We start from the raw sequence: 288,358 nt of genomic DNA, 5'->3' as shown, positions 1-288,358 counted from the left end.
AGTTACATAGGTCAGCTCCTTTCTTCCTCACCACTTTTAGTAATTATGTCATGCACATGTTTGTCACAGTCTGTAGTCCTTCTTGGCTCTTGCTGTCATCCTGGCTATTTTTTTTTTTAATTTGTGTAAGTAAAATTCATCTTTTGTGATGTCCAGTTCTATGAATTTTGACGAATGCATAGACACACATCTACCATCACAATACGATTCAGAACATCACCCCCAAACTCCCTCCTGTTCTCCTTTATAGTCAACCCCTCCTACTCCCCCATTTCTGATCTGCTTTCCATTTCTATAATTTTGCCTTTTCCAGAATGTCATATAAATGGAATCATACAACATATGGACTTCTATATCTGGCTTCTTTAATTTAAGAACCTGTGTTTAAAATTCATTCGTGTTGTTGCATAAATCAGTAGTTTATTTCTTTCCAGTGCTGAGTAGTATTCCATTTTATGGATACAGTACAGCTTATTTACCTATTCTTCTGTTGAAGGACATCTGGGCTGTTTCCAGTTTTTAGCGATTATGTATAAAGCTGCTATAAATATTCACATACATGATTCAGGGTGATTATAAGTTTTCAGTTCACTTGGTTAAATACCTAAAAGTAGGATTGGTAACTTCTATGCCAAATGCATACTTAACATTATAAGAAACTGCTAAACTGTCTTCCAAAGTAACTGTACCATTTCGTATTCCACTGGGACTAGAGTTCCAGTCACACTGCATCAGCCTTTGGAATCACCAGTTTTTTTGGCTTTTTTTTTCCAGTTATTCTAATATTATGATGTCTCATTGTGATCCTTATTTGCATTTCTCTAAAAACTGACCATGAACATATTATAATATGCCTGTTTACCCCCTATGTATCCTCTTTGGTAAAGGGTCAGTTGGGATCTTTGCCCTTTTAAAATATGGCTGGTTGTTTTGTATTGTGGAGTGTTTAGATTTATTTATCCTTCTGGATACTAGTGTCTTATGAGAGATGGAGTCTGCAAATATTTTACTTCAGTCTATGACCTTTTTTTCATTCTCTTAACAATGTCCTTCACAAAGGAAGAACTTATTGTTTGGATAAATTTAGTTTATCTCTTTTTTTCCCCCTTTTTAGTCTGTATTTCTGATTTCATAATTAAGAAACTTGCAAATCCCAGATCACATTAATTTTCTTTCAGAAGCTTTATGGTGCTGTATCTTACATTTAAGTCAATGATCCATTTTGTGTTATTTTTGCAATGTTTGAGGTATTTGTCAAGCCGCCTTTTTTTGCCTGTGGACATCAAGCTTTTTTCCTCCCCATTTGTTGAAAAGATCACCTTCTCTCCATTAAATTGCCTTTGAGTATTTGCCCAAAAGTTGGTTGACTATATCTATGTGATTCTATCTCTAAACTTCATACTTAGCCACCTGGTCTACGTGTTTGTCTTTTTGCCAACAACACACCGTCTGTGTCATATCTGAGTCTGGTTCTGATGATTGCCTTGATAATGACTCGCCTTTGCGTATGTCTCATGATTTTCGTTGAAAGTTGCTTATCTGGTAAATACTGAGGTAGGTATGTTTTGTGCTTGGAGATGGGCACATCTTTCCTTCTGCAAGGCCTTTGGGGTCAGAGGTTTGTATGCCCTATTCACAAGTTGGCTGAGTACAAGATTTGTTATTGTTCTGGTTATACTCATCGTACCTCAGACTTCAAATTCTGCTAGTCATACCTTCTCTTCAGGCCGGGGCTAGTTTGTCAGAGGTTATTTCCTCAGTGTCCACTTCTCTCCTGCCGCTGAGTCTGCTTTGTGCTGCCCTCCAGGGAGACTGACTCTTGCAGCTGTCCCAGGTTTCCTACAGGTTATCAGTGTTTGACGTTTGTTAGCCTGGGGCTGAAGGGTAGAAGACACAGGGCGGTTTCTGATGAATCCTCAGTTCCAGGCAGGCCCAGTGTCCCTGGGTGGTGGGGTGAGGGCAGTGCACACAGCCTCCTGCCCCTCCCCCAGCTGCATTCTGAGCCTGGCATGCATGCCCCAACCCCCCACCCCCAGAGGCAGAAGGGTTTTTCTCTTCCCTCAGTGACAATGAGTTTTCACCAGAGCATTAAGTTCTCACTTTTTGCTGCTTTTCTTTTTTTTTCAGATGAAGGCTTTTTTTTTTTTTTTTTTTTCTTTCTAGAGAGGTGGTTCTAGGGGAAGTTTCTACTGAAGTTGCTCCCTTCTCCCAGACAACACCATGAAGGAAGCTTTGAACAATAGAGCAATGAGAAGGTTTTCAATAGAGGATCAGTGTGACAAGATCAAGTTTACCTTTAAAAAGCACACGGGGACTGGTTTGGTGCAGAACAGAATGTGAGAAGACCAGTCACAGGACTCTTGAAACTGTGCAATAAAGCAGAGTAAAAGAAACATTAATTAATATCTTTAGAGCTGGCACCAGAATTCCTCTTAGGGAAGAAACTATCTCTGTTTAGGAAAATCCCTTAACAGGCCAGTTAGGTGTGAAAAGACCCCCAGAAAAAGAGTGAAGAACAAAAGCTCAGCTGAATTCTCACTGGAATAAGGTGAAGTAAATTTGAGCTTGTTTCACTGAGATTGATGAGAAGGGGAAAGGAGCAGGAAAGCAGATCAACAGCTTGATTACAGAGCACCTTGCAGGGAGGTGTGATCACTGAAATACCCAGGGGAGGGGGATTATTGAAATTACATTTATGTATAAGGATATCTAAAATGCTAATATAAAATGATCGTGCTTCTGTGAGATAGATGCCCTCTATTGCCCTGAATTGTCAATGAAGTCAGCCACACACAGCAAAGGGAGTGTTTTAAGGAACTGTGATGTGGGTGGGGTGTGGGCAGTCTTGGGACCAAGGATAGACACTGAGTCCCATGTCTGCATGGATTAAGTGCATGACAGCAATCATCCAAGGAGAGCCACTGAAATAAACAGATTCCAGGGGCACCTGTGTGGCTCAGTCAGTTGAGGACTCTTGGTTTCAGCTCAGGTTATGATCTCAGGATCCCGGGATTGAGGCCCACATTGGGCTCCCTGCTCCTCAAGGATCCTGCTTCTCCCTCTGCCCCTCCAACCTCCCCACCCCTGCTCATGCTCTCTCTTGACGGCTCTCTCGTTCTCAAGTAAATAAATAAAAATCTTTTTTAAAAAATGAGTAGATTCGGAGAAAGTAAGAATTCCATTCCTGACACAAATGTGACAACTGAAGTGCCCAAAAGGGGACACTGGACTTTTCACAGGTCAAAGATCTAGGTGTTTGAGGCAAGGTAATCTCAGAGAACCCTTCTGTCCATAGTCAGAGGTTCATTCCCACAGCCAGAAATAGATTAATGCTCAGGAACTGAGTATATAACTGGGGTGCCTGTTGTGTACATTTTCTCATTTAAAATAATGTTTAAATATATATTGATTTTTAATATAATTATATGTACATTAATAAAGACACAGCAAACTGAGTATGTCAAAATAAGCTGCTTTGGTCTTCAACTTATACCATCAGAAGAAAGCAACAGAGTTGAGTTAACTTATTCAAATCACTTAGAATCACTTAAGAATATCATTATATATCTGCAAAAGGGAAAATACAGTTGAAGTTCCTATCAGAGAATGTTACTCAGGGAGAAAATAAAATATAGTTCATGAATTGTTATTTTTTAAATGGAACAAGTCTACTTCAGAAGGAAAATTGGGCATTTTCATGATGACCTGGACAGAAGTAGAGATGGTAAAAGAGAAGCCTCTCCTCCAGGTAGATTGGGATTATGGCAATACCTTGAAAGACTACTCCAAATCTGAGTCCTACAAAGATACTTAAGTCCTACGTACATAACATATCGCTTGCAAAAGGCAAATTGGGCATGAAATGCCAATTATTTTACACCTGAGACACAAAAGCAAGACATATTACAAACAAGTGTATTTTGGGAGATTCTTTCAAAACAGTTAATCACTAACTTTGGCTCATAGTCTGTTGTATGAACTTCAGTACCAAACAAGAGGCAGTTGGAGTTACTGTCAACAACAGAAGCACTACATAAGAAAGTCAAAATTTTTAAAGAAAACCTCCTGTACATTTATATTGTAGGAATATGTCTTATAAACAAGGGAGAAAATGTCACAAAAACTCAAGGTATTATTCTTGGAAATATTCACATTCGCATTGTCTTTTATTTTATTTTATTTATTTATTTATTTATTTTTTGGTCTCCAAAATATCTCATGCCCTTTACTGAAATTAACACACAGAAATTATACTCCTCTGAATTCCCTTGAATTTGGTCTGTAATGGGGATACAACTCCAATTTCAATCCAAGTACATTTGAAAGGGAGGGTTTTATTAGTTAATCCAAATAGGCTTAATACTCTCTCAATTTAGTTCCCCCAGAACCAGACTCTGACATAAGGAGTTGAGTGCAAGTAGAATATTTGGAACATGATCCCAAGAAAACTAGTAAGGGTAGGAGGAAGGGAAACAAGAAAAGAGACAAGAGGCACCTGGGTTGGTTAATCTTCTGACTTGATTTTGACTCAGAACATGATCACAGGGTCATGAGATGGAGCCCTGTGAAAGGCTCCCCACTGAGCATGGAGCCTGCTTAAGATTCTCTCTCTCCCACTCCCGCTGCTCCTCCCTCACCCTCAAAAAAGAGAAACAAAAGAGATAGAAGTCAGTAAGGTGTGCATTTCACAGAGATAATCACTGTGGACAACTGAGAATGCTCCTAGTGGCCTGTGGGAACTAGTCTGGAAAACACCTCAGATTTATCCCAAATGAGGGGCCTCAGGGGTCGGATACTATCTGCTAACTCCTCCGTGTGCCTGTGGAAAGCTGCTTCTGTGGACATTAAATCTCCAGTTTGCCCTGTGGCTGGGCCACCCATCCTCCAGGGACCAGAAGAAGGGCTCTCCAGAGAGAGCACAAAGCACTTGCATAAGCAGCTTTGGGAGCTTATAGAGGTAACTACTGCGAGGATGTGTGGAGGGTACCCACAGCACTCATGATGGCACTCAGCATTGCTCAAGCATTAACAAATCAGAGAGCCCTGAATGAAAGAGATGTTAAAACAGCTAGGGATCGAGTCCTTTCTACAGGTATTTCTGATACCTCATACCTATTACAGGTCTCTGTGCTGTAAGCACTGAAGTTCTTCCAGGAAGGGAGAAAAGGAAAACCCATAAATGTGTTGTTGGCGTTCCCAGCTGAGCGTGCCTAAAATTAAACAGTTGTGTGTTAGGAAATGAGAAAAGAGGGTGGAAAGGTAGTGACTTGTGATACCAGGGGCAGTCCTTGGCCCCAGAGACTCAGGCGGTGGCTCAGTGTCTCATGGGAAGAAAATGAAGAATACTGGGAGACAATAAATAGAAGAATTCCTATTTGCTGCTTATATGAGAAACTGGGCCACTGTGAGAACAGGAGCCTTCTTGGTCTTTCTGGCAAAAGCACAGTGTGATCCTGAGGCTGTGAGGACAGCTAAAACCCAGCCCCACTGAGATAAGTCTGAGATCTGAGAGCTAGGACGCAGCCCAAGCTGTGTACAAGCATCAGTGATTTTTGTTGTTGTTGTTGGGAGGGAAAGTACCAGCCTCTATGGCCTTGATCGAGGTATCCCAAACAGCTTCATAGGTGGCATAACTCCAAGGGAGGTAGAGTTTAACAGGTGTGAGAAATGTTCATGGACACCTGAAATACTGTCAACAGCCCTTGGAAATAGAGAGGTAGTGAGGTTACACTGGAGCTGGATAGAGAAATGGACAGGGTGTCAGTGATGGAGTGAGGAGTGGGCAAGGCTTGGTATTGGTTGAAGATTGTACTGGGACTTCCAGATGGACCATGGTTGGAGGGAAGTTCATGGATGAGAAAATCAGGACATGAGTGAGGGACCCAGCAGGGCTCTGGAATGGATATGGAACAAGGATTTATTTCTTCAACAAATCCTGATTGAGCTTTTAGTACTTGTCAGGCACTATTCCATGTACTGGAGATACATTGCACAAGATAGAAAGTTCCTATTCTAATGTGGAGTTTAGAGTTTAACACACGGTGGTGTTATGTATGCATGATACTAGATAGTTTTTCTACCTTTTTTAAAACATCTTTTTATTATCGAACAATAATTATCTTTTAAATTTATTCTCTTCAGATCAGGAAATGTGGATATGGCAGATAAAAGTGTCCCAAGATGAAAACAGCTGTGTCAAAATTTATTATGCACAATGTCTTGAATCGTCTAAGCTATTTTCAATAATTTTATTCTTCTTGCAAATGATTGGCTAAGGCAATGGTGTGTGATATAACACTGGCCAATGAGACTTTAAGGGATATCTGCTAGGGAGCTTCTGAAAAAAAAAAAAATTACCCTCCTGAACAAAAAGACATTAAAGGAGAAACTACCTCTTATCTGTCTCTCTTCATGGTTGTATGAGGATGTAGCATCTAAGACCACAGAGACCATTTTGTTTCCTTGAGGAAACCAACCAGGGGGAAGTGTCAACCAACTGAAGATGGGTGAGTGGACAGATAGAATTTCTGGGACCCTGATTTAATAAATCCTGGAAATGGCTGCTTCCAGTGCTCCTGTTTTCGAGCGTATAAATTCTTCTCATTATTGATTCCACTTTTAATAGCATACTCTGTTACTTGCAGCCAAAAGCATGCTCTCTGATGGATGCATCAAGTTTACCAAAGCATCAATCATGAATACTATTTAAACATCGGTACCAAATGTTCAAAATTGTCTGGGTTACATCGCTGACAACAAAAGTATTGTTTCTTGGCCTAAAGTGAATATGCGTATTTCAAAGCATTCCCTAGACTGAATCCACCTACTTTGTTCTCATTCCTCTTGAAATAAACCCCTTACTATTTGCTCTATACAGCTAAAACGTATACCTTGGATATACTAAATATACCAAATGATATTCTTTTATTAATGCAGAAGAATAAAAGTAACTCAAACCCAGATATTATAGTAAATAGTTATTAGAAGTCCTTAGGAATTCCTGAGGATTTGGCCCCTTGCAGTGATTTGCTCAGCATCCAGGACACTTTATTCTCCATCATACACTTTTAAGGTACGAGAACACCTTTTACATGGATCTGCCATGCCGCTCCTTCAGCACCACTTCCTCTGAATGGTTAGCCACTTACTCCATGAAAAAAATTATCTGCCAAAGTCACTTAATGTAGGCAGCATCATGAGACAGTAAGAAAACTTCCAATTATACTCTGACCTAACCTCTCTTACAATGTCTTTATATTCCCATAAATCAAAGCAGGTAAACTCTTAACATTGCTTTTGAAAAGTTACATTAAAAAATAAGGAAAGAAAAAAAGAGAGAAATAACCAGTTTTTCCTCACAGTCAGATTTTACTGTTACGTTGTGAAGACCTTTCAAGATTTTTCCAATATAAACTATGTCAGGAGAAATCTCAAAATATATCATATGATCTGAATTGTGGATGACAAATGGCCTGGGTTTCCCATCATTCCAATGTTGTCAATTTGGCCTTCCTCCTCATTGACTCAGGACAGACAGTGGGACTCCAGACTCAGGCCTGCATTAAGTATCACATCCAGTAAATGAATTTATTTCTTTTACCAATATCATTGCATCAGGGAGACTTGGGGGGAACACTGGCTTGGGAGAACCTTCCTGGTAGCTGCAGATAGTTCTATTTCCTTCCTGTAGTCCCAATAAAGATGAAGGGAAAAAAGAAAAGAGAAGCAGCACGATGAAGATAGAAAGGGTACAACTTCATCTCAGTTTTGTGATTCCCATCCACGTTTCACACAAATTCACCACAAGATGAAAACCAACACTTGCTCAAAGAGTGGGACAGCGTGGAGCCACGGAGTCTTCAGCCTCCACCTGCATGCCTTTTTCAGAACCACAGAGTTCAGGGGCAATACGAAGGGAGGTGTCTCTAATACTAGCTGCCAACCCCCCTGATGCAATTTATTCTCTTCCCGAAAGCTTCCTTCCTCAGATGTGGCAATCACACCTCCTCACCTTCCTCCTCCAAGAGCTTTGTTAACTTTCCTGATTTGTTTTCCCCTGCTTAAATAATCCAAAACCTGCTACCGCCTAGTACCTCACCGAAGAACAGATGCAGTTGGGTGCACCTGGGGACAGCTGCGGTCTGGACTCCGGGCCCCCATCAATTATCACCCCCCTTACACTCACCCTCCCCTCCGTCACGTCGCCACCTGTGCTTCATGTGTTCCTGAGATTCCTTGGGAAAAAATGCAATGAGTGGCATTCGGGAGTCTCTCTGATTCCCATATAGTGTGTAGTTTTCCCTTCTATTCCTCTTTATCAACGTGTTAATTGTAAATGCAGCTACAAAGAAATGCCTCCAGAAAGCACAGACTTCAAGCTCAACCCAGACAAAGGTGTAGCGGCTGCCAGAACTCAAATACTATCTCGGCTTTCAGTCTGAGGCATGGCTTTGAAATTACTGCAGGCTCACAATTCCCCTTGTCTTCAAGGACAGACCTGGGCCCAAGCAGGCGGCACCCACTGTGAGTCTGAGGGCCACCGGCAGTGTGAGGGTTTTCACTATATTACAATTATTAAAACACCTGTGCTAAATAACCTGATCCAGTCTGAAGTGTTCCTGAATCTCCCAAATCACTCATTTCTTAACTAGGCTGGCTCATTGATTGCATTTAGGTCGGCACTAGAAAATCGAGATAAAGCCAGGTTCAAAATCTCTTGAAGTCCTTTCTCACCTGCACTCCAAGGTATGATACATCTGCGTTGAAACTTCTCATTCTCTTAATCTCCAGCAATCCTGATGAAAACCAACCCAGATTGAAATGGCACTCAAAAGGCAGCCAGGGGCAGCCTGAAGAAACTAGCTCAGGGAGGAAAGGGTGCCATTCATTTAGAATAAGAGTGGAGTGGAAGGAGTCTTTCCTACTAACATGAGATGATTTGGTGAAAGGTAATTCAGGGGTGAACTGTGCAGAAATGACAGAGATGCAGTTTTAAGTGAATGAATTCCCTCCTGCTTCTCAAGATGTACCCAGTGTCCGTGTCATATGCTTAGTCTATTTTAAAGCAGCTGGTCACTTACATCGAAAATCACACAGATGGATGAAAAGTTCTCACAGGATTAAGAAATGTCTTTAAAATAATCATGGCCACATGGGCTCTGTGGCCATCAGCAAAGCTAGGACTTTGGCCTCTTTGCCCATAAGCCCACAGCCTCCTACCGTTCAACTAGACTTCTGGCCCTAGCAGTGTTTTTGCTTCCTTCACAGGCAATTTCTTCCTTGGCCAGTGTTTCTTTCCTAAACAGTAGGGCTCAATTCAGGTATTGGCAAGTCTTACAGGAGCTGATAGAAAGAAGCCATAGGCAAATTCTAAGAAAATTCAATTCTTATCTAATCTCAGAAATACAGAATGGAAAGACCCTGGGTTCCTCTCATTCCAGGGTTATGCAGGAACTCTGGTATGGTTCTGAGACCAGCTTGTAGCTGTGCCCACACTTGAAGTTCTCAGGCACCTCTAGATTTTTCATCAAACTAGACCAAGCCAGATTAAGTCCACTAACTCATCACCATACCAACATAACCTAGGAAGATACAAGTGGATGTCACTAATGCTTTGAAAATTTCTCTTGCAACCTCTAACATTTCATCAGTATTTACTATATTCTAGGAACTACGCTAAGGTAGTGTATATAATATATCTTATACATTCCTTCCAGCAAGCTGGTATGGAAGGCACTCTTGGTTTCCCCATTTTATAACTGAAGAAGCTGAAATATAAGGTGTGTAAGTAACTTGCCCAAGGTCACAGAGCTAATAAATACTGGAACTAGAAATGGACCCACACATCCTAGTTCCAAAACCTATATCTTAACCACTACACAGTATATCCAAAAGAAAAATAGTCACAATGCACACACTTACACCCAAAACTCATTTAACCTCATAAATGATATGAGAAATGTAGAGGTAACAGTAAGATATCCTTTTCTTTTTCAAACTGGAAAATATTTATAATGATGACATCTGGTCAAGGGTGGGGCAGGTAAGGAAAGGGCTGTCACTGTTGCTGGGGATGCAAATAGGTACTAATTACCTAGAAGGTAAGTTGGCAATAATGTTCAATGGGTGGGGATTTTACTACTATTACAATTGGCAAATTTATTCCCAAGTCTTTATCCTAAGGAAATCATTTAGACAAGTATGAAAAGATGAACACACAGTGATTTCTCATAACATCAATGGCAATAAAATGGGAAATAGCCACAGCGTCCAATCACAGGGAGTTGGGTACACAAGCTGTGGTATATCCATATATTGGAATGCTGGCAGTTATTCAAACTTGTGATTTCAATGTGTATTAAAGGATATGGAAATATGATTAAAGTATACTATAGAATAAAAAGATAAAAACCCGTAGGCATAATATAATCTCATTTTGGAAAAAATCAACAGACCCACTGGGACCTCTGATGAAAAGGCATTTCTTATTCCCATTATTTAAATGCTGAATCTGTGGCTAGTGTAATTGTGTGCAAGTGTCTTTTACTTATTTTTCATTGTCCCTGGATCAATAATGTATTATTTGTGTAATCAAATATTTTGAAAAGCTATTGATAACTGTGATAACAGGATTAAATTGATTTTATAGATCAGTATATCTCAACCAGATTGTATAGGCAAATGTGATATCCCTTATGGAAGGTCAGCATTTTCTTATTACAAGCAAACTGAACTAAAATTAGCAAAAACTTTTGAATTTAAATCATCCCTTTAATTGGGTTCCAACATGCTGTTGTGAGTAGAGGTGGATGGGAGGGGGCGGGATTGCCATTAACCTGGAGAATTGCATGCAATCCACAGCTCATATTATCCATATCCAGTGGGCAACCATCTCCACTCTACAAATTGATAGAGTTGGGGGATGATGCATAGTGACAATACCTGGCCTTGGTAAGGGTGGGATCAAAGTCTAGTTAATGTCTGCATGTGAATGACTGTTCATCATGTGACCTCTGCAGGAAAAAAAAAAAAAAGGTTGAGAACAAAAGCCACAGAGGACTCACACTATTCCCAAACTCAAATGTTCAAAGTCCAATACTGCAAAATGCTTCATATGTACATGCCAAACTACTTCAATCCTTAACACTTCAAGCTACACACAAGTTAGAGGGTTCCGAATGTAAATCTTTCCTCCCTTTTGCCTCTTTCTTCATCCACTCTATGAGGATCTCCCGAGATGAGACCACAATGCTCCCAGGGCCAAGGATGTGGGTCCAAGCTTTTGGAGTGTCAACTAATGTGGCTCTGTTCCGTGTACACATGTCGAACTCCTGCCATTCTTCTCAAAACATATGCACAATTTGGCCAAAGGAGCCCAAAAGAAATTACGTAGCTGAATCTCTTGCCAATGTGGCAAAAATCAAAGCACATGCTCTATGAAAGATAGGTCGTTGACACTTTTTGAACTGTAGAAACAAGCGTTATGTAGTGTTAAATCATCCCACAACCGGCACACTTTTGCTATTTGTTTATCACTTCATCCAACAAATATGTTAACTGATAGTCAAAGGCACACTCTTTGACAAGAACAAATATGCTGAAGATATGAGAGCCCAAATGAATAATTGTTTCCACCACTTACAATAGGATTAAGGATTTATCAGATAAGGAAAATACTACAACTCAATTGGGAGCATGGGCGACAGTTCAAATATAAAATATTTGGAATACGTGTCCATACTTGATAAACATTGCAATCTATTTCCATGCTATTTTATCAATTTTGTCTCTATAGAAATCTCAAGCTTCTGTTTTTAAACACTATGCAGATATAAATATTTACATTTTTTGTGATAAATAACTGTACATGTACGTGTGTATGGTGTGTGTATTTGGTTGTATATACGTATTACATATCATGCATATCATAATGTGCTATAATTCACACCAAAGTTAAGCATGAAGTGATTTTGCATACCAAACCATATTTTATCACTTCTATAAAAATATTTAGTGAGCACTTTTTATGTGCAAGGTTTTGTGCTAAGTGCTAGCAAGGGACACAAAAATGAATAATAAATTCAATATGCATGCTCTCAAGGATATTATAATTTGTCAGGTAGTAGGAAAGATGAGTAAACAAACAACTATTAGGTAAACTTACCCAAGTGACAATGATAGAGATGTAAGAAAGTGTCCTGGGCATTTCAAAAATTGTATATAGACACAGATATAAAGGTGAGTGTAGACCAGCATTGTCAAATGTTTTCCATAAAGAGCCAGGGAGTAAGCAAATTAGGCTTTGTGGGCTATACAGTCAATGTCATCACTACTGGACTCTGCCATTATAGGCAAGAGAATCCATAGACAATATGTCAATCAATAGGCCTGGCTGCCTTCCCATAAGACTTTACATATGGACATCGGGATTTGAATTTCATATAACTTTAACGTACTGCAGTATATTATTTTTCTCTTTCTTGCTCTTTCCAACCATTTAAAAGCGTAGCAACCATCCTCAGCTCATAAGCAGTACAAAAACAGGAAGAAGGCTAGATTTGGCCTAAAGGCCAGGGTTTGCTGACTCCTGATATAGATAAATATGGCCTCCCTAAAGAGCTCGAGATCACAAGCAACTGGGGTGTAAAAACAAAGAAATTGGGGGGAAAAGCTTCATCAAGCAAAGGGCTGTGATGGGTATTGTGAAGACGCGAACTGTTTGGAAGAAATGGCAGTAGGGTGGGAAAGGCACAGAATGGGAGAGGGAAAGTAACCTGCAGTCACTAGAGCACCAGGTGAAGGAGTTTGCCTAGGCCCTCCATAACCAGAGAAATATTTTAAATAGGGACAAAATGATTGCAGCTGCTACTCAGGGGAAGGTGGGAGGTTTGGTGAGAAAAGGGATCACTCAGTCATCCAGCAGAGTGATCATAAAGGCTTGACTTTTCAAAGTAGCCATGGGACCAAGAAGGGGAGAAGGGATTCAGGGCATGATGATAAAGCCAGAAAACCTTGGTCTGGGATGTCTATATGCCTAAGATAAGGGAAGGAAGAAAGCTGACTTCATGGTCACAGTCTGGGGGAGGTGGACAAGCTGATATTGTGAATAGCGACAAAAGGAACAGAAGGACTAGTTTCAGGGAGATTTCAGGAAGGATGATGAAGCTCAAGGTGTGTGAGGCAGGAGGTGCAAGCACACAGAGGAGTCAATATTCCACTGGTTCTGAAAATGTTTTCCATTGACAGCCTATCTTCTCTAAGCTGCAGGCCATTGCTATCATATCGTGAATAGCTGCAATGATTTCAAAGCAGTGTAGATAGAACATTACCTACCAGTAAGATGTTTTGGATGCTAGCAAAATCTGGGCTCAGATGATTGTCATTTATCTTATATGCCTTGGCAGAGAACAGGTTAAGAACCATCGCTACCAACAACTTCCAAACACGAAAGTTTAATGTCTCATGTTAGCCAAAACACCTAAATAACCAAATGCTGAACTTTGCTCCCACCCTACAGGTATCTGCCTGTTAACTTTAAGTTTGGACCTCAGAAGGAATTTTAGACTTCAGATGTAGTTTGGGAATTGTCAGCATAGAGAGCCAAGGCCATTCAATAGAATGTTGTACAATAAGGAAATTGTTCTATATCTGTGCTGTCCAATATGGCAGACACGAACCCATGTGGTTACTGAATAATTGAAATGTGGCTAGTGTGACTGAGGAACTGAATTTTAAATTTATTTCACTTAAATTCACAGCACCTCCAGAAACCAATATTGCACTGTATGTTAACTAAGCAAAATTTAAATTAAAAAATATATATGTATAATAAAATAAAAACAAAAATAAGTTTAAGGAACCGTATGTGGTGGACAGTGCAGATATAGAGACAATTAGAGCTGAGGAAGTGAGTGAAATAATCAAGTAGATGATAGGAACAGCGTATCCAGAATCCCAGAAAGAAGGGACATTTTAAGATGGGTGGGGGGTAGAATGTGGGTAGAGATTAGCTGAAGGAAAGCCAAAGAGGAAAACTGAGGAGGGAAGAGTGGTCAACCGTTTCAGCAGAGGAGGACAGGTAACAGACGTGAGGAAACACAAATACAAAGACATCTCCATGGATGGTGGATATTAGGTGACCTAATCCTTGGGGACCTCTGATTCCTACAGGAGCATGAGGGAGGCAGAATCAGACTGCAGCAGGTTTGGGAATTAACTGGTGACTAAAATTAAAATAATAACAGTAATGGGACACCTGGGTGGTTCAGCGGTTGAGTGTCTGTCTTTGGCTTGGGGCATGTTCCTGGGGTCCTGGGATTGAGTCCTGCATTGGGCTCCGTGTAAGGAGCCTGCTTTTCCCTCTACCTATGTCTCTGCCTCTCATGAATAAATAAGTAAAATCTTTAAGAAAATAAAATAAAATAATAACAGTAATAACAGCAACAAGTACGGCATCATGCACCAGAACTACTTCAGAAAGAAAATAAATAAAAGACATCTTTTTCAAAATCATGTGTGGCTTAACTCAGAGTTATTGGAGAGAGCAGACTGGGAAGGACATTGAAATGACTGTATTCCCTGACTTCTAGGATGTCTTCAATTAAGGTGCACCATCAATATAATAACAGCTTTCTTTGGAGGGGGAAGCGGGAGCCACCACTTAACATACACGCACCAATTCTAATAGCCAGGCTTTCTAAACTCAAAGGAATAGAGTATATAGTACACAAAGGTAAAAGACGTAATGGTTTTTTTCATTGTAGAAGGAAACCTTAGCCTTGTGATTCCAATCAGTACTGTCACAGATTCTCAGAGAATTCTGGCTAAGCATTCTTGTGCAAATGGGAACTAGAGGGGGAAAAGAGAAGGTTGCCCTGGCAGGTAAGAACATTAGGAGAAAGAACAGAGTATGAGGAGGGGGTAGGTTGACTTACATTCTAGAGAGAACAGAGACATGGCCGGACGCCTGGGTGGATCAGTGGTTGAGCATCTGCCTTCCACTCAGGGTGTGATTCCGGGGTCTTGGGATCAAGTTCCTGCTTCTCCCTCTGCCTATGCTTCTGCCCCTCTCTCTGTGTCTCTCATGAATAAATAAATAAAATCTAAAAAAAAAAAAAAAAAAAAGAATGGAGACATGGCATTGCTCTGCCATCACTGGCCTCGGTTACAGAAATGGGACCAGCAAAGGAATCAAACTCTGAGCACAAGTGCTTGTGAAAGAGCACATATGCTTCGGTTAGCTCCAGGTTCAGGTAAGGCCACTCTTGAGTTCTGGTGCCAAACAAAGGGTCTTCATCTGAGGCTCTACCAGCAGCACCAGGCAGTCAGAGGAGACACAAGCCACTCTCATCTCTCCATCCCCCACTCCTGCCATTTCTGGGCTTCTGGCTAAAAAAAAGGGGAACTTTCCCTTTTCTTTCCTTGGGGCAATTTACATGACCTTTGCATCCAGCTCATATCTTTAGGCTCTATATATATGCACGTTGAGAAATACTTTCATTAAAGAACATAAAGTCATGGAACTAGAAAAGACATCAAAAGGCCAGTCCTAATCAGCGATTTGTCTTCAGACAGGTATTTGTTTACCCTGCCCCCAAAAGACGATTATTTATTTCCTTCTTGCAGATCCCTAGGGACCAAGATGCTCTGCGCTCTGCCTTGTTTGTTTGTTCCAGTATTTTATCCAGATGTTGCTCATCCAGAACAGAGACCTGTATATTCATCGCAAAATGCACCAACGTCCATGCTGGAGTCTTTGTTCAAATGCGTACTGTACTTGAATAAACACGTCTGGGTCACTAGGTTCCTCCCAACAAATGTTTTAACATCTTCTCATTTCTTTCTTCCATTTGTTCAATTCATTTCAAAAATAATAATCATTGTTCTTTGCCCTTTTGTCCAGTTTGTTACTCTGTCTTGTATTTTTTTTTAATTAGGGAAATTTAGTGCAACATGTTATGTCTCTGATTCTAAATGTCGACAGTAAAGCTCTCCAAACTCATGATTTCTGTGGCAAATATAACCCAGTCTCACTGCCGAGTCACAGAGGCACGAGCATTAACATTTTATGCTATATGACAAAATACTGCACTTTTGGAAAGGGCCGGAATTAATGTTACTATGACAACTCCAAATTTCTGACTTTTATGCATGTAAAATTTCAAGGATACAGTTGCATTATAACACAAGGTTGTTTATAAAATCTCGCCTGAGCACTAAGATATTTATTACAAGTCCTCACTGAGACCAATAGAAAGTGTCATACCCCCCCCCCCCCACAGCAATACACATCAGTGAAATAGATGGTAGTGTATATGTGGTTGCAAAATATTATGAAATCGATTAAAATCTTATTTCTTTCATAGCTGCTATACTTATAAACACATACATACAGTATGCAGCACTGGATATAAATACAAATAAAACATAAAGAGAAAACATATAAAACCTCATAAATATACAGTATCCTGCCTTATCAATATTCATTTATGCATATCTCTGCACTCACGCATTAATAAAAGCACATATATTGGATTTGAATGTGTGAGGGATGGGTAGGGAAGCTGTAATCAAGATATTCAAGCTCTCCTCTTCATGGAGAAGTATTACATTATCTCTCTCAGCCTATTATGTTTTCTGAAATTTCCAAATGTATGTTTTGGCCTCTTCAACTTTAGTCTTTTGCATTTAAGTAATGAGAAAGTTAAGTGCAATAAATGGATCACTCAAGGGCATTACAAAGAATGTTTTGATCTATTTAGAGCCTTTAACTTCAGAGCAAAGGCCTGGTTTAGTGTGACCTTAGTGAATTCAAACTGTTTTGTTTCACTAACAAGTGAAGCATATATTTCAATAGAATTAATGTATGACTAGCTTCTCAAAGAGACTCCATTTCAGACTGGGGTGGGAAGGGAAGGGGGGGATCTGATTTTGAAACTCCCTCAGACATTATTTTTAAGAAAGCATTTCAGTATAATGCCAATTGATGAAAATTTGAGAAGTATATGGTCTTGCAGCTCTATTCTATTTTTGTTCATGAGTAATCAGGGGTGCAAATATCATTTTCTTCAAGAACTCAAAGTGCCAGGACTCTTTTGTGAGAATTCTAGATTTTTCTCAACAAACTCCAACATGTTCCCCTTGGGATTCAGGGGAACAGGGCCCTGCTCTCTATTCTTATTTGGTAAGTGTTAGTATTGAGGTCAAACCAAGCTCTGAGCTGAGATTCTTTCCTGTTTCCTGGGCCCTCACCTCCCTTAGATGTCTTCCTTGTCAATGGCTTCAGTCCTTCCTTCAGCAGCTATGAATAATGTGCCAACATCCTTACTAAAGGCCAATTGTTTTATGGAGCTGGGATGGATAATTAGTAAATTAATTCATTAAAGTTACCCTTCCATTATTGAACCAATCATCTGTATAAGCAAGATGTCCTTAGTTTATAAAAGACATTTGTGCCTATGAGTGAATAATTGTGAACCTGTTCTTTTTCCTTTCTTGACCGAGTTTAGAAAGACATTTTACAGGGAGTTCCTTTATGTCCTTGCTAAAACAGCTGACAAAATATAACAGAGGCCAGAGGCAGCCCAGGGCACGAGGAGCCACAGAGTTCAACACAAGACTTACAATCAAGCTTCAGAAACAGAGCCTTTGATTTAGTAATAGCTCACATTTATTGAGTTCTTGCAGAGACCAAGGTGTTATTTGAAGCACTCTACATTTACATGCTTTCATCCTCACAATAACCTCATAAGAGTGAAAGAACAGTTGAACAGAAGGCTAAATGACGTGCTCAAGTCACACAACCACAAGGTAGTAGAGTCACGATTTAAACCCGGGCAGCTGGGGTCTAGACGAAACTAAGCTGCTGCTTCTTCTTCTTCTTCTTCTTCTTCTTCTTCTTCTTCTTCTTCTTCTTTTAAGATTTATTTATTTATTTGATTGAGAGAGAGAGAGCATAAATGGGAGAGGCAGAGAGAGAGGGAGAGAGAATCTCAAGCCAACTCCACCCTGAGTGTGGAGTCTGACACGGGGCTCAATCTCACGACTCTAAGATCACAAACTGAGCTTTAGAATTGGTCACTTAACTGCCACCTGGGCAGCCCTCGACTGCTTTACTTAACAAAAGTTTTTCAGACCTCTTGAGATCCAGTTTTAACGGCATAGAATTTGGGGCTTTCTTCAAGTGCCTCTATTACCATCCTCCATTTGAGGATGGGAGAGATCTTTCATAGACGTAACAGCTTCAAAGCACTTCCTCTCACTTTAAACAACTTTGCTTCTTACATGTCTGATATTTAAACTACATCATTGCCCTTTAGTCAGTGGGAGAAGAGAGAACCAAACTTAAGCTTTGATGGTGAGAGTTTCTCTTTATAATTGCATAGGCTTTTTTTCTTTGATTAAAGTACAATCTCTGATTGTGGAGAATTTGTAAAATACCAAAACAATCATTCTTAATAGTTATGCCATGTTAATGATCAATCCGGGTAATAATGCTATGGTGATTAGCATCTTAACATATTTTTTCTGTCTTTTCTATACACATTACCGTATTTTAGATAACACTGTATATAGCAATTACTAATAATACTTAATACCAGTGCATAATCACTAATATGCTAAGAACTATTCTAAGTTTCATATACATCTTGCTTATTTCATTTATGTCTAAGCCTCATGCCAGTAATATTATTTATTATCAGGTCAATGGCCTTATGGTATTTTATTATGTGTAATATCTACTGTGTTTACAATTAAAAACTTGTTTTTTCCTTTTTTTTTTTTACTATTATAGATAATACTGAAATGGACATCTTTATGTGTTTCAGATTATTGTAATATGGATAGGGTAGGTTGCTAGACATGGAATTAATAGGTCAATGAGCTGACCCTTTACAAGGCTCTTTCTGGTAGTTATTGCCAAATTGCTTCCTAGAATCTACTATATAATTCTTGCTGGAAGCCTGAAACATTTAGTGAGGCAACTGTTGTTTGGAGAGGTTAAGTTAAGGGATATGTCAACCCTTTTATCAAGTTAAATCATCAGAAAGTTCCATGTTTTAAAAAGAAGAAAAAAAGAAAGCTCCAAGTTTGGAACTCATTAATGGGATTTCTCAAAATGGTCTTCCCAAAGTCACATGTCAAGTGTATGGTTGTGACTTTCATTGAGAATAATTAGGACCTACTCCAGGTGAGCAAAATCCCTGTTTAAAGCATTGTCTGCAGTGTTAGTCATCATCCCTTAAACAGGAGCAAACAACTTTTGTCCTGTTTAACTGGCACACGTCCATTTTTTTCCATTTGAAAAAATATATAATTCCATTTGTACCTAGACAGTCAGGAAACCTAAAACTTAAGTAAATAACTTATAGTAGCCTACAAAATGAAATACATACTTTTCATGGGCAAAATATTCTGCCCACCATTGTCCCCGTGTAGTGTTCTAGTCACATCTCCTATTATTGCTATAAGCAAACTCTCTGTCCTTGACAATTTTAAGTCCTACTTTTTTTGATGACACTTCAGATGTCTTCAGCATCCTCATTGCATGCACAGTACCATTACCTGAACACCTTATTGGAGTCTTACATGTTACTCTATTTCCTTTACTTGCTTTTTATGTCCAACTTGGTGACTAGGTCAGAAGCCCAGAGAGTCTCTCTCATGTTTACATCCTATAGGAATTCTGAGAGGAGAGGGTCTCGTATCTTAGGTTTATTTAGTGACATGTATGGTGTCTGTTGTGCATTCACTGGGGAAGTACAGCGAGGTAAGAAGAGTCAATTATTACCCCCCTATAACCCATAAGAATTTGAAATCCCTTTACATCATAACAACCTCTAATAAAGGCATAGTCACTTAAGCTAGGAAGTCATTCTCCTGTACAATAGAAACATAAACTGCTAAACAGGTCCCGCTTTCATTGTTAGGACTACAGCTTAGTGTAAGATCTCTGCTCTAGAATTTACTGAGTGGTTAGCAAAAAACAAATGTTGACTCAGTACTTATCGTATGTACCTAACCTCTCTTTGAGAGAAGAGGACATTTTCTGAAAACCCCCTTTTAGTTTGGTTAGGGTTTAGAAATTTCTTTCTGTAACCCTGCATCAGAAACCTTTCTCAGCAGCACTACTTTGACTACTTTAAGTGCGTTTTGTAGAAACATCTCTGGAGAGTGCTTATGTTCTATGTAAAGCCATTATTTTTCAACATGGAAGCTCAACAAACTAGGTTGTATGCCTTTGTGTCTCCTAATCATTTCCTCTCAAGTTTCCAGAATTACTTAAGAAATATTCACTTTGTGAACCTCCTTTTGTAAAGTAATAGTTTGACCTGTATGCCTCAGTCAAAAGCAGAGTCATAAAATGTAGCTAAACAAGGCACTTGAGGAAAAAAAAATCAGGGTCAATGTGCAAGTCAGCCTAGCAAAGGAATGAATTCACTGAGTGAAGTCACCAGGTAATGAGTAGGTTGGAGGCAATTGAATTTTCTCCTGGAGAAGTCTTAAACTCTTGGGAGGGTGAGGAAGGAAAACAGACTTGTTGATCCAAGAGACTCTTCAAGTCTCTCATGCCTTAAGTATGGAAGTGTCCAAAACTTGCCATTGAGATAAGAGAGGCATCTTCAAAACAGGCAGCAACAGCTTCCCCTAATGCCATAAAAAACCTGCAACAGAGAAAATGCAGAAACCTTCATTCAGATCCCAGAGACCGGGAAGTTGCTAATGGAACCATATATTCATCATATTGATTGGCCCATTGATTTTTCCCCCTTTTTCAGAGCCCATTCCTTGGTCCTGTGCCAGAGATGCTTTAAAGAGCTTAAACAAAACTTATACCAAATCTTGCCAGTGGCCCCCAGGGAAACTACCAACTAACTTTCTCTGTTGCTGCAAGTGCAGCTGCACAGGTGAATCCCCTCCAGAAGAAATTGTAGAGTTCTGGATCCAAAAAGCTTCTAAACCTATCTAGTCAAGAACCCCAACTGGGAAGGGAGGTAAGCAAAAGCCTAAGTGGTAAACTTGGATGGTTGGGCCAAGAGGATATGAAGAAAGATTTGCTAAGGTGCCCCTGAGCAAACAAAACCTAATACCCTAACACTTAGTACCTTAATACAAGTGGAAGAATTTTTATCTCAGCATCAAAAGTGTGAGTGGAGCATATTCATTCTCCCAGAACTAATAACAGAAATTCTGACATCAATTCCTTCATTTACTAGTGTCTAAACTCTACTGGGTTTAAGAATCATTCAGCAGATTCCTGGATCCACTTTTGGTGAGTCTGATTCAGTAGAGAATGGACTGTAACAAGCAGATTCCTTAGATAAAGGGGGTCTTTGGATCAAACTTGGAGAAATACTGCAAACAGGTTAACTGCAGAGGAGTAAATTGGATATCATTAAAAAGTTGAATGATTAATAGTGATCTCTTTATTGTTGTCCACTTATTCTACACACAGTAATTTAGGGAGCTCTGGCCAACCCTTGAGTAGCAGAGAAGCACAAAGATTGGTATTAATTAGAAAACTTTGGTTGTAAGTAGCATAGACTGACTTAAGTTAACTCAAGCAAATCAGTATGACTTTCTTATGAGGCTATAATGATATCCCATGAAGTCTGATGATCTGAGATACAGAACTAGAAATCCCTAATAGTCTGCTTCTCTCCTATCTGCTAGTTCTCTCTCTCCCTGCCCCCATATTCCTTCCCTGCCTCTCAGTTTTTAAGGCAAGAAATGGCTGCCTCAAAGCTCCCCAGTTAATACATGAGAGTTCTACATAGAGAGACTAAATTCCAGTTCTGAATTGGGTTGGTTTCTACCTATAATACGATTAATATGGATCCAAGGTCATCTAGTGGTCAGAGGCCACATGAAGGGTGAAGAGCAATGTTGAGTAGGGAGTGGTAACTAATTTAAAGTTTCAATGGTACTCTTTCTAGGCTTTTCTTCTATCTCAGTTCCTCTCAATCTGAAAAGAGATATTCACAACAAAGCATGCAACATATAGCCTTACATAGTAAGGAAGCAATAATCCATAGATTGTTGTTTCTTAGAAGGAAAGTAAAATAGATAGACAAGATTTGGTCTTAGCACAGGGTCAACTCAAGGTATAATTGCCAAACAAATGGAAAGTATCTGATTCCTCTTATCTTCTCCTTCCAAGCCTCTACACTCCACCTATGTCTTCCTACTCACTCCATCCTCTTCAATCAGTAGAGTAGGTATTTGTACCTACTATGCATGGGTTAAATTGATCTGTCCTTTACCCCTCTAGAGCAAAAGATGACCACAATGAGACTAAAATCACCCATTTGGATGACAGGACATTAATTTCATTTACCCTGAAGGGATTTCCCTTTCCTGAGGCATTGGGCAAGTGAGTTATTCCTTGTGCTAGGATTTTGGTGACTCTCACATTTGAGCAATAAAGCAAATCAGAATGGACAGAGTATGATCAGGAGTCCTGATCTCAAAAGCAGATGTATTCTCAGATATATTTTTTGGCACTCCATGACCTATTTGCCTGTATCAGGAGATTTTTCTGTTTTTAATATTTAAACAGGGTGAAAGAGTTCATTTCAGCCTCTGCGACGAGCAAACCCCATGGTACTCTTCCATAGGCTGAACAGAATTTTCTTTCTGAAAAAATTCATCCTCCAAAGGTTGAAGGTGGAATTGTGTGTGTTTGGGGTGGGAGTGGGTGAGGGGAGTTTGATCACAATTTAGCAAACCTTGACATTCTTTATAAACTCTATCATCTATTGCTTGAGGGGCTTTTCACTTACCCAGGTGTTCTCTACTGGCAGCTAGTTGGGGTGTGTGTGTGTGTGTTGTTTTTTAATCAAGCCAGACTTCTTCACTTGAAATTTTATAATTTATTTCTGGATTTAATGTGTGCACTTGAAGAAAGAATCTCCAATAAGCATCTGGTCTCTTGAGGCTAAAGGTGCTTACAAAGACTCCCATTAGAAATTTGAGCCAACTTCAAATTAGTCTCCCTTTGAGTCCAATGAGCACAATTTTGAGCTTTCAGCTTGGGTGTGGTTCTTCAAGCCTCTAAGATAGGATGAGCTGGTGCCAGTGAAATCTGTTAGGACAAGATGCAGCAATTTGTTCCCACGCCTTTTCTACCCTCTGGGCATTCACACTCAGAGGGGAGGTCACTCTACACTGAGCCACCTTGTGGCATGTGGGAAAACGACAGCCAAAGGCAAAAGTACTGGGTGACCCAAACATTTTTGGGACACTCTTCGGAGAGGGTGTGGTAGTGATCCTGTGGGACTTCTTAAGGGAACAAGCAATCGGGGAGCAGAGCTTTTTGGGGCTACTCCATGTGTCTTCTGTAATTTAACTCTCCTAGGAGTTGGTATTATTGGAGTGATTAAGAGACAAAGCTTGGGAGAGCCACAAAAATGAATCACATACTTACTCCACTAGCTACTGGTCATAGAACCTTAAAAAGTTATTCAGTCTGGTGTGAGCCTCTGAAAAATGAGAATGATAATGATATCTATCCCATACTTTTGTTGTGAGAATTAAACGAGATAATACATAATAAAAGGGGTTTGCATAGTGTCTAGTATAAGTCTCAAAACTTTTTAAGTGGATAACAAGGAAACACTTGCTATCGGACTTGTTTGGTAAATTCTCACTAGTGCTCCTTTGAAATTAGAGCCATACTTATCTTGCATGGACGAAGATTTGATGACAGAGTTGTCTTTTTAGAAAAGGAAAGGAATCTTTTTGAAAGTGCTGTTAAGTCAGTGTATTTGTTTTATGATTATTAGATTCAATTAGTCAGGTAGAAGCTACTTATAAGCTTCTGTGCATTTGCAAAGAGGATATCCACTGGATGTCAAGGTGGACTTTGAAAGCTCCCCTTTTCTCTCTGTCTTCATGCCATATTTTACCATATAAATTAGATATCTTGAAGTATTAGGAGATATTAGTCAGAGAAAACAGATCTACTGACAAGCTCCAGGAGCTTAATGTGATGTCTATTCAGATGAAAGTTGTTGGTGATGTTCATAGGACTATTCCAGATCACACAGATTGTGTTGAAAGCCCAGCTAACCCCAAACCAATGAATGAAAAGTTCTCCTGTTTCTTCTCTATCTTCTCCTTTTCTCTTTATATTTAGACAGCAAGTAACTCCTTTTTAAGTACTGATCTCTTAGATACATCTGAAAGCTTTGCCCAAACCACAGACCCTTTGCCTCTGCCAAAATACAACGGATAATCTGTTAAAAGGGGGGAAAAAAGTTAAGAAAAATACTATCCAAACCCCAAATACTTTTAATTTTGAGTGGTTCTTTTTTCTGCATAGTGTCTCACAAAGAAAAACATTTTCTAGAAATATGTAGAGGATGAAATCCCACATCAATAATGGAAGGCACCAGATACGCAGGGACATGCTTCTCATTCTATTTCTCAGGCTAATTCACCAAAAGAAGCTCTTGAAAGATAGCTTCAATGCACTGAAACTGGCACAGTCCAAGATAATGGGATAAAGCTATGATTTTCCTTATCCATTTGAAATACAATTGAGATGGCGTGGAAACTAGAGTCAAGGAATCAAAAGAATATCCAAGTGTAAGGACATTGATATTTTAAGTCTTAATGACAGAACTTATGTTCTTTGACCCTCTTCCATCATGTTATTCAGTATGAGGTATTAGGAGGAGGGGGAAGCTAGCTGGTTTTCCATCTCCACTAAGAAATTCAATATATTTTGTTGATTGTGTTTTATTTTGAGAGGTGCTACATGAGTAGGAATTATGTTTAATATCCTAGGAGCTTATCATTGTGCAGTACTTTACAGTTTGAAATCCCTTTTAAGTGGGTTGTTTGGTTTGATCTTCACCACAATAAAATATGTTCTACAGATCATTATTAAAATTCAAATTGGACAAATGAGGTTTCAAGAGATTAAGTGACTTGTTCAAGTCCACGCTACTAGTAAATATTCACTCTTAGTTAAGAAAATGGTGTGGTTGGGAGCTTAAATAGAACATCAAGAAAACTTATGGAACTTCCTTACTTTCAAATCTTTCAGAAAAAATATTTCTCCCTGAAATACCTATGTTTGCATACGTGGTAGTAACTAACGGTAAGGAAAGAGAACTGAGACCTCTCCTAAGTATTCTACTAACCCTGTAATTGGAGCAGCTTCTTTTTCTCTAAATGGAAGAGTAGTGATGATAATAATTAAGTTTAGGCTTCCTCACTTCCTTTCATCTGAGTTCTTCAGCCAGACAGGAAGGAACCACCCTCTCTACATGGTATGGATCTCTTTTCAAACTAGTCCACCTTCATTAACTATCTAGACCTTGGTTTTAGGTAAAGGCAAACATCTTAAGGAAAACTCAGGAGTCTCCCCCCACCCCAAATTGTGGTTAAGTCTGCTTTTTACATAGCAGGATGTCATAGATTTATAAAACTTTCTGAATTTTATTTGTTGGCAAATAACAAATAAAGTTGCCACCGACATAAAAATGGAGTTAAGGACCCATCAAAATCTCTAGTCAGCAACATCTGTGAGTTTAGTGGGAAGAGTCTGAAGGCAGAGCCTGAATAGAAATGTGAACACTCCTTCTCTCTGTCCCTGCCTCCTCTCAGCCTTCCACCTGCAATAGACTGTATTCATATCTCCCAGAGGAAATATGCTATTACTGATAATATGATCACTGAAACACTGGGAGTGGTTAGATCCAGAGCTCTGGCAGTGGGTTAATAAAAGGCCTAATGAAGAACAAAAAATCCTGCCAGTCGCTGTAAAAAAATATTGCCCCCGGGAAATTATAAATCAGACACCATGGTGTGCAGTTTAAAAATATATAGATACTGCATTGGCTCCCTGATAAATGAGGGAGTGGGCATACCGGTGACGAAACAAATATGTCACTGGATGCCCTTGAAGTTTCAGTCCACCTCAGCATGATGCAGTTAAATGCCTCAGCAGTGCAAAGCCAAAACCACATTTACTCAGCCTTGTCAGATCACGCTGCACTGGGCGGCAGAAACAGGATGCCTGGTCCACAAATTAGTTATAATTCCCAGAGCCTCGCTTGCTTTTCTCTTTTTATTTTTCTCTCTCTCTCTCTTTTTTATTTGTTTGTTTGCTTGATTCCACAGCATTAATCTCAATAGACTCCTAAATGCTGCTTCTAAATAGAGACCTGTATTTAGGATTTTCTTAATAAAGCCACATTGAGTTTGTCTGGAAAGAACCCAATGGAAAACAGTTTTATGGGCAGCTTCAAGGCAATTCCATCTGACCCATACAAGAACATATCAACAGCTTCACCCTGCCTTTTAGCTAAACTGTCAGTGATCCAGGAAAGAGGTTGACCTCTCCAACACTAGGAACACTCATACACCTTAAGTTATGAACATGTTGGCTGCCTGATAAATATTCACTGAGGGGCTGCAGTTCATCTTCTTGGCTTTGCTCCTTCACAGAGTCACTCTTGCCCAGGACCTCTCTCTTTAGCTCACTGTCCTCCAACAGGCCAGTTCTTCTCCAAGGGGTCAGCTTTTCACCTGGTTGCTTGTGAATTGTTGAATCCTCATTGGAAATAGGCATGTGTCCAGGGGACTTGGAGAAATGTGACAAAAACAGTGCAGCGAGGTCAAGACCAAGGAGAAACCCTTATTCCCATCCCCAATCCCCCACCATCTATAAAGGTTGCTTTACATTCTACCTGTTGGAGCTGGTGTCATTCAATGTTCCACTGAAAGAAATGGGGAGAGGCTGAGATGTTTCCGGAACTCCTTTCCATTTTTTAGGAATTCCAAAAAGGCAATTCCTGAAACTTAAGGAAGCTTACATCTCTCTTAGGGAAATTCAACAGCAAACCTCCAAAAATAGATTGTTCAGGGAGAAAGCTCTACTTATAATGAGCTTCTGGACCTTTATCCTGAATTCTCCTTACATCTTACTGGAGATCTTCAAAACATCAACATCAGTATATTACCCTGGTATCAGTGAGTTCTCTTGGTCCTGGATGTGGATTCATGTTTCTTTTCTTTACTGAGGTGAGATGAGAATATGTAAACCAAACTTTACCAATGGGTCAGGGATGAGAAAAATGAGAAAAGAGATAGTAAAAGGAATATACAATTTAGTATTCTGATTCACGCATTATAGCTTTATAAAGCTATCTGATGGAGCATTGATTTCCATATGCCAGAGAAAATTTCTGATGGAGTTTTCATGAGTGCACGGTGCAGCAAAATGCAAAAGAAAAAAATGCAGTGAGATTTTCATATTATATATTATATACATAGTAAATTACACTTATTTTATTTCTTCTCCCTCTTCTTATCCATAAATAGTCCTCTCTTTGAATAGATTACACTGGCTTTTTTGGTGTCCTTATTTGGTAAAATAAAAAGTTGGTCATTGTGTGCTGCTCTCCCACTTTCTAAATTTTACTAGTCCCCAATATCCAAAGACCTGGCACTCACCACAACAAACAGGTAACTTCCTACCTTGCTCCCAATCTGCCCCGACATGACAGAGGCTACCTTCCCCCATTATCGTGGAACCAGTCACCTCAAACATATCCAGAGAGCCTTAAGTAAATTACCCAAGACAAGAAGATTCCTCCCCAAATACAGGACTTCCCTTTTACTCCAACCTCAAAGCACCAAACTTCACATTTTTATTCCGAGGATGTTTCCCTTTATATTGAACTTTGAGAGAAAATTGGTTTCTGGAGGGTGCTGCGGTGCTGCTAAGAGGGCATCTATCACATGGAGACAGAAATAAGACGAGTGGCTCCCCAGTGTTTGCACTGCCACCCTCAAAACTAAGCCAAAGATCCCTTTCTCTTTCTTGTACACTTAACAATGGTATATATATATATATATATATATATATATTTGTGCTATTATCAGAAGGAGCTTTGCAATGCTGCCAAATGTGTGGTCATCAGACTTATTTGTAGAATAAAGTCCTCGACAGAATCTAGTTATTTAGTCATTGTAGCTTACGGAATCCAACTTATAATTGGTGTTACTCAGTGCCAACTGAAGTACCCAACCAAGTTAGGTTAACTAATTCTTGAATCAGTAGGTTATGTGTATATAGCGCCTAGTCACATGCAAAAATAAACACTATGAAATGGCATGTTGTTTGTCCCTAATTACTAAGTATTAAAGAAATGACTTGTGCCCAGAGGAGGTCCTTAAGGGGCAAGTATGGAGCCACAGACCATTCTTTAAGAATCAGCACTTTAAGAATCCTAAGCTACAGATGAATAAGCCGTACTTTCCAGAATGTTGGCTTGATTCTTTCTGGGTTTGTTTTCTTGTGTTATTCCTGAGTTTTTGGTTAAGTTTTGTTGCTGTTGTTCGGTTTTTGTTTTTTTCACATGTTCCTGGTGTGCTGAGAGACCTTAAAGAAGAGCCTTGAGTCTACATGTATATAGGGACTACTCTGAGATAAAATAGGGCAACCGGGCTGGCTCAGCGGTTTAGCGCCGCCTTCAGTCCAGGGCGTGATCCTGGAGACCCGGAATGGAGTCCCACGTCGGGCTCCCTGCATGGAGCCTGCTTCTCCATCTGCCTGTGTCTCTGCCTCTCTCTCTCTCTCTGTGACTATCATAAATAAATAAAAATTTATTTTATTTATTTACACTCTGTGTGTGTGTGTGTCATGAATAAATAAATAAAATCTTAAAAAAATAAAATAGGAAGAACCTCAAGAACACATCTGAATTTGGAATTAGAGAAGAGAAGGGACAGAAGCCTCTGTGCCCATATGAGGTTTCTCAGGGAAAATTGCATCTCAGAAATAGAGAGAAAAGCCTATAGGCAAAACCACCTCTCTCTTACTTGGAGGCTCTTCATATTGGGCAGTTTTAGAGACCTGGGGTCCTATTTGACTAAAGATCCACTAAATGCTGTTAGGTAGTCAATAAAGATAAGGGCAGAAAATAAATCTGTGAAATTGGTCCATGAAGTTTGTTGGTGGTCTCTTTTTTTTTTTTTTTTTTTTTTTTTGGTGGTCTTAACAAAAGTAATTGAAATGGAATGGCAGGGTGGAAGACATTCTGGAATCCGTTAAAAAGTGAATTTAATAAAAATGTGGTAGTAACATTTGCAGGCCAATCTCGGGAAGCTGAGCTATGGAAAAGTGTGGGGAATTGGGGTGGTAGCCTGAGGGTTTACAGGGTAAAGAAAATGTAAAGAGGGGAAATTATACAGCATATTTGTAAAAGGAGAAAGGTCATTTAGGAAGAGAAAGATTGATGATGAGAAAGGTGGGGGGCAAATGAACAAAGACCTTAATAAATTCAGAGAGAATGAGATTGAGAAGATGTATGGAAGTACCAACATTTGGATGGAGAAATGATTTTTACTTTATTTTAATAGTAAGAAAGAAGAGGCTAGGTGCTGTTGTAGGTCGGTTTGGATCACCAACTCTGACGATGGAAAAAATGACAAGAGTTCTCATCTTATGGTTTCTATTTTCGTAATGACTCTAGGTTATTAGCTGAAATGAAGGGGAAAGAAGAGAGAGCAGAAGAGATTTTTTAATGGTGCTTAATTTTTTTTTTTTAATGTAGAATGGTTGAGTAGTGTTGGGGAGCCTTTTGAGGTCTGATTTTTTTCCTCCTCAGCTATGTTCTACTTCTCCATGTGCAAATATGGAAAAGGCAAGAAAAGCAGAACGAAAGTTGGAATTTTACAAAGTTCATACAACAGAGGGAGAGAAGACAATGGAATCAAGAATATTTGCAAGGGAGAAATTACGATAATGGATCATGAAATCTCAGCTAGAATTGAAGGGAAGTAATAGCAGAAATGAGCTGAAGGATTATGAGTAAGCAATGGGATCAACAGATTGAATATCATGAAGTAGGAAGTACCAGAATAGTGGGAAGTTGTGGTCAGAGAAAGACATGTATACATTTGAGATATTAGAGTGGGTTGAGGGGAAAAGATCACTTCAAAGAGAAGGAAAGGAACTGAGAAGCCAAATTCCCTGGAATGATGAAAGGAGTGTCAAAGGAAATGAAGCTGCTGAGGTCAAAAATTAATGAAAGAAGAGAAGTGGCTAGGAAGAATTCTATCAGCAATGGTCACGAAAAGATGATGAGCAGAGTCTAGTCTTTCCGAGTCTAGAAAGGCAAAGCCTCAAAATATAGGGGTTCTGTAGGAGAGAGGGGAATATTGGTCTAGCAGCAAGCAATATGGTGCAGAGGACGATAATTATGTCTCCTTCTAGTCCTGGCAAAGGGGAAAAAGGCCTCTCTAAAAGGAAGGGCTGCTGAGTAGAGAGGTCTTCAGAGGACAGTCAGACTTCAGTCCAAGTCATAGAGTAGACATTTATCAGAGAATTTGACTCTCAAGGGCTGTTTACCTCCCAAGGGGAGAATGTCAGAATTGGGAAATGAGGGGAGAGTGGAAGGCTAAGCCAGTTGTCCAGATGAGAGTTCAAAGACTAGGGAATGAGAAGAGGACAAGCAGAACTGTGAGGCTTGATGGAATTGTTCCCAGGTACTGCTTTTTCTGAAAACATCACCACAATTAGAAGCATTGTTGAGTGTCCATGATGTCCGGGGTCTGCATTTTACATGCATTAGCTCATTTAAACTGCAGACAATTTATGAGAGTGTGGCCTCATTTCCCATTTTACAAAGGATGAAATTAGGATTTAGGTCATGTAACTTGCCTGAAAATATACAGCTTTTGAACAACAGAACTTAACCACTCGTCTACATGGCCTATCATTTAGTAACAGGTGTGGAACTGAAGGAACTGATCATTGTCCGAAGTTTCATAAATCAAGCCACAGCTGTAATTCACTAAGGGAGTTCAATATTTCTGGGCATACTATTATGAATTCTTTGTCAATGCAAAAATAACTCCTCCCAGATGGAGAAATCCATTTGGCCAATCCCAATCCTCTTGAGGCAAGATTAATTTTTATTAAAAGGTATAGTTACATAGTACTTTAGATCAAAAGTGATCAAAACATTTTACAGACAACAAGATGTCTCTCTGATTTAAAAAAAGAAAAAAAAATGACCCAATAAGGTCAGTGGCAAAAGCAAGAATTCCACCAAGGCATTATGACACTACTCACTATAAAGCACTGCAATTCCTTACTCATTAGCAAAGCTTTATTTTCCACGGGATGTATTTCAAATGAGGATATGCTATAAGTAGAAAACAATACATACGGGTTCATTAGTCTTGCTCTTTTAAAGATAAATGCTGTATGTGGGATAAATGCTGTGAGCAAGAAATTATAAGCAGGTTCCCATATGCTAGATATCTATTTCCACAGCTCCTATCATCATGGTTTCTGGGCACTTTGACAGATAGATGAGGCTAATTCAGGCAACGCAGTACATTCAGAAGAGTAGGTGAAAATCCTCTTTCTCCTTAGCTCCCTGCCTCGAAAAACAATAATTCATTGGAAAGTAAAAGGAAGAAAAGACTTTCTGGAATGGAAGGAAACCTACGGGAAAAGCCATGCAGGAGGGGCAAGTTTTAATCTTTTGGTTATAAGTAATAATGGTAACTGTATGACCCTTTGACCAAGGTATTTGGAAATCTATTCTAAGTCAATGACCCTAAGTGGAGAAAATGTTGTATGCTAATCATCATAGCATCAGATAGGGAAAAACTTCAAAAGCATCTAAGAAAGAGTTTTTCAAAAGTAGGTAGTATTTTAAAATAATTTATGGTGTATGTTTACCTGAATATCATGTAAATGTCTAAATCATATTTATAAAAACCATAAAATTATTTGGGAAAATTCTTATAATGTTAAATGGCAGAAGTGGTAATACATTAAATGTAATATGTGAAACGTTAAATAATTTAAGAGAGTGATTATAGCTGTGAAAAAGAAAAATACAAAGCATAGGGAAAAGATTGGGTTTAGGTGTTGAGACAAGCAGTAATTTCTTTTTGTTCTTTTAATTTCCTGTATTTTTCAAATTTCTATTGAGAAAAAAATGTCCCATTTTGAAATACAAATGATAATGCCATGATCTGGAGGTCTGAGAGCTGAAAATTCTACCAATAATTATCACATGTTCGAAAATCACTCAGTATGGGTTTCCAATAAGTATACCATTACTAGCTAAACCTGTATTTTAATCAGATTTTCCTGATTTTACATATCTTACAGTACATTAAAGTGTGAACAATTAAAGGATTTTGATAAGCACACCCACCCATATAAACTCCACTATCAAGATACGGCCCATGTCCATTATTCCAAAAAGTTTCCTTATGCCCGTTCCCAGCCAAATCCTCCCATACTTCCAAGAATAGGCAACCATCGATCTGTTTTTTGTCATAATCAACTGCTTGTTCCTGTTTCAGAATTTCATACGCATGCAATCATACAGTTTGCACTCATTTAGGTCTGTCTCCTTTTGTTCAGCATAATAATTAAAGATTAATCCATGTTGCTACATGAATCATAGTTTATTTCCTTTTTATTTCATTAAATATATATATATAGTATATAGTACATATCATATAGTATACAATGTGTGTGTATATATATATATATATAGAGAGAGAGAGAGAGAATATATATATAGACCAACTTTGTTCTATATATATCTATATCTATCTATCTATATACATACTTTCATCCTTTCACCTGTTGGTAGCCATTTGAATTGTTTCCATTAAGGGATATTATGGATAAAGATGTTGTAAACATTTCTGTTCAAGACTTCCTATGAGCATGCTTTCATTTCTCTTGGCTAAATACCTACCAGAGGAATTCCTAGGTTATATGGTTAAGTGTGTGTTTAACTTTCACAAAGTTAAACCACTTTCCACGTGGTTTTCCAAAGTGGTTTTAACCACAAAGGTTCTAAGAGAAAAAGAGAAAACCTTAGAAGAGACAAAAAATTCTTAGATAGAACACAAAAAGCACAAACCATAAAATAAAAATTTATATATATATATATGATTTCATCAAAGTTAAAAATTACTGTTTTTCTGAAGGCAGCATTCAGGAAACGAAAAGGCAAGCAACAGACTGGGAGAAAATATTTACAATATATATATATGTGAAAAAGGACTTGCATCTGAATACATAAATAACTTTTACAACTCAATGATAAGAACTCAAACACCCAATAAAAACATGGGCAAAAGATTTGAACAGACATTTCTACAAAGAAGATAAACAGATGGCAAAAAAAAAGCACATGAATAAATGTTCAATATCATTAGTCATCAGGGAAATGCAAATTAAAACCATGATGAGATGCCATTACACTTCCACCAGAATGTCTAAAATTGCAAAGATTGACAATACCAAATGTTGGTGAGGCCGTGGAGCAGCTAGAACTCTCGAACATTGTGTTTTTTAATTGGATGATTCATCTCACGCTGGTTTCTTAAATAAGCAAAGGACTATTCCCTTGAGTCAAGCCTGAGATTTAATTGGTGTTCATACTTGTCTTCTATTCCATCATGCCCTCAGACTGCTCTAACATGGCCAGATGATTGTAGCTAGCATAGCTAAAAATATCGAACACTCTCTACATCAGGAAAGAGACAATTATTGTTGGCTTGGCAGGTTATTGGAGGATAACATCTCTAAAATGCTACCGCTTCACATATTAAATATCGCATTCCCACACTGTTCTATTTCAATTGTCATAAGTTATTTTAGATACCACAGCATACCTCCCTCTTCCCATATAAATCTTGTTCTGTATTTGATCAAAAGTAATAAAATTCAGGCCAGAAACAGCAAATTCCTGAATCATCCTTCAGTGTACACCTCGATTTCAAAAGTTAAATTTCCCTCTGACTCAAGTCAAGCTATACGAAATCAACTAAAATGTTGACTGTGCTAGGTTGTGTAGTTTGAACTGTGAGATTAGGGAGATTCAAATATAGTTTCATTGACTTGAGGCCGCTAATTTTCTATAGCGCTCTCAGTCTGTGGTAAGACATTCCAGTGGCCTCTCTGAAGTGAAAACAGGGATGCTCCTGAATTTTATTTATTACACTTCCCTCCAAGCTTTGTTTGTTCTATTTTTGTGATCTTCTGATTTTCCAAACCCCAAGTCAGATATTTTAGGGGCAGCCAAGAGGAAAACAATCTGAGAGATAGTGTTTCTATGCAAAGATAATGACAATATTTTGATGATTTATGGAAAGAATGGAATAGATGTTTTATTTTTTTAATTTTTAATTTTTTAAAGATTTTATTTATTTATTCATGAGAGATACAGAGAGAGAGAGAGAGAAGCAGAACACAGGCAGAGGGAGAAGCAGGCTCCATGCAGGGAGCCCGACAGGACTCAATCCCAGGACTCCAGGATCACGCCCGCACCAAATGCAGGCGCTAAACCGCTGAGCCACCCAGCGATCCCCTGGAATAGATATTTTAAAACTGATTTTTCCTAGATCCTCAGATCATTCATTTACCACAGTTATAGCCATACCAAATGTTCTCAACATGTCACAGCAAAAACGTGTTTTGATGAAGTACTATTGAGACCTCTAAGTTTATAGACATTACATGCATTTGCTGATTTGCTAAATTTTCCGTGGATTCTGTCCTACATCAATTTCCTGTCCACTTTTCAGTACCAATAGGGATGGACTCTACGTCACTGTTCGTTTCTTCCTAAATCTCTTTAAAATGGAGGCATGTACAGATTAAATCAGAAGGCAAGATTGTTCTTGGTACAGCTTGTACTTTCTTGGAGAAACGTATTTAATTAATTAAGAAAAAATAATAGCACTCTGCAGGAAAAGCAAAAAATGCAAGATCAAAACTCCAGCTAAACTCTTAAAGCCATTATGAGTGACCTCTAAACCACAAACAATGCTAAAGTTCTTGGGAAAACTTTGTTTAACTGGCACTCACAATGCATATTAACTCAGAAGCAGAACCCTGCCAAAAATGTAAACCAGTCACTGTTTATAAATGTGAAAAGAAAATTAGCACATGAGCAAAAGGAGAAACACATCTTTGGTGTCAACCTTTCTGTGAACTTCTGTACAGTTTTTAGAGTCGCTTTTGCTGGGTTTTGCAAAGGTGTGATGGACAGAGGAAAGATACACCTGGAGCAAATGGTACAGCTGTTGGTAGTTGCAGTCTGCAACTATGTCAGGTACAACTGTGTGCATTGTTTGTGATTCCTGATTTACAGAGCCCTATAAATAAGGTAGCCTTGTGAAAGTAGCAAGTTCTGCAAGCTTCGCCAATTCTGGCTTCCCATTAGGATCACTAGAGTGTTTGCAAGAAAAACCTCCAAATGTCTAATTCTTTCTCCACATTCACTCCCCTGGAAACAGGGCCTGAGCATCAGCATTCCCTAATAACCCTTGGTGATCCTGATGTACCTAGTTAGGTCTAAAAAACCCTGTACTAAAACAAATTTTAGTAGCTGTGTCCAACCTAGTCTTCTAAGATGACAGGGGAGGTAGGAGCAGAATTGAAAGTCATAGAGCTATTCACAATTTATCAAAAAGTCCAAGAGAAATCACACATGAAAACTACAATATCCAAGTTTTACAGGGTTTTTTTTTTTTGGAGAGGAAGGGGTTGGTCTCTAATTATATTGGCTAAATACTGTGTCATGAAAGAAAGATTAATTTCCTTGAGGAATAGGTAATGAAGAAATGAATTATGATGTAAGAAAGCATTTTTTAGTATACAAAGATCTTCAACCATGGGCTCCATTTAGGAAAAACTAACTGCCTATACTTCTTTTGGAAAAAATCCTTTTATATTTTATTGGGAAAAGATCCCAGTCCCCCCACCCCGCCCCCCGCCACGTGTCAGTCTGAGTCTAGTTAAGCCTACCACTTAGTTCTGGAATGAGAGTGTGATCCAGACCTGGATAATTCTAACATCGTATCCCCTCAGCCAGAATGATTGGTTCAGGTCCTTGAGGATGACCTAGTCAGGCGACTAGAGAGATCTAGTGTCAGCTCTAGGCCTTTCTAGAAAGATAAGAAGAAAACCTGAGCTACCAGAACCACCGTGAGGGCAAAGTCTGTGTTTAACATGAAGGCATTGCAAAGGAAAGCAGACTAGCAAAGAAAATATATGGAACTTGTTGAACTGACATGACTGGATACCACAAATACAGATGTAAGTCAGCTCAGCAAGATCCCGGACTTGTCAGTTATACCAGGGAATAAATTTAATTGTATTAAATGCATTCATTCATCCATTCATTCATTTTGCAAAAGCCAATTTGAATAAGGTTTTTGTTACCAACAGCAAAGTAAGTTGGACGAATGCAAGATCCTTATTAGTGAAATTGCCAGGACCATTAAAAAATCTAGATACATTTTATTATTCTATGTCAGTTTTTGTTTTGTTTTATTAGACAGACTAAAGCTTTAATTTCCCAGTCAGAACCTCAAGGAAATTTTGAGCCAATAATTCAATCCATCATCAAGTATTAAATGAGCTCCCCTCTGGGCCTACCACTCTGCTAGCCTGAAAGGAAAGCGAAAGTAAGTAGAAGGCCGGTCCCTGCCTTCAATAAGCTCACAATCTTCTCAGAGAAAGCACACACAGTAGAAATAATTCGGGCAGAAAGAAGAACCTGAGTTTCAGTGGAAAGAAGTGTTAATTAGCATGCCTTAAATGCCTTCTGTGAGCCAAACATCATATGAAGTGTGGTAAAAAGACCCTGAGAAATAAATAGTACCACCACTGCCATCAAGAAGGAAATAGTCAAGAACATTAAAAACACAGTTTCCAGAGATGATTCAAGTGCATTATAAAGCTACATGCCATAATTTGCTAATAATTTAATAACCTTTGTACTAAGGCCTTAATGAGCAGCATGGTAATTACTTTACTAATTTACTTGAGGAGCTCAGAGCCTTCTTCTCCTGTGGCTTCCAAGAGCCACCACCTTCAATCCTGGAGGCTAATCTCACCTAATGTTGGATCTCTAGCATTTGAGATTTTATCCAAACTCAACCACAGATTCTATGACTTTTCCATTGAAATATGTCATCCTCTACAAATAAAACAATTTCACATTTCCCAATTCTTCATCATTCACCAACCTTTCATCATCTCTTAACTCCTTTTCATCCTCCAGCTCCTCATAATTCTCTGTCTGTCACCTCTCCAGTTCTGCAAACTGTTTACAGCCCAGTTTCCAGAGTTATCCAAGTGTAGTGTAACAGAGTTCTGGTAGTAAAGGCAGAGAAGGAGATGGAAGGGTGGACACAGGAGAGCAGAAATTGGATCCATGTTGATACAAAGCTCAATTTTTTTTCTTTTTCCTCTGTTCTTCTTTCTTTCAACCTCCAAATCCAGACTCCTTTGGAAAGAAACCACTATTGAGTAATAAGTTGTGTTTGTACTTCATAAGAGGAGTTTGCTAACCCAAATGGTTCTCCAGGATATGTGAGACTATATCCACATGTATGTATACATGTATATGTGTGTGTATATCTTGAGGGTTGGGATTTCAGAGCTTTGGAAGAATGAGGAGGCCAGGAGAGGTTGAGAATGAAATTCACCAAATAAGTACCCTTGCTTACTTTATGTACTCATCATTTCTTCAGAAAGGGTGAGTGACAGATTAGATCAGTACTGCAAATATTCACATCCCCAAAACACAAAAAATAACTCAGTGATGGAATCAGAAAAAACTCTAAGAATTAAAGGTTCTCTAGTATCTATTCTGCTACCTTACTACCTTAATTTTCCCTTTGAATTCTCACTAATCTACTTGTTAGTGCATGGAGAGCATGAGGCATTGAAATGGAAATTACATGATTTGACAACATAGAACTCTTATTTTTAAATAAAAAGCTGACATTCAATCGAGTGATAGAATATAGAATAATAATGTTAAAATATTAGCCAGCATGATCCCACCCACACATCCCAAGTGGTCTCTTACCATGTCTTTGGCTTACCCACTGTTCAATCAGCTAGGCTATTTCTATGTAATTGTTTCACAGAAAGGATATGACACCAAAAAAAAGAAAAAACAGCAAAGAAAAAATCGTACCTTTCTGGCTCTTTGATTCAAAAACCTAAACAGTGAGGTAGAGGAGTAGAAAAGAGTCATGATCTTGCAAAAGATTTAGGATAAAATACCATGACAAAGCACACAACTCTCCTTAGGCCCCCATGGCCAATTTAGAAAACAACATTCCCTGAATGTTATGAAGGTAGGAGCAAAAGAAATACTAGCACAGACTTCAAGGTCCTACCATAGGATTGTCAGTGTCCATGCTGCTAGGCTAAGCCCAAGGCAGGGGACAAAACCTCTGAGAAGTTTGTAGAATCTAGGTTAAGCCAAAGGAGACAAAACCTAAAAGAAAAAGTGAGTACCGTGTACATTTGAACACATAGAATATCAGAATTTCCCCCTCTGCAGTGTGGCAGAGGAGAAGGAAGATGACTGACTTTGGTCATTGTGGCTCAGAGGTGGGAGGGGAACCAGGGGACCAGAAGTGACTATGCATACTGGAAGAGAATGTGTCTTCACAGTGACTCAAGTAAACTAACAGCAGAGGTACAGATGAGATACCATGAATGTCACAGTCATTGTGGACAGAGCTCACTGAGGATCATATAAGACAACAGATGTCTTCAAAGGTGCCTATATAGGCAAATGACATTAAGGACCAGGTTTTGCCTGCCCCCATCCTCACCCATGCACAGTCACCCATAATGTAAAATCTGTAACATTAAATAATTTATAAAGGCAGATGGAATATCTGTTAAGCTCTATAAAAAACTGACATATTTAAGTAATCAAAACCCACTATCCAGCTGAATAATATTCAAGTAACTGTTTCTAATGCAAAAACTTCCCTTTCATATTGATGATTGCAAAATTCTGTGACTGATCTCTTTCTAAAATGAAGCTGATCAAAATTTTACAGCTGACAAATATGATCAAGAGTCACCACATAACCTTACAGTAATAAAAGCTGAAACACTTGCACTTCACCCTCTTGAAAACAGAGACATGACTGAAATACTTGTAAGCCAACAGCCACCAAAGGCTTTGCTTCAAACAATGCTCAATTATAGCACCATTTTCCTGGTTCCCAGAGTGGTGAGTGGGTGGCTTAAGACCAGAGCAAAGTAAACCTCTGAGCTTTTATGCTGGGAGTAAATTAAAAAGTATTTATAATGTCACTCATTCGATGCCTCCACATTCATGTACCATTTACATCATATCGTGGTATGCTGCTTTTAAACGCCTTGTACATTTCCAGGGTCTATGCTTTGTGCCATCAACAAAAGCTGTTTGAGGACAGAGATTGTGTCAAATCCAATGGATACCTCTTAATTTTATTAGATCTTTCTCCTATATTTCACACTGTTGCTCATTTAGTCTTCTTAAATTTCTTCTTGCACTTCGCTCCTTGACTTGAAACATTTGATCATTCAATAAATTACTGAATTACATTCAAATAATTACTGACCACTTGCTAGTGGTAGGTACTTTCCTAGGCCCTAGGAATACTTCTACAAGTAAGGGAGACAAGATTTGGACTCTCATTGCATCAACATTTTGGTGTATATGAAAAAAGAAAAAAAAAAAGAAATATGTGAACTAATTAAGTTCAGATTGTGACAAGTGTTTTTATTTGGGATTATCAGGAAAAGATTTCTCTGAAGAGTTGACTTATATAAGCTGAGACTTGAGTGATTAGAATGAATCAGGCTTGCAAAGATATGGAAGAAAAGAAAATGGCAGGCATGAAGTCTCAGAGATAAGATTAATCATGCCTCATGGCAAGAAGACCAGTGTGTCTTCAGCTTAGTGTTCAGAAGAGAAGTCGTAGAAGGTCCTGGAGAGGCAGACGAGGGCCAGCTTTCTTGGGCCTTTTAGGTCATGTCAACACTCTCCCTGCTTCTCCCCTTCTCTTTCTATCACTCCTTCTTAATCTCCTTCATAAGCTTTTTCGGTTCTGTCTTGCTCTTAAAGAGTGATATCCTCTAGGTTTCAGTCTTGCCTCTATTTTTTTTTTTTTCCTTTCTAGGCTTTTCCTAGGTTATCATCAACCATTTGATGAAAACTACAAAATTGTCGTGTCCAGTTGTGAGATGTATTGATCATGACCTTTAAGTCCCAGTGATGGCCACAGAACCACATCAGTGCCAACCTATGAGACTTATCTAAGTTGCATATCTATAACCCACAGCCAGGTAAGTAAGGATAGTAGAGTTAACATAGTAATTATATCTACGATCAACATATAAGAGTTATATACAGCCCATCCCAACAAGGCTAGGGGATAATATCACCTATAGGGAAGCCAATCATGAAAAAAGAAATTTCCTAAACATGGAGCTGTTTTACCTCCATGGCACTTCCCTCATGGCAGTGTGCACATTGCCTCTCTTATCTTCTAACTTCTCTCATGCTTCCAGGGACAGAGAAAACATCCATCCCTACAAGGTATCTAGTAGTTTATTGTAGACACGCATGCATGGCTAAGACAATATGCCTTTATACCCCTTCCCCAAAGGAATATGAAAGTTGAATCTAGATAGATGGAATAATGTTATGTTGGAATATTTCTATGATGTTGAATAGTCCTATAATAATTATAAATTATTTGGAAAGGTTCCTACTGGTCATTTCTACTTATTACATGGAAACCAAAAGAGCAAGCCTTGCACTATTTGCTGTCTTAGATCTCCATTGCTTGGAACTTGAACTCCCCTCACTTTTAGTTTCATATATCCAACTTCCTTCTTGGTCTAGCCACTTTGATCCAGCCAGGAAATGTAACTCAATAGATCCAAAACTGACTCCTCATTCTCTTTCAAAAGCCTATCCCTATACGCCTCTTATATGTCTGATTCATTTGAATGCTGTGATTGTACTTTCAATCATCCATGTCTGAACTTAGGAGTCAGTTTAGACTCCTCTATTTCTCTCATCTTCCACATCCAACCAACTAACAGATAGTCCCATTTTCATATCTCTTATCTATCTCCCCAAGTCCATTCCTTTCTCCACAACTTTCATAGCCTCTGTTTAAATTAGGTCCCATACCTTTTCTAGACCATTATGATAGCCTCCTAGCCAGCTTCTCTACTCCCAGTTTTATTGTCTCTGAATCCCATTGGGACATTAATGTCATCAAAAACCACTATCAAAAAAAAAAAAAAAAAACCACTATCATCTCACACCAGATAGTGTGATAGTGTTCCCTTGCTGAAACCCTTCCAGTGACTTCCCATTTCCAACAAAATGTCTCTACTGTGTGCACCATGCTCTCCATGGCTTCTTTCTACCCATTTTTGTAGCAGAATCCCATAATAATTCTCTCTTACCCTTTTATTTTTTTTCAACAACAGATTTCTTGCATATCTTCACACCCTGTGCTATTTGCTATCTCCTCAGAATTATTACTGACATTTCAATTCTTTTCATATCACCTAATACATCCCAGCAGGTACTCCTATCAAATCTATCTTAAGAATTTATCTGGAAACTTACCACTTTACAGCTTCTTTCCTGCAATCAGACTATTTCAGAAAGTTACTTTTACCCAGATTATTGTGATAGCCCTGCTTCCACCCTTGTTCCCTGAAGCCTATTCTCCCCCAATAAGCCACTGACATATTTTTAAATGTCAGTCATATCATATCTTTTATCCAATCTTTTCCCATTTTCCTTAGGTATAATCCAGATTCTTTTAAATGGTTCATAACGTCTTATATGATAGGCTACCCTGAACTCTTTACTTCTCAGACCTAATCTCCTTTCACTCTCCCTTTTGCTTACTCTTCTCCAGCCACACTGGCCTTCCTTCTCTTCTTAACCATGCCAAGCATGTCCTGCATCATGGTTTTTCACATGCCGTCACATCTTCCTTCAAAGATCTTCCTCTACATATCCACGTGGCTTAGTCTCTAACTTCCTCCAGAGCCCTCATGAAAGAGTACTTCTATGACAACCCTACTTAAACTAGAACCTCCCTCATTTCTTTTTGTGGTCCATATTCTGCTTTATTTCTTCCTTATTACTTTTATTTCTCTTATCAACACCACTCTATATTTAAGTAGGATTTTTAAAAAAGTATTTGTCTCCCCAAAAAGAATGTAAGCTTACAATGGCAGAGATTATTTTCTGCCATTTCATCTTTACTCTTCTGAATCTATAACAGTACCTAGTACATAAAAGCTGCTTAATGAATTTTCCTTGAATAAGCAAATGAATCTCTGTGCCCCACATAGGCTATTTTTCTGCCTGGTGTATTCCACATTTTCTCTTCTGCTTTCCTTATGTTCATTTTCCTCACCATAGATACCATCCCTTCCATAAAACCTTTCCAGAAATTCCAGTTTGGACTAGTTGTTCCTCCTCTGTACAACCATAGCACTGAATATGTTATTATCTAGCAATTATTTTTCTATTAAAATGACATAAATCAATGTCTTCCTCTTGCAGTAGATTTCAATACCCATCACAAGAGGGAATATGTCTTCATTCAACATATTCAATAAGCATGTATGAAACATATAGTTCTAAGCTGGAAGTATACAACATTGAACAGATAGGCAAGCCCTCATAGTCATGAGGCTTGCAGTGAAATATCTTACTCAGTGATGTACTCTCAACACTTCACTGACTTGGTACATCTTGGACGACTAATGAGAGGCTCCATTTAGACCTTTTATCTTATATCTTCCCTTTGGAAAGGGGTCTCTCCTCATATTACCTCTATCTTTCATCAGAATAAAGGGTGCAAAATTTGAAGATTCGAACTTAGGTTTTTCTTTGTAGTTCAAAACTCTGCTCCCATTCCAAAAGTCAAAGGCATTCATGTATTTTCTCCAGGAAGAGGAGGACCAAGAGAGCCTAAAGTCAATGAAGAGGTAAATTGAGCTTCTAATCTGTTTACTTTTCATCAACTTTATTGATATACAATTGAAATATACTAAAATGTACCCATTTTAAGTGTACATTTTGACGAATTTGGCTAGTTTATTAACCTATGCAATCACAATGAAGAGAGCAAACATTTCTTTCACCTCAGAAAGTTCTCTTGAGTCTTTGTCAACCACACCAACTCCCCTTGATCTAGGCAACTACTATTTTGACTTCTGTTTGTTTAAATTTGATTCGTCTTTTCCAGTTTCACATAAAAAGAATTATTCTGTATGTAATTCCTTGTATCTGAACTATTTTTAATGTTTTTCAGACTCATCTCTAGTGTTGCTTGTATTGTGTATTTTATTCCTTTTAGTTGCTGAGTAGTATTCCATTGTATCTATATACCACAATTTATTTATCCATTCATCAGTGGATGGATATTTGGGTTATTTCCAATTTGAGACAAATTATGAATAAAGCTGCCATGAACATCTGTATATGAATCTTTGATAGATAACTGCTTTTACTTCTTGTGGACAAATACTTAGAAGTGGAAATGTTGGGTCATATGTTAAGTGTATGCTTAATTTAATGAGAAACCGCCAAACGGTTTTCCAAACTGACTGAACCGTTTTTCATTCCCACCAATAAAGTATTAGAATTCCAGTTGCTTTGCATCCTAGCCAGCACTTCTTATTGCCATTCTTTTGTATTTATGTCAGTCTATTTCTTATAGTTTTCAGAGCAGACTAGTATCTTCATAACTAGTACAAAGTTAGGGAATACTCAAGCCTCATAGAATAACAAGAATCAATCTGCAGATGTATCCTCATAGGCAGCTTGATGAAACCTGATATTAGTCAAACCTGGTACAAAGAAAGTAGCCAAGATTTTTCTGAGCCCCAAAAGCTGAAAGGGAGCAAAAAAAAAAAAAAAAAAAAAAAAAAAAAAAAAAAAAAAACTAAGAAGACTTCAAGGATCAGAAGGATACAGAATACAGAAGATAAGAATGCAACCAATGCAACCAGAGATCTTGGTTGGGCCACAGGCTTTAATAAGAGAAATACTGGGTTAGTTTCTTGCAAGCTGCTGGTCACAACATTTTCATCAACCAATCAGTATATAACCTTACTTTTATGTATGTTTCTGTTTAAAAACATCTTCTTTAATATATCCTGTTGATTCCTAAAGATTGAATTCGCGGCCCACAGCACTAGAACTCATGCCTGACTGAAGCTTATTTAAGACACCGAATTTTCTTCATAAGGCGCATCACAGCCTTCTTGCTCTTGAGAAAGCTAGAGAGCACTTCAGTGCTTCTGCAGTGTTTGGGCACCATCTTAAATGCAGAATTACCAAAATTGCAAAAAAATGTGGCACCAAACAGACCATGAAAAGAATACTTGTTTATAATACGAGAACTGAAACAAGAAGACAGAATGTTGCCTTGTTCAACCTTAGCTGGGAAGGTGCACTTCCGGTGACAAGAGATTGCACATCCACAAATGACTGTGAACGTGCCACAAGTACTGATTTTGAGGTCACAGATAAATTTTAGCAAGTAGGCAAATTTGCAAATATAGAATACGCAAATAATGAGGATCAACTCTGTGTGTGTGTGTGTATGCATGCACGGTAGATAGTATGATCCAGGAAGATACGAATATTGCTGATATTGCTGATAGACCTGCAGAAAGAAAATTAACTCTCTGTGGATACTCAACATACATTGAATAATCAGTTAATTTTGATCCAACATTAGTAGATCAAAGGTGTTTAACCAAGGCTTGTTTCTCTGCAGAGGTGTTTATAAATTATAATCATTTAACCTCGACTTTCTCTAGACTAGCTGAAGTGCTTTGCATAGTGATGCTTAACTTTTTGAAAAAATACTTATATCCAAAATACTAATATTCCAGAATTCAGAATCAGTCACTTTATTGCTATACATCAATTTACCAGGCTTAGAACTCTTGTTGTTTGGGGCTGGGTCTTTGTGGTCATTCCTTAAGGAAACTTAGAATTAAGTCTTTGTATGATCATACTTAATTAGCACCCCAATTTTCCTTTTCACTGTCTAACCCTCTCCTGTCTGGAAGGAGCCAATATAGTACAATACCTTCTATATTTTAAATAAACCTATGTCACTTACACCAAATGTAGATTACTTTTATGTTTTTTTTTCTTGTTGGTTCAGGGAAGATGTATAATAACTGGCCATTTGTTCACTTATTTTTTATTACATATTTATTTTTGAGAGAGAGCGTGCACAAGAAGGGGGGGGGCAAAGAGAGAGGGAGAAGCAGACTCCCTGTTTAGCAGGGAGCCCAACACAGGGCTAGACTCCAGAACCCCAAGATCATTACCTGAGCCAAAGGCAGACATTTAACCGACTGAGCCATGAAAGCACCTCTCATTCACTTGTTTTTAAAAATCATTTAGATTGAGTGACAATATGTCCTTGATCACTATCATGCTCTGTGCAAGAATCTATCATCTACCTAACTGCCACCCAGCCTCTCTGATAGGTCTAACAATCTTGACTCATATTTCCCAAACTTTGAGTCATCTTCATGTTTCTTTTTTTTTTTTTTTAAGAGTTTTATTTATTCATTCATGAGAGACATAGAGAGAAAGAGAGGCAGAGACACAAGCAGAGGGAGAAGCAGGCTCCTTGCAGGAAACCCGACGCGGGACTCATCCCGGCACTCCAGGATCACGCCCTGGGCCAAAGGCAGGCACCAAACCGCTGAGCCACCCAGGGATCCCCTCACGTTTCTTTTCTATTATTTTCTTTCTTCTTCTGAAGATCATTTTTGACTCAAAAACTCGGAACTGAATCCAATAAATATCTGACCTAGTGCAGGTAAAACCAACAAAAAGCAGCAACAACAACAAAATCTCGGAATTTGAGACAGAGAAAGTTTACGTTTTTCTAACTATAAGATGAGTGAATTTTATTGTCCCAAGGTTTTTGAAAATGTTATTAAACTTACAAGAAAGAGTAATATAAAAATCACCTCTGATCCTAGCAACCAGAGATCATCCTTTTTATAGTGTGTTGTATTTCTCTTATACATCGTTTCAAATTGACAATTTATGTATTTCTTGCCTTTTCCACTGTCCCATAATTTAAGTTATTTATAAATACAATATTATTTTATAATGACATCATAATTTAATCAATCATTCCCTGTGCTGTTAGGCAAATAGATTGCTTGCAATTAAATATCATTGCAAAGGATTAGCTTGCTTTCCTAGTGAAGCCTTAGTCAATTTTGCCATGGTTGAAAATGGCCTGTTATTTCTGATTGGAATACACAGTGTTAAATTTATTCTTGGAGAATATAATACTGTGTTTTTTGCTTCCATTTGTGTTTACCAAGGTCACTTCAAATTTATTCCTACTAAAGGTGTGAATTTAGCAATGGAACTTTAAGTTGCTTTATTATAAATAAGTGACACTTGAGCAGAAAATATATAGAAGGACATCTCTGCTATAAACAAAACAAACAAAAAATATTCTTTCAAAAATAAAGAATGTTAGAATAATGCCAAAAATGAGCATGGAGCTTATATACACTAGACTTCAAATTAGGCAGTGAAGATAACAGCACAGCTTATTCAGGGCAGTCCATTTCACAATAGATTATATATTTTATATCATGCACGATAACTAAAAGAAATTTGTACTCTTATTACCCAGAGCTTGTGAAACAAGTTCTACTTTTTCAAATGTAAGCATTTACTTACTAATTTTAATCATAGCAAGTATTCTCACCCCTTAATATTTATTGCGGCCCTCCCCCAACACTCATCACAAAGAATATGGCAGTGTACAAACTTGCTTTGTATTTGTTGCAAATCGCAATTAGAAAGTCAAGAGAATTTTTATCTTAAAGAAAATTGTTAACCCACTGCTAATAGGCAAAAGATGTTCTCTTTATATCCTTAAGGTGAAGAAATCATCAGAACCTCAAGTATGATCACCTAGGAATATAGAATTCACTTGTACTATAATTATTTGCTTACATAGTAAGAAGAGGAGTAGGAAAATAGCAAAGTGACAGCTTTGCTGCAGGCAATGTCTCTCTGTCTGTCTCTCTGTTGTAGGTATAGAGTAAGAGAAAGAATGTGTTCTGGGAAGCCATTTATGTCAAGGGGCTATGCTACAAGCATAAGAAATAGGCCTCAAGAGAAACACCAAGAGAGGATGTTGAAAAATGTGTAGGGACCCCTGGGTGGCTCAGCGGGTTAAGTATCTGCCTTTGGCTCAGGTGGTGATCCCGGGGTCCTGGGATCAAATCTTGCATAGGGCTCCCCATAGGAAGCCTGCTTCTCCCTCTGTCTATGTCTCTGCCTCTCTCTGTGTGTCTCTTATGCATAAATGAAATCTTAAAAAGAAAGAAAGAAACAGAAGGAAAGAAAAATATGTAAATGTCAGTGATTTTACAGGGAAATAAATCCCACCCGCCATTCCTCAGAATATGCATGAGGTAGGGTGGCACTTCCTTGTCTTCTCGAAGCGAGATGTAGGGATGGGACATACAGGGGCCAGTGAAACATAACAATGTACAAGGTATATCCCTTCCAAGTGGCAGCTTGAAGAACCATTGCACAATTTGCTTTTTCTTACCTCTGTGATTGCGTATTCACATTTTGAGATGTTGCCTCTATCCACCTGGGATCCTGAGTGACTATAATGAACAGAGTCCCATTGCTAATTTGTTTGGGAAATGTAGCTTGCACTCAAAATAAATTTTTGTTGTTTTAAGCCACCGAGATCTTAGAGTTTTTACTAGGGCATAGCCCTAATTTATCCTAATAAACACCCCAGTGAAAGAAATCTCCAGCAACAATACATAAGTCGTTTCTTGTTCTCAGAATAACTTCATCTGCAAAGGACCAAGTAGAACTGTGGTTGGCGCTTGGTCTTGTGACTTACTTGAAATTTGCCTCTGACAGGCACAGACGACTTCTTGAACATTCCTTATTCTGAAGTAAAATCCCCTTCTTAATTCATTTTATGTTTTCCCCTTTTCATATTCATTCACTCCACAAACATTTATTTGTTACCTAATATGAGCAAAATGAGCTAGAGATTATCTTCAAAGATGACAGGAACCTGGTACTTGAAGACTTTATCACCTAAGGCGGGCAGGGGGGGAGATAAACTATTTCCAAACATTAGCATATAAAGTAGAAAGTGAACTTTGCTCCCATAACTCAATACTTTGAAACAATTATTTAATTTGCTGCATAGCTTTCGGGATTTCAATGCACAGAAGAATAGTTTCATTTTTACATAAATGGAAATGGATTCCACCTGGTTGTCTGGAACCTGAATTTCTCTTCCACTTCTGGAGTTTTCTTGCATACGAAGACACCTAGATCAACCTTATTATTTTTTTAACTGCTGTTTTGTATTACATTTAGAAATATCCCTGCAGGGATCCCTGGGTGGCGCAGCGGTTTAGCGCCTGCCTTTGGCCCAGGGCATGATCCTGGAGACCCGGGATCGAATCCCACGTCGGGCTTCTGGTGCATGGAGCCTGCTTCTCCCTCTGCCTATGTCTCTGCGCCTCTCTCTCTCTCTGTGTGACTATCATAAAAAAAAAAATATCCCTGCCATGTAACCAAGCTTTGGTTGGTTACATATCTTTTTAAAGTATTTCTTTATTTAACCTTATTTATTACATAGTCTTATTTGTAAAATACATTTAACTATAAAAATGAGATATGTTTATACAAACTGACTGTAAGGATATTAAAGGAAAAGAAAAGCCTAATTCATCTCAGGTCCTAATTCAAAGGTGCTTAAGGTAAAGGGGGGAAAAGTGGCTTATTTTATCTTTTATTTATATATTAATTTGTTTCTCATTTAACTTCATGTCCATGGATCTTACTCTGAAGATATAAGCTCTGCTTCTTCCTTATGCTTTGTTTCATCTATCATAATATTCAGATGGCACAGCTGTTCCAGGGTACATTTTTCCAGACTCACATCCAGAAAAAAAGAGTTTATATTCCCAGTATCTCACAAACTGACAAGTCCCAAGACTGACTCTGGCTTGACCAGCTTGTAACTCATAACATCCCTGAACTATCACTGTGGCTGGTGGAATTGGATGGGATGGGCCATTTGACCAGGCTTGGGCGTTGTGCTCCCATCTGGAATCACAGTAATAAATAACCTGCCCAAAACATATGACTTGAATGAGAAAGAAGGGTATGACTTTATAAAAAGGAGGAAGAAAAAGCGTTCTTGGTCAGGAAATAAATAATGTCCATTACAGCCCCTGCCTACCTCTCTGGACCCCTGTTGGTTCTGTCCACATGGTATCACCCTTAACAATCACTCATGTATTCTTGTATAAACTTTTCCTGCATATCCGAAGCATACAGAAATGGGACCATAGTACATTTATTTTTGCTATCCTATGTGTTTCATTAGTAATCCATTCTAGATTTTCCATGTTAACCCAAAGAAATCTACTTCATGCTTTTCAATGGCTGTATAATATTCCATTTCAAGTATGTACTGTGATTCATTTAAATAATCTCTGGCTTAGAGATATTTGTTTTTTCAGGGTAGAGTTGTCAGCACCTAGTAATTTTTTTCTAGGTCAAAGAGGAAGTTCATTTAAAATGAGAGTACATGTATTCAAAAATAAAAAAAAAATTAGAGGTTGAATATGTTTGTACTCCTATCCACAGCGTTTGAGGATGCTTGGCTCTCTACACCCATGTACTTTTGCTGAGATGATGACTAAAAAGCAGTGTTTTTATTTTATCTTGTATGTCATATGTTTATGAGCCACATGAATGCCATTATTTGTGAATTGCTATTTTCCATGCTCATTTTTCTTCTGGGTACTAAATTTCTCTTACTGAGTTCTTCATATATTAAGAAGATTAGCACCTACTCTGCTATTTTAACACAGTTTTTTGGACTTCTGACTCTTTTTTATGGTATTTTTGTCATATCAAACTTTTAACACTCATATGCATTTAAATGTTTCAGTCTCTTTCCCTTGTAGTTTCTGGGTTTTTAGGTTACTTAGAAATCACTTTAAATGTACACAAAACTCACTCAGGCTTTCTTCTATTCTTCTAATGCCCCTTTTTCATTGAAGTCGTTGATCAACCTGAAATTATTATCAGTCTTCATATGTGGAAGTCATTAATCATCTGCTTCTTTCTTCTTCCAGATACATGGTAGATGGCATGTACACAACTTATAGTGGGTTGGGGCCGTGTAACTAGTCCTGGGAAATTATTTGTAAGTGGAAGTTGACACAGGTCACTACAGTCAGGCCATTTAACTGCCAGTGCAAGGCTTTACTTCTCCCTCTGATACAACATTGGCCAAGTTTGAGGTAGTGGTGACCATTCCACCAGCTTGAATCCTTTTAGTTAAGACAATCCACAGAGGTCCCCCCTTGACAACCATAAGTGAAAAATAAACTTTTGTGGCCCTGAGCCACTAATACTTGGTGGCTTTTTAACCGCAGCATAACCAAACCTACCCCAACTGACATAAGAGATCGAATACTATTCTTAAATTAATTAAAAAATAAATACTCATTTGTCCTGAATGTTCTACATTTTCTCTTGGGTGCAGTCTTATAGCATATGGTGTCAGAGCCTCTCCCACATCACCTCCTTGTCAGTATCTGTCTGCCCTTGTCTGAGCTTCCAGCTCCTAGCATCAGCAGCTCTTTGTTGAGGGTGTTCTCCCTTTGATGGAATTCACTCTACCATGTGTCCAACGGGTTGAAAGTTTCTGGAATTCATGCCTCTAGGAGCAACTTTCAAGCAATATCTCAGGAATGTTGGAGTATAAATAAATACTGTTACTCCCTTACTCCATAGGTGGGATAACTCTAAAGTGGGAGAACTAATACGGGCTTCCAGAGCTTCTCAGTGGGAATTAGGCTTCATAACACTTTGCTCAGTATTTATCTGATCACAACTTTGGCAACCCAGGATGTCCACACTCATAGGAAATATAGAAGAAGGAACATGACATCAGTTATCAGAATTTAACGTGAACCAAGACCTGGAAACTTTGAAGTCTCAGTAGATAAAATAATTTCCAAAACTGTAATAAGCCAATTATCCCACATTTATTCATAGTTAGTGTTTATATTTAATCTTTTTTTGTTGCTAAATCTATTCAAATTCTATTTGAAATTTTCTTTTAACAAAGATCTCTCAATTTTAAACTGAATGGTTGAATTTCAGTTAAAGGTGTATTTATATAAATTAAGAACAACTAGTATACGGGTGACCAGAAAGGAACAGATATAATTCAGGGATAATATGGTAATTCTTGAGGTATTATTAATTGAATTAAATCTTTAAATATGATTTTATTGGTAATAAACTTCAAGTGAGAAGAAAATTTTTTGAATGAAAGAGAATGTAATGGTATCCGAAGGATTGAATATTTATTTACCTCAATTAATTCAAAGCTCATCTAATGTCTCCCTTGAGAAGGGCATTTCAGGAATGCAGAAGTCTAAGTTGTGAAATTGAGACCTTTCCACCATGAATTAATCAGTTTCCTCAGAGTTGAACAGGTGTCAGATGAGAAAGTTTAGGCTTTGCTGACCCAGGGCAGCAGGAAACCAACAAACTAAAGTCCCTATAATACTACCAGACGGCAAATCAACAATCAAAACACTATTTCAAGTGATGGTTTTTAATGTTTTGTCATAAGCCAATAATGCTTTGTATTAGAGAAAAGGAGTTTGAGAAACTCAGAGAGAAAAATCCACGTGAGCAGTTTACATGAGATTACGGCTGTGGGAGGAATTTTTCCACTACTCGCAAAGCCAGGAAAAAAAATCTTTGTTTGGTTTTTGTTTTTTGCAGAATTTGCAAAAACAATAACTTTAAATCAGCCCTCCCGATCTACCACAGGCTCTGGGTAATTATCCCCAATAGGTCCCTTTAGTGAGTCAGTTTCTATTTTTTTCTTCAAAAGTAGTTTCTTTTTGACATTTTTATGCAGTCTTTCTGTTTGCTAAAATAACAGAAGTCTCCTATTACAAAAACATCAACAACTGTCAGGGATTTTGTTTCTCCAGAGCTCAGCTCTCAAGCCTTCTGACACAGTGGCTAACATGGCAATCAGAGTTGTGAATTTCATGCAGATCTCTCTTTTTCTTTAGCAAATTAATGACCTGAAGTTGAGACTGGCCTACCATCCTATTTAATTGTTAAATACCTATACTGCATACCTGAAGTGTTTGGGATTTCCCTGGAAGATTCTTTACTTTTTTTCTTTATTATTTTTTAATTTTTTAAAAGATTTTATTTATTTATTCATGAGAGGCAGAGACACAGGCAGAGGGAGAAGCAAGCTCCATGCAGGGAACCCTATGTGGGACCCGATCCCGGGACTCCAGGATCACACCCTGGGCAGAAGGCAGGTGCCAAACCGCTGAGCCACCCAGGGATCCCTTTTTTTTTTTCTTTAAAGATTTTATTTATTTAATCATGAGAAACAGAGAGAGAGGCAGAAACATAGGCAGAGGGAAAAGCAGGCTCTCTGCAGGGAGCCCGATGTGGGACTCAGGAGCCCCGGACCCTGGGATCATGACCTCAGCCTCTGCTCAATCCCTGAGCCACCCAGGCATCCCGATTCTTTATTTTTTTTTTTATTCTTATCTTAAAGAATCCAGTGTGAGGGGAAAAAAAATCAAGTAATGAGAAGTTCTGCTTTTGGCCAGGATGGAGAAAAAAGAACCAATTTACTCTTTCATCTGAAAACAACCAAAAAATAGACAAAAAAATACAAAAGCAATGGTTTTCAGACATTGGATCATCAGGCAATGAAGGATACTGATCCCTGAAGTGTGAGAAACAAATGAAGTGAACCCTATGTTGCTCCACCCTCTACCTTACAGAAGTTTCCAGGCCATATCCAGAAAGGGAACACCTAGGTAGAGTAGAGCTGGTATCTTGAGTTGAGGAGATAGAGGAGAGAGTCTGAGGACACTAAGGAGGCTGTAGTTCACAGAATAGAGGACCAGACAATAAAGAGGTGCACAGAAAGAGCACCTCAGCTATCTACAGAGTGTCCACCTTGAGTGCTCAGCTGAATACAGATCAATTTGTATATATGAGAAAACCACCTGAGGTCATAGAAAGAATCACCCAGACAATTAGAGATACCAGTGGCGAGTGAACACCCAGGGGTAAGAGCAGTGCCTGTACCCATCAGGCAGATTGGAAACCTCAAGATTTACAAGACATTGAATACAGCACTCAGAAGGATCCTTTTGCAGGAGTGGGGAATAATTAACCCATGACTAAACCCTACATTGGTTCTGCCTTGCAATTATTAAAACCAAGACCAGAAAGAACCAAACTGTTTCTAAGCAACTTAACTCTGTCCCAGAACAAAGCTCAAGAGTATTTATAAGAACACAAATATATAAGCATCGCTCAAGATATAATTTACAATGTCTGGCAACTGATCAAACAGTCCAGGGAAATGACATCACCAAGATGGCACAATAGGTTGTTCCTGACTCTTCTCCCTCTCACAAGAAGAGCAACTAGCAACTATTTAAAACAAGACACCACTGAGAGAATCCAAGAACATGGGGATGAGGCTGAAGCACTCCCCTGAACCAAAGAGATCAAGACAGACTGCATTAGAAGGATAAGAGAAGCAGCTGTATCTTGACTGCATTGTCTCCAGGCCAACTCAGCACCGTGTGGTGATGTCTCCCCTAAGCCTCCAGATCTTCCAGTGGAAACAGAGAACCTAGAGGGGAACAACCAACCCTTGTCTGTCCCATCTGTCCAAGGTCACTGCCAGCAAACACACCTAGAAACCCAAACTGAGCTAACTGGTAAAGAACTATCTCTGCCAAAGCCAACCTATAAGGTCTGGAAGAGGAGCCCAATTACATAAATGTTCAGATATCAACATAAGGAATCAAGGATCACTAAAAATCATGTAAATATCACACCACCAAAGGAAACTAATAACACTCCAATAGCTGATTCTACAAAAATGGAGATATGTGAACTTTCAAACAAGGAATTCAGAATAATCTTTTAAGGAAGTTTAATGACCTTCAAGGAAACACAGATAACAAAATGAAATTAGGAAAATAATGCATGAACAAAATGAGAAGTTTGACAAGGAAACAGCAACCATCAAAGAAATAAAACAAAACAAAACAGCAATCCTAGAGCTAAAAAATACAATAGCTGAACTAAAGAGTTCAACAGAGAGTTTCAAGAGTAGACTCAAACATGCAGAAGAAAGAATCAGAGACCTGGAGGATAAGACATTAAAAATTACCCTGTCAGAGGAGCAAAAAACAAAAAAAAAACAAAAAAAAAACAAAAAAAAACATGGAAAAGAATGAAGAAAGCCTACAGGAATGCTAGGATACAGTGAAAAGAAACAAAATTTACATTATGAAAATTCCAGAGTAAGAAAAGAAAAAGAAAAAGACAGAAAGTATATTTATTTTTTTAAGATTTATTTTTTTTTTATGATAGACAGAGAGAGAGAGAGAGAGGCAGAGACACAGGAGGAGGGAGAAGCAGGCTCTATGCTGGGAGCCTGATGCGGGACTCGATCCCAGGACTCCAGGATCAGAAAGTATATTTAAAGTAATAATGGTTAAAAACATCCTGAACCTGGGGAACATTATGGACATCCAGATCCATGAGACTCAAAGGATCTCAAATAGGTTGAACCTAACTAGGGCTACAATGAGACATACTATAATCAAATGGTCAGAAGTTAAAGACAAAGAAAGAACTTTAAAAGCAACAAGAGAAAAGAAAGAGGTTATGTACAACCACCATAAATTATAGGCAGATTTCTCAACAGGAACTTTTCAAGCCAGGAGAGAATGGGATGACATTTTCAAAATATTCTTTTCTATCAAAGAAAAGAAATGTTACCAGACACACAAAGAAACAGGAAAATATGATCCATAATGAGGATATAAATCAATCAATTGAATCTGATTAAGAATTAACCACAGATGTTAGAGTTAGCAGAGAAGGACATTAAAATGGTTATTATAACTGTATTCCATATGTTCTAAAAGTTAAGCAAAAATATGGAAGCATGAGAAAGACTCATGTCAAACTTCTAGTGATGAAAATTACGTGTTAGATGAAAAATACACTTCTAGGATTAACAGTAGATTAGAGATTGCAGAAGAAAAGATTAGTGAATTTGAGGGTATAATAATAGAAACAACCCAAAATGAAACATAAAGAGAGAACTTTTAAAAATTGGACAGAGTATTGGTGAAGTGTGGGACAGCTTCAAGAAGTCTAATATATGAATGACTGGAGTCATGACGGGGAGGGGGGTAAAAAATTTTGAAGAAATTATGGATTAAAAAAATTCCAGATTTGCTATAAACTATAAACATACATATCCAAGAAGCTAAAGAAACCAAGAAAATGATACCAAGGCACAGTATAATCAAATTGATCAAAACCAGTGATCAACAGAAAACCTTAAAAGTGATCAGAGAAAATGATATGTACAGAGGAACAAAGGAAAGAATAACAGTAGATCTGTTGCAAACAATGGAAGAGAGGGAAAAAACCATGGAGCAAAGTATTGAAAGGGAAAAAGTATGACATTCTAGAATTCTACCTTGTGTAAAGTTCTTTCAAAAATGAAAGCAAAATTAAGACATTTTCAGACATATGAAAGCTGAAAGAATTTATCATCTTTGAGAAGATGAACAAAATTGATAGATTCTTAGACTAATCAGGAAGAAAGAAAATATAAATTGTTGATATCAGAAATGAGAGAAGTAATATCACTATAGACTTTACAAATATGCAAATACTAAGAGAATATTAAAGGCAATTTTATACCAATAAACTCTACAACTTAATGGTAATAGACACATTCTTTGAAAGATACAGACCACCAAAGCTCACTCAAGAACAAACTAAGTAACATAAACATCCCTTCATTTATTAAAGAAATTTAATTTGTAGTTTAAAGACTTACCACAAAGAAATGCCAAGGCCCAGATGGCTTCACTGGATAATTCTACCAAAGGTTTAAAGAAGAGGTAGTATCAATTCTACACAAACACCTTTACATAATTGAAAAAAAGAAATACTCCCCAACTCATTCTATGAAGCCAGAAGTCCCCTGATAGCAAAAACAGATGAAGATATTATAAGAGAATATATTGCAAATCAATATTTCTCATGATCACAGGTTAAAAAGTTCTTACCAGAAGTTGAGCAAATAAAATGTGACGCTGTATAAAAAGATAATACATCATGACCTAGTAGCAGGTTATACAATGTTGGTTTAACAAAAGAAAATTATCAATGTATTTCATAAAAACAAACAAAAGAAATAAAGAAAAATTATATGGCCATTTCAATATTCAGAAGAAAGCATTTGATAAATTTCAATATACATTCCTGAAAACTCTCAGAAAACTAGGAAAAGAAGGAAACTTTCTTAATTTTATAAAGGGCATCTACAAAAATACAGCTAAAAAGTTTTAAAAATAGCTTTATTGAGATTAGCAACAAAAGACTGCTTCTCTTCAAAATTGTATTGGAATTTCTAGTTAGTGTAATAAAGCAAGAAAAATAAATGAAAGGCATCTAGATTGGAAAGGAAGAAATAACAGTCTTTATTCACAAACGATATAATTGTTAATGTATAAACTCCACTGGAATCTATAAAAAGCTACTAGAAGTATTGAGTTAGGAAATGTTTCAGGAAAAAGATCAATATATAAAAATCAATTGTATTTTAAAATATCAGCCATAAATAATCAGAAATTAAGACGTAAAAAACAATGCCATCAAAAATATTAAAAAATTAGGTATAAATCTGACAAAAGACGTGTGCACTGAAAACTACAAAACATTACTGAGAGTAATTAAAGAAGGTCTAAATAAGTGGTGAGAGATACTGTGTTCATTGAAGACCCAATGATGTTAAGAAATCCATTCTCTCAAAAGTGGTCGACAAATTTAGAACAATTCCAATGAAAATCTCAACAGACTTTCTTATAAAAAAATTGACTCATTCCGAAATTGATATAAAAATTCAAAGGACCTAGAATAGCCAAAACAATGTGGGAAAAGATGAACAAATTTAGGGAACTAACATTTATTATGAGCTACAATACTTAAGATAATTTGGTATTGGTATAAAAATATACAAATAGAGGAAAAGAACAGAATAGAGTCCAGATATAAACCCACTTATATACAGATAAATGATTTTGACAAGGTTTCAAAAGCAATTGAGTAGAAAGATTAGTCTTTTCAACAAATGGTGCTGGAATAATTGGATATATATATATATCCAATTTTATATATATATATATTATGGATATGTACACATATCTATGTATATATGTATGATCCATTTTTCATACCATAAAATTAACTCAGTGTGGATCATAGACCTAAATGTAAAATTTAAACCTATAAAACCTCCGAGAAAACTTTTTTGGCTTTGGATTAGATAAAGTTTTCTTAGTTATGACGCCAAAAGCACAATCTGTAAAAGAAATATTGACAAACTGAACATCATCAAAATTAAAATCTTCTGCTTTTTGAAATAGACTGTTACCAAAATGAAAAGACAAGCTACAGACTTAGAAAAAATATTTGCAAATCACATATCTGATTAAGAACTTATATCCAAAATACACACTTGAAAAAAAACTCTTAAAACTCAATAAGAAAACAAAGAGTCGATAAAAGATTTGAAAAGACATTTCACCAAAGAATATATAAAAGACACATAAGCACATAAAAGATCCTCAACAGTACTAAATTAAAACAACAATAAGATAGTATAACAGACCTATTAAAATGGCTAAAATTACAAAAAAGATTGACCATATCTGGTGTTACCAAAGATTCAGACCAATTGGGATACTGAACTTCGCTGTTGGGAAAAAATGTAAAATAGTTCAACTACTTTGGAAAATCATTTGACAGTTTTCTTAAAAAGTGAAACATACCTAAATATAATCCAGGCAACCCACTTCTGGATATTTACCCAAGAAAATTTAATTTTTTGTCCGAAGGCTTGTACGCAAATGTTCATAGTACATTTACCTGTAATAGCCCCAAACTGGAAACAGTACAAATGTTCAGTACAGAAAATGGATAAGCAAACAATACAATTGGAATACTACCCAGCAATAAAAATGAATGAACCACTGATTCAAGCAACCAATGGGTGAATCTCAAAAATGATTATGCTGAGTGAAAGAAGCCATATACTACCCCCTCTAAATCCCTCCCCCTCGAAGTACACGCTGTTTGAGTCTATTCATAAACATTTCCAGAAAATGCAAACTAACCTATGGTGACAGGAAACAGATCAGTGCTTGACTGGGGATGGGAGGGTGCCATGAGCAGAGGCAAGAGGAAGAGATTACAAAGGAGTTTAAGGACTTTTGATGTGATGAGCATTTTCATTATCTTGATTATGTTGACTATTTCATGGGTGCAAACATATGTCAAAACTCACCAAATTGTACACTTTAAATATGCACTGTTTTATATCGATTATTCCTCAATAAAGCTGATTTTAAAAATTTCAATATGAAATAAGTAAACTCGATTTCTCCTTTAAGACAAGAATTCAGAAGCTCCCCTTTTTATTCTTAAGACTTTATTTATTTATTTGAAAAAGAGAAAGTGTGAGAGAGAGCATGAGTGGGGGAAGAAAGGCGGTGGCAGAGGGAGAGGGAGAAGCAGACTCCCTGATGAGCAGGGAGCCGGATGCAATGTGGGGCTCAATCCCACGACCCCACGATCATGACCTGAGCTGAAGGCAGATGCTTAATCGACTGAGCCACTCAAGCACCCCAGGAATTCTGAAGTCCTTTAATGAAGACTTGAGAGGATACCTATGGGGACCTCACATATAATCATTGGACTGTAATCTTGAAAGATAACAGGATTTGTCTAGATGTTGAACTAATTTTTATTTATTTATTTATTTACTTATTTATTTATGGAGCAAGAGAGAGTGGGGAGAGGGGCAGAAGGAGAGAGAATCTTAGCAGTTTCCACAATTAGTGCTGAGCCTGATATGGAGCTTGATCTCATAACCCTGAGATCATGACCTGAGCCAAAATTAAGACTTGGACACTCAACCAACTGAGCCACTCAGGTGCCCTGAACTAAATCCTTTTTACCTAAAGCTTGAATAGTTCAAGGTCAGATCCAAGTGTTTGGGGCCTAAAGCATGTTAATTTGAGGACGTTGATTTAAGAAAAGAAAAACAGAATATGAAATATTAAATTAGGCTCAGAATTGATTATTAACATGGACTATAAAACCTGAAAACCTTTCTAATTTTGAAAAGCTGACAAACATCACAAATGACATAAAATTTATTAAAATGATGTCTATATTTATTAATTAACCATTAAACATATTTCTTAATAGTTCTTTGTGGAAAGTCTTTGTTCATGTCTTTCATGACAATTTTATAACATTGACTATAAGAACACAAAAGATAACTCAGCCTTTCTGCTATAGACATGCATATAGCATGAATAATTACATAGGCAGCATTATGTATTATGTTCTTGACAGAAGCAAACTTCCCGTTTGACTTCATATTGAAAAGAACTGAATCTTCTTCTGGCATTTTTATATTTCTGATAATTGGAAGAATTTCTATAGAAACTCAAGTCTCTCCTCACTATGTATATACTTCTAGTGCTGGAGAGCTTAGCACCCATTCACAACAGGATAAAACCTCTGACCTGAAAGGTTCTTGATTCAATGGCTGGTGAGTTCGCACAGTTAACCGAATGGGTATTCCTGAAAGGCGATCCTATACTGGGTGGCTTGCAATGCTAAATATGGGAGTGTCTGTGACACACATAAATATATCCCTCTTGAACTACATCTACAATAGAACTTTTGCTTAGCCAGATCCCCCAAAGTTCTGTAGTTACTTGATTGCTATTAAACCCAAGTAGAATGCAATGGGCCAGACTGCAGGGGGGAAAAGACAACCATCTTAACCAATTGCAGTTAAAATATCTGGCTTTTGAAAATTCTGGAAAATCCTATGGCTGTAAGAACATATTGATAGAGTTCCTCCCACAGCCTTAGAAGGGGCTCCTGTAAGTAAGGGCCTGAAGCTTAAACTTAGTTTTCCAGTGAAATGACCTTTATAATGAACCTCAACTTCTCGTCTACCTTCTATTTTCTCTTTACTGTTTGTTTTTTTCCTCACAGAGTCTCTCAGTTTCTTAGAGTATGATGACAGGCACTTGGTTTTATATGTGATCCACACAGCACCTTGAAAACTATAGTTATGTATTCCCATCACATTTAAAGGAAGGAACCAATGATAATTTCTGCAAAATGAGCAATTATCAAGATAAAGGAAAATATACTTTGCTTAAGATATCTTAATATTATTGTCTCTGATAAGAAACCAATGTGTACATACAGTTTTAAATTAAACATATGTAAATAATTTGAAAATTTTGCTCCTCAAACACAAGTCCAGACCCCAGATTTTATTATTCCTATGAAATTAAAACTCTGGTTAACTAGAATTATCAGAGAATAGCATCATTAAATTAAGATTTTTTCTGTCTAACTTAAGATCATTAACCAACACATTCTTTGTTTTCATTCTGTATTGTTCAAAATCTTTGTAAGTTTTTTTTAATAAATTAATTTTTTATTGGTGTTCAATTTACCAACATACAGAATAATACCCAGTGCCCATCACCCATTCATCCCCACCCCCCGCCCTCCTCCTCTTCCACCACCTCTAGTTCATTTCCCAGAGTTAGGAAATCTTTGTAAGTTTTAAGTGAACAACTTTTCTCATGTAGCAAGAATAGCCTGAATGTAATTTAATTTCATTAATTAGGTTGTTGAATTGTCTCCGGAATTTGACTCTGGAAGTCAATTTCATCATACCAGAGGTTCGGAAGATGTTAGGGTTCTTAATGAACATACAATTCCAGGGCAATGCCTGTGTCACAACATTTGTGTGGCAAAAGTACCATGAAACCTACAGAGCCACTCAAACTACAAATGGTAGTTTGAGCAAATAAATTTGCAATTATGTCCAGAAGCAGCTCTTACTTCAGGTATGGCTTGATCCAGGAGTTCAATCATTGCCAGTATAAACCTGAATCCTCTCTCTCTGTTCTCTGTCTTCTGCCACAGTGGCTTCGAACTCAGACTACATAATGGAGAGAAGAACCATGCTCTCTCCTACAGCTAAGAAAATGCTGACATCATTTCAGAACTTCATATCCTTCTAAAACAGAGTTAAAGATGAAAGCTTCTCATTCCCCGAAGACTAGCAAACATCTCATTCTACTTCACTGGTTCTGAGTTACCTCCTTATTCCTGAACCAGACAATATGGCAGGAGGAATGGCAAAGAGGAACAAAATATAGTGGTTGGTTTAAGTCAGTTTGGGCTTACTCCTAAAGCAGGTGGTGAGTTCAATTTCACACAGTCTCAATGGCTGTGAATGATATGGTATGACATGGGGGACAGGTAGGGAGGGCTAAATTTTCCAAAGGAAAATAATGGTAAAGGAGAATGAATATTAGGGATGCAACCAACAAATGTCCACCACAATACCCATGAAACGATTCGGCTTTACAGTTAGGCAGTCTAGAGCTCTGATTCCATCATTTATTATTTTTAGAGTCTCAGGCAAGTTGACTTTTTAAAGTCAGCTTCCTCTTCTGTAAAATGGTGACAGTAATACCTACATCCCAGTTATTATAAAGGCTGCATAAGATAATACACATACAGTGAATGACATGTTGTCTGATATATACTAAGTGCTCAATGATAATAATTGTTACTCTTGTGTGAATTCTTCAGTCCTATGAATGGCTCCTATTAAAATGGGAGGCAAGGGAGTTCTTTTTAGAGAATAAATCTCTGCTTTGCCTGGAGAAAGAGCAGCCATAGATTTCAGGGAACAATTGACTTTTCCTTATTGGCCTCACCCAGTGTATAGAAAGTCCCCTTTCAAACCTCCCCCTGAGAGGTATATTAGGATGGAAATATTCCTGGGGTCACAAAATCAATATTGGAATTCATTTTTCCAGAGAAATGATCCGAACGGTGACCAAGTTTCCACGCTAGCTCCAAAGTATCAAGTTAGTCTACAGTGTAGTTGAAAAATAGTACCTTCACAGGGACATTGGGTAGAATTACAATGGTAGGCCCAAATCAGAAGTCCATCCAGATTTTTCTATAGGAAATTTGTATTCCTAAGTGACTACTAAATGAATGTTCAGTATGTGCTCAATTATAAAATAGTGAGATAGTTCAGTCTGGCCACAGGACATACCACACAGATGCATCGAGTATAAATTTTTTGAAATATTTAAGAAATACAAATGGAGCTATCTTACGGAGGAAATCCCCACCCCAGGGTGCAGGAATAGTGGATGGACAGAGGAGAACAACAAAACAACAGACTATTGAAAGATATGGAGCTCTTCATAAAATAAGCTGTCCAAGTCCATTCCCTCCACTACCCAGTCATTGGCTCTATGCCACACTGTAGCATTACAAATGTTGTTTCTCCGTATTTTCCATAAAATACTCTTTGACATATATGTAATGGCATTTGAGATTTTTTTTTTCTTTAGGAAACAAGGAACCACAAAAGTGGAAAAAAACAAAAAAAAAAAGAGTGCTTTCACTGAGAAGCAAACTACCAGATCAGATCAATACATATCTCTTCTCTGGTGCAAACAATACGATAGTTTCCGGAGGACCATCAGGTTTCCAAGCATCCTGGGCTCCAGTGAAGTTTACTGCCTTTTTTTTTTTTTTTTTTTTAATTCACAGTTCCCCCTCCATGGAAGGTTGCAGGTGTGAAGCAGCTGTGTGCAAGGTAACATCTCATACATTTGCACAGCGTAGCAGATTGGGCTCACATCTTTCTTTCTTTGCTTTTCTTCTCTTTTTCTTCTCCTTCCAATTTGAGTTTATGGGATTTCACTCTACGGCTCCATAGTGATTAAGACAAGGGAGTACTTCATAAAACTCAAGTTAAAATCCTCCTGCTATAAAAACAAGGAGGTTTCTTTTCTATTCTCGTCTGTAGATATTTGAGCACGGCTGGTCAGTCTATTCTGTGTTAAAACCTTTCATGAACTTGAAGATCATTATTAGATTCCCTTCCTTTTTCTAGACTTAGAATTCTCCTCACTCATTTGTTATATTTCTTGGTTGCAAACTATTTTATCATCTCTCTTTTTTCTATTTACCCTGTCCCAAATTCTCCCATCCCTTCCTGAACTGAACCCCACACTTTTGACAAGAAATATAACCAAAGGGAATATTGGAATATAATAGGAGGAGAGAAAAGAAAGGAGTGATAAGGAATATAATAAGTCACCAGAACGGAATATAAAAAGGAGAGAAAAATAAACTGTGGACATGGTCTTTAGATAGAACAGGAACTGAGTCTTGGCTCTATCACTTACCCTTTTGGAACATTCTTACAAGTTACTTAACACTTCAGTCCCGTGCTTTGTAAAACAGAGATAATTCATAGGAGCATGAAAAGAAAGCTTCCTGGCATCAGCAAAGGCTCCATAGATGGTTAAGATGTAGCAGACTGCAGTGCCCCACTCAGATCCTCTTGAATTCCTTTGACCATTTCCGTGCATTCCTTCCTGCTCTGGTGGCTTTTACTTCCAATGGCCTCCTGCATAGGACTCTCCTTTAGAGGATTAGCCTAGGGCTGTTGGAGCAGAAGTCCCTAGGAGTGTACATGGCCCTGGGGTTGGCCTCTGCAGTGAGTGATGATGCAAGTGTATACAAGCCCAGCCTCCTCCCAGTGACCTGGTGGTAGATAACTCAACTTCCACTCTAGGATTCGCCTGAAGCTTCCCCCTTAAGGGGCTTGGCCTGAAACAGACATGTTGCTTGGCTTCTCTTTTCCTGTCCTGAGGCTCCCATTCCTTCACTGGTTTCTCCTGGGAGCACTTCCTTAAATAAATCATCTATACACAAATCCTCATCTCAGGATCTGCTTCTGGGATCCTGACATAAGACAATTACCAATACAATTATCATCCTTACTTCTTTATAGTGCAAATTGTTCAAATACCTCAATTCAAGGAAGATAGCAGGGATTTTCACTCTGGTGGACAAATGTTCCCAAACAGGAAAAAAAATCCAAACAGAGCAACTTCCTTAACTCATCGCATTGTAGACAAACTGTAGTGCATAGTGAATCAGTCAGTGAATTACCAAAAGTAAAGGAGGTTTTAAGCAGGCGGCATGGGCATTTCTAAAATAACTCACAATTATTCATTCTTTAGAAATTGCTTTACTAACCTTCACCTTGTTTCTGTACCAGGATCCTACAAGGAAGAAAAGTTCCCAGCCCATGGTCTTAATTTTGCTCTGCGTTAAGAAAATGTGGTCTTGATGTGTCTAATGTCCTCCCCTCCTTTGCAAAAGAGCTAGGACTAGAGATAGGGTCTTGCAAAGTTAGAACAAGACCTCTTACCAGAGTCACCCTGGAAGACCAACTCCCTAAGAGACAGGCATAACTACACTCTGGAGCTGGCATGGGAAGAGAGGAGCTGGAGGTCTCACAGAGGCAGATTTGGGGCAAGAATAAGGACGAGCACTCAAGCAACCAGGGCGATTGCCAGCCAGTCCCTGGTGTCATTGCATGTGAGGAGTGAGAGTATGTCAGGCTGGCTTAAAAGCCCAGATGCAAAGGCTTGGAGCTAAAGACAACCAAGGACGGGGCTTTAAGTATCTCAGTACTCCTGAGGGGGTTATTGGAAGGACTTAAAGTAATTTAGTTTCTCTCATGGGTCATCTCTTATCTTTATTTCTATTATCCTCCTTGCTCCCGACGCCTGGATTTGTCAACAGTTAGACAGTAAATCCGCTGTCCCTAATTTAAAGGGCACCCAGATAACCCATATGTTTAGTGTTCCCCTCTGCCCTTTGAGGCAACACCAGGTTTATCCTATTCTACACAAGCTTTGTGGCAGCTTTCTTTTAAAAAACTGTATTTCAGTTAGTTAAGGTTGCCAGAAAATGCAATTCCAAATATGTAAAGCAGTATCATCATTATTTTCCATATGCATTTGCCTTTCCTGCATTTCATGGGGCAAAGGTCCACATTTTTCCAATTTTAAAATTAATCTAATCACTCCTTTCCAACTCTCTTTCCTTCTCCCAATTCTTATTCTTAATCAGACTGAGTTTGAGGTTCTCTATAAGTCAAAGGATGCTCTTGTTTGGGCCAAGCTCACCCCACTCCCCCCACCCCCAGTTCTGCAGCCTAAGTACATTTTCTACCAAAATCTCCTCCTGCAACAACAACTGCAAACCCATTCTTTTTTTTTTTTTTTTTAAGATTTTATTTATTTATTCATGAGAGACACAGAGAGAGAGAAGCAGAAGGAGAAGCAGAGGGAGAGGCAGGCTCCGTGTGAGGAGCCCGATGTGGGATTTGATCCCGGGACTCCAGGATCACGCCCTGGGTGGAAGGCAGGCACTAAACCGCTGAGCCACCCAGGGATCCCCAACCCCATCCGTTTTTAACTGAATTTTTACATTTAAATTGATCATTATAGAGAGAATTTTTAACCACTTACACTAGCTAGTTTTTTTTTTTTTTTTCCAAAAGGTAAGGAATCACTTATTTATTTTTCCCTAGCTCTGCTCTTACTCTTGCCAAGGCCACAGCATTGAGGAAAAAAGAGAGCACGCATGCGCATGGATGCACACACACTTTCTACAAGGACTCTTTCACTCGTTGTCATGGTTTCTTTTGAAGCCTATTACCTATGGTAATCCTACCTGCATGATATTCTATTTGTTTGTTTGTTTGCTTATTTGTTTGTTTTAAATACCACATTATTTTCATGCTTTTATTTATAGGATGTTGTCAGTAAGGAATTTAGAACTTTCTACCTCAGTATCTTGTTCTTACTCCAGCCTACTTTTGAACAAGTTGTTTACATCTGAACCTATTTTCTTACTTAATCCATAGGAGTTGATGAGGTATCTTAGATTATTTAGACCTTGAGCCTAACAGAATTAAGTTCTTCTGAAAGTCACTGATGAACTCTCTATTGTTAAATGCAATGGCTAATCCTGAGGATTCCTGTTTTATTAGACCTTTCAGAAAGAATTGACACATCTGATCACTATTTCTGCCTTGAAACATGTTCTTTACTTGGCTTCCAGATTATCATACTTTTTTAAACCATTCCTTCTCAGCTTCATTGGCTGATTTCTTCTTATCTCCCTGAACCACAAGGTTCAACCCACAGACCCCTTCTCAAAGAGTGACCTAAACGATCTTATCCAGTCTCATGAGATCTTTAAATATCATCTATATGCCGATGATCCTCAAATTTCTATCTCTAACTTTGGCCTCTCTCTCTCTCTCAACTTCAGACTCACATGTCCACATGATTATTTGATAACTCCACTTGGATATCTAATAGACATATCTTCTCAGTATGCCCCAAATCAGATCTTTAGACACGTGCATGCACGCACACACACACACACACACATATACACAATCATACCCTCACTTCTCCAATCTTCCCCACCTTAATTGAATCTCCTTCTACCAATTATTCAGATCAATATCCTGGTGACATCCTCAGCTTTACTCTTATTCTGAAAGACACTACCAAATCCTATTGTCTCCACCTTCAAAATATATCCACCCCCACTACCTCCACCCTGATTCAGTCCTGTCCAGATAATTTCAGTAGCCTTGTTGTTTGTTTGTTTCTTTAAAGATTTTATTTATTTATTCATGAGAGACAGAGAGAGAGAGAGGTAGAGACATAGAAAGAGGGAGAAACAGGCTCCTTGTATGGAGCCCGACGCGAGACTCGATCTCAGGACCCCAGGATCACGACCCAAACCAAAGGCAGACACTAAAACACTTAGCCACCCAGGTGTCTCATTTCAGTAGCCCCCTAATCTCATTTCAGTAGCCCCCTGATCTCCTTCCATATGCCTCTGCCCTTTTTACAACTCTCCTCAGTCAACATAACATCCAAAGTGATCCTATTAAAAGGATCATCTTGGTCATCTGCACAAAGCCCTTTAGTGGCTTTCCATGGAACTCAAAGCAAAAGCCAATGTCCTCTCTATGATTTACAAGCTCCTACATGGTCTCGTCTTCATTACCTCTTTGACATCATCTCCTATAACTCTCCCCCTCATTTATTCCACTCCAGTAAACCCAGCCTCTTTGCTCTGCTTTTCCACACAAAAACACCAGGCATGCCCCAGTCCATGGCCTTTGCACTTGCTTTTTTGTCTGCTTAGATTACTCATGCTTCAGATATCCACATGGTTTGTTCTTCTACTTTCTTCAGGTCTTTGCCTAAAATCACTTTTTAGTGAGGCTACTCTCACCAACTCTCTAAAATTTCCCTTCCTTCCTTCCTTTATTTATTATTAGCCATTATCACTATGAAACATGTCATTTACTTTGCTTACAATTTTTGTTTACTACCTGTCTCATTCACTGACCCATGAAGGCAGAAGTTTTTATTCTGTTTTATTCAGAAAACCACTGAATCCCCAGCTTCTGGTGCCAGAAGCACAGTGGGTGCTCACTGGATATTTGTGGAATGAATAAACAATGCTAGGGACACCTGGGTGGCTCAGTGGTTGAGTATTTGCCTTTGGCTCGGGGTATGATCCCAGGGCCTGGGGATAGAGTCCTGCAGCAGGCTCCCCGCAGGGAGCCTGCTTCTCCCTCAGCCCATGTCTCTGCCTCTCTCCCTGTGTCTCTAATGAACAGATAAATAAAATCTTTGAAAAATAAATAAATACATAAATATAGAGGTAGTTTCATCTAGTGCATCTCACGTACCCCAAATAAAAAGATAGGCACAATAAGAGTTGTTCCGGGACTGGAAACAAGGATGGCCACAGGAAGACCATGCCCGATCATTACCAAAGCAAGGTAAGATGTTGGACTAGAACTCGTGACCTCTCCAACTTTAACACCACCCCCATGTGTTTTAGTCATTGGATGCACCTAACTGGAAAGAAATAGATTTCACCCAAGTCCTTAGGCATGGTAGGCTCCTAAGAATTTAATTTGTGCAAGATCACCCGCTAAAGCTTTACCAACCCCCCAACTTTCTTCCATGTAGTGGACTTAGCAAATTGACCACTTAGTAGTGCTGATTTTATTAGGACCTGTATCACTGTCCCTTTCTTCCCGGTGGAGGCAAACATGAAGTCTCTTGACTTTAATATATCAAAGGGAACTACGTGAAGTTTGATTTAAAAACGAGGTTTTCATAAACTAACGACAACATGAGTCCTACAGCTCGGTGATTCAAATTCTTCTGCCTAATTCTCCTCCCCTTTCTTCTCCTGATTTTTACCATTCTCGTTTTTGCCAACTCTTCTCTCTCTCTCTCTCTCTCTCTCTCTCTGTCTCTTTTGTTGTTATTATTATTTTTTTAATTAGAAGGCACATAGCAGGGATTCTACACAGTTCACCTGAAAGCAACAGAAAATTAGTCAAGGAGTGAAGAAGTGCCTGCAATTTTATGACTCGATAGAGACCAATTTAGACAACTTTTCAGTATTGTGGCACATCTTCCCATTTTGTTTGTTTGTTTGTTTGTCTTTCTGTGTCTCTGATTCCATCATACCTAAGGCCTGAGGGACCTTCCCTTCCCCTATCTGTGTCCCCTGCAGGCATAAAGATACCTATAGGCCCTTGCATGCATTACACGTTCACTTGGGGATTGGGGATATTACTATTAGGGTGTGGAAGATTTGTTTCATACAGGGAGTTATGTAGCATCTTCAGGGGATCTGAGACCTAGAAAACAGCGGTCCTATTCAAGGAAGGCCATGTTACCAGGGAGCCCAGTTATCAATCAATGTACCACAAAAATTAAACCGTCTCTTATAACAGCAGTCGAAGCACTGTGGGCAATGAATTCTTAGGGGGTGGCAAAACAGATGAAATCCAGTCATCACATTTTACAACAGATCTGCTGCTTGATAAAGTACAACTGGAGAGCAGACTGTTAGCAATAAGGCCATTTCTAAGAATAAAACGCGAGTTTGTAAAAGATCCGTTTGAATTATTAACTCCAAAAAGTGGCTGGAGAAGAAAATGGTTGCTGCTATCACTGGCTTTTCTCCTCACGTGTATGATTAGAACAAAGGGAGGCACAGAAGAGCAGGGGAAAGAAGTGAAAGCAAATTTCCCTCCGACATAAGGAGGCACATTTTCACGCAGTGCCTCATCGATACATGGAGAGGCCACCTACCAGGTAAAGAAAACAGTGCGGCCGTTGTGCAAGCGAGCAGATGCCGGAGCAGGGGAAAACACGCTCGTTTTTACCAAACACCGTTGCTTTCTTTCCTTTCTTTCTTTCTTTCTTTTTTTTTTTTTTTTTTTTTGCTTGCAAAGCATTCTTTTAATACCAAGTGGACACATCTAGCCTTTCCTTTACTCTGCACCCTGTGGATTTCCACTCCCTGCTCCCAGAGCCCCCAATCCGGATTCAATTTAAAATGTGAGGCATGTTGGAGGTCACAGGAAAACAGCCAAGGTGACCATTAATATCTTCTCTCTTGCTCTGATGTGACAAACCGAGGATGAATCGATCTGGAAAGACAATATTAGTGTTTTCCAATTCAATACTTCTCACCATGTTAACGATGAGATTTGAAATCTTTCATCCGAAGAGACGCAGAGAAACATGTTAACAGGTCACAGAGGTCAATGCTCTCCTTTGATTTTATGGGCATGTTTTCTCCATGTTGTGTGGAGACAAACACATGCATCCCGACTCACTCAGAAAATAAAATGTTTCCTTCTGGAATCCAGCCCCATGAAGAAAAAGAGAGTCATGCTATCGCTGCTACTACAGATTCTAGGAGGTCATTTGTTCGGTGTTTTCTTCTTAGGGAAAGTTGCTCTCAGGACCCTTTTATGTCTCTCTTTTCAAATCTTTCTAGTAGAAAATCCCTAACCTTCTTTAAAGATTGTAAGACATGACTTTTCAGAACAGATAGGTCCTATTGACCATAAATACTATTAATACGTAATGTCAATACTCACCGTATACTGTATTGTTAAAGATGCGTCCCTTTCTTGTATAAAGCAATTGAATGTAAGATAAGTTGAATAATATTTAGCCATTTAGGATTTAATTATCCTTCTATTTAAAAGAAACGGGGCGGGAGGTGGTAGGGGAGAGTACCTGGGTAGCTCAGTGGAAGAGCATCTGCCTTCAGCTCAGGTCGTGATCCCAGGGTCCGAGGATCTAGTTGCACATCAGGCTCCCCATAGGAAGCCTACTTCTCCTTCTGCCTTTGTCTATTCCTCTCTCTGTGACTCTTATGAATAAATAAATAAAATCTTAAAAAAAAAAAAACGGGAATAACATTTACATCTCTCATATTACGGATCTGATCAAGGAATTTCAAGAAAGACAACATAAGACCCAAGATTTAAAAAAAAAAAAAAAAACGCTATGAATATGCTTAGTCTAAAACTCTGGAGGGTGAAAGGACTATGATCAAAGGTTACAGAATAACTACAGGTAAATTGACTATTCATCGAATTCTGGGATAACATGGCTAAAGTACCTGAAGAAATGGCATTGGGTTAAATGCTTGCAATTATTTGTTATTGGGTTGGGTGTTGTTTTGTTTTCCTTTTTTAAGGAAATTTTTCATATCACAGGATGGATATAGATTTAGAAAGTCAGCTTTTTTTCTATGATATTATAACATAAGAGCCAAGGAAGAGTTGGGTTAACTTTATTTGTATGTATTTACTTTGTTTTAAGCATTCTTCTAAGCACTTTTAAAAGACTATCTTGGGGGTGCCTGAGTGGTACAGTATGTTAAGCAACCGACTCTTGATTTCAGCTCAGGTCCTGATCTCAGGGTCATGGATAGAGCCCTGCCTCAGGCGGCACGCTTGGCATAGAGTCTGCTTGGGATTCTTACTCTCTCTCCCTCTGCCCCTCCTCCCACTCATGCTCTCTATCTCTTTTTCTCTAAAGTGAATAAATAGGGACTCCTGGGTGGCTCAGTGATTAAGCATCTGCCTTCAGCTCAGGGTGTGATCCTGGAGTCCCAGGATCGAGTCCCACATCGGGTTCCTTGCATAGAGCCTGCTTCTCCTGTCTCTGTCTCTCTCTGTATGTCTCTCATGAATAAGTAAATAAAATATTTTAAAAATAATAAATATTTTTAAGAAAATTAGCTCATTAATCCCTACTTTGGTTCAGTGAGGTAGGTATTCTTTTTTATACTCATTCTTTGGTTAGAAACGAAGGCTCAGAGAAGGTATGACATCATACAGCAGATAGGCAGTGGAGCCTGGCCCCCAAATCTGTGCTCAAAACTATTGCATCAGCTCCCATTCAATCACACATTCAATAAATGTCCAGTGAGCATCTACTGTGTGCAGGGGACTGTGCTAAGATAAATTAAATCTTGTCCTTTCCTCAAAATATCTACAAATTAAGAAGAGACATGAGGCATGGATGGACACAAATGCCTATATCTTAAGGATGCATGGGATAAGTTACCTAACAGAGACACCTGGAATATCTGAAGTGACTTTGTAATCTCTACATGTGGTCCAAGGAGAATGGGACATAGGAGAAGCAGAAAAGAAGGACTTGGGAGGAGGAGACCAACAATCATGTTGAGAAGAATTATAAAGGGAGCCTGTAGTAAATACCTTTTAAATGTTGAGAAAAGAGAGTTCCCCCTGGGAGAAAAATCAATTCTTACAAAATATTGGAGCTGTGCCAACTTCAATGTTCTATAGACTCAGTAAAGGCAGGTCTCTTGGAGCAAAGCTTGGCTGTTGCCTTTTCTCCCACTTGGACAACAAAGAAACCAAGCAAGTATTTACACATTTAAAAGTACAATTTAGCTACCATACACCCCTGAGAATGACTAAAATTTTTAAAAATAAAAGTAAAAAGACTGACAATACAGACAATGGTAAATGTTGCCAAGAATATGGAGCAAATGAGACCCTTATAAATTATAGGTGGTAATGTGCAATTTTTACAACCTCTTCAGAAAAAGGTTGAGCAGTTTCCTATAAATCTAAATATACACATACTTTATAATTCAGCAATTCTACCCCTAGGTATTTACCCAAAAGAAATAAAAACAGATGTCCACAAAGTCTTGTTCAAGAAACACAGCATAGATGAATCCCAAAAACATTATGCTGAGTGAAAGTAGCCAGACACAAAAGACCACATGGTACAGGATTCCATTTATATGAAGTTCTAGACTTGGAAAAAGAATTATTTGGTAGAATCAACTCAGAACAATGATCAGGTCTGGGAGGGTGAGTGCCTGGATTACTAGCAAGAATCATGGGAGAACTTCCTGGGAGTTGAGTAACACAGGTATATGTATTTGTCAAAACTTATGGAATGATCATTTAAGATTTATATATTCCATTGCATATAAATTTTACCCTGAAAGACAAGAAATGTAAAAGATATTGAATTCTAGCTAAAGATATGCATGACGTAGTATTTAAAAGTGAAATGTCTTTATGTCTGCCACTTCAATATGTATCAAAAAATAAGACGGACGGATGGATGGACAAATAGATATGTGATAAAGCAAATATATTAAAATGTTAATTACAGAATCTAGCTGCTGGGTTTTTGAACATTCACTGTCAGGTTCATTCAACTTTGCTGTATGCTTGAAATTTTTCATAATAAAATTGCTTTTGGAAAAATACAAAGTCGAGAATACTGACTGAAGTGATAGATATTTTTGAAGATTTAAAGACTTGAATCACCTACAAATCAGAAGGACTTTGCAGTGAAGAAGGCTTAAGCTCCTATTTTTGTAACTACTCTACTTTCTTAAAGTATAGATGGAAATAACCAGAGAAGTAACACAACTACAATGCATGACTGGAGGACTCTCAGTTTTATGATACAAAATGTGTGCCTTATGTGTTTTAGAAATAATCTTTTCTTTTAAAGATTTTATTTATTTATTCATGAGAGACACAGAAAGAGAGAGGCAGAGACATAAGTAGAGAAAGAAGCAGGCTCCTTGCAGGAAGCCTGAAGTGGGACTCGATCCCAGTACTCCAGGATCATGCCCTGAGCTGCAGACGCTCAAATGCGCTAAGCCACCCAGTCGTCCTGTTTTAGAAATAATCTGGATGGCTCAGTGGTTGAGTGTCTGCCTTCAGCTCAGGTCCTGATCCCAGGATCCGGGATCAAGTCCATCATCGGGCTCCTTGTGGGGAGCCTGCTTCTCCCTCTGCCTGTGTCTCTGTCTCTCTGTCTCTGTCTCTGTCTCTGTCTCTGTCTGTGTGTGTGTGTGTGTCTCATGAATAAATAAAATAAGTCTTTAAAAAAAAATACAGTGGATACACCAAAGATTGGAATACAAGAGCAATCTCTGGAGCCCTAGGAATTTGCTATAGACATTTTTGCTTGTTGTGCAGAAAATTTGGAAAAGCTCATAAGTACATAGTGAAGAAGAAAGAAACTACCCCATAATCTGATCACCAACAGAAAATCACTGTTAATAGTTTGAGAAATTTATTTCCAGTGATTTCTCTTTCCACATTTGAACAGACTTAAAATGGTAAATAGTTCAATATATAGTATGAATAAAAAATTTCTCATAAATCATTTTGAGAAGTACATAATGTTGTTTTATTTTTTTTAAATTTTATTTAAATTCAATTTGCCAACATATACATAATGTTATTTTAAATGGGTATGTCATATTTTACTACGGAAATGTGGGCATATAGGTTGTTTTAATTTAGTTTTCTATAATAAATCATGTAGAAAAGAAACATCTGTGCAAAAATACTTATTTTTAGGGCAAAGAATTTCGGAAAATTGTACGTTTAACAGAGCATCTTAGCTGGTCTATGGGTCAAGAATTCGCTCCCATGTGCTTTTGACCAAGTGTCCTTATTGCTACAGACAGCTCAATTAAATTAAATATGGGCTTAACCTCATCCCATGGTTTGTCAGCATTCCAACAGCCCATGGAAAGAGACTTGAGCTCTGTCCACACCTGCAGTTCAGGCAAACACAGACTTATGCCTGAGTGGGGGATGGGAGAGGAGGTAGAGATGAAGAACTCAGTTTGAAATTGTTCTTTTCTTCTCCAGCAAGGGAGAAAGGAACTAGAATCTTAAGTGAGGCAGCAGCCCAACATGGGAAAATGCCTGAGACAGTGAGGAGAAGGGTTGCCCTTCTAGAGGATGAGGCTGTGCTTGAACCCCTCCACGTTGACGCATCTGCTGGATATCCCTGACGCATCTGCTGGATACAGTGCAGCCACTGTATTATAAAAGGATAAAGAAACTGTATCATGTCAACAGCAGAGTGGGTAAACCGCTGGGCTGAGGAGACCCTCTTTAAAAGCAGTGGACATAAGACGATAAGGTATTTCCATAAGGTGTGTGCCGTGGAGAGACACTCAGAAATAGGGACTCATCGCAAAAGAACTTAAACATATTGTTATCCTGTAGGCAAGAGGACGTGGTACAAGATGAGAAAAGATTTATATCTCTCCCTTGTTCTGCTTTAGCAAATGACTCAGATCTGCTAGAGTACTAGAGCCGGCAGGCACCAGCTGGAGAGAGCTCATTGGTAAATACTCAGGAATTCTGCAAACTGGTTTGGTAACTTGAAACTGGCCATGCTGGAAGTATTCATAGCATGGAAATCAGCAAATACCACGTATCAGAGCTTCCCCCTTACCCCCCGGAGATCTGGCTTACCCCTTCATCACAGCTCAAATCCAAAGCTCCCTTTCTGATTTCTCCCCCAAATTCCAGACCCATTATTGCCAACTACATTCAGAACATCTCTACTCAAATTCATGAAGTTCAAAAGAGAACCCATTATATTGTCTCTCAGGTATGACCTTGCTAGTGCATTCTGTACTTCTGTTAACAATTTACCATCTTCCCAAACACTATAACTCAAAACTTCACAATCGTATTTGACACTTCACTCAATAATAACAAGAAAAAATACAGGGAACAAAAAGGGGAATTATTCAAGTGGCATTAATTTAACACATTATGTCAGCCCCTGTGATTAGCTCTTTACAAGCGTTCTCACAACATCTCTTGAAAGGAGAAATTATTCCAGTTCTGCAAATGGAAAACTAAAGGTCAAGGAAGTTATATTACTTACCCAAACTTATGTAGTTATTAATTTTCAGAACTATGATTTGAATCCAGGGCCCTCTTAGTACAGAAACCATTCTTAAACCCAAATGTCCTATTTGTAAACAATCAGCTGCTAAATTTGGTCCTTCAGCCCTTTTGTCACTATTTTTCTGGAGATATTATTTATATATAATGAAATGTGGAAATCTTTTCTTTAGATTTTTATTTATTTATTAGAGAGAGAGAGAGACCACAGAGGGAGAGGGAGAGCAGACTCCCTGCTAAGTGGGGAAATCGCTGCCAGGGGGGCTAGATCTCAGGCTCCTGAGATCTGGCTCCTGAGATCATGGTCTCAGCGAAAGGCAGACACTTAACCGACTGAGCCACCCAGGAGCTCCTGAAATGTGAAAATCTTAAGTGTACATTCACTGTGTTGACAAATTTATACACTTGTGTCAATTCACACTTCTGTTTGAACATAGAATACTTTCATCCCCCTCAGAAAGTTTCCTTCTTCCTTGTTTCATTCAATCCACTCTGGAGAGTAACGACTGCTTTGATTTATTTTATCACGAAAGGGTTTTATCTGTTCAGATAAATTTCATGATACATGAAATCATACAGCAAACTCTCTTTTGTGGAAAGCTTCCTTAGCTGAGCATTTTGAGAATAACCCATGTATATTGTATATTTACATATATCAATATTTTTTGTCTTTTTATCACTGAGTAATATTCCATTGTATCAATAAATCAGTTTATCTACCATTTTACTGACAGACATACGAATGATTGGCTATTATGAATAAGGATGCTATGAATAATCTCGTACAAGTCTTTTTGTTGACATATGTCTTCATTTCTTTTGGGTGAAACTTAAAAGTAGAAGTGCTAAACAGATTTGGGTATGTTTGTATGAGATATTTCATACTGATTTCCAAAATGGTTTCATCATTTTATGTTCTGACTACCAGGGTTACTTCCTGATAATCCCATTGTAAGTTGAAAATATCCTAAGTTGAAATGCATTTAGTATACCTAACTTACCAAACATCAAAGCTTAGCCTAGCCTACCTTAAACCTGTGCTCAAAATAATTAGGCTAATTATAATAATAATTTAGGCTATAGCGGGCAAAATTATCTAACACAAAGCCCATTTTATAGTGAAGTGTTGAATATCTCATATAATTAATTGAATACTGTACTGAAAGTGAAAAACAGAATTGTCACACATAAGTGTATTGGTTGTTTACCCTGGCGATCACGTGGTTGCCTGAGAGTTGTGGCTCACTGCCACTGCCCAGCAGAACGAGAGAGGATCCTACCACGTGTGACTAACTGGAAAAAGATCAAGTTTCAGAATCTGAAGTTCTGTTTCTACTGAATGCATATTGCTTTTGCCTGATCGTAAAGTCAAAAAATTAAATTGAACCATCGAAAGTTAGGGACCATCTGTATGTGATGATTCCAGTTACTCCACATTCTTGCCAACACTTAGTACGTATTGTCAGTTTTTTTAATTTTAGCCATTCTGGTGAGCGTGTAGTGATAACTCATTGGCTTTGATTTACATTTCCCTAACGACATTTCCCTTACGATTTCTGAAGTAGACCTAGACATTGAGGAAAACACAAGAGTAGCAGGAATGTGTCTTCATGACTATACAGAAGGCAAAAACTCCTTTGACAGGGCCCAGAAAGCACTAACTTAAAAATATCTATAGATCTATAATATATTTATATCATATATTAAAATATATATCTTATTCACACACACATGCACATATACACATACAGTGGACTTCATCAAAGTTAAAACCTTAAGAAAACGAATAAACAACCCATATCCTGGAGTAAATACGTACATACAAAGCACTTACACCCAAACCATATAAACAACTCTTCAACAAAAAAATGTTTAAAAATTCGATGGGGGGATTATGGGCAAAAGACTTGAACAGACATTTCACAAAGGAAGATCGACAATGGCCAAAAAAGTACATGAGAAAATTCCTCAGGGTACATCATCTTTACCTTTTTTAGGAGCCAATCATTTTTTATTTTGTACTACGGCTTCTGTAAGTATAACTCCCAACCCAAACTGTAAACCACTTGAAAGCAAAATGAACATTTGAGGCATCTTTTGTACCAGAGTATATATACATGTGGAGACAGGAAAGGCTCACAAATATTTTTAAATGGTTGACCAAATGAATTAAAAATGCATGTCATAATTTTAGCTGGTCATTAATATTGTAAGCAAATAAAGCAGTAACATGAGAGCAGCACCAAGAAAGAAAAAAGACAATAGATAACCAGAGGAATAAGCAAACCTAAGGGGGAAAAAAAAGTATTTCCCACAGACAGTTGAAGTGACATTTTAAATGTTAGTGTAAAATACAAGAGGAAATAGAGTTAGTAAAATAAAACGACAACGATAATGTGAAATAAAGCTTTCCAAAAATAAGACACCTACTTTTTTGCATGGGCAACCCATCTCTGTGTGAGTAATTTTGCATCTATGAAAGCCCAGGGGAAGCTATCAGACCAAAACAGGAAGCTGTGCATGTGCTCTCAGGCGGAAGTCACCAAGACATGGCTCTTGTGTACTCTGATGTGCAACCTGCTTGCCAGAAGACTCAGATTCCTTGTCGAAAAATAGACCCCAAAAATGCAGATGGCAGCATTACTGTATCACAATAGTGTTTTCAGATTCGGGTGACATCTTGGAATTCCCAGCATACCACAATTTTAACTCCTATAGGGCATGACCTTTCTGAAATAAAATTTGTTCACTGAGGCACATGTGAATGGCTTGTGCAAAACTTGTTTATCCCCATGACTCATGAGCCATTGTTCAATATTTACAGTAACTCTAAAAAGGAATTTTCTAGAACCGAGGCTTATCCAGGCCATCTTCATAATTATTTTTTAAAAAAGAATGCACTCTCTGTTCCAGATGATATCCTCAAGAACCAGTTCTTTTCAGGAAAAGGGAGAGAGAAAGAAAGAAAGAAAAAAAAGAAAGAAAGAAGAAAGGAAGGAAGGAAGGAAGGAAGGAAGGAAGGAAGGAAGGAAGGAAGGAAGGAAGGAAAAGAAAGAAAGAAAGAAAGAAAGAAAGAAAGAAAGAAAGAAAGAAAGAAAGAAAGAAAGAAAGAAAGAAAAAAAAAAGAAAGAAAGAAAGAAAGAGGAAGAAAGAAAACCTGAAAAATTCCAAGGAGCTTATTTATATCCCAAATTTCAAACTAATTTGTATAAATCATTGAATTCCCATGTGAAAGTAAGATTGGTTCTTTTCTCTTTCCTGATCAGAGCTTTGACACATGTGGAAGTTTCTGACCAATAGAAGTAATTTTCATGACTTTTCCTTTTTGAGACTCTCTGGAGGAAAAAAAAAGCAAGCTTACTGAATAAATTAAATTACATTTCATGACTAGAGCAGTAAACAAGAGGATTAGAGGGACACTCTGGGTGGGGTTCATACAGGTCCTGGGAAAAGAAAGAAAAACGGAAATTTTTTAAAAAGAAAGAGATTGAAGAGTTAAAAGATTTAGAAGACTCTAAAAAAAATGACATTCCAGAACTGTAAGATGTGTGTGTGTGTGTGTGTGTGTGTGTGTGTGTGTGTGTGTTTATGGAGTAGGAAGCTCCAGGAGGGGAAGTTAGGAAGGAGGGAGTATATAAGACTCAGAGAAAATCAAACCTTAAGTGAAAGTTGTCATTTTTGTCAGAAAAAACTTGGTGGATAAATATATCTATCTCTACTCAGACAAAACATACCAAGACAATTAGCAGAACTCCTTAAAGAATATGACCTCACCTGCAATGCTATCTCAGAAACCTTATTCTCCAATTATAGAACCATCTAGCACACCATGAATACACACACATTTTAACATGTTAACACAGACCCAACGCCACAATAATAGGCATAAGGGAAAGAGACAGGATGGAAATTGCAAAATGGCAGAGTTTTCTTAAACACATTGGATGGACATACACACTTCAAACCAATCTCTTGAAGTCTCACTTCTTTCTCAAGTTTTCTCAATGAAAAGCTAATAAGAAAAGAAAGTGTCTGTGGCCAGGGTTGGGAGAAAACAGAAAAGTAAATCTTTCAAAGTTCTGAAGTGATATCAAGGCAAAGGCACATTCAGTCCAGGTATTACTATTTTTGTCTTTCCAACCTGTAAATAGAGAACACGTGCTCAAGGCTCCTCTGTTCTCCTTGACCACCCTCTCCCAGTGCAAACTTGCCTTAGATTTTCCACAAATGTGACGCATTCCTATAAAAGCTACATGTATATAATTTTTTAGATCTGTCATATTTTTAAATGCTCAAGGAGAGCCTATCATTTGAAGGATTTCCCTTAGTTTATACATGTCTAAGTTCCAATTTGGGCATTTGGGACTTCTATAAAATGTAGTGTATCAGAATAGTGTTCCATTTCAGAATCAGTGAATGGCTTTGCTACACCAGAATGTCAGGCTTCAGCATGTTATTTCTGTATTTTAATTCAAATCCTTTATGTGACTACCTATCCATTTCTAATTTGAATTTTGCTGGGTGGTTTAAAGCTTTTAAGTCCTTTCACATCTATTCTTTAAGATGCTTAGTTTAGCATCTTGCATTTTCCCGCCAGGGTTTTCTTGTGCATAATTCTTTGGCACGCCAGGTGGCAGGTTCTGAAACAGTTGTTGGGCTTTCTGTGGCCCCCAAACTCTCCCAAGGAATATAGGCAACTTGGGAGCATCCTGGAGGATTTGGTGCCTGGGGTAACGTGTGCTGTTTGTTTAGTACATTAGCACCTCAGAAAAAGATCGTAAAGAAGGTGTTCCTGATGGCGTGGAGCACAAAAATAGGAAGCAGAGTGGATCTGTTTCAGCACTAGTTGGTGCTCTGTCAGCAGTATCCAAATGTTAGACTCTAGTTTAAAATTGATAACCTCAATGTTTTTAGCCAGTGTTTCCAATGTTTGAAGATACGGGTTAGAAGATGTCAGCTGGAATCCATGATCTTGGAGGGGCTTTTAATGAGAATGTGGTGGATTTGGTCAGACATGACTCGAGTGCCTTGTCTTATTCTTTTGTGCTCCCTTTGCAGGAATGTGGAGCAAATTTTCCAGGGACTTCGGTTCTCACGTAGATTTTTTTTTTTTAATTCTGTGCTTTAGCAATAAATCTATAATGACCATTATGAGGCCTAAATATATGAAACATGAATGGTGAAAAGGCCACCTGCATTATGGTAGTACCAATAATAGCTACCAGTTCTGCATGCTAACTAGGGCGCAGCCACAAGACTAAGTTATTTACATACATCTAATCTGTATAATAAGGCTGTAACTTGGGTGCTCTTATGGATATTCTACAGATAAAGGAACTGAGCCTGTACATTACTGAAAATATGTGTCACCTTGACCTCAAAGCCTCAGTTTTTGACCATTACACTTCCCTGCCTCTCTCTGCAATACATTTAAGTTTACTTTGAAAAGCTGCAGCACTCTATAAATGTCAGGTGGTATTATCGCGGCTGTTGGAAAGAAGTTGAATTCTTGCACTATTCTTACTGCCACAATCTAAAGGAAGAAATGCCTTAAAGTGGTTTGAAGGGTGCAGCTATCCTTGTGAGTCACTGAAGTGCACCTAGCCTGTGGGAATTAGGTGCAGGACTACTTCAGAACTAGTGGTTTATGATTTCAAGAACTCCAGTTAGAGGCCAATGTCACCAGAAACTGCTGCCATCTACTTCTGAGTGTGGGGAAGAAAAAGCCTTGATGAAAAGTAAACAAAACAGCTACTTCAAGGCTGATGAAGGCCTGCCTGGGATGTCTGTATTTTGCTGCTGTGGTTGCAAAGAAAATGTTTGCATTTTGAGAGCACTTCAAAATAAGTTCATTTACCCGCTCCTTGGAAGATCCCTATATGCTAAGGTTTCTCAAGGAAAGATATTGTTTCTGTGACACCACAAGTTGAAGACATTTGGTTCCATTATCCATCACTGTTATTTAGTAGTTAGAAATTGATTGAAGGCCAAAGGTCAAGACTCCTGAAGCAGAAAATTCAAACAATGTGTTCAGTACTGGGGTAACACTCTCCGATTCATGAAACTATGACATCTCAGAGTTTAAGACCTATTGTGTTCTTATATTTCTCTACGAAAAAATACTATTTGTCAGTATTCCCTGAAATAGAAGTACACATCACTACTGAGACATGAGACTGCTTTTGCTAACAAGTGGATAATTTGGGCAGCAAAAAGCAATTGCAAGTTATCAATAATTGCTTTGTTAAGCAAACAGATTTCAGCAATTTCTCTCCAGTAAAATATTGCTTTCGTGACATCAACCCTTTAGCTGAAAAGAGGAATTAATCTGTTGTTGAGGCAACTAAAGTGATCTTAATTATAGCTGTGAATTTGGTCTCATCCATAGATTAGGGGAACTATTTTGTTGATCTTAATGGATTCTTGAATTTACAAGAATTTCCTCTCTTTCTCTTTCTGTCTGTCTGTCTCTCTCTCTCCTTTCTTCCCTCCCTCTTTGTCTTAGTTGTACAAGAATCTCCAGCTGAGCTAAGCTGGTATAGTAAATGTCTATTAAAGCATTCAAATATTTACCCCTCTACCACCATTAGTAAGCACTGTTTTGGAGCAAACACAACAATACACAGCCTCTGTCACTTGAGAGGAAATGTCAATACATCCTTGTTGACAAGGGAAGCTACCTATGATCACACATATGGGGCGGTGTGGCAGGGGGGACAGGGGAGCAGATGGAGTGTGCTTGGGTAAGAAAGGTGAATATGCAAACGTGGTGACCATGCAAGCCAAAAGTGGCTCAAGACCTGCAATTGGAATATGAGACAGAGCTATGGTGCATAAGTAAATCCGCTTCTGTTTTTTAAATTCTTATTTAAAAATTCAATGGAGAGACTACCTGGGTGGCTCAGTTGGTTGAGCACCTGCCTTTGGCTCAGGTCATGATCTCAGGGTCCTGGGATCGAGTCCCGCCTTGGGCTCCCTGATTCTCCTCCCTTTCCCTCTACCCTCTCTGCTACTTGCACGCGCTTGCTTTCTCTCTCTCTCTCTCTCTCTCTCAGTCTCTGTCAAATTAATTAATTAATTTTTAAAAATTCAGTGGAGAAACTGTCCCTGGTTTCTCATTTCAGCTTTTTAATTTTTCTCTGTCCTAAAGGAGTCTAATTCCTTATTGTATACAATGCAAACTTGTTTCGTGTTATTACCAATTTATCTCATTTTGTTTTAAATTGTACTCTCCTTTGTTCTAAAGGGGAAACCTTGAAAATTTAAACTTCCCTAAGGACAATATGGTGGAGAAATCATGGTATTTTTATAACTTCTATCAGTCTATATATCTTTAGATACAATTTAAAAGATTACAGGGTTCTATGTAAATTGTTATTCCTAAGTTAATGATCAAGTGCTTTGGTCAATTAATGCATACTTTCAGCCTTCAAACAATGTGGAAAAGCCCTTAAAATATTTCTGACAGAAGTAGCTAAAACACAGTGTTAGTGTGTGTATGTGTGTGTGTTTATGTGTGTGTGTACACACACATCCCTTAGGTTTGGGTTAGAAGCCAGAATGAGAGTTGAAAATTAAAACTAATAGGCAAAGTCTCAAAAATCTAAGTTTTGTTTTCAGTTAGAATCTTAAAGAAGGGTTTGAGTGGTTCCTATTCTATCTAAAACGGTTTGTTCATAAATAATGAATGTTAGAAAGGCTGAACGCCTAAAGTCCCTTTACATCCAAAAGAAAATTTATGATCCCTTCAAAATTTTAAATCATTTCAGACTGGGTAAAAAGAATACCTTTAGGTATTATTCTTGACCTAAGTTCTACTCTGGCAACTTGCTAGAATTATATTCCATATAAGGCAGAGTTAATCAACCTCAGCACTATTGGTACTTTGGACCAGATAATTCTTTGTTATCAGGAGTTGTCCTGTGAATTATGAGACTTTTAGCAATATTCCTGGCCTCTACCCACTAGATTCTAGTAGCAACTCTACTATCACATGTGAGAATCAAAAACGTCTCTAGGCATTACCAAATATTCCTTGGGAAAGATGGGAAGAAAATCATCTCAGTTGAGAACCACTGATAAAAGAATTCCTATGTAGTGTGTGTGTGTGTGTGTGTGTGTGTGTGTGCGTGTGTGTGTTTGGTGGTGGTAGTGATGATACCTAACTGTAAAATAATTTCAATTTCAATTTGGTACTACACTTTGAAAACAATGGCCACAACACTTGTTATCTTTCATAAGAGGTGGAGAACAATTTCCCTCCCTTTGACTCTTGCTTTCCCTTGTAAAATGCTTTGATAAAAAGAATGTGCATAAGTGACATTATGTGACATCTGAAGCTAGGCCTTGAGAGGTCTTACAGGTTCCATATTGCTGTCTTGGAGTGCTACCCCTTCTAGATTAAAGCTGACCAAAAGAGAAATTCATGACATTTTTGGTAGGTGGAGGTAAAGCTCTGCCATTATGCTCTGAAGGTTTTCATGGTGAGACGCAGTGAGAAATACATGGAGAGATGCCAGTGGATCCCACTATATCCTTGCTCCCCCTACCTTGTGTCCAGTTCTTCTTCCAAACTGCTGGTCCTGTTGATCAACAGCTACCCCAACCCCACTGCCTGAAGTGGAGGCAACAGCTTGCATGCATTCTGTGCCAACTCCCCTTCATAATACAACTTCTGCATCTGGACGTGCTTAGCTTCCAGATTTTCCTATAAGCTATCACTTGTTCTTTTGTATAGTGTGTCAGAAGGGCTGGCTAGTAGTTTTCATCTGATCCTTCAAGTATTCCTTTTTGGAATTCTCTTCATCTTCTCTCATATTTGTGTATGGTCTTCCAATAGTAGACTTTTTATATCATGGTGCTCAGAGTACTTCTCACTTCCCAACTGAACCTTGGAAATAGGATAACACAGTTCAGAAAGAAGTAGAAAGGATTTGATTTTACTGTGGCTACTCTGTGTGATCACACTTAATTTGGGGGATCCCATATATGTTAGATTTCCTACCATCAATGAGGCTGGAAAATGTCTTACAACGCCATATTCATTCATTCTTCATTTGGTCATGGAGAAGCAGAGGTTGGGAGGAAACATTAAAAAATCAGTTCTGCTCCTTAGTTGTTCCAGTTATAAATTCAGGAGGGCTCAAATGAGATTTTTACGACATGGCAAGGGGGATTAATACACTGTCTAATGCAATAAAGTTCTCATGGGCAAAAACCATATTGAAGAATAGTAATTAGGGACATTTTTTAAATCAGAAGTAGAGTAAAAGTAACACTAGACATTTTGGTGATGCAAGAAAATGTTTATGGCATTCAAAGGGATGTGAAGCTCAGAAATAATTTAAATAGGCTTAAGTGCCCATCATAAATACAAAAAAAAAAACAAAAGAAAAACTGTAGGCAAATGGAATCTTGAGAGGTATAAATCAATAAAGAACAAAAAATTTCTGTTAAATTGAAATGTACCAGGGAGAAATAAATGCTAATCACCCAATGATTGATAAAATTGAGCTTTGGACTTCTGAAAGTATTGTATGCACAAAAAAATTGTGATGTTTGTATTCCATATGGTTAGAAGGAATCTTGAAATCAAGAAAGACCGCAATTCTGAACCATAGATAACGTTTTTAAGCTCAGTGGATTGTCAAACATACACTACTAGATTTTCACTTACTTTTGGCCTAAAAGATTAACCCTGGGCCAGAGGGGGATTCAAGATCTACACTCATGGTTCACAAACTCCAGAGGGCATCAGAAATCATCTGGAGGCTTGCAGAAAATATTCCATGTAGGCATGTATTCAGAGATCCTGATTCAATAGACCCTGAGTAGAAATAGGAAATTTCTACTTTTGGGAAATATTCCAGGCAATTCTGGCCTAGATAGCCTAAGTTCATACCTTGAGAGAAAGTTATCTGGACCCCAGAGAATAAGTTCACAGGCTCTGTACTGAATATACCAAGTGAAAATACCCAAGTGTTATTTTCAAAGTATGAAATACCACATAGTGTCCAAGATGATGCTTTGTTGAAGAACATCTATCAGTTGCTTTTTTCCCAAGGAAAATGCATGAAGCTCATTATTTGTGTGTGTGTGTGTGTGTGTGTGTGTGAGAGAGAGAGAGAGAGAGAGAGAGAGAGAGAGAGAGAGAGAGAACATCCTGTACTGATGTTCCTGATGTGATTGGCAGCTTTATCTCAGACGTCAAGGCATGAGGGTCTCAAATTTGCTAACAGGCTCAGGAGGATGGCTCCAGATCAAAGAATTTTTTCCCATCATGTACTACAAATTCCAAAGAAATGTATAAAATTGTTCATGTGATTTATTGATCAAGGACAATCTGTACTTTTTTTCCTAATAGTGTATATTTAGGAAAACTGTAGCTCACTATGCAGAGTTTACTTTTGGCAAAGGGGAAAATGTTCAAACATTCAGCTTTTCAAATATGGCAAGGGAATACACATTTCATATTTAAGGATTTTGCAATAATTCAGATGTGAAATGGGATATCAATTATCCAAAATTGGCATCTCAATTTTGCTTATATTTTTGTGAGTGGAAATGTCATTGCATTTAACAAGGACAGGTGTTTCAAATGTTCTTTCTTGTATCCTTGCTTTGTAGACTTTGTTTCCTTTGTCTAAAATGCCTTCCTTAGGGACACCTGGGTAGTTCGGTCAGTTAAGCATCTACCTTCAGCTGAGGTCATGATCCTGGGGTCCTGGGATTGAGCCCTGGGTTGGGCTCCCTGCTCAGCAAGGAGTCTGCTCTTCCCTCTCCCCCCTGCTCATGCTCTGTCTTGCTATGTCTCTTTCCCTCCCTCAAATAAATAAATAAAATTTTTAAAAATGAAATAAAATGCCTCTCTTATGCCTTCTCCACTTAACTAAATCCTGCTTTTCCCTGACGCTCAGCTCTGACTCTACCTCCTCTATGGGGTTTTCTTGAAATCCCTCTTTCCCCATCACTTTACCTTCCTGAACTAGACAATTCTTCCTACACAGTCTCATAGTAGCTGGTGCTTCCCTCTATCGTGCACTGTGACTCTGATGGCTATAGCCCCTTCGCCTCCACCAATAACCTAGGAGTTCAACAAGATGAAAAGCCTCTTTTTATTTGTTTCTATTTCAGGAGTTGAACAAATAGGGATTAAAAAATAACAGCGTAATAAGAGCATTTTTTAAATTGAAAAATATTAAATCAAAGTGAAGCATCACATGAGTGTTAGTTGCATGTGCACGAAAAACCAGGAGGTCATTCATTACAAGATGTGTAACCACATCAAGAAAAGCTAACACAGGGATCCCTGGGTGGCACAGCGGTTTGGTGCCTGCCTTTGGCCCAGGGCGCGATCCTGGAGATCCAGGATCGAATCCCACGTCGGGCTCCCGGTGCATGGAGCCTGCTTCTCCCTCTGCCTGTGTCTCTGCCTCTCTCTCTCTCTCTGTGTGACTATCATAAATAAATAAAAATTAAAAAAAAAAAAAAAAAGAAAAGCTAACACAATAAATCACACACTCACCACAGCAAACATGTACATTAGCACATAACCAAAAGAGTAGTATGACCTGCCATGTTTAAGTGCTACAAAGTTACACTATGACTAGGATTTAATTTCCTCCTTACACTGAAACATACACACACACACACACACAGACACACACGCACACGCACACTCAGAGGCAATGAAATTTTCTGGTTCTTTTGTTTATTCCACATAGCACTTAGCACAGAGCTGAGCAAACACCGATGCTTCTATTTCCTTTGGTCTTATTAACAGGAACAATTTCGTATAAATCTTGGAGGTAAGCGTACAAATTCTCTAACCAAAAAGAAGAAAACAAATAAAGTACTTGATTTTCAAAGAAAAGACATAAGATATAATAAGATATTTCTGTCCATTGAATTATGTATTTAAAATACAACTTCATCACTTAATTAGTATTGCCTATTTGGGTACAATTTTATATTTGCTTTTAATGTTCAAAGCTTTTTTTAAAAGTACAAATTGTTTACTTATTTTGTATACCCCCCACTACAGTTGAACTAGGCAAGATCAAGCAAACCATGATTAAGGAAACACATTTTTGGGGCAGCCCAGGTGGCTCAGTGGTTTAGCGCCGCCTTCAGCCCAGGGCGTGATCCTGGAGACCCTTGATCGAGTCCCATGTCAGGCTCCCTGCATGGAGCCTGCTTCTCCCTCTGCCTGTGTCTGTGCCTCTCTCTCTCTGTGCCTCTCCTGAATAAATAAATAAATAAAATCTTTAAAAAAAATAGAAAACACATTTTTCTTTTAGTCAATTAAATTAAAAAGTTGGCACATGATGCTTGTTGCACCTTAAAATAATCACTAAATAAAGAGGTAGTTTAGTATTTAGCACAATGAGACAATAATCAGAAAGTCATAAAAACAGGGACACCTGGGTGGCTCAGCGGTTGAGCATCTGCCTTCTACTCAGGTGTGATACCAGGGTCCTGGGATCGAGTCTCTCCACAGGGAGCCTGCTTCTCCTTCTGCCTGTGTCTCTGCCCCTCTCTCTGTGTCTCTCATGAATAAATAAATAAAACCTTTTAAAAAAGAAAGTAATAAAAATAGACACCTATAAATAGATAAAAATGACAAACCTATATAATGCATAGGGTTTATTCCAATAACCTCTAAAATTAATCTCTCATGAAAAAGTGAGTGCAAATCACTGCAACTTACTCAGTGCAATCAGACTGAACCTGCTGTCTGACTATAAAGCTGTCACTGCAGACGCATTTATATATTCAGGAAACAAACATTGTTCAGGTAGAAGATGAACACATGTGAAAAGGGAAAACATGTTACATCTTTCAAATGAAAAACTATTGAATTTTTAAAAATTAAAAGACTTCAAAAATTTTGAGCCCTACATCCACTGAAAATCCCTATGTCACTTTATATCATTCTTAGAAACCATAAGCCTCTATAATTTCAAGTGTAGTCTGGCTTGACATGTAGCTGAAGATGCATTATTTTACTTTTATTTTTTAAAGAATTTTATTTATTTATTTATTTATTTATTTATTTATTTATTTATTTATTTAAGAGAGCAGGGGGCATGAGAAGGAGGAGAGGCAGAGGGAGAAGCAGATTCTCCACTGAGCAAGGAGCCCAGGTGGGGCTCCATCCCAGGACCCTGGGATCGTGACCTGAGCAGAAGTCATTTAACCAACTGAGTCATCCAGGCATCCCTAAAGATACATTTAAACATTTCAAAGGTACAAGCTGAGCTATCGGACTTCATCAAGATAAAAAGCTTTGGCACAGCAAAGGAAACAGTCGACAATACCAAAAGACAACCTACAGAACGGGAGAAGATACTTGCAAATGCCTTATCAGATATAGGGCTAGTATCCAAAATCTATAAAGAACTTATCAAACTCAACATCCAAGGAACAAATAATCCAGTCAAGAAATGGGCAAAAGATATGAACAGACATTTCTCCAAAGAAGACATACAAATAGCCAACAGACACATGAAAAAATGCTCCACATCATTCAGCATCAGGGAAATACAAATCAAAACCACAATGAGATGCCACCTCACACCAGTCAGAATGACTAAAATGAACAAGTCAGGAAATGACGGATGATGGTGAGATTGTGGAGAAAGGGAAACCTTCTTACACTGTTGGCAGGAACGCAAGCTGGTGCAGCCACTCTGGAAAACAGGACGGAGGTTCCTTAAAAAGTTGAAAACAGAGCTATCTTACTACCCAGCAATTGAACTACTAGGTATTTGCACTACTAGGTATTGCACTATTGCAAAGATACAAACGTGACCCGAAGGGGCACCTGTAACTCGCTGTTTATAGCAGCAATGTCCACAATGGCCAAACTATGGAAAGAACTGAGATGTCTATCAAAAGATGAATGGATAAAGAAGATGTGAGATATATATATTTTTTTAATGTGTGTGTATATAAAGGAATATTATTCATCCATCAAAAGTGAAATCTTGCCATTTGCAGTGACATGGATGAACTAGAGGGCACTATGCTAATAAGTCAATCAGAAAAAGGCATATCATATCATGTCACTCATATATGGAATTTAAGAAACAAAACAGAGGAGCATAGAGTAAGGGAGGGAAAAATAAAAAAGATGAAATCAGAGAGGGAGACAAACCAAAAGAGACTCTTAAATATAGGAAACAAACTGACAGTTGCTGGAGGGAAGGGAAGTGGAGGGATGGGGTAACTGGGTGATGGGCATTAAGGAGGGCATGTGATATAGTGAGCACTGGATGTTATATACAACTAATGAATCACTGGACTCTAACTCTGAAACTAGTAATATGTTATATGTTAATTAATTGAATATAAATTAAATTTTTATATATATATATACACACATTAAAAAATTTCAGTGGTACAATACCTTATTTGTTGATATATGTAAGATTTAAAAAAGAGACAGAGAACGAGGGGATCCCTGGGTGACTCAGAGGTTTAGCGCCGCCTTCAGCCCAGGGCGTGATCCTGGAGACCCAGGATCAAGTCCCACATCAGGGTCCCTACATGGAGCCTGCTCCTCCTCTGCCTGTGTCTCTACCCGCCACCCCCCCCCCCCCGCCGTATGTCTCTCATAAATAAATAAAATATTTTTTAAAAAAAGAGAAATACTTGCATTTTAGATTCTGATGGGCATAAACAAATATGTTGATTTTATGATACATACTAATATATTGAAATTATTCCAAGAAGTAGTTAGATGTTAATGTGAAAAGAACGTCAGTATATTCAACGGAATGTGCTAGAGTTAATGTGTATTTGGGATTTTGACAAATCAAAATGATTTGCCAATTTAAGTAAAAGATAAATCCTGACTTCTCTCTGAAAACAAATTTCTCTTTGTAGAGTACTTAAGGCAATGGTTCATATTCCTATTTGAGTGTTTGACCTTCTTTATGTCTTCACTTGGACGTTTCTTGCTCAGTGAAGCCCACTCTGGAGACCTATTTAAAATTGAAATATTCCACCCATCCTCACCCCTTTACCTTGGCTGGGTTTTTAAATTATTTTATTGACTTATTTGAGAGAGAGAGAGAGCAAGCAGAGGGAAGGGCAGAGGGAGAGGAAGAAGCAGACTCCTCACTAAGCAGAAGCCTGATTCGGGGCTCAATCCCAGGATCCCAGGATCATGACCTGAGCCAAAGACAGTCACTTAACCAACGGGCCACGCAGCACCCCTACTCTAGCTGTTTTTTATTGTTTATTTATTTCTTACTTTTTTTTCTAATACTTGTTCCTAACTATTTAACTCATCTACTATGTTTATTGCTTATAGTTTATCTCCTTACGGAGAATATAAACTCCTCAAGAGAGGGGTTTTATCTGATTTGCTCAGTGGTAACAGGGACCTGGTGGGCACACAATAAATATAGCTGACTTTCAGTGAGTTTGTATACATACTATCTGAAAACGTCAAAAACATGTTTTAGTAAAACCCACTTTACCCATGGATAGAGTTGAGCATAGTATTACTTGGTATCAATTCATGGTACAAATTTCAAGCAATTTTTAAATTGTACTACAAAATTTAGAATATTGTTTTCAAATGTGTTTTTGTTAATGTAAATATTAGAGTGCAGAAACTTTCATTTGACAGTTTGTAGATAGAGATATACATGTAGGAAAACTCATTTTTACAAGAATATCTTAACAGAATAACTCAGTCTAAAAAAAACTGGGTTTACTTTATAGTCAAAATTTTGAATCTGAAAACTCTTCATTAAGTTTGATGTTAGGAAACTTATGAAAGAACGACTGAAAGGCATTTTCATAATACATTGTTATACACCCATTTCCTTGATGACCTCATCCATCTCCATTACTGATCTACTGTATCTATACCACTTTCTCATCCATTTAAATTTCAACACCTGCTCCACATCTGTCTTGCCAGGATGACCTCAGTGCTTTCTCAGACATAGCACTATGAGTAGAGCAAATACTTTCATCGCTTTTATACTACACTTTCTTTAAATTTTCCCAGTGCCTACCTTTTCAGTCAGAGAAATGTGACCTTGTTTGTAAATTCTACTATTATGTGTAATGGGGTTATCCCTGAACTAGGATTGCTCTTCAGGGAACTTTGACTCCTTCAACTACCCAGCACATATTTAGGAATCCACTCTGGAGTGTAGGGATAAATTATCTTACCCTCTAAATACCACATCTAGCTATTTGGGTTCACAATATAGAGTTGATCATGATTCCTTGCCACTAATATTCAAATTTCCTACACAATCCTAATACGGCTTCATCTTTTAGCAGTCCCATGGTCTACCTATTATGCATGAAATATGTGACCTGAATCCATATGACATACAACAGTAAAGTTATAGAAATTTACTGATAGTTCTCTTTTTGACTACAACGTAGATAAGAAAAAGGCAACAAAACAAAAAAATGCAAAAGGGTGACCATTGTAGTTGGTCTTTACATAAGACCTCCTGCTGGTTTTTAAAAAATATTTTTTTTATTTATTCATGAGAGACACAGAGAGAGAGGCAGAGCCGTAGGCAGAGGGAGAAGCAGGCTTCCTGTGGGGAGCCTGATGCAGAACTCAATTCTAGAACTCTGGGATCACAACCTTAGCCAGAGGCAAACGCTCAACCACTGAGCCACCCAGGTGCCCCTCTTCTGTTTTTGAAAGAAAGTGCATATAGGGAAGGTATTGAGTCAAGTGTACCATGCTCCTCTTCCTGTCTCAGATGTCATTATAAAAGTTCAGGAGATAACAATCTTTCTAGACGATAGCAGTTGCCTCCTAAGTGGCTTTCCTTTTCCAGTCCTGCCGTTCTCTTTTCCATCCTCCACAGTATTGGCAAAATAATTTTCCTGAAAACTTTTAATCCCTTTCTAATTCCTTAGTGCATATAAAATAAAATCCACACTCCTTCAGAGCCTTAACATTGTGGTCTCAATTTGTTGTTCAGACTATGCTTTCCTCTGTCTCCCACTTTTTCCTGTATGCCTCAGAAGAACATGCTTGCTGTTTGAGATATTCATGATGTTCCATTTGATTGGGATCTTTCTATGTGTCTGCTTTGGCCACCCAGTGACTAATATGGAACTTGACACATACTAGACACCAATAAACAGATTGCAGATTTAAGATGGTTGATGAAAACTTTCATCTTCCTTCCTTTTCCAAATCACAGAGGGAAAAAATGAAAATAAAATGTGTCCATGGCAGCATTGGAAACACAGGAAGAGTGCAAACAGTAAATGAGCTCAGTCAAGAATTTGAAGAAGATATAAACATTGGCATGTAAAATCCAATAGGGCTGATGAATCTGTGACCCAATATATGTTAAAAAGAAAGCTTGTATAAATGTCCATGATTTCCAATTTTTTAGCTTTCATGGTTTCCAGTTATTCAGCATGGACACAACTGATGAATAAATTAGTGACCAGGGAGATCAAGCAGAGCAATTCTCTCAAAACACACTGAAAGGATAAAGATGCAGAAAGTGTGAGGAACCCCTTAGGGAAAAATAAAGGACACATGCAAAAATTTCTATTTAATAGGAATTCCAGTAAGGGTGAATGAAGATGCAATGTTGAAATAATTAAAAAATAATAACAGAAAATCCCCCTGAGCTGGAAAAAAAACACAAAGTTTTCATTTAAAAAAAGCTATCAATCGCCAAGTTGCCATGTTCTCAGGGGAGTAAAAATTCACCTTCAAAGATAAAGAGAAAAATCATACACACTAAAGTTACAGAAATATGAAACAAGTTTCCTTCAGCTTCAAAGGAATGGAGCTAAAATGAGAAAGCAGGGTGCATGGGTGGCTCAGTGTGTTAAGCATCTTCCTTTGGCTTAGGTCATGATCCCAGTGTCCTGGAATCGAGTACTGCATCATGCCCCCTGCTCAGCAGGGAGTCTGCTTCTCCTCTACCCTTCCCCCCCTACTTGTGATCTCTTTCTCATGCTCTATCTCTCTCAAATAAATAAATAAATCTTTTTAAAAATGAGAATGCAGATGTATCATCTACAAATCCGGATGCTAGAAGATGATGGACAAATTTCCTCTCAAATTCTGAGATTAAATTATTTTGAACCTAGAATTCTACATCCAACAAAATTATCTATCAAGTATAAGGGCAAAAAGGAAAAACATTTGTAGGCATGGCAAGACTCAGGCAACTTAAAGTCCATAAACTTTTTCTATATGGAGTACTTGATGCAGTATTTAAATACTGCAATAGATAGACAGATAGATATGTACATACATACAGAGAGATTTATTATAAAGCAAAAAGCATAGAATAAAGGGGAAAGTAACAAAAAGAAAGCAGTTAAACTCTTGATTTAAATGATCATTATTAAGTGTCTAAGACATTTATGAAAATTCTGGAATTCTTATGTCCTAGAAATTTCTAAGTTCCTAAATAAAATAATGACAAAGTAATTTAAAAATAGCCATGGAAAAACATAAAATAATATTATATTTTATATTTCTTCATATGAATATTTTGGCAAATCTAGATTCCAGAACTCTAGCATTTAGATTTCAATGAGTCGATAATCTTGGGTAGCAAAATAAATTATATCTCATTCCCACTAACCTCTAGCTGAAATTTAGCATGAGCTCCAATGATAAATGTAAGCAATAAAGATAATGGTATTAGCAATACCTGTGACTTTCATCAGTACAAATCATAGAAATGTATATTCAGTTGGTGGCAGATATGTGAAAATATCATTTATGATAGTCATTAGATCAGCCTATAGATTGTACATAATCTTCAAGTTCCTGTCTATAGGTACTCCTGCAAATGAGCTGATCATCCCCTTTGACAATTGTCCCTGGTTATCCACATTCTCACCTTGGTGTCTCTGCCACCCTTTTTACTCTGAGTCTGATTGACCTCTGATTATGAATACCTGAAAGGAGATGAGCTTTTCCCCTTACCTGCTAAAGTTTTGTAAAACTGGTCAGTTGAAATGAGAATTTTTAACTTTCCCTAAGGCAGTCTGGTGTCCTGTAACACAGATAACTGAGTGAACTACAAGTATAAGCCTTGCAAGTTCAAACAAATCACATGATTGAGATAACTGTTTGAAGTATTATTTCAGGTAACTTATTAGCATTCACAGATGGTGCAGTGCTACAAGTTCTGAGCAGCAGAGGTTCATCTCTTGACTTGGTTTCCTCTTCAATTCCCATTTGATCCACTGAGGTATGAGGTAAAGGCAAGCACACATAGTATATCACACAAGCAGATTTTGGGCATTTGCATTCTATAAAAATACTGAGCATATTGAGAACAACATTGTGAGAATATCATAAACATAACTGGGAAAAAAAAAAAACAACTTACACACACACATTATTTGTAGGAAGGCACAGAAAACCATGTGACTCCGCTCACAATAACAGTCAAATACCGGGGAGGACATTTTTAAAAGTGATTTTAAGAAGCAGTCCATACACTTCAACCACAAAAGGGATCCATGGCATTATAAAAATTTTTTTTAAAAAGTAAAAAAATCCCTGATCTAGATCAAGTTGATATTTTCCAAGAAGATAAAAATTAACACCACCAATTCAGGAAGTAGGAAAAAGAACTGGGGTAGACTGATAATTACAGGAAAGACTGAAGGATAATCAAAGATTTACAAGCACATGTCTCATCACCCTTACCACTATGCAAGACCTGTGCCAAAATGTTGCTCTCAAGCCCTCAGTGAGCCAATCATTTCTCTTGAGCCCTTTTAATAGTTATAAAAAGGAAAAACAAACAAAAGAAGGTGCACCAATTCATTCTACAAGTCAAGTAAAATAACCATCATACCCAAACTAAGACAAGTATGTATACCTTGGAAAACTTTTAGAGCAGTGTTACTTCTAAAGATGTACAAATTTCCTAAATGAAGTAACAGAAAGCAAATCAACTTCCTTCAGTGTGGCAAGAGAGGAGAGAAAAGAAATGCAATTGAGAAGGTTTGTAAATTGCCCTATGAAAGTAGAAGCTCTAATTGTCTCTACATTAAAAGTCACCAACAAACTCTGAGAGGAAAGCTGGAGGAGGTTGGGAGAACCCGACATTTGAAGAGAATAGAGGCAGTCTGTAACAGACAGTGGGGGTGGGGGGTGATTTAACCAGAGAAATAATTAGGAGTAGGATTAAACATCTATTGCTGCGTTTTTGTGAATTTTTTTCATTTATTTTTATTTATTTTTTTACTGAAATATAATCAACATACACTGTTATATTAGTTTCAAGTATGCAATATGATTCAAAAGTCCTATACAGGGCAGCCCAGGGTGGTTCAGCAGTTTAGCGCCGCCTTCAGCCCAGGGTGTGATCCTGGACACCTGGAATCAAGTCCCACGTCGGGCTCCCTGCATGGAGCCTGCTTCTCCCTCTGCCTGTATCTGTGCCTCTCTCTCTGTGTGTGTCTCATGAATAAATAAATAAAATCTTTGGAAAAACAATAACAACAACAACAAACCCCAAAATTCTATACATTGCTCAGGGCTCATCATTGTAAGTGCACTCTTAATCTCCTTTACCTACTTTACCCAGCCTCTCACCCACACCTCCTCTCTGGCAACTGCCAATTTGTTCTTAGTATTTAAGAATCTGTGTTGTAGTTGTTTTTGTTTGTTTGTTTTAATTTAAGGATTTTATTTATTTATTCATGAGACACACCGAGAGTGAGGCAGAAACACAGAGAAAGAAGCAGGCTCCCCATAGGAAGCGCGGGGCAGGATTCAATCCCAGGACTCCAGTATCACGACCTGAGCCAAAGGCAGACACTCAACCACTGAGCCACCCAGGCATTCCTGCTTTTGTTTTTGTTTTGTTTTGTTTTGTTTTAAGATTTTTTATTTATTTGGGAGAGATAGAGTGCCCTCATGCATGAGTGGGGGGGAGGGGCAGAGGGAGAGGGAGAGAATCTCAAGCAGACTCCCTGCTTAGCACAGAGCCCAATGCAAGACTCAATTTCACCACCCCGGGATCAGGACCTGAGCTCAAATCAAGAGTTGGATGCTTAACCCATTGAGACACCCAGGCACCCCAAGTGTCTGGACTCTTTTTTGTCTCTTCATTTTTTTTTTTCTTAAATTCCATATATGAATTTTCCTCAACAGAGCTTGTCTGCTTGGTTATAGGCCATTGAGAGTTGTTTTGCTGACAGAGAAAAAAAAAAAGAGGAAGAGTCCAATGACCTAATAACTATTTAATCTGGAAAAGATGAGAAATGAAGAGTTTAGGACAATAATCTAGAGATCCAGCTATTGGAACAGAATGGCCTGGTTAAGAGTAATTGATAATGAAGATTATTAAGTATTTCTATTATGGAATACTATGCAACAATTTAAAAGAATGAAGTAGGTCAATATACACTAAAATGTAAAACTCCCCAAGATACAGTGTTAAATATGTTGAATATCAAATATGGAAAACAAGGCCTAGAAATGTGTGTGTGTATATATGTGTGTGTGTGTTCTACCAAATGCAATTGTAGGGAGGATGGTGAATAAAATAAATAAATGAATATTTTATTTATTTTTATTTTACTTTCCTATGGTTTGAGTTTTGTACACTTAGTATGCATTTTAATTTTAAAAACATAAAAAGTAAAGCTATTTTCATGTTGGAAAAAATGGTGTGCATAACTCCATCATATAAAGATAGTGCTGTTAACACTTCTATTTGTTTTCATCCAATATTTTTTGGTGCAAATATCTTTTTTTTTTTAACAGAAGGAAATCACATTGTGCATACTGTTTTTAATCAGCTTTTTCTACCTTTTCCATGGCATTAAATATTTCTCTAGTATCATTTTAGTGGCTAAATAAAACCTTGTTGTTAAATATTTATGTTTTATTCAGTTCTTGTTTCTACCAAAAACACTTCCATAAAAATCTTGTAGCTATAATTTTGCAAACATCTATGACTATTTTCTTAGCATGAATCCCCCAAAGTAAAAATGCTTGTTTAAAGGTTTTATGCAGAATTCTGAGGCATTCAATAGAAATGGCCAAACTACTTTGCAGAAAAAGTCTCACCAAAAGCATATGACAGTGCCTCTTTCTGTACCATTTTGCCAACACAGAGAATGCGATTTTTTAAAAAAATCTAGGTCCTTAAAACTAGATTTATCATGAAATTAGAATTTCTTTTCACTCTAATTCTATCTTAACTGGTATTTCAAACTCAAATACATTGTAATACTGACCTGAATAGAGTTTGATTCTGTGGGATACAGAAATGAGGACAATATTTATGTATTTTGCACAGACTTTTTTCCTAAGCTTTTCTTCTTTGCCAGTCAGTTACACTGAAAGATTAAGGATTAGGTTTTGAGTCTGGTTCTAACCTTCTTCAATGTAAAATTATTAAAATTTAAATATAAGTTTAAAAACTGTGCATTGGACCTTTGTGCCATTGAAGAAGGTCAAGTTCAAGCCCCTTATTTAAAAAGACTTCTCCCTGAGAGATCACAAAGGAAACCTATTAACATTACATCTTTTCCCTTTCTTTTCCTCTTTGTTCATTTTAAAACAAGGCTGATACTGACTGAAATCTAAAATTGCAGAAAACAGTCATGGCTTATTCTATATTGATATGGCATCAAAATTGAGTATGCTCCCACTGAACTCACTGGACACGATTATTAGTAGAAATCTTTGATGAATTATCCATCTAAACAAAGCCCAGCTGTTTTGTTTTCTAAACAATACTGGAAAGGATCCGTTAAATATTGCCAACTTGGGTATTGTGTGTTTTTATTTTCAAACAAGAATTTCGGAGTTTGGTACGGTTGGAGCTTGGTTACTAAACATTCTGTTATTCCTATAAAAGATAGCGTAAGTTTTCAAACAAGAATGCTGTCTGAAATGCTTCATTCATGCTAACCTTTGAGACTGTGAAATGGTCTAACATTTTTTAATTATTTCTTTTGGAAAGAAAAGAATATATTTGCTTGCTCTTGCTATGGTCTTGCAGTATAGATGCAAATAAAATAATCTACTAAAGAAAGATGAAGATTACGGTTGCAAGTGATTTTATTGTGTAGATACAGCCATATTCTTCAAATTAATTATAGTGACAGTGTGAACTTTTATTGTTCATTCTCATATAAAAATTGTAAAAATGCTACAATGCTGAAAAAAAGAGTAGATGAGGAAGATCAAAGAGGATCAAAAACAATTGAAACCTCTGGTGTCTTAGCAGTTATCAAAGGAAATCACACAACTCTCAAGACATCTAATACTTATTTATTTCATTAAAAAGCACACAGTTGAAGTCAAAAAAGAAAAAAAAAAAACAAGATACCACAGTAAAACACTATTTTTCTCTGTAATTTTACTCAGGATCTATTCAAACATGTAAAGGCCTCTGTATCTTATTTTTAAAATAATTACAAACCCTAAGACTAACCTTTTGCTTTATCTACTAATTACCTGTCCACTGACCTATTTCTTTCTTTCATTGCCATGCTCTAATTATAAAAGGTCCACATTAACTATGTCTATTTCTTTTATTCCCAGCACAATTTTTTTTGTAATATATCAGCTCTATCAACATATTAAGTTGGTAGTTTCAGTTGAGTTATCACATTAGAGTAATGCCATGTGACAGAAGAGGTGCTAGACCATATGGAAATTTACAAAGGATGTAGGTTGAAACCTGGTTACAGATTTCCTGGAAGCCCTCACCCACATCAAGGTTATCAAAGAATAAGGTTTGGGAGATGGAAGAGGAATTTATGAGGGGAATAACTTGAAAGAGAACTGCTCTTTTTATTTTTTAAAGATTTATTTTATTTGTTCATGAGAGACACAGAGAGAGGCAGAAACATAGGCAGAGGGAGAAGCAGGCTCCCTGTGGGGAGCCTGATGTGAGACTCGATCCCAGGACCCCGGGGTCATGACTTGAGCCAAAGGCAGATGCTCAACCACTGAGCTACCTAGGTGCCCCAAAAGAGAACTGCTCTTAAGTCCAGCTCACAAGAGGGAGGGGAGACACCCTCCCAACCCCCCCTACCCAAACCTAATGAGAGGGGCTGCAATGAGACCTTTTAAGCTGCTGCTTGACATGTGTTCCTTGCAGCTACGGGACACAAAGCATCTTCCTTGACTCCTGTATGAGAAAGCTAAAGGGGCTTGGGCAGCACACTGGGAGCAGAATGGGCACTGCTGGTCTGGGAGTTGCTTGTGGATCCCATTAACACTGAGTTCAAGGGGCACAAATCCTAGAGTCAGTGAGTCTGACTTTAATAATTTAAAATCCTTCCCATGAGGACCACAGAGAGAGTCTGTGTGGAGCAGAGTGTTGAGAGACTCAAGGGTTGAGGTGGTGGGGAGGATGGCAGCCAAAGGAGACAGTACCACATCAAGGGAGTTTCAGTCAGAGAGGATCAGCATAGGAAACTGAAGAACTTACCAAAGAGTCTATGAGAGAAAGTGTCAGTTGTAAATGTTTGCCAGGAGTCAAAAGGGTATTCAACATCTTCAAATGGCACTGCTTCTCTGTTCCAGCCCCTGGTCATAAACTAGTTAGCAAGTTGGAGGAAGAAAAGTAGGGAAAGAAAAAGGAGTTACCTTTAAATCAAGTTGGATTCATACCAGGACTAGATACACTAATGTCTCAGATAAGAGTGTGACCAGAAGACTTTCAGTTACATAAGAAAGACCAGAAGAGCCACAGATCCTCTCCAGGTTTCTAAAGAGGAACAAGGAAAGACTATAGCCTGAGCAGGTTTAATGAACATGTAGAAAGCGAACATAAATTGTTTATTGTGATTTCATCCCATGAGTCCTAAATGTTCCATTTCTTTTTTGAAATCACTTTCTCAAAATCGCCAAAAAATCTTTACTGTGTTGAGAAAATAAAGGAATCTGGAAGCACAAGGTCTGAAATCAAATCCTAGATGCACACAACTCAATAGTTGAATGTCCTTGGCTAACTCATTGAACCTCTCTGAACATCATTTTTGTATTTATATATTTAAGAGGCTAAAATAGTTAATCTCTAAAATTCTTTCCTGTTCTTAATGTTACTTGTCTTAGTTTGGGCTCTAGAGAAACATACCTTGAGCCAAGGATTCTAAATAATCTGGGAATCCCAGGAAACTTAGTAGAGAAGCAGGAGAATGAGACAGGAAAGGAAGCCAATAGTGTTTTCAAGCCAGTTACCACTGTGGGCAAGAGGAGCTCAATCCCACTCTCCCCAGGGAGAATGTGTAGACCAGCATTGTCCCGCAGAAATAGTAGTTTTAAATATTCTTTTGTAGCTGAATTTAAAAAGGTAAAAAGAAGTTGGTAAAATTCATTTTAATAATTTTTCAACCCACTAAATTCAGAATATTACATTTCAACATGTAAAAATTATTAACGAGATGTTAAAACTTTTCTAATAAGTCTTTGAAGTCAAGTTTATACTTAAAGGACAACTTGACTTGGACATTAAATTTTCATTTGACGTGTATATAGATTTTGTAAAATTATAGTTGGAAAAGTACATTAATATGGCCAAGTTTTTCCAAATATACATAAAAGTTTTCCAATCACTGAAGAGTATCATTTTACTTTAACTTAGTTAAAATTAAATAAAATGTGATATTCAGTTCTTGAGTCACACTAGCCACATTCTATATGATCAATAGCCACATGTAGCTAGTGGCTTCTGTATTGGACACAGATGTTGAACATGCCTCAGAGTTATTCTATGTGATGGGGGGCAAAGTAGCTAGGGAGTTTACCTACCTCACGGACCATCATTGGTTAATGGCTGTTTCTGGGGGGCCGTTGACAGCTGTGCTCATGACCGAGTTTGCTTACCACCAGAACAAAGCTTCTCGCAGAGAGGTGCAGGTGTTCACAGTAAGAAACCTTCTGCACGTGGAGGTGAATGCCAAGGGGATGTGGGCAGAGCCCTGATGGTGTCTGCTGTACTACATGACCTCCATTTTGTCAGCTATTGTCATTTTTATCAAACCCCTTCTTGATCTCTTAGAAGAACATGGCAGATGAATTTTTTTTTTTGTTTCAAATATCTCTCACAGTCAAATCTTTCCTTCCACTGCCACGGATGGTGTACTGTATGTCAGAGGCCCTGCCTCGCCTAGCATGGTTTGCCACGTTTGCCACAATTCTATAATGGCTTATGTGCCATAATTCAGGCATGAGGTGGATGCAGAGAGCTATGGTATTTATTATGTGGCATTCCCCATTCAAGTCTCCAGAACCAAGTCTGATTTTAGGTAGGAAGCATTTCAGATCTAACTTAATACTCCAGTACTTGGCATTTAAGTACCTCTACCCTTGGTTCAGCTAAAAGCTTGGTCTTGAGACTGCTGTACTCACGAGACCCATTCAAATTTGTACCATCGTTTGAATATCTGATTCTCTGGTCTCTTCCCTTGAGCCCCAGCTTGGCTAATGCCTCTATTTTCTAATCTTAGGCAGAATGCAGTCCAGACAGCCAATTTCCCTGGTAACTATGCCCTACCCACTTGCCCCATAAGCCTCTAGATATCTTGTAGCTCTGCCCACACTCCCAACTTTATTCTCCAGGGCTCCTTGGTCTGTATTGCCTGATGCTTTCTGGGTTGTGTGAGGTTAAACCCTCTGCAAACCATGTTCTGTCTGCCAGACTGGAACTCCTCCCATCTTCTCCCTCCTGGCCTATGCCACCTGTCAGGATCTCATTCGGGGTCTCTTCCTCTATCACTCTATCCTGTAACATTGCACTTAACCAGGTCATGTAATATCGCAGCCCCAAAATAGGATAACATTTGCTTTCAAGCCTAAATTAATGCATATAAGCTATTATCATTTCTTTTCTTTTTCTAGTCTATTCTGCATTATGAAGTCAGATTCATTTCTTAAAATTCTGTATTTGACATGCCAACATTTGCTGAAGAAAATCCATAACTGTCCTAGATGGAGTCAGGTGTTGGGGAGACAAAAGAAACATATGACAATGTTCCTGACTTCAAGTAGTTTTCAAGCAAATTTGAGAGGCAAGACTCGGATGTATGACAGAATTAGCAAATAGTGTAGAACAGGGATTGGCAAACTTCATCTGTTTTAAAGGGCCAGAAAGTTCATATTTCAGTCATTGTGGGCCATATTTTCGTTGCTGAAACTACCAACTCTGTCTTTGTAGCATGAAAGCAGTGGCAGACAATACATGAATGAAGGGACATGGTTGTGCTCCCATGCAACTTCACTGGATACTGAGAGGGACACTAAAATTTACATTTCATATTATTTCTACATGCCATGAAATATTCATCTTTTGATTTTCCCCAACCGTTTATTAACACCACTCTTAGCTTGCAGACCACACAAAAATAGGCAGTGGGCAGGATGTATTTAGCTGTCGTTGTTCCTCAAACAGTGGTGTAGAACATAATCAAGAACTTGGTTGGGTGGTTCAGATCCAATGATATAGAAGTTTAAGGGAGGGATCCCTGGGTGGCGCAGTGGTTTAGCGCCTGCCTTTGGCCCAGGGCGCGATCCTGGAGACCCGGGATCGAATCCCACGTCAGGCTCCCGGTGCATGGAGCCTGCTTCTCCCTCTGCCTGTGTCTCTGCCTCTCTCTCTCTCTCTGTGACTATCATAAAAAAAAAAAAAAAAAAAAGAAGTTTAAGGGAGACAGTCATTGAGATACCTTTATAGGAAAGTCAAAACTGGCTCTGGAAGCTTGTACAATAATTTGGATGATGATGGAAAGAAAGAGGCTCTATCAAGTCAGCAATAGCATAATCCAAGAGAGGAGTTGAATGTGGTACACTAATGAGTGATGGGGCTACACTGAATAAAACAGAAGGTCCTTATTATTGACCAACTGTTGCGTATCTGTTGGATATTTGCACTTGGCCAAAAGGTGAATAAACAAAATGTAAACATTACTTCTTCCCCCTATTCTATCCTTGTAGATTAGCTCTTAGAAAAATATAGAACCGTCTTCTTCCAGCCTCCACAACTCAAACTCGCTTCCAAATTTTTCTTCTCTGTACTTCTTTGATCTTTATTCTGAAATTTCCCAGATCTCTTTTCTGGTATGTAATTCTTGTTCTCAGTTGTGTCTGAGCTACTGTGTAACGCTTCCATTGAGGTGTAATATCAAGGTGTGATGATATGTTATTTCTAGAATTTCACTTTTTAAATCTTCTTTTCCTAGTTTCATATTGACTTCTTGGGTTACAGTATTATGTCTTCATTTTTCTCTTTAAACAGATAAAAAATACTTACTTAATAGTAGAGTTAGATTGTTTCCTTTTTCTCTAGGTTTTAGGGTGTTGATTCTTTTCTCATGATTATTCGTTTCCGTAGGCAGGTTACAATTTTGGTAGGAAACTAATATCCGATGGGGTGTTTACCTGAGAACCTCCTGTGCTCAAGATAATGAAAGTGTCCCGGTAAAGTGGCTTTGTATTTTCCCCTGCCAAGCCCACAGGGGTTTTACCCATTCCATAAGTTTCTACATTAATTTCTTGACTTCTTTACCGTGTAGGTAGTATAAATTTGAATCCCACAACCATAGAGAGTATAGGCTTGATTTCTTATCTTATGAGTGATTCTTTTCCTATTTATGGCCCCTGGCATAAGGCACACTTCCCTAACACCTCTCCAGGCTAGTGGTTAAAGTTTTCCAGTCCCTCTAGCTTCTTAGCTGACACAGGACTGATCTTTCACTTCGTGTCCCAGCAATGGCATTACGACATCAGCCCCCAGCCTTAGGTTCATGGGTCTCATCTCTATGGATCATTGCTCTCTGCTTTGTCACTGGGGGTTTCCCTTCCATTTGCATTTACTTACTTATTTCATTTTTAAAAATTCTATTTTTAATCCAGCACTTCTATACTTGGAGGACCAAGGGAGCCTTACCATGCACTTCCAATTAGCAATAATCGCGCCTCGGATAAACCTCATTGGCTACGATACTGCCACTGCGCAAAGCTTACCATGCACTTCCATCTGACAAATTCCTAAGACCTAGTGGGTTTTATTTTTAAGAAGAGGAAATCAAAACACTAGAGGACTAAGAGAATGAAATTTTTTTTAAAGACTTACTTATTTTAGAAAAAGAGAGAGAGAGAGAGAGAGAGCATGAATGGGAGGAACAGGGAGAGAGAATCCCAGGCATATTCCATGCTGAATCAGAGCCCAGTGCAGGGCTCAATCTCACAACCCTGAGATCATCACCTGAGCCAAAACCAAGAGTTGGATGCTTAACTGACTGAGCCACTCAGGCACCCCTAAGAGGATGAAGATTTTAAACGTGGATAGGAAAAGTGTAAAGATTCTAAAAAAAGAAAAATCCCTCCAAAGAAACAAAGGATTGGCAATTCTCTGTATATGGATATTTTATTTGTTTGTTTTTAAGCTTTTCATTCAGAAATAATTTTATATTGACAGATTTGCAAAAATAATAGAGTTGCTATACACCCTTCACCCAGCTTCCCCTAACATTGGCATCTTACATTGTTGTGCCCAAGATTGCGAATCCAAGAAACCACCAAGGAGCAGACACCGAAGCAAACACAAGAGGGTTTATTTACAAGCTTGAGCTTGGGTCCAAGTGTACCCGACACAGCAGAGCAAGGACTTGGACCCTGAGGTGGGTTTCAGCTTAGTTTTATGGGCTGGTCTAGGGGACCTCCAGAAGGGGTAGAGGAATTTCTCAAGTTCTGTTTACATTCTGATATGGGGCTTTCAAGGGCATTGAGCTCTGTTCTTATTCTAATAGGGGCTTCCTGCCCTTGGCTTGGGCTGTTTTTATTCTAATATGAGGCTATCTAATATGTTAAGCTGTAAGCTGTTTTCTTCCTGTAACTGAAGTAAGGTAAAGTTCAGCTCTTATTCACAGGGGCCTGGGATGGCTGTACTTGTGCTAAGGCTGAACTTAAAGTGGAATGGCCTTAATTTTCTCGGCCTCCACATTTCCCCCTCTCAGAGGAACCTAAGGAAGGACCCAATCATGGGTCCAGGTTGCTCTCAGAGTGAGCCAGGGGAATGATTAAACCAGGATTCTAACCAACCTTGTTGCTGTTCTCATTCCCATTTACATTCCAGCGAAGAAGCAACATCCTAGGTTTAAGGCAGCACATAATCCTCCGCCCCCTTTGTTGTAAGAAGAAGTCTAATCCTCTTCTATTTTGAAGGACAACCTCAGACTAGGGAGTCTTGGAAGTGGGAATTAAGTGAGAACGGCACAGTCTTAGCTTTAGGGGATTGTTCTTGTCCGGTTGGCTTTTCCATTCTGGAACAAAGTCCTTGAGTGGACCCAGGGAGTAATCCCGACGACCTTGAGAGCGGTAGGAGTGGTCAGGATCACGACGTAGGGTCCCTTCTAGCGAGGTTGAAGTGTCTGGTGTTGGTATCTCCGCACGTACACCCAGTCACCTGGCCGATATTGATGGGCCCAGTCTCATAGAGGGCCCTCAGCTTAGGCCACACCTGCTCATGGGTTCGTTGTAACATTTGGAGGGAGAAAAGAAGTTGGTGATCATCAAATTCAGCAAGCACCTCAGGTTTTAAATTGGGGATAATAGGTGGAGGAAGACCGAACACGATCTCGTAGGGAGTCAGTCCCATCTTATATGGGGAGTTCCTCACCCTATATAGGGCAAAGGGGAGGAGAGTCACCCAGTCCCTGCCAGTGTCCAGGGCTAATTTAGTTAAGGTCTCCTTTAATGTTCTGTTCATCCCCTCTACCTGTCCTGAGCTCTGGGGCCTATGTGCACAATGTAATTTCCAATCTGCCCCAAGTACTAGGGCCACTCCCCATGTTACCTTAGAGACGAATCCTGGGCCGTTGTCTGATCCAGTCTTAACAGGAAAACCATACCTTGGTGAGATGGTTTCCAGCAGTTTCTTGGTCACAGTCTGTGCTGTTTCATGTTTGGTGGGAAATGCCTCTGTCCATCTTGAAAAAGTATCTACAAATACTTTTTACCTTTATTTATTTAGTAAATACCTGTATCCGTATTTTCCAGGTTTTACCTCAGTGAAGTCCACTTCCCAGTAGGCTCCTGGGCGGTCCTCCTGGAGCCGGGTGCCCAGGTTAGATCCATGGGCGGAGGCATTAGTTAACTGGCATGCATGGCAGCTCGCCACAATCTGCTCGATCTTTGTTCCAGAGTCTTTAATAGTGATCTTTGCATGTCGTATGAGGTCTTCCATCCTCCTCGTTCCCATGTGAGTGCTCCGATGCGTTCTGGATAGGCCTCGCCGTCCTAGTTCCTCTGGCAGGATGATGCTGGAGTCTGCGGCCCTCCCCCAGCCACGCAAGCACTGGGTCATAGGCAAGTGTTTGATCCAGTGTAAATCAGCATCAGTATAGTTGGGGGTGTCGGGCAGGGTCTGTGCCCCCGGATCAGGTCTGCGTTTCCATGGTGACAGCTGCCCCCGCGTATCCGATTCCTTCTCGGAGGAAACCGCTGCCCTCCGTGTACCAGGTGGCGTCTGCATTCCGCAGTGGCTGGTCCTGGAGATCTCTGCTTCTGTGCACCTGTGCCAAAACTTCGTGACAGAGTGGGGGGTCCCAGTCTGGGTTAGGGAGACGAGGGGCATGAGGTATTGGCGGACCCTGACAGGGTCTGCCCCCGGCTTTAGTGCTATGTATATGGCTGGTCGGTGCCGGGCCTGCCCAATTCCCCCAGTTTCTGCCCACGCTTGGGGAAATTCCCACAGCCAACGGTCAATGTCAGTCACTGGGACTGAGGGCGTTTGGTGGAGACAATATCCATCTTCTAAACTCAGGACAGGCACCTGAATCAGGTGTCCCTCCTTGTTTAGGACTTTTGTCCCTTCGGGGTGGAAGCGAATTTGTACCCCCATCTTGGTGAGCAAATCCCGACCTAACAACGAGTAGGGACACTCAGGGATGACCATGAAGGAGTGAGACACCCGGCCCGTGCCAAGATCCTCAGTTCTTCGGGTAGTCCATGAGTACTGTTCGGTGCCCGTGGCCCCTTGCACCCATGAAGTCTTCGGTTTGCCAGTTTCCCTTGGGGTTGTTTTAAAACCAAATGTTGTGCCCCACCCAGTGTCCACTAGGAATTCAACAGGTTGCCCCTCCACTGTAAGAGTTACCCTGGGCTCGGGGAGGGGTGCCGAACCCCAACTTCCCTAATCGTCCAGGTCCTCCATCTCCAAGATCTTGGCAGGGGCCTTAGGTCTTTTGTTAGGGCAGCTTTTCACCCAGTGGCCCTTTTCTTTGCAATAAGCACAATGGTTGTTGTTCAGCTTAGGGCGCTCCCGAGGGGGACCAGGGCCATCCTCCTTACCTGTCCCCGAAGCCAGCTTCTTGAGGTGCCTCTGTCTTTCCTGTGGGTCATCCACGGTTGTGGCCAGTAGGATCTTGGCCAGGTTTCGGGTCTGCTGGGTCACTTAGTTTGGTTTGTTGTTCTTCCGGACTTTCTCTATTATTATAGACTCGTTCTGCTACTATTACTAAGTCCTGCAAGCTCTTCTCTCCCAGTCTCTCTACTCTTTGCAATTTCTTTTTAATGTACGGCATGGCCTGGTTAACAAAAGACATGATAATTGCGGCCTTTGTTTCCAGGGCTTCTGGGTTCATAGGGGTGCACTGCCTAAAAGCCTCTATGACTCTGTCTAAGAAGGCTGCTGGACTCTCATCCTTTCCCTGCCTCACATCATAGACCTCGGCCAGATTGGGAGGCTTGTGCGGCAGCCTGGAGACCTGTCCCTAGAGTCTGGCGGTGGACCCGGGGTCTCTCCTTACCTTCAGCCCAGTTGTGCGCTTTGGGGGGTAAAAAGGCTTTTAATGAATGAGGGGAATTTTCGGTCATGTCCTGCCAGGCCAGGATGTTGGGCACCTGGTCAGGGTGGCCGCCCGGTTTGTCCCTGAAGATCACGGCCTTAACCTGTAAGGTAATAGGTAGGTGGAAAGTTCCTTCTCGGGGCCAACCCACATCAAAGGTTGGCCATTCTGATATGCAATAGATTTGAAATCTCTGTCTCCTTATGTAAACAGTTATATGACAGTTAACAAAGACCCAGTAACACAGACAAATGCACAGTTAACAAGGACATAGTAACACAGACAAACGTTCCAATGCAGCCGCAGAGACAAAACAGAAAGTAACCCGAAGGGCTGGCAGCCGGCCCTCCTTACAGATGAGGACCCCGTCCTCCAGGAGGGGGCAAGGGACGTCTCCTCAAGACCCCCAGTCAATGGCCGCCAGTGCATCCACCTAAGCCAATGTCGATCCAATACAGATTGGAATTCCTACAGGTAAAAGTACAGTTTAGAGCTCTCAGAGAATATGCGCACAACAGGTGGAAAAAGTTGAGTGCACTGACCCCGCGTGAAACCCTCCGGATGGGGTCCTGGAGGTCTCTCGGATCCTGGCCGAGCCCCCAAATGTTGTGCCCAAGATTGCGAATCCGAGAAACCACCAAGGAGCCGACACCGATGCAAACACACGAGGGTTTATTTACAAGCTCGAGCTTGGGTCCAAGTGTACCCGACGCAGCGGAGCAGGGACTTGGACCCCGAGGTGGGTTTCAGCTTAGTTTTATGGGCTGGTCTAGGGGACCTGCAGAAGGGGTGGAGCAATTTCTCAAGTTCTGTTTACATTCTGATATGGGGCTTTCAAGGGCATTGAGCTCTGTTCTTATTCTAATAGGGGCTTCCTGCCCTTGGCTTGGGCTCTGTGTTTATTCTAATATGGGGCTTTCTAGGATGTTAAGCTGTAAGCTGTTTTCTTCCTGTAGCTGAAGTAAGGTAAAGTTCAGCTCTTATTCACAGGGGCCTGGGATGGCTGTACTTGTGCCAACGCTGAACTTAAAGTGGAATGGCCTTAATTTTCTCGGCCTCCACAACATAACCATGGTACAATGATCAAAAGTTAGTAATTTAACATTGGCATAACACTATGATTAATTACAGACTTTAGTCAGATTTCAGCAGTGTCTCATTGATATCCTCTTTCTGTTCCAAAGTCCAATCCAGGGCTCCACATTGTATTTAGTGGTTGTGTCTCTTTTGTGTCCCCCAGTCTGTGACAGTTCTTCAGTTTACCCTAACACTCTCAATGAATACTGGTCAGGTGTTTTGTAAAATGTCCCTCAAATTTGCATGTGGTTGCTCGTGATCAGATTGAAGTTATGCATAGGAATGATATCACATTTCTTGAGGCTACACAAATATCTATTTTCCCCTTCACTTTTGCCCACTAATTTTAGCTTTCCTAGGTGGATCCTGGCTACGAGTGTTTACTAGTGTTCTAATGATGACTTGCTATTTCCTTCTCTCCTTTTACATTATTAATTGAAATTCTTCTGCAAGGAGGAGTTGTCCTTTCTGCACCATTTACTTATGTATTTAATAACTTACTTATGCAGGCATGGACTTCCGAGTATTTATCTTATTTCGTTTCATAAACCAATATTTTATTTTGTGGCTGAAACAGTTTCAGCTTTGGTCATTGAGAGCTTTCACATTGGCTACTGTGTCCTTTCGACATGCCTCCATCCCGAGGACATCTTTGCTTTTTGGTACTGTAAGATCCTGCAGGCCCATCTTGTATTATCCCACCCCAGTTCTGGAATCAATCACTTCTCCAAGGGCCTAGGTAGACGTTTTAAACCACAGTAGATAGTTTTGAAGCCTCACCCAGGGAAAGCACAGAGTCAGAAAAGAAAGCTTGATGGACCATGGAGAAGCCCAAGATTCAAAGGTTGAGTAGAGAGGGGGCTGGAATCCGAAGAAGGAGGCAAAGAAGGAACCGTCAGAGAAGTAAGGGGAACTCAGACCATGGAGTCAAAGAAGCAAGAAAGCACATCTCAGCTTAACTGTAGGGTCCTGCATAAGGCATCCTATCTGTTCTCTGCCACTTCACTCCTTCCAGCCAGATATCCTTACTGCCCCGAGCTAACCAGATCCCTAACTCTGACCGAACTGCAGGAAGCACAGCCACAACTAACAAATTCAGCCCTCGGCACTCTAGGCCTTCATGCCTGTAACTGAAATGTTTATCCCTTTCTTTCTCAGGCCCAAGTCCCACTCGTCTTCCCAAAGTCTGGGCAAGTGGCACCTTTTCCTGGAAACTTTTCCCAAACTTTCAGCCTATATTTATCGTTTGCTTTTTATAAATACTCTGTGTCTTACCTCCTCAGTTAACTTAGTGTTTGGGTGACGTTCTTTTAAAAAATGTTTCTCTTTGTTTCATATTATTTCTTTCCCAACAATACTGTAGATCCTTTAGGTCAGAGGCCACATCTCATGCTCTCTGGTATGCTCAGTAGTTAGTAACATTTAAATACTTAATAGACATGTAATAAATATATGTCAGTTTAACATTCATATCAACAAATCAACCACTATAGTGAGTCTTCAAAGAAATAGTTGGGCACTGGGAAGATTCCAGGAGCTATCTTATCTATTCAGGAATGTTAAAAACTACTCCTTAAGATACAAAGTTAGAATAGTTATGCAAATTGCTTATAGCTTTGATGGTATTCCAAGAAAATGTAACCCTGAGCCACGGCAATTCCTATTTCTCACCAGGAAATAATTCATCAGGATATTTATGGCTTAACTATTAATAAAGTAAGTCACTATAATATTTTACACAATCCTTTCTTGATTCCTTTTAAAACAACTATCTGATTTGCTTCCATTTTTAAAAATCAACCGCCTGTTATAGAATGTAACATATAAAAGCTATTCGATTTTCAAAGGACAAGTGGGAGAATATTAATGCAATTCACTGATTTTAATGGTTAAATATCATTGTTTTTCTTGTTAAAAACAATATATACACATTGAAAAAAAATCAATATCAACAAAAAGAAAATGAGCCCATAATCCCAGCACCCAGAAACAGAGATCATTAATATTTTTTCCAGGTTTTTCGAGATAAAATTGACCTATTAACATTTTATTGTATAACATACCGTGTGTGTATATATAGGGGTTGTGTGTATATGATCATTTCATACAAATTGCCTTCTACCTTACTTTTTTCACCTAATGTTTCATATTGCTCCCATCGTTAAATATTTTCTACATTATATCTTGGTAATGGTGAATATAGGTTGGATGTATTATAATTCATTAAAGTAGTCTGTTTGGACACTAGGGTGTTTCCAATTGTCCCCCAAATATATACCATGTCATGATGAACATTATTATGCTTAATTGTGAACATACCCATATTTCCTTAGAATAAACTTGGAAAAGTGAATGTCCCTGTATGAATGAACAGTTTAACATTTTTGTTTTCTAAATGGCTTCCGCCCAAAGTTGTGCCAACTGACCATCTCAATCAGTGACAATTAAAGCAACTTTCAGGCAATCTACCACTTCAAATTTTTAAGGAAACCATGCTCACCTTTAGAGAATCTCTAAGAAGATGATGAAATAAAGTTGTAATTCTTTTTTTTATTAGGGGAGGACATTTTTCCTGAAACTTGGATTAATTTTTTAATATTTTGATTTCTGATATAAAAAATGCAAAACAACACACATCATTTAGGGTGAGCTGCAAAGAAAGTACAGGTCATCTGAAATAAAGAAGTCCAAGGGGGCATGGCTGCAACTAAGAACAAGAGTGAAATTTATTAATTAGGCTCCTATTTATAAATCTCTTGCCATGAACAATTATTTTTTTAAGTACACTTTCTTGCTTTCTTGGGTATTATTAGTCTTATTTGCATGAGAGATACATATTGTGCACTTTTATTTCAGATTTGCCAATTTTTCTCATACATAAGAATCTGGTTCAGCCAACACTTGCATGTGCACAAACAATTGAGGGATAGCTGTCATATTTAAAATAAAAAATTTCACAGTACACATGTGATCAGTAAGTTATTTATTTATACTTCTTTATACACTCACCACTGCCCAAAGAATTTGAGACAAGTATATGTTCTGGAATGACAAAAATAACAAATAAAATGACATTAAAGTAAAAAACAGACCAATAGGGCCAAGAAAAAGGAAAACACAAATCCATCAACATGAAAACTGGGCTTGAACTTTAAATTCGGTTCCATGAATTGTTCTTCTGTTTTTTGTTTTTCTTGTTTTTTTTTTTAATTGTTCTTCTGTTTGAGACATAAGTCTTTGTTGCTAATTCACATGTCAGATTTATTTCATTTGAAACATTAAAGTAGTAATTCTCTATTTTCCGATTATTAATATTTATTTCAAGAGAAAAATGAATACAAGTACTGAAAATAGTTGGCACATACACGTCCCCATATCCACAGATAAAAATTGAAGAGTGATATAGGCTATGATTACTTTCAAACAACTGAAAAGTTTTAAAAAAATCAGTCCACTTTCTCTTTCAAAGATCTATCTGTAAGGCAGGGGGTAAAACCAACCTACATTTTCCTTCTACTCACCTAACACCAACCATGGCTCACTAAACCTCTATAAGGTTGCCTTAAATTGAACAGTCCTTTAAACTAATACTGTATTCCTGAAGTATTCTTAAACTAATACTGTATTCTTAAAGTATAAACAAGATGAAGTTGGCATGTAGGAGAAAAGAAACGCTCTATTGATCCCTGAAGAGACATTAAGAAAGCCAAAGATCGCATAAGCAGTCTGTTTGGCAGTGGCAATAGTGCAAGGGAAAGCTATTACTAAATAGGACTGCGCCCACTGGGATGTAGGAATCTGCACACTAGATCTCATTTTGCTATTTGCAATATTATTTATATTTTCTGCAAATTGGATAATATGTATCTGTAAGATAAGCCACATTGCTTCTTTAATAAAGAAATAGTGGGTAAACGAACTAATAAGTGATTAGCAAAGCAAGATCTGCTTTGGTCAAGTTCATCACAACATTTATAAATCCCGTAGAAGATCGCCAGAGGGTCTACAAGACCACCGAGCAAGTCTTCCAGAAAAACATCTTAGTTTCCATGCTGAGAGAGACTCTGAAGTGCATGTTATACCTTGGAAACTCCTGATGATGTGGGGGTAAAAACATGCATATGTGCATAAATAACACTTTACCCCCCTAGTAATGGTGTTTTGAATGGCATGAGTTGTCTCTTCAATACAGGCAAATTACCCGTTTTTCTAGCTTAAAATTTTGCAAGAACTTTTTTGTAGATTTAGAGTATGCATTGAAAAAATGATATATTCTTTTCCAGGAACTATAATCATTAGAAACTTCTGGAGGAGGGAAGAGATTCGTGTAAATTGGCACTGTACAACTCAGGAATTCCAAAAGCTGTGTTTCCTCTTTAATTGAATTTTTCTTATGTAGTGAAAGGGAATGACTACATAAATGACTTTTAGTTGGGGCTTCAAATTAAACTTCAAAAGCAGCTTTACATGTCCAGTAACCTCCTGAATAGTCCTTCTTTACCCCATCTCAGTATGTGCAATAATGTCATATTTTGATCAATATGTTTCTTCTTTGTTTTAACTGGTTTATTTTATTTTTGGTCTTACAGAGGTACTGTGCATTTCCTATGTGTCTTTAAGCATCTGGCCAGTAAGCACTTTTCTTATGCCTCCTGTGCCAAGGGAAGAGGAAATTCCTCAGAAAGGGCCTTTGACTCTTGTTACTCAGAGATCAGCAGCATGGCATCATCTGGGAACTTACTAGAAAATCAGACTAATTTGGAGTCCCCACCCCAAACCTACTGAAAAGGAATCTGCATTTTAACAAGATCTCTAAATGAAGCAAATGCAAATTAAAGTTTGAGAAGCATTGCCTTAGAGCACATTCACTCTTTCCTTTACGGGATTTTTCTTCCTGGCTATCTTTCCACTTAGAAAGAAACATAGCCGTGTGAACAGTGGCCCATTTTTAGATCCACATAAAATAAAGGTAATATTTATATTAACCTATTTATAAAGGTAATTTATATTAACCTATTTTCTATGTATTTGACCTCTTTTGTTGTCTGAAGACACCACTTTCAGGGTAGGGGGATTTGTTTTATTACAGCAAGATTATAAAGAAGGGGAAAGAAAGAGTTAATGCTCAGCCTACAACATTCAAAAAAATTTTTTTTTATTTTGCAAATATAAAACACTTGAAAGTCAAGCTTTATTAAGAAAAAAAGATTTTCTACCGTCCCTATCTTTCACCCGTTTTGCATATCACAAAGCAGGTGGATGCAGGTCATAAGTTTTTTTCCATAGAATAGAAAAGATATCTATTTCCACCTATTACCTAGGTCATGAATTTTTCCCTTCATTAGTTTTACTTGGAAATAATTGTGTATTTACAGAAGAGTATAGTATAGGGTTCTCATATATCCTACACCCAGCTTCATATAATGTTAATGTTTTCTGGACAATGATACAATAATTGGAATTAAGAAATTAACATTGGTACAATACTCAGACTTTATTTGGATCTCCCCAGTTTTTCTACCAATTTTCTTTCTTTTCCAGGGTCTAGTCTAGGATACCACATTGAACCTGGTACATTAGTCTCCTTTGCTAAGCTATGATTGTTTCTTTCCTTGTCTTTCATGATCTTACAGTTTTGAAGAGGATTAGGGAGAAGTTTCGTACAAGGTCCCTCAATGAGATCTCATATTTTCTCATGATTAGACTAAATTTATAGGTCTTTTGAGGAAGAACATCAGATAATGTTAGGCCATGAATATTTACCCTTACTGTATAAGGATAAGCTGTGGAGGAAATAAAAAGCCAGAAGATTGCTCCTTCTGGTCTGAAGAGACAGTAGGGAAAGATGGGAGACAGAAGTAAGGCAAGTAGATAAGATGATATCAGGGTTCTAGTAATCAATATCTTTCCACATACACCTTTTAGGGGTGAATCTTCAGGGGAAGAGCAATTTTGTAACATCTAGGTAAGTAAAGGGTGACTGGAGGCCATTGAGTTAGAGGCTCACTCCCAATTTTGGTTCTAAGCAACAGTATGTTGGTAGATCTTTAACAACCAACCTTGGGGATGCAGAGATGAGGGAGAATGGAGCCCTGATTTGTAATGTTTGCTCATTTCCCTGGTGTAAATACTTCTACCATGGCTGATTTGAAGCCATCAAGATGATATCACTGAACAGAGCTTAGGAAAGCTGTGTAGTAGTAAATTATTATATGGTATTTCTACCACACACATTTGCTAAACATAGGTTAATAGTCCAATGTAGTAAAATAAATAGGAGTTGATGCTATTGAGTATTGAGTATTGATTACCTTTGCCTTCAATATAACTTGTTTAAATGTATGTTCTTATCAGTTAATTTTTAATAATGGCCATGTTGAACAACTGGAGTCCAAAATTCCTGAAAAACTAACAATTGGCAAGATTATGAGCTCCAGCCTGGTGTGGGGCTCTGTGCTCAGCACAGAGTCGGTTTGAGATTCTCTCTCCTCTCCCTCTCCCTCTGCCCCTCCTCCTGCTCTCTCTCTCTCAAATAAATAAAATGTTTTTTTTTTAAAAAAAAAAAAAAAAAAAACGAAGGCATTCCTGCCTCCTAATGGCCTTTATGTGGGAAACAGGAGTCTCTGCATCTTCTTACTTTCCAGGAGATAACTGGTAGACTAGCAGCTATCTAGGAACAGGGAAAGAGGCCATGGGAATGGAACTTAGCTACTACAGGAAATGTTCAGGGCTATGGCAGCACACATCATTCCTAAAGATCAGATGGGACCTCCTTGCATTTCAGTCATCCCCATTCCAGAGAAAAAAAATTAATCCGAGGAGCATTGAGTATCTAGAGGATGGTGTATGGTACAAAGGTGCCACAAGGATAAAATAATACACCCTAGCCGCCCCCACCCTGTATACCCAAATACTATCTTGGCAAAGAGAAGAAAGAGGGGGGTAAAGAACCTGAGAAAGACTGGGTCATCTAAACAGCGTTATTCAAAATGTGGTCCGTGGGCCCATGCCAGTCCACAAACTATCACTGGTCTGAATTGAGATAAATACAAGTAAGAGTTGGTATTTAGAAACTTTTATCACAACATTGCCAGGATATCACAACATGTGACCAGAGGATTTGTCTTGTTGAACAAGATACAGCCCAGTTCAGATGTGTTGAACTGGCAGTGCAAGTTGCCCGTAACACAAGCCGCATACTGGTCATACACATGAGGACCATGTATTTGATCCAAGCTACAACAGAAGGATCAACCAATTTGAGAAGTATTAATTGAAGATTTTTGAAATCATCACCTTTGGACGGTAATAAAATGCTGAATAGCTTGAATCAGAGGTTGTAAAGTGTATTCCCTGGACCAATAATATCAGCATCAACTGGGAACTCCTTAGAAATGCAAATTCTAAGTTTCTACCAGATGTACCGAGTCAGAAACCCTGGGGGTGGGCCCAGCAATCTGTGTTTTAACATGCCCTCTAGGTGATTCTGCTGCATGTTTGAGTTTAAGAACCACTGGTTAGAATGTTTAAAGTCAAAGAATTATGCTCAAGCTGGAGGAAAATGAAACACTATTAATTAAGTGCAAATTATTCCTGCTAGAATGCAGAGCTGGAGCCCATGAAGATCAGACCAGGTAGAGAAAAAGAAAGAAAACCGAACTTGCTTTGCATATCTGAGTGATACGCAAGTGAGTGAGGCCAAGATGCTAAAGCTGAGTACTTTTAATGGGTGATCCTTTTTTATCTTTCTCTGAAAGCTTACCCACAGTGCTATGACTCCACATTTTCAAGCATAATTCATTTCCCAGCCTACATTGTCGTCGTTGTTGTTGTTTACCAAAACAGGGTCGCGGTATAGGAACAGAAGAATATTTCTCTAGCTTTCCTCTCCACATAATTGCTGGATTTCTGGCTTTCCTACATTCCTACAACTGCTACTAGTAATAGCTCAGGAGGCCCTTCTTGGCTATTTTGTGTCATCTGTCCTTTTCCCTCGCTGCTTTCAATTCGTGGTACCCCTAGGACAGAATTTTCTCAGTGCTTCTGCTCCTTCTCAGGTGGGGTTGACGCAGTTTCAGCTTAGGATCTGGTCAACTTGGGCATTAGCTAGATCTCTGGCAAGAAATTCTCTCTGCTCCCCAGCAGTGCTACCACTGCTGCATTTTCTCACTGCGGGATGCCACCCAGGCTCACAGGACCTTGTAAGGCAGTCTTTCTCAACCTGTGTGCTTGCAAATCACCTGGGCCTCTTGCTGTCAAGCAGGTCTGATCCGGTAGGTTTAGGGTGGGCCTGAGGAGCTGCATTTCTAACAAGCTCCCAGGTGATACTGATGTTGCCAGTCCGTAGACAATGTTTTGAGAAATAAGGTTTAGAGCAGTGATTTTTCTGCTTTCACAAGGATTTCTCCCCAGGTCTTCAACACAGCTGAGGGAGTATAGTTGTAGGGTGACCGACTGCCCTGGTTTGATGGGGATTGTCCTGAACATCCTGAGTCCTGAGCAAACCCAGGTGATTGGTCATCCCAGTGGTCATAAACCACTTGGGAACAGCCCTTATCCTTCTCCTCCCTACTCTCTCCCCACCGGACACTTGTATCTTGGGCTTCTAGACTCTTTCTAGAGAAAGCTGCTTTCCCTTGAGGCTCTTCATTTCTCCTCCACATAATGCCCTCCCCTTTGACAGACCTGTCTCCACCAACCCTAAATACAGAGCTGCATTTTCAGCCGGCGTAGCTAGTTAGGCCAGGCATTAGGAAGAGTTGCCCATTTATCTTGGTATGGAAGGTTCCATTTCATGCATTCCCACAGCTGGTCAGGACTAAGAGGCCTCTCTAAGATCAATTAGGACCATATTTGACAGTTAACTCATGTGTTTTCACAGAAACTTTCTCATCCTGCCTGGTCTCTGTACACCAAGCAGGTTTCTCTGGCGCCTGGGAGCAATGCCTGCTCTGTTTCACCTTTTAGCTGATAATGTAGATATTATCTGGAAGCAGGAAAAATCAAAATCTTTCACTCTGGGGCTTGGCAAATACAATGTGTTTTCTAGTATTTCCAATGGTGCTTTTTTACACTGAAGCTATAAATTCTTTTAGGCAAAGCTTCATGCCTCATCATCCTAGAAATACAGCTCTGATTATATCCATCCCCAGCTAAAAACCTTCATTAGCACTGAATTTACAGCAGAAAAATTTCCAAACTCCGCATGTTAGTACAAAGCAATGGTTCTCAAAAATTTACCTTGCACCAGAATGAACCAACCATTGGGTACCACTTGACCTTGACCAAAACCAAGAGGTATTGACAAAACAGATTGCTGGCCCTGCCCCTGAGTTTCAGATTCCGTGGGCCTTGGTTGGGACCCAGGAACTTGCTTTTCTAATGACTTTTTAGGTGATACTGTTGCTGCTGGTCCACTGCATTCCACGCATCCACCCAGCTAGGGGTTACACTCCTAACACCCAGCTCTACCACATATTTTCAAAGACAACCCTTTATTCTTGTTCATATTATATGTTTTCCCACTCTGTGCTTTTGTTTTGTTTCATTCATTTATTTACTCACTTACCCTCTTAGTCTGCTCAGGCTACTGTAACAAAACACCACACCTAGATGGCTTAAACAAGACATTTATTGTTCACAGTTCTGATGGCTGGGAAGTCCAAGATCAAGGTACCAGTAGATTCAGTTCTTGGTGAGGGCCCTCTTCTTGGCTTGCAGATGGCTGCATTCTCACTGTATGTATCATCACATGGTGGAGAGAGAAAATGCTGGTGTCTCCTCGTCTTCTTGTAAGAGCACTAATTCTATCATGGGGCTCCCTCCTCATGACCTCATATAAACAGAATTACCTCCCAAAGGCCCCACTTCCTAATACTACCACATTAGGGGGTGGGATTTCAACATATGAATTTTGGAGGGGAAGCAAATGTTCAGTCCATAATAATCATGGATTCATTCACTCAGTCAATGGTTCACTGTTTTATCAAAACATTCCCCCTCTTTATTGACATATAATTGGCAAATAAAAATTGTAAATATTTAAGGTTTATAGTGTGATTTTTTTGATACACTTCATCAAACAGTTTTTTAAAGACCAATGTAACTGATCCTGTCAAATCCTCTCATGAAGCTTATGGTACAAAGTAAGAGAGAAAAAATTTACCATTTTTCATTCACACAGTGCTTCAGGGTTTCCAAAGAGAACGCACATGCAAGCTCCCCTTTGATCTTCTCCAGACCCCTGAAAGACCAATGGAACAGAGGTTATTTTACACATTTCATAGATAAAGAAATTGATGTCCAGGAAGTAGTTCAACCAAGGTATTGCCAACCCACGTTTTTCCAGTCCCATGTTAGTATTTTTTTCCACCCAATCACACTACTTCAGTCTTGGTTCACTGTATCCCCTCTCTCCCCGCAGCGCAAATTGTATTTCTTCTTTAAAGCCTAATCTGTCACTACCTCCTCTATGAAGCTGTCTGTGATAACTCTAGTTAAAATAATTTCTCCTTCCAATAAATAAAGATAACACTTTGTCTCTCTACTGGCATTTTTAAAAAATATAGAACTTCTCTTTCTAGATCCCAGTCTCCATGAGAATAGGATCAATACCTCACTCTCCTTTATGTCTCCCATAGCACTCAGCTCTTAGCTTACAGTAGATGCCCATTGAAACTCTAAGAAATGAAAAAAGAATAAAGGTTGGAGATGAAAATTCCACCTACTTTCTGAGTCAATGGTTATATTCATTAGATAATCAATGAAGAGGGATCCCTGGGTGGCGCAGCGGTTTGGCGCCTGCCTTTGGCCCAGGGCGCGATCCTGGAGACCCGGGATCGAATCCCACATCAGGCTCCCGGTGCATGGAGCCTGCTTCTCCCTCTGCCTATGTCTCTGCCTCTCTCTCTCTCTCTCTCTCTCTCTCTCTGTGACTATCATAAATAAATAAAAATTAAAAAAAAAAAAAAAGATAATCAATGAAGAATAATATATTTGAAGACAAAAGTAGAGTTCTGTGTTATCTCTATTCTCTATCTCCCTAAATAGGGGTAGGGAGTGAAGTGATTGCAGGGTGTCAGGTGTTTTGTGTTATGACATTTTGCCTTCATAACCTACCAGATAAATACTATTGCTCCTGTTTTCAACTGGAGATACTGAAGCCCCCAACTGTTTAACAATTCCCCCAAATTCAGACACCGGTGGCATGTTAGAGAGGGGACCATACCCAATTCTATTTAACCTCATGTGGCAATTATGAACACATGAAATCACCTCCAGTTTTACTATAACAATAATAAATTGTCCAGCACTTTTCTACATAAGAAATGAATTCATTGTAGTAATAATCTTGAGGTCATCTTTTAGTAACATAATCTCTCACCTTATTATTGCCTTGTCATTGATTCACCATTTGTTGAATCTTTTGATCCATTGCAAAAGGGGAAAGGAATTTCACTAATACCATGTGACCAGTCATCACTAATTGTGAAATGCTGGCCTGTCACTTAGACAGTGAATCTCTCTTAACAAGTGGTATTGTGTATAACAGAACATGCCTATTAGGGAAGAGAGCAGGAAAGGTTTGTGGTAAATCCTGGAAGAAAGTGGGGATGGGGTAGATAAATCCAGAGATAGATCCAGTTCCATGAATAACCCCAAAAGGAACAATGACTTTAGCAACATAAAGCTAAGATATTAAAGCAATTTGTTAGACATTTACCATATCATAGAGCTGAGAATTCTTAGAGTTTAACCAAAGGACATTGCTAATGAACATCACAGGGCCTTGGCATAGGCAGGTAGGAGACAGACAGCATTCAGGAAATAGATAACTCACCTAGGAGGGCTTATCCCGGGATTCTGCAGCCAAAGTCTTACAAGAGCAGAGACCTACAACATCCTGAAAAACAGATAGACACATCAAAGGTGATAATTCTCACAAATGTATGAAATACCAATTTGCATCCTTTCCTCTTATAGGTACTGCAATATTCTACCTGGCAAGCACCTGTTAATTTTTAATTGGCGAGAGTTATTGCAAGATCTTATCATTTCATTAGCCATTAAGACAACTAACAGTAAATCTTGGCATCTAATAGACTTTTTTTAAAAAAACAATTTCAATGAAACTGTTTCAAGGAATGAAGAAATTCTATAAAAATCTTCCAAACTTTTTGGATCTGTCAGGTGGAAAAAAGTTTCAAAGTACATTTTCAGGCCCCCGGAGTGTTCAATTCAGAAAAATCAAGATACAACAAATGTCCCATTTCATAAACAACTTTCTATTATTATTCAGACTGTCAGATCAGGGAGCCAGTAAAAAGTCATTCATCCAGAAAAGGGTAAAAATTGGGGAAATAGATAAATATTTTCTCTAAATCACTGACGATTATGTTAATATAATATTGGCTTTGAGGGGCAGTTTCAATCACTCTGGTCCTCAGAGATAAGACACAAGCAGGGAAGCTGAACTTTTCTAAAATAAAAAACATCAGACATTTGATTATCACTGTTTCTTGGAAAGGGTTCAGAAGTGCTTCCTCAGCCAATGGACTTGGTTCCTAGACATCTCTGCATTGGGGAATTCAAAGTAAGGACAAGGATCTATATATAGAAACAAAACCTGTTGCTAATGTGCGTGCATATCAAAGGACTGGCAGGAGGGAATTGTCATTCTGTCTGGTCTAAAACGAGGTTTCTTTGTAAAATAACAGTAACCATACTAGATCATGCTTACATATTTAACTTTCAAACACAGTTCTAAATACATTTTAAGCATATTTAATCTTCACAATCACACTATGAGATAATTACTATCATTATCCTCATTTTACAGGATAAGCTTGGAAACTTAGAAACAAAAGTTCAACAACCTGCCCAAGGTCACACACCTAGTAAGTAGTGACACGGGCAGTCTGGCCCCAGAGCCTGGGCTCTTACCCAATATACTCTACTGCTTTTTTATATATATACAGTGGTATTTTATATATGAAGCAAAATTATATATATGTGTGTGTGTGTGTGTATATATAAATCACACATTAAAATTTTGAGAAAATGAAATATGGAAGAAGAGAAAAGGAAGATGTGCTACTAATTTGAAGCAAAATTTTATATATATATGCATATATATCACACATTAAAATTTTGGGAAAATGAAATATGGAAGAAGAGAAAAGGAAGATGTGCTACTAATTTCACATAATTATCATTAGCTTTGGGGATATTTGCTTTCAATCATATTTATATGCATTTTTTTATCTGTTGTAATTCTAGGATTTTGATTCTTTTCATATTATATCAGAAATATTTCCTATGCTATTAAAAGTGTTCATGATTAATATTACATAGACTAGATATATTACTCATTGGCAAGTCTCCAGTTGTTAGCTATTTAGGCTGCTTCCAACAGCCCAGGGCAAATTCAAGTGCAGGCTGTGGAGCCAGAGAGCCTGGTTCAAATGTTTGTTTCTCTACTCACTAGCTATGTAATCTTGAGCAAGCTACTTGACATCTCAATGTTTCAGTTTTCTTATCTGTAAAATGAGGATATTAGTTGGTAACTACCTCTACCTACTTGGGTTTTTGTGAGAATTAATTACAGTAATTGAAGTAATGCACTTAAACATTGTCTGCACAGGTATTAATATCATAAATAAGTCTGTAGTGAACATCTTTATACATAAAATAATTAGATTAAAAAAATGATTTCCTAGACATAAGATTACTGAGTCAAAAGATATGAATCTTTTTTTGTTCTAATATTTAATTTACATTGCCAAAGCAGTTCCACAAAGTGTTATATAGATTTATATGCCACCAGTTATGTAAGAAGAAACCATTTTCCAGCATATTTTGCTGACTGGGTATTAACATTAAACCTTCTATTGCTTTGCCTTCCAGTTCATCAATCTGTTCTTCAGCTGTTGCTGTTTCTAATCTGCTCTTAAACCCATCCATTGAATTTTAAATTTGTCAGTTCATTTCTCAATTCCAGAATTTCCATTTGATTTTTATCCATAATTACCAATAATATGCTGGAATTCCCTGGCTTCTTGCCTAATTTTGTTAATTTATTAGTCACAGATATTTTAAAGTCTATTATCTGGTCTGTAGGTATGGCTAGTGATTTTATTGCCAGACATTATGTATGAAACACTGTAGAGATAATTTGAGCATCTGGGGGATCATGTCTTTGTCAAGTGGTATTTTACCTTAGCTTCTAACAGTTAGGGAAGTGAGATCTCTTACGGATTCTCTGCACTCTGGGTTCTCCACTTCTCAAGCCCTCTCTGTCTTGAGTCTCTGGGATGCTTTTAAACAAATATTTGCCAGATTTTATGCAGGTTTTCCACTTTCTCTCAGAGGATAAGTTGATCTAAATGAAAATAATCCATAACAGCTGGGAATGTAAATCCTTGACATTAATTTTAAAATAATTGATTAAACCTAAATACAGCTTATTTTTGTTTGAGTGTGTATTCAATTGATTATTACTAAGGCTGAATGTTTTTGTTTGCAAATGTGTTATATTTCATCTTTTGTGAAATGTGATTTTAGTCTTATCTCATATGTTGACTAAATACGATTCTATTCTTATCTCATGTATTAGTTCTTAGCTGTGGAGTTTGTATGAGATACTGTTAATAATATGATTACTATGTTCAAATAATTGTTATGTTCAAATAATTGTATCTAGCCTACTGTTTGTTTTATTCCTGTCTTAATATAACCAAATCTATTTTATCTTTACTTTGCAATTTGTTACAGCATCCTAAGCCTATAAAACAAATTCCTTTAGGCTTTCTATAGTTTGAGTTTTGCTACTTTATTGTACGTGTACCATGAGTATAAATTGATTTTTTTCAGTTAATCAGTCCATATATTATAAAATATTTTCCCTTCCCATTGAGTTGTGTTCTGACATTATCATATATTTCATTATTATATAAGATATAATTTATTTTGACCACATATTTTGCCTTTTTAATGCCAGTATCACATGGTTTTAATTATAACTTTATAATATATTTTAATATTTGATAAGATTAGTCTGTCTTCATTACTTTTCTTTCTCAGAACTGATTTCTACTATTCTTGCCTACTTTCTTTTTCCAGATTTATGTCAAAATCACATTCCTCTCACCATTACCTCAATATGTGAAAAACAAAAGACACATTATTACTAGAATTCCCATTAAGTCTATACTTTGGAAAGAATTAACAATTTTAAAGTGTTATTTTTAAGCCAGAAACCAATATTTTGATTAATTTAATATTTTTATAGCTCTCAAAAAGTTTTATTTACATAGGTAACATATTTCTGTTTACGGTCAGAGTTTTATATATTTTGTTGCTTTGTAAAATAAATCTCTCTTAGAGGTTTACATTTAAGCTAATGGTTGCTAATATTTATAAATATTACTGATTTATGTTAATAGTCATATGTCTGTAATATTTTACTAATTTATTAAGTCTATTCTTATTTTTGTTCACATCTTTGGGTTTTCAAGCTATAAAAATATTTTTCCAGTCACAATAATAGTGTCTATTTTTTTCATTCTTTATAGGTCTTTTTTCTTTATTATTTTTTTAAAGATTTTATTTATTTATTTGAGAGAGAGAGAGAGAGAGAGAGAGAGAAAGAGAGAGAGAGCAAGGATACGAGTGGGGTGAGAAGGAGTAGAGGGAGAGGGAGAAGCAGATTCCCTGCTGAGAAGGGAATCCCTCTCAGGGCTCCATCCTAGGACACCAGGACTATGACCTGAGCTGAAGGCAGATACTTAACTGACTGGGCCACCTGGGTGTCCTGAGGTCCTCTTTCTTTAGTATGTTTTATTATGCTGATAAGGGCTTTAAAAATAATGTTTAATAACATTATTATGACAGAACCATTATACCAACTCTACCCCACCCCTGTTTTTAAACATATATATTTCTAGTATTTTTACATTATTTTAATATTGACTATTAGTTAAAAATATTGTTATTATGCTAAAAAATAGTTTATTTTTTCTTTTTATCATTTTATCAGGAATAAGTATTAAATTTTATCCAATGCTTTACAAAACAATCTATGAAAATAACCATTTATTTCCTATTTAAGAATATGAAATGTTCATTAGTTTAGTTTCTAACTTTGTTAAGTTTTGCACTGTTTGGGAATACATTATTTTCATTTTTTTGCTACAATGAGCTCTACTGCATTTTTAAAAAAGCATGTTAAATTATTTTAGATTTATGCTTATTTAATGCATTATTTTTCAGTACCATTATTCCTTTATATTACATTAATAATAGTTATAAAATAGCCCTTTTTGCCTTATTTACTTTTTTTGAAAAAAATTCTGTTCGTGACCATGTTAGGCTGCAAAATCTTTGCCCTTTAAAAAAGTATTTCCATGTCATTTTTCTTTAAGTATGACTCTTAAGCACCACCAAATCATAATACTTTCATTTTAATTTAATGTGAAGATCTTTCCATTTGAATAGAAAAATTTAAGACATTTATACTTGTCATAATTTCTTAAGCTTGACTGAACTTATTTCATACTTTCTTCTTTTCAATAATTCCTTATTGTTTCCTTTCCATTTTGTCTTTTGAACTGTTTTGTTTATTTTATCTCCTACAATTATTTATAAAATAGATATTCTTCTTCCCATTCAACTAGTATCTATATTAAATTATTCACAACTATCCTCAAATGCATTTTTATCCAATGATTTAAAAATAAAGCAACAGCGGTGCCTGGGTGGCTCAGTCAGTTAGGCATCAGACTCTTGATTTCAGCTCAAGTCATGATCTCATGGGTTATAAAACTGAGCCCCATGTTGCGCTTTCCTGGTCACTGAGGATTCTGCTTGAGATTCTATCCCTCTGCTCACCTTCTCCTTCCCTACCCCTAGTTCATGCATGTACTCTCTCTCTCTCTCAAATAAATAAATAAATCTTTAAAAAAAATAAATAAAAATAAAGCAACAGCCTCTAATGCTTTTGTTTTCTCCATCTCCTCTTCCTCACTGTGGTTATTAGTTACAGACTATTCTTTTAAAAATTTAAAAACCTCCTTTTAGGATTATTTTATTAGAAACATTGCCCCCTTAGTAAAGAAAAACATCTAGTCACTAACATCAATTCTTAATTCACTTCAATTTTACCTATATTTTATTCATTTATTACTTCGTCTTGACCCTCAATTCTTAGTCAGTGCCAAGCTTTTTTCTTGGAATTTCCGTTCTTGATTTTTTATATATCTGAACGCTTAGTGATCTAGACAAAGCTCTTTGCAATTTTTGCAAAGTACTCTTAGTTGTTATGCCTTCCAACACCTTCCCAGTTTAAATATATTCTTCCATTGCTTTTATATATGAGCCAATAATTGGTTATGCATAATACTTAAAGAATCAAGCTTGTTTTGCTTAAAATTATGTAAAAGTTTACCTACAGACTAGTTATGAAGTTTTTCTTCTGTATCTCTAATTTCTGCAAAACAGAAATTTCATCTACTGAAATTTTCATTTAGTCATAATCTATTCTTATTTTTACCTGTTCTTGTTTAATTAAAAACAATATAGTCCCTCCTGCTATATTGTTATAATTACGTTCCTAAAAAGCCTCATATTATCAGAAGGTTATTATAAAAACAATTATTTCAAGGAGAAAAGGGGCTGGGGCTAAGTAGTTTCAAATGCACAATAATAAGATAATTTCACCACCATAATTTCAATAAATGCATTTTTATATTTCTAAGTATTTTTAACTCAAATTGTAAGTAATAAGTTTGTCTATCAAAACCAGTAAATATGATTCTCAACATTGCCAATCAAGTAATGTAAGACTTACAGTGTAGAGTAAACCCAGATCTTAGATAATGGGTTACTAGGACCATAAAATAAAGTATCTTACAGTTTGTAGCTCTCCAAGGTAAAGAAAAATCTATAGTACCAACTGATCAACCAACCATTCAAACAAATCTATTTCAAATATTTTTATGTAGTAACTGGATTTCTACATATATAACTATAGTTCTAATTATGCCATCATGCTAAAGCCAATAATAGCATATATAATGCAAATGATGTACCTTAATGTATCCATGATGCTGTCTCCAATTCCATCTATAAAAGTCACAGGAAGTGGGAAAAATGATTGAACTTGCATATGGAAACAACCAGTTTCTGGTATACTTCATGTGCTAGAATATGTTCATTGTTCCATTTTCAAAAACTGCAAGGACATCCAACAGAGTGGGAGCCCAAGAGAAGACCCCATGTCTTTAATGTGCTTCCACAAAATTCCTCTTTTCTAAGCTTGAAGATCAGCTTCTAGCATTTATAATATATTTCAAGTCATTGGTGCACAAAGCCCAAGAAGCCATCAAAGGGGAAGTCTTCTGCTTGACCATTAAATTTTGGAAATGCAATGCTGGCCAGTAAAGACTTATACTCTGCTAGCATAGGAAAATCCCAAAGTGTGTCAGGGCCAGCAACATAGAAGGCCACAGGAGCATGTTAGAGAGCAAACTGGAATTGATGAAGTGGACTCTTCATTCTTTCCACTCTCTAGAATATGCTTATTTCTTCTCTTTTTATTGTTGATTCATAAAATTCTTTTTCAGGTGGTTCTAAATCCTTTAAAAGTAATTCACCAGAAGAATGTTCATATACTGCAACTTATTTGTGTCTTCCCAGAAGTTTCCCCAAATTGGAATCTTAAAATATGCATATTGGGATGAAAAAAAAAACAGCTTAAAAACAGTTTTGTTAAATGTCTGTTTTTTTAATTTAATGAATGATTTTAAAAATTAGCTTTATTGTTTTTTAATTTACCATCTGTTAACTCAATAAATATGAGTTCTTAAAGTTAACCTAATTGTCTTGGAATTTGCTGTTTTTGAAGCTGATTAAAGTTATTTAAATTAATTTTATTGTATATCCAGACTAGAACAAAGCATGTCTGCATTTGAATAGATCTTGGCTAATAATTTACAAATAAATGTGCCCATTTTTAAAACAGACTAATTTTGTTTATGGTCCTTAATATATATCAGTCAACTAGAGATGCAGAGATGCTGATATTAGACACTCAAAGGGATAGTATATTAATACACTGAAACTAGTAACCATTAAAAACTGACCAAGTAGAAATTTCCATCAACTCTGTTTTTTGTCTAATAAAGAGGAAGTGTAGAGAGAATATCAACTGGAATGCTATTTCTTTTCACTCTACATTCTCATGGATAAAAGGAGTTGCTATGTTTCTTAAATATCATCCTGCCTCTGGTCATAGTTTATTAACTAAGGGTGGTCACTGGATCCAAATGAGCCAGACTCATCCCTAAGAACTATGAAGACAGAATGAGGGCCCTTTCTCTGGGTGGCTTGACTGAAACATCCATGGTTCAAGAGCAGGTGGCAATCATGATCTGCTATGTAACTGAGGAGACGAAGGAACTGACTGTATTGCCACGAGAAAGAGAAGAAATATGGAGAAAGAGGAATGACTGGGTTCTCTGTAGCACTTGAATGCATTTATTCCTGAAACCACACTTCACCGTTAACTTTGGATTCCACAAAAAGCTCGTGTGCTTTTCCCTTTCTGCTTAAGCTCACAGAGTCAGTTTCTATCATTTATAAGTCAAAATAACTTGAACTAATGCACAGGAGAGGAAATCTCACTGGCAGTAATGATTGTTTAATCATAGGTTGTTAGGCTATACTCCTCCCTCTGCTTTCCTTCAGATGGGTTCTTAATTTTAACATTTAATTTAGCTAGTCTTTCTTTTATGGTTATTGCTTCTTTGGCTTATCTAAGAAACTTTTGTCTATCTCCAAGTAATGTTTTCCTCCAAAACTTTATGGTCTTAATTCTACATTTAGATCTATAATCCACTGGCGATGAATTTTTGTGTATGGTATGAGGTAGGGATCAAGGTTTTTCATTTGTTTCTTTGTTTCTGTATGGATATCTAGTTATCCTAGCACCATTTGCTGAAAACACTTTCTTTTGTGTATTGGGTTACTTTGGTGGAGGTGGAAGTTGGGGAGGTGGGGTCATCTGAAGCCATCTGAAACTAAACTAATGACTCAATATTAAAACGTTGAGGCAGACTTATTTTATTAACCTTATTAATGAGTTAAGAAAATACAAGTAACTTCCTCACTTAAAAGAATGAGTTAATAATTCATCAGAATTTACTTCTTCTATAAACTTGCATGTAATATACCTAAAATATATCTCATGACTAATAGTCAAATCTGTTTTCTTTTCCATGCTGTTGCTGGTTTACCCCTTTCCATTGTCCATATAATATGCATCCATTTATGTTCCAAATATTAAAAAGGAGCCAGGCATACTAAGATCCAGGCTAGGACTATGTCTATTACATGGAACAAACTACATATGTCCAAGAATACTAAATAAAACAAAACCGATAACCAAGTCAAACCAGGTTTCAACTGCTGGTCCTGTGCGTCCCTTTTCTGTATACCATACCTGGAACTTTTACTGCCTTTTCAATTGTATACATCAGCTTCTAAGTTGTCTCATGAAGATCTAAAAGTAATAATATTATTGTATGTTCGAGATGACCTCAAAATGATCTCAAAATCCGTTGATTCTCAATGTGCAAGTCACAGATGACCTACAGACAAATCATCTTCATGACACACATAAAAATATTTAATATTTGCCCAAAACTCTGGGATAAATGTATGAGGCAATTGGCTCAGAAACTCTGAGTATCCTAAGCCCTTCCCAGGCTCTGGTGGGTAGGCTGAAAGTACTTCTAGAAAATGTACTGTAGTGGATGGAAAATCTATAGGTTTGTCTAATAAGAATTTCCTATTTCTGGAAAAATTATCCCCAATTTATCTTGGAGAACAATACCTCCCCAAATCTCAGCCTATACAGTTTGGGTGTAATTCTTTTGGTGGAAACTTTGAGAAAGAGGAGTGTACTTTTGTTGGAGTTTCTACATCAAGAAGAATAGAAGCTTGGAGGGACTAGCTTAATACAGTAAAGGGAAAACTAGACTAAGAATAAAGTTAAAACAGAAGTTGACACAGAAGAAAGCAGAAACATAGATAGTTGGTGACATTTGAGCAGATAGATCTAACTATGCCTTAAGCACTTCTTACACTGTATTTTCCAACTTATGTGTGTATATGTTGATGAGAGTCGGATAAAAAGTGAAACAAAACTTTCATTTATGATTTGGATTTCTGCCTCTTTCAACCCAAGTTTCCTGAATTCATATGGATCACTGGATCTCTGCTTTATTTCTACCAAATCTGAATTTATGGACATGGAGCCAAGGAATCTGCATTTTAAAAAAGCATTCTATTTAATTCCTATACACACTAAAGTTTGAGATCTACCAGGATGTGGGAATTCGGAATGAAAAGAACAAAGATTCCCCATCTTGATGTTTGTTGACATCAACAAAAATAGTTATAGAATCAGAACGAGAGTCCAGTTCTCTTTTCTTCCTGGTGACTTGATCTCCCCAAGGTCATGTCCCATTACGTTTTTCCCTACTCCAACAAATTTTTCATCTAAAATATAAACATTTACTAATGGCAAAGATTCTACATTTGGGCAGCGTTCATAGTATATAAAAATAGGAGGTGCTTTAACAATTTTAACATAAATGTTACTAGTGAATATGTTCTGGACTTGGCAAACATTTCCACAAAAGTTATAAAAGAGAGAAAGCATTCCACTATGTGTGTAGCTGTTTTAATAGAAAAATAATTTCTTCCAAAATCTTTCAGTAAAAAATAAATATTCCAGAAATAGAGGCCATAATTCTTCTCTGGCTTTGAGTCCCCTTGGCACTACAGCAAGTCACCCAGGAGTACTTGCTTCTTTCTACTCCACTTACATTCCAGTCAATTCACTTTCTATTCCTGTTTACATCCCAGGACTTCCTCTCTATTAGAATAATAATGACAACAACAACATTAACAAAAGAAAACATAGTCTTTATTGACTACTAACTGTGTTGAAGCACTGGCATTTGCTAACTCCAGGAGGTAAATACAATTATAATCCCCACCATATGGATGAGGAAGTTGAGGCAGAAAACTAAGAGACTTGATCAAGGTCGTGCTAGTAAGTAGTTGAATCTGGATTAGAATCCAGGTGGTTGGACACCTAAGGCTGTTTTGCCTACATGTATATACATTTTGTCTAAATATATATATATATTTTTTTCTCTGAAGTTCACTTAAAATATTATAATCTGCTCATGTTTCTTCTTTGTATTCAAAACTCATGGAACACATAAAATGGATGGGTTTTATTGTCCATAAATTATATCTTAAGAAAGTTGAATTAAAAAATTTCAATTTGTAAAGCCAAATTGCTAAGAATTTAAAGACTTGATTGTCCAATGAATTGAGTGGCTTTAAGAATATGGATGTGCCCCTGTATATATATATATATTTTGTGCGTGTATAATTATATATGTATTATATACACATAATATATAAAATACATAATATATTATATATACAGATACATATACATTATATATATGTATTTTATATATATTATATATAAAATACTATATAGTGTTTGGCCTTCACTAAAAATATGCATAAGCTATACAAAAGGGTCTAGTGTAGTTTTACAAAGCCTGGGAGTATGGACTTTTAGGGCCTAGTACAAGAATCATGTGTTTAGCTGGTATTCCTTTACAAGGTAGGATCAGTATGCTTAGTCCTAGATAATATTCTGATGCTGTGCTGATCTTTATGTCCTACTCTAAATGATTTATGCATTTTTAAAAACCAATAATATTTACCACAGAGAGAAAAATTACATATGATCAATATAAGATCATTGTGCTCTTGAAAAATTAACAGTCTAACAAAGGAAGCATATGGCATAAGGAGCCGTCAAAAAGTGTGCCCTCCTTCTAAAACTTTAGCTTCTCTTTCATCCATTAGCTCTGGAAATATTTATCAAGTGCCCCCTATACACATGAAAAGTTGTATATTATAAAAAGGGTGGTGCTATTAAGGGCTTTGCATCATCCTCAAACGATATGATGGAGTATGAGCTATAGCCTCCAGACTTTTCCTTTCCACTATGCCACCAGAGAGATCTATTATTTTTAAGATTTTTAAGTACTCCCAGCATGGGGCTTGAACCCACAACTCTGAGATCAAAAGTCACATGCTTCACCAACTGAGCCAGCCAGATCCTCTCAAAGTGAACTTTCTAAAGAGTTCTGACAGTATTACCCCCATCCTTACAATTTTTAATGACTCCCTATCTCATGTAGTAGGAGACATTTGATTGTTGGTCTTTAAGCTGATTTTTATCTGTACAGGTTTTCACCCCACATGTGTACTTTGAAATGTGGGTAAGTTCTCAACATTTAATATTTCAATTTTTCATATAAAACCAAATTAGCAACTTCTCCTTAGCAATTTGAAGACCTGGGGCACCTGGGTGGCTCAGTCCATTAAGCAATGGATTCTTGATTTTGGCTCAGGTCATGATCTTAGGGTCCTGGGATGGACATCCTAAGTGCCTTTACTCATACTGGTCTCACTGCCTGAAATATCCTCTATCCTCCTTCTGCAGAGAAGAGTCTCACTTTTCCTCAGGACTTGGTTCAAGTCTACTATAGAACTTTCCTAAATCCAGCAGAGTTATTTGCTTCTTCCCAAGTGTTCCCATAGCACTTTGTGCCTCTACTAGCATTGCAATGACTTTTCTTTCTGTGTGCCCAACTGGAAAACGTATTTCTTGAAAAAAACTCTTAATTATCTCCATAAACACGGTCCTTAATAGAGTATCTGGCATCAGTAAATGAGTTATTTATTGAATGAACAAAAAGATGCATAAGTGAATGAATGAATGAATACTTCCAAGAGAGTTTTTTATTTGTGTTGCAAAATTTTGATATTTAAAATAAGGGAAGTAACTACTCAAGACAAAATTTCAAAATTTGATAATAATCATGACATTTTCAGATAACATTTTTTCCCCCCAGATAACACTTCTTAAAAGTTCCTGTTCATGGCACCCTTTCTCGGAAAACAAGCCTTGAAAAAATAAAATACATACAATATTAGGAAATACATATAGAGTGGCTTAAAATTGATAGGGTGCCACAATTTGGGGGGAAGGGATATGGGGCTGTAGTACTTCATTCAAAGAGAAGTCACAGCATGCACGTCTCCCTATAATTTGATGGCCTCTCTGGCGCTTACCCTGAAGAATGGAACATTTAGGCCACGAAGGAGCAGGGTGGGATCACTTACCTAGAGAATATTGGCGCAAAGAGTCACTAAGAGTATGTTAGTCCTTAAAAGTCGTGCAGCATAGCTCTCTACTTTGGGGCACGAGGTAGGCAGCACGATGTGGCCTCACTGTGATGATTCAATGAAGCCATGCCACTAGTCCTGGCCAATTAGGTTGAAGTCCAAATGATGTGTGCCACTTCTGGCCATAGGATTTAAATGCCAGCCTGACACCCTCTGGAGTAATCTTTATTCTCCCCATAGCAACGTAAAACATTCAAGATGGCAACTGTTCTATCAGTCTGGAATCCTGATTGAGGAGACATGGAACAGATCAACTGACTTGCAGCGGACTCACCACAACCTGGAAAACAATTTTTGTCATTGTAGATAATCAAACGCTGGAACTGTTTGTTATCCTGGCATAAGATAGCCTCTCCTGACTAACATAACAGATTTGCTCTGTTTGGCAGAACTAAGACTAGAGGTTGGAAGTTTTAGGGTTTATAGGATTTAGGAGTTTTAGGGTAGAAAGTTTGAGGGAAGTCTGCATTGATCAGTCTTGTTCAATTTTTAAAAATGTAATGAAGTATATAAAGATGGAATGAATTACTTAGGATTCTCTTTATTTATACACGCGGTATGCAATCAAGCTTTATTTACCCTGTGGTAACTATTCTGTAGATAAAATGCCTTTATGTAGGTAAGTGGTGAGTTCCCCCTCACTCCCTATGCTTGCCTTGATACCCCCTGAAGGTTTGACTGGACAAATTAAGTTCAAAAATACATTCCAACCAGACATCCATCAGGGTGTCTATTTCCTCTGGTCTACAAGAGAAAAAAAAGTATTTTCTCACATATTCTTTTGATTCCATCCATTTACTGATCCATTAAGTTGTCTTTTCACATTTTGATGTCATCTTGCCACCAAACAAATTCCTTGAAGGCCAATACTGTTTTATCCCTCCTTGGCATCTTTCTCACACTATTTAGTAGGCAATATTTGTGGTTTATCCTCCTGGGAAAATAATCAGCTTTTGACACTAGTTACTATTATTGACCATTTGCTATGTCTCCGATTTACTTGTCTTTCAACCATTTAAATCAGATTTGCACTTGTTAAAAAAAAAATCTAGAAGCAGAAATATATTACCCTAATAACTTTCAGGCAAAATATCTTTTTCTTCTGGAAAAAAAAAAAAAAAAAGGCTTACCCTAGTACTATTGAATTTGTGGCCAATTACAATATTTCATTAACATCTTAATTCAGTAAGTATTTAATGTATTCCTACTATGTGCCAGGGGGCAGGGTTTACAAAAGAGTTTATCAAGTTATGTTACTTAATGCACTGTACGCATCATTACATAATTCTGTATTATAATAGAGCCTGTGAGCTCTCTGTTCAAGACTATTTAGGGGAAAAAAAGCAAATTCAAAAGGTTGGGGCAAAATGTTCCCTTGGTTTAACGCAGGGGAGCATATCACACTTTCGATTCAGGGGACTTACTTGATAACTCTGGGGAATAAATGAGTGTGTAAGAGTGTGTAAGGGAGAAAAGAACAATCCCTCCTCTTTTTTTTTTTTTTAATTTCAATTTCTGTTAAGCTTCATTTCAGCCTTTCAGAATTGGAGAATCAGCTGCCTGCTATAAGAAATTGCTAATAAGCAGTAATTAAAGACTGAGAATTTATTCTTTCCATTCCAAACCTGATGTCATTCCCAGATGGATATTGGTACTGGTTAGGCAATTCAGCATTTTGGTAAATTAAGGCAGGAGATTTTGTGTCTCTTGGGTCCTATGGATGCAGAAAGTGGTCCAGGAAGGAAAACTTGTATTTTGTTTTGCCCATGGCATTTATACCTTATTGTTTTGCTTTACAGAACCAGGAGTTGAGGTGGGCACTTCCACCTTAGAAACCAGGGGCTAGTTCTCTAAAATAACACTAATTCATAAACTTTTTATATTCTTATATCTTTGGAATTATGGTCTCTGCATAAAATGACAACTGAAAAAGATGGACAATCCAGGGAATCCAATACCACTGATAGGAAAGAACTGGCATATCAGAAAGCAGCATGAATACAAGCGCTATCCTCCTTTATTTAGAAAAACCACACAAAAATACAGCACAGTTGATGTGCTGTTACCAGGACTTGAAAGTAGAATCAACCACTGTGTAAAAGATAAAATAAGACTGCACGAATAGGAGGATTTTCCCAGCGTGCTTTATTCATAGACATCTGACAGAAGAGGACCTAACAGAGCTTTTAGGAAAAACTGAATTCTCAGCCCACAGTCACTTTCCAGGAACTTCACTGCAAACAGTGCTCTGCGCTGGCGGGATGGAGATCTTAGCAATCTCCCTCCTGCTTCCATAGTTTCCTTCTCTCTAAATACAATTATGTATGGGGACTTAATGAGAGAGCAAGCCTTGTGTGAAAGGAACTCAAGAAAGTGCAGCTTCTAAAAATACACCGAGGAGGCTCTACAGTCCTTATTGTTACAAACTGACGTTTTGCAGTTCAAGCTATGAACCTAACAACTACACACACACCGAAGGGGGGAAAAAAAGTAGACTATGTTTCCTTTCTGTAATCCCCTTAACTTCGAGTAAACAGTAGTAATTTTCTGTTGTCATACTCAATGCAAATTTCCCAAAGACGACAGAACACAAAACAAAAGACCTGTTTGCTTCCTAGGAGCTGGGTGGGGGTGGTGGGGGGTGGGGGTGGGGGTGGGGGTGGGGGTGGGGGGGTGGAGGATGGCTGGATGAGAGGGGCAAAGTTGATGGAGTTCTCCTTTTCTCCTCAGCCTGGGGTCCTGAACCTCCAAGTCACTCTGCCGTTGTAGAGGTTTTTGAAGTTTCATTCACCTTCTGGAAAGGCTCCCTTGCCCCTCTTCTCCGCGAGCCCCCCTGTCACTACAGTCTCATCACTTGCCTCCTCCTTTGCTTCCAGCTTCTTGGAGAAACTGGACCTCAGTTTAGGGGTCTTTTCCCTGCGGATTTTAAAGAAGCGGCCGACAGAAGGCTACTGCTTAAACAACCGGGCAGGGGCGCGGGTTGGGGTCTGCAAGAGCAACCCCGCCTTCTCCTTCCACCACGTGCTCCTCAGTTGGGGTGCAGCACTCCTGGATGGGGTGCAGAGAGGGGCGGGGCCAGGGTGGAGGGAGATGGACCGTGCAGACTGAGAGGGGAGGAGGCCCCCGAAGGAGAGATCGTCTCCACCGAACATGAACGAGAGAAAAAAAAAAAAAACTGGCCCACATGCCCCTAGTGGGGAGCGATACACCCCACGCGGGCTGGGTTTGGGGGTGGGGGGTGCGTAGGGCCCGCTCACCTGACTTCCTCCTCCCCTGGCACACACACTGCATTCGCCCGCTTCCCCCCCCCCCCAAAAAAAAGCTCAGCCAAACAACGAACAACAAGAGGAAGCCGCAGGCGGCAAGAGGAGGGGTGCGCGTGGTGGGGGCCCGGGAGAGGTGAGGGGGCAGGGTCGGCGGGCGTCGAGAACCGCGCCGCGCACCCCTCCGCGCACTCCCGGGCGCCCACACTTACCCCCAGCGGCCGAGGGTCCGGTCTTCGGCGCCAATCCCGGCGCGCGCCTCTCGCCCGCCCTCGTCCCTCCGGCCCGCCGCCCCCCACACCCCGGCCGGCGCGCGGGGAGGGAGCCTGGGAGCCGAGCGCGGCGTTGGCGGCGGCGGCGGCGGCGGCGGCGGCGGCGGCTCGGGCTGGGGCTCGGGCTCGGCTCGGCTCGGGCTCCAGCGCTCCGTGCAGCCGGCGGCCGCCGAGGCTCCTCCGCCGCCAGGGGGAGAAGCCGGGGCGGGCGCTGGGGAGGCGGGCCGGGCCCTCGCCGCCCCGCCGGCCAGCCCGCTCGCACCAGCTCGGGAGCGGCGGCGGCGCGGGGTCCGCCGAGCCCCGGGGCGCGGCGCGCGGGGCCGGAGCAGCCGCGGCTGGATGCGCGCCCCGGGGGGCTGCGGGCTCCCGCGGGGGGCGCCCCGGCCGCTCCGGTGCGCCTCCAGACTGCGGGCGCGGCGGCCGCCGAGCCGAGAGCAGCTCCCGCCGGCCCCTTCCCCCTCCCGCCCCCGCCGCCCCCTCCCCCTCCCCTCCCCCCGTTAACATCCCCTCCCTCCCCCTTCCTTCCCTCGGCCCCGCGCGCCCGCCAGCTCGCTCCTCGTCTCGCTCTCCCCTTTAAACGCCCACTTCGGATGGGGAAAGAAGACAACTTGAAGTCAAGTTGCAATTAACTTCCGCGGCAGCCGCAGCTCCGGCGGCGGCGGCACAGGAGGCAGAAGCCGCCGCCTCGGAAGTCCGACGCCGGCGCGCCCGCCCGGGGAGCTGCTCCGGGTCGCGGGCCCGCACTCGACAGCCACCGCCGCCCCCAGCGCCCATGCCTGAGTGAGTGCTGCTCCTTTGCCTCCCTTTCCACCCCCCCCCCCCCCGCCCCGTATTCTTGCTCTCGAATCTCTGTCTCTCTGTTTTCGGAATCGATCCAAACTTCTCGGTGGCGCCCACCCCCGGCGCCCCTTGCCGGGCTGCGCGGTGCCCTCCCGCCGACGTCTGGCGGCCGGGGTCCCCCGAGCCCCTTCCCTTCTCGCGTGCGCGGCCGGACCCCGGAGGGGCGGGCGGGGAGAGCGTGGGAGAGCACCCGGGACGGGGGGCTCGGAGATGCCATTCATTCCCTCTCAGGGTGTGGGCACCCTGACACACCTGCCCGACAGACCCAGGCTGGACAAACTCCCTCAGGTCCTCCGTATGACCGCTCTTCGGAGAGAAAAGGGGGAGCCGCAAAGAGCGAAGGAGGCCGACGGGAAAAGGGAGAGGAAGCCTCTCCGTGCGCCCCGGAGCTGGGTTGGCAGAGAGGTGCCCGGCAGAGTAGGCTGGGGGAGCGGGGACGGTCCCCGCCGATCGCAAGTGAGCTCAGCATCCTTGCCCGGTCCTTCTCCTTCCTCCTCCGCCCCCCGCCCGCGCGGCTGCCTGGGAGCGGCGGCCGAGAGGGGCCTAGGAAGTTGGTGGCAACTTCTCCATCCCGGGGACGCTCGGCGCCGGGCGCTCAAGTTGGAGCCGGGATTTTGAAAGCCGCGGCACTCCGCCTTGGAGTCCCCGCCGGAGGTAGTGAGGTGGGCCCGCAGGGGCTCCCGGAGCGACTGCAGGTTTGAAGGAGGGCTGGAAGGCAGGAAGAGGCGCTGCCCTCTGAGCGGGGCTGACACATCGCAGGTGCGGCCTCAGGGTCCGCACCGTGTCTCCCTCCTGCGGTCCCGACCCGAGCGTGGCGGCCTTCTCCGGGCGCTTCCCTGCGGAGGCTCCCGGGGCGGCGGCGCGTGGGTTTGGGCAACCACCGTAAGGGGGACGAAGCAGGCAGGTGGCAGGTGGCAGGTGCGGGGAGCCACACGCGCCCACCGGGGACATGCACCGGGCGTGACTCTTGGGATGACCCCCCAGAAGGAGGAGAGGATCTCAGGGCTTTTGCTGGAGATCTTGACCCCGACCTCCTCTGGGGCGTTGCAAGTCTCACGTACTAGTGTCAACCACAGGATCGCCTCGTAAAAGTGCCCTGGTTGGCAGCTTTGACCTCTGCGCCCTTCCTCGGCGAACTTTCTCCGCGGCATTCCAGATTTCCAGGCAATTGTTGTAAGACTTGGACTCTACGTGGTTGTATCAGAGACAGGGAAAATTAAAAAAAAAAAAAAAAAAAAAAAAAGACGTCCTATTCTCAGGAGAGAACCGTTCTACCCGGACTGGCTGGGGTTCCCTGCTTGCATCCTTGGAGGCCAGGAGACCTGACTTTTCCAAGAGGAACAGAGGAGGGGTAAGAAACAAGTGAAAGGCGACTGGTAGGTGTCAGGTTTTGTCCTCAGCAGTCCCTAAAATCGACTTACTGAGGGAGTAACGCGTGCGATTGAAACTTTATTGAAATTTACACCCTATCTAAAGTGGATTTTTCTGAGGTGTCAGGAATGTAAGATTTATTCTATAGTAAAACGTAGCTGCAAAAGCAAACAACAACAACAACAACCGTACTTTAAGGCTGGAAAAAGCCAAGGTTTGAGGTGTTTGCTCTAAAAACCTTTAATCGGCTGTGGGGTACTAATGCTATGATTTAGCAGCAGTCCTTTATTTCTATTGCATATTATTTTAGTGGAACAGTAGTACATTCATATACTGGCTGCTCCAGTCTGCTGGCAAACATTAGCATTCAAGCTTACATTTTTGACAAATGTGCAGACAGGAATAGCATGAATAGGCATCTTAAATATTAACAACCTAAGCATCTGTTGTGAAACAAATTTAATATATTTACTCTGTTTTTCTCACATTGTTAGAAAAGGTTATAATAAGTGCATAATTTCAACTTTAGTTAGCAGAAGTAACTGGCTGTATCTTTCACTACCTCTCCAAGTGTTTAACACAGTCACCAGACATAAGTACTTTAATTAACTTGGTTAGGCACATTGTTAAATACACTTTAGACCTAGTGTATACTATGTAAAACGTAACAGTAGCAAAATACGTATCCTATTTGTGCACATTTTAAGTGACTCTGCATTTTATAAATGTAACAGGCATGTTTATTTTTCATCTCCATTTGACACTTATTACTTCATAGTTTTTCTAATGGAAACAATATTTTAAATGTAGAGCTGTTCAGTCATATGTAATACATAATATGTAAACAGTAGCCATAAAATACAAAGCATTGTTAAATTTAAGTATGGCTACATGTAACAAGATTATACAAGAGAAACAATCACTGTTCAATTTTGTATTCCTTTCTGAATAATGAGTACAAATGATGGGTGAAATAAGAACAGATAAGGATTTCCCTCCTAAAGTACTAACTAGTGCCTTAAAAATCTGTGTGGGGGTGGGGGTGGGGAGAGCAAGAGGGAGAGAAAGGGAAAAAAAGGGATAGAGAAAGAAGACCTAAAGAACTTTCAAAAGTCTGAATAGTTATTTCCAGAATCAATGCATTCCTCATTTTCCCACAAGCTGAAATATGTAATAAATAATAGTTCTTTGTATGTAAAAGTATTCACAAGGAATGCCTTTTGTTTAGTTGTTGTAATAAATTAATATGTTCTTTGGTTGATAATCTACAAAAGTAGTTCTTTTGTCTCCCAGCATCTTAAACAAGAACAACAACAAAACGAGTGAGTATTGGTTTATTTCTGCAGAGAAGTCTGTTGCCAGCTATAGGAACCTGTGACTGAATGAGCTATGGTATGCTGAGTGATGGTTAAGAAAGGCTACATTAAATTAGCAAAGACTGAAATATCTGAAGGAGATTTTCAATTATTTTTTCATGTGACAGGTTGTGGATTGCAAATTAGGCCTAAAAGGTCAGGTGACAGGCACCTGTTCCTCATTATTGTAAAAATCTTTTGGTTACAAACACTATTAAGCTAAACACAACATGGATATACAGCAGGGACTCTATAAAGCACTCTAGTGGTTTTTCATCTGCTCTGTAAATTTCCAAGAGGGCCATACATTGATATGCCCTTTACACAAACAAATCATTTCTTCCAAGACGTGTTGTCTTGAATGACTCTTACATTAGTACTTGGGATTGATGAAGTATATAAAATAAATGCATATGACTGAATCAATCTTCAGACCATGTCTAGGCAGGTTGTTATCGAATGCAAAAATATTATTTTTTAAGCCCTTCTTCTTCCTTTACAGCCCATTGTTTACTAGCAGAATTTGCCCATGTTTTAAATAGAAATCTCCCCAAGTTGCCTTCTGTCCTTTTTTAGATGAGTTCCCACTTTAAATAATGCCGTGAAAGATTTTGCTTAATACTTGTGTATAAGGAAAAAATTAGTTGCACTATATACCGTCATAGCTTTGTGGTATATAGAAAATGGGAAGAAACCCACGTTTTACATGAATGCTGTGAGGAAGGGTATCATCATTTGATCTTCAAACTTGCCACCTTTTTCAGGAGAGTTCAGTAATATTTCTATTAGAATTAAAGAGTGTGATTTTATTTTTATGAATGGTTTACTTTTAGATATTTCAGACAGCAGAGTAAGCATACATACTGAACGGACCTAAGGAGCACAAGGTTGTGAAATATTAAAGGTGCCAGTTGTTTTTAATTGGCAAAGGAGGAAGATTTTTGAGCAAATTTGGTAACTCGGATTATTAAAGTCTATATTTAAATATGTGCTTTGCTTTAGTTTTGTATGGTTTATGCTTATTATATTTAGTATTCATTTTTAGCATTTGTGATCAGATTACAGGATAGTCATAACTCTTTGCTTTTCAAATTGATTTGGTTTTCAAACTCCAAAACTCTGGGGTGAATTTAACAAATTGGTTTACCTTTTGACAGAACAGAGTTAAGTTAATTAATAGATCAGGCACGAAGAATCATCCACGGTAGGGTGTATTTTCTGGTAAAATGAAAGTTATGTTTCAGCATGATGAGCATCAGGCTTCAGTAATCTGTTCCTCGTGTGGAATGAACACTTCCTACTTCGAGCTAGCAGGCACCTACTGTTTATTTACGCTGCATTAAACTGACAGCTCAGCAATCAGAGGAAAAATATTACTTACCTTCCTGAAGTAAATACCAGTTTATAGGTTAGTGCACGTATTTATATTCCTGTCACCACTAAATAACGGCTCTGTCTCCATTTTAATATCTACCTGTACTGTAATCCAGGGCTTCAGACTCTTCCCGGTTGGGGGTAGGGGTCGAGCGGAGTTTTTCTTATCACTTACCAGTGGCAAAACTTTAAAGAAGAGTAATACCATCTTCTTATTTCTGTCGTGTGAGAACCAGTTGAAAGAAATGCTATGCACTTTTACTTTACATATCTCAACTGTAACATCAAAACCCCAAAAGAGTCTGCAGGCCACTTAAAATAGTCATCTTAGAGCAACCTCGGGACAAATATGTTCAAACACCTTGAAATGTGTGTTTGCTAAATTAGCTTTCTGCAAAGTTCTAAATAGATTAAATTATCTGATTAGAGAATAACTTCGATAAAGTGTGGTACCTTCCAAGGCTTAGATTGAATGTTTGTTGTTAATGGAGATCTGCTAACATGAGTACAAAGTGGGGCTCATCGATTGATTGATTGATTGATTGATTGATAGATACTGTTAGCTTTCCTCTGAAAATATTCTTGCCCCCTTTGTCCTCTTGTTAATCTGCCAATCTTAAGTGAGATTTCAGCTTTCTTATGATACAAATGCATGTTTTTTTCCTTCTTAAATTAAAAGTCCCTTCTTTTTTGAGCCTCCTGGAAACATCAAAATACTGTGAAAGTTGAATTCCAAAACTTAGGTTTAACTGGGAAAAAAAATGCTTATTTTCACTTACATTCTATAAGTAGCTCTTACACCATCATCTACACACAGTTGTCAGTTTCTAATCACATATTCCATTGACATCAAAGCAGAATGGGGTCTTAATACAGTATATAAATCAAATCTGTTACACAAGGTTCTTCTTCAGTACACCAAAGAAAAAGTGTCTACTATGGTAATTTATATATCGTTCCTAAGTGCAATTCTCAATGGTAAGTCTATTTAAACTTGATGTCTTCATAGAGTGTGATCAACACATTAACACACATTATTTAGTACTTTTGAACTTATGCCAATGGTACCTTTTGCTGTTTATTTTTTTAAAGTCTTTTTTAAGATCAGATATTTCATTCGAGAGTAAATAGATACAGATTGTGTGTATATATATTCAGGGTGAGATTTAGTAGCAGAGCATTTCTCCAGCATATTGGCCTATTTTTATTCTTTCAAGTTATTCTGTATCACTTCCACAGTTGTTGCTGTCTGAAGGTTCATAATAGAAATTCTCATCACCTCTTTCAATGGACTTTCAAGGATGTAATTCAGTTTGTGTGATGATCTAGTTTAGTTATGAGAGATGAAAATTAGTTAACTGGTACCTCAGCACTTAGGTCCCTAGATTCTGCTGAAATTTATTCAGTCCAGTTATTTGACATTTGGTAGTGAAGTATCTTGTAATCAAAAATTAAGAGTTGGTTCAGTTTCCAGTGGAGGAAAGATCTTGCTGGATAAAACATTTAACTGTCCAATATTTTATTACACTCATCACTCATTTTAGAGCCCGTTTATTGTTGCACAAAATTTTGAGTACCTCGGGGTGCAGGTCCCCCAAATGAAACTGAAATGCTTGCAGAAGAAGCAGATGTCAGGCTGCACCTGGTCGTGCCTTTACTAGAACGTCTGTGGACCTGCACTAGCCGCCCCCCCCCCTTCTCTGTACCCCTTCCCCCCAGGTGTGCAGGAAATGGAGGGCGTTGTACCGGGTGAAGTGGGTGGACTCTACCCAGAGCTATGACCTGATTTGTGACGCACCCTCAGAACTGCAGTAATGGTCCAGCTGCTTCACAGGCAACTGGTAACACCTCATTTGGGGATGCTTCTGCCTTGCTAGCAGTGCCAGAGAGAACTTCGTCATTGTCACCTCATCAAAGACTAGTTTTTGAGAGCTCTCCTATAGGGCTAGATTTGGAGAGCAGCCTCTGATATTTGGAGGGTAAGTGCCAAAAAAGTTCCTATCAGTTTCATATGGAGCAGCAGGGCTACAGCCACAGGGAGGAGAGACAGGCATTTAGTGTTCGGGGGGGAAGACCTCTGTGTTGGGATGTTGCTTTTTCTCAGCTGGAGATGATTTGGGACCAAATACTAACAAGAATTCTTCAGTGGGCATTCTTCTTTGGGTGGTGAAATATGGTAGGCAGCTCCCAGGAGAAATTATTAGACCCTCTTTCCTTGAGATATTTAAAGATAAGGTAGTAATCTGTTTGAGAGGGAATTCTTTAGATGCTGTTTTCCAGGAAGCCAGGCATACAGTAGAGTTGATTGCTGGAGGTTCCTTTCTGGTCTTGCTCAATGGTTTCAGATATGCCGTTAAGAGCATGTGAATGACAATTTGGCCTTTTAATGTTTATAATGTTAAGGACTTTCAGGTAAAAGAGATTTTGTGTTATAAATATTTTATTGTGATAATTATTATAAGTAAAATAGAACCCAGTCTATGCAGATATCTTTTGAAATGGAAATAGTCTTGAATATAGCGTATCCATAATTAGCTGTTTGATGTTGAATGCAGTTGAGTTTTCCTGTTCCAGTGAACCAGACGATGGAAATCACTGGGGATTAACAAGAGGGCTATGTGATTCTTGATAGAGCAGACCTTTCCCCATTCACTGATACATTTTACCAGTGAATGAAGAACTAAATTAAACTGCTTATAGTTCTAAATTTTAAAAGAATACATAGAATTGATCATATAATCCAGGTGTTTTTCTGTTGTATTTTCACCACCTGAAATGATACCTGGACATCCTGTTTAATGTTAGACAGATTTCTCCAGACTGCGGAAGGAAAGAACAATATTTTAATAACTATTCTTTTAAAAAAAAAATCTTAGAGGTGAGGTTTCTTTTGGGTGGTTTAAGAGGACTCAAAAACAATTTAGAACATTATCTTAAAAGTTAAAAAAAATGACAGCCTTACTTTGTATGGAGTCATTGTATTTTAATAATACTGTATGCTTATTAGTGTTATTAGAGCAGTAGACAGTTAATTACAACCTTTTTCGGAGACATGTTAACTGTATATTAACAGTCATATTAAAAAAGAATGATGTATACTCTTACATACAAGCTGCTGCTTGCTAGACTCTTTTAAAAATATTCTTTTAGAACGTATAGAGTCAGATTTTTGGTCCAGAATCCTCAAAATGTTTTCTACAGCAATAGAATTTTAAAACTTTTCATGGGATGTACAATTTTCTCCTTGCCTTTTTTTTTTTTTTCCTTTTCTCCTTAATTTGTAATTATTATTGACTTGGTCACTTTTGCCAGTGGCATTAGAAATCATTGCCCCTCAGCAGTTTTAGCTTCCCCACATTGTATTTTGAGATGCCTACATTTTCTTATATTCTGATGACTTTGGCCAACATAAGCCATTAAAACCGTATTGAGTTGATTTAGCACCTCTTTACACTACTTTTTTGTAGAATGATTTTAGTCACTGGTTTGTGTTTTTTCTTTAGCCAAGTTATATTTTCTTAAAATTCTCTGTAACCTAATATTTAAGATACATTTGAGCAATTGATCACAGAGGTAGTTCTAAGTCTATTTCCTTTTCCAAACCTCAGCCCTGGTTTTTGCTTTGGCTTCTGGCATGGCGGAAGAACAAAGGTGACTGGCACTAGAGCTTAAAGCTGGACTTAGCCTTACTCAGACCAGTGCTACTAAATTGGTTAACTATTTGAATTTCCCTGGTTAATTTGGATGTGCAGACCTTGTAACATATTAATATATAACACCTTAAAGTACACTAATATTTCCACTTTATAAATTTGTAGCTGCTACTGTTTATTTCTACAAGGTATTAAAAGACCACAGAAAAGAAATTCAGTGTAAGATACATGTCTGTGTTCTGTAAAACAGGAGAAAGTTCACAGTTAGCATCCTTTGCACCTTGCATTTTGTGCACTCATGAAAGATTTGCTAAACTAATGATAAAATAGTGACTTTTGCTTGTGCTGATAATGATTTAATGGGAAAAGAGACTTTTTTCTCTAATTTTCTGTTTTTGCTGGGGTTATCTGAACACTTAATCTATACATGTCCCAGTTTTCTGGATAATTGAATGTTTTTCTTCTTTAACTATGTGCTCTGTCATTTTTTGACAATATTTATCCTCATTGACCTTCAGGATTAGGTGAAGAATTTCAGTTTAGGTTCATGGTCCTTGGGTGGTTGGTGTAGTAACAAACTGTACTAGAGTCAACAGAAAGCCCTCCCCTAAGGACTTTGCAGTTAGGTAGGTCACCTATATAATGGTCTTCCTGATATCACAGGACCAACAATACTACAGACTAGTGGCCCATGGCTGATTGACCTCTACCTGTTCTTTATTAAAATGAGGAATTTTTTTTTTTCTGGATCCCACTGAATAAATATCTGTCATGATTATTGCTTAAAAAGAAAATTTTCATTGTAGCTTTATACATTGCTTAAAAAATATATTAAGATTTAGGGTATTTATATTAATCTTTGTTAAAGATTTCACTCCATTCCTTACAAATGATGCTAGATTTGCAATAGGAATGCATCTAAAGCATTCTGAAAAGTTCGATGAAAGTTATCTAAAAAACACTCTTGCTTTTTAAATTTATTTTCTTTTTGAGACCTGTACGGAGCTATTTGCAAGATAGTCTTATTTAGTTCCACAAAAGGAAGGAATCCTCAAGCGGTGCACTGCTGTGTGACCTATTACATTATCATGCACATTCTGTCTCTTTAAAAACAGTCTCCTCTATTTGCCCTATTAATTGTTGATATGTTGCCATCCACGAGACAAAAATTAGAGCTGTAATTAAATAATCATGTGATGCTCCTTAGTGCCAGTGAGAGCAAACTCATTTTTCCAGGCCCTGATGGTCACTGATTATTGTATTACTACTGGCTTGCTTTATTTTTTTTAATGATTCTCTATCTGTAGATTACCTAACTACTGTCCTTCTTTTCAAAATTAAAGAAAGTAGGGAACATTCAGCCAGTTAATTGGCCACAGGTCCTCAGGGATGTAAAGTAGACATACCTTTTTTTGCGTTTGGTCACCTGGTAGTTTCTTTGGGGAGGCTACATCAGTGGTGTGGTTGCCTGCCATTTAATTTACACTGGTGTTTTGGCTGGGATGGAGGCATATGGGGAATGCCAGGAGAATTACAAAAGGAGCCGGGTATTAAAATTCAGAAATGATTAAAATTGAAATAAAAGGATGCTGCTTCTTTGCCAGTACTCTGGCAGTCATAATGACACATAGAGATTAGTTTCCACCTTCATCTTTTCCTTCTTTCTCATTTCCTCTTGTTTATTGTTGACACATTTTCCTTATGTCTGTCTCCCGTCTCTGTATCTTTTTGCACCATTATGCATTCCTACTTCTCCCTCTTTTCTTAAGCATGGAGAAGCCTACTTAACCTTATTATAACAATAACAGAATAGGCTATTAATATTTAATATGCACATGATTAAAATTTCTCTCCCTTAAACATAGGTCAGCTGTATTATTATTAACCGGCATGTAATTTTTCATTTAAAATATTCTTATTCTGCCCTTGCTGTTTCTAAAATGTAGTCTACTTTAGTAGTGATTTAATACCTAATGTTTAGAAAACTGTGGTCGGCTAGTGAGAAAAGAACTTACCAGTCATGGATAATCAATTATGCATGAATTCAAATGTAACAGATGGAATCTGGTGAGTTAAAGTTTCTCTTTGCCTTAGTGGGTTTCTTTCTTTTTTTTTTCTTATTTGTTTGTTTGACACCTGTCTCTTATATAGAGATAAACATCTAATGGGGCATGTGAGAAATTTCCTTATATCTTTATGTTCTCCTTAAAGTGAACTTGATTCTTTTAAATTGCATTTGAGGGCAGAGAATTTATGTGGTCTTAAAGATGATCAGATTCTTTTCCATCACTTTATAGATGCAGAACTTGATTCTGCTTGACTTATAAAGGGTCACTCAGCAGGCTCTTAAAAGGAAGAAGCAAGACCCAAATCTTCGTTCCTTACCTTTTTTCCACTACTCTTCCCATATCATTTTTTCCTCTTTTGTAGGAGTTAATGATAAAGGTGTCACACTAACTCTGGGTTTTAAAGAATTTCTGATGAAAACTGTGGTAGACTAGAGTTAAATTGTGTGGTATTCTTTTCTATGGTGAACAAATGTTATCTGTGAACATGTATAATGTTATGTTACATGTATATTAGATATACATTCATTCATACTTGGATGTTGGCCAAACAATTGGATTCCCCAAATCTATTGAGAATGCCCCAAGATTTGGTTTATATACTGAACTGCGGCATATGCCAGCCACGAAGATGCCTTTGCTTGCAGTACTGTAAATTCTTAGTGACGAAACCCCTTTGTGCAAAGTGAACTAAAAAGTTGTTTTTGAGAGACTTGTTACTTCTTTGGAGAGATAGGTTTAGTTTTTAATAAATATAATGTGAATCTGTGGGTTTTTTTCAGTTGTAGAAATAATAGAATGGTGAGTATTGTCCATCTTTAAAGCAATACAATTTCTAAACAGTTACAAGCTGGTCCCCATCAAAATTTTTCATAAGTATGCTGTTTGTTTCTCTCCCAAGTGTATTTATATATATAAAAAACAATACAAATGAAAATAGTCTTTACAGAATAAATAAAAATAAATGATTAAAAAATAGCCTCAAGGCTCACTAGTTCTGTTTTTAAAGTTATACTGTAGCATTATTTATCAACTTTTCCCTTCATATCAGCTGGAAATTTGCATGTATATTTATAGTCCATGTTTGTTATCTAATGAATTAAATTCCACAATAAACACTAGAGTTAAGAAAGAGGCAACTACAAAATAGGTGACTGGATATGCTCTAGCAACAGCTGTACTCTGCAGCTATATTTTAGTATTTTATTTATGATTTTATACATAATAAACATGTAATTTTAATTTGGCTTCACTATGTATTCATATTCCTTAGTCATGTATCCATCAGAAAAATACATATTGGTAGGTATGAATTCAGTGAGATCTGATTTATACATGAATTTCTAATACATTGAAAATTTCATCATTAATATAAAAATCCCTAATATAAAACCAGTAAGAATAGATGATAGGAAACAGAATATAGGACGATGTTTTATGGGAAAAGATGATATATATTATTATTAAGAGGTAAATAATCCTAATTACTATCACTACAAAGTGACTGACCAAATTAAATTGAAATCCACATGGGCTCTTTAAAACCAAAAAGTTCTATTCTTTTATTTAAAAAAATAGAATCTAAAGTCTTTATACAGAGCCAATTTATAAATTATTACATTGACTACATTTATACTGTTGCTGCACATCTGTGACTGTACTGCATGCAAGTGTTTGACACTCTTAAGTGCTGTTTAATTGGGAGGGTCTACTATTTCATGAGAATAGTTAATTTTTTATTCATTTGAAAACATCCAAAAAGAGTTTTTGGACTTGCGGTGCTCTTACTTGTATGTCTTTGTCTATGTTTCTTTCTCAGCTTTTGCTAACGGGCCATAGTATAGAATAAAATCTGAAAAGAGAACCATTTTCTTGCATCAGAGGACCATCAAATTACCTACTTTGGGTGGGATCTTGGTCTCTAATTACCAATCCATGTTAATTATCTTTGGGTCAGGTATTCATCATATGAATTAATTATCTAGCATAGACTGGACTGTGGCTGTTGGCGGGTAAGGACAAAGCAATGGAAGGTTGGCGGTGAGGAGAGGTTTGTTCAGTATGTTGTAGCTCATTGTTTTACTGCTTGGCATGATACTTTCATGATAATACATATCTGCCAATTTTAGGAATATAGGGAAGATTCTTTTCCTTTAGCTTTTTTTTTTTTTTTTTTTTTTTGCTTTTAGTTATTTTATTGGAATAAAATATACATAACATAAAATGTTCCACTTTGACAATTTTTAAGTGTACAGTTCAGTGGCATGAATTACATCCACACTGTTGTGCAGCCATCACCACAGTCTGCTTCCAAATCTTTTCCATCATCCCAAATAGAATGTACCTTAGTTTTTCTATTTAACTTCTCCTTTGCTGCAGCAAATTTCAAGCATTATAGTAGTATTTAATCATTGTCCAGGTGTGATGCAGTTGTTTCTGGTGGTGGCTTTCTTTCCTAATGGACAACCCCTGTCCCGTGCCTTTTGGCAATGGGGATGGCAGTACAATATCAGATGTTGCCTTTGGCTTATACTCCCCAAAATGATCTGGACAAAGATTCAGGTCTGTTGTAACCTCACACTGTTCCTCCCTCCAATTAAGCCAAGAAAGATTAGCAATAACATTCGCATCACTAAGAAGATTTGGTTGATATGTCTTGGCTAAAGGTTGATTGGGAACGGTTGCTGCTGTTTGACTTCACTGGAATTAAAATCCCCCGAGCTTCTCAAGAGTATAGCACAGCTGCAGGGGGCTGTGATGCCCTGTCATTGGCTCTTGGGCATGGACAATGTGAATACCTCAGTTCCGCTTAAGTGCAGGACCTAGTCTGGAAATAAGTTTTCAACTGTTCAGGGGGAAACCTACTTGAGGTTGGAGTTTTCTGGGAGAAAAATTCATGCTCATCTATGTTGAAAAAAGACTTAGAGGAAACCGGGATGGTTCTGGCTCCAGCAAATAATAGACTGGTTTTAGAGTTTTACTTCCCATGTGTAATTTTGTGGTTAGTCACTTATGTCTGTGATGATAAATCATATACCTGCACAGGATTTCTGGCACCTCAGTAAATCTCAAACAAGTGCCCAAATGCTAATTTATCGTGGTTCCTCACACAACATCCCTGTTTCACCAAATCAATGACCTAATAGCTTGCTCCCATCTTTTTTGTTTGTTTGATACAAGTAACTTGCTGCACATACATTCCTTAAATTGGAGGCAAGTGCTGGTTCCTAGAACAGTCTTAAGTTTGCCACGTGACCCCAGGATTGGGTTAAAAAGTTCACTTTGAAGATGTCCCAGCAGGTATATTTGACTTCCTATCAATAAAACATTAGCTTAACCAGTCGATGCCAAACCTGGCTGTACATGGGAATCACCTTGGGGATGCCTGGCTCCCACTCTCGGCCATTCTGATTTTTTTTGCAGTGGGGTGCAGCCTAGACATCTGGATTGTTAAAGGAACTCCTCAGGTCATGTCAATGTGCAGCAAATTTGGGAAGCCACTGAGCCAACTTCTGATCCTGGCACCCGGCTTTACTTCCTAAGAGTGCAAGAATATTTCTAAGAGATTCTTATGAGCACTCTCTCATAAGAACAGTTCTTGGATTCCTTTTCCTGTGATGACCTTGTGAGAAACTCCAGGAATACAGACATAAGTATACCCTCAGAATGTGTACAGACTTGCAGTTTGGAGGGAGACAGGTAGACACAGAATGTCACACCGAAGGACAGGTAGTGTGATGGAACACCAAAGGAAGTAACTAACAGCTGGAGAAGGCTTTGGACAGAAGAGGCGCAATCAAGCTGCATATTAAAGGATATGGTAGAAGGGAGGTCCTCAGGTGAGAAGGGGGAGGGAGGGCACTCCAGAAGCAATGGGGAAAAAGTGTGGCAACTTGAAACTGTCAAGAGCTTTGGTAATAATATCAACACTGGAGGATCAACAGCAATCCTTCTTATCCCTAGTCAGTTTTGGAGGTGAGTGTAGATAGAGATATCAATTTTGATGGAATTACTACCATTGTGCCCTGTCAAGGTTATGATCCACACTGACATCTGTGGAAGGAAAGGTAGCTTTTAAAAATTTTTGCTCAAATTTTTGCTAAAAAAGATAGTATTTCTGGGTAAAAGGGCCAGATATCCTGTCAAAGTTCTAGAAGCCATCTATAATGGCTGTTCCTTTCCCTTATCCATTACTCCCCAAACTAGCTTAAGCATTGGCTTTTCTTTGCTCAGTTTTAATAATGACCCCTGTCTACTAAAGCCATATCTACAGACTACCAGTGGGATTTACATCCAACCCTAGAGTAATCAGGAAATAACTTTTGATCACTATCAGTCTGGCTATAACTGAAACCTCACTTATTAGGGGAAAAACAAAAACAAAAAGCCTTAAGCCCCATATTTAGAGTCCATTATCATTTCCCTTTTGTTTCCTCCCCTGAAACATATCCAAGCCTTTTGCTGTTGTTTTCTGCAGTACACCATTGTTTGTTTGGTATCTAGAAGCCGCCCGGTTTGAGTAGGCATCTACTTTAAAGTTTCCAAAAGAGCCATTTCTAATGGCAACTATGCTTCTTTAATTCAGGATGGAAATGAGGGTGGGATATGACTCTGTGGTTTTTAGCTTCACCTATGAGCTATTTAAATGTTCATGGAAAGCAGCATTTGAGGTAAACGCGTATTATTCCAAATGTACAATAGGACCCTTTCAAATACAGACATGTCTAGAAAGTTGTCTTAAAATTGTGTGCAGCAGCACACAAGCCTCATTCCATGCAACTTTACAGATCTATTGGCTAATTCTAAAACGGAAAATGATTTCAATTTGGACATCATTAGAATGTCTGAAAGCCATTCAGCACCTCAAAGGCTCTTCTTGGCTAGGTCCTGGATTTACTTAGGTGTCTTTTATAGAAGTTCTCTGGGTAAGTGCTGTCCAATAGAACTTTCTGCAGGGGTGGAGGTCTTCTGTCATCTACTTTGTCCAATACAATGGCCATTAGCCACATGAGGCTACTGAACATATGAATCGGGACTGAGGAACTAAAATGTAAATTTTATTTCATTTCAGTGAATACAAACTTAAGTGTTACAGCCACGTTTCCCCACAGGTTACGTCCTGCTCACATCGGCAGACTCTAAAAGGAATTGTCATCGCATTTAGCGGTAGAGGCTGATTGCAGGTGACACCGTGAGCTTTTTGCCCTTGTTTATTTATTCATAATGTAAATATTGCAAGGACGGTATATGCATTCCTGGTAATATGTCAATGAGGAAGACCGTCTCTGCCCTCATAGGGCTTGCAGTCTAGGATGGGAAACATTTATTAAGCCAATAATTACTCAAATTGTTAATTGATTAAGACTGTGAGGACTGTTAACAAACGGGCAATGCAAGAGGCTCTGAGAAATGGGGCCAAACCTTCTTGTGACATTAGTCAGAAAGTTAATCAGAGTTCCATTTATTCACTAAGCAAGTAGAGCCTGAGGCACCTTCCCTTCCCCACATTCAATGCTGGACCCAGGGCTCTTAGAGTAGGGCAGCTAACATGTGCCATGCCATGAACTCCAAAGGTGTGGGGTCTGTTTGATTTTCATGTATCTGCATATACTGCAAACTTCTGAATTTGATCAAGTAGATTCTCTCCTAAATTGTGCAGTTGTGATGATGTCAGTCACAGATAAGATGTGAGAAGAAGGGTGCAAATGTTTACAGGATATTGCATTTCCTCTCCAATATATGTTTTGACAAAGTTGTTTGAGTTCCAGCCCCACTTTTTTCCTCTCTGTTCTTACAAATTTGTATTTGGTCCATTCAAGAAACGATGTGGAAATCAGTCCTGACATTCCAGACAGACAAAATGAGACACATGACAGCAAAACATATGGCTCAAATAGACATCCTTATATGGCCAACACAGACCATATTCCCAGAAATTCATATATGGAAAACACCACCTGCAGCTAACGCCAAAAAACAAAGAGTTGACATGATAAAAAGAGCAATATGCTACGTAAATTGTGCTGCTCTAAGAGTGTAGAGAGATAGCCAACTGTATTTGAATTTAAAAAGATGAAAAAACAAAACAAAACATGTCCTTAGAAAGTGCTATGGTGGTAAGCATTGCTTTGCTAACACAGTCACTGGCGGAGTTGCCATATCTTAAAAGCGTTCAAATTCTAAATGCTTTCTCTGTGTATTACAAATGTATGTGCTATTCAGAACTCTGAATGTGTTTTAATGCTTTCGGATATCTGCCTGCATATTTATCTTAATATGGTGCCATCTGAAATATGCAGTAGTCCTTTCATTATTAAGTTTTTTTTTTTTTAAATCCTGTGTATCTTTTACAATGTTTTATCTTTGCTACCTTTGTGTAGCCAGTTTGAATGCCTTCTCATGTGATTGATGCACTGTTTTAACTGTACATCCACATGTTAAATAGTTCATGTATTTGACTTGCAATATTTCATGTTCCTGAGGTTTTCTATTTTGATAGCTAGATTTATAAAGTTTATTTTAACTTTTTTTTTCAATACTTGCATCTTTATTGCCAAATATAAGATGCCTGAATAGAATTTATCAAAGTCTTTCGCCCCCACCATAATAGTTTATCCTCACGTATGCGTAGGAGGGTGATATTTTTCTCATTATCTGCTTCTCTTCTTTATTTTAACCTGGATTTATATTGACCAATGCTCAGTGGTTATAACGAGTATTCTAAAGAGGGAGATAATATAGAGTAAATAAGTTCATCAATGTACTGTGCCACTTGGAGGGCATAAACCTTCGTGTGTCATCTTACTTATGTCATTTCTTATATACTTCTGAAATAAAGAATATACTTGAGGGGAAATCAGCATATATATGTGATTAATATATACGTAATTGTACTGTCTCAGTATTCTTTATAATAAAGTCATTATTAGATATCTCTATCCTCATTTATTTAATCATTTTCCAAGGCCATGTCCCATCCTTATTACAAACTTGGGTCATGTTTAAGAATTAGCTTGTAATTCCTGGATAAACGTTGCATGGATAAATTTTGTTTTGTAGTCCACTAAAATTTTTGTTTTTTTTTTTTTTTAATTTGCTGCTATTTGTCAATTTGCACAGCATACTAGAATGCACTGTTCCTACCGAAAACCAAGCAGGTTAGTGGGAAACATGTCAGGCATCACCAGTTTGAAGCAAATCTTAAAATATACGTCTTTGCAAACTCCTAATTTAACCTATCATTGCCATGGAGATTATTGATGATAACCGGTGATCTATGTTTTCCTTTTAAATACCAAACACCTTTCTAAAATAAGCTTGAGTACTTCCATCCACAATACCAACTAGGACACCTGTGCTACATTTTTGCCATGTTTGTATTTTTCCTTATTGATTGTGTTTCCTATACTTCAATTAAAAAAAAAAAAATCCTCCTCCACATTTCCCGTTTCAGCTTTTAAAAATATGGTGTCATTTGGGCTTTTGGTAAAGATTGCCTTATATTTCCTTGTTTTTGATGTTGTGTTTTATTATCACATGTTCTTCATTTTGCTCAAGGCTTGGGTTTATATATGCCAAGATTCACGGTTGCCTTCCTCGATTTTGACTAACCTTTCCGGTTTGTGGGTGAAACTTAGGTGCCATTAGAGTGATATATTTTCATTGTGTTTCTCCTAAACTTGTTCTCCCCAGGAGGCCATTATTTCCTATACTTTATCTCCTGCTTTACCTTCTGCTTTCCTTAGATTTCTAATGTAAACAGTGTCTCTAAGAGTGTATTGGTAGCTTTAAAGAGCTTAATTTGCATATTTCCCTCTTATCTCAGTACTTGTGCTAACTTGTTGCTTTTTTTTATGTGTAACAAAATGTTTATCTGACTGATTTTTCTCTTTTCCCTACTAGTGCATTCTGAAAAGTAATTCCTACCACATTTTTGTTTTTGTTTAATGATTAACTGCCTTCAGGGTTCTAAGATGTTAGTGTTGAAACCCAAGCGATAAACGCTGCATCTCTGTTTCTAATGAGATTGTAATGTTCTTCATTTTTATAGGAACTGTATTTAATAGATTATCTAAATAAGAGGATCATAGTTCTGTGCTAATGGCCGTTCACCTAACTGGCGGCAGCTTACCCTAGATGTCAGAAGCATTGTATGGTTACGACAGATGGATTCACCAACTCAAACTTTTCTTGCACCCGGTCTAAATTAATTTAGGAATGGTGGCGTCTTGTCCTTTGTGAATACCAAGTCAGATCTCTTTCAAGTGACCCAAATCTTGTTTGAATCCGCCACTATGAGCCACACGTATTTCTTCCTCCAACGTGTTCGTTCTGTGGCTCAGAAGTGAGGGAGTTTTGAACCTACCCCTGACTAGATACAGAATGCTCTTACTCATCTTTTCTTTTTTTTTTTTTTTTAACGTTGGCTCATAATAGTTTGGGATTTTACCTCCTTTGAGGATAAATATTCGCGAGAGCTCTTCGGGGCTCCCGGCCTTTACGCCTGTGCAAATGTTTGTGCACCCTCCGCGGCGCTCGGGAGAGGTCTGCCCCCCGGAGTCCCCCTCGGGCCCTTCCCCAGGGCCGCCTGCCTCCGCACCCCGAGCCGGTCACCTGCACGCCCGGGGCCCTCTCCCGCGGGGCCCGCGCGCCCTCCCCGGGGGGCCCGCCCGCGACGCTCCCACGTACTCCTTTCGGGGGCTCTCGCGCGCGTGGGTGGTTGGTTAGCGGCCCCCGCCCCCGCCCCCCGGCCGGCGCCCCCTCCTCCCCGCCCCCGCCCTCGCCCCCCGCCGGCGGCGCCCCTCCTCCCGCGCAGCTCACTCTCGCACACCTGCCCCTGCCGCCCGCGCGCCGCGCGCTCCCCTCCCTCCCTCCCTCCCCGCCCCTCCCCTCCCCGCCGCGGCGGCCGCTGCCAGGGAAGCCCCCTCTCCCGTCCCCTCCCTCCCCTCCCCTCCCCTCCCCTCCCCTCCCCTCCGCGCCCTCCCCGGCGCGCCTGGCGGCGGCCGGCGCTGGCCCTCGCGCGGCGCCCTGTTATTCTGGGTATTGTGTGTAATAAATGTCGGGCCGCCTCACTCTAATCAAGCTCATTACAAATTCTTGCGCGCCCGGGGCCGGAAATCGTGCGCTTCCCCCCCCGCCCCCCACCCCTTCCCTCACTCATTCACTAGTTACTTGTCTTTCTGCTGTTTAACTCGCCGCCCCCGCCCCCTCCCCCAATCCCGGCCCTCCAGCCCGGGTTTTAATCCCCATCCCTTTTCCGCCTTCCCCTTGCACCCTGCCCCCCCACCCCCCACCCCGTCGCCTTCCTCCTCCGCTCCGCACCCCCTTCCTCCTCCTCCTCCTCCTCCTCCTCCTCCTCCTCTCCCTCCCCCTCCGCCGCCGCCGCCGCCGCCGCCGCCACTTGCTCGCTCGCTCCCGCTCCCCGGACGCGGCGGATGAGCCGGCCCCGCTGGGGAAGGGCTCGGGGCGGCGGCGGGCGGCCGGGAGGAGGCTGCGTGCTCGGGGCTGGGGCTGCGAGCGGGGTGATTTTGTATTAAAATGAGGAGGAGGAAGAAGCGGCAGCCACAGCGGCGGCGGCGGCGGCAGCAGCAGCAGCGGCGGCGGCAGCACCAGCGGCGTGGAGGGCTGCAGCCCGGGCGGACGCGCGGAGCCGAGCAGGGCACGGCGGCGGCGGCGGCGGCGGCGGCCGGGATGAGTCAACTAATGATTTAATGGGGGCAGCGCCGGCCGCGCGGGGGAGAGCGAGCGAGCGAGCGAGCGAGGGAGAGCGAGCGGGAGCAGCGGCAGCGGCAGCGGCAGCAGCAGCCCCGTCCGGGGACTCGCGCTCACACGCACGCACACACAAACACACGCACACACCTCGCCCTGTGCCGCCCGGCCACGGCCGGCCTCGTCCCCGCCGCCGCAGCAGCCGCCCTCCGGCCCGGCCCGGGGACCGAGCCTAAGGCCGGGCGACTCCGGGCACGCTCCCCCGCCCCCTGCGCGCCCCTGCGCCCCCCTGCGCCCCGCTGCGCTCCGGGGAAACTCCTCCTCAGTTTTGCCGGGCGTCCGGGCTCTCCCCCCGAGCCCTAGTGCCATTGTGGTGCTCGTTGTTTACCCCGGACTGGCTGAGTGAGAGCTCGGCGACTTTTTGGGGGGAGGGGGCGGGGAGTCGGTCGCTGCGGAGGCGGCCGGTGGAGGCGGCCGGGGGTGCCTCCGGATTCCCTCCCCCGCCCTCCGCCCCCCTCCCCTCCGCGCCCCTCCCCTCCCCTCCCCTCCCCTCCCCGCCCGCCACCCCTCGCGCTCTCCCCCCTACTCACTCGGCTCCCCGGGCGCTCGCAGCCCCGCGTCCATGGGCAGGGAGAGGGTCCTCGGGGCTGCTACCAGCGAGGGCCGAACCAAAAGTGGCATCTCAGTGCCTTCCCGGGGCTCTAGCCGCGACCCTCTGCCCCCCACCCCCGCTGCCCCTCGGTAGATGCCCTCGTGGCGGGGCGCGAGGCTGGGGGAAGAAAGTTTAAGGTTTGTTAATCATTAGTCGCAATTGTTGGGGCGGGGGTGGGGGCGATCGGCAGGGAGGCGAGGTGGCCTTCCCCCCTCCGCGTTCTCCGGGGTTATTGGAGAATAATATCGCAAGTGACAGCCAGAAGTAGACTTTCTGTCCTCACACCGAAGAACCCGAGCGAGCGGGAGGGAGGGAGGGAGGGAGGGAAGCGAGGGCACCTTTTTTTTTTTTTTTTTTTTTCTCCCCCTTTCTGGGAGACCTGGTCCGCAGTGATTTTTTTTCCCCTCTTTTTAAGAGAATCCTCAGTCACCACCTCGCCTCCCCAGCACCACCACAGTGTACAGCTCATAACGGGTTTTGCTTTGTTTTTACGATTTTCCCCCCCAACGAATCACTTGTCAGATCAATTTTATCTTCTCCCTCCTCCCTACTTCCCACTCTCCCCTCCTCCCCCATCGAAAACCCCGTTCTCTGAGGTTAGACGTTTTACAAACCATATATGTTGTTTTTCGAATTGTGATTTTTTTTTTTTAAAACCCCCTCTCCCATGGCTACTCTTCTAGACGTTTATTTCTGCCCTTCCCCCGCTTAGGGGGGCGGGGGTAGGGGAAGAGAAAAATAATACAATTTCAGGGGAAGTCGCCTTCAGGTCTGCTGCTTTTTTTTTTTTTTTTTTTAAATTAAAAAAAAAAAGGACGTAGAAAACATCAGTCTTGAACTTCTCTTCAAGAACCCGGGCTGCAAAGGAAATCTCCTTTGTTTTTGTTATTTATATGCTGTCAAGTTTTGAAGTGGTGAGTTTCAGGTCGGTTTTGCTAATTTCACTCAGTAAAACTGCAGTGTTTCTGTTTCTAGATAGTACTTTGCTTCTTTGTCTCTTTAAAAGGTCACAGTGAAAGCTTGGCCTGGATCGTGCCGGCCATATGGAATGGATAAGGGCACAATCTCTTAAAATGTGATTATGGGGTTCTTTGGGGGCGAGTGAGGCGATTCAGCCAGGAACTCGTTGAAAAAGATCCCACCTTGCAAAAAAAATAGGTTGTTGAAACTGGAATTTCGTGTTTTTCCTTTTCTTTTTGGAGGAAATAATAGCTGCGTCTGAGTTCACTGTTTTATTCAGTAATTATCATATATAGACATGGTTTATGGACAGGGAAATGGGATTTTGAGAAAGTAGCCTGCATTCTGTATGCCAACCAGACGTTACACTAAAAGGCGTTTTAAAATGTGTAACTCAAAAGAAACTCTTCAGCTTGGCATCTGTTGAGACTGTAGTTAGTTTCCATGCTGTCAGTCCAGCAGGCCCCGTGGAGGCTGCTCTTTGCAATACCAAACTGAGGTTTGGTGAACTTTAGCCTTGGGCATAGAGTTTAAATGAGTAAATTGGGTGTTTTATGTGCATGTAATTTTGCTTTATAATGTAAAGCTTTTTACAAGATGACTGAGTGTTTAATAGACTCTTCTAGGTGGGTATTGGAAGGATAATTTTGCATGACCTATATGATGTTTTGATTGTCAATACATTAACTAAATTATAATCTATCACTTTCATTTGCTGTACAGCTTATAATGCTGTTAAGCCTCATGACTACTTAATATGTTTTGTAGCATTAACTTTGATGCTGTTGTCTACTCCACCGCCACCCCCCCCCCCGCTCTTTTTTTCTCAAATTGCCCCACGGGTTAAGTATTTTCTTTTCAAATCATATGTTTTAAAATTCATCTTCTGCTCTAGGGTAAGGCAACCAATTTCAGAAAAAGCAGCTCCGTATTTTAATCCACACGAAACATTATAAACAGTGTTTTGAATAAGTTAATAATCATCACTCTCTAATTTTGACTTTAGACTGTAGTTTAATATAATGGAAAAGAGTAATCTTGATAAAAAGTGGTTAAAAGAGGAACATTTATTGTTAATGAACCTCATAACCAAAAACAGATGGGACCTCGATCAACAGTAAACCTTTAGTTCTCAGCGTGCCACCCTAGAGTACAAGGATAAATAGCCATTATTTCTCAAACTTTATAGTTCTTCGATTGGCATTCTTAAGGTTGCTTTTAAGCCTACAGATTACCATTGCTTCCCCCCCACCCCCTTCACTTCTTTGCTTGATTATAATGGGCAAAGTAATCTATGGTTAAACAGGGGAAAAAAATGCTTACAGAAAGGCCATGCTAATGCAAACTGACTTTCAACAAACAGATCTCAATAGCTTCTTTGGTATAATATATATATATATTTTAAAGTACAAGATATGTTGAATTACCAGAGAGCGGGATATTGGGGAGCTCCATAAAGTACCATGAAAAGTTTAGAAAATAATTCTACCGAACCTGCTCTTACCAGTTGCAGTTAAAACTGCATTTTAGAAGTGACTTTGATATTGTACTAATTGCTTTATTATAAATATTAAAATTGATGTCCAATGTATAACTGAAAACAATTATCTTTTATATTTTTTCTGAAGTCAGTTAAGATGTTGACTTCATTGGGTACCAAGATTATTTTTAAATGTTAGTTATTGTGTTTTACCAAAATCATCAAGATTTTTTTAAAAAGTGAGTTTGGCACTTCAATCTAATATGTATATCACAAAGTATTTTCAAGTTTTTTGCTATTTAAATTGTTAACAGTATTCTGTTACTAAGGGACACCTAAATATCAATGCTAAAACACATAGGTTGGAATGCTTCAGCATCTGGGATATTAGAAGAAATCCTACATTTCTTTCCATTTTCTTAAGGGTTATGTGATCCAATCACATGTTTGAGCCAGGACTTGATTAGATCTTTAACAGGTCATGTAATTCTTGAAACTTAAACAGTAGAAAACTTTTTCTGTGAATTAACCTGTAAAGCCAATGAGGTGTTTAAAAAGCAGTTACTTGCTATCTTCTTTTGAGGTAGTGTGTGTATATGTATATATATACACACACACACACACATATATTTTCCTCATCAGAATTAAACTATATGTAAAAATGTAAACATGCACTTCAGATTTAATTAATATTTTGGACTATGATAATCTTCCCATTCTTGATTAAAGGGTACTATTGTGTTCTGTAATGAGTTTCTAATTTTTAAAAATTGGGACTACATAAATACGTTGTTTTCTTTTTAGCTACACTTGTGGTAATTCTTGTTCTAAAAGTAAGCCCATTTCTCCCAACTTAGTTTTGTTGGCAGGTGACGGATCACCTTTTTATTCTAATGTGCGTGGCTATAGTTTCCACAAATTATTCTGTTAACTTGAATGGAAATGTAATACTGTTGTCTAAAAACATAGTAATATCTGCATTATATGATTTATCTAGTTAAGCAGTTTTACAAGTATGTTATATTTGTGGAGAGAAATAGCTACAGATAAAATATTTGCTCGGTATATCATATATTACATAAGGGGGAAAGAGAGAGAGAGAGAGATCCCCCACCCAATTATAACATGTCTTCTTTTTAAATTCTGGCAGGTGATCTTTAGAGGGTAACTGAGTATGGATCATTTGAACGAGGCACCTCAGGGGAAAGAACATTCAGACATGTCTAACAATGTGAGCGATCCGAAGGGTCCACCAGCCAAGATTGCCCGCCTGGAGCAGAACGGGAGCCCACTAGGAAGAGGAAGGCTTGGGAGCACAGGTGCAAAAATGCAGGGAGTGCCTTTAAAACACTCGGGCCATCTGATGAAAACCAACCTTAGGAAAGGTAAATACCTTCGAGCCAGATCCTGGAAAGCTGCAAGCCCTTGTGTCTACTCAAGGCCACTTTGTGTGGGGGGTGGAGAGCAGAACATGTCTTTGTATATTCTTTTCCTTGATTCCCTTTCTGATGTGAAATTAGTTCCATTCCACGCTGCAGTGTCAGTCATGCTTAGAAAGTGTAGGCTCTGGGCATGAGTGGAGCACCTTACCCTACTATATAGACTGGAGTCATTGGGTGTTTGGATGATAAGGACTGAGTGAAATATAATGGCTTTCATTACACAAGGCTTCCATTGATAAGGTGTTACTGTGGTAGAGGATACGTAGGTGGCTGTTGCTTAAACTAACCCCGATTAAGAATAAGACACTTAGATTGTTTGAGGACTGCCTTAGCTTTTTTCAGAGGATTATTAGTTGTAAGTCATTTTCAGAGATAACGGGAATCTTATGTGATACGATGTTGAAATTTTGCGATGTCCTATTTTATGGTTTGTTTTCTTAAGAGCAAATTTATTATTTAGTAGTGAAAAACCTGATGATTCTAGTTTATGGTTTTTGCTACAGTTGAGTATTTTTGATAAAGGAAGGGCAAACTCAGGCAAGTTTATAAAGGGAAGATGTGTAACCGTGTGACTCTACCAATTTTATATAAAATTGATGAAGTTTAACAACTTTGTGTTCAGCACTGCTATTTATGTAGATCAGTGCCTATACTGGGTATAACGTGTGTGTCTCATAATAGTCTTTATTTTGTCTCTGAATAACTGTGTTTAGGATTCAGATTTTCCTTACATTTGCTAAGCGAAGGATAAAAATGCCATCTTTTAGCAACCAAGAATATTAAGTAGATAAAGTTAGAAGGCAGAGGAATTTCATTGTGTTTGATGCATAACATTTATCATACAATCATTTATTTTTTTCTTGGTTTGGCGAAAACAAAGAATATATTGATCCTGAAATGAACAGACACAGCAGTCCGTATTGTTAGATCTTTATCTATTAAAAATGGAAAAACAGCACTTCAGCAAATTCTTTGGCCTCTACTCATGATTACCCTATTTATTGATTGTTTGCCAAGAATGTATGCATCTTAAGAAAGCCAGGGTAAGAGCATTAAAAATATAATTTATTACGGCTTTTCAAACTGAGTGCATTAATATTGTACTGTGAAGCACTGGGGCTCTATAAAAAAGACTTTCTGACGCCTGCAAACATATAAGTTCCATAAATTCCTAAATAGGAGATTTCAGCTGTCTCTGGTATTATGTGATATTTGCACAGCAAACTTTAATGCCAGGACAGTTTTAGACAAGGATTCTACAGACTTCACTGCTCCTTATGGCAGACGTGCTGTTTACACAGGCTCATAAACCTTCAGCAAAAGCTTCTAAGACTGCCTCCAGGTTTAAATCATGTGGTATTTTTAGCATTCAGCAGTGACCAGTGCACTCCCCTTTTAATGCTGGAAGGTTATGAAGTTGCTGTAGTTGGAAGTCTTGCCAAACACTAGCACAAATAATCAGACAGTTCAGAGAAGGCTCCTGTTCAGCATTACTCACAGTATCAGGAAGACAAGGGTGACAAGTTTGCTAGAAGGTTTAGCAGCTAGATTTTTAATTAAATGATTCTATTGTCACTTTATCAGTAGCCACCTTAATTATCTATAGGGTATCTCTAAATAAAAGTCCAAAGTAAATCCAGTATGTTTCAACAGTTTGTAAAGCCTATAGCTAATTTTCATATGTCTAGGGAGCATATAGTAGAACACGTCTGTATCATTCTGTAAGAGGAAAAATCAATGCGTATGTTTTTGTTGTACTAACCCAACTCTTTGAAGCCATCAGAACAGGGGGAGGAGAAACCAAAGTACAGTAATTTCACTTCCTGCTCAAAAATTTTTTTAAACATTGCTTTCATAGTGACTTATTTTAAAATTTAGTTTAATTGTAGAAGGTTCTCAGCTTGCTTCAAACAACAAAATTACTAAAGCTTTTTGGTGGTGGTGTTTTTTTTTTCTTTTATTTTTCATGTACATAGTTTCTGTTTGACAGGTGCTAGATAAAAATTGTGGCTGAGATGAGAAAGCACTACTTAAGAAAAAGAGGTTGGGTGTTTTGTTTATTTGTTTAGGAAATTATGCCAAAGTACCTTCAAGCCAAGGAAGAAATCACCAGTTCGCATGTTGCTATTTTTGCTGTGGTCTTCCCAAGTCTTCTTCTGATCCCTGACAGGTTCTCTCTCTGGTATAAAACAGATGAATGAATGACAAGAATATTGGCAAGCTCTGCGGCTTGTTTTTCATGCCTAGCCTGTTGGGTACCTTCGAATGAGTTTGTGAGCTTTTCTAAGTAAACCTAAAGGGGTTTATTTGTCAGAGCTAGAATCTCTAGTGAACAGTTCACTAAGGCTTTGGTGAAGATGCACATGTAAAAATATGTAGCTGTTTAACTGCCGGCTTTTGTTCAGCATAAACAAGAAAATAGAGCCTTTTTAAAGGGCATCACTGGTGTCAGTAGGAAATCCTGATTTTTAGCTCTGGTTGGTGTGCATTAGAAATCTCCAGAAGTTGGTAGGATTCTGTGAGTCCAGAGGGCAGAGCCTTATAGAGGCATTAATGTTATAGGACTAATTGGGGATCCTGGGTGCCCTGTTAAAGTAACCCTTGTCATCATTTATGCTAAAGATGATACCCTCCTGGCAGTTTGCCACAGTACAGTTCAGATGCATCTGCTTTTAACCCTTTTCCGTATATCACTGGAAGTCTGACAGTGCGCTGCATAAACACCTTGAGTACTACAGCATTCCGTGATTTCAGTTTCTAGAAGCCTCTTTTCTAACGGTGGTGTGGCCTGTGCTTATTAATCATCTGGCTACTGAGTTGTTACATTGGATTAAAGTAAATAAAGAAAGAACACATCAAATCTGTGTAGATCCCTTTATCCTAATATGTCATTACGAAGCCACTTTCCTTTTCTCTTTCTCTCATAACACATAACAAAGATTGTTCATTTTAAAGACCTGTGGTTATTGGGATGTCTTTTTAGTCAGGTAGATTAAATAAGTAGCTGTAAAAATAAATCTTATTTGTTTACATTATGCACATATTGAAATCATATTTTGAACATCAGTTTGGTTAAGTTTTGTGTTTCTTTTATGCAACTGTTTAGTAAAGATCTAATAAAAGGAAGAAAATGCTAAAAATGTTATAGTCAAAGATAATTTGGACACAAACGGGAAAAGTTTAATATTAACAAAAAGCACGTAGGAAGCATGAAGGTGGGTTCTTCTGAAGACGCCTATAGTGAGTTCTGTTTGCACCCTGAATACCACTCACAGCAGATCAGATAAGACACTTCTCTCTCGTCAGCATTATTATTTGATCAAAAAGGTAATTCTGCATTAATTGATTTTGGAAAATGCACTGTTAATATTAAAGCAGAGCCCAAGTTATCTTGGGACCAAATTCACATCCTATTTCAATATTTCTCTTACAACTTTAAAAAATAAAAGAATGTATATGTTTGTGTGTGCGTGCTTGTATCCCTGTGCCCTGTCTGCCTTGGAAACACAGTCTCCCCTTCTCTCACTGTTGGGAAGATTTATTTTCATGGTTTAGATTTTCCTCCCCCCAGATTGTATTTCTGAAGATTGTTGGTTTGCGTTTCTTTTTCTCTGTCTCTTTGATAGGAACCATGCTACCAGTTTTCTGCGTGGTGGAACATTATGAAAACGCCATTGAATATGATTGCAAGGAGGAGCATGCGGAATTTGTGTTGGTGAGAAAGGATATGCTTTTCAACCAGCTGATAGAAATGGCATTACTGTCTCTGGGTTATTCACATAGCTCTGCTGCCCAGGCCAAAGGTAAATAATGCATACGTGGGGTTGGAAAAATTGCTTGGCATCCTTTGTTTACTCTGCAGAGAAAGCACTGAATATTTTTATTCAAAGAACTGTAGCCTGTGTGTTACATTGGTTCCTTATAGACTGTGGGTTTAAAAAATTGGCTTAATTCAGTTTGGTTTAGTTAACACACATTTTGCTCGTGTGGAATGTCGAGGTAGATTTTTTTTTTAAATTACTTCAGCTGAATCATTAGTATGCTTATTGACCTTAATAATCTGCTCCACTGAGGACCCACAAGGAAGTGAGGAGCGTATTTGAGCAGATGGACTGTTGAGAGTCAATTTGCATTTATGACTGAATATCTAGTTCTGTTTCTTTTATTCTGTTTCTGATGGTTTTATGGGCTGTAAAGTATTTTTCAATGCTGATTCCCATTGCAATAGAGAATCTTATCTAAATCGTAAAGCCATTTAGAACTGGTTCAGCTATGTCTTATTAGAACTTCCTGTAAGTTAGGAAAATGTGGCCTATGCATAGGTTTTATTGATGGGGTTTTATTTCCAAAATAATAAACAACCCTACAGTCATTTACATAATTTCACAATTTGGAAAGCTAAGCTGTGAATATTTTCATTGACCTGCCTTTTAGAGGGAAGGGAATCATTCAAACAGAAATAACAATATTGCTTGTGGTGGGGGCAATGAAAAACAACAACGACGACGACGACAACAACCTTCTACTAGAAATATTATCTGAAAGGTAAAATATTTAGTGACATATTCTCTTTATCTGCAATAGGCCTAATCCAGGTTGGAAAGTGGAATCCAGTTCCACTGTCTTATGTGACAGATGCCCCTGATGCTACGGTAGCAGATATGCTTCAAGACGTGTATCATGTGGTCACATTGAAAATTCAGTTACACAGGTGAGTCAGGACAGCAGTTCTAAGGCAAAAGGTTCTATGTGCCTGATCTCTTGAAATAAAGCATCTCTGGTCAACCTTTGATTTTTATTTACTCTGTGTTTCAGAAGGGTTAATCAAAATTGATTTTATTACTTTACCCCTTCTGCTTTATTTTCCTAACTTCAATGTATATTTAAAAGCAGCTTTCCCACCTACCCCCCCCCCCCCGAATTTGTAGGTTTTGTGCAGGATATCAAAAGACAAGACTTTTTATATTTAGTCAATTAAATGATGCATTATAAGAAGGCATTTTACATAAAGTTTACTTAAGAGAAAAATATTTTTGCATATCATGAACAGTGCCATCTGTGTACATTTTGTGAAAGAATGCCTTATTCACTATTACCGCGATCTTATTTATTTATATATATATATATTTACCATTTTAATTCGTATGAACAGAGTCATGAAAAGAAAACGGTTAATACGTTAATGCTTTTCACGATGGCTCATGAGAAAGCAGTACACCTTAAATTGTCTTCCCAAGCGCATCAGAGCAGGAAGGTAGAAGTAACATGAAAAAATAGCCACCACAGGCAGCTGATGTATAATTCATGCATCGATACAGCAGATGTGTTGTATAAAGTAATTAACTAATCGGAACAATCAGGAGACCGAGAGCAATCTCCAGATGCATCTGTTTGATGCGCAAAATGAAATCTGTCTGTCTTAAAGGAATGTTCTGCAGCGGGATGCAATCTTGTAATAATCCCCTTTCTAATCTATGTCTCAAATAGTTGCCCCAAACTAGAAGACTTGCCTCCCGAACAATGGTCGCACACCACAGTAAGGAATGCTCTGAAGGACTTACTGAAAGATATGAATCAGAGTTCGTTGGCCAAGGAGTGCCCCCTTTCACAGGTACTTAGCATAGCATGTAATAAATAATAAGCCATCGTGGGGAGCCTTGATTTGAGGTTTGATGGGGCCCCATAGTCTAAAGCAACTGGTATCTGAAGCAGGACTGTCAAAATTGCAAAGTGACTTGACCACTGGTGACTTTAAACAGGATGCTTGATTTATTCTGAACAGAGCCTTTACACTTTTTCTCCCTTGGGGAAAAGAATGAAGGAAAAGCAGCTCAGCAGAAGAGTGTGCTAGCTTGTTTTTAGATTCCTTTTCTGAGTGCTCTGAGCATGGAAGCTACATTCTCCTGAGTATCCTTACTTAAGAAAGAGTAAAGGTGGTATAACTTCCAAGAACCTTTGGTGAGGGGGAATGGCAGTGTAAGTATTAATGTAAAACTTTACCATGCTACCTAAATAAAAGTACGGTTTGGGGATATTTTGTTCATTACAAAAAGGGGGAGAAAAAGAGTATTTAGTATAAACAATTATAAAAATAAGAAGTTTCTTCCCTGTAACCAGAGGTTGAGTAGTTCTTTACTGGGATTTTGTCACCAGTTTTGTGGTATTGGTTTACCTTTTTTGTTTTTTTGTTTTTTTGTTTTTTTTTTGGTGGAATCTTTTCCTTTCCTCTGAGATTCCTGTCGTATCATCAGAGATCTTGAAATGAGACAAATATTTATTATTATCGTATTTGATATTTTACAATGAATTTTGGTGAAGCGTAACTAAAACTCTAGGTAGAGACTGCCCTGTTTCTAAATTTAAAACCAAACATCATTTTTGATAATGCTCAGCTGATTTCACATAAAAAAGGATGCTGTGAACCTGCTCTTAATGGGCTGCTTGTGTAGTCACTACGTAATTGTGTTAGAATGCCATCCCTCAGTGTCAAACCCAATGTGAGGTCATCCCATGATACAGTATAATTCAAGTATGATCTAACTAGATTTTTACCCCATTTTGAAGTTCTTCTTTTTTTAAGTTCAAAACGTAATTCTGAATGTTACTCTGTCAGTCACTTGAGCGTAAACCATATGATTCTGCTATAAACATTTCTGCAGTTGAGATATTCTCAGAATGTATTTCTAGTGTGATGCTCGTGAGGGTACTGGTACCTTTAGTAGGGAGCTTGTGGGCTTTTGTGCTACTGTTTTATGGAAACTCCATACATCTCAGGTTACAGTCCCTCAGCTTTACTTTGATATTTGTTGTAGGAATAGAGCAAATGAATTAAGTTTATAGTTAATTATGGCTTTCTGTATTCTTTTAAGATTAACTGTAGCCATAGAAAAAATATTTTCTATATTGCAAGTATCAGTTTCTTAGAATGCAGGGCAAACTCTTTTTGTTATTTTAGCTTATTTCCTTCTATCTTCCTTCTCTCACCCTTGGAGTAGAGAGGATGTGAATTTATAACCATCGAATAAAAGTAATTTAAATTAATTAAACACAGTTAAATCAATAGGATGATATAATGAAGCAGGTGACTCTTACATCTGGGACTTTGGGTTTTGCAGACAACTCCAGATAATATGTCACTTTGTTACTAGCGTTTGAAAATTTGAAATGTCCTAGAAATAAACTTTTTTTTAACTCCGAGTTAAAATATGCATAAACACCTCGTACAGGAATGCCATGTATCTACACGGTGCTAAATGTCCCATTGATATTGGAAGTAAATTCAGGCAAAGATTTAAGGCATTTTACTGTGAGCTGGAGAAGATGATGCTAGTTTGAGTATTTGCTGATAGAAGCAGTGAGAATTAATTGTTAAATGACCTCAACATTCAGCCAGTAAACTCTACCTCACTATAGCTTATAAATATAATTGTGAGTTTACTTAATGTTATCATGGGAAATGAATTGAATACAGACAATTATAACATTAAACAGAATGACAAAATGAAATTCGGGGCTTGGTTTTAGAGTCCTACATTGGTGAGTTTCTATAGAGAGTCCTTTGGAGGAACGTGCATCTGTGTGTTAGCTGGAGATCTTGCCGTAATCATTGAGTGGCGAAACTAGGCTATAACTTCAACATCAGTTGTAATTACAGTTGTCCTTCTTTAAAAATATCTTTTAAAAAAAATGGGTAGTTTACCAGCGGCAACAAATATTTGAAATTAATTTAATGTTTAATATTATGAAAAAATACAACCTCTTCCTTTAAATGAGTGAGTTATTTTATACTCCACTGTGTCATCTTTTATTTCTTTCTCTAGAATGAGTCCATGAATCTTGATACTCCATTCAGAATGTTTTAATAATGAACTATTTTCCATTTGCTTCTTTATTTTCTTTTCTGTCATAAGTTATTAGTTAAAGAAGAGAAATCCAGGCTCTGTAAGGCCTAATCCCAAAATATATGCGAAGCTTGGCAGAACTACTCTTTCTTTCCCCTGTGGTTGAGAGATAGTGATGAAGATGGCTTTGTGAAAAGGCCTAGCAAAAAAATATTGCCTCAGTCTTATACAAAATGGAACCAGCATCAAGAAATGCTAAGTGTTAACCCCTATTTACCCCTCTATGGGATTTTGATTTATTTACTTGAGAAAATTGAGCATACAATCTAGCATACACATTTTGCTGTACTTTAAAAATTATGTTTAATATGATAAAATACCTCAGTAGCAAGTGTAGCTGTAGGATCCCTCATGGTTTGGCTGAGCAGAAAGTCCACCCTACAGACCCTGCTCAGCTCCCTTTACAGAGGTAGAGGCTAGGAGGGAATACCAGTGAGAATCCAGCAGGAATTCACCTGGGGTATCTGACAAGCTCTGCCTTAGTGCTCTTTGGAGGATTGCCCCACACTTGCTAGGCAGATGTCTTTGGAATCTTAGAACTAGGTGTTATCCTACCCAGATTCCTCCTTGGACAAATGAAGGAGCCAGTGGCCCTAGAGTTTGTCAAACTGCTGGTTAGTGACTGACCCAAAAGTCCTTTCCGAATGATAAATTTTAGAGTGTGTTAATTTTAAAACGAATGGCTTATGTTGTCTTGCCGTAATGTCTGATAATATTTGCAAGGTTTTCTCCAGATGAGAAACTCTTCTTATAAGAGTGCATGTGGTTTGATTTATAACTATGCCTTTATTTGTTACTGCTTTGCTAAATCATGAATCTGCCCAAATAGATTGACATCCATCTATTAAGTTTTTGTACCACGTGTTTATTTTTGTAAAAACCTGTCAAGACACAAACACTTAGCTCCTTATGGATCTGAAGTTGGTCACTTTGTTACTCTCCCTTTTTTCAGTGGATGTGGTTGGATAAGGTGGGCGTTGTATTTTGAACTGCAAGTAAGGAAGAGAGAATAAATCAGGCTTGGGGACAAGAAAGCCTGTGGTCATGAGAACATTGAGAGTATGGATTCAGGAGGTAAAAGGGTAGTTAAATAAACATTTTGATTTATAATAAGGCATTTCATTTTCATTTTAGTTTTCCCTGAAGTTTTAGAAATTTAACTTAAGAACTGGATAAATATATATACACTCAGTATAAGGATAGATTCATTTTGTTAAAACTACCATAAGTAAAAGGTCAGTTATTACTTCTTTCAGCCTAATATGTTTCTTCTAAAAATGTTCAGGTCATATATTCCTGAGAAATTTTAATCTGATATGTACATTTTTCCCCACCCCTTCTCTATCATACAGGCGCACGTGCACACACTCACACGCTCACGCATCATAACTCTCACATTATTAAGGCAGTGGGTCACTTTCTACTTCTATTTAAGCTCTAAGCTCAAGTCCTACATGAAGTGAGTGGGGATTGTCATTTTTATTTTCAAGTGGCAAAATATACATAAGATATATTTAGGTTTGAACGTTCCATTTAGAAGTCATATTGAGTAGCATCGTTTTTCCTTTTCCTTGACAGCATCTAAGGATCTAATATATGTCAGATTTTTTTATTAGGTATTGGCAAAATAGGTAAACCATCCTGCCCGCCCTCCTGATGCTTACCATTTAATAATACTGATTATATGAAACTTGACAGTCATTGCCATAAACATTAAATGAACCTCTGTGGTCAGTTGATTTCCAGTCTATGTGATGCATACCATCAGAGCAACAGTTTAAAAATTCCCTATCAGGGGGATCCCTGGGTGGCTCAGCAATTTAATGCCTGCCTTCGGCCCAGGGTGTGATCCTGGAGTCCCAGGTTTGAGTCCCACATCAGGCTCCCGGCATGGAGCCTGCTTCTCCCCCTGTCTATCTCTGACTCTCTGTCTCTATGTCTCTCATGAATAAATAAGTAAAATCTTTAAAAAAAAATTCCCTATCAGTTATGCTATGTGTATTTTAAACTGCACTTTGCATTATTGTTTTATAATTTTTAGACTAAAATGACATTTCTGAAAAATTTTAAATAAACATTAGTAATCACTTGTCTTAAGAATATCTGACATCAATATTCATATTTTGTACTTCATGTGAGAGTCTAACCCTATGAAATTTATTCACATATTCACATACTTATTCAAAAATATGTATTGACAGTCTGCTGTGTGACGGGCATCCTATTTCTTATGTAGTAATAAGAATGATATGCTTTCATATTTGAAATAGTAATAATTTTTATTTACTTTGATGTATCATGAGCAAGTCTGTCACCCTAAGCAGTATATAGTTTGTATCCCATTCTCAGTTGAGGAAATCTGAGACATAGAGTGTTTAAATGAGTACTAATAGTCACACATCTGGTAAAGCAGAGGGATGAGAATTCATACCCAGAGCCTGTGAACTTAATCCAGTATCCTCCTTGGTCACATATAGATGGGCTTTTTTTTTTTTTTTTTAAGGCTTTCTCAAATTAATTTGATGTATTTTATAAAATACTTCCATCTCCCTGAAATATTGGTAACTACTTAAGTTTTCCAATTGTGTTTATTCTCACTGCTGAAATTTTTCTTTAGCATATGAGATTTGATTCTTTTGTTTGTACACTGACTTGTGTTATTAAAAGTATAGTTGTTTCTTGCCCCTAGTTTAGAAGTGAGAGGGTAGTTCAGACCACAGGGACTGACTTCTGGGATAACTTGGTATTTGAGAGGTTCCAGAAAGTTTGAGTTTAGCAGTTCTATGACAGTTCCTTTCTTGCCCATCCTGATACATCCTTCTGGATCAGTAAGTATAACTAAGCTACTAGCCTTTTGATTTGAGTCTCAGGGCAGTGTTAGGCATTTACATTGGAAACATTGGGCAGTTGAATTTTTTGAATCTATTTGCAAGTAGGGACTTTAGTCAGCCACTGACCTGATATGATGGATGAGGATGTAACTGGCCAGCTCCATTTAAAAATAGAGCATTTCCTGTTTGAGATGTGCTTGTAGGATTTTGTACTTGCCCCTTCCTGATGTAATCCATAAATCTTGTTAAATATGTATCCTTTTTTTAAATTACAAAACTTTTCCCAACCCTTACCCTACTGACCATAAAGGAATCCGAGGTTATGAACATCTGCTTTGCCAGGCACTGATGTTCTTGATACTGATTGGATTTTATTACCATTTTCAGCAATTGTATTCATAGTGAGATCCATAAAGGAAATGGTAAACCAGTCTTATTATATGGTTAGTGTGAATTGCTGATAATTGTTTCTGTCTTCTTTTTTGAACCAGTTAATTCTCTGTCATATTAGTTATCTGCTTTGTGTTAATACTAATATATATAGAATCTACAATAGAAGAATAAAAATGTTCTCCAAATTTTGCAAGTTTTCCTTTTTGAATCTCATATATCAGGCTCGTTTTTAGCTGATTTAGATATATAAGGATTTTACTGTTAGCTTGAAGTTCGCTCTCTGTAACCTTTCAGATATATTAATCAAAAAAGCCAAACTTAATAAAGCATCTAACTTAAAATGGATTGATCTCAAATATTTTATAGCTACTATCTTTTCACAATAGTAAAACATAAAAGAGTTTAAGCCATGCCAATTTAGAGAGTGCTTAACAATGTGTAAGTACTCCATTTTCACTTAATAGATTTTTACCTGTGCTTTGTTTTAGATCTGAACAGGTTTCCTTTGACCTCAAAATCACTAATGCAAGGAAAATTACCATATCATGAGAGCATTTCCCCTATTTTTTTCCGACTTGCAGAATAATAAATACTGCCAAGGTTTAGAAGTAGACAAGGCCTGGAGAAAGCCTACCAAATGCTATTTTCTAATTGTTTTTTTAAAAAGTTAACCAAATCATGCTAATCAATCTGATTTTCTTGCTAAAATAGAGCTAGTTTTAGAGTGCTTTTTGAGTGTCTTTTTTGCACAATTACTACTTAAATTTCTAGTTGGGCTCTATCTGGATTTGCTTTTTAAACCTGCTTTATTTCATGTCAGATTTGGCCAAACACATTCGTAAACAAATAAACAAAAGACCTTAAATTCATAATAATCAAAACAAACAGATACACGCACCCATTTTTTTTTTCCTGTTTCATTGGAAACTGCTTGATCATAACGTGCTCCGAGTATAAAAAACATAAGAGAGCCTTTAACATAACAGGAGAGAGCCTCAGCCCGGCTCTGCAGCTCATTGCCAATTGAAGTAAGGAACGCTCTGGCTGTTGGGACTTTTAAATCTAGACTTAAAAGTTATTTGTTCTGTTTAGCATTTTTAAAATGATTCTATTAGGAATTGTATGTGCTTCAGTTTTAATTTTAACTCATAATGATTGTAAAGCACCCTGGGATGCTTGCATGAAGGGCGCTTCAGAAATGTAAGATTGTATTGTGTTCTAATATGCAGTATTATTATGGGGTGCTCGAGTTTCATCGTGGACAATTCATAAGGTTGCAGAATTCCTCATTGTAGAGAAGGTAGCTGACTTCCTTCAATAGTTTTTTTTTCTTTCATTTTTACACTAAAACTTTATCCTTTTTAGCCATCATCTTTTTCTTTCTTCTTGAAAAATATTATCTTTTATTGCAATATTTTCCCATAAAAATGCTAACCTAATTTAGTTTACTCAAAGGGATTAAAGATGCAAACCAGATGATAGATTGAAAGTGAAGAAAAGATTAACACTTTGTTAGCACTATTTGAGATCTCATTCTTAGCCAAATGAGAAAGAAGAGAGAGGACTTCGTCATTGGGTACCACTGATTCTCCTAGGTTTGTTCTTTCTATTGTCAATCCAGTATTTGTTCCCAGGCAGTTAAAAACTGTGGAGCTACCTGAAACAAGTATTAACTTGATGAGCCGTCACAATAGGATTTCCAGAGAGGTATTGAAACTCCTGGGTTATGTTGACATAGGACAGAGCTTGATTTCGTTTTCTTTTTATTTCTTAATGGAACTATTTCTCAAAGTGATATATTTCTTCAACTTCATTCTGTCACTTTTATGTGAGTCTTTGTATGTCCTTGCTTTTTGCTGTCGCTTTAATGAGTGAGCTTGTAGCATTCATTACCTAGGAGTCAAGAATGTGAGCTCTGTCATCACCAGCTGTGTCAGCTCTGGGAAGTGACTCTCCATGCCTCAATTCCCTTATCTATAAAGTAGGAAGAGAATAGTACTGATTTTTCAGGATTGTTATGAGAATTATGTGAATTAATACGTGTTAAATATATAGAACAGTTCTTAATTGTTAAAGTGTACCATAACTTTGGCTGTTTTTCTGCAACAATGGGGATTGAGAGGTTGAAATTTCACTTGGGAGGTGCTGCATAGTTTAAGAAACTGCTGCTCTATAAAAGATTTTAATTACCTTTTTTGGAAACAACCAAGAACTTCTCGTGTGTAGAAAAATCAAAGGACTGTGTTATGGTCCATTCTCATCGGTGAAGACCACTTTTAGCATCATCCTTTGAATCCTTATAAAGTTCCTATGAATTTTAAGATGGAAGTGGGGGAAGGCTAAACTTTGCACTTTAAATGCTCATTTGTAAGTTTAGTAAATAAGGTACTCTTAGATTAGACAATGTCCAGAGAGGATAAAGATGCCTAAGGAGACTGTCAACTGGGTGGGAGTTTGTCTGGTGTCCTTTTCTTGAACTCCTCTCATCCTTACTTCCTGCACTCAGGGCTCCATCCTGTCTTTGTGGATTCATCATAGTACTTTCCATACTATTCTGAGATTATGTGCAGACTCACTGGGCTCGATTTGCATTGTGATTAACTGTCACAAAGGGCCTAAGTCTGATTCATCACTGCAGTTGTGAATCTTGGCACACAGTAGGATCTCAGGAATATTCATGGAGCTGTCATAGCCTCATGGGATTAATTTCATGAACCAATAAACTACATCAGAAGTTTTTTTAGTAGTATTTTATAGATACTCTGGTCTGTAGTATTCCACTGTACAAAATATTTTTCTTATTTTACTTAATTCTGAATTTTCAATTAATATAACCAAGAGCAATTACTTCTGAATTTTTCTCTAAGTAACTTGTTATCCTAGGCTGTCCCGTCTTTTTGCTTATGTTGTGATAGTCTCGGATATATGTAAAAATCTATATGTTTGTAAGCAGAACAGTGGTCTTAGAGGTGAGGTACAAGGGACCCAGAGATGGAAAAAATGCTGTGAAAGACCTAATTACATGTCACTGTTAAGCACAATCTTTTGAAATATATTTATATGCATGTTTAAAATTTTTCTTCTGTAATCTAATGTATATTTCAGCACAGCTAATACTTTTCATCTTGGCTCAGTTGTGTTATATTTGAGGTCCATGCTTTTTTACTGTTAGTTCCATTTGCCCATTTCTCATATTTAAAAAATAATATAAAGAAAGAAAATTTCAATAGCAGAATTAAATGATTTATATACAAAGATATTGATGCTGCCAACGTAGTAATGTTAACAGTCCCACCCCGTATGGGCTCACAATGTCCATTTTTCAATTGATGTTCTAAAGTCCACATTTGGCATTGCAGACTGTTTAGAGCTATAAACACATAATGTGTAAAAGTCACCTGTATAAAGGCTCCAAATCACCTAAATTTAGGGAGAGCTGCAAGTGTAGATAACTGTTCAGCCATTCCAGAATGGACCTCAGGGACTTGGTTTGTCCACCCTTCTGCATGAGCACCAGCTTAGCCAAGAGCACATACCTCCAGTGATGGACGGGGCTCATTATCTCTTGATGTCCAACCTGTGTAATACATTTTTGTCATTTTACTATAACTCCTAAAGAGATGATTACCAGTTTGTGGCAGTTTCCAAAACTGTGAAGCATTTTCATAATATTGATAAAGATAAGACAGATTAATTTGATTTTTCTGTGACCTAATCCAGATGTGACATTGGTTTATATTTATCAAGTAGATACACGAAGTCTTGGTTAACAGTAATAACTAATAAAACACAGAAATCAAGGACATGATTTAGTCTTTAGCCTCCTGTGAAATCTTGGATCATATCTGAGGAGATCCATGGACCCTGTAATGGGCTTCCAGGACTTTGTGCAGACCTAGAAGTTATAAGTTACTTTTGGGAGTATATGTGGTGAGAACTTCCAAAGGTTTCATGAGATTTCCAAAGAGAGTTTTGTGGTTCATAAAAAGCTGAAAGCTAGACTGTCTTTTCTCCCCAAGTTTCAGGTCATAGCTTAAAATCTTAATAATTTCACATGAGGGAATGCAGAGAAGGAGTATAAAATCTGTAAAGAGTTATGGAACCTAATTCTACTATAATTGACCTTTGAACAGCACAAGGTTAGCAACACTGACCCCCTGCACAGTTGAAAATCCACATACAACTTTTGACTTCTCAAAGAACTTAACAGTCTACTGTTTACCAGAAGCCTTATGGGATAACAAACAATTGATTGACACATATTGTGCACGTTACATATATTCTATACTGTGTTCTTACAATAAAGTAAACTAGAGAAAGTAAAATGTTAAGAAAATCATAAAAGAAAATATATTAGAGTACTGTAAAAACACACACACACACACACACACACACACACAAACCTGCGTATAAATAGACCCATACAGTTCAAACTTAGGTTGTTCAAGGGTCAGCTATATTTACTTTTGAAAAAATGGATTCAAACTACTTCAGTCCCTTTACTCTGTGGCTTAACATTTTTCAAAATGCTTTATTTAGAACCCCTGGAACTGAACACAAATTTGCTATTTTTTTTTTCTGCTATGTCTAAATGCAGATACTAGACATTTCAATCTCCATAAAGGATGGGAGATCTAACTACACAAGGACCATCAGAGGAAAAAATAAACACAAGCATTTCTCAAATTTGCAAGTTGGTACAGAGTGCCTAAAATTTAGAATCTTAGGAAACAATATTTGCTGTAAAATAAGTCCTTTGATTTAGATTAATCTAGTGAAAAACTTCTGAAAACTTTATTTGGAGTGGTATGTTTAATTTAATAATGATGAGCGTATGTTTAATAATCACATTATAAGCAAGACACCACGGTGGTGGGGGGGTAGGAACTTAACCATCCTAAAAATAAAACAGTGATTGGGATATTTGCTGTGAGTACCTGCAAATGGATGATGTGTCTTACAATTCAATCTTAAATCATTGAAGAAGACCCTGTAGGATCTGTTTGGGAATACATGTAGATTTCATAGACTGTCAAAGCTGTTAGAAGGGACCTTGGAGATTATCTAGTTCAATGCCCTGCCTATTGCGCAGATGAACAAACGTAAGCCTCTATGTGCAGTTAATTTGAAAATATTACATGCACCTAGTCATAATACATCTTTTAACAAATATTTTCTAATTTAAGTGCTTTACTAACATATTAGTTAATTCGAATAAGAAGGTTTCAGTGTAGTAAGAAAGATCTAGAATAAGGTACTTCTACAAAAAGAGAGAATCTGGTCAAAAGATAGTATCCTGGCCTTATGTGAAATTACTTCAATAATGTGGAAAAACCATGTGAACTGTGAACCAACATTTCCTTTAAAAATTATGAATTGGATATTTAAATAATTAAATAAAATTTCTGTGCTTTGCAACAATTACATTTTCATCTTTAGGAAATGTAAGAAAAGTAAAACAGGTTTAGATGTGTTCTCTGTGCTTCCTTTTGTATTCTTTTGGAGCTTTGTTCTGAGATTCCATTTTTAACATGATACAAGGGTTATTTTCTGTGAAAATGCTGTTTTCAGGCACTGGGATTGATCAAGATGGCAAGAGCCATAACTATGACAACTGGAGTTTAAGTAAAATTTATAAGTGATTAGTCTCTTCTCAACAAATTGAGATTCTGAATATGCCCCAGTTGTATCTCCCAAGAGAATGGCTTAGAAAGCAATAGAGGATCCAGAGGGAAAGATTTGGGGAACATAAGCTAACATGCACAAACAGAATATTACACTTAGAAATCCTGCCATTTGCTTCTCATAAATTGAAACCCATTTCCCTTCCTTCCCACCCCCAAATACCAGATGGGGGACTACCTGTTAATTTTCAACAAATTCGCTCCATGTCACCATCTCATGTGGTGCCTTTTTTGTAGAGCTTATTTGTAGTATTCAATATCCTTTGGGATTAAAAGAAAACTCCATTTGCTGAGAATCCCTATTAAAATTGTATTTGAACATGAAGTTGATTCCATTTGATCCAAAATTAAAGTTTGACCTTTGAGCTTTTCACACGCATATAAAAAAAAACTGCTGTGAAAATTCAGGCCATCGGCAGACAGGACATGGAGAAAGCAGAGGGACATCAGAGTATATGAAGTTACACTTCTCGAAAAATAAAAATGTAAAAGAATAGAGAGCCAGCAGTTTGACAGATTGTTCAGTAAACGCTCATTTTATTGAAAATTATAAAAAGGTGCTTAATGCCTCTGTGCCATTAATACAATACATAAAAAGGTTACTGTCAAGATTAGTGTTCCAGACCTGAAAATTAACTGTAGGGTTTTATGCATCACTCTGCATCGACTGAGAAGTTAAAGGTTTCTGTATATACATTTTACATATGCGAGCATTTATTTCAGAAAACAATTATTTTAGACTTTATGCCAAAGACATTAGCAGTAATGTGCTTTCATTTAAAACATGGACATAACAGATATATATTACAGACAAGGTAGAAACATGAAAATCGCCTTATAGAATTAAACCTGAGCAAGATTATTTCCCTTGCTGTCTCTAGAGTATTCCAATTTCAAAACATACATTCCTTCCTACAGAAAAAGATATTCAGATTCCTTAGTTGAAATTAATTAGCATTCAGAAACCAGATAGCATGTTTTTGGGTATTCATGAGATCTCTGTTTGAAAAAAATGTTTTTAACTTGTAGAAATGTGTTGCAACACACAGATGGGAAGAAAAAGAAAAAAAAATCTCTTTAGCAAGCACTGTGTGTAAAAGGAATATTACATTTTGCACGCTCCTGATTGCTCTGTGTAAACAGTTTTTGACATCTGTCTTTATAGTTTTCGAGGAGAGGAAGACTTTGTTAAAAGAATCATTTTTATACAGCAGTCACCATTTCAGTCTTGCTTTACCTGTATTATGAAAGCAGATGGTCTGCATGTCTTTTGAATATTTATAACTATCAAAAACAATCTCTTGCTATTCACCCTTAGGCTTATGAGATGTCAGGACTGTTCTGGTTGAAAAAAATCATCCTGGGTGTTTACAGAAAGAGGATTACATTAAGCTGAAATGACTATACATTTTCCAGTTTAATATTTGTCCATCAGCTGTTTAATCGTATTTAGATAATTGTGTAAATAAGATGTTGTAGCCTTTGCCCTCTCTGCTGATGGAGCCTGAAAGCTTTAAGCATGGGTGAGCCACCATTTTGTAGATGCTTTTGCTACCTCCTCCCACCTCAGTTAAACCGTCAGCAAGTCCTCAGTAAGTTTTGATCATGATATCACAGTCCTGTTTAAAAATATATATACACAGTGCACAAAAAGTCAGTATGGAGATCAGATGAAATGCTAGGGAGCTGCTGGCTTCCGGGACAGGCTGTTTAGTTTATTAGAGTATATTGTAATATGCAAATATGGTACAGCACTTCAATTACCCTTTCAAGATGACATGGCTTTCTCTTTATTCTCCATGAGCACGCAGAGCTGGGAGGGTATTTTGGAAAACTTTTGGTATAGTGGGGGTTAACTGTTTTTTGACTGGAAGCTGAGCAATCAGAGATAACAGATTTTGCTGTGGTTGGTTGATTTGGCAGAAAAGCATGAACAGTTTTGGTTTAAATGATTGAATAACCTGATTAGCATTGTTTTGGGGTGGGTTTTTTTGTTGTTGTTAAAGGCACAACAAAGCAATTTTAAGGGTAATCAGATCACTGCCTTTCCCCAGTTGCTAAACCTTTTTTTTTTTTTTTTTCCAGAAGGCCTCACCTCTCCCTAAAACCCCTTCATTGGCTACTAAGATGACCAAGTAGAAAAATAAAATAATCTTCCTTCAGTTTCTAAATGTGTTCTAAATATATACCTACCGCGTATGTTATATTCTAGTAGGGGTTTGAAAGAATATATAATATTTTGAAAAATGATATGACCTCAACCAATTCCTTATGGGGTTTTTTTGTTGTTTTTGTTTTTCACATTTGGAGACCTGCAGTATTTGAGAGCAAAGGTTCAGAATGTTCTAACTATATCTAAGTCGGGCTTTAGAAAAATTCCACCCTTACCTTTTCACAATTAGAAAGGTTATAAATAATGTATTTGGCTGAAAAGGAAGCTCAGCCTGTGGCAGATGGTATCATTCTAGAGTACTGGGGTTTCTGTGAAGATGGCATTCTTTCAGATCGGAACTTCAGCAGACTCTCAGAAAGAACCGAAGCTCTTCATAGGGAGCAGACATGTGCTTTATGGATCTTAGAAAAGCTTACAACTTGGCTCCTAGGATGAGAATATTGTGTCACACTGGGGTTATGAGACCCACAGCCAATTTCTGCCAACTTTCAGATTGCGTTTCCCAACGCTGGAAGCTGTGGCCTATTCATTGGTTGGTGCACTGTGCAGCTTTTGAACTTGGGATCTGAGCTGACTTGAGTTTGGTCAGCCTGATTATTTTATTCCCTGCACACTGACATTCTGCATAGACCGGCCACTGAATAGGAAAACTTGCGATACAAGTTGTGCCTTTTTCAAAGTGCTTTGGAGAGCTTGTATAAATAGACACCGAGAGAGAGAACTGGAATAACATAACCACCGAGCACTGCGACTTCCGAGACATCTGTGTGGATGTATTTTGAAAAACCTGGGAAGGGATCTCTTGCAAATTAATGAACAAAGTTTCTTTAAACTGAGTTCTATCATGACAGCTAAAAATGATGCATTTAAAAGATTCATGTGACAAGCTGCCATTACCTTTGACCTTTTAGGAACCAAAAAAAAAAAAAAAAAGGATTTTCTGGTAGCCTGCAGTAATGGCTAATTTCAGTGACCTTTAATCCTTTGATTGATCACCTAATATGTGCCCAGCCCTGTGGTGGGTCCAGGCCTTTTGGAGATAAGACGCAAGACTCCTAACAGCAAGAAGAGTGCTGGGGAGGTGCTACGTGCCAAGGGACACCAAGTCAGAAAGGCTTTGCAGAAGTGAGGATAACTGAACTGTGTCCTGAAGGATGTGCTGCTGTTAGCCAAAGAGGGGAGAGGGCATGCTTTGAAAATCCAAGTCAAAGAAGTGGTGTATGTCTTCCTGATGCCTGCTCCCAGTAGAGGCCAGCTTCACAAGATACTGCCAGATTGGAAAATGTTGAAACTAATGGTGGAATACTTTTTTCCTTTGGTGTTTCTAGTTATCCCTTGACCCAACTTACAACTTAATTTACTTAGTATACTCTCTGTCCTCCATAAGAAAGTGTATTTGACTTAAAAATATATCACTTGAAAATTCTGATACTCTTCTGTTATTTAAAGCATAGTCTTTTGACTGATCTGAAATGTGATCATATAATAAAAGCCAGTGAGGAGGAGGAGGCAGAGGGTTGTCATAGTAATTAACATCTCTTAAGTCCATACTCGGGTATGTTCCCAGCTCTGTGCTAATTGCATAACATTCATCATTTTATTTATTGTCTATGTAAGTGTAGATACTATCTCTCTTTAGGTCATTATTTTTCTAGTAACTTGCCTAGTGCTTGGCACCTAGTAGGAGTTCAGTCGATATATACCAAAGGAATGAAAGAGACTACCTGAATGAATGGATTCTCAGAACAATCCTATGAAGTGAGTGCTGCCATGATTCCCATTTAGTAAGGGGGATTATGATAGAATGAGAGTCAGTTACCTTGCACTAGGTCATATTGCCAATGTGCTACACATTTTGGACTTGAATGCAGATTTAACTATTCTCTTTCATCAGATGAATATTTAGTATGTGTTTAGTATATGTCAGACATTTGTACTGGAAAAGAATATGGAGCCCCAGAGCTGCATAAACTCACAACTTATTGTAGTCTGTTTAAACCAGAGTCTTTTGATTGACATAAGAATCCCAGGCATCTCTCCTTAAAAACATGGATTTTGGTCTGCCTACGCCCTACATATCCCCATCCTCTAGGAAAAATAATATCCTCCCTCTTGACTTTGTTATTTGTGTTATGCAAATAATAGGTGTTTCTTTATGATTCTCTCGGTTTAAGAATCAGTATTGAATATGATCTTTGAAATGCCATGTGCCCCAAAGATTTTGAAATCTCTTTCTTACCCTTGAAACTGATAGTGTAGTCAGATGCCATACTTGATTCTCAATAGGGATTTTACCACACACAGAAAATGTCCTCATGCAGTGGCCACATGAGCAGTTTAGTTGTACAGATTACTGCATGTTGTTCCAAAAAAAATAGAGCTTACCTCAAGTTACCTGAATTATGGAATATTTCCCGGCCCCCTGAAAGCACAGAAAGTCAGAGAATTTAAATAGTGGCATTGGCATGTGTCATAACCTGCGGATTAGCTTTTTGATTTACGTCTTGCTTAGGCTAATATTTACATTAATCAGAGTTTCTTAAGCACACACCACTTGACAGAGTAGAAAGCATCCAGAAAGTCACTTAAGGACAGAGCCTTCCAAGTTAGGGTTAAACCAGGGCAGGAGGAAGCTTTGATGATCATGCACATATGGATATTATTTTCCACATATGGATAATAATGAACTACATAGCACTATTACATATGGGCTGTAATGTTATAAAAATATTTCAGATGGGTTGTTTTTCCACATACCATGTAGTCTTCCTTTTGTCCCCCCATATATTTTCCACTGTTGGTCTACTGAATCACATTAAATTGAAGTGATCCATTTATGTATCTGTCTTACTAACAGATGGTGAACTTCTTATAGGCAGAGGCTGTGTCTTAATCTACTTTTGTATCCCTCGTACCTGCCAGGCACATAGTAGGTGTGCGGCAAAACGCAAATTTCATATACAGAACTCATGGCAAACTGAAATAGACTGAATGTTTGTCAGAGCCCTTAGTAAAATTTAGAGAATTCCCATACATTTCTGAAAACTAAGACATAAACTACATCTAAAACTTATATGTAGTATTATATTGACATTTAAGAAACTGCCAAAATGTCTAGGAATAAGAGTAATAATTTTTTAAAAATTGGACCAAAGTGGAAGAATATCACCTGTCATCCATTTGCAAAATCACCATTATCCATCAGCAATCTCAATAGTTTTATTAATGTCTGACTTTATTGATCCATTATTACAATAGAGTAAGTATGATTGAAGCTGACGGATTGTTAACTGGATCAGGTAATCTGGCTCTGGTTTTGGCAACCTTGCTAAGTATCTTTTTGTAGTCTGGACTAAGAGAGGCTCTTAGTAAAATTGCAAGCTACTGGATTAATGGCAGAGAATCACAAGCATATGAAGAATGTCTTTTTAGAGGAATAAAATGTGAAAATGACTATAATAAAGTAGAAAGTGTCCAAAAAAGGAGGAGAAAAAAAAAAAAAGAAAAAAAATGACAGTGCCTCTTAGGAAAGATAGCCATGTTTTACATAAATAATATAATTCTGGATTATCCTTCACTGGAGGTTCTTCAAAGATCCCCAGGAGCTATATATTACAGGAGTGTGTTCATGTTACAAAATTAACACTGATAATCGATGTCAGAAGAATCAATAATAACCAAAAGAGCTTTAAATTAGAAGTAGCTTAAAGAAGATAATGATATAAAAATACTTTTGTCTCCAAACTGGCTTTTCTGGTTGTTCCCTGCCTCCTAAACAATGCTGCCTTCTGTAAACTATTTCACCATAGACCAACTGAAGTCTGAAATGTAAGTTCTCATGTTACTCCGCATAGGAGTAGAAGAAGGATGAGTGGTGGAAGTCTAAGTATTCCTAAAATGCAGTTGGAGATTAATTGAACTGCTTATTAGGTAACATGGGCATTAAGGTTAAAAATAACAATGAATTAAATTACTCAAATTACCATATCCAAATTTTCTGGGAAGAAAAGTGTTTGTTGAAAATGAGATTTTTTTTTTAAAAAAGCAACTCAAAAATTATTTTCATTCCTGTCTTTATTTTTATATGTTACACTGTTAACTTTGTTTTCAGGGTTTTTGTTAAAAGCAGAATAAAGACAAGTAACAAAATAGGTCATTTTCTTTTCTGTGGTATCCTTGAGAAATTTAGTAAGCGTGTAGTATGTATATTTTAAAATTTTATGGTTAGTTTGAAATTCAGAACTCAACTTTACTTGAAACTAGCAGTAAGACTATAGAATGTTTCTTTCTGTGAATGAGGATCTCTGTGAATAGTCAATTTTTTCCTCAAATATGGTTAGTTAACCTTTGAAGAGCATTACTGTAGTTAACGTACCTCCAGTTGAAACCCAAATAATAGGAGTAGAAAGTGCAAGTGGTGTTTTCTAAACTTCATGCACACTCACATCCCCTGGGGATTTTGCTAGACTACAGCACCCAGAATTATGCATTAGGTTTCCAGGTGATGCCAATATTGCTGGTCCCTGGGCCATACTTTGAATAGCAGGGATGTAGAGTATAGCTACTTAACCTCGAAGTAGTGTTTATTTGTGAATTGCAATGGTAAAGTCATCTTCACGTACTTGGATTTATTGGGATCAGTGAAAGTTTGTCAGCCTAAGAATAAATGACATTGATAGAAGTTCCCTGAATACTAGAGCAAAGTCTGTTGGTTTGATAGCTTTATCCTGGTCTCAGTGGGCTGTTGCTTTCTACTTAAATAAGCATTTGATGCGCTACTTGATGAATTTTAAGAAGTTGAGGCTTTAGGCCAGAGTGTGAAACAAATAAGTATTGGTACTCAGTTGATTAAAAAAAATACCATTTACACAATTGAAATCATTTTTGTGTTCCATCTTGTGCCGATATGTATTACAAATGTTTCCCCCCCCTCTTCGTGCAGAGTATGATTTCTTCCATTGTGAACAGCACTTACTATGCAAATGTCTCAGCAGCAAAATGTCAAGAATTTGGAAGGTGGTACAAACATTTCAAGAAGACAAAAGATATGATGGGTAAGCAAAAAACTGTTGCAGTGGTGGCTACATACCATTATGTGTCATTTGGGGGTTTATCAAAGTCACATCTAAAGCCAGGTCTTGTGATTGCCCAATTAGAGATCAATTTAGAATGTTTCTTTGAGGGTGGGGAGTGGGTATGAGTATAATGAGATAATTAAATTCAATAAATGTTTGTGTTTAAATCAGCCAAACTGACTTGGTTGTCAGACATGCAGGAAATCGAGGCGGGAGGAGGGAAGCTGTCATTTTTTAACATCTCAGTGAAGACCTAACCAGGCCTTGAATAACTAATATTAGCTGTGATTTCTCTCAGAGATAAATCATGCTTTTATGTGTTTTGTTTTTGTTTCAGAGAAAGAGAAAGTGCCTATTTTTACACCCAATTTTTAAGGAAATTAAATTGTATTTATAGTTTCCACAATTGAGATCAAGTGATTTTTATAGCTCTAATCCCCAGCCCCTCTAGATAGGCACTTCGGTGAGTGCACTGCTTTACCATCCATACCAGAGACATCATTACAACCATTTCTCAACTTTTAATTCCAGTGTAGCAGCCCATCTTTACATGTAGCTTCAGGTCAATATGCGTTATGCAGGAAATGCATTAAAAATTATCAGCAGTGTAAAACGACAGATAAAAGTTGTGTGTTGTACCTGAGCATTTAGATTATGATGTTTTTCTCCCTTTAGAGTTTGCTAGGGTTGCAAAAGCAAACACTGCGATCAAGGTTAATGTTTTAATTTCTATTAATGTTTTCTTTCACATACTTGTACCTTCCAAATAATATAGGAACGGGATGTTTAATATGCATAGCATTATGCTCTGTTTAAATCTGTTTCTCTTTCCTTCCATTGCATTCATTTAATAACAACAACAACAATAATGACTTCTCCTAAAGATTTTAAGAAACAAGAGAACCTGAATTTTGAGCATGTTTTAGCTTTTAATATTTGAAGCAAAGCCATCCATCTACCAAAACAGATTCTTTGCCTTTTATAGCTTAGAGCTGTAATGAAGACAATGCATCATTTTTGGAATAATTGCTTGAATTACTATTCCCTGTGAATGGCCCACTTGGGCTGATATCACTGGTAGAAATGGAAGGTTTCTTTCCCAATTCTTAGTTATATTTTGCATATATCAGTGATTATAGCAATATGATAAGTTCCTCTAAATATAAAGCCTGAATATTTAATAAAAAGAGAAATGATGATTAAAATCAAGCCAGAGTCTATACATGGGAAGCATGTTGTGCTATTTGGAAAAGACTCACCTATTTACATACACCAACCGTGCTCGGCCTTTGCATTTAAGAGCATCAAACCAGTCTCTTCCTTGCAACAGCAAAGCATTTGACACACTTACAGCTGACTCTCAGCCAATCCACATTAGGGACCTAGCCAAGGGAGAAGCATTCATCCTGGTGGGTGATAATAAATTGCAAAATCGTGACAGTATCACCATTGTACCAGGATGACTCCCCGCCCCTTCCTTGAAAGATTGTCTTTAGCATCTGGTAATAGCCATAGCTTCTTCAAGAAACATTTGGGTCTTAGCAAAACTGGGTACACTGGCTTGCAATACAGTAAATCATTTGCTTCATTCTCTTGCAGATATGCCTGCCACACATGGTAGTTTGAATCAAATGAAGCAAACCATATAAGATACCCAGTGCTCAATACACTCAGTTATTATTACTTATCATTATGATCACTTTATTTATTATGTTGATTACTTCTTTATACGTTCATGGCTAGGTAACAATTGAACATAGATAACACGCTGTCTTTTCCCTTTCAAACCTTTTGCCGTGAGTAAAAGTTAGTATATATCATGAGAAAATACACATATATTAATTTTTTCTTTAGTGCATGTATTTTCTTAGCTCTAGTTGCTATTAAGCAATCGGTGTTCTTCTAGAAGCTGTTTTAAAATAGCCATTGCTTATAAGCCTTCTTGGAGTAATAAATAAGAGTGAATAATAGTTTGACTCCAAAACTAGTCACATAGACTTTGAAAATAATTAATTTTATGCCTTAAGTCTAAACCACATTATAAAATTAGCCCCAAAGTACCTGAAGTAGTCCCCCTGTCAAAGTTTTTAATATTGTGCAGAAGAGAAAAGTAAAAACATAGGCATCATGAAATTTTCTTAGTTTAATTGGATCTTAAATTGCCCTGTGCCTACTGTCTCTGTTTAGGAAATGGTTGGAAATCCTTATCGGTACCCATCACCATTGGCTTAACATGACTTTACTTTTGTCTGCTTTAGTTGAAATGGATAGTCTTTCTGAACTATCCCAGCAAGGGGCCAATCACGTCAACTTTGGCCAGCAGCCGGTCCCAGGGAACACAGCCGAGCAGCCTCCGTCCCCCGCGCAGCTCTCCCATGGCAGCCAGCCCTCTGTCCGGACCCCTCTACCGAACCTGCACCCTGGGCTCGTGTCAACGCCCATCAGTCCTCAATTGGTCAACCAGCAGCTAGTGATGGCTCAGCTGCTGAACCAGCAGTATGCAGTGAATAGACTTTTAGCCCAGCAGTCCTTAAACCAACAATACTTGAACCACCCTCCCCCTGTCAGTAGATCTATGAATAAGCCTTTGGAGCAACAGGTTTCAACCAACACAGAGGTGTCTTCCGAAATCTACCAGTGGGTACGTGATGAACTGAAACGAGCAGGAATCTCCCAGGCAGTATTTGCACGTGTGGCTTTTAACAGAACTCAGGTCAGTTTTCTCTTTGTAATGGTTCTCTCTCTTTTCTCTCTTCTTTCTTAACTAGTCTTTTACTAATGCTTATTCTTTTCCTCTGTGCTTACTCATATTTAATCCTTCTTGTGGCGGGACCATATTGTCTGTTCTTGCTGGTGCCCAAGTTTTGACACTCCTTTCCCAATCATAAACCTCCTTTACCAAGAAAGAACTATGTACAGATAGATCTTGACTCAGGAGCCTTGAAAGAATACATTCAATGTCAAATATATTTCAAGCTGGCATTACCTGTGCTTTTACATAATGAGATCATCGACTGGTAGTAGTAGCAGATTGAGAGAAGTTTCGTGACTTGGTCAAGGCCATTGGTAGGGCTCTGGGCTTCTAGCCTACTAGCTTTCCTGTTACCCCTGTATCAAACCTAAGTATGTAAATGTGCCCTATTTAAGTTCCTCTACAACTTTCAGGGGAAAGAAAACCCAAAAACATTGTAGGACTCAATAGCAGTTTCTGCCATGTAATTTGAGCAGCCACTGGGGGAGGGGAGATACATATATGTATACATATGGCTTATTAACATAAAAGGTTTCTTAGCTTTGTCCTCTCTCCTCATTACATTATTGTTTGCGTTCCTCCAAACATCGTTCTTTAGATCAGAAATCAGCAAATCTTTTTTGTAATAGTCCAGATAGCAAATATTTTAGGCTTTGAGGGCCATAAGAGCTGGGTCACAGTGTAGCATGTCAAGCAGCCACGGACAGTAGGTGAGTGGATGTGAGTATCCTGGTGTTTCAGCAAAACTATTTACAAAACAGGCCCCAAGGGTAGGTTTGGCCTGTGGGCCTTAGTTTGAAGACTTCTCCCGGAGATCTACATACACCCCTCCTGTTCACACCTTTGTCCTCCTGGGCAAATACCTGTGAAGATATTATCAGCAGGGAAGATGTTTAGAGGGACCTGGAAAAAGAGTGATAATATGATATGGGAAGGCCTAAAATGAAAAGTCCAAAACAAATTCATTCTATTAAATTGTGAATGAGAGGATTTTTTTTAAAATCTCTTTTTTTGGAATTCAGTATGATATGTATAGTGTTTATTTTTGGCCCAGGCATACTAAAAAAACCAAGAGAACATGTAACTTTGATTAGAAATGAGGACATTATGTCCTTTCAACTTTCTTGTTTTACCACTGTTCTTTTGTCAATTTGTTTTTTGGCTTGACTCATACTTTCCTTTCATATTTAAGTTTTTTTGTTTATGACATGATTATAAGAATGTGATTCTGGTACGAAAATAATCTAGTATTAATTCCTTGTTGGCAGAGTTTCCATACCTAGGAGAATCCCAGCGGTGACTTATTTTTGTCTTGCCTTAACTGGATTGAAAGTTAGGAGGCCTGAAAAAGCCTTTAACTGGTGTTTATTTTCACTTTCTTTATCTGTTTTTTGTTCATCATTTGTCTTTTTTAAAGAGTAGTTGTAGAAGGTTATGTTTCAAGTTAAAATTGTATGATTTTACCTAGTTCTATATTTTTACAACATAAAAAATATGTTCATTATTAGCTGGTACATTTCATGACACCATATTCAATTGAGAAGTAATTATTTTGAAAATTAAGTGAATGAATGAATCAAAAATCAGGCTTCTAGACATCCTGTTTCTGGCAGCATTCTTTATTTTTGGAAATAGCAGTAACTGCTAGTATTTCTCAGTCCTGGGCAAAAAATAGGTCTCTACATAAAAGATCAGTAAAATGCTTGTCAATTTAATTGAAAGCCCATGAAGACAACATTGACATAAACACAAATGAAATACAGATTTACTGATAAGTGTTTTAAAAATTGAACAATTTGTTATTTCTTAAAGCACTAAGGAATGTATTTTATATGGTGAAGAATGACAAGAGAGGTTAGCTGAGCGATGTGTGAAATTACTATCCATCGGCACAGTTTTTCTTCTCTTGGGTTATGATGTCACACTGTTACTCTGAAGAGTTGACCATTTGTTCTGCATTTGTTTCTCACATTGATTCCATGGATATCTCTAGGATTCGTTGCTAGAAAGAAGGCAGAATTAGAATTCACTCTCTTTATACCATATTAATCTCTTTGAAAAGATAATTATCTCTGTGGTTAACATCAAAAACAGTGGCTTAAATTTTTCTGAGGGTGGTAGGGGAATGAAAAAAGTGACAGCTTTGGTATCGAGCTTTCTTTATTAATAATTGCTAATTTAGAAAAGTTAACTACTAAAAATTATTTGGAGCCCTGGGTGATAGAGGGATTTGGGTTTAAACCTTTTTATTGGTAATTGGTATCTTCATTCAAAGTGGGAATATTGGTCATATTTGAAGCTGTTTGACTTAAATAAGAGTAATTTTCTATGTGTATTTCAGTGTTCACTTTTTGGGAACAAGCTTTTGAACATGGAAGCATACATGTGTTTTTGGTGGTCATACTTAAAAACCACACGCGCATGCACATGCGCGCACACACAGCTGCATTTATTTTAATGATTATACATTCATATGAATGCATGTAGTGTGTTTATTTCAAAGTGTATGCATTTCAATAAAAGCAGGTGCAGAGTGAGAGTGTATGGTGTGAGTGTGGAGTACGAAAATACACATGCTAATGCATATGTATAGACAAGGAGCTCTGCAGAGTTAAATCGCACATCACACATTTGTGTGCACTTATTACAATGTGCAGTTCCAACTCCAAGTTTTAAAAAATTAATGTAAAATATGTACAGCAAATGCAACATTATATGATACAATCAGATAAAGAAACTGGTACCCTATAAACAGTATGTTAAAACATTAATGTAATAGATAATGCTGTCATGAATTAAGACTGTTTTAGTCATTGACAGCTCTGTGAAACTTTAAAATCCTGAATATCATGTTTTAACTCTTAACTATAGAATTTTATCATCATCCGAATTGGGTCTTCTAAAATCCCCCTCTTAAGACTTTCACACTTGACTATTAAAAAAAAAAGTTTACCTTTTCTGAAAATTTATGGTGAAATTCATATAATTCCTTGTTCTAAGGACTTTTTCCCCTTCTGAATTGATGGGCATATGTTCTTTAATTGCTACTGAAGATACCAGCTTTTAGCATATGTCATTCATTCAGTTATGCCTACTTGATGTCTTTTTAATGGAAACCTATGGCTAAAAATAATTGCCAAAGCTTCTTGATTTATACTTTTCAGTTCACTTCTCTGAACTCAAATATATTCCTTTAATGCCTTTTTTTTTTTTTTTTTAAATAAAACCCAGAGTTTAACTCTGATCCCATTCTGTGGCTTTTTTCCCTTTTTTTCTCCCCCCCCTCCCTTGTCTTTGGCACACTTTATTTTCCAGTAAAATAAAGAATGAAGATGGATTATTCAAAACTGATAACAGTAATGGACCATCATGTAATGTTTTATTGAATTTGAGTTCTGTAAATTATGTGGTGGAGAGAAATTTGCCTGCTTAAGTATAACAGAAATTGCTACTGTGTTCCTATAATTCTTCACAGTGTAATTTAAGGAAAGTCCACTATCCATATCACTATTGAATAAAAGGTAAAAAGGTGCTATTACCCCAACGTGACAGCTCTCGTTTAGCCTCCCAAGCGACAGAGATAAATGCGTCTGCTTATAACTTACTTGGCAGGAATCCAAGGTAGTAGGTGGAGTTGAAAATAGTCTTTCACCTGGACATGTGATTAAAAATTCACAAAACAACAGAGACAGGTAGTCTTGAAGAATATTCTACGTATTTTCTTTTTAGAGAGGGAGGTTTCATGAAATCATATTTTCCTTCTGAGGGCTTTGAAGTTCCATGAAGCTGATAAAATCTATTTGAATCAGTGATTATGTTCAAAGAGGAGACAAACGGGAGGCCAGACAGGCCTTTTGTTCAGATTGGCAGTCTCTTTCGCTTATCTGCTGTTTTAAAGAATTCATAATTAGCTTTTGGAAGTACTGATAATATTTATTGAGGGTTTTTTCTTTCTTTTACAATTACTAATGAATTTTACTTGTAATAACTTGTAAACTCTTTTTGGAATGCAAAAAAGGTTTAGGAATTCATCAGTAAGTTCACTTTTTAAGTGAAAAAATTAGCATTTTCACTTAACCCCTATATCATGACAGCACAGAATAATTTTATGTTTTTATATATAAGGCACATAGTGCATTATTTGAAGATGTAAAGTCTCAATGAAAAGCAGCTCCTCATTTCCAATAAAATTAATATTCATGAGTTGTTGGTAACTTACCACGTAACACAAATTCTCAAGTTCTTTTCAGAAACAAAAATGACTGATGATTTTGTTTGATTCTGTTCAATAAATTCATTGAGAACTTATGGTGCACAGTACTGATGATATGTTTTAGTCCTGTGTTTTAGTATATTCTCTGAGATAGCAAGTAATGTACATGATGACCTTGACGGTTTTTTAGCACGAAGAAAAAATTTTAGTAATAGGTACTTCTTACTCTTCACCAGGGGGTTTACTACAAATGACCTTGACCTAAGTCTGAAGAGTATTTTTCACTATAGGAGATAGGGAACAGAGGCCATGTATATCTTAAGTCCATAAATGTACCCATTCAAATAACAACTTGAAGAGGAACAGAACATACATTCCCATAATCAAAGTGTAATAGTCATTTTACACCTAGAATTATTCTCAAGTGACATGAATTTTTGGGGGGGGGGGGAGTAATTAACACATTCTAATCAAAACATTTTCTAACAATATTTTCAAGCATTTCCACCAGGGGGCACTCCCCTCATTGAAAGCCTGGGCCAAAAAAAAAAAAAAAAAAAAGAAAGAAAGAAAGAAAGAAAAAAATCCAAAGATTTCTAAAACACCTGACACTGTCTACACTGGCTGCTTTAGAGCTCTTTGAGTGTTCCAGGATTTGAAATATTGCTTTAGACCTTAACATATTGCAGGCAGAAAAATTGTACTTGCTGCAGTAGAATAATTAAGTGTAAATAAATGTTTTGCCCCTAAAACACTTTATGCACATGCTTAACTGGGAAGTCATACCAACATCAAAATATGGGTAAAGGTGATTTTAAATTTTCTCCTGAATGAACTTCTGTCTTCCACTTTAAACATGCAGGAATGACTTAGTTTCATGCTAACAAGACTTGATAGAGAATATTATTATGTATTTTTTCATGTGTTTGCTTTCCTTACTAGAGTTCTCTGCTGCCTCAAACATTTTTAATAGAGTTGATACAGTATTTTGTTACTTGAGATTTATAAATGTCTAATTTCAAATTTCTGAAATCAGTAACATCCGAAATATTTATAAGATCTCTTTTGGCCTAATCCATTTTTTTAAATTACTGAACAATTAGTGCAGATATATATCTTACGAAGTGCCATATAACTTTTCACTGAAGCCTTACCTTAAGTTAAAAATTACCATTAGAATTTACCCATGAGTAGCTTATCTTGTTCTTAATTTTTTGTCACTCATTTACAATTTTTTCCTTTTGTGGTCTGAATACACATAATTAATCTATGTAGTAAATATTTATCAGACACTTATGTGGTAGGCATTGTACTGGGATGACAAAATGAATATTAGGTTATTATGCTCAAGGAATTGATAACATTGTATTTATACTATATACATTTCTGTCTCTTGATTTCTGTGTAGTTCATATATATTACTTTTCTGAGAACATCTTTTAATATATAACATTTGGTGGTGAAAATTAGAGAGCAAGGACTATTTTTTTATACCTCTTTTCAAGCATTTTTTTGAGACCTGTATTTTTCAGTTTCAATGTGACACATCAGAAACACAGTCAATCTAATTAGTTGGCCTTGTGCAAATTAAATAGCTGAATGATTGACTGCCTGTTTGACTGAATTTTAGTTAAATTGACTAGATGTTTTATTCTTGTATAAACACAGTTGCAGCATTACTTGTCAGTCTTATGAATGAAAGGACACGCACCCTTCATTCTTCAGTCACATTTTTTAATGGTGAAACTGAAAGTTCGGGTCCACTTTCTAGGTTTCGGATGCAGAGACCAAGTGAGAAACTAAAATTTACTCTCAGCCCCTGAGCCTATTTGAAGGTTCCTTTTAATAGCAGCCTATTAATTATTTTTAAAGTGGTCAGTGCTTTTATACTATCTGCACCTCAGTGTTATAGTTGGGCAGTTATCCCTGAGGAATTAGGAACAAAACTAGGTTTGCACTTACAGGAAATCATGAAAAAAAAATCCAAATGTTATCATCTTTAGATTCAGTCATTTTGATATGACACTTTGCCTCTCCTTCCCCAAATATTCCCTTTCACCGTTTCTGCAGGGTTATTGGAAAGTGAAATTTGCAAATGACAGATCTGGACATTTTATTTGGAGCTATCTTGTGATAAACTGATATTCTGGCTAAATGTAGAAAGCAAATGTGTTTTGGTATTCCAGGCATTATTTCATGTGCAAGATGGAAGAGGTAAAAGCTGCTCAGCTCTTATCAAATGGGCAGAACATTATTGTGATCCTTCTATTTCATGTAATTCTTTAAACAAAAATGAGGAAACCCATTCATTCTTGAAAAGCTTCTTCCAAAAATTAAAAAAAAAAAAAAATTGGTTGGCAATTAACACTCTAGTATTTGGGGGAGAGAGAGACACCTTAAAGGCATTTACTAGTGGTTTGTAAATTTCTTCTACTAATAAAGACTTCTATTCCTTAAGAAATTCAGTAAGTACAGAATTTGATAGTAGTCTTTTCTTGGGCATGCCATGATGATTATGTATTTCAAATTTAATCAATGATTTCTGAAGTTCAACTTTCAGCCTTTTATCCAGAGGTATAAATTATAGTTAGATAGTATTTAGAATTATTCAAGATAGTCTATCTAGTTTCCTTAAATGGTAAATAGAAGGAATCTCTTGTCATTAACTTGAAAATTAAGAGATAACTTAAAATATTACCTGTAAAAACGTAGCATGCTTTAGTAATAATTCTTTTTTCTAATATGTTACAATTCATTTTCTTTGAAAGTTCTACTTCTCTAGAAGTGGCTTTGTATCTTTATATATTGGGCTGTCGGCATTCCACTGCCTTTGTCTAGGCAGCTTGAGAACTATACAGTTCAGTGCTGTTGTATTATGAGCATTTCATTTATTCTTAACTTCCCTCGATCGTCTCTCTGTGAAAGATTTCATGGCAAGTTAAGCTACTCAAAGGAAGGAGACCAATTAGGCAGTTTCAGTTTGTGTTACATGTAAAGCAGATGCTTAATAAAATTAAGAATACAATTGAGGCTCTCCTCTCTACCACTTCAATTGTAACTAATATATTTCTGTGTAGAATTAATGTTTCTGTTCATTTTCTAAACAGAGTGGAGAAGGAAGGGGAAGGATCACCGCTGACTGGGCAGAGCTCAGGAGCAAGCTCACCCTGTGCCTTTCATTCCCTACAGGGCTTGCTTTCAGAAATCCTCCGAAAGGAAGAGGACCCCAAGACTGCATCCCAGTCTTTGCTGGTAAACCTTCGGGCTATGCAGAATTTCTTGCAGTTACCAGAAGCTGAAAGAGATCGCATTTACCAGGATGAAAGGGAAAGGAGTTTGAATGCTGCCTCGGCTATGGGTCCTGCCCCCCTGATAAGCACACCACCCAGCCGTCCTCCCCAGGTGAAGTCTCCTGTCCTCTTTGCCCTCTTCCTCCCCCTCCTCCTCCCCCTCTCCCTCCTCCTCCCCTTCCTTCTCCTCCTCCTCCTTCTTTTTAATGTCTGAGGAAAAATCTCAAGAAATTGGAAAGATAGATGAATAGATACCAATTTTTCTAAAAATAATAATTCATAGAGTTGCTTGAGGAGAATTTGGTCCCCAATCAGTGATTCCGATATAAAAACAATAAGCTACTAATTAGAGGAAAGAAAATTGCTTTGTATTGCTTCCTTTTGGGGGTTCTTTGGGGGTGAAAAGTAGTCTTTAAATGGGATGTTTGTCGCTACTACTATTATTAAGTAACGAAATATGTTAAATTCAATAGGAAAAAAAAGTAATAAAGTCCATTTTATCCCTATGAGTTTTAGAACTGCCGTTTGAATAGTAAATAAATAAAAATAAATAAATAATTCCATTTGTATTTATGCTTTCCAATATGAAGTGCAGCTGGTACCAATTACACATCATCTCGTTTGTAATCTTTCATAATTAAGTTTAATACAATCCTTGAAGGCAGCTTTAAATGGGGCTGATAAGGAATTCCATCCATATTCCCAGAAATGGGCACATTTTCTATTTCCCAAATTTTCACAGTTTTTAGAAAAGATGAAAGTCACAATGCAGGTAACTGTATGTGTATCTATATTCTTATTTTTTAAAGCAAGTTTTAAAGATAGCCTTATAATTATTAGAATTCAAGAAGTTGATTTGCAGTACAAATTATTAGATAAAAGTTTGATAGAGGATTAGACTTAATATATTTCTTACACATTTAATTTATTGCACATACAGCTCTTAAGATCTAAAACTGGATAAAAATTGAATATGGAACAAAAATTTAAAGTATTCATGTAATACAATGTCTTCCTGAAGTTGTATCTTGATGTTATTTCATCAATAATAAAAAAACAAAACACAACACCTTCCCATGTATGGAAATATGAAAAAAGCTCATTCAGCACTAAAAATGAAACTGCCACAGATACTTCATCCAATAAGGAATAGACATAATATTCAGCCACTTGTTGAGTTTCTTAAGCTGTATATTGTAATGTTATGAAATGAATCTTGTAGAAATGTCCGAAGTCAGTTTTCTCCCTTTTACAAGTAACAGTTTGGTCTTGATGTCTAGGGCACAGACTGTAAGGAAGTCATTGCTGTAATTGTGGGTAAGAAAGTCAAGTGTCTCTAGCAGAGAAGAATGATCTCTATTGCGTATATATGTATCTGTCTGTCTATGCACACAATTATTGAATTTGATCTCTAAAGCCTTCCATAATATACTTCTTAAGAAAAAGAAGGAAGAATATATATATATATATATATATTCTTCAGAATGAAGAATGAATAATGTATACACACACACACACACACACACAACATTTCAAGAGTGATTAAGGGAAAAATATTGTACTTTGGACTTGGTTTAACATTTAGTTTGTGGTATTTAGAGTTAATACACCATCATTAGTTAACTTTGCTTCTGCAATCATCACAGAAGGCCTCTGGGCAAAGAGTTATTTTACTTATCACTTAATCTGCAAATACTAACAAAAGAATTGCTTACTTAAGATCAGTATGAACTTCAGCATTGAACTCTTTTTTCTTCTTCTTTTTTTTTTTTAATCTATCCAAATATTTGACTTAGTTGTGCCTTAATACAGTTTTTGTTTTCTAATTTTTTTCTGATTGCAATGCTTTTGTTTTTCCAAATGTGATTCTGGTGTCCGTATTCATCAAGTTTGTTCTTTAGCCACATTTACATTAATTCTTAGATGGTATTTCTTTTCATACATTATTAAGAAACTCTTGAATAACTCTCCTATATATATGTCTAGAGACTACATCTGCTGATAAGTTGGGATAGAAAATATAATTTATTTTGGCCTGCATTATTGATTAACTGGTTGAGCCACCCTTAGCTTTATTTGTTTATTCTGAGACCAAGCCCTTAGCTGGGATATCCAGCCAATGATGAACATGTAAGGTATGTAGGTACCACAGATTCTTAGTGAAAGTCTTTCAAAGGAAAAAAGTTTCTGTTCATGCAATATTACTGGCCATCTAACTGAATTCCTAAATGATTATCTGATGTGTGTGTAATTTTATTTCACTGCTATAATATGCATCTTCAAGTATCTTAATTTGCCTCATCATTGAGAATCCCTTTGCATTACTTCATATTATTATAATAGAGCTCACAACCAGTTTGTTCACCTTTTACTCCCCAATAGTGACTTTGTGAATGACATTTTAAGAAATCTTTAATGTATTTAAAGTATTATCAATGTAAAATGAGTACTTAAGATTTGGACAGATGTTTTTCAAGCAGTCAAATTAGTAATGTTTTGCAGCAGTTGATTAAATTCTTTTAAAGGGGAACCAATATACTTAAGGTTTTAATGTATGTTTATTACAAATTATTAAAACGGAAGGGGGAAAAAGGACAAAACACAAATATAGAAACAGACTGTAAAAAATTATTTTTTAATTTTATATTTTAACAAAGAGGAGTCTATCACTGCATTTCATTTCCCCTTAAATGAAGTGATTCGAAAACATATTTTGAGACAAATCTTCGGCTTGGATTGGACCCGAACCCTGATTTCTCTCTAAAGAACTACTTTTTATTATTTTTATTTATTTATTTATCTTTGAGTAGGCTCTACACCCAGCGTGGAGGTGGGGCTTGAACTTATGACCCTGAGATCAAGACCTGAGCTGAAATGAAGAGATGCTTAAATGACTGAGCTACCCACACACCCCTAAAGAACTGCTTTTTAAAGGCAAAAGTCCCTTGTGGCTCACAGGAGACCCAGATCACCTTTAGGCCCAAGAGAGCTGGATTCTCTTCCAGGTCTTATCCTGTAGAGTTGAGGTCATACAAAAGATGATTGAGATGTCCTCCCTGGGTCAGACTGAGGACCTACACTATTGAGGAACTGAGATTCTAAATTATCTTTAAGAAGGGACTTCCTTGCTTTTCGTCAGGCTCCAAGTTTTATTCCAAGGAATATTCCCCCTAGGAATAAATTTCTGACCAGCCTCAGAAATCACAACACATCTTAGCTGACTCTGGCGTAGGTGAGATGCCTCTGGTGCAGATCTGTCCCTTGAGCTTCAGTGGGGACAACAGTGACGTGAGCTTAGTCCTCTGTCTGCGGCAACAGGCTCCGGGCCTGACCTGTTTGCTGAAAGTCTATTTTCATAACTTACATGTTCTAATTCAAGAAATAAGAATATCTTGTACTTGATAATGGTTCACAGTTCTCTAACATCTTTATGCCCATGAATTCACTGAATCCTCATACCAACCTTTTGGTTGGAAAAAGAGAAAATGAAATTTAAGGTTTAGTGAGTTTTCACATCCCCTATTAAGTGTCTTGTTCTTTCTCCTACCTCAGGCCACGTCCTCAAAACACAAACACTTTAGAAAGGGGAAAATGAAACTTGGGGACTTTTTCTGTTTGTCACAGATGGTGGGAAGTTTTATTTTTAGATTAGGAAGAGGAACACATATGAGAACCTTCTGATAGAATACGTTAAATGTTTGATAGATGATCTACTTTTGAAGACTTTAGACAGCTGGGCATTTCTGAAAAGATGGAGAAAATAGCCTTTTCCAAATTTTGCTCGTTGAAAATGTTGGGGAAACCTGAGCCCTCCAAAGCTACCTGGTCCTAAAGGCGGCTTTTCTTACTAAGCTAGTTTTATGGATGAGTTTATTTAGAGGAATTTGATTAATAATAATTAGGGATTATTTTCTGGGACTTACCTGTTCTACGGAACAGATCAGTTTTAAGTTGACAATTTCTATTTAGATGTGTGCTTATTCTGATTTTATTTGTGTGTTTTAATGTGTGACTTTTGGAGTTAAGTTAGCAATTTCTGTTTCCATAAGGACTGTTTGAAAGCCTGTAATTATCAAGTTATAACTTCTCTGTGAATTACATAATGACATTTTTTCGTTATATTTTTATATCTCTTTATGTAATTCTTCAGTTTCTTCTAAAGGAAGATGGGATATTTTATAACAGTGCTTTAGAAAGTGTAATAAGTTCATATAAGCAATGTGTAATTAATCTAGTAGCTGCACCCTTCTGCCTCTTTCCAACAAAGTCTTCTAGAATGTAATGAAACATAGGTTCAGTTATGGGCAGGAACTTAACACTTGATAAAAATTTTCTTAGGAATCTTGGCCAGCATGATTTTAAGATCTTATGTGCTCATAAAATGTTTCCTTTTAGCAGTTGTTTTTTAAAATACTAGAGGATTTTTTAAAGTTCATATATGGAAAATAATACTATTCCAAAAAAGAATGGGAAGAGAAGTATAAAAAGATAGAACCACGATATTCAAGATAGTATATAATAATTTGAAAATGGGGACCATTTTCTATTACCAGTAAAAATGCCTCAAAATAGCACATTTCTTATATAACATTACCAAGAAAACAATTATAGGTTTATTCTTGACAGATAAATCCGGGTTGGATTTGTAAAATGAATGACAAAACCATTTGCTAAAAATTAGACATTAATGAGCCAGATTTTGCAAAGGGCCACTAAAAAGCAGATCCAGCATGTCTTTAAAAAGTTAGAATTTTCCCAAATAAAGAAATCCTGTATAACATCATGACTTCAGTATAGTGCAGTAGTTTCTAAAATAAGCATTAGCATTAGACAGACTTCAGTTTAGATCTCATGTTGCCTTATGAATAAATTCTTTGTTTTAAGAGAGTTTTCTCGATTTTAAAATGGAGCAATAATAGTACTTACTCAGGGCTTTTGTGCAGGTGAGAGCTAATGTACCTGAACATGATGCCCAGCACATGAGAAACAACTAATAAATGCCAGCCTTTGTTATTATCATAATTATTATTAAAACTATGTCAAACTTTAATTGCGTTTATGTGTACATAAGCACCCATATGCTTGCAGGGAGTTCCACCTCCATCAAGGAATATTACATTCACCAATCAGGACCACAATAGAGTTCATTTTGTGTACTATATATGTAGTATGTAGCATGTATATAGTATTTAGAGTTCATTTTCTAGTATGATTTGATGCATTCAGCGATCCATGAAGAAACAAAATAGAATTTTCATGGAAAATTTGTGTTCTGCTGCACAATTTTAGAGAAATATAAAGCAGACCCTAGTGCTTGCACCCCTGTCCTCACATGGGAGGGTAAATAGTAGAAGCTCCAATTCCTAACTACCTCCCCGGCGCCGCCGTAATGATGGAGTAGTACACCCTACCTTGATAAAAGCTATTCGGAAAGCAACTGCATTTATTTTACCTCCTGTGCTATTTGCGGAGAAGAGCTGAAGAGTAGTTTGTTTTGCCTGGAATGAACTACTTTATGAATTTTAATGTGTGATATAATATTAAAAGCTAAACCAGGATTAAAGAAGATTTTTTTTGTACTAAGCTAAAATAGTACTTAGTAGAGTGAGGTATAAAAGATTTTTGTTTCCATTTTTACCTGGGGAAAAATTCAGCTTTCATATTTTTGAAAAGCTGTCCAAGTCCGTTCCCCTTAAGCAATAGCTTGTGTTTAGGAAAAAATGTGATTCCAGAATTCTAATAGCTTATCTATGATAAGATACATATCTGAGCCAACAAGATAATAAAGAAGAGCTTTTCTAAATATTTTTTAAATGAGTAATACAGAGTTTCTTACTTTATATTTAAAAAAATTGTTGCCCTTACTTTTTTTTAATTCTTGGATGTTTCATGTGTATGTCTTTTCCACTTTTGATTGTGTTGGCTACTAGGAAACAGTTATTCGATTTTTTTTTTTTTTATGATTTGAATTTCTTGCTTTTTGATTCAAGTTGTAATTGCTTTATTAAAAAAATTAAACCAAAGAAATTTTTAGAAACCAAATCACAGGGTTGAAACAAATGATTATAGCCCACCTCAAAGATAAATTCTTAAACACAGTTTTTGCGAAAGAATGAAAATTATTTTAAAAACATACTGAAACAACAAGTTTCCAAAGCCTGTTCTCTTAACCATTGCTGAGCAGACTGCTACCAAGGAACTATTTCTTCCAATGCAGTGGACTTCATGCCTCCATTTCCATAACATTCAATTTTCAAAGCGATTGAAATGGCTTTTCTTTTCTCTTTCATTTAAGCAGTGAGAAAAATAGGTATTAAAAGAGACCCCATGGGGTGATCAAATCTATCCCTCTGCCTCAAAGCAAGACCACCCCAGAGCAAAGTTGCGAATCTCACCAAAGCAACTTTGTAGGCAATTTATGGTAATGCGTTAACTCTTCTGGCTCCTAAAGTGGTATTTAGCAGATTATTGCTTCAAAGCCCTGTGAACGTTGTTAGTGGCCTCCAGTCGTTAATATACCTCCGTGAGTGCCTTTGCTTTCTGGAGCCACAGAGCCAGAAGGGGGACTCTGGAAACTTGCCATACCCATCTCCAGTTCATAGGTTAGCAGTGGCAAATGAGGCCTGACCATTGGTCACCTATCCTGCCTGCCTTTCTGTCTCCTTACTCTTGGGCCTGTGGTCCACCCATTTCACAGCATTATCCTTCCAGGGCTTCCAGGGCTAAGGGTAGCGTCAAGGTGGAGGAATCTAGCTGCTTCCTCAAGATAAGAGGTGAGTTATTTTGCTAACTGGCTAGAAGTTAGAAGGCGTGTTTTAAAGATTTCTACTAACTCTTTTAAGTGCAGAGGATCAAATGGCTTAGGATAACCTCTGCCCGCCTTTTGATACCAAATGAAGTAGATCCATAAGACTGGTAGCATGACTAAAGGGGTGTATCATTTCATAACAAAAGAAATCATTCATTTATTCCAAAATGGACTTCATTTTCTATCGCGCATCATGTATGTCAGAAATTGTCCAAGATGAGAACAGAAGCCCAGGTTCTGGAAAGGATCCTAAGAAACGTGGTCCACAGTGAATCATTTGGCTGGGAGGAACAGGGTCTTGCATCTGCGGTAACTTCACATATTCACCAATTTTCTAGTAAAAAAGCAACTACATAGTTCATACATAAATTTTCCAGGCAGGTTCACATGACTGCATAATAGAAATTAAATTTGGAGTTTTAAAAATTAATAATAGTATCAATAAATTTTGAGGTTAAGATTTTATTTTTACCCCAAAATTGTGTGTCATTTTATTGCTGATACCTGCTTATCATTATTACCAAAGGCATCGATACTAATTTTTCACTCAAGATTATTCATTTTGAATATATTTATAAAGTCACTGATTCTATAATTTGTGTAACTTACAGTAATGTTCTGTTAAATATTGTGAAACATTTCCTTATTGTCTGGTTCTACAAGTCAAAAGGAAATAGTTATATACAGGGGTGCCAGGAAAAGATGAAATAATTATACAGAACAGCTTGGACATGCACGTGTAAAATGCAACCAGCCTTTATGATAATTAAGCAAGGCACTCTACCTGTTTCATGGATGGATAGAAGATTTAAATATGCAGCTCTGCAAATGGCTTTGTTATGGAAGATTTTTTAAATGAAACATAAGAGGAGCAGGCATAAAAAAAGAGTCTAAAATTAAAAAGGCCATAGTATGTAATAGCTATTAGTGATGCAATTGTCTATTAGGCACTGGGCACCCAGTGAAGATACAGCACTGGGCATTATGATTTTAATTGTGAAATTCCTTTGTTAGAATTGCAATGGACAGTAATTGGGAAACAATTAGTTTAGGGTTTTCAAGTCTTTGAAACTATTCTGTTTTCCAGAAAACTTACTTTATGGCATTCTAATTCCTGTTTGTCAGCTGGCAGTTGCTGTCTTATTACAGATGCAATCACCTGTGACAATGTGACTTTCTTAACTTAAGCAATCTGATCTCCGGGTAATAACTAATGTTGAATGACTGCACTGTTGATCACCTTGATCATAAAAGGAGCAACAATGTCCAGTTTGGATGCTGAGCCTGAAAAGCTTCAAAACAATTTGGCCAATGAAAAATGACAGTCATGTTCAAATTGTTTTGTAGGTGAAAACAGCTACGATTGCCACTGAGAGGAATGGGAAACCAGAGAACAATACCATGAACATTAATGCTTCCATTTATGATGAGATTCAGCAGGAAATGAAGCGCGCTAAAGTGTCCCAAGCACTGTTTGCAAAGGTTGCAGCGACCAAAAGCCAGGTAAGAACCTCTGTTAGGCGCTGAGAATGTTGATCCGCAACGCTTGTGAAAATTTCATTCGGAGGGGTGTCTGTTCAGTATGAACGCACATCACTGAGAGGGCACAGTCTCCGGGATTATTGACAGAGCTCTGTGATGAACAAAGCGTTGTTCAGATTCAGGCGGGAGGTACATGGTTTTGTCTCCTCCAACACCTACTCTCCAGACCAGGGATTTCTCAGGGTATCTCTGGGTCAGTTACTAGTTGTTTTCTGAAGAGTATCATAAGTATAGGCAGTTTCTCAATGTGGTCGATTGTACTGGTACAAATAACTTCAATTACTATTGTTACATTATTGCTCAAATGACCTTGATTTCTGTCCCAAAATACTACAAACATAATAGTTTTTCTTCTGTTCCAACTCAGGCATCCACAACTATTAGGTGCACTTACGAAAACAAACTGGCGCTCCCACCACACAGACCTTTGCACACTAATGACCTTAGTTTTTCCATAGATAGAAGATATATAAGCCATACAAATTGATTACAATTAGAAAACCTGTCCAAATCTGATGAATTGTACATGAATAGGATTGAATCAGAGAAGTTGCAAGTCCCTACCAAACAAGAACATAACAAAGGAGAGATGATGAAGTTCTTTATAATTTTCATATACTGAAAATTTATGCTCATCCGAAGCAGGGTCATCTATAGGAACAAACATAATTACTTATAAACCTTTGTTGAAAGACAAGAATACTTTTTAAAGGGCCAGAAGAATGCTAAACTGCCTTCCCCTTTACAACAATATTTGGTAACATTACCAAGGTGGGAATTTAGAGGCAGTCAAGGGCTCAGGTGAGTTTTTAACAACTTGCAGTTTTAAACAAATATATTTTCCCTATCATTAGTGAACTCTCCTTTATAAAAGGGCCTGGCTGATGTCAACTTCTGATAAAAATATACAGTTCTGAGAGTATTTACAATATGCTGCATTTACTATGCCATACTTTTTTTTAGCTCTTCCTAAATTTTTTCTCTATCAGCATTTATAATGGCACTTAATAGCGGTTTTGCTTTAGATAAGGTTCTTATTTAAGTGATAGGCTGGGTGAAATACTTAAGGGATATCTTGGAAATGTTATATAAAAATGATTAAACTCAAGCTGTGGACTGTAAAAATTATAGCTTTATAGGCCACATGCCTGCCTACCCTTCAATCACTGTCAAAGTGATAATTTCTACAATAATATGTTTCTTTTATTGTGAGATTCTAAACATCAAGTGCTGTTTAAACATTAAACTGAATTGTTTATGTTAGTGCTGTACTCAGTGTGTCATACATCAGGCCACCGTAATCTCTCATGGAATGTAAAATTCTGTCATGAATCATGGCTTGTATATCGGAAATTACTGTAATTTTGATTGGAAATTACAGGGCTCTTGAAATGTTTCTAATTATGATAGAATGTTAGAGCCGCTTCAAACCTGTGTGCTTCTTCAGATGTCTTCATTTACATGCCAAGACTATGCATTAAGGAGAAATGTCCTGTTCTCACTTTACCCCTCACCCACCCACCCTGCACATTCTTGTTTTGGGCTATTTAGTCTAATTATGATGAAGATCTTGTATTCAAACGTATATTATCTTGCCTTTCTTTCTGATCCTGCATCTTTTCTGACCTGTCCAATTAAATTTATCAAGAATAACAGACTGTATTGTTACAGAGCCACTTTCTCCAAATCCCGAAAATGGATAACCAGGAACTAGGCGGGTATTATTGTAATAAGGGTCAGCCTTAAAATGAACAAAAATAAATATTAAAATTCCTCCATAACTGTCATTTAATTACTCGTCATCTGTCACTTAATTCAGTGACCTTTCCTGCCTCCCCATTTATAGCATAGCTACTTTCAGTTTGCTGCCCCTTTGCTATCTTCATTCTTTGTTTCTTTTAAATGATATCCCCAAATCTGCCCACCTGGGCTGTTTGGGAACCGTTTATACAATGGCAACAACGGGTTGGTAATTTCATGTGATGTTCTGGTAAGTTTTTTAAACATGCTTGTTCTTTGGACCCCTGTCCTACAAAGCTCCCCATTTGTCTCTTCCAGCAGCGTCGATTGGCATCTTCTGTGTCTCTGCCAGGATGGTGTGTTTCCCAGAACCTCTAAAGCTATTAGCTAATCCCCTCATTACTGATTAAGAGAGAATCCTAAGAGCCAGTTGTTGGCTGTGGGGTCAAGCATACCATTAACTTTCATTCTTTCAGATAGTTATTCCTAACCACTAATATCCTGTAACTTCCTAACAGAGGATTTTTATACTTTTCTCTTTGTTATTCAGTTTAGGTGTCAGTGCTTCCCTCATTATGAAAATATGTGGAAAGATTGGCGATTACTTAAAAATAAACAGTCCAAAAAGTGTACTTATCACTAAGTGAAGGAGTCTGACTTATTAAGGGAAAGTAGTCATTTAAGTTCTCTTCTGCCAATGATTTCTGTGAAAGAAACAGGAAAAACTAGCAAACGAACCAAACAAACAAACAAACAAACAAAACTTCAAATCAGACTAACCTCTTCCATGGTCAAAATTTTTAACTTCTAAAAGAATTATTTACTTCTGAGATGTATGTGCCCACAGATTGTCGGAGTGAGGCAGAGGTCCCTGAAAATGAAGTGTATATGAAGAGGAGAGAGCTGGAGTCACTTTTATTTCACCCCATCTTGTTCCAACTGCTTCTGATCCTCTGGGTTGGCTTATCGACTAGCGCCATCTTTGTGCTAGACCCCATTGTGCCTAATGTATGACCTACATTTAATTCTCAGAATAACCTTTGGATCTAGCCTTATTTTCTTCAGTTTATACATGAGAGTCACTAGACTAATAAACAGTAGAGCCAATCCAAGTTTCTCAATTCTCTGCCTCTGTCCTATTTTAGTATTTCCACAGGGTTCTAGGAGCTTCAGCACTTAAGTAATAGCCTGCTCTGGAACAGAGGAATTAGGGGTATTGGACTAATTGCTAGAGGAAACGGTGCGAGCTTTCCTTTCTTCATTGACATTTTCATGGAATATGGGTTCTTATAAGCCATAGGGTCCTTGGAATCCAGGCTTTTTTCATGTACGCTTGGGGTGAAGGGAGATACATGGTAGAGGACTCCAAGTAGCCTGTGGTCCTATCTGTATCACTGATGTTATAATACTGAGAAATTATTTAACCTTTTTAAGCCAAAGATTCTTTGAATGTGGGAGAAGATCACATGCTACAATAGATGCAAAAGAGTTTTTAAATTATACAGCACTCTACACAAATGGATGATGTCTTATAATGTGCTAAGCAAGAGGCTCAGGTCTTTACACAGAGTAGCTTATTTGTTATCTATCTATCTCAGATACTTTTCATTTTGGACTAAAAGGTAAAGCTTTAGGTGGATACCCTGAATGGCAGGCTGCATAAGCATTTTTTAAGGTCTCTACAGTCCCAGAATGTTATGAAACCAGACACATCACAGTCGTGCTATGTACTGACTAATGCACAAAGTATTTTCAGTAAAAGAAACTAACTCTGTGGATGCCACCATTTCACATGTATTATATCTTCTCTTCGATGAGTAATAGAAATAAGATTGTTTTTAACTCTCCTAGAAATGTCTGAATAAAATATGCGAATAAAAACTGAAGGTAGGCTACTTTTTGTGCTTGGGTAGGAAAGCAGGCTAATGCAAACTTTAAAAAGATGATATGCTTTAAACATAATGTGAATAGCTACAAATGAATACACTTTATATTCTGAGTATTCAAATAAGCAGCAGTTTTTCCAAGTGAATCATATTGGAATTTTATCAAACATTTAGTCTGATAACATTCAAATAATTATGAGAGCAGAATCCGCTAATTTTACTGTTTAAAAAAAATAGTTGATTTGGGTAATAACCATTACGGTATCAAGGTTCAGTTACTGTTCATTGGTTATAGTGTTTTCATATGGGAGATGGAAATGGAATTTTTTCCTTAATGGTGGCAGATGTTGGAATCTAATTTTATTCCACAGCAAACCCCCTGAGAGCTCTGAGACTTAAGGTGTATGTCCAGCAAGGGGACATTAGCAGCGCCATAGGCCTCGCCTTGTACATCGAATTGTTACATCGATTTTCATGTCTGTAGAGGTGGAGCTTGCAGATACAGTAAAGCAGGAGTAAAGGGCTTTTACAGAACGGCGCTGCATTGCCACTTGTGTTTAGAAAATGATTTCTCTCTAGTGCTTTACTGAACAGGATATTTCTTTTAGGTAAAGCAACTAGATGATGAAAATTCTATTTGACTGAACATGACTGAATATAATCTTTGGCAGTCTCTATCCACTAGTCCTGTAGAGTTACAGGACTCTTTGGCTGCTAGTGCTCCAGCTAGTTGCTAGGTATGGTTTTTTAGTGCTTAAAAAAAAAAAAGTGGATTTTTGCCTCTGCAGAGATAGCACAACCAGTGGAAGAGACCAAGTAATTTAAAGACTTTGGCCTTTTTTCCATTCACTTTTCAGCACTTTTGCCCTTGAGATTCAAAGCCTTTTGTGAGGGGGAGAGGAGTGAAGGAGGTGGAAGAAAGAAGGAAGCTCCAGTGCATCTTTTTGACCTTTGGGTTTGGAAATTCTTCCAGGGTGATTGGACTGTCTTAAATACATGTAAGATGATAGGTCATGAATCAGTGGGGAGATGGGGCAAAAAAAAAAAATGTAATTTTCATTGCTGGAAACAGGAGTGTATCGTGACAAAACCCAGGGGAAAAAAAATCACAGACCACGATTGCGCTCTGTATTACAGCTCGTTAGTGAAGGCATCCTTTATTTTGTTAGAATTAAATTACACTTCAGGGAAACTACACTTTGAAGCTCTATGCTGATTCATTCTTTTGGAATGTTCATGCAACAGACTTTGCTGCAACACGATTTCACCTGTGTAGCCTCCTATTGAAGACACAAAGGAGGCCCCTGCAGATGTGAGAGTCACAGTTTCTGTTATTCCTGGTGCCACATCCTTTTCTGGGAGGCTGTGGGATGATCTTTACATCCTGTCCTCACAACCCCTTCTCTTGGGCAAATCCGGTTTTCTTCAGCCAGGGTCTGAAGAGAGAACTGCCTCATTACACACTCTCCATTTAGTGCTTGTATCTCATTTTTATTTTTATTTATTTATTTTTTTCTGGGTAGAGGTGACTTTGGGGAGATGCAGCTTAAGTTGACCTGAATTGGCTTCCCTGGTGGAAGAAGGGCCAGAGAAGTACTTTGAGGGATGTGCAAGGAGAGAGGCAAGACAACCTCAGGTGTAGCCACTTTGGCAGCCTGCCCCGGTGCAATTTAACACCTATGTGGGACGTCCTGAGCTGCATTCTTGAATAAGAAGGATGTGGACTTCCATCCATCATCTCCTGCTTAAGGTGTCCTATGTTGATAACCATCTAAAAATCTCTTATGTGTAAATTAGTGGGAATCCATATTGGATTTAATTTTCTAAAATGCAGACCTATCTTTATATTTCTAGGTGCTTGCTAAAAGGACTATTGAAATCAGTGGTTTTAAATATACAAATATTGACATACTCTAACAGTTTAAAAGGTACATGACTGTATGTTACACAATGTTTTAAGAGCTATTTAAACATGTGGATCTGAATATCAGCCTGTCTACATTTTAAAGACAAGCCTGTGTTTTACAAATCTAGGGTTTGATTAAGGGGGCCCAGGATTATTCAGTAGAACACTTACTTGCTTATTATATTTTGGGCTAGAAAAGCATGTAGAGGGATGTTTTTCCTTCTATACACTTAATGTTATCTATTTTAAACAAGTTGGACAGAAGATTTTCAGTTATCTTATTGCCCCTTTCAAATCATTTAAAATTTTCACTCTTTTTCCCTTACATTTGAAATTAATTCACTAAAATCATATAAATACTTTTTCCTCATTGACTCATTTAATAAGTTAACTGTTAGAAATATAGTCATAACTCATGAAGCCCATTTTCTCCATCTTGAAAAATGTTGCAAGAAAATTTTAGACAATATTTGAAAGGCATCTGTTTTGAGAATATTGGGCCTGCTCTTTAAGGAGGATTATCCTATGAGGAAGTCCAAGGAAGGTTACCACAAGAGTGGGCCACTTTTAAAGTATTGCAGCACATGCATTCTAAATATGAGTATCTTAAAAAGTAACCTTTAAGATGATGTATTTGTAGACTCTTTTTTAATCAGAGACCACCTTTTGTCCTAAAATATTAGTATAAATTGAAAAGTACAGAGGAAGAATATTCTGTGGAAGTTCCTCTTTCTGGAAGCTTTTTACAATATAATCAGTTTTGACAGGTGAAGAGTAAGTTCTTCAGGACAGGCTCAGGCATCCACAAAATAGGAGCAGGGAAGAAAGCAAACCAGTGCGGTTTAACTCTAAACAGCAGTTAATCCTCAAACTGAATGTAGCTCACTTAAACTTAGCACATAACCATAACACTGATATAATCCTTCAGCAAACTACCAAGTTGAAAGAAAAAGTGTTTTCTCAGAAGTCTCAACAGTTGTCTTTTATGTTTTGGGTAGTAAAGGTAGGTTTTACTTTAGCTTTATCTTCTTTTTTTTCCTCATATGAGAAATGAAAATAAAGGCCCTGTAAAATGAATGAACTATGAAAATGCATTTATGCAAAATGACAATAGAAAAATAGCTCTGGAAGAAACTGCACCATTAAAATTTCACATCAATGAAAGGTGCTAAGAGAAGGGTGGAAGAACTTATGTTGCTAATACGAATCTCATGTGGATTTTTTTTTTCTGCTCTGCCGAATACCTTCAGTATCTTAAAAAGTAACCTTTAAGATGATTCATTTTTATAAGTATAGTTGTTAAGCTTTTACACATGCAATTCTTTTGCATGACAAAACACAACAATGTCATAGATGCTCGTGTAAAAATAAATGTATATATTTTAGAGATTAGTAGAAACATAGCCATTCAGTAATTTATCATGAAATACCTTGTAAAATATAAGTTCCCTCCTCATGTGGAGTTGCCATACAATTGTTAAATTGATGAAGTTGTCTTTTCTTCTAAGTCTTCATCTACTTCTGTTGTATGTTCATAGAGAATCTATTCTCCTTTGATTGCTCGATTCAGCAACTCCAGTTGCCTTTGTGTATTTTTTTAACAATTCCCTTTTCAACCAGTATGCTTCAGGAATTGGGCTTCAACGCACTGTTTCATAAACTGCCAGCCTCCTCGGCCGCCTCACTGCCTCTGATTCCGTAAATCAGATCATAGGCAGCATGCTGTCATATAATAAGGTGTCTGATCCTTATTACCAGTTTGTTGATGCACAGACTCCTTCAAATTGACCATTGCAACACATGGTTTCCCCTGAAACTAGCTGTGATAATTAGCGTGGTTCTAATGAGACAGAATGTCACTGATCTTGTGCTGAACTGTCGAGTATCGGCGCTACGGATGGGAACTGTCAGAGCCTGCCATCTGTGACAGCGCTTGGCATATTCCAGTGGCAAGGTAGAGCATGCTCAATAGAGTATTTTCAAACAAATGGCCCTTTTCTTGATGAGGGCTCGGTGTTCTGCTCAACGGGAAGAATGTTTGCCCCAACTTTGGCCCACGCGACACCCGTTTTGAGATCCAAATGCGAATAAGCATTTAAATCTCTGTTCTGTGTTACGTAAGAGAAGAATCTTTTGTTTAGTAGGTGAATTTTAAGTGGCATCCCTTGCCCTGATTTTTGACTCTCCCAATTGCCCCATATCGGCAGGTAACAGTAAAGAAGTCCTTGACAATACTTTTCCCGATTTTAAAATCGCCTTGTTTAAAAGAGATTTGTTGGAAGTTGGGATGGCTCCTGGTGATGAAGCAGTCTGATTTGATGGGGAGAAAGGAGACGAAAGAAATAGCTCCGAATGTGTATAGGAATACCCAAGTTGAATAGAAGAATTAAAATGGACAGGACATTTAGATCTGTAGGCTCCAGAGAGAAGTAGAGATTTTTTTGCTAGAGTAAAAGTCCAGCGCTGCTTATCATTCCAAAATATGCTTTGTTGCTTTTTATTTCCTCCTCTCTGGCAGACCACACAGGGCTTGTTCTGAAGAACATTTTCACTAATCTGATCAGGCAGCCAAATACGCCGGGAAAACTGCTTTAATGATCCCACTAATTACCTCAAGTCAATATGAACTGTATTATTAGACTGAGGGAAAATATTCCATTAGGTCTCCCCCTTGGGAGTTTCTCCGCTTTGTGATGTCACTGAAGCCTTCACCCTCTCGCTTGTAATTAATTTTATTTACACACGCAGGCACGCACAAGGTCACACCTGCACAACCGGCGCTGGCCAGGGAGCTTGTGGCACTCCGGCTTAATCAGATCTGTCATAATTACCATTCTGCATGTTTCTGACACACGCTGTGAAATATTTCAATTTAACTGCCGCTACCAGCACAACCAGATGTAGTGCGAGTGTGGCTGCATTGGAAATATTATTCCTCAGGATAAACTCTCTCCTCCTCCTTTTTCCTCCCACCCCCCCCCCCCCTTTACAGCTAATGTGGCACAGAAGCTGATGTATCCTGTAAATCTTGAATGCAGCGCTAGATTGATAACAGGCGATTAGACAGTTTAACCACAAACAGCTTGTTCATTTTTCACAAATGAAAACCACATGTGGTGTAACTAAAATTTCAGGCCCTTTTTTTTTTTTAAGAGTTGGGGGTATGTATGTGTGTGTGTTGAAGATGTGCTTAAATAAAAATAAAATGCAATGAAAAGTTAAGGGTCTATAAAAATGGAGAAGTTAACTAGGTTTTTCCAGGTTATTTTATCAAAATCCTCATCAAATCCCATCTTTCCACTTTCACCAAAACTCAAATGAGAAAAAGATTCTCCATTGGACTTTCCATTATTTTCTCTAAGATTTAGTTTGGGTGGGAGAGATAATATCCCTTTGATCTATCCACTTGTATTTTTTTTCAGTACTAAACTATTTATTTGAATATAAGTTCTGAAAGAATATTTACTGTTGGGCATGTATAGTTTTTTAAAGGTCAGCCTCCCTATTTTTTAAAATGAAAAGTTGTTAGTGTATGGTCATATTCCAGACAATTCAAAAACAAAATGGACCAAATCAGAAAATTTAGTTCTTGGGGATGTTTGTTGATATGCAGAATCAATCTGAAAGGAAGAGTTGAAAAACCAGTGAATTCTGTTTCCATAGAAATTTTGGAGCTAACCTGGCAGAAAGTACAGACTCAGTAGGTAACCATATAAGGCCAGAGTCATCACCAGTCTCAGAAGAATCCAGCCATAAAAAAAAATAATAATAATAAAGTATTGGAGCCAGAAGAAGGCAAACAAGCTGGTAGAAAACTAAATTTAAGAGAGGAGAAAGAAATAGGATCAGTGGTGATTTAGAATCCTACCTCTAGAGAAGATTCACCACAATCCACTTTAGAGAACATTTAAAACCATAGCTATAGCCTAGTTAAATGTCTTTTAATGCCAAATAAAATATATTCCTTTCCTTTTATCTTTATTTTTGTTTTACTACTTCAGTAATGAACCTCTCTTGGAAGCTTCCTAGGATTCTGTGGTGATTCCTGTTATCTGATGCAAGGTGCCATTTCCCATAGGCTAGTGGGTCTTTTACTCTTGTTCCCTTACTTTAGTCATTTTCCCTCTTCTTTAGTTATCTTCTCACATTAACAACCCCCTCCCCAAGAAAAAAAACAAAAGCAAAAATACCCTTCACTTCCCAGTTTTTCACCAGGACTTTTTTCCCCCTTACCCTGGCTATTTTCTGTGTGTTTTAGGTTTGCTCCATGAAATCTTCCAAATTTGAAATTTCACACTTGTCTGCCTCTTCATACCTTCTTCTGGCCTGAATATCATTTTAAAGAAAAAAAAAAATATTTGTCTTTTAGTTAGAACCTTTCTCCCATCTCAGATGCTAAGCAGTTCACACGGTTAATAGCAAGTTATTAGGTCTGTTTTTTCTCAAATTCTTCATCCGCTTTTATAGTCATTTTGCAAGGTGCAGATATTGTGGAAGATTTGATTCAATCCCCACCTCAGTGATCTGCCACAACACTGTTTCCTGTTGAATACAGGTATCTCAAAAAAAAAAAAAAAAAAAAAAAAAAAAAGGATACAGGTATCTCCTCAGAATCCTTCTTAACACAAAGGTGAAGGCACCAGTGGTCACTAATCATTAGCTCAACCCACCGTTGCTCAGTCACTTGTATTTTAGGATTCCCAAGAAGAGATTTGAGATGCACAGCATAGTTGTATGGGGATGAGTCCAAGAAATAAGTGAAGATAAAAAACAAAAACAGAAATCATACCTTATAACTTAATTGCAACTTCCTTTGCTTTAATGACCCTGAAGTCTTTGCACAGCTACTTCAAGGTATGTTAAGGATAAGCCAGCATGCAAATTGAATCACATTTTTGCAGTCATTGGTAGAGCTCACCACAGAAAGGAAACTTGACTTGTTCCTTAGCAAGGGAAAGATTTCGTAAACATTCTAAAAAACCATCCACTAGTTTTCCATGTTAGAAAACTTTTATTTTTGTATGTTGGAATTTCTTTGTTCCCAGCACACCTGGTGGATACAAAAGGGAACAGAAAGGAGAGACAAAAAAAGTTACTGTTTAGGTATTGGTATTGTATATATGCAGTTTGAGAATATTCAATATTTTGAGTACAAGGGAAGAGCATGTCTTTAAATTTAATTAGACTATTAGAATCCCATTATTCAAAACAAGATCATAATTTTCTTTATGAACCCTGCTAGATCCCTGTCTGATAAAAGGACAGTTTTCATGTATCTGGTAGCAGATCATAGTTGTAGGTTCAGTAGAAAGTAGTTCACAAAACTTTATCCTGCCTAATGCAGTCCACTTTCTTTAGCACTGGTTGTTCTTCTGCATTGCTTTGGATCCTCATGAAAATATACAGGAAGGAGAATAAGGATTTGCCATTGTCTGTCGGGCCCACTGTTTGCATTTTTCATTGTTGAAATCATTCATATCATTTACAATGTAGCTCACTGTTTTATTCCAGAGTGGACAGGAATGGGGAGGGCATGTTCCTGAATGTCTATGTCATGTAAAAATAGGGTTATGGTAGCTAATTGATAAACTCACAGATAAATATATATTGTTGGGCATGTATAGTTTTTTAAAGGTCAGCCTCCCTACTTTTTAAAATGAAAAGGTGTTAATTTAGGCTGTGTGGTGATATTCCAGACAATTCAAAAACAAAATGGACCTAATCAGGAAATTTAGTTCTTGGAGATGTTTGTTGAGATGCAGAACGAATCTGCATTCATTGAAAATTGAAAACCAGTGAATTCTGTTTCCGTAGAAATTTTGGAGATAACCTGGACATAAACTTCATCTTTCAGAGAAAGCACTGAGGATTGCAAAGAGTTGGTGCTCCCAATTCCATGGCTTTCATGCTGTACAGCCCCAGGCAAGTCACTTAACCTCTCAGGCTCTGAACTGCCCCTTTAGGAAGTTAAAATAGGTTGGGTCAGATTATGTCTAATGTCCCTGCAGTTCCAGGTTCTGTGAGTTTGTTGCTGAAACAGGTGCACGATTGTGAAAGAGGGTGCTATTTTGATTGAAGGTACTGCCGACAGGTGTGTTAGTCTGAAAATGAGTCACAGAGGAGGTAAGGTTTTGAATAATGAAAGGGTTTAGTTTTGAGGGGGCAGACAAAGTGCTATTTTGGGGTCTGTAGCCAAAAAGTATTCGTAGGTGGGATATAGTGGGGAGAATTGATTGATTGGGGTGCAGTACATGAACTTCATGTTACATAGTGTGAGGTGAGTTGAAGGTTGATGTAAACTCATCTGAGACTGTTTATTACACACCTGGATGACCTCTCTCTCATTAGCAAGGACCTAGCAGAACCAGTATAGTATAGAGATGAGATGAGCTGAATTCAGTTGGGGAATGGGCTTGGCTTAATACATGGTGGGGCAGTGGTCACCACAGAAACCATGTGACTTGACAGATTGCTAAAGAATTTCCTCCTTAAACACATTTTTCTTGTTTGCTTGTTTTTTATTTTAACTGATGCCTGAAATTCTACTTTTAACATTTTACTGTTTTTGGACTGGTATAAGTCCTGGGAAGGATAACACATTAAAGAGGAAAACATATTCTTGGTCCATGAGAAATCCCAAGTTTGGAAGAGATTAGTGAAATAAGAAAAACGAAGCAGGGAATGACAGCTCAGTTGAAGGAATATCTTGAAGCCCATATTTGCAAGTTCATAAATTGGTACCTGTAGCATTTAATAGCTGCTGAGGACTGCCCGTTCCCAAATGTCTCCTTTAAATGTTTACCCATTTACTAATGGTACCAACACGAGTGCTACTTGTTATGGGTGCTACTTGGCTGGTTCATTGATGGAGTATTTGGTGGTTTAAATGAAATGCAGATTAGCTAAAAATAAATTACTTTCAATAAGGTCAAGGAAGTGAAGGCTGTAAATAAAATATACATTCACAAACAGACAAATGCTATTAGGAAATCCAGCTCAGTCCATGCCAAGCTGTTACTGTCTAAATTGCCTTCTTTCTTCCTGGCTTGCAATTAATTTTTGCTTGTGTGTTTGGAGATTGGGGGAAGGGTAATAGCCTAATGGGTAATGATTTTATTTTAGTATTTTGATTAAAGAGACTAAATAACTTGGACCCTGGATAACCATAAGGACTAAAGCCTTATCCATCAAGCTTAATTTCTAGACAGAAAGTTGTGTTATATTTCTGGATAAATTTAGCATTGTGCTACGTATAATATATACCAAGGAGATGGCTGTGTGGGAGTTATTTTCTACCAGTGCCCCCCCCTTACCATCTTCCTGTTCACTTTTTTTCTTTCTTTAGCCCTCTATTTGACTAGACCCCTTCTGCCCTGTCCTCAAATCCTATAACCATTTGCTCTTTGAAAAGTGGTGCTGAGAGCAAGGACTAGTATTTGGTTACCTCTGGTTTCCTAACTTTTGCATAGCTCCCCATGTCATTCTTTTATTCCTTTCCCTGCTGCTATCTTCTCTCTGGCCTGCTACTTATCCCCTTCTGTTTGGGAAACCCATGTGTCTTTGGAAAACCTCATTAGTGTTCCTCTTCTGACAGACATTTCTCAAAGGATAATCTACTAGTCTTGACTACCCTTACAGTTATTTGGATGGTATGAAGTTAATTAAATTAGAATATGGTCGCTCTCTTCACCATTTTATAGGTTATAAACCCATTTTTTTAATTTATAGTAGGACCAGGGAAAAACAGTGAGGAATATATGTGCTAGTACAGTTAATCAAAAATTTTTAAGCTGTCAAACTATTGTTCTATGAAGGAAATATCCTCCAGCACTGAAATAAATTAAAGTCTTCTCTCATTTTGGTCAACTTGAGGATTGGGTGAGGGTGGGCATTCTCAGCAACCATGGCACTGTTGAGATGCCCCAATGGAAATGTGGGGCTCCCCAGGACATAGTCTGGGAACAATTGTACTAGTGATTAACTATTTTCCTCCAACCCATCTCTAACAGACCATGTCCATTAGTGGCAAAAAACAAAACCAAAAAACAGGAAATCTGTTTCATGAATCCATAAATACCAAAGTTTTCTAAGCTAGGAACATATATGATTCTAGAACAATATTTGAAATATGTGTATGTGTGTTGGCATATCTATATGTGTATATACACACATGTGGTGTGGTAGGAGTTCTTAACCTGTCCCCTCTCTCCCCCACAGGGGTCCATAAACTCGGAAAGAGAAAGATACCTTTATTTGCACTAACATGTTACTGAAATTTGACATTTTATTCAGTTATCAATATGGGCAACAAATCATAGTAGTGTTAACAATACATATGAATTTGTCACCAGTAAAATTCACAAATATTTTCATATCATGGTAAATTATTGCAGATATCTCAAAATATTATCTTTGTTCATCACTACAAAATTATAGTAGTTATCAGATCTCTTGTTAGATGTTATTTAGTGTGTTAATAAAGAAGCATTTATATTACTATATCACAAATTTTTGATAACTGTATTTCAGCATAATTGGCTTTTCTTCATAATCTTATTTTATTTCAGACATGCAAAAACATTGTTCTGGAAGGCATCATCTGTGGGCATTACCAGCTTGCCAAAAGGGTCAATGGCAAAAAAGAAACGAGATAAATGATTAGATAAATTATATGTGAGGGAAAAAATTACATTTTCTTTTTAGTACATTAGCTGAAGAATTCTTAAATTTACCAGGGAAACATTTGTTACTTATTACTTTATAGTGTGCTTATTTTTCAAGTGCCCTTCACTTCAGAGCATGTAAGCAGGGGTTTAGATTCATTGTAGTAACATTTAAAACAACAGCAAAAACAGAAGCCTTATTGGCAGCCTTTTCTCCAACATTCTGATGCCACATATAGTGCAGGACTTTGTGAGAAGAGGGCCCTTTGCCCTTAGACTAGAGACTGTGTCAGGGGGAATTCACCTTTATATCAACTTACATCTGAGGTATAAGCTGTTTTCCCCTCACCGGATTTTAGGTGCTGGTGGAAGTGACTCCCTATTATATCTGTCTCTACATCTCCTCTTAATCCACATAGTAGTAGGTGGCACATAGATGGCAATTAATAAATATTTGTAGAAGGATAAAATGATCCAGAAGCACATTTCATCTGCTTTCAATTTTGCCCTCACAAAACTCAGCACATTCTTAAGAGAGTCTGGGTGGGACGAGAGGGCCTCTGTCCTCAGACAGAGTAGGGTCAGACTCCTGTCCTCTTTCCCCAGGGCCCCTCTTGGAGCCTGCCTTCTCCAGGTATGAAAAGGATCAGTGGTCATGAGAAGTGACTGACATGGCCTGTGCAGCAATTCCCAGCCCCCCTGTCTCCCTTTATTGGTAAAAATTATAACTCAGCCATTGTCACTGGGATCCACATGATGCTTCTAGAAATATTTACGGTTTCTTTTTTTGATGTGTCCTTGTGAATCACCAGATCAGAGTCCCTCATTAAGACAACCTCTGATTAGTAGGTTTGCATGATGGATAAAATGATGTGGGTTTTGGTCACAAAATGTGTGTTACTTTATCAGCAAAATCATAAGCAGCTCGGGAGCTCATAATGACCCTGCCCGTTTGATTGTTCCTCTTAGGATATGAGTCCCATAAGTTTTACAATCCAGAATTGCCTTCCCCCAGTTTTAAACATTCTTTGTTCTCTTTCCTACAACATCATAGAGGGAAGACTTAAATTTTTAATTCCCAGCCCCTAAAATATGCATAATGGGATGTATAGTTCATTCTAGGAGATATCTGCAGTGTTGAAAAGTTTCATATAAATCAATTAAAAATGCATCGGCAGAAATATTTGTTAAAATAACCTGTAGTAAATTATTTTTGTAAGTAAACAAACTACAGTATCAGGTAAAATCATCACCTAAAAGTTGTTCATTTTGTAAGTTCACACTTTTATAAGTTTTCTTTTTTTTTTTTTTTTTTTGGCACATGGCATATGTGGAGATTCAGCAACACTTTTTTCTTCATGATTTTGAATAGAAAAATAAATACTGCAAAATTTTAATAGTGACTTTAAGATGCATCATGATAAGAAATTTACTTCATAACATTGCCATATAAGAGTACTTATTTGGATTGAGGGGTTTAGGGAAAATGAAGTTTCTCATTCAGCTTCTTTAAACAGTCAGATGTATTTGCTTTTGACAGAAGCCTTTAACAGTGCTTCCCTGCCTCCTTAAACCTAGTAAGCTGAGCTCAGTTTGAATCTTGTTTTTTTGAAATGCAACATCATTATGAATGCAAGTTGTTGGACTTTGCTACAATACAGGATATCTTCAGGAATAACAGAGATGTATACAGTTTCTTGCCACTAACTAAATGGTCCAGATTGTGTAGTTTTTATACCTTTCTCATTCTCCAAACTTAGTGCCACTTCAGTGTTACAGAGAATTCTTTGCTGCATTTTTACACTTACTCATTGAAGTATGAGCCTCAGGGCATGTCTAGGCCCCTTGGGTGAAAGAAAGTGAAGAGTATGCCATTCAAAGGGCCATTTGTGTGGACATTTGTTTATGATAAATGTAATTCAGCTGAGTTGGCGGTGGCCTGGATTAAAGAAACCCATCAGCGTTAGTTCATGGAAGAAATACTGAGGGCCTGAACCAGAGCAATAGGAATGGAAAATAAGGAACCAATTCAAGAAACGTTCTGAAGGAGTAGAATTGGCAGGAATTCATGATTGTTCTCTTATAAAGTAAACAGACAAGAAAAATCAGATTTTTAATCTGAAGCTCTTTGCTATTTTTTTTATTAAAAACATACAACTGCATTTATTTATTTATGTATTTATTTATTTAGAAAAATAAAAAATGCAAGCATAAGGAACATAAGAAATACGTATAATCTCAATTAACTAAAGATAGGCTGATTTATGTTCTTTGTATACATACACATGTATGTGTACACACTTGTATGTGTGTTCTTTATACATGCCTGTATGTAGACATACATGCATACATACATGTGTGTATACTTATATATATGTACATGAATATGTCTTACATTTATTCATATGCTATACATACCTTTTAATTTCCTACTGAGATATATTTAAGTTATATTCTACTTTTGCTATCACAAATAATGCTAACATGAACATTATTACAGTTAAATATTTGTATACATCTTTAATTATCATTTATTTTGGATCAGTTCTCAAAAGTAGAATTACTGGATCAAAAGAGGCTTTTGTGTTTTAAAGGTGATTACTAGACATTTCTACATTCAACATTTCCACATTGCCTTTCAGTAAGATTATACCAATTTATACTTTAAATAACAGCCTTTCAGCCCAGGTGACTGGGTGGGTGGTGATGCTATTAATTGAGTTAAACTACATCAGAGGAGAACCTAGTCTGTAGGAGGGAGATACTGGGTTCAGGTTGGGACGTGATAACTGAATTATTTTCATTAACTCCCTAGATAGTCACATTCCTTTGGATTATCTGTGTGATGATAACAACAGTAAAAATAGTAATGACATTTATCATACCATTACTGTGTGCCCATCTCCTTGCATGAGTTGTCTCATTTAATTCTTGCAACCCTATGAATAGTGGGAAAATTACCCCCATTTTATAGAGGAGAAAATTGAGGTCTAAAGAATTTGAATAACTTGACCAAAGGTACAGAGCTAGTACATAATAGAATAGGAATTCAAGTTAAAACCCAGGCTTTCTTAACAAGTGGATCTTATAAATACAGTATGTAGAGGAGGTAAGGTCACAGTAATTAAGTATTCTCTAAGTCCAGTATGGTAAAGAGCTCTAGCAAAAGAATGGTGGGCACAGTCAGTTCAAAAGCAACTGGTCTACTACTTTTTCCTGGTACATTGCTAATTCATCTCCTTTTTTTCATTATCCACCTCATTTTAAACATTGCCCATTCTTCAAGGCCAAGCCAATATCACTTTTCATCAGTAAAGACTTCCTTGACTATTCAAACCATCTCTTGTTCACCACCACCTGGATCCCACTTGGTGTCTGTCCATCATTGACCTTTATCATGCACTGCCTTGCCCTGGTGGTTATTTTTGAATGCTTCCCAAATATACAGAGAGCCATTTCAAGGCAAGTGCTTTCAGTTAAGTTCATCAGACCTTTTTGTAATTATCAAGGACCAGGCACAGAGCTGAATGTGTTCTATTTCATTTGTACCAGCCACAATCCTGCAAAATTAATACTGTTATTGCCTGCACTTTGTAGAGGAGGATCTGAGGTTCAAAAAGGTAATTTGCTTAAGTTCACATGCATAAACGCTCTATTGATATACTGAGGTGCCTGATGATGACTTGAAGGTCAGTTAGTATTTGGATGGGCAAGAAAAAGGAGAAAGAGCTCTCCTGTTAGTGTGAAGAACAGAGAATAGAATGTGGGGAAATGTTGGGCAACAGCTAATAAATAGTCCCATGAATTAGGATATGAATGCAATTGGGAGCAGCCTTCAGGGCAGCTATAGAGAATGTGAGCATTTTCTCTACAATAGGAAGCCTTTGAAGGTCATTTTCAGCAGATAAGATAACTTTGGGCAGTTTGAAAGCAGAAGGCTAGAGCAATGATTTTCGTCCCACCATCTCTTTTCCAAGAATGTCTCAAAGATCACTAGGAGTATTCAAGAAAGCTTAGTTAAACTTGTAACTTACCTGTCAGGAAGTTCCATAGGCTAAATTAGACATCATATTTATCTGCTTCCTGTAGGCATCACAACTCTATATGATAGCATTTGTTCTCTCATTCTTCATCAAAGCTCTAGTCATCATTGGGGTACTTTTTCCCCTGAGTTAAGAAAAGGAATGATTACTTAAAAGCTTTTTTGTACAGAAATTGAAATAATTGTCCGTCAGAAGTAATTAAAAAGAATGTTTGGTGCCTTAGAGCGTAATTTAAGAAAGAAGGGTCCCAGACTGACAAGTCATTGATGGACAAGGGGAAAGGAGTAGATGATTCTTTATGATAGAAACAAGGATAAAATTGATGAACCTTGGGAGTGCTAAGTTTTCTGTTTTTTATTGACAGTAACTACAGAGAATGAGGAGATAATAAATACTTAACAAAGTTATTGGGGCACCTGGGTGGCTCTGTCGGTTGAGCATCCAACTTACTCTTGGTTTCAGTTTAAGTCATCATCTCAGGATCTTGGAATTAAGCCCTGCCTCTGGTTCCATACTTAGTGGGTAGTCTGCTTGAGATCCTTTCTCTCCCTCTCCCTCTGCCCCCTCTCTCTCCCTGTCTCTCTCTCTCTCTAAAATAAATGGATACATATTAAAAGAATATTAAAAAGAAAACTTAAGATATTAAGGTACAGTGTGTATAAATCTTAAACAGGAGCCAAATCATATTACTGAAACTTATATAATGTCAAAAATACATCTTAGGTTGAGGGGAAAAAACAAAAAAATCTTTTTCCAAGTCCATATTCAAGCATCAGACATGTAAGCCAGATTTTTGTTTCACTTAAGCTTTGAAGAATCTTGAAAGCAGGTTAGTTTATGAAGTATAAGAAAAATTAAACATTTAAGTTAGATATCTTCCAAATCTAATGTTTTTAAAGGAAAATTCAACCTTTCTTTGGAATTCTGTTTCATTCAAGTTACAAGATTATTTTCTTAATGTTATCTACAGTTGCATGCTTTTTTTCTTCATTCCTCCTTTTTCCCTATTCAGATTCTACCTCCTGAAAATATTCTTACTGTAAGATCTCCTTGCCCGACAACCTTTTTAAGTAAGAACCATTTTTATCTACTCTGGCCAGATTGTCATCTGATAATCTTATTATGGATCAAACAATCTGTAGTAAAAGAAAAAAGCACTATATTTATATGTGCCATAAAGTCAGTGGCTTTGAGAAGGTAGAAAAGAGAGGAACATAAAAACAATTTAATGGTGGGGACCTCTCATTATGTTATAGAATAATCTGCTTTGGCAGAGGTTTTTCTTCTGAAGAACTTCGTTTTTTTACTTGCTCAAAATTTAAGCAAAATTGCATAATAAAAATTATTTACCAATGATTCTGATTATTTAAAATTCACTAAATTTTAATGGGAGCTTTTCCTCAAATTGTATGAATATTTCTTTTTGCTAATAAGAAACCTCCAGGAAATAAAAAAGGAAGATAAACCAACCAAACTCCAGAAACTGCTTAATGTGTTTAACCTCTTAAAGACAAAGTAGCAAAAATGAACGCATGAAAAATTTACGAGTAGCCATTGTATGTCCTATTTCCATAATATGGAAACCCACAGATTTTTGGCTATGATACTGAGTACCTTGTATAACCTGGAGAGAGTTTAAAACAGTACCAGTTTAGAAATTTAAACATTGTAATAATTTTTAAATATCATGATTGGGGTCTTTTTATCTTTTCAGCAAATGCAAATATTAGAAACCATACCTTGAAAATAAATATATTTGGGGGACACACACACACATACACAAATATCCCATTTAAATGTTTCTTTTTTAAGTAGGCTCCATACCCAACATGGGGCTTATCTCAACCGTAAATATGTTTCTTTTTAAAACCCATCTTTAAATAAAGTGGATGTGATGTGCTACTTTTAGCATGAAAATTTATTGGTACGTCTCTGTTCAAACTTACTTCCCATGTTTTCTTTAGTAAGACCAATGTTAGCAGGAAAAGTTACCGCGCCTGCCGAGATTCTCTTCACTGTACACAAAGTAGATGTTATTAAACTGGGGAGAAAGATTAATGTATTTCCTCCTAATTCCATAGAGGAGAACATGTATCTTTATTAATGTTAATGGTGGGGACCTCTCATTATGCTATAGAATAATCTGCTTTAGCAAAGGTTTTTCTTCTGAAGAACTTCATAACATTTAAAGGTTAATATGTTAGGTAAAGAACAGTATCTTAAGATAAGCATTTTTATTACAGGACATGATGGGATGGTTTTTATTAAATTATATGATGATTTGAATGGGGAAGAAGAAAAAGTGCATCACTTCTTGCCCTCAACTTTAATGCGTTTAATCAAATAATGACCTTCTGGAAAATAGTTAATTTTAAGCATTTGGAAAGATCAATACCACTTTGCCACCAAAAAATGGCCTAGACGATGAAATTTGATGTGTTTAAAGTATCCTTTCACCCTCTTAACTGAGTAAATAATTTAAAATGCTTTCAATATTGCTTTGCCACTGTTCTGTTTCTCACTGTTTGAAATGTGATGATTGTTCTTGAAAAAGAGGGTTGAAGTTGGTACGGGAAGCATCCGAGCCTCAAACCTGGAAGCGGAGTTGTACCTGCACAAGGCCCTGTGTGTGTGTGTCTGCATTAGGGCCCCCAAAGAAGTGCTGTGTGTTAAGACTGTATTTGAGGCAGAGTGTGTTAAAAACATAAAAAGTGTGAAACTAGAATGCTTCTGGAATGTTAAAGGGATAGCTTAAAACACTGCTAGTCACCGTGCATCTTTGTGATATCTTTAAACCTTCATGCTAAAGGTGAAAGATTCCGCAACTCTGACAATTAGAACCCATTTTCCCCCCAGCTTATAGAACATTGATATGAAATTACCCTTGAGTGCCGACAGCTTTGTAAATAAAAAAAAATTGCCCTCTATTAGCATGTTTGTGGGCAGATTAAAAACTGTCTTCATTAGCATAAGTAACACTTACGAATTCTTTTAAAAGTAGAAAATTATTTGCTGAATGATAAATTGCTAGCTTTATAGTTAGTTGTTGAAAATGTACTCATTCAAAATGCCTGGTGTAGTTTAGTCTACAATACTGAATTTTTGTTGGAAGTACTATTTAATGGATTATGTACTTAATCCTTGTTCCTACTACTTGCTCAAATGTAATTCATGCTTTCCACTAAAATGTTTGTATCAAATACGTCCCTATTTAGATTGATTTCTTTTAATATCATATATTATTATACTATATGCCCCAGAGATTGGAACAAAATACTCCTGCAAATAACACATAAAAGATGAGGGTGAGGGGGAATAAATACAGACTATAAAATGTTTTGCTTTTTAGAACTCAAATTATCCTTCCGTTTCTTAAAATGCATTTTTCCTTCTTCGTTGCAGCAAGAATTGTCATTTTCTTTCTCTTTTTTTTATAGCTCTTGGGTTTAAAATGTATATGTAACAGTAATATATACGTATCTGTGTATTGTGTGAAAGGACTTTTTTTTCTTAGAGAATGCTGAAACCTCTTTTCCCCTGGAAAACTAGTTGTGCTCTGTGCTCCCAGCTCTGTCACAGAACAGACCCCGGAAGGGTTCTCTTTTTATGTGCGTGAGACTGTAGAGGTACAATAAATTCCATTCAGGAAAGGAGGTTACTTCTCTGACTCAATTAGAATCATTGCGTACCCCTTCTCCGTTAAAATGTTCGAAGTGAATTGACTTGAATTAATTGTTCTAAAAGGAGTGGAGTGGAAATCAGGGATTGAGTTTGGTTGGAAATTAGCAGCTGAGAGATGAAGGTGCCAGGATTTTTATTTAAATGTGGTACAACAAGATTCTGTCAGTAAAGCACATCATTAGAATATTGAGTTTAGAACTGCTAATTTTTCCTTTAAAATGAGCATACAGTCATGTGTTTCATGGACCATAATAAATTGCCATTGTGTTGTCATTGAGTTTGTTTTGCTTTTTTTCAGTACTGGTTTGGCAGTCATTCTGCATTTTCTCTCTTTCCTTCCCCCCCCCCGCCCCGATCTTACTTTTTTTTTTTTTTTTTTTAAATAGATCCCTCACCAAAACCAGTCAAACGAATGTTATTTATTTCGTGCAGTCTTAGGTTTAGCATCTTCTGCACCATTTTCTTGCTTACGGTAGCAAGACATTTGCAGATGGTTCTTGGTTACTATAAAGTACATAACAGTATTTCCTTTGTGGCAGATGGATTTAAGACTTTTAGTTCTCAATAAATGTAGGTTTACAATACATAACTTTACAGGATTTGTGTTGTATATAACAGGTTTGAACATATTATCTCAGAATTCATCTGCATGGCATTTTCAGCTTATTCAGGGTTCATGCCAGTTTTTTTAAGTAATAGGGGAGCGCTGTGATTGATAGCAACAGCTCAAGGCGTGATTTTGAATAGAAACAAAGGGTTTAGAACAGAAGGTGTCAAATTAAACTTCGTCAGTTTGAAAAGTAGTAACATCCTGAAAGTTTTACTAATTTATTTACATGTGGCTACTGTTTATATTTTGCCCTCTTTATATGCAGTGTAATGTTGCTTGGCAAATTTACTACATTTAAACTTTAGGTTGTTCCTTGTACCATTTTAGTTTTCTGAGAATGGATCGGTCTCATTATTTTAAGGCTGCTACTCTCCTGTCTTTTCTACTGTACAGAACAGTCGTGATCTAATTTAATTTGGGGAGTAGCTCACTACTCCTACCTATGGTCTTATAATATTTCAAGTCCCAGAGACCACTCTTAAAAATGTAATTATATTCACATTTTGCAACAAAGTACTGCATTTCATTCCTTGTCTCTCTTCTACCAAGTGAATCTATACATTTATCATTTAAAAACCAATATAGTACTTAGGAGAATCATCATTATTTGTCAGATATTACAATATTCTGACATGTTCATTGTCTTACCAAGTTTGTTTGCTCTAACAATATCACTTAGGAAAAAATGACCTAGAAAAAGGTATTGGGGCGTTAGAAAGCATTTGGCTTTTTTAGTCACTTTGTGCAAGACATAGATCAGATTACTGTCATCATTAATAGAGTCTCAATTGATAGGATTTGAGGTAGTCAGAATATTCCAAAGTATTTAAATAGTATTAGAATGAATTAATCTTATCTTTGCCAGCATAAATTGGGAATGTGCCAGTGTCTCTGATGACAAAGAACTAGTGTGTCAAAATGTCTGTTTTCCATTATTTTTTAAGAGATATGCACATCAAGAAAAGCACTACCCCCCTTTTAGTTCTTTTTTTTTTTTTTTTTCTTTTTGGAATACCCTTGTAGAGCTAACAGTTCCCAGCTGCACCGTTAAATATTTTTCTAAGAAGCATCTGATTTCAGTCTCTTAAAATCATCATGTCTCTTGAAAGGCTAGCAGAGACATGCTTCAAACTTATAATTCATCAAATTATTTTTAGATAAGGAATTAGAAGTATTATTTAAGGGCAGAGGTTAATAGCAAACTACTGGAAATGTTATGTTAGTCACGGGCAATTAATAAAAATAAGGATCCATCTCATAAGTATAGAGACACAGAAGTGACAATATGAGCAAAATATTTGTTGAATGAGTCAGGGCTCTTTTTCTGAAATATTTGTTAAACCAGCATGAGTGTGATTGTTTAGGAATTAGCTATCATTATTAGCCATTTTAAAAGAACTAATGATTTTCTTTTCCAAAGAACATCTGTGATCCACATGTTTTTTCACATATATCCAAGTGCTAACTGATCTGTTACTTTAAAAAGTTTCTAAAGGATTGGAAAAATTATTGGAGTTTTTCAGCTCTCTCCAAGAAGCTTTTCTTATGTGAATTGTTCTTAATTTAACTTTAAGCAAATTTTAGTTACAAGTGTTTATTTCTTTCACACACACACACAAAAAAAAAAATCTTAGATACTCAATGTTTGGCACTTACTGCAATAGTATATACAATACTAGCTAAGTACAACCCCCCCCCCAACAACTTTTCTGTTCTGTTTTTTATGAACCTTCTGACATTTTAAAAGGTAAATAGAATTGTAGCAGTTTTGCTCTATTTAGGCATGGGAGCTTGTCAATTGCTATAACTGAAGAATGGAGAGAAAGGGGAGGAGGAGAGTCATCTCAACCATAGCTAATAGTCAAGCCTACAGGAAGACAGATATCTAAAATCTGCACAGCATCCAAACTTAGAGGTAAAGTGTAAAGAAATAGCTGAGATTTGGAAAGTATAAAATGTTTTCATGGCTCAATCCAGATAGCAAATATTTGCCAATAAGAGCTAAATAAACAACATCTCCAGGGCACTGTATGCAAGTGGGTCTCAAATACTTCAAATACTCAAATGCAGTTTGAGAGTTAATATTAGACTCCTATAAATAGAGCTAAAATATGACACATCATCATATTTTTCTAGAAATAAACATAGAATTGCCATGGTTAGAAAAGAAGCATATTCAGTGACATGCTAATCACAATTATTATTTTTTTTAACTATTATTCTCTCAGGTAAATGTTCAGTTTACTGCCTGCGCTCATAGCCTTGAATTGCACATTCAGTGGCGTTGAATGAGTGCATGATTGCATGACTATCCCCTTGTACATATTTGTTTAATTATAGGACCTGTTGAGTAGAGAAACAAATATCTCAGAAAAATTAGTAGATCTCAGGTTTAGCAACAGTCATTCACCCTTGGCTGGTCAGTAGTGGGCTTTGGGAAACTGATGTTATCAGCTTTCCAGCTTTTCTTTTAAATTCTCACAAATAAGCCATTTGGGGGGAAGTGGGCCTTATTTCTTTTCACTGTATATTGCAATTAGAAGGGGAAGGAACATTTTCTCCAGTGGTTCAGTTTCAGATAAAGGGAAGAAAAGTCATTTCATTCTCTGGTCTCACCCCAAACAACATTTGCACAACACACACAAACTCTCCTTGGCTAGTAAAAATCAGATAATAAACTGCTCATTCCACTCCTGTCCAACTCATTTACTTGGAATTTCCAAGAAACTCCTTTATCTTTGGTCAAGTCACTAAAGTAGAGCCTAAGAGGGAATCAGGTATGTATGACTTTATGAAGGACTTGGAAGGAGTGAGGGAGGGTAGGGAAAAGGAAGGGGTCCAGTAAGAATATGGTCTCAGGTAGTCTGTATTGATGAAGGAAGGCAGGGCAGAGGGGCATCTCCAAAGAGTAGATTGAAGGGTTGAATGAATTGTCACTTTGGAGGAAGAGGGCAGGGACATTGTACCACTGGTAAGCCAGTCATTCACCACCCCAGCATGAGGGGGTCAAGTGAGGATGTGGAGTAACCGTCCACTCATCTCCAGGTAGAGATGACTCCAGATATTGATCCAAAGAAGTGTAGCTGTTAGCAGGCAGCATGGCAGCGGAGGTAGTTGCCTTGCCAGTGAGGGGATCTGGGTTGGGACTGTCTCCCTCTTACTCTCCACCCCAATGGTGAGTGTTCATTGTGGCAGCCGAGATGAAGGATGTTTGAGATGAGGATTTGAAAATGTTAGACAATATACTCTGTAAGACCACTCATTTCTTGATACTCTGAGGATCAAAAATGGGGCCTTAGGGGAGTCATCAGAGAGGTTCAGGTTTTGGTATTCACTGGACATTTCCTTCTCTCTTAACTCAGGAAATCTATTAAAATTCTTGTCTGGTGAATCATATGTTGCGCACTGTAGTGGGCAGGAAAAAACAGGCTCTGAGATGCCTTTCTGGAAAGTTTTTGGAGAAGTCTTCTAATGCCCATTCTGATCATTATGCTTTACACTGGACAATATTCTTGCTCACACTACTGCCTGTGTCCTTTCTTTCTCTGTCACACACACATACACACACACACACACACACACATTTACACATAGTTTCCTTCCTAATACAAAAAATCATAAACTTTAGGGAATCCTTTCAGAAAACAAATTATTTTAAAAATCTGTCCTATCTCTTCTTAAATACCTTCAGGCTCTCAGATGGCTGCTCATCAGACAAGAACGTTGGGCAAGACAAGAAGCACATTCAGCTTTGCCTTTCTCCGATTTCACATATTGCAAAGTCCGTGGTAAATGTGTCTTGCCCTTGGAATCTTAAAAAACATGACCCTCCTTTAAGATGCAAATCTGAACATTTATTAGAAACAGAGCCTGCCTTCTTGACAGCCACAGCTATTCTCCCTTAACAGGTTAAAAAACATTTTTTGAGATTGGAGTGTTTGGAGCTTATGAAGAAAGTTAACTTTACAAGGTCTTTTCTTTTTAGCTCTTAATGGAAAATATCAGCCCCCCCACAGGCATGAACTGACCTATTATGCCCTTGTCTCTAAGGGGTGGTTGTGTGAGCTGTTACGCTGGAAAGAAGATCCTTCTCCAGAAAACAGGACTCTGTGGGAGAACCTCTCCATGATCCGAAGGTTCCTCAGTCTTCCTCAGCCAGAACGTGATGCCATTTATGAACAGGAGAGCAACGCGGTGCATCACCATGGCGACAGGCCGCCCCACATTATCCATGTTCCAGCAGAGCAGATTCAGGTTCGTTTACCTTGGCCAATTCAATATAGCACTAAGTAAATAGAGCTTTAAACTTAGCAGGGAAATTAGCGTTTCTCTTCTTCCCGCCAGTCTAAACATAGGCTTTAGCAAGAGGTAACGATACACTGCCATCTTGCTCTGGGGAATAAAAGGAAAATTAGCACACTTTTTCCAACATGTGTATTGTGCTCCTCTTCCTTCATCTCCCCACCCACAATGTGGCAGGAACCCCCTTTTTTACACTTCTTGTTTGGCAAGTGTGTCTTTGTTAGAACTGGGTTGTTTCTTGTGTGAGAGCTCAAATTTTGTTTTTGTTTTTTAAAAATCCATTTAAGAAATACCACCGATTCCTTAATGCTACTAATACTGCCCTTTAGGAAAGGAATTACTGCTGTTTCCGTAGAGGTGATTTGTACAGTCGCAACTCTATATAACCTTGGATACTGTCCAAAAAGAGGAGGGGAGGGAAACCTAATTGGAATCTTGTTTCTGACTCCTTGGCCCTTCCTTCACCTTGTAGTTGTCTCCTGACACCCCCACAGAACACAGGTTAGGGGTGAGTCATGTCTGTTTGTCTTTCCTTTAGAGCCCCTCTCCCACCACCCTTGGGACAGGAGATTCTAGAGGCGTTTTCTTACCAGGCCTGCTGACCCCTGCACCGTGGCTCGGTGCTGCTCCTCAGGTGAGCGGGCACAAGTTACAAGTTACCTATACCAGCAAGAGAGGGGGTGGCATAAAGACCTGCTCCCTTGGTCAGAATTTTCAGACTTGCAAAGGACATACTATAACCGTGGTGGTGGCCAGAGACCACTGTGCCAGCGGATTCAGCCTTGTGCTTATTAGCTGGTCATGTCATGGAACTTGTCTCCATTCATCCACTGAGGGAACTCCCCTATGAATCTAGATTGGGAAGTTCTGGAATCAGATAGTTTGTTGGTGCTCTATGGCCTTGATTTCAAAGGAAGCATATTGAATGAACTGGAGCTGTAGAACGTATTTCTGTGAAATCCAAGGGAATGTTTTTAGCTTTTCCCGTTAAGAGAAAATGCCTCTGCCTTCCAGAGTCCTAAAATTCTACTGTCTTTGTTGAATCACCTGCATTATTTCTTGGTATTGCTGTGGGGGCGGGTGGAGACTATATATGTACACACACATATATATGGGTAGCTAAAACCAACAATAATAGGGTTATCCACCCACTAGGAAAAAAAAAATCCTTGAGTATGTATTAAAGATAAATTGGAAAAGAGAATCCCTTAGGATATCAAGCACTGAAATCATCACGAAAGCCTGAAAAACGTACTGCTTGGCAAAAACAAAGAGAAAGGTATATATATATATATATATATGTTAAGTAATAAAAATAGTACTTGTTTGAAAAAGTGAATTGTTTTTAATAAAACTGTTTCTTAGGGGGATAAAAGGAAATGGTTAGGCACAGTCTAAAGGCTCTAATATTTTGCCGCTCACTCAGGTTGATTTCTTTGATGATAAGAATTATGGATACAGAGTATACAGTATGTGCATGTGTCACACATTTGTTATGTATAATTGTGTATGGAAATTACCGCACGTGTACAGACACTAATTACGAAAAAGTGTCTGTATACACTAAATTTAAATCCTAATCACATCTGAGTTTACTATAGACAAAACAATTTACTAGCCGTTATATGGTGCATCAAACTTTTATTTTCCGGTAAGAAGAAAAAAAAAAACTTGCAGTGTCAGCCTAGTGCAATTTGATAAGAAATTGTATGTGTATTAAATCGGAACTGACTGGTAGGAAATTCACAAACGTGAGAATCTCAGAAATCCTTCGGAGTCTTAAGGGATAATGCTGAAGAAGAACAGGCATTTATCCATTTTATTTGGAATTTAAATAAACTTTATCTTCTTGCTCCTTGCTTTAGCCATGGATGAAATGGGGTCAAAACACAGGTTTCTTTCCCCCCGCGGGCCTGTAGCACTCCTTTCTAAAACGTCTTTGAAATCCTTACGCCTCAATCTTCATTTAATTTTTAAAAATTTGTACTTATTCATGAGAGACCCAGAGGAGAGAGAGGCAGAGACACAGGCCGAGGGAGAAGCAGGCTCCCTGCATGGGGAGCCCGATGAGGGGCTCGATCCCGGGCCCGGGGTCACGCCCTGAGGTCAAGGAGGTAGATGCTCAACCACTGGGCCCGCCCAGGTGCCCCTTCAATCTTCATTTTAAATCTCTGTTAATTATTTCCATCATCGTTTGCTCTGCTGTCTTCGGCTTCGGATGGGTATCCTTCTGGTGAAGGTTGTGGCTCACATTTTCAGTGCGCGGAGTTTTCATTCCGTGAGCCAGACCGAAAATGAAGGGTGGAGACGCTCCCCTGACCTCCGATGAGGGAGCAAGCCCCCCCTCCCCATCAGTCACCCCCCATCAGTCACCCCCTCCCCCGTCAGTCACCCCCCATCAGTCACCCCCCTCCCCCATCAGTCACCCCCTCCCCCATAGTCACCCCCCTCACCTATCAGTCACTCCCCTCCCATCAGTCACCCCCCCTCCCCATCAGTCACCCCCCTTCCCCATCAGTCACCCCCTCCCTCATCAGTCACCCCCTCCCATCAGTCACCCCCTCCCCCATCAGTCACCCCCTCCCCATCAGCCACCCCCTCCCATCAGTCACCCCCCCTCCCCATCAGTCACCCCCCTCCCCTATCAGTCATGCCCTCCCCCATCAGTCACCCCCTCCCCCATCAGTCACCCCCTCCCCATCAGACACCCCCCCTCCCCATCAGCCACCCCCTCCCATCAGTCACCCCCCTCCCCCATCAGTCACCCCCTCCCCTATCAGTCATGCCCTCCCCCATCAGACACCCCCCTCCCCCATCAGTTACCCCATCAGTCACCCCCTCCCCTATCAGACACCCCCCTCCCCCATCAGTCACCCCCCTCCCATCAGTCACCCCCTCCCCTATCAGTCACCCCCTCCCCCATCAGACACCCCCGTCCCCCATCAGTTACCCCATCAGTCACCCCCCTCCCATCAGTCACCCCTCTCCCCTATCAGTCACCCCTCTCCCCTATCAGTCACCCCCTCCCCCATCAGTCACCCCCTCCCCATCAGACACCTCCCCTCCATCAGACACCCCCCTCCCCCATCAGTTACCCCCTCCCCCATCAGTCACCCCCTCCTCCATCAGTCACCCCCCTCCCCCATCAGTCACCCCCCTCCCCCATCAGACACCCCCTCCCCCATCAGTCACCCCCTCCCCCATCAGTCACTCCCTCCTCCATCAGTCACCCCCCTCCCCCATCAGTCACCCCCCTCCCCCATCAGACACCCCCTCCCCCATCAGTCACCCCCTCCCCCATCAGTCACCCCCTCCTCCATCAGTCACCCCCCTCCCCCATCAGTCACCCCCCTCCCCCATCAGACACCCCCTCCCCCATCAGTCACCCCCTCCCCCATCAGTCACTCCCTCCTCCATCAGTCACCCCCCTCCCCCATCAGTCACCCCCCTCCCCCATCAGACACCCCCCCTCCCCCAGCCCCACTTGCACCTCCCTCCCTGCCTCTTATCTGTTTGACTTCCTTCCCCGCTGCCGTGGGCCATCTGGCGGGCCTCCCTTTTGGTCCCGAATGTTTGCCCGCCCCTCCCGCCACGGTCGGAGAAGCCACAGGTAGACCCCCGTGCCCCCCCCCTCCTTCGAGGTGGTTTCGCCCGCCGCCGCCGCCGCAGGCAGAGCCCTGACTGTCCGCTTGTGTCTTTGCAGCAGCAGCCGCAGGCGCAGGCGCAGCAGCAGCCGGCGCCGCCGCCCCCGCAGGCGCAGGCGCAGCAGCCCAGCGGGCCCCGGCTCCCCCCGCGGCAGCCCACGGTGGCCTCGCCCGCCGAGGCCGAGGACGACAGCCGGCAGAAGACCCGGCCGCGGACCAAGATTTCCGTGGAAGCCCTGGGCATCCTGCAGAGTTTCATCCAAGACGTCGGCCTGTACCCGGACGAGGAGGCCATCCAGACTCTGTCGGCGCAGCTCGACCTCCCCAAGTACACCATCATCAAGTTCTTTCAGAACCAGCGGTATTACCTGAAGCACCACGGCAAACTGAAGGACAACTCGGGCCTGGAGGTGGACGTGGCCGAGTACAAGGAGGAGGAGTTGCTTAAGGATTTGGAAGAGAGCGTCCAAGACAAAAATGCAAACACCCTTTTCTCGGTGAAGCTAGAAGAGGAGCTGTCGGTGGAGGGGAACACAGACATTAACGCCGACTTGAAAGACTGAGCCCGGAGCATCACCTTCATCCGGCAGCGCCCCTGGGATCGGCACCGGCACCGGCACCGGCGGAGAGGGCCGCCTTGTATTCTCAGAAAAGCCTTCATGTCCACGGCGTGGCCAATGAAGCTTCAGAAACTTGCACAAACAGGAGAGTTGAGAAAGGATGATCCAGACTGCACTAAACGTTTTACTCTGTTTTACAAACTGCTTGGCAGCCCCAGGTGAAGCATCGAGGATTGTTTGGTATTAAAAGTTAGAATTTCTGTTCCCGGGACACATCGAGGTGTGTACCCCGTAGGCATGATACCAGTGATTTTTTTTTTTTTTAATTTAAAAAAAAAATTTTTTTTTTTTATTATTCTGGAGCCTCAAACAAGCATTATAACTTTCTGTGATTATGATTTCCTTCCTTTAATTATTTCTGTAACACTCCACACTGATCTTTGGAAACTCGCCCCTTATTTTAAAAAAAGAAGAAGAAGAAGAAAAAAAAGAGTTTGTTACTCTATTGTATGTTACAAAAGAACTATAGACTGTGGAATGCAGTTTAAAGATGACATATGCCAACAAATGCCTTGTATTATATGGCACTGCCGTAATTCAAATTTGTTTTTATTTTGGAAATAAAAGTTCACTGTAATTTTTTTCATTCTCATTGTTACATGATTTTTTAAAAAATGAAAAGAAAATGTGAAACACAATTTAGTCCTCATTATTTATTTGTAGATCCTGCAGCATCATGTTGTAATTAATTTTTTGGAAGTTTCCGTTAAATGTAATATTGCTTCTCTTGTTACCATACTGATTCTTTTCTATTTATAAATGTATTTTGATGGGCAGTAAAACAAAGTGTCTTAAAAGTTTTAAATAGAGAAAAATGTGCTTTACACAGTTGCCTATAAAAAGTGCTCTATGTTATCCAAGCAATTCATACTATAAGCTTCACTCTTATTGTTGTATGCAATTTTTACTATCATGCAAATAAGCTTAGGTAAATAAAACTAATAGATCACCTTAGAAAATTATGCAATTAATGTGAAAATAATTGATGTTTGCAATGTGTCTTCCTTTGGTTTACAATCAATTTTAAAGCTACATCTGTATAAAATTTCTGTATAAAGGTGTATTTCTTTTTTATGAGTTTATGGCTATGAAAACACCAGCTATTTTGTTACAGCTGGCTGTTTTTATAAGTGTATCACAATTTTCTTTATGCAGAAATGTTCTGATTAGGAGTGGTTATTGACTGTAACTACACAATTAAAATTGTTTGTATGGTATGACATGGTAGGGTTTGTCTGCTTATGTGAAGTAACTTTAAAGAGTCAAAGATGGCCCTCTCAGTTAGGTGCATGTTACTATTTTCTTGATGATATTTTACTGACTTTAAAAAGAGCGATTGAAAAGTCACTTGAAACACTGTAAATTTAAATCACAAACACGTGCTCATTTTTTAAGTTTAAAAGTGAAGACCATAACCTGTTTGGGGTTAACATTTTGCCTAATAAACAAGAGATAGCAGGATGGTCGAAACACCCACCAACAAAAACATAAATCTAGTCTCTAGGAGTTACGTACTTAGAATGAATTCATCTGCATTTTATTTCACAATATTTAATTATGGCAACACTTTTTTTGAAGCTAATGTATAAATATTTTAAAGGCCTTTACCAGTAACATAAAGTAGGGGAAAAATGGACCTTCTGTATAAAAACCTCTTAGCAATGTATTTTTTTAAGTTATGAATGGAATATAAGTTAATAACTCTGAGCTCATTTGGTTGTGTATGTCATAACTATAAGAACTAAATGAAGAAAATAACACACCTGGAATTTAAACACAGTCTTCAGAATCCTTGCAACATAAAACTCCATACACTCCGAGATACAAAAATGAGGTGTGCTAATGGTCATGGAATGGATTGAGGCCAGTGTTGCAGTTTTTGATTATTATTTCTTTGTATTCACTTTATCTCTTGCTGCTTCTTTTTAAGATTTCCTAGATGTTAATAGGGGTATCTGGATTCCTTGATAGTTGGTTCTGAAATTGTCCAATCTCTTCATGCCTAACATCTTTCCAGGCACTGATGAGCTCATTGGTAGGCAACTGGGCTGCTTTAATGTTGAACTTTTACTTAAGAAACTAAAATGGCATCATTGAAGACTCCCAATTCAGCTGTAAAAGTACTATTTACTTTTGAAGCACAGCTGAACTACTTTGAAGGCAGCTGGTTTGCTGTAACAAAATTGTATCGAAAAAAAGTTTTCAATTCTTTTTATTAAATGAGAAGACAACTTTTAAACATTCTTGCTCACTTCGAGTTTGGAAAACCATTTGAGGAAAAGAAATTTAATAGAAACTAGATTTCATGTATTTAAAAAAATGAGTAGAAACTAGTGTGCCATGAAGTTTGTTTTTTTTTTTTTTTTTTACCAAATCCTTTCTTCCTCTTTTTTTTCCCCCCCTCTGGGTTTAGAGGGAAAAGCTAAAGCAAGGAGTAGTCTTTTATTATTTTAACCAGCCCCAACAGAATATAAGGTGCCAGAAATTTAATTTTTTAGAAGGAAAATTGGATTGCCATTACGATTTTGCCATTCCCAATAACCTAATTTCTTTTGAAATAACATTTTGGATGCATTTGATGAGCGTGTGTAAGGAATCAATACAATACTAATAATACTCTCACTTGGACCCTTTAACTTAAACAGCATCATCTTCCTAGATATGATATTTTAAGCCAAAAACAAATAAATTAAAAGCACAGATCAAAAAACAGTGATGGTCATAATGGAGTGAGCAAAATTGTTTTCAGAGAAGATGGCACAATTTGGAGATGATTTGTTTGGGTCATCTTCCACATTGCTCCCCCAATGTCATTTAATGTTCATACCAGTCCTCTTACTACCAGTGGCTATGGTAAAACTCCTTGAACAAGCTTCATTGTGTCCACGTATTTCAGAAACTTTTAGAAGCTGGGCATGACATAGCGCTTTGTGCTGTTAAGACCTTAGCAGAGTCAGGTAGTTTACGGGTAATATTCAACCTTGTGCATCTGAATCTGTCATAGATTCCTTCCCTCAGCACTTTGCCACTAATTTGTATTACACTCTGTGGCCATATAATACTTGCACATTATGCAAAAAATAATGTTGACAGTATCTCCTTGGCACGTAATATGCAGAGTTGACACATAACCTTTGAAAACCAAGGTAACTAATATGTGTGCCCTAGTTGTATGGCACTTGGTTAAAAAATCTGTACATATTATGTATAAAATGTGTATTGATTAACATTTAGTACTAAGGAATTCTGAGCTTAAAAGAAGTGGTTTTTTTTTTTCCAAGTAGTGATATCTATATCTAACTGTGCTTATCTAAAATATATAGCTTGAGTAGAAGACATTTTCAAATGGTTCAGCATTGAGTAAAAATGACAATCCCATACATTTCATTATTAAATTCTGCCCTATTCCCTATTGTTATCATCAGCTGATACTAAGGTCCTTGATTGTCACAATATTATCAATAAATGAGGTATTCTGAACTGCCTGGTGATATTTTCAAAAAGAGCAATTAAAATGTGTATACCCTATTTCTATAGCCAATAAAAAAATAGAACTACCTGGCTGATGCAAGCCAAAAATTTGCATGATAGTGTGGAAACCAATGAAGGTCCAAAAATATTAATCACGTTTAAAAAATATCAAAAGATACTGGTACTATAGTTTATCTTACAAATGAGTATTTTTGACTTTTAAAGGGGGCATATTCATATTCTGGATTCAGTGTTTCTTCGGAAGCAATCCTTTTAATGTAAATACTAAATACTTGCATGTCTTTTGACAAAGGTTAAATTACAATCTATTAACATGCACATTTTTGATAAAATATAAAGTACCCTTATTTAAAAAAAAAAATGTGGTGAAAGGTGTATGTCCAGAATACTATTACCTGTTAAACAATACCAAATGTTAAATAAAAATAGTTTGGATTTAATGTTTAAAAGATGAGCAACATTTTTAAGCCTTTCTTACATTACCCTACTTATATGAATCATGTATTCCCAAATTTGATTTTACCAAATAACTCCACTAAAATTCCATCACGACTTCTTGCCTTATACCAGGGTTGTGTACGAAGTCCCGTTCTGTCAGCTATTTTCACCTGCAAATATCCCTATTGTGATCAAAAAAGTGGGAGACGTGGGCCCCCCATTCTCTACGATAATGTTTGATGAGAAGATGCAGTAAAACAATATCTTATACTTGTTGCCTTGCCAAGTAAACAAACTCTAAAGTGACCTATTTTGCACTAAATTAAACATTGAACACTATTTGTGTGCTATTAGTTGATTTTTTTACTGCTATTGATTATGTGCTTTATGTGCTATTTAAATACATTTTCATTACAGTGACAGAGTCAAATTCATGTCTTTACACCCCTATAAAGAAATGTTGCCCCATGTGCTGCTCTGATATTCCACTCACAAAAGAAGAAACAGTACCTGTCAAACGAGGATGTTGAGAACTTTCAAATATGTAATGTCTGTTAATTCATCAAGTCTGTGACAGAGCGATGCAAAATGAGCATTTAGTTCAGAGCATGAACCTGTTCGATAGCATCTTAATGTTTCCCGTTCTAATTTCCAGATCTTCCCATATCTCTCTCAAAGGCTTCTTCCCTTCTGAGGCCCCCTTACTAGCAGCACACTCAGATATGCTGAAAATGAGAACAGCAACAACATTTGTAGAATGTTTCGTTATATAAGGTAGTGCTGCAAACGTGTCTCCACTCCATTCCGAGGCTCTGACAGCAGGCTCTGAGACTCCCTCTTCAAAGACCCAGGAAGGGAAACTCAAAAAGGGTAACTGATCTGTGCAGCACTTAAGTGGCCTCATCGATTTCAAACCCAAGCCTTCTACCTATGCATTCCTATTGCTACTTCTCCTTAATAAAAGCTTCTTCAAATGCAGAAAATGTAAAAACGTTCATTGCAATTCAAAATTTTCAGAAATCTAATGTACCGGGTATTTTACTAATATGAAAAATTCTGTCACTAATTGAAATCAAGTGTATGAAATATTAACGCCCAAAGTTTGCCTTCCTGGTATGAGAGCCATATAACCAAAATATTTTTTTCTAAAAAAAAGATACACTTTATTTTTTTTTTAAGATTTTATTTATTTATTCATGAGATACACAGAGAGAGAGGCAGAGACACAGGCGGAGGGAGAAGCAGGCTCCATGCAGGGAGCCCGATGCGGGGCTCCATCCTGGGACTCCGTGATCACAACCTGAGCCAAAGGCAGACGCTCAACCGTTGGGCCACCCCCAGGCGTCCCAAAACATACACTTTATCATAGGAATGTTCAACTATACAAAAAAAAAGAATAATGTAACGAACCCCTGACGTTTCATCCCCAGTTCAACCATTGTAACATTTTCCCATTAGTAAGTACTTTGCGAAACTCATTAAGATGAAATTTTTATGAAAATATTCAAACTGTTCAGTGGTTTTTGCCCATAATGATATTCTAACATTATCTTACTTTTTGCAAAGTAATGAATTTTCTGATTTCTGGAGAAAATATTGAAAAGAAATTTTTCTCAGAACTCCCTGAGAATTTTCAAGAAGCCAATTTTAGTCGGAGAACCTGTGAGAATTCCACAAATATTTGTAACATAAAGAAGAGACAAACCAGCCTCTCTTTATTTATAAACAATACGTGCTTTCATATCATTGTTGAAACTAAAGTACATAATTTTCAGTTATGCATAATAAAATATGTAATTAAGCAACATTCCATAGTGGATTAAAGAATTAAAAGCTTCAGGTGCAGAAAAGAATTTGTTGGCATTTTCTTTTTCAAGGTGGTATTTTGAGGTGTTACTTTTCATTTTACTTTGACATCTTATACACAAATAAATAGACAGAAACAGGTGAGAAGCAGAGAAGTGAAGAATTGGCTCTACTACAATAGACCTGAAAAATAGTGAGGTAGCATATTTGCAACGTGCCCATAAAGGCTAAACTAAAAAAGACAGAAATCTTAGCTTGGGGAGAAAAAGAAAATCTCTAAACAAGGGTGTGCATTTCAAGAAATAGAAATAGCATAATAAAAAGTTAACTGCACTCGATCACTCCTATATTTGAAACTATATTAAATTAATTCACACGCCAATTGGTAGGGTCCAGTACACTTATTTTTCAAGTGAAGAACTACATTTAATTAATAATCCTGTGCTATGTTCACTGAAGTTCATAGAGGCATTTGGCACTTATCCCATTTTTGAAAAAGAGTAATACATCAAACAAAATCAAACCACTCAAATGTCAGAATGTGTCACAATGAATCTGAAAATAAATTATTCTATGAGACATTTAAGAAAAAATAATAATATAGAGATGAGATGCCACATCTAACATCAAGAGAACTTTCTATCTAGTATCTACTGTTTCATATAATGCTTAAACTACAGTTATAATCAACTGTTTAAGAACAAGTAAATTCAGTATCATGTACTTCTATTCCTCAAATCCTGGCACAGAAATGCATGTTTGGCTAGTAAATGAATGAGATCAGACAATCTAGGAGAAATATGGAACAAGACCCATATCCCATGGACAATCCTTTTAGTGGGGCTTTTTAAACTGACACGTGTAAAGAGCCTTTTGTTAACAGTCCTGTTGAAATATAACATTTTTGTATTTGTGTGTGTTTTTATACCACATCTTATTACAAAAAGAATTAGCTAAGACTAATAATATAGGACAAAAAAAGAAAAACTACAACAAAATTAATCCAAAATTTGGATAGAAAAATAACACAAATTGAAAGGTATGTTTGACAGAGAAATGCATATCATGAGATCCTACACAATTTATTAGAGCAGGCTACCAACATTTTTAACAGCTTTATTAAGTACAATTGACATTCAATGAAACTGCACATGTTTAAAAATATACAATTTGATAAGTTTTCACACACACACATCTAGATAGGTGTGTGTGTGTGTACACCCACACAATTGGGAGCACAATGAACATATCCATTATCCCAGTAGTTTCCTTGTGCCCTGTTGTAATAATCCTTCCCTCCCACCTTCCCATCCTCATTAATCACCATCCCCATGACACCACTGATCTGCTTTCTGTCACTAACTTAGTTCGTATATACTAGAATTTTAAATGATAGAAGAATTCAGAATGCACTCACTGTTGTCTGCCTTCTTTCACTAAGCATAATTATTTGAAGATTCATCCATGTTCAGTTGGTTTATTATTGAGAAATACTACCTTTTGTGGATATAGAGGAATTTGTTTTGTCGATTAAGCGATTGATGGATTTTGGGGTTTTTTTCCAGCTTGGAGCTGTTACAAAGATGCTATGAACATTTCTTTGTATGCTTTTCTATGGACATATGCTTGCATTTGTCTTGCATTAATTCCTAGAAGTCACTTCTCATACCGTAGGTATTTAAGTTTTTGAGAAACTGTTTTCCAAAGTGGTTGTACTGTTTTACAGTCCTACCAGCAGTATATGGGAGTTCCCATGGTTTCACATTTTCACCAACACTTGATAAGTTCAGACTTTTTAATTGTAAACATTCTAATAGGTGTGTAGTGATACAACTCTAATTTGCATTTCTGTAATAAATTGCATTTCCCTACTTAATATCTTTTCATATGATTTGTTACCCATATTTCTTCTTTTATGGAATGTTTGTTCTTTTACTCATCTTTTTAATTGGTTGTTTTCTTATTACTGAGTTTTGAAAGTCCTATATGTAGTTTGGTTATAAGTCCTTTGTCAGATATGTGATTTGCAAGTATTTCAGTCTATGGCTTATGTTTTCATTCATTTAACAGTGTTCTCTGAAGAACAGAAAAGTTTTTTGGTGAAGTTGAATTTAACAATTTTGGTTTTGTCTTTAAAATTCTTACTTTTTGGGATCCCTGGGTGGCGCAGCGGTTTAGCGCCTGCCTTTGGCCCAGGGCGCGATCCTGGAGACCCAGGATCGAATCCCACGTCGGGCTCCCGGTGCATGGAGCCTGCTTCTCCCTCTGCCTGTGTCTCTGCCTCTCTCTCTCTCACTGTGTGCCTATCATAAATAAAAATTTAAAAAAAAAAAAATAAAAAAATAAAATAAAATTCTTACTTTTGTGTAATATGTAAGTAATATTTGCCTAATCTAAAGTCACATAAATTTTCTCCTCTCTTTTATTTTAGAAGATTTATAGTTTTAGGATTTATATTTAAATCCATGATCTATTTTGAATTAATTTTTACATATCATCTAGGTATCAAGGTATGGGTCAAAAATTTTTTCTTTTCTTTTTTAATTATTTTGCATATACATTTCTAATTATTCCAGTACCATTTCTTTAAAAAGTTATTATTTCTCCACTTAATTGCATTTGTACTTTTTTCAAAAATCAATTGACCATATGTGTGTGTGTGTTACTTCTGGAATTTCTATTTTATTTATTTTTTTGCTCTCGATTAAACTTTCCACTGAGACCATGCTGTCTTGATTACTAGCTCTAGATGTCCTAAAAATCAAGTAATCTAAGTAATCTAAGGTCTTCAAACTTTATTATCCTTAAAAGTTGTTTTGGTGATTCTGGATCTTTTCATCTCCCTGTGAATTCTAGGTTCAGCTTGTCACTTTCCACAAAAAAAATATCTACTCAATTTTGATTGAGATTCCTTCAATTCCAAAGATCATTTTGGGGGAGAATTGGCCTTTTAACAATATTGAATCTTCAGATCCATGAACATGATATTTCTCTTCATTTATTTAGGTCTTCTTTCATTTGTCTCAGCAATGTTTTATGGTTTTCAATGTATGGTTCTAGCATATCTTTATAAGATTTATCACTAAATTATTTCATATTTTTTACTCCACGCATATATTTTTAGAATTTTTTATTTCCAATTGTTTGTTCCTAGAATATAAAACAGAATTGATTTTTTTTGTATATTGATCTTTCATTCTGTAACCTAGCCTATTCTCACTTAATAGTTCTAGTAACTTTTTTGTAGATCCCATCATATTTTCTACACAGATAATCATGTCACATAAAAATAGTTTTATATCTTGTTTGTAATCTAAATATCTTTTTTCTTTTCTAGAACACCCAGTACAATGTTGAATAATAATGGAGAGAGAAGATATCTTTGCCTTGTTCTTGAACTCAAATACTAACACTATTCTAAGCCACTTACAAAACAATTCACTTAATCTGCATATCAGCCATATAAGGTAGATACAGTACTATCATTATATTATTGATATTAAACTGAATCACAGAGAATTTGTGTCATTGGTCCTAGTGAACATATCTCTCAATAACTCTTTCATCTCTCAAAATGTAGCTATAGTTTTTGCCTTGGCACTCACCGCTTTATCCTTACTAAAGATTCATACCCTTAACACTCAATTCTTGATTAGGTTGATAGGCTATGCTACAAGATCCTACTTGGTGAAAATTAAGTTAAATATGGAAAGGGAGTAGGGGGACAATTGTGCAAAAACATAAAACTAAAGGAAAAAGAAAAGAGAGCTAGAAGAAGGAAGAAGGACTCAGGAAGAGAAGGACAAAGATATTGAGGAAGATATAGGAAGACTTTGGTTGGCAAGTGAGATTACTCAAAGGGTAAGCATACCTCCTGCACATTTCCTTTTTTTTTTTTTTTTTTTAAGATTTTACTTATTTATTAATGACAGACACAGAGAAAGAGAGGCAGAGACAGAGACATAGGCAGACCTAGGAGGGAGAAGCAGGCTCCATGCAAGATGCCTGATGTGGGACTTGATCCCGGGACTCTAGGATCATGACCCGAGCCAAAGGCAGACACTTAACTGCTGCACCACCCAGGCATCCCCTCCTGCACATTTCCATATTATGAGCAAAAAAGAAATTCTGGAAACCACATGTGAACTGACTTTTTTTAAAGAGTTTATTTATTTGAGAGACAGACTGAGAGAACAAGTGGGGGAAGAGGCAAAGGGATACAGAGATAGAGAAGCAGACTCCCCCACTGAGTAGGGAGCCCGATGTGGAGCTCCATCCCAGGACCCTGGGATCATGACCCGAGCCAAAGGCAGATGCTTAACTGACTGAGCCACCCAGGTGCCCCAAGAACTGACTTCTTTTTTTTTATTTTTAATTTTATTAATTTATTCATGAGAGAGGCAGAGACACAGGCAGAGAGAGAAGCAGGCTCCATGCAGGGAGCCAATGTGGAACTCGATCCTGGAACTCCAGGATCACACCCTGAGCCAAAGGCAGATGCTCAACCGCTGAGCAACCCAGGTGTCCCATGACTTCTTTCAATCATTCTAGAAACACTGCCTTTTTTAAGTTCGGTGCTTCTAATAAGTGCCCTAATTTTGGAAAGTGAAAATATTCTATAATATTAGAGGGGATCTAATGGCCATACCAAAGCCCTAGATCAGACTTCTGCAATCTATGGCCCATCGCCCAAATTTGTCTTGCCACTTGTTTTATAAATAAAGTTTTATTGGACCACAGCCATGTCCATTTATTTATATTCTCTGTGGCTGCTTTTATGCTACAACAGTAGAATTAGAGTGACTGTGAAAGAGACCATATGGCCATCAAGCCTAAAATATTTACTCTCTGGCCCCTTGTAGAAAATGTTTGTCAACCTCTGTTGTAGATCACTAAACTGTACCAAAGTTTGCAAAGGTAAAGAATTAAAGCAATTTTCTGAATAACTTCTGTCAAAACAAAATAATCATTTCAGTATTTTTTAGAAGAGTTAGAGCATATATTAAGAAACTCTTTTGTTCTCAACTCCAGGATCTTACTTGATGTGTACAAAGAACCTAATTATTTTGTTTCTACTAGTTACCTCATTGGCCTACACAAGAGCACAAGACTAGACATCCCACACCCTGTTGCTCACCAGTAACTCTTTTATAAATTTAGAAAATTATTGACTAGAAACTTCACCCTTTTTTGATAAACTCAAGAAGTGTTAATATTCTTGGCAAAATTGTTTTTGCACTAATTGCCACATCCATCTGCTCTGTGAGATTGATTAGACTGTGAGAGCATTTGCTCTCTCGTGCAATCAATGTTTTCCTGCCCCAACAGAAAGCTAGATCTGTCTTATTTCCATCTAGAGAAGGACACACCACTGACAACTGTAAGCTTTTCCTTTGAGGATTTGAGATTAAATTGGCACTTGGCTTGATGGCCCTTTGGGGAATGATTCAGTCTAGAGAGAATTCTGTTGAAGTAAACCAAAGCCACAGGAACTTAAATGATTCCTTCTTACATAGAGAAACTCAACCATTTCAGAAAGCCTATTTCTATAGATCCAGTGATTGGGTACCATGTCCTGGAGAAACATTCTACTGACCATTGGAGAACCTAGGAAGAGCAAAGGGCCCTGTCCTCATCATTCTGCAGAGATTGAGTAATGCTACCAGTGTGTCTAGAGGAGAACAGCTGCAGAGCCTAACTCTATGTGGATTGGGCCCAATATTTTATTTATTTATCTATTTGGTATTAAAAATATACCTATTATAACCGACTCTAGGTAAAAACATGAGGAAAGACATAAGAAAAACTTATAATAAATATCTATCCAAAAATAGCAAGAAGCTTCTGCCCTTATGTCCTTCTTATGGACCTTGTTGCAACATCATATTGGACAGTTATCCCAGAACCTGGGTATGTGTAGTGCAATGTCCTACATAAAACAAGCAACTTGATTTTATAGCTCAAGTGTAAAAAGATACTTGTCTCTGAAAACCCATAAAATGAATCTGGAGCGAATTTCATTAAACACAATTTTATATTTTCCTTACGATGGGCCAAGTAGTTTGACTTTAAAATCACCACTGCCAGAGAGGTAAACTAGAGCAGGAGCTCCCACATGCCTCTCTGTCTATTGGTATTTATGTAAAGTTGAGTTTTCACTGGACCAGAGGGAGTGGAGGTAAGAAAAAGAGACTATTTAGAGAAAATTTTTTTATAATGTGATATTTGTACACTTTGAAGGACTGTAACATTTGAGATCTTTGGTCTTTTAATTTTTCATGGTAATACATTTCTTTTGTGAAAAGATGGTGATATATTATCAGAGAACCATTTGTTGTTTTTTTTTAACTATTTTGTGTGATGTAATGAATAGAAAGCAACTTTATTGAGACTACTTTTTAAAATCTTTTATTTTGTTTTATATATCCATGAAATCCAAACCTGAGAACCTTTGAATATTATCAGCAGTTCCCAAAACTTTTGGTCTCAGGAATTCTTTATACTTCAAAAATTATTAAGACTTCTATTTCTAAGAAAATTGATTAGGCATACTTTTCCATATTCCTCCTGCTAAGTACAATAAAAACCCTGGTAAGCACTAAAAGACTCCTAAGGTGGCAAGGAGAAGGCAGACCAGGTAGGGAACTCAGGACCCAAAGAACAACATAGTGGTATATTCCTTGTGTTCCCTTTTTGCCTCACATATCCCAGATACGGAGCTGAAGAAGGCAGAAATCCAAGAGCACCATTAGGCATAAACAAAAGAAGGTTCTGACAACCTGTTCTCTCTAGCCAGAAGAAAAGAAAAGGGGCAGCCTAGTAAAGCAGAAAACTTTTAGACAATAACTGCTCTGCACTGCCACAGGAAAAACCTGTACCCTACTCCTACCCAGGCCAGCAAAGTTAAGTGGAGAGCTTAGACTTTCACTCTCAAGAGACTGTAACCAGGTGGGGTGGTGTCAAAGGAAGTCTAGTAGATGGTCAAAACTTTTATCACTGCTCAGTAGTGACACAGCATCCCTCAATGCCAAAAATAGTGTCAGTGGATGCTATGGGAGGAGTGGTAACAAAGTATTCCTACTTCTCCCAGCCAGGCAGATATCCCTGGAGTATTAGTGGGGAGTTGGAACTCCCCTCCCCACCCAGCAAGAATGAAGAGAACCCCTCCAGCTGTCAACCCCTCCAGAAAGCCAAGTGGGGTAGCAGGACTTTTACCCTCACCTGGTAATAGTAAGGAGGTATTGCCTCTTCCCTTGCCAGATCAGTGTCAAAAAAAAAGAAAAAAAGAAAAAGAAAAAAAAAAAAAGCTAACACTTAAATAAGGACTTAAATAAGATCCAGGACTCAAATAAGATCCAGAGGCTCAGTAAAATATCCAAGTTTCCGTTAAAAAAAAATTCCAATCATATGAAAACTCAGAAAAATCCCAAAGAGGATGTAAAAAAGACAATCAACAGATACAAACACTAAGACTATAGAGGTATTAGAATTATCCAACACAGATTTTAAAGCAGTCATCAAAATGCTTTAATGAGCAATTACAAAGAAAAAAGTAGAAAGTTTCACTAAAGATATAAAAAGAGTCAAATGGAAAGATTAGAACAAAAAGGTGCAATAACTGGAATAAAAAACTGAAGGTAGGAGAAAGAAGGCAAGGCAAAAATGGCTACAAATTTCCCAAAAGACATAAATTTACAATAAGCTGAGCAAACCCCAAATATGGGGTTCCAAATAAGCATAAATTTGCTCAATAAGCTGAGCAAACCCCAAATATGATAAACTCAAAGAAATCCAAGACACATTACGATCAGACTTCTGAAAACTAAAGACAAAGAAATTATCTTGAAACTGAAAGACAGAAATAACACCTCATATACAGCAGGAGATAGTTTGAAAATCAGCAGATTTCTCATCAGAAACCATGTAGACCATGAGAAAGTGGCACAATATTTTTCAGTACAGAAAGAAAGGTCAATACAAAGATTAATGATGTGGGAAGGAAGGAGGTGTAACTATAAAGGTCATCATGAGTCCTCCTTGTGCTGATGGAAATGTTCTGGTAACTTCCTTGTCTCAAAGACAATATCCTTTCTGAGATATTGTGCTATAACTTTACCATTGGGAAAAACTAGGTAGAGTGCATAGATTGGGCAACCCTGCTGGCGCCGTGGTTTAGTGCCGCCTGCAGCCTGGGGTGTGATCCTGGAGACCTGGGATGGAGTCCCACATCAGGCTCCCTACATGGGGCCTGCTTCTCCCTCTGCCTGTGTCTCTGCCTCTCTCTCTCTCTCTCTCTCTGTGTCTCTCATGAATAAATAAATAAAATCTTTTAAAAAAATAGAAAAAATAAAAAGAGTGCATAGATTTCTCTGTATTATATCTTACAACTGCATATGTATCTATGATTATCTCAAAACAAAAAGCTTAGTTAAAAATACATTATTAAATTATAAATAGAACTGCCATGCAGTTTAGCAGTTGCACTTTTGGGTATAAATCCAGAAGAATTGAAAGCAGGGTCTCAAAGAGATATTTGCACACCTCTCTTTGCAGCAATACTATTTGCAATAGCCAAGAGGTTGAAGCAACCCAAATTTCCATTGATAGATGAATGGATAATACATATATATATAATATATATACTTGTAGGTATATATATATACATACACACACCCTGGAATATTATTCATCCTTTAAAAAGGAAGCAAATCCTGTCACGTGTTACATTAGGCTAAGTGAAATGAACCAGTCACAAAAAGAAAAATACTGTATTTAAACACTCACAAGATGTATTTAAAGTAGTCAAATTCATAGAAACATAAAGTAAAATGGTGGTCACCAGGGGTGGGGGCGGAGGAAAAGGAGAGTTGTTGTTTGATAGGTACAGAGTTTGAGATTTGCAACATGAAAGAATGAAAAGAGTTCTGGAGATCTGTTTCACAACAATGAAGATATACTATTGACTGTACACTTAAGAATAGTTGGGATGGTAAATTTTACATTATGTGTTTTTTGCTACAATAAAAAAATAGGAAAAGAATTAAAACACATTATAGAAGACCTCAAAGAGCATTTATTTATGTAGATTATATCTATTAATACTTAACTATATTTGGCATAAAAACTAACACATTTTAGGGATCCCTAGGTGGCACAGCGGTTTAGTGCCTGCCTTTGGCCCAGGGCGCGATCCTGGAGACCCAGGATTGAATCTCACGTCGGGCTCCCAGTGCATGGAGCCTGCTTCTCCCTCTGCCTGTGTCTCTGCCTCTCTCTCTCTCTCTGTGTGTGACTATCATAAAAAAAAAAAAAAAAAAAAAAAAAAAACCTAACGCATTTTAAAAATACTTATTTACAAACTTATTAAAATGTCAATTATAAAGTCATTACCTGTTAACATAAATAATATTTTTCTTTAAAATTACCATGTGGGGTACCTGGACAGCTCAGTGGGTTATGTTTCCAGCTCCTGATTTCAGCTCAGGTCTTGACCTCAATGTCGTGAGTTCAACACTGGACTCCACACTGGGGACGGAGGCTACTTGTAAATAAATAAATAAATAACCATATATTTGAAACCTAATTATTGAAAATGTAGCATTGTTTTACATTTTGCAAATCTCTTTATATTTTTTTTTTCCTCAGAAAACAGTTGGATTATCTACTTCTGCAGTCAGTCTCTTGCCATGTTATATATCTCATACATTCTGGAAAACTGCATGGCACACTCAAGAAAAAATAAGTAAATTAATCAGATAATGTGACATTATTATTATTATGAACATAGTGTCAACATTGCAGACCACTTAAAAGATCTCAGGAACTCCTGTAGGTTTCCAGATCATAATTTGAGAACCGCCAAACAAGATCATCATCTCAATCAGCCAGGACTCTGTGGGAGATTGAGTTATTAGTTACAATTCCTGGCTCTCATGGGGTAAAATTTACATCCACACCCTTGCTATGGCCAAGTACATTCTCTCGCCCCTTGATTTTGGAGTTGGCCATGGATCTGCTTTGGTCAATGAAATGTTAGTTGTCTTGAGGCAAGCAGAAGCTTTAAAAGTCTTGAGTAACTACTTCCTCTTCAGCTGAAAGCCCAGGAAAAATACACATGGATCAGATCTGAGTCCAACTCACAGTGAGGAACCAAGCTCAGCCAAACACTCAGACTGAAGCAGAGCCCAGCTGAGCCCACCCCAGATTAGCTGATTTTACAGTGAAACAGCAGACTCATGACCATAAGAATAAATATTTATTGTTAAATGCCACTGAGCTTTTGAGTGGTTTATTATACATTACTGTGATAATGGCTAATTGAAGCCTAAATCTTACTAGTTGAATTAAAGGAAACCCATGAAGAAATAGTTATTCAGTCAGGAGGAAGAGAAAACAAATGGACAATCTTATTCAAAGAATTATGACCATGAATCCTGTCTAGAATGAGGTCAGAACAAAAGAAAATTCATTAAAAAGCCCGTATATTTAAAGACAAATTCTCTGATGAGAGAAGTCGCAGGAACTGTTACTGAAGGAAACCTGGAAGAAACTCTTATTCCTTTCTTTTCTAACAGGTGGCTTCGCAGCTCAAAATTGACAGTCTTGCTTATCGACTCAGAAAAGGAATCTGAATATCGGAGGTTGTGAGAGAGGGGAAGAAATGATGTAGAGGATGTTTGCCCAGAAATTTTCAGTGTCTCGGTGCATTCTCTCTATTTGATGTTCTATTTGTTGTGTTTTCTTTTTAGACTACATTAAAAAAGTTACCCGACAAATATTTATTGAATACTTCCTATTTTGTTTTGGATCCCCATGAAATCAAACCCTAAGACATGGATTTGGGTGACAGTAATGTATTATAGACTCAGAAGAACCAGGTGGAATGAAGCTCAGGATCACCCTCCTATGGGTGGAAAGACTGAAGTATTTATCCACTGATTCTCACCTCTCTCATTGGTGCCACATTGGCTTTGGGTTTGTTAAATCTTCATCACTGTGGTAGTTATTCTTAATATAGCTTTATTGGCAAATATGCCAATACAGCAGAAGACCCCAGGACTACTAGAAATGTGATGGGGGTATAACAGGCTAATGGAACAAATTCCAGATAACTGCTTACCTGGGAGCATTAATAACCCACATATTGATTAAGGCCATGGCTTTCACAGAGTGGTCCAGAGAGGAATTCTGTTGGTGCTTTTTAGAAATGCAAATTCCTAAATCTCTGAAGGAGACTCTTACATCAACAAAATGGCAGGAGATGCATTCATATTGAAATTTAAGAGCTATAGATTGAAATGCCCCAGTCCCTAAAGTAAGATTCTGCTAACAGGGATGGCAAATTGGATAAAGATAATTATTTTCACTCTTAACAACTCTATACTAGATGCTACTAATTTGAAGATTTAAGCCCCACCCATGCATATCATTGTACCTTTTATTCCATTCTATTACCACCTCCACAACTCCATGGGGTTTGGGAACAGTGTGGTGAATATACTAGGACATCTTGTAACTGATGACAAATAAATCATGAGTAGGAAAGCCTGCAATGAGGAAAATACTACCATAATATAGAGGGAAATCTCTCCCAGGACGCTCACTTCAAAATTTTATTCCTAAGAATGTTTTATGCTTGCTTAATTCTTTGAAAAATCTTATCCAATCATGAAACTAGCTTTCCTACTGGCTAAAATGGTTAGGGGAAAGATGAGGTGGAATGAGAATTCTATGCACAAACCAAAGTATGTCATCCATGTGACTGTCTAAACAATATTGGTTTCCAATACTTAAAATTATTCTTTCAGGGGTGCCAGGGTGGCTGAGTCAGTTAAGTGTCTGACTCTTGGTTTCAGCTCAGGTCTTGATCTCAGGGTGTAGAGACTGAGCTCCACATAGAACTCCATGCCTGATGTGGAAACCTACTTGGAATTCTCTCTCTTCCTCTCCCTTTGCCCCACCCCTCCTCATATGTGCTCTCTCAATGAATAAATGAATAAATGAATAAATAAATAAAATGTCTCACATTTTTCAATTGAAGATAAATATAAAAAACAAGTTTACTTTTATTACAAACATATGCTGGGAAAGCATCTATACCCATGGTGCTTAGGCATCATAGTAACCTGATTTTAATCTATTCCAGTACATATATTCACATTTAGAATATTTGTTTCGCTGGAATGGAAATTGCTGATTACAAAACAAGTCAAAAATTGAAGAGGAGGACTAAATTGGAGAGAATCAAAATTTTACAAAGTATATCCTTAGACATAATGGAATTAAATTAGAAACTGGTAATAGAAAGATGATGGAAAAATTTCCAAACACTTATAAATTAAACAACACATTTTGCAATACAGCCATGGGTCAATGAAGAAATCTCAGGAAACATCAAAACCTCTTTTGAAGTGAACAAATACAACATGTCAAAATTTTTAGGAGCAGTTGAAATAGTGCTTAGGAGGAATTTTATAGCATTAAGTGCTTGTATTAGAAAAGAAAGAAGGTCTCAAAGAAATGTCCTAAGTTATCACTTTAGAAAATAGAAAAGGAAGAATCAAATGAGGAAAACTGAGCAGGAGAAGAAAATAATAAGTAGCAGAAAACAAAGAATTGAAAACTAACAAAAAATAGAGAAACTAAATAAAATTAAAAGCTGAATCTTTAAAAATATCAATAAAATTGTTGGAAGTTTAGCAAGAATGATATAGGAAGAAAGAGACAAAAATTACCCACATCAGGAACAAAAGGTGATATCACCACAAACACAGCAGATGGTGAAAATATTGTAAGAGAAAACAATGAACAATTTTGTGCACATATTCTACAACCATGATAAAATAGACAAATTCCTTAAAATTTACAAACAGCTAAAATTCACCCAGGATGAAACAGACAACCCAAATAGCCCTATAATTATGTAAAAAACTGAATTCAGAGTTAAAAAAAAATCTAAAAATAAATTTCCAGGCCCGGATGACTTCACTGATTAATTCTATCAAACATTTAAGAAAGAATTAGTAATACCATATGTATACAATCACTTCCACAAAATAGAAGATGACACTTCTTAGCTTGATTAGTGAAACTAGCATTCTCATATAAAACCAAACACATTAAAACTACAGACCAGCATCTCCCACGAACATTGACACAGACACCTTTAAAAAAAGTACTAATTGTATTTAGCAACACACACACACAAAACAATATGTACAAACAAGCAGATTTTGTCCAGAGATTGCAACATTGCTTCAATGTTTGGGAATCAATCAATGCAATTCACCACATTAGCAATCTAAAGAGGAAGACCACATGATCATATGGATACAGAGAAACATTAAATAAAATTCTACTCTCAGCAAACTAGGAACAGAAAGTAATTATTCAGCCTGATAAAAGGCATCTACAAAAATATCTACAGGAGCATTATACTTAAGTGTTGAAAGGCTGAATGCTTTCCACTTATTATTAGGAAAAAGTCAAAGATGTCTATTCTCATCATCCCTATTCTTTGCAATCAGGTAAGAAAAAGAAAAAGATATAAAATTTGGTAAAAAAAAAAAAAAAAAAAAGAGGTTAAACTTCCCTACTTGCAGATAGTCCGGGTTTTTTTTTTTTTATGTAGAAAATTCTAAGGAATCTACCAAAAAACTAGAAACAATAAATGAGTTTAGCAAAATCACAGGAGCAATGTGGAATTGGAAACTAAAATTTTAAAAAAGATAATTTACAATAGTGTTATACAGATGGGATATTCTGGGGCTCTCTCTTGGTCAGTCCACTCAGATGCAATCTGAGCAGAAGACATTGATAGGGTAAATTTCTTTGTTTCCTTTCTCCTTTCTTCAGACAGTTGTGTGTATGTGTGTGTGTGTGGGGAGGTGTTTGTTTTTTCTTTTTTTCTTTTTTTTCTATTTATGTTTTTTGATACCTTTTGGTGTCAAAGATACATTTTGGGGGAACTGAGAAACTTCAATAGATAATGTAAAATAGAAGAAATCATGAATAAGAGAGCATTCACTAGCTTTTAAATTTTTTTAGAGAGAGAGAGTAAGCAGAAGGAGAGGGAGAGAGAGAGAACCTTAAACAGCCTCCACATCCAGCAAGAAGACCTATATGGGGCTCAGTCTCACAACTCTGAAATCATGACCAAAGCCAAAATCAAGAGTTACTGCTTAACCAACTGAACCACCCAGATGATCCAGAGAGAGCATCCACTGGCTTTTTAAAAGCTGGTTGTCAAGTGACCCAGCCATCTCACTCCTAGATATTCACCCAAGAGAAATGAAAGCATGCGTCCACACAAAGACTTGTACATAACTGTTCACAGTGGCTTAATTCATAGTAGCCCCAAACTTTAAACAACCTAAATGACCATCAGCTGAATGAATGGAAAAATGAATTGTGGCACATCCATGCTATGGGATACGACTCAGCAATAAAAATAAATGAAGTATAGGTATATAACTACAATGTGGCTGAATTGCAAAAACATTATACTGAAGGAAAGAGCCAGATATAAGAGTACATACTGTATAGTTCAATTTATATGTAATTCTAGAATAAGCAAAATCTAATCAACAGCACCAGGAACCAGATTAATGATTACCTGACACAACAGGTTGGGGTAATGGGGTATAATGGGGCATGAGGGAATCTCTTGGGGTGATGGAAGTGTTCTATCAATTATGGTGATAGATACTTGATAAATAAATTTTTCCAAACTCATTGAAATTATTCCACTTCAAATAGATGCATTTGAATTTATGTAAATTGTGTCTTATTACAACACTTTATTTTATCATCTTCTGCTATCTAGCTTAGAATCATCTTCCTTCCTTCCTCCCTCCCTCCTTCCCTTCCCTTTCCTTAATTTCCCTTCCTTTCTTTTTCTTCTTTTTAAACTCAAATGCTTCTCAAGCTGCAAGTGGTTCCACTAATCTTGGGATAATCAGGAAATCAATATCCTCTGGTCAGCATCCTGGAATATGAAAAACAGTCTGACAGCATGTTGGAACTATCTGGAGTCGTGTGATGAAAACATGCACTCAACCAGCTGAAGACATAAATCATCTATGTGCCCATATTTCTGAAACAAACTCAAGCTCAGTATAAAAGGGTGGACAGGAAGGCAGCGGCACTCTGGCAGAAGGCAAGCCTCTCTATGTCCAAAGACTGTAGAGGAAGAGAAGTGTTTTGGAGGCAAAGGTATTTTTGCCAACAGTGACTGTGCTGTTTGAATCATTCTAATAGAATAGATAAAAGAAAGACAGTACTTCCTCTTAATATCACATCTAGGCTCACCACCAGGATGAAGAAAACGAGAGGGGGTAATTTCTCTTCTGGAACACTGTGGCTACAAGTATGACTTTTTAGCTCTTGCTTTATATGGTTCTAATGTTTGAAATCTAATTTCTAAAACAAAACTAAACCAAAAAAGAAACTGAATTTCTATCTTAACATGAACTTTATTTGGACCAATGAAGGATTATTCCTTCAGAGAGAAAAACCTCTGCTTGGTTCATTGTAACAGTCTTCCTCTATTCTTTTTTAAAGATTTTATTTATTCATTCATGAGAGACAGAGAGAGAGAGAGACAGAGACAGAGACAGAGACACAGGCAGAGGGAAAAGCAATCTTCACGCAGGGAACCCAACATGGGACTCGATCCCGGGTCTCCAGGATCAGGCCCTAGACCAAAGGCAGGCGCTAAACCACTGAGCCACCCGGGCTGCCCTATTTTTTTTTTTTTTTAAACATAGGGATCAGAGCTCCTCCAAGGGACAAACTATTACACAGCCAAAACTTCAATCAAATAAGTTTCTTGACATTATTGAAAATAGAAATTAGAGTAAAATAAGCTTTTTCTCATTTTTCAAGTAATTATGTTTAAAGGCACAATCTAACACCTACGTCTTCATCTCAAGTTCACCAAACAGACAGGAACCAGGAAGATTGTACCAGCACATCCATGTAGGTGCACAAATCATTTGGCTGTGACAGGACAGGTTATTACTACAAGTCATGATGATAAGATCAATAGTGTTCTGCTCTAGTTCAGTGGACAAAGTCACATAGTGGCTGGATAGTTTGGCCAAACATCCTGAGGAAGTTGGCACAAATGTAAAAGGTATATATATAATTTATTATATATATACCTTTTACATTATTAATATATAATATATATTATATATAATAATATATATTAATTATATATAATATAATATAAAATTATATATAAAAATATAAAATTATATATAATTAATTATATATAATTATAATATATATAATTATATATAATGTATATTATATATATATATAATGGTTTCCTGCTCCCATAGCATAGGCTTATGGCTTTGTCTTGAAGCAATAGTCACTAAAAGTTTGAAATTTCCATTTACTTACATTAACTACGTCCTACCAAAGAATAGCCAAAAGTTCGGTAGTCAAAGAAAGACCTAAAAATGAACAGAATGGCATTATTTGCTAGAATGACATTATTTTCTAGACATGGAGAGAAAACTGTCATTTCTGTTCAAATAAAATTATTTTTAGTTGTATAAATAATACACTGACCAAGAAAGTCCTTTGAAAAATAAAAGCCTAATGTCACCATGCTTATAGGACTATTTTCATTTTGTGTATTCTTTTACTATTGGCCCATAAGAATAAAATGTACTTTATTGAAGTCTGAGCTTGCTTATAATTTTGTTTTAGGATTTTGTCATTTGTCAGTTAATTTTCATAAGGCCTAAAGCTACTATTCTTGAAGAATTTTCTTAGCTGGAAACAGACATACGGATCATTTAATCCAGATTTTTAAAAGTGTTTTATCTGGGTTTTAATAGGTATTAACTTGGAAAAAGGATTCCATAATTAAATAAGTGGGTTGATTTGTGATCATGGTCCATAGACTTGAGGAATGGGTGTCGATATGGCATATTTGATGGCAGGCCCCTTTCGAAAAGAAACATCTCAGGATTTGTGCTTCACATAATTAGTTCCTTACAAAACATTATTTAGATCAATTTTTCTATCAGGAAACTGAGTCCCTGAGACATGAAGCCTCAACATCACACAGTTAATTTGTGATAGAGTCCAGGCCAGAATTTATAAATAAGTTTGCAGAAAGAAAACTTCATTCTCCATTATTCTTCTGACTGAAATATTCTCATGCTGCCATCCAAAATTCTCAGTGATGGACAATTCTGTGAGTATATTCTATATCATGATACCTGTCTGTGGAATCAATGGTATCAATGGAAGTTCTTTTTATCTTAGAGAAAGATGAGGTGCAGGAGATAAGAGTGACAAAACTTGGAATATATATTAAAAGCATGGTACCAGGAGACGTGGAGCCCTGGTGAGGAGATTAGTAACATCATTGCCTAAATAAATGTACATGTGTGCAGATTGTTTGTTAATAAGTTCTGTACACTGGGGCAGCCCCGGTGGCTCAGCAGTTTAGCGCCGCCTTCAGCCCAGGGCCTGATCCTGGAAATCCCGGATCGAGTCCCATGACTGGCTTGCTGCATGGGGCCTGCTTCTCCCTCTGCCTGTGTCTCTGCCTCTCTCTCTCTCTGTGTCTCTCATCAATAAATAAATAAAATCTTAAAAAAAAAAAAAAGTTCTGTACACTGGGAAAACAACAAATATTGAGATGGTACACTAGGAAAATTTTGAGGAAAACATTCCTTTAGGGCTGTTACTTCTAAACGTCCTAAGATAAAACTGTTAAACATTTCTACAATAAACCATAATTCTCAAGGAAAAGAACTGTTTTAGTGAAAGGATGGGCTTTTCTTAGTCCTATATATATAGTGCTTCAATTTTGATTCTGAAATTAGGAATATCTGGTCTGGTTGCCAGATTCGGCCAATAAAATCCTACTATATTATAAAGGAATGTAATATTGGCATCACATATAACTGTTAAACTTTCTATTGGCTCACATATTCAAGTTATCTAAGAGCTACACTACTGGTAACGTCTTAGTTCAAAACACTGTTCCCTACCTGATATTGGTTGGGCTTATTTCTACCTGTTAAAAAACAAAGTAACAACTCCTCTTTCTCTCATTCACCAGTTGGCAGTTGATATTCCCAAGATAAATTCATATTTCTTTGCACTTAAAACTTGATCCCTATGGGATGCTAATACAACAAAGACCTCAACAGTTTTACAGGCCAATGAATTTTCTTTCTTTCTTTTTTTTAAAAAAATATTTTATTTATTTATTCATGAGAGACACAGAGACAGAGGCAGAGACATAAGCAGAGGGAGAAGCAGGCTCCCCGCAGGACTAGATCCTAGGACCCCGGGATCAAGACCTGAGCGCAAAGGAGATGCTCAACCAGTGAGCCACCCAGGTGTCCCAAGCATGAATTTTCAAGTACCCAAAGTTTTTGTTCTTGCCCTGTCGGCCCGGACTGGAAATTCTTCCACTTCAGAATCTCTGCTGAGCATTTCTGGGAGCCCCCCAAAGAGGCTGATCTTTAGCTGGCAGATACCAGAGCACTAGAGATTTACAGCTGGCTTCTGGTGTAACCAGCTGCTATCAAGTCCTTAAATTTGATACCCACGTGTGTGCTGACCAATCAGGCTGCGGGCTAGGGATTGCAATTGCCCCCTGTTCCTCCTACCTGCTTTGCACAGGGAGCTGTGTATCTCAAAAATTCACTCTCAAATTTTACTTCCGCCACGATCGATGGAGTTCACTGTGAAAAAGTCTGCCTTCTGTGCTCCCAGCCTGTGTCATGGCAGGCTGTATAAAGAAAGAGAGAATGACTCTCGCCCTCACTCCATGTCATACTTTGCTTCAGAACCTGAAGCAGATTTTCTTTTGCCCAGAGCTTCACAAAGTCTCTCATGAAAATAGTTCTGTCTGATTGCAGCCTGCAGACAGTTCCCCAGACACCCAATCCTAGCTCCAAGGACTGGGTGAGTCATAGCTACTACATTACCTCTTCCAGAGTATTCATCTCTACTCTGCATTTCCTGGACTCTGACCTCAACCAAATTCCTCCCTTCTCAACTACTTGCAAAATGAAAGTCCCCTTGAATATCAGTGAATGCCACCTGATACTGGTGGTGACTTGGGAGTGCGTATTGTTCTCACTAGTTGCTACCTACATCCCAAGTCAACCTAGAAAAATACCCCTTTAAGCTTATTAAAAAGCGTCAGCCCTTGGAGGAAGAAATGTGCACATTAGTATATAAAAAGACTTGCATAAGTAACAAGGGAGAGTGTGGAGGGGTGGGAGAGCTGGGATGAAGCCATCTGGAGCATTTATATCGAAATAGCTGTTTCTTGGATATTTATTGAAAGCATCGCCTGTTGACAACATAGATTCCTCTATCTCTACTGAGAAATGACTCTCTTCTTAATTCTATATATAAAAAAAATACATCAGTATCTTTTAACTTTGTATTAAATGTCAAGTAATAGACCAATTCAAGTAATAGACCAATACCTTCAGATTTACGGCTGCAACACAAATCTAACCTTTGCTGTTTTCAGTTTGAAAACATGGATTTGATGAAAGAATGGAAGACTGATGGTTGAGCAGCCATGGTCAGTTGAAAACTTTAATGATGGTGGTCAAGTTCTATTTCAAAAATTTCCTTTAAACCATCACATATGATGCAGTCCTTCAAAGAAGTTATGAAGTCCAAATTAGTCAAGCTGGAATATTTCCAAGGTTAAAAAATGGTAAACTGATTTCACATATTAAATCAATGTGTCAACATAACAGTGATATCTAATATGACTTTCATTCCTTTTTTTTTAAGTCACCATGCTGAAAGAAATACACAAAAAAGTTAGAACATAGCCATGTGTTATAGTAAATAATTTCCCCTTTTACTGGGAATTTTATTGAGTATAAGCTTATATTGTGATTGTAGCTCTAATACATATTGTTTTATGAGCAGCAATGGCGGTCAGTTTCTTGGGTTTGATGTAGATACAACTCCAGTAAAACGATGGGGTGTTTGTCAGTGTGGGTAAAGAGCAAGTGAGGGTTCAGGAAATATCTTAGAGGTATCCAGAGGCACCAATTCTCAGAGACATGGTGGCTGGATGGATGTGGGTGATGATGAAGAGAGCTAAGTTTAAGACAATTCTTGTTTGGTGTGTTTGCTTGGTTTGCTTTTGCCTTGCAGGCAATGTGGATTGTAATGCCATTTATTGAGGCAGGCAAGCATAACAAGGAGTATAATCTGAGAAGTGTGGTTCTGGACATCCTAAGTTTGAGAGGTCTTAGATCTAGCAGGCAGTTATATACATGCATCTGGACTGCAAGAGAAGTTAGACAGGTGATAGCCATTTGGGGACCATCAGTAGAATTTGGAGTGGAAATATTGAGTAAGGGTGTGGGAGTGTATTGATAAAGAAAAGATGAGGGTTAGTGGAAGATCCTTGAAGAGCTACGAGATTTCAGAATCAGGGAGGAAAAGCAAAGCCTGAAAGAATGAAGAATGTTCTAGAATAAGGAGGAAAAGTAGGAGAAAGTGTCCTGATGGAAGCTGGCCCAGAAAAGAATTTTGAGGAAAAGAAGAAAAGTGGATATTGTTGTTTTGATTGTCAGGCATCCAATTCTCTTAGTGCCTTTCCTTCGCTGTGAGTAGTGTTAGCGTGAGGTACCACCTATTTTCTGTGATGAAACCAAAGGATCCAGGTCCATCCTCTTCCTGCCTAGGGCAGACACAGATCTAGGCTGGGCCTGTGGAGACACTGTCTTCAACAACTTAACTTTTAATGTGAACAGCAAGAAGACATAGAGCGGTTAGCGTTAACTCACCACAAGGGCAGTGTGGACAAGCTTAAGCCTGGGTCTGGTGTGTGCACGGAGTGGTAGTCCTTTTACTCAGTTTATTCGTCCCTCTGATCCTCTAGTTTCCTATTTATCTGCCCAATAAGTCTACTTTTTACTTAATATAAGTGGCTAAAATAGAATCAAATGAGTTATACCTAAAATGAGTAACCTATAATGGTTTCACTGCATAGATAAATGAATAAACTCATGTTCAGTAAAACTAAAATCACCCAAGATTAGAGAGTTAAGTCTGGCATAGAGGAGACTAGAACTCATTTCTCCTAACTTCTAGGCTGAGGTATTTCTTCCTTAAAAATTTTTTTTTGTATTGAGGCAAAATATAAATAATAAATAATATGTAATTCACCATTTTAAGTATTAAGTGTACAGTCCAGTGGTGTTAAGCACACTCGCATTGCTGTCCAATTCCTAGAACACATTTCATCTTAGGCTGAGGCACTTTTCATTGTACCATAGGGGATATATGGACACTCATAATAAGTCTACCTTCCCAGACTTCCTTGCAGCTAAGTCTGGCCAACAGGATATGAGCAGATCTGGCTTTTGTAGCCTCCAGGTTGTAGCCTTGAGAGGGAATAACATGTCCTTCTTTCTCCACTTTCCCATGTGAAATAAATGTGGATCACGGGCCGTGATGATGAAGGGAATACCTGGAGATGAAAGCAGAATGACCTGAAAGACAACTCTGACAACTCTATGAAGCAGAGCTGCTCTGATAGCTCTATTACATGTTGAAAAAGTAAATTTCGATACCATTGAGATCACTGTCATCTGGGTTGTTTCTGTTATAGAAGTTGAACTAATTGCACCTGATATAACCACACTGAAACTTATTTCCCTTCCTCTTCTCAAGCACCACGAGAAAAGCGTGAAAGATTTATGTTCTTTTCTTCTGAAAAGTTGGGTAGGCTGAGACTCACATTTTCTATCCTTAGACCCCAAATCCAAAAATGGCATTTAGTTTATCCTGCTAGCAAGTTCAAGTTGACGGAGACACACATGCATATAATGCTACAGTTTACTGGATGGGGAAGCTGGACGCAACTCTATTTTGGGCAGTGTGTTTGAAGTCAGACCTTGGTACTAAAACTACCAGATAAATAAAGGGAAAAAATAACCATCTTTTAAATTCAGGTTTATTTCTGGAAGATAAGTGTGTGCAGGTGGGGCGGGGGATGAGCAACAAGAATACTGCACAAACATTTTAACGTATTCTTACACGTGTGAAAACTAGGAATATTCACTCAGGAGCTGGTGGTTCCACCAGGTGGTAAAATACTGGATAAAGAATTCAGGAAAGAATGTTTAAAGTTTGTATTTAGCAAACGATGGGGAACACTATAAATGTTACTCATTCTAATTCACAAAAGTCTGTAATTCTTATGAAACACTTTATGCAAAGATGAGTTATAATGCTATACACTTTCTTCTAAAGGCTTCTTAAATAGATAAGCCAATCACATACTACAACAAAGCTACTAAATTCTTTTCCCAATAAGATCATTCCATTTCTCAGTATCTTAAAATGACTTATCTAAGAATCAGAAGGACACGGGCACAATCCTGACTCAACCACTTGAGAGTGTAGGATTTGGAGAAAATTACCTAACTTTTCCTGATCTTTATTTTCCTCATCTGAAACTGGAGATAATGGTATTTACAGTATAGGTTGATATGATAATTAAAGTATATAATTATGTAAAGCGCTTAGCATATTAACAAGTGTTCAGTCGACTGTGCATGCTGCTATTGGTTATTGTTAATATTATTACTGTTTCTAGGGGCACCTGGGTGGCTCAGTCGGTTGGGCATCTGCCCTTGGCTCAGGTCATGATCCCGGGGTCCTGGAACTGAGTCCAGCATTGGCTCTGTGCTCAGCAGGGAGCCTGCTTCTCCTTGTCCCTCTGCCTACCGCTCCTCCTCCTTGTGCTCTCTCTCTCTGTCAAAGAAATAAATAAAATCTTTAAAAAATACATTATTGCTGTTTCTAAATGATAGTTTTAGCAGAATAAAGCTTGGTAGCTGTGAGTCACTTCTCTCATGTTTCTTCTTGGATTTTCTTGATGCTGGTTTTCGAATAGGAATATTAAATTTTTGATTTAAAAGTTTAAAGAAAAATTCTCCTTGAATTAGAATCAGGATGAATATTCCCTTAAAATAGAGGAAAGAGATGGGATCCCTGGGTGGCGCAGCGGTTTGGCGCCTGCCTTTGGCCCAGGGCGTGATCCTGGAGACCCGGGATCGAATCCCATATCAGGCTCCCGATGCATGGAGCCTGCTTCTCCCTCTGCCTGTGTCTCTGCCTCTCTCTCTCTCTCTCTCTGTGACTATCATAAGTAAATAAATAAAAATTAAAAAAAAAAATAGAGGAAAGAGAGAGAGAGAAAGGAAAATCTATTTCATATAGAAAACAAAGGAATCAAAAAGAAATCAAATAACAGGAGGCAAAAGACTAAGATGTCTAGTATTTTGTCAGTGCTCAATAATTATTAAGTATAACTACCTTGAAGTGTTATTATTGAAAAACATTGCATCAGCATGGATAGAGTAAAACCTTTGGAAATGCAAGGAATGATACACAAAATACTATTCTACCAAATTATTTAACCTACTCAGTCTAAAACATATAATGCAGGTAAGAAGTAAATAATGGTATATGGGATCTAAGTAATATAGTTTCTTTTCTTTTATTTTTTTTAGTAATATAGTTTCTATAACTGAATAAAGTTAATATTATATGTGCACTAATCCCAAGACCTTTCATAGGCAACTATGGAATATATATAAAATTTATGCGTCAAAAAGATCTTTACTATTTCAAAATGCTAAATTTTTATGGGCTCTGAGTTTCAATACAGGGAAAATAGAAATTAGCGCTTCAAGTTAAAATTGAAAGGCCCAACTATTCAAAAAACTTAAATACTCAACTCTTGTGTCAAAGGAGAAATAAAAATGCAATCACAAAAATATTCAGAAAATAGTAATGACAACAGTATATACTAATAATTCTGCATTGTGGTCAAAGGGATACTGTGAGGAAAATTCACATACTCTCATTTGTAAATAAGAAAGAATTTAAAAGGACAAAATACATGTTTAACCCAGAGGAGAGGGAAATTTGCTGAGATCCTAAATAGACTTCATGAAATAGTATTCACTTAAGTCATATAATATGTATCCTGTACTTGTCATCATAGATTAAGATATGTTGAAGTAACAAGTGACTCAAAAATCATATTGGTTTACAGTGATAAAGATTGATTTTAAAATTATTTTATTGATCATCGTGAATTGTCTGCACATCTGTTCCCTCACTCTCATCTCTGGGATGACGGAATAGACCTTAGGGCAATGGCTCATGGTCTGGGGAGACAAAAGAGCATAGCAGAACCATACAATAGTTCTTAAAAGTCCTGCTCAGTAATGAGTCATATGTCTTCTGCTCACATATGACAAAACCTGATTTCCACGAAGTGGGAATATGCAATTCAACCACAAGGAAGGACATGAAGTATTTTGTACAATAATATAATTTTACCACAGTCTTGTGTCTCTGTCACAGGTATTTTCTTCTTCCCTTTTGCATTGAAAATACACTCAGTCCCTCCCTAAAGGAGACAACACAAAAATATCCTTCAATCGTAAATTCAGAATTCTTATGATAATCTCTATACCAGGTCTGCATGTGGCTCCTTTTGATCTGAAGATATATGAACTATAATGGAATCAGTGACAGAAAAACCACCATACACACACTTTTTTGGAAAGGGGATGAGTTGAAAGTCGACCAAAGACACCGACCCATGATAATGCCTCAAGCTCTCTTGTATACACAGCCAGGCCCCTGACCAGGACCCTGGAAAACGTTCCTTGAATAGGTCCTGGCTCTGCCTGTGCAGGAACTGTCCAGTCCATTATTCTCCATGGCTCTTGCTTTGGCCTCTAAAGAGATCCTTTCTTCACATCTTCCCTCTTGACCAAATGTAAATACTTTAGGGAACAAGTCCTCCTTTGAATGCTGATGCTCTCCTGCTTTTTTGGCCCCAGAAACATGAGGGTCTGAGTGTGATCTTCTTGAGGTAAGGGTGAAGGGGACAGAACATACTTTGTACAATGATGCAATGTACCACATATACTTTTATCTTTGTTGAAACCTTCCATGGAAAACCAGTTCCACTGGCTCAGAGCCATACTGGATTCCCTTTAGAACATATATTTCAAGGTTTAGGTTTTTGGCTTTTTAATGAGCTCATAATTTGCCTTAGAAAAAAGCTCTTTAGGGGATCCCTGGGTGGCTCAGCAGTTTAACGCCTGCCTTTGGCCCACGATGTGGTCCTGAAGTCCCGGGATCGAGTCCCACATCAGGGTCCCTGCATGGGGCCTGCTTCTCCCTCTTGTCTGTGTCTTTGCCTCCCTCTCTCTCTGTGTCTCTCGTGAATAAATAAATAAAATCTTTAAAAAAAAAAAAGAAAAAGAAAAAAGCTCTTTAGATGAATCAGCTTATTTTTCAGTATGTCTACATAGTTATGTTGACTTGGGACTATTAGATGTCAACTGGGTCAGTAGCTCCCTGGAATTTACTCCTCATCAATGCACCTGTTCATCAGGTCAGAGGAAAATGAAATTTATCAAAATATAATGGCTCTTCTCATCGTTTTGTAATAGCTTTAGAATATTCTACCTGCAGTGAAAGAGGGGCTCCCACTGAGGCATTGCAGTCTTTTTCTTAAATTACTCTCAGTCCTAAATCCTGTCCCTCAATATTAGAAAGTATGAGTGATGGTCTTACAATTTTAAAAAAGTATTCTCTTCACATTATGGTGCTTTCCTGAAGGTCCTTGTGAGTTGCTTTATGGTTTCATGTTTCAATTTGATTCAAAATTTCCATTTGTTTTCAAAATGGAAATTTATCATTCTCTTTTCCGATTATAAAAGTAATGCATGCTTATTGTAAAAAAAATTAAACAATATGAAACTGACAAACCTTGATCCAGTCATCCAGTCATCTCACCTGCTGGGAAGTAAGAATTTCCATATGGACACCTCATTTATGAAGCAGAGGCATCTGATGCCATCACCCAAAGGTGGGCCTCCATGTGTGTAGCACCCCATCTCCAACTAGCCGGTGCTTACATAACCAATAAATCCAGTTCATCACCAGCTAATCAACAACGTTCAGGGAATTTGCCTCTTACTACGGCACATAGACATGTGCATTGTTCTAGCTTTAGAAGACCTATTTTGTTTTCTTTACCATGGACCGTAATCCCCACATCCTAGACTCTGTAGTTGGATTTCACATTTGGCAGTAAAATTTCTCCACTCAGTGCTCAATCTCTGAACTCACCGTCTTTCATTTTCTTTAACAAAGATGCTTTTATGAGCTTCTTGATAATTTTAACTTCTGCTTCATGTCATTACCAGTATATGATCTTTCCTATTTTTCTGTTTTTGTCAATTTATATGTTTTTTAAAAACAGTTTAATTGGTAGGATATTATCTTTATGTCAAGTCAAAGCTTCTTTCCAATTTGAGGGTTTGTTTATTGTATTATTTTCGCATATAAAAGTGTAACATTTAATAAATAGTCAAAACTGTTAATTCATTTTTGGAGAGATTTATGATTTCGACATCCCAAATTATGCTGTATTTCCCCTTACCCTTTTCCCCTTCTTTTATCAACTTTAGGGAAAAGTTTTTAAAAACTTTCATTTAATATAACTGCAATTCCATCTTATTCATAAGAATTTCCACTTTGTACGTGTAGTTATAATTTTATTTGGTACAGGATGGTTTATGGTTTTTATACTTTCTTTGTCAAATACACCTTTTCTTAATATGAGATGACCCTTCAAGACAGGTAACTCCTTTATCTGTTACACTGAATTCTACTTTGTCTAATATTAATCCTGCAATATTGTTTCCTTTGACATTTATTAAATATACTTTTACCTGGGCTTTAATGTTTACTTATAAAACTTTGTGTCATTTTTTGATATTATGTCATTGTCAGCAGTCAGAGTTTGGTTTTGATGGGCTGTTCATCATGGCATTTGACTTTCCCCAACACAAGTGATGGGAGAGAGAAAGAGAGACAGAAAGACCGAGAGAGAGAGAGAGAGAGAGAGAGGGAGAGAAACAGAAACAGAAAGCTGTGGTGCCTGCCCTAGTCTCTAAGTCACACACTATCATTTCCACTGTATTCTATTTGTTAGAAGCAAGGCACCAAATCTAGTCCACACTCAAGAGAAAGGGAATGAGCTCTATCTCTTGAAGGGAGCATTATAAAAGAATTGGAAGGCATTTTACAAAAAACCACCACACAGAATAAGTAAATCCAGTTATGGGTAGGATCTCACTGATATTTTTCCCCTACAAATTATTAGCCTATGAAATCTGATTTTAATTTAGTTTGTTAAATTTAAAAAAATACTACCTTTGGTACTTTCTTCTCTTGTATTTGCTTTAGCTATTCTTCACAATTCCACCTATTCTATGGTATGTATGTACATGTTATAGCTTTCTATTCTCTGTGCTTATATCTGTTTTGTAACCTTCATATCTGTGGGCTTTTTCCTCTGTAGTCTAGTAAAAGATCCCAAGTTCATGCTCTACCTCTATTCTGTTCCTCTTGACCTCCAATAGCATTTTAAATTCTGTTATTGTGTTTTTCATTTATCTGCAATCTTTCCACATCTCATTCACATCTCTTTTTATCTCATACTGTTGCCTTTTCATGACCACTTGCTGGCTCTCTTCCTGGATTATTCTCATTGTACAAAGTTCAGCTCCTCTTAATCAAAGTAAATTTTCCTTGTATCACTCAAAGATGCCAGAGTTTCATGAATTTTTTTTTCTGAATTAGCAGTTGATAATTTTTATAGTTACACTCCTCACCTGAATCTTTCACATTGACATTCTTTTCTCATAGACTTACTGGTACTTTCTTTTCACTTTTGTTATGACCTGGGCATATGTCAACGAACACAACATATGCTGCTTTTCCTTGGTTTTGTCCACTTGAATCATGATACACTTTCTTAGTTATTAGGACAACTAAAAGGAAAGTTGATGAATTCACTCCAAGTTCAATACATACCTTCTAGAAGGTGTTCATCTATTACAGCTCTGCTTTATTGAGATAGCATCTTCTATGGCTACTGTCAGGCTTTATGAGGTTATAAATACACAGAAGACTTGGAACACAATACTCTGATATAATTTCCTAGCAGTCTGCTAATCCCTGTCTTCCCTGACTGACAGAGTTTGTTTGTGGAAGCTCCACCTCCTGGGATAGAGGTCATTACCTCCAACACACCATTTGTTTAATCAGTTGCATTCTAGGTAAAGCCATTTCTGTAGAGCTGTGGAATATGGGGTATGGAAAAGAAGAGGGCACATCCTTAAGAAGTACCAGCTTCTAACTTCTGTTTGTTGGAGGTCTTGAATCCTGAGTAGAGGACAGACAGTAGGAGAACATACAGTTCCCGTCTGCAACGCCTGCCCCCCATGCTCCCTACCATTATGTGGTTTCTGTTTCACAGGGGTAAGGGAGGGGCATTTCATAAGATAAAACTTAAATAGTTTTGGTTTTGACTCCATTCTTTTTGTCTTATAGCTAACAGTCCTTCCAGATTCCAGCATTAAATTGTGCATAAATTGAAGTTTTAGGACCTACTGTGAGTTTCATTGTTTTCAGGTCTTCATTGATAATTTAGTTAAAAATGAGATGAAGTTTGATCGTGGCAATCAGCAAAGATGGTATTTTAACCTGGAAATTTCTCTTGGCATTCTTTATATTAACAAAAAGGGGTACTTTAAATGCCCAATAATAGGGGATAAACAGAATAAATTATGGCATATTTTTGTGAAAGAACACTTTGTAGTCATTAAAAATCATACCGTTGAATGTATTTAATGGCATAAGGAAGGGCCCACAATTTATCATTTAGTGAAAAAATTATAAACCAGTATGTACAATGTGGTTCTTATTTCATAATGCAACAAAAAAGGAAACAAAAAATACTGGAAAGATATATAACATTCACAGAGGTTCTTTGGGTAGTGGAATTAGAGGAAACTTCTATGTTTTATTTTGAAGATGTTTTATTTTTAAACCTTCTATTAAAATATATATTACTTATTAAAATAAACAATTTTTAAATTAGTTTATAACTACAAGTTAATTTATTTGCAAAGGTGCTATCTTCTCTAAGAACTAATATTATATACATAGTGGTTTGGGGGGTGGGAAGGGATATGCATTCTCCGACATAGAAAGAAATTTCTCTGTCTCACTAAGAGCAAAAATATGTCAGAACCACAGTGTTCTATAATTTACATAACATTAGCTAGATATGGCTTTATTGACCTTCAAAGTAATTGATTATAAATATTACAACATGTGGGCTGTACGCATGTACACACACAGGTGTGTGTCTTCTAAAATTGATTTGAAGGTGTCTGATGGCCACTTTAATAGGATACTGTTATCTTACATTCATGAGAGGACAACATCTGGCCATCACAAGGAAGACTAATCTGTAGCTTGATAGTTGTTAAAGTGTAGACCCTTGACCAGCAGCAGCAGCATGACACGGGCTCATATTACAAATGCAAGTCCTCAAGCTTCACCCCACACCTCTGGAATCAGAAATCCCACCTGTGTTTTAGCAAGCTCACCAAATGATTCTGATACAAATTTGAAAGTCACAGCTATGACCATTAAGTAATGTCCATTAAAGTAGGCATTATCAAAAGAAAGAAGACTCTGATAGATAGAGTCATGAAGAACAAACACTTTGAGAGGCAGGAGCATCTTTGATGCTCAGCTAGATAAATAACTCTTCAAAAGATGTGATCTACAGAGTCACATTGAACAATAGGGAAGTGAGAACTTGCCCTTATGTCCTCTGTGGTTCTGGTATCCCACATGTATTTGTTGTAGAAAATAAAGAAGACTATGCGTACTATAAATTCCTTGTGAACTCATCAGTTTAACTTGTATATCATTGTTATGTAAACATTAGGAGAGGCCCAGTCATATGCTATGCTTTGGTAGAAAATGCTTGTCATCACTACACCTGTGGAAGGGGAGCTGATATTGATGAGCCGTATCTAAAGTCATTGGTTGGACTACAGCGCTTGGTGGTAGAGATTGTGAGGTAAGGATTGGAGGTACTGATTCTCAGAGACCCTGAAGCAGTACCCTTTCTAGTATCCTTTGCTTCTTTTACATGGTTGACACAATGGAGGGGTCTGGGCTGCCTCCCATTTGTGAGGAGGCATCTTCCTGAGGAAGCTTGGGCTGAGAGGGGTTGACACATCTTCTTGCCACTTCCTTACTTGTGGTGTCTTGTTGCTGGTGAGTGGGCTATCAATGATGTATATGACTGGGAGGTGGATGTGCATCCAGGTGAAAGGGGCCAAGCAGGGCACTTTTCTTAGGTTTATAGGTAGTCCAGCTACTGGGAGTCCTTTTCTTCTTAGTAGGGTTGATAGATTTAGCAAAAATCAAAACAAACTAATGAACTAAACATAAAACCCCAATGTCCAGTTAAACTTGAATTTCAGATAAACAAGAAATAATTTTTTAGTATAAATATGTCCAATGCAATATTTGAGATTTACTGTATGGTATAAATATATTATATAAGTAAGTTATTTAGTATAAAATGGACAAAGTATTTTATATGTGTACCATACAGTATATTCTTTTAGTGTGATTAATATTTCATTATATTATATGTCTACATGTCTAATCTCACTAGATTGGATATTTTTCTTGTTGATATTTCCAGAGTGCAATATTTGGGGCATACTTATACTAAAAGATTATGTGTTTGGGGCACCTGGGTGGCTCATTCAGTTGAGTGTCCACTCTTGGTTTTGGCTCAGGTAATGATCTCAGGGTCCTGGGATCGAGTCCTCCCACCACACTGGGCTCTAAGCTCATTAGGGAGTCTGCTAGAGATTCTTTCTCTCTCTCTCTCTCCCCCTCTGCCCACCCCCCAGTCTGAATCCTCATGCTCTCTCTCTCTCTCAAATAAATAAATACAGATTAAAAAAATAAAAGATTATGTGTTTGTCTGAAATTCAGATTTGACTGGGAGTCTTATATATTATTTGGCAGCCCTACTGGATATTTAGCTAGCTAGAAGACTCCACTGGGGCTTCAGACAAAAGCTTTATAAGAAAAAGGAAGATGTTCCTTGAATGTTTATCTTTCTTGAGGAACCTGGTTTTGTGACAGGTGACTAGCTATGAATTGGGGTGTTTAGCGTGCCCGTACCCTAACCATCCTGACATTATTCCAATATGACTCCCAAAGAGCAGTTATACATCAGACTGGCTATGTCTTTTAGTCACTCTTTTCCTTGAATAATTTCCAAGTTTCTCAAGGATGTTAGAAAGAGGCAAGGGGTGGAGCTTGGTCCTTTCACATGACCCATGATTCACTTCTTCCGAAGAAATCTATTTTCTTGGTTTGTTCACTGCAGAAAACACAATTTCATGTCCTCTGCATGCAATTTCAAATAGAAATAACATCATGACTGTTAAATGGGTCCATCTCTAGGCCTGGCAGGCAAATTCAGCCAGGACCTCAGAAAAGCAGTTGTGCCTTATACTTGGTTTTCACATTCTAGCCTCAATGGCGGTTTGGGGATCCAATTTCACTAACAACAAAAAGAATTTTTTTTTTTTCAGTAAAAGGAGGGGCTATTTTATTAAAAAATCTAGCCTGAAGCTCGTCAAAGAAGGCTAAAGGAATTTATTTCATGTTCCCCAACTTGGCCTATTTGTCAGTCTGGGAGCACAGTTCTATGCTAAGGCTTTGTGTACTGCTGGTTTTCAGCTGGGGAAGTTGTATATGAGCTATTGCTCTTCTCCCAGGTGAGAACAGGTGTACACCACTTTAAATTTCCCGTGGATCTGATTGCATCATTTGTTATATTATCCAACATAATGACATGAAATACGTAAATAATAAAATGCCAGTTGCCTGCTGAAAATTTAAAGTGGCAGATCCTCTTTCTTCTGTTGAAGAGGCTGCTGTCTGCTGATGGAGCTTTCACCGCTGAAAAATGACAACCAAGCTGAAGGGAGCCACAAGGGAAAACTTACTCCTCTGGCTGATAAGGTGAACACAAAAAGGAACAGCAGGACGTCACGCCTTCTTCCACTCTTTACACTTGCCCTATCTTACTGTGGCTATCATATGCTTGACAAAATAGGTTAATTTTAAGTATGCATTTAAATTATAAAGCTATGGAAAGGAGTGTGCAAAGGTCAAAGCTCTGCTATAAAGAAGGTGAAAGAGGGGCACCTGGGAGGCTCTTCATCTCTAGGTTGTGAGCTCAAGCCCCATATTGGGTGTAGAGATTACTAAAAAAAAAAATTAAAATGTTAAAAATAAAAAGAGTGAAAGAGGATGCACCATTTTCTGCTTAAAAAAAAAAAAACGTATATATGGTCACTTTTATTTGTCTTTTTGTTCAAGTGTCAGTTTGATAGGTAAGTGTTTACTCTGGGTAGAATCCATAGCACTGGGGAGGGATGCAAAACAGAATAGGTTAAAGGATTCCTCCACGGATTTGGGAACTGGAGGCAAAACTCTCCCAACTGTTCCACACACTGTCTTGCTACTTAGTTCTTTAAAATCCAAGAATTTTCCCCTAAACTTGGGTAATGTTACTAGTGGATTTCCATCTGCAGCATAAGCAAAATGAACCACAATTTCTTATTCAGCTGGATTCAACACAAATGCACTGAGCACCCATTTGGAGGCTTTGTGTGAGGTGCAAGGAATAAACACACTTTCTGCTCCCAAGGGCCTTATGGTCCTGAGAATCATTTTAATATGAATTCAAAGTTTCAAATCTGTAATGTCATTTACAACCAAAAGATGAAACGTAAAGAAGCCGTCATGAAATTACAATTCTTTACCTCTAAATGCTCTTTTAAAAAGAACAAAGGTGTAATTTTCAGCTTAGTGCTCTTTAATCATTGGTGCAGAAGTGACACTGGAAGACTACCTCCCAAACATCTCTCGATGGTAATAGTAGAACATGAGTTGAAAGAGATAAATATGTATATAGAATATGAGAAGAAATAACCCACTAACAAACTAACATTTGTCCTAACCACTAGTGTTGGGCTTCTAGTTCTGCACCGACAAAGATGATACACACAAAATATATTCTGGAGGCCCTACAGGAGACATAAACAGTGTGGTGAAGGACTTAACAGGGGATTTGGCTATGGAGCAGTTGCTGGTGTGTTGGATAAGGAATGGATGCCAGCACTGTACACAGCTATGAGACTTGCCAGCTCAAAGTATTATCTGCTTATGAATTAAGGATGCATTTTGATGGAGCTCTGCTAATTTGCCTAAAGGAATGAGAGCGAGAGCTATAGGAACAGAAAAATCTCCCAGACTGGTGAGATGCTGGTGACCTCAAATAGTTACATGTGCATGTGGGAGGAGGAAGCATTATGTATTTATATTGTTACCATTTGGGGCGATGTTTTGGATGCACCATTTGACTGTAACTATTCTGACTTAAAATTTGCCATTTGCAATAAAAGTGAAAATGAGCTTCTGAGATATTATTCGGAACTACCATGATGTCTTGTGTCTGTTTTTTTGTTCATCAACATTAGCATCCCTTCTTTGCTTTGTTTGTACGTTTCCCTTCCTTCTACTTTCAACTTACTTCCTCTTACGTGTGACAGTGGAAATGTATTCCAAACTGAAGATGGCTTAAAAGTGTGAACCTGTATTAATGAAATGTAAATGGTATATCCCCTAAAACGGAATAGTTCACAAAATTTCATTATAGTTTCATGTGTAACATGTCTTATCTCACTTATGCGTGTTTTGGGGGGGCATGGATTTAAACCTATACCTCTATGAACTCTCCATAATGCTTTCGACACAATAGATGTTAAGTATTCATTGGTTAAATGAATAATGCTAGAAAAATGAGAGAGAAACATTCACAGACTTGTTCCAAAATGATACATAATACCACATGTCTTAGGGATTAGAGTTAGAAAAACAAAAGAACAGAAGTATCAAAATTTGTGTGCCCATAACAAACAGTGCTTTTTAGTTCTGAACCTGTCCAATCAATCACTATTTTATTATAATGGATTTCAATCATGCCACCAACATGATAGAATGCCAACTCAAGTTTGTAGGATGAGTTGATCTTTTTCTTCAGGCCTCAGCTCCACTTAGTCTTGGTCTTTCCACTCAAAGGGTTCACATTCCATAGTATAAGGAGAGATTTATAAAACTAGTTCTGATATGCTTGGCTGGTGGGGGCCAGATAGCTAGAAAATAAGCCAAATCTTCATAGATTTGAATCTCAACTCTACCACTCACTAGCAACTTGATCAATCAAGTGAGCTAGTAGTTTCACCTCTTATATATTTCCCACCTTTATAAATGAAGAAAAATAAATAATTGTAGGGAATAAATTAGATAAATGCATGTGAAAGACATGGCACATAGTAAGACTGTGAATAATAAAGTTATAGAATACTAGGGAAGATGTGATCATTTTTCCTGATGAAAGTCAGAAGCGAGTTTTGAGCTAGGCCTTTAAGGAAAAATAGGAACTTGTTTTGCTTTGTTTTGCCTTAGCCACAGAAACAAGGGAATGAGATTCCAGGCAGAGGGAACAGCATGAGCAAAGGCACTGTGGTAAGAAAAATATGATACAGTCAGGATCAGAAGACCATCCATAAACGGTCCATGGGTGGCCCTAAAAGCAAAGAGTACATGGGGATGGAGAGGAGAACATTAAAAGCCATAGACTCGCTCATTGCACAGGTGATGTTAGAACCTGTCTCTTGACTCCAAACGAATAATTTCTTTAACAAATACCAACCTTCCTGAAACCAAAATTTAAATTTCCAGCAGTTTTCAGTATCTCCAAGGATGTTTAAATGCTGTCTACACAGATTGCTGGGTAGAGGATCTTTATTCAACCACCCTGAAAGCCAAGAGCCTACCTGTTCTGGGTGAATATTAAAGCCTTCTCAGCATGCGTCGACAATGAGGGCAGATGTTGCTGCCAATATTTTTAGACAGAATTCAGAGACCTGCTAAGAATTCTGAGCAGCTGAGCATTTCACTCTCCAGATAGTCTATTAGTCATCCCACAGACATATCTTTAAATGCCCTAGTATGAAGTTTGCTCATCTAGATCATACAATTCTAACATCAGCTGCTTATGGATGGTTACTTAGTAATTGTGATTTAAAGAAGTGCAGTGGGGTCCATTTAGAGTGGACCAACCTATTTATAGACAGGAAGCCCAGAATTACTGTCATGCTTTGGGAAAATTATGGTTCTACTTATAATGACTTCTTATTTTCCATTACATTCTGTTAGGGGGGAATAACAACTGTATGTTTTTAACTTGGTTTTTTGATTCACTGTGTAGGAGTGCAGTGATTAGCATAAAATGTTCAGTAGCATATAGATGCTTAGCCTAAAGTATGTGTTCCATGGCATATGAAAGTCATATTTTCCAGAAATATTTGTGGAATGAATGAAATCAGATGAGCCGGGATGCCTGGGTGGCTCAGTGGTTGAGTGCCTGCCTTTGGCTTAGGGTGTGATCCTGGAGCCCCAGGATCGAGTCCCACATCAGGCTCCCTACATGGAGCTTGCATCTCCCTCTGCCTGTGTCTCTGCTTCTCTCTCTCTGTTTCTCTCATGAATAAATAAAAAAGAAAGAGAGAAGAAAGAAAGAAAGAAAGAAAGAAAGAAAGAAAGAAAGAAAGAAAGAAAAAAGATCAGATGAACCATACTTTGAAACTGTTTCAGAATGTATGGAGTAATGGATAAAGCTGATATTTAAGATCATATTATTATTATATGCAAAAAAAAGAAGCAAGATATGTTCAGAAAGATTCATGGGCAGGTATCAGTTCATTGACCTTGAGCTAGTAGTTTCACCTCTTATATTTCCTTATTAGAAAAATGAAGGGTTTGAACTCAGTGACAATGTCCCTTCGAGCTCTAAAACTCGATGACCCACATTCTGGTTTGATACCAGAAGGTATAAATGGTCCCTTGTCACATTTGCCCAAAGTTGAATTCTTTCGTTCTACATTTGAAGCATCACAATCCATGTTACATTTCTTTATGAAAATAGTGTCTTCTTAAATGATTTACTACCTTGTTTGAATGGTTTTCTTCTACATCACCATTGCACTATGCATGTGTCTTTCTTGCCCTGAGTCTTTTTTTTATTCTATCTGGTCTCTCCCCCTCAAGCTGTGTGTCCTGAGAGGCAGGAGTTGTGCCATATTCATCTTTGTGTCCTCTAAGCACCTAACACCATGCCATGCATTAGCAGAATTCCTTCTTTACAATCCCAGTGTTATCTGTTTAACAGTCATCCTGGAATAATGGTTCCACCCTAATTTGTGGGTTTAATAAAATGCAGCTGCTGCAGCAGCCAACCCATTTCCTCTCTCCCTCCCTTACTGTGTTCGAGCCACGTGGCCGCCTTTGGATTCCTCAAAAAATGCCAAGTTTGTTGTAGCTTCTAGGATTATGTCCTGTCTGGAATGGTTTTTCCTGAGGTCCTCATTTAGGTCTCAGAGGCAAAGCCATCTCCGAGAGGAATTTTCTGGCCATCACCTTCACGGGACGCATTCAGCAAATATTGCCTCCTCTTTATAATGCCACTACCTGAAATGATTGTAGATTCTACACTTGCTTTGTTTTTGTTTTTTTTCTCCTGCACTGGAATATAAGATCCACAGAAACAACTCTGTTGTTTTTCTGTCTATAGCTGGCAGCTGGAATAGTGCTTGGTGTTTGGGGGGGCTTCTTAAATATATTCGGAATAACCTAACTGTCCTCTCCCTCTGTCTGCACCACCAGCTCCCTGTCACCTGCTGTCCCTTGTCCACCGCTGCCTTCCACTCGCTTTGGGCGCACCTTGGTCACTGACCATCACTCAGCACTTCCCTGAAGTATCCTTTACCACACTTTCCTTTCACTCCCTTCAGCGTTATTGACCAGAGGATTCCTTATATCTGCCCTGTTTGATGACTAAAAATAGGAATTAGAATCTGTAAAACACGTAAAGATTTTATTTTGTCAGGAAACAGAGAAAAATTCTTTGAAATTTTAATGTGATGTTATTGCTAGACATTACATGATTATAATAATGGGAATGGAGTTGAAGGCATACCGGAAACTTGCCAGTTTATGGAATAAGAGCATGCTAATAATAATTGTTATTATAAGACTTCATTAGCACTGATACTATCTTGGGTTCTATATATAGAAGAAAGAAAAATAAATAGCTCATCATAAGGCAAGGCAAATAAACTAATATTTAAAAAATAACTATAATCTGATGACATAAGAGAATGTTTTGTGTGTATTATCAGAGCAGCTTCTTGTATAGTGAGAGCCCTCACAGAACAGTTGCCTCCAGAAAGCTCCATTAAATAATTTACAGGCAAAAGAATTAGTGGAAGCAGTTTTAGACATAATCCTGCTGTAGTTCCAAACTTTTTCCTTAGGTTGCTATTTGCCCTTTGGAGGATTTCCCATTCGTCCATCACAACGCTATGTGTCATAGAAGACTGAGATGGTGATTCCCCAGGTTCTTTTGCCAACTGGCTTTCAGTTACCCCATCAATGGGAAGTCCTGGCAGGAAAGTGGACTTGGAAGAAGGGGGAAAACCCTGTATATTTTTCCCCATTTCCCATTTTGAGCTGTGTCTCCAGCAGTGGCTACATGCCTTCTCTGGTCCGGCTCTCCAGAGAGAAGCCTGCTCACCTAGGCTCTGGTTACACCTGTCCTTCCAGCCCCAAGAATGAGAACAACTTTCTGCTATTGATAATATCTGGATTTCTCACCATCTCCTCTTTCCTTTTTGTTCTTACAGTGTCTAATTATAAACTTCCCTTTGTTGAAAGATGTGGAGTGAGTTCTCTTGTTCTGAGTATATCCTGTTTGTTGCCATAGCCTGGTCATCATCAGTCTGGGAATTTTTTGTTTAAGTTTTGAACCTGTGGTCTTTAGAGAGGCCTTAAGAAAGAAAAAACCCATCTCTACCAACTTGGACCATATTCTTTTCAGGCACTTTATGCAGTGCATAATCTCCATTGTAAACAAGCAATTGAAGTTTAAAAATGATGGATAATTCATACATAATAATAATGAAAGTATGATTTAAATATAATAATGGGAACTATAGTTTTAAAAGACCCATTTAAATATCTAATTAATAAAGGAACAAGGAAAGGCAATAGAAGGTTCTCCACACAAAGCAATTCACTGAGAGTACAAACAAAAGTTGCTAATTTTTGGAAACCAAGAATGTTTTTCTATTCACAGAATATGGACATCACAAAATTCATATTACTGATCCTTGAGAACAAGCCAAATTCAAAGTCAGATGACACTGAACAAAACATTTCTAAGGAATTATATGACTCCAACTCCAAACAATATGTGAGGAAGCTAAGCAAGAAGGATTCAGAAGCTTTAACTAATGATGCAAGCCAGAAGAATCTCTCATGATACTGAAAAATAGGGCTGTGTGTTCCAATCATGGATACAAGTGACAATGGTGGTGGTGATGGAGGGGGACAATACTGTTAGAAAATTAGAAGCAAATTAGATGATGCACACTTTGAAAACTTTAATTTATTTGAGCTGAACACCTGCAGTCATAGACCCGCATCTCTTTCATGAAGATATGATAGCCTGAGGGGTGTTGCTCTCACCTCCTATGGTAGTCCCTGGTTTTCAGATTACGCCTTGCAAAAGACATGAGCAGAATGAAAATGCCTCAAGTGGAAATCTGTATGAAAAAGAGTATACTCTGTAAATCTTTATTGTGCAAATCTATTCTCTTTCTTTTAGCCCAGACTACTTCGAATTTTACTTTTCTTCCCTGGCTTCTAGAGTGAAACTCTTGAGACCATGAAGACACTTTCTTTTTGATGCTTTTTTTCCTCCTCTAACTGCATATCATGTTGTCATGGTCTAAAAACTTGTCGTTAAAAAGGATCAGGCATAAATATGTCCCAAGGACTATATTATTATTTTTTTGTATTTTTTTTATTATTTTTATTTTTTTTAATTTATTTTTTATTGGTGTTCAATTTACCAACATACAGAATAACCCCCAGTGCCCGTCACCCATTCACTCCCACCCCCCACCCTTCTCCCCTTCTACCAGCCCTAGTTCGTTTCCCAGAGTTAGCAGTCTTTACGTTCTGTCTCCCTTTCTGATATTTCCCACACATTTCTTCTCCCTTCCCTTATATTCCCTTTCACTATTATTTATATTCCCCACATGAATGAGAACATATAATGTTTGTCCTTCTCCGACTGACTTACTTCACTCAGCATAATACCCTCCAGTTCCATCCACGTTGAAGCAAATGGTGGGTATTTGTCATTTCTAATAGCTGAGTAATATTCCATTGTATACATAAACCACATCTTCTTTATCCATTCATCTTTCGATGGACACTGAGGCTCCTTCCACAGCTTGGCTATTGTGGCCATTGCTGCTATAAACATCGGGGTGCAGTTGTCCCGGTGTTTCATTGCATCTGTATCTTCGGGGTAAATCCCCAACAGTGCAATTGCTGGGTCGTAGGGCAGGTCTGTTTTTAACTCTTTGAGGAACCTCCACACAGTTTTCCAGAGTGGCTGCACCAGTTCACATTCCCACCAACAGTGTAAGAGGGTTCCCTTTTCTCCGCATCCTCTCCAACATTTGTGGTTTCCTGCCTTGTTAATTTTCCCCATTCTCACTGGTGTGAGGTGGTATCTCATTGTGGTTTTGATTTGTATTTCCCTGATGGCAAGTGATGCAGAGCATTTTCTCATGTGCATGTTGGCCATGTCTATGTCTTCCTCTGTGAGATTTCTCTTCATGTCTTTTGCCCATCTCATGATTGGATTGTTTCTTTCTTTGGTGTTGAGTTTAAGAAGTTCTTTATAGATCTTGGAAACTAGCCCTTTATCTGATATGTCATTTGCAAATATCTTCTCCCATTCTGTAGGTTGTCTTTGAGTTTTGTTGACTGTATCCTTTGCTGTGCAAAAGCTTCTTATCTTGATGAAGTCCCAATAGTTCATTTTTGCTTTTGTTTCTTTTGCCTTCGTGGATGTATCTTGCAAGAAGTTACTGTGGCCGAGTTCAAAAAGGGTGTTGCCTGTGTTCTTCTCTAGGATTTTGATGGAATCTTGTCTCACATTTAGATCTTTCATCCATTTTGAGTTTATCTTTGTGTATGGTGCAAGAGAGTGGTCTAGTTTCATTCTTCTGCATGTGGATGTCCAATTTTCCCAGCACCATTTATTGAAGAGACTGTCTTTCTTCCAATGGATAGTCTTTCCTCCTTTATCGAATATTAGTTGACCATAAAGTTCAGGGTCCACTTCTGGGTTCTCTATTCTGTTCCATTGATCTATGTGTCTGTTTTTGTGCCAGTTCCACACTGTCTTGATGACCACAGCTTTGTAGTACAACCTGAAATCTGGCATTGTGATGCCCCCAGATATGGTTTGCTTTTTTAAAATTCCCCTGGCTATTCGGGGTCTTTTCTGATTCCACACAAATCTTAAAATATTTTGTTCTAACTCTCTGAAGAAAGTCCATGGTATTTTGATAGGGATTGCATTAAACGTGTATATTGCCCTGGGTAACATTGACATTTTCACAATATTAATTCTGCCAATCCATGAGCATGGAATATTTTTCCATCTCTTTGTGTCTTCCTCAATTTCTTTCAGAAGTGTTCTATAGTTTTTAGGGTATAGATCCTTTACCTCTTTGGTGAGGTTTATTCCTAGGTATCTTATGCTTTTGGGTGCAATTGTAAATGGGATTGACTCCTTAATTTCTCTTTCTTCAGTCTCATTGTTAGTGTATAGAAATGCCACTGATTTCTGGGCATTGATTTTGTATCCTGCCACGCTACCAAATTGTTGTATGAGTTCTAGCAATCTTGGGGTGGAGACTTTTGGGTTTTCTATGTAGAGTATCATGTCATCGGCGAAGAGGGAGAGTTTGACTTCTTCTTTGCCAATTTGAATGCCAAGGACTATATTATTGTTAACAATTCAAAATGTAGCCTATCCTGGGGACAGAGTTAAAGGTATGAAGTATTAAAAAACCACTAATTTCAAATCCACCTCCAACACATATTCTTTGTGTAGTATTAGACAAATTACTTAACTTCCATGTGCATCAATTTATTTCACACTTAAAAGGAGGATACTATTATAGTATGATATTGCTCAAGGGTGTTAGTTGCAAATAACAGAATCTACTTTGGCTATTTTAAGGTGGACTTGAGTTTTTTAAAGGGTATCAGGCAGCTCACAGAATCAGTAGCAGTAATGAAGTAACAGGCTCAATTTTAAAGTTTCAGGAACAATGAACAGTGCCCAAGCCAAGAGGAAGAACTGGATGAATTAGAACACCACCACTATAGATGTTGAAAGGGACTCCCTTGAATTTACCACGGCCACCCCTTTTCTGCTTCCACCACACCAGCAAAATGAATACTCTCTTCCCCTTCCCTGCCCCTGCAATGCCTGTTATCTCAGATCACTCAATTCCAAATGCACTTTTTTTTTTTTTTTAAGTAGGTGCCACCTAGAGCATGGAGCCCAACCTAGGGCTTGAACTCATGACCCTGAGATCAAGACCTGAGCTGAGATCAAGAGTCAGACGCTTAACTGACTAAGCCATCTAGGTGCCCCTGAATGCAGTCTTGTGTGGGTAGGTCAGTTAGGTTGAATTTATGACGTATCTCTACCCCAGCTGCCAAGGAGCCTGTGGGAAGCAGATGTTTGTTTACACCTCGGGAAGGTGGGACTCATACAGAGAATTATCAGAACAAAAGATATCTACTACCAGTACTACCAGATAGAACTGGAGTAAAGAAAGCTCAAAGTGATGCACATAAAATGGTTAGTAGGTGTTCAGCACACAAAACACCCTAAAAAAAGGATGAATTTTATTAATAGTTGTTTTAGGAAGCTGGTTATGACCCAGAACCCAAGCTAAGCACCAACTAATTGTTTGTCAGGGAAAATTAGCTCAACCACCAGGAGCTCTCATATGACTAACCTAATATTCACTTGTAAAAGAGCAAGAACAACACCTTAGCCAGTGAACATGAAGACCAGAAGCCTACATATGGGGCTAAGGACTTGAGAAGCAAGTACAAGTATTCTGCAGATTTGTGTAAATGGACATGAGGCAATGCGAGGAAGCAGAAATTTGATTGAACAGACATCAAGGAAGTCATGAGAGATTTGATTGTCAATAAAACTGCTTATCAAAGAATTCTTGGCCTTTTGTGACTGTCTTTGTCTGCTGATTCCTAGCCGAAAGGTATTTATAATTATTTATACCTTGCCTGAATGGCACTTATGAAAAGAGGATATTATTTTTTTAATGGAATTTGTTGACATATAACACATAGAATATGTAACTAAAGAAACTTAGGACCCTTACATCCCTTCTCTTCTTGTCCAGACTCTATTTGGAATTGCGTACCATTGTGTTTGCAGAAGATGTTATTTTTCACCATCATATTAATGCAAGAGGTGGCTTGTATGAAAGCTTGGATGTCATGCAACCATTTTCCTTAGCTCCTAGAAGATGTGCTTACATCTTGCCTCCCTTTAGCATATGAGGCACCTTCAGTTTAAAATGCAGATGTTCTTGGTTACAGTTGCTATGTGAAATGTTATGAGGTAGAAATTACTGTCATAATTAATAATAGGTAAAGGTTTTACCTTTGATGTGCTGCATTCTACATTTGATTGAGTCTGTTTGATTGTATTTATTGTACATCTCTATCATCCCATTGGTTTTCTGACTGTTTGTGTGCTTAACTTGATGTCTGTTTCTATTTAGTCAAGGCTATTAATGCCTTTCAGGCTTATTTTCAACTGCTTTGTAAACCCATATGGTTTAAGTTTAAAGGGAGATTTACACTATTACACTCTTGGATATTAAAACCCACTTGTGTCCGTCTTCATTTTGCTGTCCCGAAAATATGCTGTGATTTATTAAGAAGGTACATATGATTTTGCACTCACAGTAGCCAGAATAAGAACAAAGACTGTGTAGAAACTAAGCTCTCCCAAAAGACAAAAATTTTGGAAAAATAGAGATCCTGAAAATGTGTAAAACTGTTACAACTTACACAACCCATTCACATACGGCAGAGAGGTATTTAACATAACCAGTGATTGGGGTGGACACTGCACACTGCTATTTGCTCAGCATCTTTTCCTCTTTCTTCTGGGAATAAACACCCTAAATTTGCCTCCTCCCTAATTGAACACAATATTGGTGAGGTGGTTAATCAAGGTGACATGACCTCTCCTGGCAATGAGTGGGCACATGGTTAAGGAGACATAGGTTACCTTCCTCCTGGAATGTGAATATTGAGTTTCTCAAAGACAATTCCTCAAATATCAAAATTAGTTGCAGCTTATTAATTTTGGCCATGTACCCCTAAAGAGACAGCCTGTTAATTTTTGCTACCTACTTCTCCAGAGCTGTTTTGGTGTTAGCATATTTCAAAGCTTGAGTTTGAGTTTTTCTCCTGTTTTAAGGGCTATCTGAGATCCATTTAGTTAGACCGTACATTCTTCTTACTTGGGACCTTTTGTTTGCAACCAAAGTAACCTGTTACAAAAATTGAAATATGGAGAAGGGGATTGCTAATGTCATCAGGAAAATGTGTAATATTTGGAACTGGTAATTTGGCAAAAGACACTGAGACATACTGTGGCAAAATGAGTAAGTTGTTGTCTCTGAACACTTGGCATTCTATGCCCATTGGGAATGAAAAATCTAGGGTATGTGTTTCAATTCCACAGAACAACTTAAAAGGCACGAGGAGTTGTGGGACTGGAGTGAAATTATCATTGACTGTCTTTAAGGTAAGAAGATGGCAAACTGAAATATATACATTCTTGCCTCAAGGCCCCAAATGAAATTCAGTGATTGTGCTGACCGAGCCAACAGAATCTCTTACCTCTTTTTAAGTCAGAGGCTAAGACTGCCAAGAAAACAAAGCCCAGAGTAAGATTCACAAGGTTGCTGGATTATGACCCTTGAATTCACAGCCACATAAAGCTTTTAAGTGAAGGTTAAGTAGTAGTCTGACTCCCCACAATAGGAATGGTGACACCTGGAGAGAATTCAGAGTGCTTGCAATTCCCTGAATCCACCAACACCCTTTGAAAAATTCCCATGAAATGCTCCTTTACTTCCTCTGTTGCCAGAGGAAGCAGAAAGGAGACTAGTAACCTCCGCCTCCACTCTCCCTCCACCTTCCACCCCTCCGCCCCACCCCCACCATTGTTACAGGCCAGTGTTCAAGAATCTGATCTCAGCTTGGACTGGGGTGAGAAATCCGAAGGCAGAGCAAAGAAAAGACTTGCACAACTTGCTAATATGTACCATAAAAGTCTGTGCTTTATTGATGGGGATGGAATTTGAGGGTACTTGATCAAAAAGCATGGGTTCGTCTGAATTCTTTGGTATGAATATGCCCTCAGATTGTTTGCCTTCAAAAAAAAAAAAAAGAATGTTTGCCTTCAGTATGTTAGCTCAGACCACTGACTGTGGCTCTAAAAATTCTCTAGGTTGGTAAATGCAAACACAGATCTAATACTTTCCTAGGTAAGTCATATTGAAAGGCTAGAAAGCCTATGACTTGATGTAGAACAATGGTTCTCAAAGTGTGAAGTGTGGCTCCTGGACCATCAGCATCATTTGGAAACTTGTTAGAAATGGAGACTCCCCCCCCCCAAAAAAAAAAGGAAATGGAGGCTCCCAGATTTCAGAAACTCTAGGGGTGGAACACAGCCATGTGCTTTAACAAGCCCTTCAGGAGATTCTGATGCATGTTCAAGTTTAAGAACCACAAATGTAGGGGAATGAATTTGAAGACAGGCTGAAATACTGGTTTGTTTGTACCAGGTACTTTCTGTCTACTTGCTCCCCACTTATGCCTTTCTAGAGGCCCCAGAAGATTCTCTCATTCAGCAAGGCCATGAGCACAGAAGTGTAGAAAGAACTCTCTTGGCAATCTCTCTAGGAAGGCAACACTCATGACAGCGACTACAATAGAAACTCCCCCTAACTTTAGCGAGCATGGGAGACCAGATGCCAACTGCATGGGGGTATCAAGCCTGGTGAGACAATCAGAATTTACTCTGACTTATAGATATCCCCAGATGTGCTTAACTACATATGGGTTTTTAAGGATTAAAATCAATAAGCAACCACCCTTAAGTCTGTCTTGATTTATTGAATAAACATTCAAAACTACTCTAGGCCTGTTTATTTTCAGGTGCCTTGGCATGGACAGTGGTCACGGGCATGGACTCCAGCACCAGACTACTTAGGTTTGATCCTAGCTCTGCCACTTACTGACTGGGTGACCATGGGTGTCACTTAACTTCTATGTCTAAATTTCCTCCTGTATGAAATAGAGATGGTAGTAATGATTCCTAATGAAGAGGATTATCATGAGGAATAAATAACTTAAAACTTACAAGGCACTCAGTGAAGTAGAGAGCACATACTAACTGCTCTGAAAGTTGTTATACAAGAACAGAGAAATTCAGAACTATGCCTTTGTTTGCTTTTATTTATTCATCACCAATAGCTATATTTGCCCTGTAGATCATTGTGTCAAGGGTTTAAGTTGTTTCAAACCAACTATATTTGATGTGTTCATCTAGACAATGGATGGTCCTTTCAGCACATCTGTACTCGTTTCCTGGGGCAAAAGCACCAAAGGCTGGCTGCTGTGAGATAGCAAGCATTTGTTTCCCCGTAGTTCTGGAGGCTAGAAGTTCAAAATCAAGGTGTCAGCCTGGTCACACTTCCTGTGAAACTTGCAGGGAATCTACTCTTGCCTTTTTCTAGCTTCTGGTGTTTTACCAGCAATACGTGGTGTCTCTTGGCTTATAGATCCCTGTGTCCCTTCTCTCTAAGTACATCAGCCATGTTCAGTTAGAGGCCCACGATACTTTCCTTCCCCTCATGACCTCACCTTAACTAATTACATATGCAGTGTCCCTACATCCAAAGTCACATCTTGGGGTACTACAAGTTAGTACCTCAAAATACCTTTTTTTGGGACATACTGTTCAATCTATAACAGCATCCTAAAATGAAATTTAATGCCTTTAGATGGCCATATGTTTTTTGTTTTCCTGCCAGTCTTCCCACTTCGTATTGCCTCACATTTAACTTGCTTTCTTAATTGATACGACCTGCTTTCCTTTTGCTTTGGACCATGAATGTTAACTGACAATTGGATCAGAAAAACAGAGGCAACTTTATAAAAATGTTATATTCAAAACTGGATCATGCTCCACACACCTAGAAACTCCCATGTGTCTGTATTTGAATGCCATAGAGAATACCAGATTGTGAATTTTTTTCTTTTTAGAAGCTCGAGCTTTTTAATCAGATTTATTTGGGGACAGATTGCAGCTCCGCCATTCACAAACTATGGATCTAAACTGAGCTTGTTTTATCACCTATGAAATGGAGAAATTAATATCCATCAGGTAGAACTGATCCGTTTATTAAATAAAACCATGTATGGGAAGCACTTCGTATAGCCCCAGGCACACAGTAGGTTCTCAAGAAATGGTAGCATAGCAGCAGAATAGTGTAGTCATTCATAGGTAGATATTAATAACAAAATTGGCATAGACATACTTTAGCTATGAATTATTTTTTAAATCATATTTATTGCTTGTACATTCTTATTCATGTGTGTTTTTTTTAACTGATTATATGTTTAATTTAGCATCTTTCTCTAAGAAAGCAAAGCCTTAATGCTTATCTGTCTTTGCACTGCAGGGCCTTGCCTGCTCTTGGCACAGACTGACCCTATCCGTGCCCAGTGACATTAGTACAACACTTGAAAATTAATTCCATATATTTTTTATATTCAGCTACATCTCTGCCTGCTCTTAGCATTCAGACTTCATGTATCCTTGGGTCTATGTTTGCATTATTTGTTCACCCCTAGAGAAGAAAGCCAAAGAAAGATTAATTCATAAAAAATGAATGGTTGTTGAAACTCTTCAAAGCCTTGATTTACTGCATAATTAGTAGACAACACTAGAAAACAGAATATCTTTCTGCTTGTGAATTAAGTAAATTGATTAATTCATTAATTACGTATGATAAC

At 38.0% G+C, this 288,358-nt stretch overlaps 2 protein-coding genes, 1 long non-coding RNA gene and 1 other non-coding gene across 23 annotated transcripts; 1 reads left to right on the top strand and 3 right to left on the bottom strand.

The window, feature by feature from the left end:
- Positions 1-103,933: 103,933 nt before the first annotated feature.
- On the bottom strand, positions 103,934-104,080 carry LOC140614532 (U4 spliceosomal RNA). The gene has a single exon (XR_012015377.1). It is a non-coding gene; the product is annotated as a U4 spliceosomal RNA (small nuclear RNA).
- A 404-nt stretch (positions 104,081-104,484) lies between these two features.
- On the bottom strand, positions 104,485-158,181 carry LOC140614087 (uncharacterized). 13 transcript variants are annotated; one of them, XM_072792915.1, is made up of 8 exons: positions 136,805-136,938; positions 133,267-133,609; positions 129,482-129,629; positions 127,071-127,697; positions 123,201-123,364; positions 120,824-120,886; positions 119,150-119,227; positions 104,485-108,010 (listed from the first exon to the last, which is right to left on the bottom strand). In XM_072792915.1, the coding sequence occupies exon 8, from the start codon at positions 107,013-107,015 to the stop codon at positions 106,080-106,082; it is 936 nt and encodes a 311-aa protein (XP_072649016.1). In that variant the 5' UTR covers positions 107,016-108,010; positions 119,150-119,227; positions 120,824-120,886; positions 123,201-123,364; positions 127,071-127,697; positions 129,482-129,629; positions 133,267-133,609; positions 136,805-136,938; the 3' UTR covers positions 104,485-106,079. The 13 variants fall into 13 exon arrangements, 11 of the variants coding, with proteins under 11 accessions (XP_072649016.1, XP_072649017.1, XP_072649015.1 ...); XM_072792916.1 differs by having other exon boundaries at positions 129,482-129,541; XM_072792914.1 differs by lacking the exons at positions 129,482-129,629; positions 136,805-136,938 and adding an exon at positions 157,822-158,181.
- Positions 137,485-239,002, top strand: SATB1 (SATB homeobox 1). 8 transcript variants are annotated; one of them, XM_072792904.1, is made up of 13 exons: positions 157,795-158,020; positions 158,698-158,808; positions 161,474-161,708; positions 165,392-165,568; positions 166,350-166,476; positions 167,253-167,376; positions 185,690-185,801; positions 188,081-188,535; positions 195,977-196,189; positions 204,233-204,388; positions 231,007-231,210; positions 231,797-231,892; positions 234,962-239,002. In XM_072792904.1, the coding sequence occupies exons 3-13, from the start codon at positions 161,498-161,500 to the stop codon at positions 235,463-235,465; spliced, it is 2,379 nt and encodes a 792-aa protein (XP_072649005.1). In that variant the 5' UTR covers positions 157,795-158,020; positions 158,698-158,808; positions 161,474-161,497; the 3' UTR covers positions 235,466-239,002. The 8 variants fall into 8 exon arrangements, with proteins under 8 accessions (XP_072649004.1, XP_072649007.1, XP_072649006.1 ...); XM_072792902.1 differs by having other exon boundaries at positions 157,796-158,020; positions 158,698-158,797; XM_072792903.1 differs by lacking the exons at positions 157,795-158,020; positions 158,698-158,808 and adding an exon at positions 137,485-137,644.
- LOC140614088 (uncharacterized) lies at positions 190,206-232,087 on the bottom strand. The gene is made up of 6 exons (XR_012014983.1): positions 231,849-232,087; positions 230,985-231,220; positions 222,657-222,789; positions 214,749-215,009; positions 192,180-192,461; positions 190,206-190,576 (listed from the first exon to the last, which is right to left on the bottom strand). It is a non-coding gene; the product is annotated as an uncharacterized lncRNA (long non-coding RNA).
- Positions 239,003-288,358: the final 49,356 nt, after the last annotated feature.

The sequence above is a fragment of the Canis lupus genome, chromosome 22 (assembly GCF_048164855.1).
Source record: "Canis lupus baileyi chromosome 22, mCanLup2.hap1, whole genome shotgun sequence".
NCBI lineage: Eukaryota > Metazoa > Chordata > Mammalia > Carnivora > Canidae > Canis > Canis lupus.
The sequence above is the reverse complement of the archived record's forward strand: the minus strand, read 5'-3'. Positions and strand labels throughout refer to the sequence as shown.

Excerpts from the sequence above, each read along its gene's own strand:
- LOC140614087 (XM_072792914.1), bottom strand. The coding sequence starts at position 107,015 with ATGGTCATCCCTGAGTGTCCCTACTCGTTGTTAGGTCGGGATTTGCTC.
- SATB1 (XM_072792903.1), top strand. The coding sequence starts at position 161,498 with ATGGATCATTTGAACGAGGCACCTCAGGGGAAAGAACATTCAGACATG. Across the intron at positions 165,569-166,349 it reads CTCTGCTGCCCAGGCCAAAG|GCCTAATCCAGGTTGGAAAG; the intron begins GTAAATAATGCA and ends TATCTGCAATAG. Across the intron at positions 185,802-188,080 it reads GAAGACAAAAGATATGATGG|TTGAAATGGATAGTCTTTCT; the intron begins GTAAGCAAAAAA and ends TGTCTGCTTTAG.